The 288,358-nt window shown below is 42.7% G+C and overlaps 9 protein-coding genes and 2 long non-coding RNA genes across 21 annotated transcripts in view; 3 read left to right on the top strand and 8 right to left on the bottom strand.

Moving 5' to 3' along the window:
* The window catches only part of LOC138970767 (major egg antigen-like), a 78,325-nt gene extending 37,524 nt beyond the window's left edge, over positions 1 to 40,801 (bottom strand). Inside the window, exon 1 of the mRNA XM_070343276.1 lies at positions 40,442 to 40,801. The gene's annotated coding sequence lies outside the window, so the exon portion shown is untranslated. The remainder of the gene's footprint in view (positions 1 to 40,441) is intronic.
* LOC138970766 (uncharacterized) lies at positions 19,113 to 23,736 on the bottom strand. Its single transcript, XR_011457064.1, has 4 exons — positions 23,612 to 23,736; positions 22,938 to 23,069; positions 22,155 to 22,238; positions 19,113 to 20,298 (listed from the first exon to the last, which is right to left on the bottom strand). It is a non-coding gene; the product is annotated as an uncharacterized lncRNA (long non-coding RNA).
* Positions 40,802 to 46,215: 5,414 nt separating the features above from the next.
* LOC138970763 (nucleosome assembly protein 1-like 1) lies at positions 46,216 to 68,159 on the bottom strand. 5 transcript variants are annotated; one of them, XM_070343270.1, is made up of 17 exons: positions 68,063 to 68,159; positions 66,532 to 66,566; positions 66,083 to 66,135; positions 65,419 to 65,551; positions 63,323 to 63,464; positions 62,451 to 62,549; positions 60,975 to 61,041; positions 60,626 to 60,696; positions 60,108 to 60,176; positions 58,828 to 58,967; positions 58,285 to 58,430; positions 57,765 to 57,793; positions 56,904 to 57,020; positions 56,240 to 56,266; positions 53,912 to 53,962; positions 53,075 to 53,095; positions 46,216 to 48,177 (listed from the first exon to the last, which is right to left on the bottom strand). In XM_070343270.1, exons 2-16 carry the CDS (start codon positions 66,546 to 66,548, stop codon positions 53,084 to 53,086), a joined length of 1,173 nt encoding a protein of 390 aa, XP_070199371.1. In that variant the 5' UTR covers positions 66,549 to 66,566; positions 68,063 to 68,159; the 3' UTR covers positions 46,216 to 48,177; positions 53,075 to 53,083. The 5 variants fall into 5 exon arrangements, with proteins under 5 accessions (XP_070199371.1, XP_070199367.1, XP_070199368.1 ...); XM_070343266.1 differs by lacking the exon at positions 53,075 to 53,095; XM_070343267.1 differs by lacking the exon at positions 53,075 to 53,095 and having other exon boundaries at positions 60,626 to 60,698; positions 60,980 to 61,041.
* A 7,547-nt stretch (positions 68,160 to 75,706) lies between these two features.
* LOC138970761 (uncharacterized) lies at positions 75,707 to 83,776 on the bottom strand. The gene is made up of 4 exons (XM_070343261.1): positions 83,501 to 83,776; positions 81,012 to 81,283; positions 77,034 to 77,228; positions 75,707 to 76,083 (listed from the first exon to the last, which is right to left on the bottom strand). The coding sequence occupies exons 1-4, from the start codon at positions 83,572 to 83,574 to the stop codon at positions 75,839 to 75,841; spliced, it is 786 nt and encodes a 261-aa protein (XP_070199362.1). The 5' UTR covers positions 83,575 to 83,776; the 3' UTR covers positions 75,707 to 75,838.
* A 19,395-nt stretch (positions 83,777 to 103,171) lies between these two features.
* LOC138970760 (uncharacterized) lies at positions 103,172 to 108,806 on the bottom strand. The gene is made up of 4 exons (XR_011457063.1): positions 107,369 to 108,806; positions 106,630 to 106,687; positions 106,194 to 106,287; positions 103,172 to 104,528 (listed from the first exon to the last, which is right to left on the bottom strand). It is a non-coding gene; the product is annotated as an uncharacterized lncRNA (long non-coding RNA).
* A 12,890-nt stretch (positions 108,807 to 121,696) lies between these two features.
* LOC138970759 (beta-sarcoglycan-like) lies at positions 121,697 to 134,510 on the bottom strand. The gene is made up of 7 exons (XM_070343260.1): positions 134,372 to 134,510; positions 133,463 to 133,696; positions 132,402 to 132,593; positions 125,847 to 125,886; positions 125,237 to 125,388; positions 123,756 to 123,893; positions 121,697 to 122,861 (listed from the first exon to the last, which is right to left on the bottom strand). Exons 1-7 carry the CDS (start codon positions 134,408 to 134,410, stop codon positions 122,652 to 122,654), a joined length of 1,005 nt encoding a protein of 334 aa, XP_070199361.1. The 5' UTR covers positions 134,411 to 134,510; the 3' UTR covers positions 121,697 to 122,651.
* A 1,328-nt stretch (positions 134,511 to 135,838) lies between these two features.
* Positions 135,839 to 140,671, top strand: LOC138970757 (zinc finger protein Pegasus-like). The gene is made up of 2 exons (XM_070343259.1): positions 135,839 to 136,109; positions 137,347 to 140,671. The coding sequence occupies exons 1-2, from the start codon at positions 136,043 to 136,045 to the stop codon at positions 139,092 to 139,094; spliced, it is 1,815 nt and encodes a 604-aa protein (XP_070199360.1). The 5' UTR covers positions 135,839 to 136,042; the 3' UTR covers positions 139,095 to 140,671.
* Positions 140,672 to 140,813: 142 nt separating this feature from the next.
* LOC138970756 (vacuolar protein sorting-associated protein 18 homolog) lies at positions 140,814 to 192,454 on the bottom strand. Of its 3 annotated transcripts, none has more exons than XM_070343256.1 (30): positions 192,328 to 192,454; positions 191,576 to 191,694; positions 189,848 to 189,921; positions 187,066 to 187,169; positions 186,426 to 186,583; positions 185,298 to 185,382; positions 184,833 to 184,912; positions 184,375 to 184,487; positions 183,345 to 183,433; positions 182,597 to 182,701; positions 175,504 to 175,585; positions 167,325 to 167,411; positions 166,677 to 166,734; positions 166,191 to 166,294; positions 164,449 to 164,509; positions 163,747 to 163,808; positions 162,304 to 162,439; positions 161,621 to 161,773; positions 160,428 to 160,521; positions 159,946 to 160,019; positions 156,555 to 156,707; positions 153,974 to 154,114; positions 153,129 to 153,260; positions 151,171 to 151,255; positions 149,107 to 149,234; positions 147,244 to 147,365; positions 146,611 to 146,728; positions 144,967 to 145,101; positions 143,774 to 143,832; positions 140,814 to 142,512 (listed from the first exon to the last, which is right to left on the bottom strand). In XM_070343256.1, exons 2-30 carry the CDS (start codon positions 191,657 to 191,659, stop codon positions 142,449 to 142,451), a joined length of 2,940 nt encoding a protein of 979 aa, XP_070199357.1. In that variant the 5' UTR covers positions 191,660 to 191,694; positions 192,328 to 192,454; the 3' UTR covers positions 140,814 to 142,448. The 3 variants fall into 3 exon arrangements, with proteins under 3 accessions (XP_070199357.1, XP_070199358.1, XP_070199359.1); XM_070343257.1 differs by lacking the exon at positions 140,814 to 142,512 and adding an exon at positions 142,550 to 142,888; XM_070343258.1 differs by lacking the exon at positions 140,814 to 142,512 and adding an exon at positions 143,018 to 143,170.
* Positions 192,455 to 193,704: 1,250 nt separating this feature from the next.
* Positions 193,705 to 215,583, top strand: LOC138970764 (dnaJ homolog subfamily C member 5-like). 2 transcript variants are annotated; one of them, XM_070343271.1, is made up of 6 exons: positions 193,705 to 193,864; positions 208,614 to 208,695; positions 210,443 to 210,499; positions 211,510 to 211,662; positions 212,957 to 213,088; positions 214,065 to 215,583. In XM_070343271.1, exons 1-6 carry the CDS (start codon positions 193,836 to 193,838, stop codon positions 214,275 to 214,277), a joined length of 666 nt encoding a protein of 221 aa, XP_070199372.1. In that variant the 5' UTR covers positions 193,705 to 193,835; the 3' UTR covers positions 214,278 to 215,583. The 2 variants fall into 2 exon arrangements, with proteins under 2 accessions (XP_070199372.1, XP_070199374.1); XM_070343273.1 differs by having other exon boundaries at positions 193,708 to 193,864; positions 214,080 to 215,583.
* A 3,014-nt stretch (positions 215,584 to 218,597) lies between these two features.
* On the bottom strand, positions 218,598 to 230,253 carry LOC138970765 (large ribosomal subunit protein uL15-like). 2 transcript variants are annotated; one of them, XM_070343275.1, is made up of 5 exons: positions 230,180 to 230,253; positions 229,802 to 229,874; positions 229,346 to 229,421; positions 228,124 to 228,295; positions 218,598 to 218,768 (listed from the first exon to the last, which is right to left on the bottom strand). In XM_070343275.1, exons 1-5 carry the CDS (start codon positions 230,180 to 230,182, stop codon positions 218,640 to 218,642), a joined length of 453 nt encoding a protein of 150 aa, XP_070199376.1. In that variant the 5' UTR covers positions 230,183 to 230,253; the 3' UTR covers positions 218,598 to 218,639. The 2 variants fall into 2 exon arrangements, with proteins under 2 accessions (XP_070199376.1, XP_070199375.1); XM_070343274.1 differs by lacking the exon at positions 230,180 to 230,253 and adding an exon at positions 230,086 to 230,109.
* LOC138970762 (DENN domain-containing protein 2A-like) lies at positions 230,243 to 280,482 on the top strand. Of its 3 annotated transcripts, XM_070343263.1 has the most exons (19): positions 230,243 to 230,315; positions 232,253 to 234,169; positions 249,004 to 249,150; positions 250,435 to 250,567; positions 252,694 to 252,720; positions 257,776 to 257,852; positions 258,658 to 258,798; positions 259,267 to 259,343; positions 259,821 to 259,890; positions 260,589 to 260,660; positions 261,522 to 261,641; positions 264,802 to 264,864; positions 266,576 to 266,682; positions 267,235 to 267,412; positions 267,977 to 268,100; positions 268,594 to 268,611; positions 272,497 to 272,615; positions 274,016 to 274,142; positions 275,307 to 280,482. In XM_070343263.1, the coding sequence occupies exons 2-19, from the start codon at positions 232,433 to 232,435 to the stop codon at positions 275,435 to 275,437; spliced, it is 3,468 nt and encodes a 1,155-aa protein (XP_070199364.1). In that variant the 5' UTR covers positions 230,243 to 230,315; positions 232,253 to 232,432; the 3' UTR covers positions 275,438 to 280,482. The 3 variants fall into 3 exon arrangements, with proteins under 3 accessions (XP_070199364.1, XP_070199366.1, XP_070199365.1); XM_070343265.1 differs by lacking the exon at positions 252,694 to 252,720; XM_070343264.1 differs by lacking the exon at positions 268,594 to 268,611 and having other exon boundaries at positions 230,244 to 230,315.
* Positions 280,483 to 288,358: the final 7,876 nt, after the last annotated feature.

The following is a 288,358-nucleotide window of genomic DNA, read 5'->3' as shown; positions in this document are numbered from 1 at the left end:
CATGTAAGGTTGGACCATGTAAGATTGGACCATGTAAGATTGGACCATGTAAGGTTGGACCATGTAAGGTTGGACCATGTAAGATTGGACCATGTAAGGTTGGACCATGTAAGGTTGGACCATGTAAGGTTGGACCATGTAAGATTGGACCATGTAAGATTGGACCATGCGTGACCCAACATGTTTTAAAATCGTCACCACGAGTTTTCGTCACACTCAACAATGGGACTTTAATTAGTGTACAGATGCTAGTTGTCTGATTGGTCAGTTTGAGAATCAACAGAGCTCTCGTGGATCCACGGAAACACGTGGAAAAAAACAACAAGAGAAAAAACGGCTTCGCGATGCGCTAAACAATGAATTGTTTACGGTATATAATATTTTATTTACGGTATATAATGTATTATTTACCAAATCATGAATTATATAGCGGAAACCTATTATATAGCTATATAAAGCATTATTTAGTGTAATAATACTATTTCAAGGCAAAAACAGTAAATAATAAATTATTTATCTAAATAATAAATTATTTATCTAAATAATAAATTATTTATCTAAATAATATTTTATTTAGATAAATAATATTTTATTTAGATAAATAATATTTTATTTACATATAATATTTTATTTATCTAAATAATATTTTATTTAGATAAATAATATTTTATTTATCTAAATAATATTTTATTTATTTAAATAACACTTTATTTACATATAATATATTGTTTAGAGAAAACGCGTAATTATTTATAAATAATGAGTTATTTACAAACACAATCTCTTATTTATGCTAAACAATGCATTATTTAGTGCTCTGGGCTCTCTTTTTTCTGTATCTGTAAATAATGCATTGTTTAATTTAAACAATGCATTATTTAGCTAAATAATGCATGATATAGCTAAATAAAGCATTGTTTAGCTAAATAACGCGTTATTTAGCTAAATAATGTGTTATTTAGACATCAAGAGCTAAAAGGGACTTTTGCACCATTCGGATTGCCATACATCTCAGGCTTCCGGCCGGTCGCATTTTTCCAAGCTCCTGCTTGTTCATCAAGTTTTCCTAGTTTCACGCTGTTTTGTTCAACCAAGGTTAGTACAAGTGTATGCAAGACTACAACAGTTAGAATGCCGGTGGAAAATATAGCGTTCCGTGCCATTTGTGGTGGATTTTGTGCTGTTTTTCTGAACTTCATGTGCAAACGGGTAAAAGTGACAGCAGCCATGATCAACAGTTTCACGAGAAAGTCGAGCACGGCCAGAGTACAGTGTGTGTTGTTGACAGTCATCTTACTGCATGTGTTGATGTGTGCCAATGACATTGAAAGAAACCCGGGACCAGTGCATAGCATTCAAGAAGGCATTGAAGAAAGACTCCACAAGATGATTCTAAGTACAAACGAGCAACACGCATCAAGGTTGGAGGGTACAATTTTCCGCCATTTTGATGAACGATTCGCTGACCTTTCAACCAGACTAGTAGGACGCATGGAGGATTCTCTGCGAGCAGTGACTGAACAGATAGGTCTTATTCAATCCAGAATGGATTTTCTTGAAAACAGTCAGAGAGAAATGGAAGATAGACTAGAACATTTCCGCGGATCCGTTGATGACGAGCTTGATACACTAGAAGCCTTTTCCAGAAGAGACAATCTAAAGTTTTTCAACGTTCCCCAGACTGACACAAGTGGAAAAGAAAGTTATGACGTGTGTGCCACTGCCCTGATAAACGTGCTGCACAACACAGTACCAGATAAACAATGGTCGCGTGACGACATAGTACGTGCACATCGCCTTCACACGAACAGATCAGGACCGCAACCTATGATAGCGAAGTTGGCGAAGTGGTCAGACAAAATGGACATTTTAACAAAAGGCAGAGACAAGTTGAACGAGAAAGGTGTGAGGGTCGCATGTGATCTGACGTCAAGACAGCAAAGCATTATCCGACAGCATCGTGACAGGGGGATCCACGCATACTACAGGGGAAACACGCTGGTTGTGGACGGACCGCTCCAATCTCGCCGCAGCCACAGGCACCAGAACGACAAGGAACATCACAGGAGTTACGCAGCCGCAGCCCAAAACAACAGGTACATGAACGAGTACTCAGATGCTGCCAACTACGACAGGTACTCTCGTGCTGCCAACCACGACAGGCACAACGAAGCTACGCACTACGACAGGCACCAAAGCAGGTACCGTGATGCAGCGCGGCAGGATTCCAGGCTTCACGGCTGGGACCAACACCGTGACACTCACCCGCATCCACGACAGAACGACGCTCATTCGGGTCTTTTAGAGCCCGGGGAATTCCCATCCCTGCCCCGCTCCAAACCCCAACCCGCCCCTAAATCCCCACCTCCCTCCAAATCCCCACCCACCTCCAAATCCCCACCCACCTCCAAATCCCCGCCCACCTCCAAATCCCCGCCCCCTTCAAAATCCCGTCAGCTCCCAGCCTTCCAGGCACAGACAGCGAAGCAGAGTGCCAGAGGGACCGACCACCTCACGGGGACGACAAGCCAGCGTCAGAGTCAGGGGACTCCAGAGTTTCTGCGCGCTCCTGAAGACGTCACGACAGAGGAGCCTTCGCCCGCGCAAGACGCCTTGCCCCAGTCGCCGGTGGCTGACCTTGGGGCTTCCCCGCAGGAAGACACCATCGAACCCGTCATCGATGACGACAACACAACCGCCTCACTCCCTCTCAGTACGGTAATACAAGGAAACCCCACGAGGGTTGAACGCGATGTTGTTTTTCATGATGCCCTAGAACCAAGTAATGCCGAAAACCCCGTGCAAGGCGTGATGACCGACAGGCCACGGACAAGGTCGAGGGCTGTGATTGATTGTGGTCGACAGATGACACTTTGAGCCGTGGTAACGATACTGCCACGAAGTCTAATGAATGAGGGGTAGGCCGGGCCAACTGTGACATTACTCGACGGATTGTCAAGTTTATGACATATAATATTGAAGTGTTGAGAAATGTTAAATGACGGTGAAATAAGAGCCTACATTGAGAAGTTTGATATTGTCTTGCTAGTTGAAACGTTTTCAGTTACCTTTCCGTCCTTGATTTTTCCGTTATAATATTATATTATGATGTGTTTCTTTCTCCAGGTTTAAAAGTTTCAGACGCAGTCACCGGGCGTCTCTCCGGTGGTGTAGCTTTGTTGGTTAAAAAAGAAATTAGCCATTTCGTCGAAAGAGTAGAAACAGAATACGATATTTGCGTTGTATTAAAATTAGGAAAAGAGTTGCTGGGGTTAGAGAGTGATGTATTACTGTTAGGGACATATCTACCACCAGCCAACTCTGCCTATTACAACGAAACTGAAATTTCAAATGGTGTGTCTATTATGGAAGAGTGTATTTTGGATCTTATAGAAAACGTTAGTGATTTGCCCTTTATTTTGTTTGGAGATTTGAATGCAAGAACAGGTTCTCGGAATGCACGTGAAATGCAGTGTTTTTATGATGCAGATTACTTCAGTGTGTTCCCGTCACAGAACACTGAAGTCGAGGAAGGAGACGATTGTTTTGAAGCATGCGTGCGTGTGTCGAAAGATAAAGAGTAGGATGTTCTTGTTTTTGTTTACTTTGTGCATTTGTATGCTGGTACTTGAGATGTGCTCATCTCCATGAAAAGGGCCCAAGGCCTACTCATTAAAACATTCAGACTTCAGACTTCAGACTTCTAGCCCTCTCTCCCTCTCACTCTCTCTCTCTCTCTCTCTCTCTCTCTCTCTCTCTCAGGCTCTCTCTCAGGTTCTCTCTCTCTCTCAGCCTCTCTCTCTCTCTCTCTCTCTCTCTGCTCTCTCAGGTTTTCTCGTTCTCTCTCTATCTCTCTCTCTCTCTATCTCTCTCTGTCTCTGTCTCTCTCTCTCTGTCTCTCTCTCTGTCTCTCTCTCTCTGACAGAGCGACACGAACAGAGAGACAGCGACAGACTGATAGAGAGAGAGCCAGAGCCAGATCCAGATCAGAAAGTCAGACAGAAAGAGAGAGAGAGAGAGAGAGTATGACAGACAAACAGAGAGACACACAAAACATGCATAGGCCTACCGTGTAACCTTGCAGCTGCACACAAACATGCATTTTATGACAGCCAAAATCTCCAAGGGTAAGGTGCACCGCAAAACGGCACCTGATGGGACTACCAGACAAGCTAGCACCGACAGCGATAGGATTTAAGCAAACAGTAACAGACACATACACACAGGCATAGCTCATACACGACCGTCTGACAGAATGAAAAGGTCACCGCAAAACACACGCGCGCGAAAAGGCAGACAGACGAAAACATGATCGCACAGATAGACGCTTCTCTTCAGTGCAGACCACATATCCGAGCATACAGTTTACTGCTACAGACAGGCAGACACACGGACATTCAAACTAGCACACACACACACACACACCGTGGCACACACACACATACACACACACATGCACGAACGCACGCACGCACACACACACAAACACACACACACACACACTGGCACACACACACACACACGCACGCACGTACACACACACACTGACACACACACACGCACGCACGCTCGCACACACACACACACACACACACACACACACACACACACACACACACACTCACTCACACACGTCAAAGGGGAAACAACAAACAAACCCATTAGTTTCTGAATAAGTATGACGTACATTGGACTTAAAATTACAACCAGAAAGGAAAACTCTACGCACCCAAATCGATTATACGAGGGCGTAATATTTCCAACCATAGACATGCACCACCAATGAAACACACGTGTTTACAGCGGCCGTTGGCAGGCTGGTACGTGTGTGAATATCGCCAAACGAAATGAGCAGAGTTCACTAGTTGACCACCACGGCTAGTATTTTTGTTTTTATGCGCTGGGCCGTCACAATTACGTTGGGGGTTGTAACATTTAAAAAACCCACTTTTACTGGGATATTCCATCTATTAGAGAAAATTAAAAAATACAAAAGTAAAACGACAAATGTCATTAGTGCATTCTGCGTAACGAGGGTGCTTTTGAAGAGACTGTGTTTACGGACACACTTACCGTTCTGTTTTAAACAAGATGCCCTTTTGCTTTCGCCTATTACCGTCTTTAACTTTCGCCTATTAAACGTCGCTCAAACACAACTATTCTACCTCCCAGCCTACCCCTGGATTTTTTAATGGAGACTTCATGTAATCTCCAATCACCATACAACCTACCTATTGCCCAACTTTTGAAAGATTATCTTTGTAAACAAACAAATAAACGATGACGTAATGTGAACTACACAGTCCGGATGATGTGGGTCGTGGAATATGGAATATGAAACTACGTAAGGAATTTTACGTTGTTTATCTCTCTTCGGATGGTGTGGGTCGTGTACGACCCATACTCGGCAAAGAGACGGCAAAACGTTTGTCCCTTTTTGTTGAAACCTTCTTTAGAACCCATATCATCCCGACTGTGTAGTCCAACGCGTGATCCGGTGAAGGCTAGAGGACGGTTAGTGCACAACAGAAAACAATAAATTGTGTGCAATTACGACCAGTTCTGTCTTAGTTAGGGTCCAAACTTTGCTTTTCTTCTTCTAGCCAAGCCGCTCCGTCCATCAAATCGAGTCGAACTGCGCTAACAGATCGAAAGCAAGCAGTTGTATTAAAAGGCAGTAAATCAACTTATCTTCCAGTAGTAGCGGGAGTTCCTCAAGGTTCAGTGCTTGGACCTTTGCTCTTCCTAATTTATGTAAACGACATTGTATGTGATATAGAATCTACGATTAAGCTTTTTGCTGACGACACTAGCATGTACTTGTCTTTAGCCAATCACAACATCCGTGCCGAAATTTTAAAATCAGATCTTGAAAAAATTGTAAATTGGGCAGAAACATGGAAGGTAGCATTTAACCATGCAATTGGTGAAATTGTGTACACAAAGAACCCCTGATATCGCAGATCTAAACTTTGGCAATACCATCCTTGAAAGTTCCCAAAATCACAAACACTTAGGAATAATAATACAAAACAACTGTAAATGGGATGAACATATAAAATCTCTTGTTGCAAAGTGCAGAACTCTCGTAGCTTGCTTGCGTACATACAAATATAGACTGAGCCGAAAATCATTGGAAATTATGTATAAATCCTTCATTCTACCACACTTTGATTATTGCGACATAATATGGGACAATTGTAGCAAAACCCTAACAGATGAACTCGAAAAGTTAAACCTAGATGCAATACGAACAATCATCGGAGCTGTCCGCGGAACCAGTCACTTTAAGCTTTACGGAGAATCTGGACTCCAATCATTATCTGAAAGGCGTAACCGTCATAAACTAACAATGTTCCATAAAATTACTCACGACAAGACCCCCCCATACCTACAAGCAGCACTCCCACCTCTCGTAGCAGCCAACAACCCCTACCACAGACGCCGCCCCTTAGAACGAAGTTTTCCCCCACATCGAACAGAAACGTACAAAACATCCTTTTTTCCTTCGACAACAGTACTCTGGAACCAACTACCTGAACCTGTTTGGCAAATGTATGTTGCATGGGACACATTGACATGAAAGTGGAAGGTTTTCCTCGTATTTTTCTCTTTCGTTTCTGTTCTGAACGTACAAAGCACAATTATAGTCAAATCGCCGGTTAGCAAATTGTCTTTTCTACGTCCCCTTACACGACCGCTTACGAGAGACGGAAGGTACCTGAAACCATGGTATGCGTGATATAAAATACAACGAATACGCCATCATTATCCTTCCTATGCAAGAAGTTGTAAGCAAAACATATTATAGCGTACTGCGTACCGACCGGCACTCCACAACACACATGGTCCCAAAGCAAAGGGCGTACATCTTTAAAAATGCAAAAAATGCAATGCGAATTAGAGGCAATCATTTTTTTTCCAATCACCGGTGCCGACTTAGCAAAAAAATGAATGTTTTCCTGCCGACGGGAATTGCAAAATGGCCAAATCTTCTCCAAGATCACTGGGAATCGAGCCAATACCCCTCAAGTGCATGCAAGTCAAATTGACCGGAGTTCAAAAGAGCCAGTTAACTGTGGAAGTGGCTGCGCAAAACAGATAGAACAAGTGCACGGAAAGTTAACCGGCTCGCAACAAATACATACATACATAAATAAATACATAAATAAACAAGTCGCGTAAGGCGAAATTACTACATTGAGTCAAGCTGTGGAACTCACAGAATGAAACTGAACGTAGTCCGCCGCTAGTGCAAAAGGCAGTGAAAGTGACGAGCCTGTTTGGCGCGGCAGCGGTTGCGCTGTGCTTCATAGCACGCTTTACTGTACCTCTCTTCGTTTTAACTTTCTGAGCGTGTTTTTAATCCAAACATTATCATATCATGTTTTTGGAATCAGGAACCGACAAGGATTAAGATGAAATAGTTTTTAAATCGATTTCGGAAATTTAATTTTGATCATAATTTTTATATTTTTAATTTTCAGAGATTGTTTTTAATCCAAATATAACATATGTATATGTTTTTGGAATTAGAAAATGACGAAGAATAAGATGAAATTGTTTTTGGATCGTTTAATAAAAAAATAATTTTAATTACAAGTTTCCGATTTTTAATGACCAAACTCACTCATTAGTTTTTAAGCCACCAAGCTGAAATGCAAAACCAAACCCCGGCATTCGTCGAAGATTGCTTTGCCAACATTTCAATCAATTTAATGGAAAAATGAGGGTGTGACAGTGCCGCCTCAACTTTTACAAAAAGCCGGATATGACGTCATCAAAGGTATTTATCGAAAAAATGAAAAAAAAAATCCGGGGATATCATACCCAGGAACTCTCATGTCAAATTTCATAAAGATCGGCCCAGTAGTTTAGTCTGAATCGCTCTACACACACACAGAGACAGACACACACACACACACACACACACATACACACACACACACACACACACACACACCACGACCCTCGTCTCGATTCCCCCCTCTATGTTAAAACATTTAGTCAAAACTTGACTAAATGTAAAAAGGAATGCAGATAAAACAACAACAAAACGATGAAAAATCAAGCAGAATAAACAGCAGCAGCCGGAGCAGCAGAAACACAACATTTAATTAAGCGCATAGTGCTTTTAGTTATGCGCTATAGAAATCTCCTTAATAAATCTTCTTAATAATTACAAACATGTTATTGCTATTTCTCTCACTCTCGTTTATGACACAAACGTAATTTCTCCGCGACGAAAAATAAAAAATAAAAAAGTAAAGTTAGTTACTGGGTATATGTTCAATCAAAACAAAACATTCGCGAGAATAAAAAATAAAAGACAACACAGAAACGTTATAGTGATTGGAACGTTTTTTCATAGAAACAAAACATTCAACAAAAATATTCGTCTGTGCGAAAAACCATAACTGCTGCAACCCAGTCCTAGGGGAAAAAACCATGACTGCTGTAACCCAGTCCTAGGGGAAAAAACCATGACTGCTGTAACCCAGTCCTAGGGGAAAAAACCATGACTGCTGCAACCCAGTCCTGGGGGAAAAAACCATGACTGCTGTAACCCAGTCCTAGGGGAAACAAGAAGGGCAAAGCCCATAAGACTCACATGCTTGACCTTGACCTTCAAATAACTAAACCTAGCAATGACATCATACACTAAGAACTGCTTTACACATTTTTCCTACCAAAATACATGTGACCTTGACTCAAGGTCATCCAAGATCATGCAACACAAAGCTGTTAATTCAAGACATAGGAAGTACAATGGTGCTTATTGGCTTTTTCTACCATGAGATATGGTCACTTTTAGTGGTTCACTACCTTATTTTGGTCACATTTCATAAGGGTCAAAGTGACCTTGACCTTGATCATATGTGACCAAATGTGTCTCATGATGAAAGCATAACATGTGCCCCACATAATTTTTAAGTTTGAAACAGTTATCTTCCATAGTTCAGGGTCAAGGTCACTTCAAAATATGTATACAATCCAACTTTGAAGAGCTCCTGTGACCTTGACCTTGAAGCAAGGTAAACCAAACTGGTATCAAAAGATGGGGCTTACTTTGCCCTATATATCATATATAGGTGAGGTATTCAATCTCAAAAACTTCAGAGAAAATGGGAAAAATGTGAAAAATAGCTGTTTTTTAGACAACATTTATGGCCCCTGCGACCTTGACCTTGAAGCAAGGTCAAGATGCTATGTATGTTTTTTGGGGCCTTGTCATCATACACCATCTTGCCAAATTTGGTACTGATAGACTGAATAGTGTCCAAGAAATATCCAACGTTAAAGTTTTCCGGACGTCCGGACGTCCGGACGTCCGGACGGACGTCCGGACGGACGGACGGACGACTCGGGTGAGTACATAGACTCACTTTTGCTTCGCATGTGAGTCAAAAACCATAACTGCTGCAACCCAGTCCTAGGGGAAAAAACCATGACTGCTGCAACCCAGTCCTAGGGGAAAAAACCATGACTGCTGTAACCCAGTCCTGGGGAAAAAACCATGACTGCTGCAACCCAGTCCTAGGGGAAAAAACCATGACTGCTGTAACCCAGTCCTAGGGGAAAAAACCATGACTGCTGTAACCCAGTCCTAGGGGAAAAAACCATGACTGCTGTAACCCAGTCCTAGGGGAAAAAACCATAACTAGGGGAAAAAACCATGACTGCTGTAACCCAGTCCTCCGCTGGAATAGGACGGTGTGTGCCTTCGCAAAGTTGCAGACATTTAGGGGCATTGGTGTTAGGCAAAAGGGGGGGGGGGGGGGTTGCTTCATCAAATCGTCCCTGCATCGCACACGACGGAGTGATGTGGTTTTGCAAGTGATCCAGCTGGAATGGCTGCATAATAGTGCTGGTGCCATTTGTCGCACAGTGTACAGAAGTCGCCGTCTGAGGGAGGGGGGGGGGGGAGGGTACCTTTGGCCGCTGGACGTCTGCCATTATGAAGCCAACAAACATGATCGATTTTCAGTGTGACGGGGGGGGGGGGGGTGAGGAGGGAGGGCGAGAAAGAACGAGAACGAAAGAGAGAGGGAAGGAGAGAGACAGACGGACAGAGAGAGAGAGATAGCCTTGAGTGTCAAAAGTCATCTTTCTATGTAGAGAAAGAAAGAGAACAAGAAAGAGATAAACAGAGAGAGAGGGGGAAGGGAGGGAGGGGGAAGGGAGGGAGTGAGGGAGGGAGTGAGGGAGGGAGTGAGGGAGAGAGACAGACAAAGAGGGAGAGAGACAGACAAAGAGGAAGAGAGACAGACAAAGAGGGAGAGAGATAGACAAAGAGGGAGAGAGACAGACAAAGAGGGAGAGAGACAGACAAAGAGGAAGAGAGACACACAAAGAGGGAGAGAGACAGACAAAGAGGAAGAGAGACAGACAAAGAGGGAGAGAGACAGACAAAGAGGGAGAGAGACAGAAAAAGAGGGAGAGAGACAGACAAAGAGGGAGAGAGACAGAGAGAGAGAGCCTTGAGTGTCGACAGTTCATCACTGATCCTAGAGAGAGAGAGAGAGGGGTATGCCAGACGGTCAAGACAGTCAGAAAGATGGAGAGAGAGAGACTGAGAGAGAAAGAGACAGAGAGACAAAAAGAGATAGTGACAGACAGAGCCAATCAAAGATATTTTCATTTAATTTTTCATTGCTATAAATCCATCGTCCCATTGCTGGGAAAATTGGATCGCTATGTACACCAAAATGCTTCGAATTGCGTAGCGGGAAAATTGCCTGGCTTTGTAATTGACCTAAGGGCGATATTAAGTAAGCTGTTACGTACGGACGGCAGTAGCAATTTTGACCAATACTCTTGATTTTGGTATCGCTGTGTTCCAAAGACTCTGCACTTTCCTTTGATATAAGGCTCACTGTGTATAACGGGATCAAACACGTGATAGTCGCTGATGAATGAAGTGAAAACTGCGACTCAGTGTCGTACGTCACAGCTTAGTTTATCTCCACCTTAAACATCCTGCGGGCATCCCAGTAGTGCTGAAGAGAGCTGATCCTAACGTCTGTATCGTACCCTCCCTGAGAGCGGTTCTTGCAAGTTCGTCAAATGCCGCTGTCCCGATTTCGTTGACAGATGAAGGAGACGGCGGTGTCGTGTGCCTTAATTATAAGAACAATGAATATGTAAAGTACCTTTTTCACCCGTGTAAAGCATCGCTGTAAATCCTCTAGGAGTTTACATGGAATAAGAGCATCGTGCCACACACACAAAATAAAGCCTGTCTACTTACAGTGCAGAGTGAGGATTTTCTGCTGCATTAATTGTGCAACTGACTTTACTTTACTTTATTTGGTGTTTAACGTCGTTTTCAACCACGAAGGGTTATATCGCGACGGGGAAAGGGGGAAGATGGGATAGAGCCACTTGTCAATTGTTTCTTGTTCACAAAAGCACTAATCAAAAATTTGCTCCAGGGGCTTGCAACGTAGTACAATATATGACCTTACTGGGAGAATGCAAGTTTCCAGTACAAAGGACTTAACATTTCTTACATACTGCTTGACTAAATTCTTTACAAAAATGGACTATAATTCTATACAAGAAACACTTAACAAGGGTAAAAGGAGAAACAGAATCCGTTAGTCGCCTCTTACGACATGCTGGGGAGCATCGGGTAAATTCTTCCCCCTAACCCGCGGGGGGGGGGGGGGGGGGGGTGCAACTGACACAGGTGTCCATCTGCAGAAGTAGTTGTGCTAAAAGTCACAGCTCTTTGATGGGCGAAGGTAGCGAAAGTCCCTTGCAAATTTCTGAGGGGTCAGTTTGCTCAAAAAACGTCTCTACAATGGATTCTTCACTACCACCTCTTTACGCTTGATTGTGGCCATTGTTCCTTTATCCCCGGACCCTATGTGTCCCAGGTAATGGTGGTGGTGTCCTGTCGGTAAATTCCTTTTCATTCAGACTCTATGTGTCCCATGTAACGGTGGTGGTGTTCTATCTCTACATCCCTTTGTATCCAGACTCTATGTGTACCATGTAACGGTGGTGGTGTCCTGTCGGTACATTCCTTGATATACAGACTCTGTGTGTCCGATGTAATGGTGGTGGTGTTCTCTCTCTACATTCCTTGACATCCAAACTTCATGTGTCCCAGGTAACGGCAATGATGTTCTCTCACTACATTCCTTTACATCCACCTTCTATGTGTCCAACGCAGGAAACGGTGGTTAAGATGCTGGTGGTGGTGTCATATCTGTACATCCCTTTACATCCAGACTCTATAGTATATGTGTCGCAGATGACGTTGGTGACGATGTTCGTTGTACATTCCTATACATCCAGACTCTATGTGTCCCATGCAGATGGCGGTGGTGAAGATGCTGGTGGTGGTGTCGTGTCTCTACATCCTGACGGCGGCTCCCAACGTGGCCCTGGGCCTGGCGCGCTCCCTGGTGCCTGAGTTCCTCCCGACGCGTCGCTACACCAACATCTTCCTGCTGTCCCACCTGGCCTGGCTGATGCTCTCCATGCTCAACTCTTCCCTCAACTTCTTCGTCTACCTCGTCATGTCGTCCCGCTTCAGGCACGAGCTCGGCAAGCTCTTCTTGGGCAGGAAAGGGCCGCTGCTGGGCAGTTCTGCCGCCACCTCGCAGCCGCATTTCTCTTCTGCTGCTGTTGCTGCCAGGGCTAAGGAGGAACCGGGAGTAAGCGGATGCACGCTATGGTGCGCCAAATTGATATTACTATCGTTAACTGTTATATAGGGTTTTGAAACTATCGTTAACTGTTATATAGAGTTTCGAAACTATCGTTATCTGTTATATAGAGTTTCGAAACTATCGTTAACTGTTATGTAGAGTTATATCAATAGCGCGTTCGTGCGCATTATTGCTAAAACTATGTGAAACAGAGTATAAAAAGCGCTGTGCGTTCCAATCGCTAATGGGCAGAATATACCTGCGCAGAGTCGGCGGCACAGACGACGCACTGCATATTATTGATGCTGCGATAGGGATTATGACGAGTACTTGGCCTGTTTTCTTTTCACGCAACGTGTAGCGGGCTGGGATAATCTGCAGTGCGTCGTCTGTGCCGCTGACTCTGCGCAGGTATAATCTGCCCCTAAGCTCGTCATCCGTCTATTCTCCTGAAGACTCTCCTTTCACATCTTCAGTAATTATGTGCCGTTCTTGCGATGTGTGTTGTTCACAAATGATACAGGTTTCAAGGCACAAGTGACATTCTGTTCCTGCCGTCCATTTTGTGTGTCCTGTACTGTACAGTAAGCTATTCGGTTTCCCGCATTTTAATCTGGTTCTGTGTTGTGTTGTCAATAAAAAGGTTTCTCTTATTATATCATGTCTTTGGCTTCTCTATACGCATTACTATTCAGTCATGTACATACTTGCCGTTGTTGCGAATCTTTCCAGCACAATTTACTGGAAACCAAAATACGTGTGATGTGCATATTTGTCGTGCAAAATTCACGAAATCAGAAAAACGATGCCCATTTTTGCCGAAAATGCGTACAACGCAACTAATAATAGCCCATTTCGCGAAATCAGCAGCCAATTTTTGTTTTTTCAAGTTCTCAAATTCCTTGGGTATCACCACATTTAAACAACTAGAATCTAGAACGGACAGATAAAGCAATAATCGATAAATTATGGCAAGTTATGGCAAAAGGTGTAGTGTTTATGCATTTTTCGAGTTATACTCGAAACTGACCAACACAGACCATACCAACCATAAAAGGGAGCTAATTAAAGCAATGCAAACGCAATGTTTTCTTGACACAAGACGTTACGGACTGGCTGTCGATTGCCAATTTTGCGAATTCGACAATTCTGTGAATTGGGCACGACATATAGGCCTACACAAGGTAGAAACATTATGAAAAGTGATCAATATAAACACAAAACAGACACGGGTGTTTACCTCTTCACAAACATTTACCTTACACCCTGAATGATACAAAATCATGCGTTATTTGCTTTTTTGACCAAAGTATGACATTTGACACAGACCGAGATCAGCATGTTCTACGATACGCTGGTGGTCTAGCTCAACGATGACTGTCTTGATCGGTGTCAAAAGTACCAAAATAACTAGACATAACTTCAAACCATTAAAATCGATCCATTTTGTTTGGAATTATTTCTTCGTTTTAGTACGACGGAACGTATAAGACACATGAGCACACACACACACACACACACGCACGCACGCACACACACACACACACACACACACACACACACACACACACACACACACACACACACACACACACACACACAACCCCGCCTTGGTCAGCTGCTTAAATGGGAGTTTAGTCGGACTCAGACGTCACATGGCTCAATAAGTCAAGGAATGAAAATGTTTAATCCACACACTCGACGTTGTACCGGGCAAGTAAATCTAAATCGTAAACGCCCTTTTCATCCGTCCGTCAATCTTTTCATCCAAATTAGGTGTTAGCTCCATTCGAAAACGATGTCAGGCAGGAGGAGTGGGGTTGTCCGGGGGGAGGGGGTGCCCAGCTAAAGCAGTTAACAAACAGTAGTAGAAACCCAAAACAAAAGAAAATGGGGAGGCTAAGAGGGTTACAGCCAAGAAGAAGAAAACGAAAAAGGAGCAGGAGGAGGAGGCTTTGAGAAGACGTGGAATTTAACTTATTCTGCTTTCGTCGCCGCATCTGGAATTCCCTTCTCAAAGCCGACACGACCGTTGTTCTTACACAAAGTTAAATAACGCATTGCTGAAAACTACACGTCTGACTCACAGCGCCAGAATGAAGCAGAGAAAGCCCCCCCCCCCCCCCCCCCCCTCCCGCCCCCCATTAAAGACAAAGGAAAAAGAAAAAGAATTTGAAGAATAAAAATTTGAAGAAGAAGGATAAGAATTTAAAGAAGAAGAATTTGAATAAGAAGAATTTGAAGAAAGAATTTGAAGAAGAAGAATTTGAAGAAGAAGAATTTTAGAACAGAATTTGAAGAAGAAGAATTTGAAGAAGGAGAATTTGAAGAAAAAGAAGGAAGAAGAAGAAGAAGAAGAAGAAGAAGAAAACAAAGGAATGGGGAAGACAGACCCGACAGTTTCGGCAGTGCTAGGGTTGCGGTTTAGAAAGTATGTTAATGTTACTGTTAACGAAACGTTTACAAACCGTCTACCCCAACGCCTGGGCTTCACCAATATAGAAACTTGGGACATAGACTTACAGATGAATTAAGTACATGATGTCAAATCAGGCAAGACTGTAGTGTATATCTCCTACTTGGTGGTGCAGAGGTACCTGGGATGAGAGGACACCTCCCCAAAAGGGACACTTCCTGTTGTTCCTTTGTCCGTTTATACGACCAAAACCTACCTTTCATGAAAGGACACCTTCAATTTACAGACACTGTTGGCAGGTCCCAGGGATGACCTTCCATCACAGATACCACAGTGCTCATAATGACAGGTTCCTCGAGCCAATGAGAGGACATCTCTAAATAAAGGACACCTCCAAATTAAAGGCACACTCCTTCTTGTTTAAAACGGTTCGGCTTATCATCTCAGATCTGGACAGGTTTCCACACGGGATAAGACCATCCCTCCAATGGGTCACATACCACAAATCAACACCCTGACTGCTTGCTGTGTTGAGTTGGATTTATTTATTTATTGAATTTTTTTTATAAAGCGGTTAATTCATCAACATATTCAACTGGGCAAAGAGAGTACCCGGGCTGTTCATTTTTCAGAGTGTGACCCAGTGGGGGATTAGTCTTATCCCATGTAAAAGCCTCAGTGTCCAGATCTGAGCTGGTGAGCCCAACTTGTTTTCACGAGAGGGAATGTAAAAAAAACCAAAGGAAACATCCAAATAGAGAACACCTTCTGTTTGAGTTGTATGAAAAGCAAATATAAGGTTTACCTGTTATGAACGGACACCAGCAATGCAGGATCATTTCTGATCTGTCCCAATGATGCCTGTTCACAGGTACCACTGTATTCAGTACCGGCTGCTAGCCCTTGCAGAGACTAGTTCGGGCCTTTAATGTTCATGTTTGCAAAGCAACAAGCGTGCACGGTACTAACGCAGCTCATTACGGAGTGACAAAAACAAACACACGATAGGCTCGTAAGATAAACTGTTGACAACACTGCCAAAGAGCTTTCCCCTCAGCCAGGGGCAGACTCTTTGGTCTTGCTGCTTTGAAAGATTGGCAATGTTTTACGCGGCTTCTCAGTCAGTCTTATTGCTTTCTTTTCTTCATTCGCATAGCGGAAAGAAACGGTTGCTGTTGGGTGTTCCGCCTTCGTGAAAAAAGAAAGCTTATCCTTTCCAAAGGAAAAAGAGTTAGAGATGAGCGATAATTGTAACAAAATTCAGAGAACGAAGAGGTTTAAAGAAACCACACACAGAGAAAGAGAGACAAACAGACAGAGAGACAGACAGAGCGAGAGAGAGAGAGAGAGAGAGAGAGAGAGAGACACACACACACACACACACACAGACAGACAGATAGACAGACAGACAGACAGAAAGACAAAAACAGAGACACATATTGAGAGACAAAGAGAGAGAAACCTTGAGTGTCGATTGTTCGTCACTGATACAAGAGAGACAGAGACAGAGACAGAGAGACAGACAGACAGAGAAAAAGACAGGGAAGGAGGGGGGGGGGGGGGGGTAGGGGAAGACAGAGGATCAAGACAAGACAGTCAGAAAGACTGTGCAACAGAAAGAGACAGAGAGAGACAGAGAGAGTTCGCTCCCTCCAACTGCTGCTTTCAATCCAACGACGCCTTCAAATTCCAAAACAACCGTGTCAAACCCATGAACAGAAAACGTGTCAAACTCAAGACAATGGAACACGGTCGTAGACAGCAACAAACTCAGTAAAATCCCCTTTTTGACAGGTTTGCTCTATTCTTCTTCTTCGCCTAAACACGAGCGCTCAGCGAAAGAGAACTTACGCACAGGTGTTGGCTATTTAGCACATTATCATATTTTTTCTGACAACCTCGTGATTACCTCATGAAGCTTTATCAAAAGGAGTTATCCTAAACCGGTTCTCTTGCCGGTGAAATTCCTAGATTTCCACACATACAAACAAGTCATTATTGACTTTGCCTCCTTGCTGAAGTTGTTGGTCACTTCACCCTTTGGGATATGCGGGACCTACTCTTTGCAGTTTGCTATATGATAATTATTATGTTGTTCACGATATCATCCTAAAAGATGACTATCCATTTCTTCAGTTTGTGCTAATGTTGTCGCTGCTATTTCTACTGCTTCTACTGTTGTTGTTGTTGGTGTTGTTGTTGTTGTTGTTGTTGTTGTTGTTGTTGTTGTTGTTGTTGTTGTTTTGAACTTTTTATTTTTAAATTCTGATATATCTTTCTGACACTACTCTCCTTGTAAGAATAATTTTGATTAAATTCCAGTATATATATGATCAACTTAATGACCAGTTTTTATTCGCATAATTTACAAACAGGAGTTGGACACCCCAAGAATTAAAACCCTAAAACACTGACTGGCTTATACACTATAACTATGCGCACACATATTACATGCATACTAAATTGTACAACGGCGACAGGTGAGGAGACAATGTCCTAATGGCTCATAATTAAGTCTGGCGTTAATGAGCTTGTCACTTTTCATGTCATACACGCGCCGTTCGTGGCAAAACTTGGATTGTTCTTGTAGAAGGAAGAGCAGACGAGACAGAAGAACCTCCACATTTCTCTCGCCCTTGAAGGTGGAAGGGATGCAGTGGGGTAGGCAGGAGGGAGGGTGGATGGAGGCGTGGAGGGAGCGCGAGGGAAGGGAGAGTAGAGACAGTCGGCTGAAAAGAAATTGTGTGTGTGTGTGTGTGTGTGCGTCAGTGCCTGCGCGGCGTGTGCGTGTATGACATGGACAACACATTATCAGGAAGGCTGTATATGCATGAGCGTTCGCGTGTGTGTGTCTGTACCTGAGTGTATCTGTACCAGAGTGTGTGTGTGTGTGTGTACTGTCTGTTTGTCTGTCTGTCTGTCTGCCAATATGTTTGCCTACCGGTCTACCTTCCATCCTTCCTGCCTGCCTGCCCGTCTTAGTCCGTCAAATTCTATGTCTGTCTGTGTGTCTGCCGATGTCTTTACCCTGAATTATATTTTGCCCATCTCTCTACCTCCACCATTCTCAATCTGTCGTTCATCTGTTCACGACTTTTCTCCGAGTACTGGTGCAGCAAGACTCAAATGAAATACACCACAAGCACCACCGTCAAAAAATCTACTGCAAGCTTACACTGTTTCACTGATCCCACAATTAAAAGAAAATCAGTGCAAATATACAAAAGCGTCAAATTCAAGGAGATTCAACATTCTTTCCAAAACAACTACGATCAACTTTTCTAGGAAAAAGACGTGTTTCTTGTCACATCCCTCGACGATGGGGGACAAGGTAAATATACAACACGTCCACAATTATTGCTAAAATGCGAAAGCCGATTTTAGACATTGCCCACCAAAAATAGTCGGCGTATCGTTTACTAGCTGCTCATCTGAGAGGCAGAAGAGCGCGAAAAATGCAATCTATTTTGATAGGCTTTGCGTTATCAGAAACGCGGGCAGCAAGAGATGAAAAAGACTAACAGCGTATGAAGAGCTGAGTTGTCGCAGAGAGATAAAGCCAGGCAGATAGTGTCAGAACAGAAGAAATACATAAATTGACGCTTTGGTGGTGACAGCATATAATTATAGCCGCTCCCGAACCACAGAGGGACAGAGGGACAGACAGACAGACCGACACGCACACACGCACACACACACACACTAACACACACACACATGCACACTCTAAACAAAAGTGTTCCACTCCTGAACACCCTTTCTGTAACCACTTCTGAACACCCTTTTAGTAGAACACTTTTGGAACACTTTTGGAACACAAAAAGTGTTCTATACACAAAAAAGTGTTCCAAAAGTGTTCCAAAAGTGTTTCAAAAGTGTTCCAAAAGTGTTCACATCTGAACACTTTTAAGTGTTCACCCTGCTGTAACCACTTTTGAACACATAAAAGTGTTCAGGTCAACACTTTTAGAACACTTTTGGAACACTTTTGGAACACTTTTGGAACACTTTTAGAACACTTTTAGAACACTTTTGGAACACTTTTAGAACACTTTTGGAACACTTTTGGAACACTTTTAGAACACTTTTGGAACACTTTTAGAACACTTTTGGAACACTTTCATCCTGCACTGTCATACAATTCAGAAAGACATTAAAATCAAATTTTGTGAGCAAAGAAGCATTTTTAATTGACAAAAAGAAATGTCTGCAGCAGTCGCAGAACAAACGGGTCTGGGGTAGGAATTGTTGAACACATAATATACCGAGCAACAAAATTCGTCATTGTTTGATTGACAAAATCTTCATCAATTATAGAGTTAGAATTATTAAACTACAAAAGTTTAATGAAGGCATGTTTGACCTTGCTTTTGTGTGATTATTTTGATGCTGTGACTGTTTTAACACACGGGACAAGCAGGTTTATCGTAAAACACATAATGCGCGCTCGCAGCACGTGCAAGTGGAGCAGGAGAAATCTGATGTGTGAGATGTGTTCACTAATGCATTAGCAACCAAAAGAGACCATGGCACGCTTGCTGCCAGTCTCACTTTTGAAACAGCCAGGATGCCAAGATTGACACCACCAAAATGCCAGGTCGATTTAAAGCTGGGGGTGATCCAGAAGCGCTGGCATGGGCTTTAAACGTGCATGTGTCAACAGTTTATCACCTTCTGCAATGTTCTGGTGACATTGGAAGCACTGCAGTTATGCAACGCGGTAGATTTTTTCGCATTACCCCAATAAGACAAGATCGCAATTTCCTTCCACAACGTCTTCGACATCGATTCAATTCAGCCGCTGACAATACCAGGATCATCACTGGAAGCAACCAGTGTCCGATCAGTGGCCAGAGAACGCGATGAAGGCTGACTGAGCGAGACCTCCAAAACTTCGTTTTGTCCTGTGTGTTGAAACAATCGCAGCATCAAAATACTCACGCAACAGCTGTGTCAAACATGCCTTCATCAAAATGTTGTGGTTTGATAATTCTAACTCCATAATTGTTCGAGATTTTGTCAATCAAACATTGCAGAATTTTTTCGCGTTTCTTTTGTTGCTCGGTATATGTTGCTATTAAATAATATGAACGGAGCTCTGGTAAACCCCATCTTGAAAGTTCACACACGAAAGTCCGATAACAAAAACACCCTTCAGAGTTGGGAGGATTCCAGGCCCTTGGTCTTTGGTTTAGTTTTCAACTCGCTGTCCGGAACATCCTGTTCGAAATAAAAGTGAGTTTTAGAACATGATGCATTTTCAACTCTTAACAGGTTTGTGTTAAACGTTTGTACTTAATTGATAACACTGAAGTGTAAATCTTAACTAATAGTGGACTTCTTCTTGCTGTCAGCAGATCTCCAACAATCGCAGTTACAGGTAAACTTTTTTTATTCCAGAACGGGCATAGGTCACATAACAGAGAACAAATACGTCACGTCCAATTCGCTCTCACCTTCCCAACACACAATGACACTCGCATGCACGCACATGCACACACGACTGAATGCAAAAAGTAATCTCTCTTGAAGCAGGAGTCTGTCCCTAAGAACAAAAAGTAGAATTAAAATAGGTCTTTCGCAAGGATTTCATTAGCGCGTGGCCACTCTGGAAAATGGCACTCTACAAATTGTTTATATAAGGTAAGCAGTAAACCGTACTGCTAATGTGGCGAGGCCTTGAGCACGCCCGTTTTCCTTAACTCGTTCTTAAACCTATGTGAACCCAGGGAAAACACCTTGTCAACAATCACTGGAAGCCAAATATCACTGTCGCAATTAATCGTGAACTCCGATGAGTTTTAGTTCAAAGAAAAGGGTGTCATATTGAATGCACCGACCCTCTAGTAATCCGTTTGTAAAGAAACTACCTAAGTTTTGTTGGTTTGATCTAAATAATGAATTATAAGGAAATCATTTATTATGTAATGTATTCTATATTATAGAATGCATTCTATAACGTTCCGAACTCTATTATAAAATGCATTCTATTTCTATTTACACAAAATACCAAAATGCTTTTTATGATAGAATGCGTTCTTTAACGTCCTGAAATGCATTATAATTTATATGCATAATGTCCCGAAACTACAACAGGCCAGCCCCGCAAAGAGAAGCAGAACTACACACACACAGCCACACACACACAGCCACACACACGCACACAGAGAGAGAGAGAGAGAGAGAGAGAGAGAGAGAGAGAGACAGAGACAGAGACAGAGAGAGACAGAGACAGAGAGAGAGAGACAGAGAGAGACAGAGACAGAGATAGAGAGACAGAGAGAAAGAGAGAGCTGTGTGTGAGAGTGTTTGCAGATCTGCTTTCGAAGCAGGGACCATACCGAGCTGGCCTGTAGAAGTTTTGTGGCGCTTTATGGAATGCATTCTATCATAAGAATGCATTGTTGGACGTTATAGAATGCATTCTATAATAGAATACATTTCTGGGCAAATGACAAGTATGATTGAATGCATTCTATATTATACAATGTTTTCTATTTTATAGAATGCATTCTATAAATATAGAATGTGTTCTATGATATGGAATGCATTCTTTAATATAAAATGCATTCTAATTTCTATCATAATTTTCTAAAATATTTAGATCAAACTAACCAAAACTTACAAACGGATCGCTTTTAACTCACGTGATCTCAAGCTAAACCTACGTGAACCGAAGGAAAACACCTTGTCAGCGACCATTGGAGGCCAGCGATCACTGTCAAAACCAATCATAAACTCCGATGAGAATATTTTCAAAAGAAAAGGGTGTCATATTGAATGCACCCTGCATACACTGTTAGCGGCAATGGCAGATCCAAGCGGATCAGCAGCGTGTTGTCTGTTGGCCATGCTTTGACTAAAGCTGGCCTCAGTGTTTACGGCACTACTCTACCACAACGAATGGAAATTCTGAGTAGACTTAGTTCAGGAAAACATTTTATCATTGCAGGCCTCAGCACTCACTGAACTTAAAAATATGTATATTTTTTCCACCTTTTAAGGAGAAGACTGCAAAATAAGGCAGCATTCTCAAAATGTAACTGCGCTGTATCCCACAGAAAGCTTAAACTTACATGAAGTGCATCCACAAGGTTTCGTCGCATTACTGTTAGCTCCATCTCCAGAAAGTGAACTGCCTCAGCCAAGCAGTATGGTTCCTGCACACACAAGATGCATGTTAAGAAATCAAACACTATTTTACTGAAGTTCCACATCGTAGCAACACTGACAAGTGTTCTGATTCTCATACTTTTGTTTATTGTGAAACTGTGTATCAACATTTAGATTTCTGTCAAATGTGGAAGGAGAGGGGGCTGGCTGTGAGTGTGTGTGTGTGTGTGTGTGTGTGTGTGTGTGTGTGTGTGTGTGTGTGTGTGTGTGTGTGTGTGTGTGTGTCCACATATGAGTTTGGCGACTGTCTGGTGTGTTTTGCACGGAGATATTAATTTTGAATATAAATCAATGATTCCGCAACCGCCGGCACAATTGGCCTAGTGGTAAGGCGTCCGCCCGGTGATCGGGAGGTCGTGGCTTCGAACCCCGGCCGGGTCATACCTAAAACTTTAAAATTGGCAATCTAGTGGCTGCTCCGCCTGGCGTCTGGCATTATGGGGTTAGTGCTAGGACTGGTTGGTCCGGTGTCAGAATAATGTGACTAGGTGAGACATGAAGCCTGTGCTGCGACTTCTGTCTTGTGTGTGGCGCACGTTAAATGTCAAAGCAGCACCGCCCTGATATGGCCCTTCGTAGTCGGCTGGGCGTTAAGCAAACAAACAAACAAAACTTATCAGATCAATTTGAAAGTCAATATTTCTCTGCAAAACTACACAATATATGCAAATGCAGGACATGCGTACCTTGGTAAACACGTCTGGGTTGCCGTCAGTGCCTCCTGTTCATCCTCAGTGCAATTCAGAAGAAATGTGCGCAGGTTACGCCCACATCGATTCGCCACATGGGCACATCAGCTCAAACGGCTTCCCAGTTCCCTGAAAGTGTGATAGATCTGTGAAATCAAATACAACCAAGCATGCATAGAATTATTCTAAATTGCGCACACAATCAACCTGGCCACTATTATGATGAATGTTGTTCATTAATGTATGCTGTTTTTAGCCTACCGCTTCACTTTATCTAGCGTGCAGATCGTACATCTGATCTAACCAAAGGAAGAAGAATCCGAAAATCTGCAAATGTTTTGCTGTGAGTGTGACCACAGGCGGAAGGTATCGTTCACTGGACCACCATTATAATTATAAGGAACCCCTGGACATACAAGTATAACAATAACAAAAAACCAAGCACATCAACCAGAATAAAAAAATCAACATCAAATTGAAATAGAGTTTATTTACCAACGCAGAACTAATGTAAAAGGTCCACTGATCTGACAGCTGAAACCGTTGCGACAGCAAAATTAGAGAAATTGTCTTAAAACGTCCACAGATACAAGTAACGGGAACATGTTACAACAAAAATACGAGTGACTAAGCTTAGATGAATTAATACAAAATGTCAGCAAGCAACTTACAGATAACAATCGGAAATCCTGAGCCAAATCAACGCAGCGACAACGCAGACAGGTCCACAGATCTAAAAGTGTCAACGTTCTTTTTTGGTCCAGATGAAGCATGATGGGACAATTAGTAACATTATTAAAGTGTAAAAATAAAAATGCTAATACTTACCGCTTATTAGATGTCTCAGATGAAATAAATGTTTGATGAAAAAATATAAGCACAACACGATTAAAAACAAAAACAAAAAAACGTCCCGCAGCGGTCTAGGGGGTATAAAAATTATATACTCTAAGCGACGCTAGATCCCGACGAGTCTCCGTAGCTCAATCGGTAGAGCGCTGACATGGCAAGGCGAAGGTCTCGGGTTCGAATCTGCTCATGGCCCAAATATTTTTAATGTATTGTTTTATTCGGAGCATGACCAAAAGACGAAGTGGAACACTTGTGGAACACTTGTTGAACACGTGTGTTCACCTGGTGTTCCACTGTGCTAAAAAGTGTTTACCATGTGTTCCAAAAGTGTTCAGGTAGCAGAAGATGCTTCAGGATAACACATTGAGAACACTTTCTGTGTTCCAAAAGTGTAAAAATGTGTTCACCCTAACACTTTAAGTGTTCACCCTAAACACTTTCAGTGTTCTCAAAGTGTTATAAAATTTAGAGTGCACACAGAGGTACGCACACACATACACACGCACTAATACACACACACACACAAACACAGACAGACAGACACACACACACACACGCGCACTAACACACACACACACACACACACAGGCACTAACACACACACACACACACACACACACACTGACACACACACACACACACGCGCGCGCCGAAAGGACCGAAAGACTCAGAGCAGGGTGTCAAAACTGACAGTGAAAACGGCACTGCAGAACCCGTTATTTGCTGCAACGTGCAACCTTCAATAAACCATTCGTTTGCGTGCGTGTCATTCTGCCATGCATTACGGATAAGAGACACAGGGAAGGGGTGACGCGGAGAGGGGTGGAGGGGGGTGTTAAAGGTACCATCCTTCACAGAGGTGTAAGCGATCATCATTTACACCACCCGGCGCAGATCTGACCAGGCTTTTACATGGGATAGGAGCATCCGTTCCATTCGACACATACACAAATCTACAACCTGGCTGGTTGTTCTTTTTCAGCAGCCGAGTGGGATCACTTTTTGCCGGGGGGTATACATTCATTGTTTTAATTAAACCAGAATCAACCTGTGAAATCAATTCAGCAAAACAGTGTCCACTCCGTACAGGAAGCAACCAGGATGTTGAATTTTGGTATGTTTCCATGTGGAAGGATGCTCTTACATGTATAAAAAAAAATTTAAAAAAAAAGCATGGACAGATCCGCTGTGGTTGCCATGGACACTGTCATGGGGAGGGTGGTACGGGGCATTGGTTTCTTTCTTTATTTGGTGTTTAACGTCGTTTTCAACCACGAAGGTTATATCGCGACGGGGAAAGGGGGAAGATGGGATAGAGCCACTTGTCAATTGTTTCTTGTTCACAAAAGCACTAATCAAAAATTTGCTCCAGGGGCTTGCAACCGACAATGTATTACCTTACTGGGAGAATGCAAGTTTCCAGTACAAAGGACTTAACATTTCTTACATACTGCTTGACTAAAATCTTTACAAACATTGACTATATTCTATACAAGAAACACTTAACAAGGGTAATAAAAAGAGAAACAGAATCCGTTAGTCGCCTCTTACGACATCAATGCTGGGGAGCATCGGGTAAATTCTTCCCCCTAACCCGCGGAGGGTACGCGGGGCATTGGTGGTGTTAGTGGTGGGGGAGCTGTGGGGGGGGGGGGGATAAGCCATGAAGGTTGGAGAATACGTGGGAGTTGTATAAAGAGCTAGAAGAGGGACATCAGGGAGGAAACTCTGGATTACATGAAAATGTCAAACGAGCGCCCAGTTTACAGGTCGCAGTGTATCTGCGCTTCGCTCAGCGGAGAGGAGGAAACACGATGATTCAAAAGATCCAGAGAGCTAAAGGTCAGACAACACATTATCAGGAAGGCTGTGTAAACTGGGTACAGCGGCGTGACTTGAAAGCACATTGCGTGAAAGTTATTGATCGAGTGACGAGTCAGATCACAGGCGGAAGGTATCGTCCACTGGACTACTACTATCACAAAAAGACTACAAGGTATGTCACTCACCTTCGAGTCTTCTGTGTTCTTGGAGTCGCTTCCTGGGGGAAAATATTGTTCAAGCCGGTTTGCCTCTTCCTACAGTCTGTGTAAGGTCAAATAAATACAGTTGAATGATTGTTTGAACTATTATGTGCCTTTAGTTTTCAGCTTCCGTCCGCTGCAGGTTGTGTTTTTAACCATCATTTGGACGAATCTTCGTTTGCGAGCCGCTAATCCACTTGGGGACAAATCATGTATCCGCACCGAATATGCATACCAGCGCTCATTGGTCTAAAACATATGTAAATATTGTGCAGCAAAGGGAAGCTACCCACGGGAAAAATAATCATCGAATATCCTGTTATTAACCAATGAGCGCTGGTGTGCCATTTAGTGCGTGTTTCAGTTTGGGATTTCGTGCGATTTAAACACATTGTTTTTATAAAACTTTGCCCCAAGCTACAATGGTAAACTTTATTGGAAAACATAATAGATACCATTAGAGTTCAGAATTAAAAAGTTCCAGCTTTAAAGCAACTTGTTCGAGGTCCAAAACCCATCTGACTGGACAATATGTCTGGTTTGTTCTGTGTGTCGGTGAGATGCACCTGGTTGACTGGTGTGAAGAATCAGCCATTTCAGTCATTTTTTTCATGACACACTGGGGGAAAAGTTGACCGGCAGCGGATAGGTGGCCAAAAAATATGATGTTTCATGACGGGCAGGACAGTGTGTGTGTGTGTGTGTGTGTGTGTGTGTGTGTGTGTGTGCGTGCGTGCGTGCGTGCGTACGGTACGTGCGTGCGTGTGTGTGTGTGCGGTGTGCCGGTGTGTGTGTGTGTGTGTGTCCGATCTGTCTGTCTGTCTGCCTGCCTGCCAGCCTGCCAGTGTCTGTCTGTGTACTGTCTCTCTGGCTGTGTAAACTGAGACATGTCCACCTTGAATTGGTGTGTTGGTCGCTTTCTGACGTTGCATCTGTAACTGCGTGTGTGTGCTTCTGTCTGTGTCTGTAAATATAACTTATGAGTATGCGTATTCCGCTTTCATATCATTGTTTTGTGAGGCTTCACGTGCAAACATACATCGTCCATTCACATATCATACATAGTAAAACTCCGCCTTTGCATTTATAACCACCAAACATACAGACGGCCACGGGGTTCATGCGTTCAACACGAACACTACCATGTACGTTCTACAGGTAAACCACTGAAGATGTGTGGCTCCCCGATAGGCTAATACAAGTCTGCAGGGTATAAGGGTTAACACCCGGCCTCTTGACCTCTGAGGCATCTTCGCTGCTGGGAGGAGAATAAGTCCCATCCCGGCCCCACCCCCACCAAACACGCAAACACACACACCCACCGCTACACGTACGCACGCACGTACGCTCAGACACACACTGGCGCACCGTGGGGCGCACACACACACACACACTGTCAGTGTCACACACACACACATACCACCCCACCCCCACCACACACACGCACAGACACACTAAACACACACACACACACACAAACTGACACACACACACGCGCGCGCGCGCGCGCGCACACGCACGCAAGCACCCTGGGCCGGCGAACACACACACACACACACACAAACACACATAAACACACACAAAAACACAGACACACACACACTGTCAGTGACACACACACAAACACACCACCCCAACCCCCACCGGCTAAATTGCAACGACTGAAGCTAGCATATAATGGTTCTGAAGCTAGTAGCCTACTCGTATCAGTTCTGATCATAGTCTCAGTAAGCACCAAGGAACTTAGTCGATAAATATCGACAGGGGGCGGACAAATGGTTTACATGTGAAATGTGTGTATATGGGTGTGGTTCTGAAACAAACAAACCATGTGAACCCCCCCATCCCACCGCTCGCGGGCTGAACGACTGACGTCACATGTCGCTTCGGTCTTTTCCTGAGAAGAACACGGCGTGTACATAATACACAATTCGATCGCGTAGCACTGCCAATGCACATTTTCGCAACGAAAACCGTGCTACTGTTTCTTGTGTGTTAAATCTGAAAGCAATATAAGTGAACGAACAATTGAAAACTGATATCACGTTACTAAACTCCAAAAAGTAATAAATTACTTCTGACTGCGGTACACAATACGGCAGTCACCTCTGCGAATGCTGTCGAAGAATCTTACCGAAAGTAAACATTCTGGGAATCTACGCGCATCGGCCTTGACGCAAGTTCAATACTTAGCCAATGAGCGCGCCGCGGCGAAGTTGGCCGCTGTAAGTCTCGCAGCGCTGGCTGGCTGAGCGAGTTGCGTGTCCATCCTTTTTTGGTCCAAGCCGCACCGTAGACCAGATTAGTAGGTGCTTGATTTTGGTATTTTGATTTTACATAACATTAAACCTTTCTTGGGGTTCATGGTCATGGCAACAGCCATAATAATATTATATCATGTATAATATTACATTTCAGCATATTTGAATTACATGTCATCATACCAAACTGTCATACATTTTTATTCCTACATCATTCTGATTGATCACAACCAAACCTACTATCAGTGGACACATCCAAATGTAAGCGCCTGTTCTTGACAACTTTTAATCGATCTAAAAATAGCAACTTGCTGGGCCCTCTGCCGCCAACAGACACTGTTTGGCCTGTAGGTAAAATGTACAATGTATTTTCTGATTTGTGCACAAAAGCTTTATTTCTTTTTTCTTTTTTTTAACATAACAATGTTTAATGTCACTGTATGTTTAAAAGACCATGGTCATATTTGTAAAAAAAATGTTAAATTAGAAAATAAATAACATTTTGGTTCATGATTTTTCCTACACCTGTGCTAAAAATAAGAAATAAAAATGTCGGGTATATAAGTCACTCAAATACAGCTAAGTATGAATGGCTCGGTTTGAGTTTGTTGCAGTTGACCCTGCACAATGCGACATATCATGTTTTTGTTGAACAATTTTGACGTCACCCCTCCCATAGGGTGACGTATTTCACAACTTCCTGTGTTACACAAACTCTGTGATGACCAATTTTGACGTCACCCCTCCCATAGGGTGACGGATTTCACAACTTTCTACAGATGAACAATGTTGCCTTCACCCCTCCCATAGGGTGACGGATGTCACAACTTCCTGTGTACACAAACTGATGACGTATTTCACAACAAAATGGCGCTGCCCATGGTCAACCTCTAAACTATCCGTATAGAATGGGGGCGTCCTCGCCCCCATAATAAAGCCGCAAGTACGAGACTATAATAAGTACAGGTGCACAAAAAGCTAGCAGAAGTACCGTGGAACCGGTAGGAATGGAATCTCTCCACACTCAAGGGGCTGCGGCTGTATTAGATCCACGTGGTGTTAAAGGTACCTTACGTCCCGCGTCAACCATCATGCATACCACCACATCATCCTGACCTAAGGTCAAAATGAGTTCGGCTCATTCTCTCCCTGACAGGATGCCTTGAGTTTCCTTGTCTGGCAAGGCTCACGTAAGTGTAGCCTATGCGATGCTAACTTGTGTCTGTCTGTGCGTGCGTGCGTGCGTGCGTGCGTGCGTGCGTGCGTGCGTGCGTGCGTGCGTATGTATGTCTGTGGTAGAAACTTTAACATTTGACTGAACACCGAAATACTAATTTTACCTGGTTATTATTCAAGCAACAGCTTCAAAGTGTTGAAGCAATGATCAACATTTCGTCGGCACGTATGTAGTTAAAGTGTGTATCCAAAGAAAACGGGTGGTGTTTGTTGTTGTTTTTTGTGGGGTTTTTTTTTTTTTGGGGGGGGGGGGGTAAAAACAGCTGACTGGTTTGTGTCGTGTGTGGTATGTAGACCAGGTCAGGGGTCAAGGTTAGGTCAGATCGCGTGAAGGATTGTGGTATAGATACAGTTATCGCCGAGCTGCAGTTCCCCGATTCGGAGAAGACGATTTCCCATTGTTCGGTTTCGTAGCTCAAGAAAAATAGATAAAGAAGATGCCAAAGGAGATTTCCTACAGGTTAATCTGCACAGCGTGTTTCCAGTGTCTGCGCGAGGAAGCCGCTGTCGAAAGCGCAGTGTCGATCTGGTCATCTGGCAGTCGTGTCTCCGTAAGTAGGCTACAGACAGACACAAGATCTAGTGTCTCGCCCTCTTGCACCGTGTAGCTATGCTTACTGTGTGTGTGTATGTGTGACGGAGTGATTGAGTTTGTGTTACTGTTTGTCGATTTCTTACGTGAGCCTTGAAGGCTTCGCCTCTTGTTTTTACATTTTTAGAGCTTTTTGTAATGTATTATTGATATAAGCAGATTCGCGATCGTCAATAATGATTTTTCATGGTGTTGTGTAATTTTTAAATTACAAAGGAATTGATATGTAAGACAGTTTCAAGCGAGCTATTTTTCGCGGCTGTATTTACTGTGCAAACAACTCTAAATATGGCAACAGTGTCTCGTGATAATCAACCGTTTTGCAGTTCGGCGCTCGCTGGAGCAGACGATTTTTTTGACAGTGATGCAACCATATATTACAGTCTCCTTCCGGCAGCAGTCCCAAAATTTCGATTTGTTTTGACCTCAGAACGATGTCTTTATCATAACTGTGAATAACAGAACGGAGATCACTGTCGAAGTCGCCCAATCTGCAATCACTTTCGTCTCGCGAACACTGCTCGCGAACAACACATGGGAGATAACTCTGTATTCTTGTTTTGATATATTCGCGTAGGACTTTCGCGTCCGGTCAAAGAGACAACTGGCGACAGCCGTGGAGCGATGATTATCAGAATGACCACCACATCTCTGTCCATGGCTTTTATTGGGATACGTCCAAAGGAAAAAGACCCTCAGATCGCTTCCAGGGTTATACCATTATGCTACCGCGCAGGAGGACTGCCTTCACTTTGCGGCAAAAGAAAGTATTTTAAAAGCACAATTAGGTGACGTGTCTACTCTTCTTCGTTGTTGTTTCTTGTTTATTGCTGACGAAGTCGAAAAGCGAAACAAGTCCGTGTTGATTTGTTCGTGTTGCTGATTTCTGGTGACTGAGTACAGTTGTATCGTTATCTTGTTCATCCAGTTGGCCGCTGTCAGCGTGAGTTCGTCCCCACGTTCGGCGAGAGATTTATTTCTCAGAGTCAACTTTGTGTGCAGACTCTCCTCGGTGTCCGAAAACCTCCGGTGTGTACACGCAAGCACAAGACCAAGTACGCACGAAAAAGATCCTGTAATCCATGTCAGAGTTCGGTGGGTTATAGAAACACGAAAATACCCAGCATGCTTCCTCCAAAAACGGCGTATGGCTGCCTAAATGGCGGGGGTAAAAACGGTCATACACGTAAAATTCCACTCGTGCAAAAACCACGAGTGTACGTGGGAGTTTCAGCCCACGAACGCAGAAGAAGAAGAAGTTATCTTGTTCTAGTTCCTCTCACCTAGCTGCAGTCCCTTGTTAATGTTCCATCTTTGCTATACAGCCAAACAGCCAAACTGAGAGGACGCTCTGTTCTCATATATATAAATGCTTGGATACATATCTACGATGATTTATACTGACAAATTTGCTCAGGTAGCTCAGGTAACTCAGTTGGTAGAGCACTGGACTTGTGATCGGAAGGTCGCAAGTTCGAATTCGGGCCGGGACGGACACGGGTCAACTTTATGTGCCGACCCAGAGACGGAAGCCATGTCCCACCCCCGTGTCACCACAATGGCACAAAAAAGATCTGGGTCATTCTGCCATAAGTACAGCAGGTGGCTGAATACACCTAAACACGCAGACACCTGGGTAGCGCGACTCTGTTGCTGCTAGCTTTCCACTGGGAGGAAGCGACCCGAATTTCCCAGCGACGGGACAATAAAGTAATGATGAAAAAAAAAATGAAAAAAAAAGTGTACTCAGGAAGTAAAGTGTCTTTAAAATTGGAAGTACTTTTATCTATACTGATGCGCACCTGTTCGGTCCGTCACGATGCACCTCAAGATATCTCGTGACACCGATCGACTTCTAATTACCTGGTGATGCGCACATAAATTAGTGTTAACGCAGAGCTATGAGCGGTATGCTTCAGGGCTAGGAACCCGCGCACAGTCAGCACAATTCCTGTCTTCTTTCTTTTTGGGTGTGGATTTAGCAAACTTCCCCCTGTTCCTGTCTCCATCCTGTTTCATATCCGTGTCTGTTTGTCTGTCTGTCTGTCATACACACACACACACACACACCGGCACACACACACCAAACTTCCCCCTGTTCCTGTCTCCATCCTGTTTCATATCCGTGTCTGTTTGTCTGTCTGTCTGTCATACACACACACACACACACACACACACATACATACTCACACACACACACACATACATACACACACACACACACACACACACACACACACACACTTCACTGCACTTCCTCTTCCCTCTGCTCCTGTTTTCTTACCCGTGTCAGTCTGCCTGCATATACCTGCCTCAGTGTCTGCCTGCCCCTCTCTCTGTCTCAGTGTCTGTCTGTCTGTCTCTGTTTTGTTTGTTTGTTTGTATGCTTATTGTCCCAAGGACAGATTGTAAGAAAAGGCCCAGCCTTAAATCTTTATCCTTGTAAAAATAAAGTTCAGTCTCAAAGGGTCAGTCTCTCTCTCTCTCTCTCTCTCTCTCTCTCTCTCTCTCTCTCTCATTACTTCTTCTTCCCTACTTCCTCTCAATACCACAAAATCGCCCCACTGCTGGGCCTCCTACAAACATCAGAGGGACCTATCTGTCAGTTCGGGACACGTCAGCTATTCTGGGCAACAGGAAAAGTACCTGCTGGAATACCACTATCAGGCCCAGGTTCGAGTCTGTGATTTCCCCAGGAAGCCTCCGAATCCAACCGATAACCTTTACTCGCTATCAAAGATTACATGTGAAGAAATGTCGGACTTGTGGTCTGAATTTATGGACGCAGACAGATAGCACTTCCGACTCTGGTGGGTTTTTCTGCCGAAGAAAATTGATCCGACTCCTAGTGGTAATAGCTAAGCTATAACCCGTTCTGATGACGTACAGTCAAACCTAAGACCTTATACTTAGAAATCCAGAACAGATCGACTGCTAACTTTTAAAAATCAAGATTTTTTTTTTTTTTTTTAAAGAAGAAAGGTACGATTAAAAGAAGAGTGACGCCATCGAAAAAAGACAGCTTTGCTGAAAACAGCTCTTAGTCTTTTCATCATCTTATTATGACTATTATGTCCGTCAACTACAAAAACGATTAGAACGGCGTTCTTGGTTTCGTCTATATTAATTAAACATTCCATAAGCGTACCTTTTTGGCCTTTTTATTCTTACATCAAGTTTTTAGAAGTCTGGTTCCATTGAGCTCGACCAGGTGAAGGTGAACTTAGTTGAGCTTAGTAGTCTGGTTCCATTGAGCTCGACCAGGTGAACTTAGTTGAGATTAGTCCACGGTTAGCCCAAGGCATGCAAAATACAGTTTTAACATTCAGTAAGACCACATTAGGATTAGGGTGATTAATAATTGAAGGAAGAACTCAGAAGATCCTTTGAAAATGAAATCAGGTTACCTCTAAATCTCGGCTGTGCCAGTGTGAGCGTGTGTGAGTGTGGGGGGGTGCGTAACTCAATACCGTATCTATATATATGTGTGTGTGTGTGTGTGTGTGTGTGTGTGTGTGTGTGTGAGTGTGTGTGTGCGTGCGTGCGTGCGTGTATGTGTGTGTGTGTGCGTGCGTGCGTGTGTGCGTGCGTGTGTGCGTGCGTATGTGTGTATGTAGGGTAGGACGACCGGATAAATCTTCCGTGCTGTTTCACACTTAAAGTTCCGCCAATTCCTCTTCCATTAACCTCGTGACCTCCGCAATGTGGTCTAATTTAGTTGCTTGTAGTCCTTCACTACGCCGACTTGGCACGTAATCAAAGGGAAACAACCTTGCTACACCTGTCGTGATCTACCGCTGCTGAACGAAGAACGTTCACTGAGGACCGCACTTTACGTCGGTGGGGGAGTCGACGATGATGTGTGAAGGGTGGAGGCGTCTGTGTGTGTGTGTGTGACGTGTGAGTGTGTGTGTATGTGTGTACCTGCGCGTGTATATAATGTGTGTGTGTGTGTGTGTGTGTGTGTGTGTGTGTGTGTGTGTGTGTGTGTGTGTGTACTGTGCGTGAGTGTCTGCGCGTGTCACAGTGTGTATGTGGGCCAGTGTGGGGTGTGTGTGTGTGCCGGTGTCGGTGGTAGTGTGTGTGTGTCGGTGTTGGTGGTAGTGTGTGTGTGTGTGTGTCACAGTGTGTGTCGGTTGGTGTGTGTGTGTGTGTGTGTGTGTGTGTCGGTTGGTGTGTGTGTGTGTGTGTCGGTTGGTGTGTGTGTGTGTCTGTCCGTCTGTCTGTCTCTCGGCTGATTCCTTGACTCTCTGTATGCCTGTATCTCTGTGTTTCTATGTCAGTGATTGTGTAACTGCGCGAATGCACAAGCATGTTTGTTTAATGTCTGTCTTGTCTGTCTATCTCGGCGATGAGGTGCTATCTCAATATAATCTCTGCTTTTCCAGCTTTAATCACACAGCCTCGCGTTTACCAATGACTTCAAAGAGAAGCGGTGCCAGCAATAGCTGACTTTTGCTTTGAGGCAGAATGAGGTAAGCCAGTTATAACTCACCGATGATGAAAAATAAAGCCACATGACAGGGACAAATGCACGGCGCCTGTTTAGTCTCGCCGCATTTTAAACAAATTAAAGGCTTCAGGTCTCACCGGTCCCTCAGACTAAACATCTAGTTGTTTTTACATTTTATAGCTGATATTGTAATGGTCTGGGTACGCATTTTGAACAGAATCGGCGTCAATATCTGCAACACTTTCAAGTTGACCTATCAAGAGGGGGTGGGGGACGGTGAGGCGGCGAGAGACCGTGCTGAACGAGAGAGACTGAAAGGGATGGAAATGATGATGATGATGATCATGATGATGATCACGATCATGATGAGGAGGAGGAGGAGGAGGAGGAGGTTGGAGGCTGGTGTTTAACCTAACCATGTTAGAAAGCTACCGGTCCTTACCATTATAACAAAATTAATGCATGACCATGGAATGCCAGTTCCTGTACATGTATATCTGTTCAAAGACTCAAGACTCAAATGACTCAAAGATTTGAATGTCCTTATAACAACAAGGAAGTGTCAGGCGGTTTAAAAACACACAAAAACATCACATTCAGTGATTCACTAACACTAACAGTTCAAAATTGCGTCTTTATTCCTACCCATCTGTTGAGTCAGTCCCGACCCACAGCCGTCACGGTGTGCCCAATGCAAACATTCCGAGTTTGCTGTTTAGAGCCAATAATTATGACTATTACATCCCGAACCACACAGCCGGTGCTGTACAAACCGTGCCATTCCTAGCATTCCAGACGATTATTCCAGAGCTTGGCTGACTCAGCAGCCAACTGGCATTGATGTACCGGTTTCCTGATATAATACCCTAAAACGCTATAACGTGAGAAGAGACTGAGAACAGCATAGGGCCAGAACGCGCATAGTACACAGGCAGACAGACAGGTAGGCGCGCACACACACACACAGACCCCTCAGTCCATCTCCAAAAAGCACACACACACACACACACACACACATAATCTGACAAACACACAAGCACGCACTCCCAACCTCCCCCTCCCCCCATCTTCCTACTCAAGTCAACAAATCATCACCTCCATCTAGCACCCCCCCCCCCCCCAGCCTCCCCCCGCCCTCCCTGCGGAGGATTCATCAATCCACACCAGTCAGAAGTCTTTGGTAGCCGTCAACCAATCTCTTCAAAAAAGTATAGATGAGATGACAGACTGGTGCACCACTAATGCAATGGTTATTCACCCTGTTAAGACGAAAAGTATGGTGATTACAACTAGACAAAAACACCAATTAAAACCCTTACAACTTCAACTGTCAATTGATTCAACTCAAGTGCAACAAGTTAAAGAGCATAAATTATTAGGGGTTACCGTTGATCAAGAATTGAAATGGCAAACTCACTTGAGTAAAATTTGCAAATTAGTATCTAAAAATTTGTACTTATTGTCTAAATTAAGACATTATGCCGATGTGGAAGCACTCAAGTTGTTTTATTACGCTCACATAATGCCCCATATCAACTTTGCTTCAACACTTTGGGATAACTGCAGTGATGTTCATCTCAAACGACTCAATTCTCTTCATCGCCGTGCTGCAAAACTAATTCTGCATGAGTCAAATAAGCCAACAGATGATAAATCAAAGCTCCTTAATTTCCTTCCCTTGAAAGATCAGTTGACGCTAAACAAGGCTGTCTTTATGTACAAAGTAATTAACAATAATGTTCCTGGATATTTAAAATCACATTTCAGACATGCCACAAAAAAATATGGGTCCCAGAACCTGATTCCCCTCATCCCTCGTCTAGACTTGTATAAGTCAAGTTTAGCCTTCTCAGGAGCATCTCTATGGAATTCCATACCCCTACCCCTCCGAAATGCCTCTTCTGTGAAAACGTTTAGGTGCCAGTTTCATTCCCGCTTAATGGGTAAATAGAACACTTTTCATGTCTGATATTTTAGTGCTTTTTACATTTAGTTAAGTTATGTTTGTATTTTGATTTGTTCTTTTTGGCAAGAATTGATAATGATATACATATGCGAATGATTGGGACTATTCCTCCCCACATTTGTTTTCTCCCTTTTGTTATTAGTTGTTTTGGATGTTTATATGCAATGCATTATTGCAACTATGCTGCAATTTCCACACTATATTGTTTTTCCCATTTTTGAATGTGTATACAAAACCATAACCCTTTTCTTATTACTATTTACATTATGTACGTCTGTAAGTAACAATAACCTTGTCAATTTTACTATCTATTTTATGTGCGTCTGTATTAAGTGTTTGTATAAGGGACAGGTTGTAAGATTAGGCTTTGCCTAAAACCTCTATCCTTTGGTAATAAAGTTCAGTTTCAGTTTCAGTTTCCCTCCCCGCCACCACTGCCAACAGCATAATCGCCCTCACGCACGGCCTCCTCCTAAAACGCACTTTCAACTAAAAATAGCTCACGGCAGATCGATAAACGATGTTTGACTGTTTCAGCTGATGGTTTCTCTTGGCAGAGCGTTGACCCTGCTCGCACAGTCTACAAAGCGCACAGGCAGTGCGGACTAATGAGATGCACAGTAGTGCAATAAGACTAGTGTTGTCGGCTGTCAGCTGCCCGATATGCCACAGTGAAAACATCGTTCATAACAACTGAAAGGCCAGGTCACAGTTAGGCACAAAAAAAAAAAAAAGGTGTGGTTACGGTAACATAGCCAAAAAAAATAGGGCAGGAAGGTAGGCAATCACTTTTTTTTTTTTTACTTTTTTTTTTTTAATGTGTACAAATTAAACCTACTTGACATGGAAATAAGTGTGCGACTCGAGCGCTTTCGCTTTCATTGCGTTTTCTGCACTCGTTTTTTTTATTTTTTTTTGACAAATGTAATAAAAAGTTATAGGGTCGGGCCCTAAAAATAGGGTAGGTCGGGTTACCGTAACCACACCTATAACACTACTGTAACGGTGTTGTTGGTCACGCACGCATGAACGCGGCACACACACACACAAACACCACTCCACCCTCATCTCCTCACACCGTGGCTGGTCCACATCCCACCGACAAACTCGTGTCCGGGTGGTGTGGTGGGGTGGGGTACCCCATTATCCGGGCCGGCCACTGGGTCTGATCACACTTTTTTGAAACACAAGAACGAGAGAGAGAGAGGCAGACAGAGACAGACAGACAGAAGGCGTGCGGGGTCCGGGTGGGGAAGACGTATCCTTACAATGTAACCATGGTAACAGGCGAACTGTCAGTCAACGCGGCCACGGCCAAGATCCATCACAGTCTCAAACAGGAGCCTTGCTTTCTCAAGAATCGTTATCCACTTTAGAATGCACTGTAACTTGATCAGCTGCTGTTGATCCCAAACTCAGCTAGTCCATCATCTAAATCAACATGTCCATGCATTTTTCACTTCACCAAGTTCACGAGGGGCACTTTGGTGTCAGCTAGACTATAGTGCTTGTATTAAAAAGGGTTGACATTACTGCACGGTAGCATTATAAAACTATAAACACCACCACCACCACACCCCAAACCCACGGGGGGGGGGGGGGGGGGGGGGGGAGGGGGGGAGCTCTCTACAATACACACACTGCACTTACGCACATCTAAATGCTAACAAATCCGACAAAAGAGCAACTTGGAACAGATGTGTTGTTGTTGTCGTTGTTGTTAGTACAGAAGAAGAAAAAAAAACATGACATATACTGTTCAAAAAAAGAAACGCATAGTTGCTACTTGCCAAATTTGTTTTATTTTTCGAAAAAATTAACAGAAAATCCAATATTTAGATTATTTGTTTGAAATTTGGTATGGACACAGTTGAATGCACACACAGTTCATTTGCATCTTCAAATCAATCAGTCAATCAATACGATTGGGTGCCGAGGCTGTCAAGTCAGTAGGGGGTGTGACTGCCTTGAGCAGCAACAACTGCCCGGCACCTTCTGTGCATGGACTGGATCAGATGCCGGATATCTTGCTGTGGGATGGTGTCCCACTCCTCCTGAAGTGCCTGCAATAGATCGCGGTGATTTGCCGGCGCTTCTTCTCGCCTGCGCACACGTCTGTCCAATTCATCCCAGAGGTGTTCTATCGGGCTCATGTCTGGCGACATGGATGGCCAGGGAAGCACCTGGACATGGTGGTCGGTGAGGAACTGGGTGGTGAGTCGTGCTGTGTGCGGGCGAGCGTTGTCCTGCTGGAATATGGCATCCTGGTCAGCCAGAAGAGGAAGGGCGTGTGGGCGCAGAATTTACTCCACGTATCGCTGGGCAGTTATGCGCCCTTGGACGTGCACCAGGGTGCTCCTTCCAGCGGTATTGATCGCCCCCCACACCATGACGCCTCCACCACCATGACCGGGTGCCTCATCCACACAGTTGGGCGCGTAACGTTCGTTTACTCTCCGGTAGACCCTCCTCCGACCATCATGTCGCTGGAGCAGGAAGTAGGACTCGTCGCTGAACCACACGTGTCTCCAGTGATTCCGGACGGTCCAGCGAAGGTGCTGGTTGCCCCACTGCACTCGGTTCTGGCGATGGCGGCGGGTGAGGACAGCTCCTCTGTGAGGTCTGCGAGCTCTCAAACCAGCTTCATGCAGGCGGTTCCGCACGGTCTGGTCCGATAATCGGTGTGGCCCGGGGAGAGCCTGGACAGAAGATGAGGCCGACAGGAAACGATTCCGGAGGTGGCGGAGCCGTATGAAGCGGTCGTGAGCAGCAGTTGTCGCCCTTGGTCTTCCCGCTCGTGGCAAGTCAGCAACGGAGCCAGTGGCTTGAAACCTGACCCACAGTCTACTGATGGTGCTCTGGGACACGTGGAAGTGCCTGGCGATTGCACTTTGACTTTGGCCTGCTTGTAAACGACCCAATGCAATTTGGCGGTCTTCTCTGCTCAATCGGGCCATCTTTCGTCGCTGAATTGTCGTCTGATTTCTTTGTGGCGAACAATCCGCTTTTATGGGTTTTGGAAGACATGGTGAGAGCTCAATATTCCCCGAGTTTCACGAGATTACACTGAAGCATGACGAGTGGTCATGCCAAATGAGCAATTTTGACATTGTAGCCACTGATAACGCATGCGTCACGTGCAGAGCTCACTTGTGGCAATGGACGAAAGGTCGACGACCAGATAAACATTTTCTGCAGTTTGGTGGATATCCTTGTAGCCATATAACTAAATTAACCAAATATTACAAGCTATGCGTTTCTTTTTTTGAACAGTATATTTATGTGTGTCATTGTACTATCTCAAAATCTAACCGCTACACGGCACACTGCCTGAAAATGGTTGAATTACTGCACGGTAGCATTCATTACAAAAATCACCACATGACTGATCACCCCCTCTCCCCCCCCCCCCCCCCCGGTCTCTATTATCATAGTTCACACACTGCACACACGCACATCTAAATGCTCACAAATCAGACAAAGAGCAACTGAACAGATCTCCGCAGACAGTGAACAATCAGTGTACGATGATGATCAGCGTCACAATGTGTGCCTTCAAAATGTTACCACCAGTTTACATCGCGGCACCGACTGAGTGTCTGAATTGTCTGCCGGTTCTAGAAGCAGACGGACTCAACCTCGGGTGCCCTTGCAACTCTACTGTCGGGGTGTCGGCATTTTCATGAACTAATGCCAAGCCTCCGTTCTTTAATCTCCTCATAATAACCCTGTGCCTTATACAGATCTAATTAGCGGCTCCAACCTGATCGCTTCAAACTGGCAAATAACATTTTCTCCTGAATCCACTTTCACAGACTGACACGTAAAGTTTGATGCTTGAAAAGACTGAATCATCTTATAAAAACCTGAACTTCGAGGTCAAATCGTTCTCTGTGGAAAGCCGATACTTCAATGCACGTTGTGAAAAACAACTGGTCATGAGCTGCTTGGGATATGGCCCATGATCTGATGAGGAACACTGAACACGCAATAGCCAAAACATGCCTGCAGGCACAGTTCGTCCGGCCTTTGAAACGCGTTTCTTCGCTTCTCGTCTCAAGAAACCAGCAAAAGATTCGACTGAAAACTGAAGAAGCACGCAACTACAGGTACTTACCTCCAAGCAGATGCTTCGTTCGCTCAGAATGTCCTAGATTCCAACCAAAAAGAAACACAGAAAGATGCGACGAACCGGAATCGCACGATGCAGCGTGGTAAAATTTCCAAGTCACCGTCCCGTACGCAGCCTCGTAGTGGTACGGTCGTGCGATGATGCCGCACAGTGGCGAAGCTGAAGGTTGTTGCTGCGAAATACACACGCACAATCTCATTGATTGAGGAAAAACTGGAAAGAGCAGACTGACTGGGAGAAGGAGTAGCCGGACAGACAGACGGAGCAAGGCTAAACTGACGAGAATGTTCTGTTTCGTTTTGACCGGTGCCGCTTTGTCAAAAACGCTTCTCTCGGAAATGAAGTCGATATAGCTTATAAGCTACTCCCAGAACTTGAGGTCGGGTCCGTCTATGATAAAATAGTTATTTCAAATCAGTACTTGTACTTGTAATCTAATGCCATTTCTCTTCTTCGATCGCTGTAGCTAAAATGATCAGCTGTGAAATGTATGCATAGGCCTACTGCGCGTCAGTAACTAATAATTATTTTTACATCATATATATGTATGCGATGGGTATGCTGACTTGGTCGGCCGCAATGTCGCACGCGCCGACAGCCTGCCACCAATCCGTACCTTTTTGATTTAAAATAAATCTTAAATCACTTATCAGTCAAGGCCTTTGGCATTGTTTTCCCCCACGGCTTCGTCTGCCGGATCTCCAGCAGCACCGTGACACAACCCGGACCACGTGGGCGGCCCCGCCCCCTTCCCGAGTAAAAACTTCATTCCACTAAAATGACCAGTAATTTTCGCTGAACTAAGTTATGCATGGCCCTTATTACGCGCGGCTAGGCTGTCTGGAAAATGCATGTAAAGGCACCACTGAAAGTTCTTATGGTTGATTCCATGTCAGAATCTGAACAATCGTCCAACACACACACACACACACACACACACACACACAGGCTCTAAGTGTAAACTTGTTCAGTGTTTTCAGGATCAGCGCCTGATTTTATTGGTGTTGGAGTGGCAATGCTTATCACAAAAACAATTTTGTGCAGTACTTAGTAGTCTTTTTTCTTAAAGGCACAGTAAGCCTCCCGTAAACCATCGGCACTGAGCTCCCCGAGCCTCTACATGGGGAAGGGCTCCTAGTATGGACCACTTTTTGTTTCACGCTGATAACTAGCTTGTTTTCTTGCGAAGAAGTTTCATTTTGTGTTTGGTAGTCCTTCTCTCTTATGTTAACCGTTAGGCCTAATTAGAGTGAAATAGCTTTGATAGATATTCAGCAAAAATTAAATACAGAAAAAAACACAAATGGTCCATATTAGGAGCCTGGGCGCCTAATATGGACCACTGAAGCGGACTTCTCGAATCACTGTAAAAAGCCCCCTATACTTCAAAATAACATGATACAACTTAGTTTGCAAGTCAGACTAATCAAAATATGCTTTAGATTTATCTGTTTCGGGTTGATGAGAGCATTATTTGAAGCACACCAGGAAACCAAAGAAGCTTATCAAAAACGAGGTGAAAATAAGTGAAATTATCAACTTCCACGAAAAGAAGACTATTTGTGATATTTTTTTTAAATCTCGAAGGCTAGTTATAGGTTATTTCCAGCAAGCTTCTGAATGAATTAATAAAAATAGCATTTAGCTTTTATTTTCTTCGATTTGTTGAAGGTGGTCCATATTAGGGGACTCACACATACTTTGAGATTTTGCAATAATTTTTTGTTCGCAGTAGAAACTCGGGGTCAACTCTGCTCAAATTTAACAAATACGGTCTTAGCTGTCATATGTAGCAATTTTTGTGTGATAAAAGCTTTGACTGTGGACAGAAACGAGTTCGTTTTCGGCGGCAAATTTAGAGTGAACCCTGCCAAAAGTGAAAAAAAGAGAAAAGGTCTAACGGTTTTGAGGTTTGTGTTTCTGCAACGGTTTTGACATGTAAAAGTTATCCAGAGAGGGTGAATACAGCCAATGAAATTGTTTTGAGCGCTCTAGCACCGTTAGTTTGTCAGAACAGGAGGTGGTCCATGTTAGGAGCCGGTCCATATTAGGAGCCCTTCCCTACAAGCATACTTCCATTTGAACGCTCACCGAACGAAAACATCCTGGCTGCTTTCTGTCGAGAGTGAGACATTTTCAAAGAATTTATTTTCGTGGACTATCCGAACGGACAATCAGGCGCATCGTTTTGGTGCTGAACCTAACTTTTAAAATCTAAATGATAAATTGACAGCTTCTTACACAAAAATTCTTAAATCATAAAAGAATTCTTTTTTCGTCAAGACAAGATCAGTACAATTCGAAGTTATGAAAGTTTGAAAAAAGAAAAGCCCGGAAACGTGTCACGCAAAACGTCTTTCTCGTAACAGACGACGGTTCCGCATAGCGCCAGTTCCTCTGAACGGGCCACCGCTCTACTTCGTGTGACTCGCAGCCGTTTGTTGCGTTTTAGATTCAGAGGTACACAATAACGTGCTATTGCAGATAAGCTTACAGCGAGTCGCATTGAAATCACAAACTGACGACTAAATTGTGAAAAAAAGGAAACTGGATCACACGGGTTCACGATGGCTCAGGGGTAAGCCACGCAAAAATAAATTCGCTTTGAAAATTGCTCGCTCTTTACGGAGGGCACCTAGGATGTTTTCAAGCGGTGACTGTTTAAATGAAAGGGTGTTTGTACTGTGTGTAAAAGCCTGACAGTGTCTGTGATGGTTTACGGGAGGCTGACTGTGCCCGCTTTAAGCCCCAGTGGAGCCCATGCCCAAAGTGGGGACGCGGGTATGTTTATAGGCTACTGTATAGTTCTGCGAGTGCTGTGATGAACTGCGGTAGTTGCACAAGATCCATCATAGAGAGACGTCCTGGTGTGTGTGTGTGTGTGTGGGGGGGTTCTTGCGTGTGTGTGTGTGTGTGTGTATTCAAAACAAATAAATAATGCGAGTAATATAAAACATAAGTAAGGAACAAATTGTTGCAGCGTCATAATTATCTCAGTCACACTACTGCGCACAGCGGCGGCGCGTGCATCCAGCTGTGACGGTGACCTCACGCACACGGCTTAGTGTCCTCATCACCTTTGTCACCAGCTGACGCCGTGCATTCTTCGCATTTTACAGAACTGAAAAGTCTGGCGCTACGACGAATAATGATCCCGCATATCAATATGTCGCACCGTCACACATATATATCAAGGAGCTCTCTATCACAGTACTCCTTGATATATATATATATAGAGAGAGAGAGAGAGAGAGAGAGAGAGAGAGAGAGAGAGAGGCTTTCAGTTAAATCGAGTCTTTTTATTATTATTTTTTTTTTTTTTTAGAAGAGAGAGAGAGAAGAGAGAGAGAGAGAGAGAGAGAGAGAAGCAGGGGGATGGAGATGGAGAGGCAGAGGAAATGCGACGACAGAGTACGGGTTTTTTTCTCTCCCAGATAATTCTTTTCATAGCTCGATCGGCTTGTGCCACTTTCCGACGATGGTGATTCAGACGATGGTAACTTCTCGTCTCAACACTCTGCTGATGATGTGGTACGTAGCCTGAACTGACTGAAAGTTCTACTCATCTGTATCGCTGCTTCAAACTGACGTCGCTCAATGTAACTCACAGCGAAACAACAGTACCCAATATTGACGGACTGTTTGATGATATCTTCTGCTATGGTCTGTTGAGACAGTGATATCAAAATCGAGACCAGAGGTCGAGATTTTGATATCACTGTCGAAACAGACCAATAGCAGAAGATATCATCACACAGTCAGTCAATGTTAGATATATTGCTAATTCTCTGGACAGTTTGTATTTACTGTAAAGAAATTACAAAAGTATTTGTCTCAATTTTGTTTATTTCTTTTTGTTCACTCTTTTCTTGTACTTTTCAGTATTTCAAAATGTCTTTTCTTTCAAAAAGTCTTTAGTCACTTGCTCAACTAAATTCTGGGATCATTACATTTTCATATATATTTGTATGTTTTTAAATTTAGGTGGTTTTGTTTTTGAAGTGGGGAAGCAATAAAGAGGTCGTCGATATCAAAACTGATATCGACGGAAATGTCGTCGATATCACTTTTGCACTGAGCTCAGTTTTGCCCAATTGACCAATGGAAATCCACGTAACATATAAAATAGCAATATAGGGGAATACACGGCCATTCTTCAACAGCGAGTCATCAATCAATAACTTCGCTGTTTCTTCATTGATTCAGAGTAAACTACTGGACCGATCTTTATGAAATTTTACATGCGAGTTCCTGGGTATGATATCCCCAGACTTTTTACATTTAGTCAAGTTTTGATTAAACATAGAGGGGGAATCGAGACGAGGGTCGTGGTGTATGTGCGCGTGTGTGTGTAGAGCGATTCAGAGTAAACTACTGGATCGATCTTTATGAAATTTTAAATGAGAGTTCCTGGGTATGAAATCCCCAGATGGTTTTTTTTCATTTTTTGGATAAATGTCTTTGATGACGTCATATCCGGCTTTTTGTAAAAGTTGAGGCGGCACTGTCACACCCTCATTTTTCAATCAAATTGATTGACATTTTTGTAAAGCAATCTTCGACGAAGGCCGGACTTCGGTATTGCATTTCAGCTTGGTGGCTTAAAAATTAATTATGACTTTGGTCATTAAAAATCTGAAAATTGTAATAAATATTTTTTTTTATATAAAACGATCCAAATTTACGTTCATCTTATTCTATATCATTTCCTGATTCCAAAAACAAAAAAATATGTTATTTGAATTAAAAACAAGCTCTGAAAATTAAAAATATAAAAATTATAAATTTCTAAAATCGATTTAAAAAACAATTTCATCTTATTCCTTGTCGGTTCCTGATTCCAAAAACATAGATACATGTTTGGATTAAAAACACGCTCAGAAAGTTAAAACGAAGTGAGGCACAGAAAAGCGTGCTATGGCAGCACAGTGAAACAATACCGCGCTAAACAGACTCGTCAGTTTCACTCCGTTTTGCAGAAGCGGCGGACTACACTCATTGTGAAAAAATGCAGTGCGTTCAGTTTCATTCTGCGAGTTCCACAGCTTGACTAAATGTAGTAATTTCGCCTTACGCGACTTGTTTGTTTTTTGCAACACCGACGCAACTGGTTTATTTTTGTCCCCACTGATACTGCGCTCGAGAGAGAAATACAGATAGGAGTTGTTGCTCAACTTTTTGGCACGAGTATACATCTGTTTAATGACCTTTCACCACTGGTTTGATAGTGTATATGTATAATCAGACATGCGAACTGGGACGCATGAACAAGTCCCAAGATCACCCAAGATGCGAAATACAGAAATTCTGGGCATGAAACAGAAAACTGCTCTGAAATTGTCACCCTGAAGCTCACTCACAGCAAGACAGATTTGCGTCATAATCTGAAGATTCCCATGTGTGTAACGCCAATTTCTCTCGACTCCTTATGAGAAATGTTTTGTCTGGTTCTGTTCCATTTTAAACCTGCAGCATCTTCTCATTGTTTCTCTGCCGGGTGTTATGAGTGAATTGCAGTGAACAGCTTTCCAATACCAAGGGTCGTAGAAAACACCGAGTCTCAGATTACAGATTTTTTCACAGCATGATCTTTGCATTTTGTATGTTTGCTTTTCTTTTTCTTTAGTTGGAGTCTGTGTATGTGTAAGAAGAGAGAGACAGAGCGAGAGAGACAGAGCGAGAGAGACAGAGCGAGAGAGAAAGAGAGATGGACAGAGCGAGCCCTTTGGCTTTTAAATGCACACAAAATCAGAAACACCTTTTTTTGTGTTAACTTGCCCACATTTAATTTGCATTTGCAATTAAAAATATATGTTTGTTTCACAATGTACTTTGTAAAGTACTGATTCTTTATTGTGTTGTGGGGGGAAAAGTTCACAAGCCGTAAACAACGGTGGCATTATAATAGACCGCATCTTCAACTTTTTCACATCAAAGCATGCTTTTCTCCTAAGAAAGTTTCATCTGTATTTTTTCTTAATTATTTTGTACTTTTCTTAACGCAAAGCATAGTCAAACAAAAATTGCGAATTCAATGAATCATCACGAATGCAACTGAATGTTTTTCACAAAGTATGAAAAAAGGAGGGGGGAAAAGGAAAAAGCAGATCTGGCATCTCAGAAAAAATTTCATTCTTGCACTCGGCTCTTCACATATATAAATATGTAACTCTGGATACGTAAACCTTTTATGCTGTTACTCTCTACAAACAAGACAAAACTGCAAGCTTACTTCAAGATCAATTATCTTCAAAAACAAAAATAGTCAAAAAGATTAAAAAAGATGGAAATGCTCAAAACTTTTTACAGAATAATTCAAACTTTATTTCTAAACTCTACAAGAGTTCTTAAACTCATTGTATGAATATGTCTCGCAACACTGGCGACTAGACATACCTCACCCAACACCAACTGCTTTCCACTTTTTCTGCAGTGAAACTTAAATTTGAAACAAATCATTTTCCATTTCTTAATCCTTATTTACTGTTAGGTCCTCATTACTGGAGAGTTTAGGGCAGGAATAGTTCACACGCCTAGCCATTGAGCAAGATTTTCAAGCATTTGTTTCAGAATTATGAAAGAACAAAAACAAAATCAGTATGCAAACAATTCACTTGTCAACGATGTATAATGATAATCATGTTTGCTCTGCTCTGTGGGTTTCAACATGAATTCTACATGCATGTTTTGCTAGGCAATGAGTGTTTTTTTTGTATATCACATTCCGAAGAATCCAGAAACAGTAAGGGGCACGCACCACCAGAGCTATACTTTAGTCTGAGAAGTCACATGAAACTGATCATCTGCACACACAATCGTCCAACACACACACACACACACAGAGGCAGCGTCAAATACAGAAAAACTTAATGGATAGGACAAAACTGATCAGACCTGAGAAAGGCGTATTTGTAACGAACACTTGTATGTAACGATCCAAGTCCTTTCCAACAAAATATTAATACGTCAACAATTGTGTGGTGAAAACACTGCCATAAATGAGCTAACTTGAACGAGCATCTCCCTACGCTTAACACACACTTCTTTCAGAGGCCGTTGGCTGCAGCATCGATAGGGGAATCAGGCTGAATCATGCAGGGAACCAATTACAAACAGGCCTATGCAGGTGGAATTATAAATTGGGCAATAAATCGGAGAAAGAAGCACACCACCAAATAGAAGCGGGTCAGGTGGGATATAGGGATGTAAAAGGGAAAGGGGTTGGGTTGGGATTGTTGGGAAAAACAAATTCTTTACATGAACAAAAACAACATCCCAAGCACAGATCACAAAAAAACGAGTTAAATCCAATCACTGCTTTCGGTGCCTCTTCAAATAAACACGGCTGTTCAGCTGCTGATCCACCACAAAGAACTCAAAACATGCAACGTCATCATCAGAGGATGAAATCCCCTCTGACAAGGTTTCAAAAGATGCAAGCGCCTGTATGAAGTGAGCTGTAATTTGATGTTGCTTCTGCAGGAAGGGAGCACTGAAGAAGACACGGAGAGGTGGTGGCTTGAAAGGATGTGCGGGTACCGTTCGACAAAGTCGATTTAATGTATTTGCAGGAACTGATCCTGACGTTCTCTTGCTGTGGGTGTGAAATCCGGTGTTGCTTTCAAAGTGTGAATCCTGGTGTGACTGTTCTTCCTTGCTGCGCTATGTGCATGCGGCGTCTCCTATTGCTGCTTGCATTCAGCTGGCTTTTCGCCCCCCTCCTGAAACAAAGACAACAATCAGTATTTTGATCCAAGCTTCCAAGAGACTCCAATCCACCACAACTATGCTCAAATTACAGATGTTCACGCCCACTTAAATTAAATGTCATGTCTTCAGTCAGATCATAGGAGATCCTTCATATTTTTACAAATCCATACATTCAGAGCAATTAACACCTCATTTCCCAAAAGGACTTCACTCTAATCAGTCAAAAAGTAAGCATCTACCAAACAAGAATCCAAAACACGCAGATTTGTTTTCTTCACACAACAGCAATAAAAACAAAACAAGACACTAAGTAACGTTATCGGAAGAAACCACCGATTCTGTTCACATCAGCACCCAACCCCTGCCCAGCATTTTCTGATCAACAAACTGTTTTGGTACCAATGCAACTGAAACGGTGAAAGGGAGAGCGCCGACACAGAAGCTGATGTTTGTTTTGTTTTGTGGCTGGCCTTTTTATCATTAAACCACTGCTTTCCTAGACAGAAAGTGACACTGAAAGAAGACAAAAGAATAACAAGACAGTATAATTAGTCGAGCAAGGGTACTCATTCAATTATGCATTACTATTAATTCCCTTCCTCTTCTCATCATTACTCATAATTTGTTAGTAGCTGCTAACCTCACCTTAAATTTGTGACTTTCAGTTAAAATGACATTGCCCAAAATTCAAAGCAAATGCTTTTGAATCATTGCAGGATACATCTTAAAAATGTGATGTGTCACTGTCAAGTCCCGCCTGACATTTGTTACTACTATCAACCCCAGTGAGGACAAAAATAGTAGAACTAAAGTAAAGGAGAAATGTTAAGACAAGAGTTCATTAACACCCCCCCCCCCCCCCCCACTTTCATGCTTATAACAAGCATTACACATGTACATAAGAAGGCAAAGAACAGATCAACAATCGAACACAAATACCACCATTTAAACAAGCATAATCATGACAATAAACCCATCTTTTTCAAATGCAAAACAGCTGCTGTATATTTCAACAACGCTGCACTTTGTTTCTTCCAACTGCCTGTCACAGTTAACGAGTATCAGACTGTGAGCTGCATTTTCTTAATACAGTAGAACCCCCTGTTTACGACTTTGGAAAAACCTTGAAAATTAGGTCGTAAAAAGGGGGGGGGGGGGGGGGGGGGTCTTAAAAGGGGGGTTTAAGTTTTTGGCCGGTCGGTCATGAATTTGGTTGCAGTGTATGTACTGTCATGTTTACACACAAACACACAGTTGCAGTTTACTGTCATATCAAAACACACACACCCTAACACATTACAGCAGAACAACTTGAACTCAAATTTCTAAAAGAAAATTTGCTCATGGCGTAATGCTCGCTCCCCGCTGAGTGAAGCACATTTGACATTGTGGAGCAACCAGTAAAATCCGAATGTCCTAACTCGATAGAAAGCATAACAACTTTTCTCCCGAATCATCTTTCCGCTCATATGAATGATTCGTCGCCTTGCATCCCTGAACCACGATCGTTGAGGTCTTCGTACAGGCTCCTCTCTTTGCGTACTTTCGTTTCGCTATCCTTCTCACCATCTAGATAACACCGAGTCATTATCCTTGACGACACACAGGATTTTCGTATTCCCGACTCCCAAGGAAGTCGCCGCGGATTGTCACTTCGCTCGATTAGCGATTACTTTATTAGCTCTCTACTCAAGAGTCGGTGCTTTTCTTTTTCTTTCGCGAATCTTCGTTTGTCAACAAAACAGTCGTCGTGACAAGATAGCGTGCAGAAAAAAACCGCATGTATCAAGATCTCGCGCTCGCGAGATTTCGTTTTTATTTCTTCTCGCGATAGTTGGAGGAGCGAGAGCCACCCTGTTGTGTTTTCGTCTGCTCAAAATATGCGCAAAAGTCGTAAATCCTCCCAAAAAGCTCGGTCGTAAGTCGCGTTTTGGGTCATTATCCTTGACGAGACACAGGATTTGCGTCTTCCCGGCTCCTAAGGAAGTCACCGCGGATTCTATCGTCCGCGAGATTTAGTGTTTTCGTCTCGCGATAGTTCGAGGAGCAAGAGCCGCCATGTAATGTTTTCGTCTGCTCGACTACAAATGCGCGAAAGTCGTAATTCATCCCCAAAAGCTCGGTCGTAAGTCGCGTTTTGGGGTGAGTCGTTCACTGGGGGTTCATTATATAGTAGAATGCATCCGTGGTAGCAAAATCGGTCGTAAAAAGGGGGTGGTCGTAAACAGGGGGGTTGCTAAGGGGGAGTTCTACTGTATTACTTACAATTAACTCTCTACACATCTACACTTTCAATTTTGAACATCACACAATTTGTGTAGCAATGCATAAGCAAACAAAGTCAAATTGGACAACTGAACATTGAATTAAACAATGGCACAATTCAATTTCATCTGGGTTCTCATTTGAATTTTAGCGATATAAAAAAAATTGTAATGAAAAACATCTCACAATGCCACTTACACCACACAGCCTTTGCAAAAAAATTACCAGTTTTGTTATTTGCTTTGTCTACAAAGCATTTTACACACATGCATGTGCAAATAATTTAGTATAAAAAATAAAAGATTTGAAAAAAACCAAAGATGTTATAGCAAAGTAATTATATCTGCGAGAGAATTGAAACATACTGCTCGGCATGCAAATTCTCCAGCCACATGCAAATTAACCAGTGCAAACACGCAACAGAAGCTACAAGCTTCAGCACGAGTGTGTGCCCATCACAGGACTTTTTTTTTCTACATCTCTAGGAAACGCTTCATCCCCCCCCCCCCCCCCCCCCCAACAAACAAAAAACAAAAGAAAGGAAATGGGGGAGGGAGGAGGGTTACAGTCGGGAAGCTAAGAATTTGCCAAACATCAAAATCTTGACAAACGATGGTTTTCAATGAAGCAAAAGACCCTTTGCACACAAAGACGTACAGCCAAGTGACTGTCTCCTGATTTTCATTTCCACATAATGCAGAACCACCCCCAGCCATGCACTAGTAACATTAAGATGGGATAAAAGGTGCAGTAATTGGTCAACGTTTGTGGAAATTAGCCGAACTTTGCCGCAAAGAAAAGTTAACTCATGGTTAAAAAAGAAAGAACTGCAACAGAAATTTACCTTGAAGAAAATTTCTCATTTTATGGGAAGAGGTCTGAAATCAGAGTCTTCATGAAAAGCCATCAGTTCTGAGCAAAACCTTGCTGGAACAATCGACAGGGGGTCAATTGTTTTCTCTCAATAATGTGTTCAACTAATATTATAGTAGCATTTCCACATCGCCCAGCGTCAACTGAGGACACAGTGAAAAGGCACTTTTTTTTTCACTTTGAGTGAAAAATAATTGATGTTTGTGAGTCACATATGTATCAAATAAAAAAGGAATGAATAAAGAAATGATTCAAAAACAAAGTTTACTGTATGAAATTAATAAAAGATGTGTTTTGGAATATTTTGAGTGTGAAAGTGCGTGTTCGTCTTCACTGCCTCTCGCGGCCATTTTCGCATCACTCTTAGCCGATGACCAGTTCATTTCAAACTGCTCGGAATACCGTAATTTTCATTGGAGGGCTGTGATATTTTGCAAGCCTTACATCTTTCCCATACAAAAAACCGCGCACCACCGGAAGCTATATCTCTGTCAGCATGTCGGTGAATATTACTCGTGTGAGTTTCACTAAAAATTTGGTCTGAAAACTTCCATCGGCATACACGGTTAAAATGCAGTTTATTTATAAAACATTAACTTCTGTTTCATTTAAGCCAAAAATCAAAAGAATCGAGCGAGAAATGACTTATTCCCAACGATTATGCTGCGCAAAACTGGACCTGAAAAATGTGAAACTCGGTAGATCAAAAGCCTGAAGAGGTTGCGATCTCGGCTCGCTCAAAGCAAAGTGATTTCGAACTAAAATGACCATATCTCGAGAACTACTGCACCGATTTAAATAAAACAAATTGCTATATGCTCAGAATGTTAATCTCTTTAAAATGGTGTTTTTCTTGTCATTCAACCATAAATTTCAAAATTTCATGTCATTGCCACAGCAATCATGTCTATCTTTGTCCTCAAATGACGCCCAAAATTTCTTAACTAAAATGACCATATCTCGAGAACTACTGCACCGATTTAAATAAAACAAATTGCTATGTGCTCAGAATTTTGATCTCTTTAAAATGGTGTGTTTCTTGTCATTCAACCATTAATTTCAAAATTTCATGTCATTGCTAATTATAGTATGAACAGCAGTCTATAAACCCTTATGCATTCCCATAGTGCCCGTGTGTGTGCTGTGGTTGCTTGTACTTAGTCGTATTGCTATGTTAGTTTAGGTCGCATTTTTGTGTGTGATGTTTGTTTCTTGCATTTGAATTGTGAAGCGAGTAGAGCTGTTATCGGGACTTGCGCTATAGAAAAGTGATTTATTATTATCATCATTATTATAGTGAACTCTAGTGACCCCTGCTATATGCTTTCCTTCACATATTATTCTGCAATTCCTGTTGCTTTCATCGTTACATATTTCAAAGAGACATTAAGTTGTGTTGCAACTAAACTTCAAAGAAATGTTAATGGAAAGGCAGATCCAACTCCAAGCAACCCTTTGCAGCAGGCTCGTGCCCATGCGTTGTGTGTGTGTTATCAAGGAACATCCGACAATACAAAATCACATGAACACGTTTCAGCGTTACGTACTTTGCCACAAAATAACGAAAAGCTTCAGAGAAAAAAGAAACACAAGCGGCACACCAGGCTTGGGACTGAAAGCAAACTGAATGTGACTGTGTAGTGATAGGAAACGAGACACAAGAAGAGCTACAATAACAAGCTGGGCTAAATGTACACTGTACGTCACTATGTTTTTGACGGGTACAACAGTGCAGTATGTAACCACGTTACACCACAGGAAAGTATTTACCTAAGATCATCAAGCCTGATCCTACAAGAAACAAAAGAGAATCAGACAGGCGAGAATTAGCTGACGATGATGACTTCACAAGAAACCAACTTGACGGCCAGGGCAAGAAAATGGCCCAAAAGGTGCGAATTGAGCAAAAATGTTTGTGAAAAATGAACCAAATTAACAAACAGAAAGTCAACGTTTCTCTGACATAAATGTTGTGCAAGATTATTTGTGACGAAAACAATAGTTCCACTCTCAACAAGTGTTGCACTCACAATGCCAGGGGAGAGAACTGGCTCAGCTGCTCTCCTCCAAGTGACAACACTAATTACCATACAAGATACAGTAAAACTGTATTGCATTCTTCATGAAATATTTTACAATCAAGCAACTGTACCAATCCTATACAACCTCTTCAAGGTAGATATCTGTGCTAACATTTGTTGATCAGAAAGTGCATCCTAACTAAGTATAAACCTGACCTCCACTAAAAACACACCAGATGTCACTTTGCCAGATTAATTTCCACAGCCTCGCACACGAAGAAAAAAGTTTGTTTCTGATCCAGGAGCTTCGAAGAGCAGAAAAATGCATGCGTCAAAACTTCTTTGGTCAGTGGTCCAGGGACCCCCTTCCATGTTCTTTTTCTCTAGGTAAGTTCCAAGTTGGTGAGAGTTCCATTGTGACCAGAAACAACCTTTCTTCTTCTAAACCAAGCATTGACTGAACAACACTTTAACGCCCCCTTCCCTGGTCTTAAAACGCAACACCCGTTCTTCTTACGTTTACAACGAGATAAAATCCTGACACATGTAAAAAGCCATAGGTACACTACACATTTACAATTCTTACCCCTGGTTGAAAGTCTGGGTCGTTCTCCTCGTCATAATCTTCACCATCGTCCTGGAAAAGACCATTGATCTGGATTAAGGTTACAGGTAACAATTGTAATACCATCTAGTACCTACACCATACAGGACAATCATATGATGTTGAGACTATGCCTTGAAATGGAACCCGCTTCAGAGAAGTGGCTGTTGCAAAGTTTTCATTTCATATTTGTTTTCAGGTACAAAATGATACTATGTGACACATGAACTTCAGACCCGAAGATGAAATGCAGCGGCATAGCAGGAAACAGTCAATTCTCTTCATAACCAAGACGAAGACAGAAAGCAACAGGCCTGATCTTTGTAAATAGAAAAAAACCATGGACATCTTCTTGTCTTTCGGATGAGACGAAAAACCGAGGTCCCTTCGTGTACACTACATTGGGGTGTGCACGTTAAAGATCCCACGATTGACAAAAGGGTCTTTCCTGGCAAAATTGTATAGGCATAGATAAAAATGTCCACCAAAATAACCGTGTGACTTGGAATAATAGGCCGTGAAAAGTAGGATATGCGCCAAAATGGCTGCGATCTGCTGGCCGATGTGAATGCGTGATGTATTGTGTAAAAAAATTCTATCTCACACGGCATAAATAAATCCCTGTGCCTTGAATATGTGTGCGATATAAATTACATAAAAAAAAAATTTTTTTAAATAATAAAATAAATCCCTGCGCTTAGAACTGTACCCACGGAATACGCGCGATATAAGCCTCATATTGATTGATTGATTTTCAGCCCACTCCCTCTTTGCCAACATTTGGGTTCTCATAAGGGTCATAAGCAAGGGTGCTAAATTTGAGTATGAAAATCAACCTGAATTTGTATCAATGTTGTCAGAGCCAACAATAGTAAAGTATACTTGCTCTTTTTAAAGATTCATTTTCTTCCGAAAAATTACCCAGTACATGCAGTATCTGTCCAAACGTTTACTAAACTCTTGCCTCACTATCTTCCAACATGCAATCTTGCACTCCCCCCAAATATCCAAATTATTTGTGTCCAGTGACCGAGGAGCCTCAGACTGCCGTGCGGCAAGCGTAGGTCTTCAAGGTGAAGGTCAGTGTCAGTGGGTTCTGCCAGTGACGGCGCTGACACAAGCGACCTCCCCTCTCTCTACACTGATAATCATCACTGACATCACTAAACATTTCATCTACATTCTGTTCTTGCAGTTGATTTCATAGCTGAACGATTATAGAATTTCCAAAAAGATGAAGTCATACATTATCCAGACCTGGGAACCCCTGTTTTTGCACTAGTATTCTCAAACAAATTTGGTGTATTTAAAGAAAAGTGAGCGTACTCCACACAGCATTTGAACATCCATGATTCAAACATGTTTCACATGCGTCTGTTGCACTGTCACTTAAAGGCATACTAACGCATTCCCGTGTTTACAAAGTGTAGTTTGCTCACAATCGATGTCAAACGCACCATAAGACCATATAATGACGATATGTCACCATGCGCGGACCATAATACATGCATTACAGCTTGTTCTAGCCTCTGAAAAAGTGAGGATGTCAACAAAGCCGCGGAGTTCTCTCCCTTGCATCAACGTTACATGTGTTGCCAAATCTATAAATAGGACGATCCAGATCAAAATGAAAATTCAAATATCTCAACATTTAAGGGGTCCTAGACCACAATATTTTGCAGGGAACTTAATTTAGCATGTCTCCAGCTGTTGGTAAAGCAATTAGCGTGTATAGTCATCGAGTACATATGGCTTTAAGTTTACCAATACGTTTAAAACAAATGCTTCTTTCAATGTTTACTGACAAAAACTGTAATCCTGTGTCAAAATACTGGATCAGCTTGTGGATGCGCTTGTGAAGAAAAGTAGTCTAGGAATTTTTCACGCATATTTTTTCCCACTGCTCGTATTCTAGACTATGCATACAAAATACAGCAAAATTGTATGGGTTCCCAGCTCTGTGCCTCTCTATCTTGCAACATGCAATCAAACCCAACCCCCCCCCCCCCCCCCCCCCCTCCAATTATTTGTGTCCAGCGACTGAGGAGCCTCAGACTGCCGTGCGGCAAGCGTAGGTCTTCAAGGTGAAGGTCGTGTCAGTGGGTTCTGCCAGTTACGGCGCTGACACAAGCGACCTCCCCTCTCTCTACACTGATCATCATCACTGACATCACGAAACATTTCATTAACATCCTCTTCTTGCAGTTTTTTTCATGGCAGGACGATTATAGAATTTGTGAAAAGATGGAAGTCATATATTATGGTACAAACCAGCACAAAGGAAACAAAACAAGCAAACTGCGTACATACCTCCTCCTCACCATCCTCGTCGTCATACTGAAAATGAAACAGAAAACCGTCAGCAACATAACTTTTTGTCCACAAGGTTTCAAAGCTATCGTTTTGTTTCTCTCTTTCCTGTTCATTTTGTTTTCGTACACAAGTATCAGATAATCTTTCAATGTCCCAAAACAAAATTCTATGAATGTATACAAATTTGAAATCAATAATACAAGCAAACTAGGTTTATCTTCCTCAAATAGTCACACTTTCACAGCTGTGATATATTTTAACCCAAGCTGCTACCTTAAAGATAATCTGTCCAACGAGTACAGTGTCAGTGCCTCAGACTGCCGTGCGGCAAGCATAGGTCTTTAAGGTGAAGGTCAGTGTCAGTGGGTTCTGCCAGTGACGGCGCTGACACAAGCGACCTCCCCTCTCTCTACACCGATTATCATCACTGACAATGACATCACAAAACATTAACAAAGACAGGCAAGTGAACAAGGTTCATCTCCCAAATTAATCATGCCCGCACCAAGGTGATAGGTTTGCCGATTTTTGTTTAACAAAATCACAATTACCCAATACATGACCTTTTTTTGTTAAAATACAAATGGGGTCATTTCAGAATATAATCAAGCCTTTTTTCAATGTCCGCTTCATTAGTCATAGCCAACATCAGGGCACTTACCTCATCATTTTCTAGCGCTTCCCCTGTGAAGTAGAGGACTGATCGTGGTACTATACGTTCACGGATGAAGTGACCTATTTCAAAATCTGCTGCTAACAACGCCTCTGTGTCCTCGTCCTGCAAGCAGTACATGTCCCACTTTCAACCAATCACACGCATAACAGCACTCAAAGAGAAATAGAACGTTCAAGCCAAAAGTTGCATATTAAATTCCCGTATCTGCATGCTGTCTCAACAGATGTGTGAATCCCACTACTTCTCTTTTATAAAGACAATGCACAATTTGTCCTCAGCCTTTCTTCAACTGCTCTTAACTACATAGCTAGGACTGGAAGAACCACTTTTTTTCTTATAACAAGATGAAATGCTAAGTAATCAAATGCCACAGCAAAAGAGCTAGTTACCCATTTGAGTCTGTAGAGATGTTGAAGACAATGCTTTACTGATCACAACTAACGCCAAGCGAATGAAAAGAAGAACACAACTCAAACACCTAGCTCAGTTGGTAGCGTGCTGGATTTGTATCCAGTTGGCCGCTGTCAGCGTGAGTTCGTCCCCACGTTCGGCAAGAGATTTATTTCTCAGTCAACTTTGTGTGCAGACTCTCCTCGGTGTCCGAGAACCCCCGTGTGTACACGCAAGCACAAGACCAAGTGCACACGAAAAAGATCCTGTGATCCATGTCAGTGTTCGGTGGGTTATAGAAACACGAAAATACCCAGCATGCTTCCTCCGAAAGCGGCGTATGGCTGCCTAAATGGCGGGGTAAAAACGGTCATACACGTAAAAGCCGTGGGAGTTTCAGCCCATGAACAAACAAACACCTAAAACCACCGCTAAATAGCATATTTATTCTCTTACCATATCATCTTCATTCTCCCCTTCTGGCACTGAAACAACAAAACACATTCAGGTCATGAAATGCCTGCAAGTCAAATGCCTGCCAAATAAATACTCTCAAATTTCACAAAACTACATCGATATCAAAACAGATGTGAAAGGTTGAAACCGGAAGTGTCGAAGAATAAGGGGTTTTCACTTCCCACTTTCACACCTGGACAAGGTAAATCACAATAAGAAGTGCTGAAAACAGAACCCTATCCTAAATAAAGTGGTTCCCCCTGGAAAGACCTCCCAAAATCTGAGAAAAAAAACCCGTCTTAAAATTAGAAGGAGTTATAAAACAGTGTCGGAAAAGGGGGTTCCACTGTATAAGCATAAGTTTTAACACATTGTTCCCTTTTCTCAATTTTTTTGGTTTTTTTGTTTTTGGTTTTCTGAGCCTGATGCAAGTAATACTACCAGCTAGCAGATAGACAATATCTTCTGGCCTTCCAAGGTCTGGCATGAAAAAGCGTCATCAGAAGATGTATTTTCTCACCTTGGGGTGGGGTGAAGAAATTGAAGAAAGAGTCGTTCTGTACTGTCTTGGTAACTGTGCGTGTGATGCCCCTGCCTTTGTGTTTCTGCTTCTTCTTCACCGTCTTCACTGTCACGTTCTTTCCTTTGTTCCATGTGATGGGGCAACTGTGCATAAAACACAAAATATGCCAAGCGTATCGTGGAGCGGAACGTCACAAGGCCTTCAGGCACACACATTTTATAAAATCACTTGTGATGGTTTGCTTTTGTTTTCTATTACCTTCTATTTCACAGTGGTAGCATTTTATTTTATTTTTGTTTTCAGGAATAGGACTATCTTCAGAAACAAAGAAATAAAGATGCACACAGAGTTCACAAATACAGAATTAAAAAAGTTCTAATTAAATAAGCCTCCGAGCATCACTACTTTCTTCTCTGAAGAACTCTGTTCTACATAAATTATGCACACCTTTCCATTTCTTCTGGTAAATAAAAGGACAACGTATGAACCCTCCCCTGTCTGTATAGAGACTCGAGAACAAAGCAGAGAAAAGCTACCCACCCTGTACACTTGACGATCTCTGGCCCTTCGTAAGAGAAGGGGTCGGTGGAATCCTGCTCGAAGCGCATGGTGTACTGTTTGGTCAGCACGGTCTCTGTGAAAAACTCGTTGGGCTCAAAGTGGAACTCCAGCGTAAAGCCCTGCAACCATAAAATGTACATGTCAAACTACAGTGCTACTTGCAATGCAAGGCCCCTTTGATATGAGGAGACGACATATGAAAGGACACATTCTGATGTCTTTATGTCTATTTAGTGTTGTTCCCAGCCTCAGAATGCAACAGATCAGTTGGACCGGGATTAAAAATATGTATAGGTCCAAGGATACTGGCTCTGGCCGCTCAGTTTGAAAATTGGTTGTCAGAATAGTTCCAACATGTCAAAACTATCGGAGGGTCGAAAGGACAGTTTGTTTGTTTGTTTATTTGTTGCTTAACGTCCAGCCGACTACGCATAGCCATATCAGGACGAGGAACGGGGGGATGAAGGGGGCCACTTGTCAAGCGATTCCTGTTTACAAATGCACTAACCCATTACTTGTGTCCTAGCAGGCTTTAGTAAAACTAAATTAATACCTACTGGAAGATTACCAGTTTCCAGTATGTTAAAATAGGCTTAACCTATCTACTGCTGGACTTACATCAGAACACTAACAGATTAAACTATACATGAATCGCGAGACAAGCGGCAAGAGAAGAGATTTTTGGAAAAAATACAGGTGAATGAGCAAGAAGGCAGAAAAAAGAAAAGAATTCATGAAGAAAAAGAGAGCATGACAGGAAAGAGGAACCAAAAATCTACCTAACAGCAAACTAGAAAGCTCCTGTGGTTCCAAAAACACGAGGGGCTTTTAATTTCATAACAGTGCCCCACTGCGGGAGTCGAAAGGACAGGGGTCAGATCAAAAAAGTATGTATCAATGACCGAAGACCTGGGAACAACGCTGTCCATTATCTTCACCAAAATATACATGTCATGAAAGGCCACCTTTAATGCTTACTGCTAGTCGACTTTTGGTGTCCATTCAGACCAATATTCAAAACAAGCACAAATCCATTTCTCCAAGTATAAATATAAAATATTTCATTTACAAGACGGTAACAACAGAAATGAGAGTGGGTGTGATCAAATAATTAAATGTTTCAACTTGTAAGGCACAACACAACCTCACCCACAAACCTTTTCTGACATTCAGGTAAAACAATACGTGCATCATCTCATTTCTGAGGATTTCAAAAGAGAGGCTAAAGGAAAACACAAAGGGACACAACGAAGACTGACCTTGGGTTCACCATCGGAGAACTTGACCTTGATGTCTTGCAAGTGATTCAGGATAGGCTCGTCATGATCCTGTACGGAAAAAAATCCCCAATACTAACATAACAGCATTAAAATAAGGCTTTCCTGGCCAAGTACATTTGTCATATGTTCTTCATTGCTTTATTTCATCCAACAGAACAACATTGCAATGGGTCTCTGCTGAATTTAAACAAGAGAAACTCGAAATATGTTCAAAATTACTCTATCTCACAAATTTAGCATCAAATCCAAACTTGTTGCTTTGAACAAGCCTAAACACCAACTAGCCTTATAAAACAGTATCAATGCCTGCCATTTTTACCCCAACCTTTTGATCTTGTAAACAAAACTCTAAAAAAATTAAGTTCTTTCTTAAATCTTTGGAAAACCTGAATTAATCAAACTAAAAGTATGTTCAGCTATCGCTACTACCCATCACACTTTCTTCAGAGCATCATTTCAACTTCACAAGTTTTCAGTTCAGAGTCTAAACCACTCACCTGCACCATTTCCGCCAACATGTCCACATTCTTGAAGATGGTAAGCCAGAATCCAGGTATACCCTTCATCTCTGCACACAGTCAGAAGCGGCCATTTTAAAGACAACAGTTACCTCAACTCTAAATTTGCTCATTATTGATCCTTGTACTAGATCTGGCTTGTGTCTTTATTGCCAACAAGGAATACATTTAAAACAAGAAGGTGGTGCATACATTTGTGCTCACACTCTACTGAAAAAGGGGTTAGACAATATTTTAACAAATGAAGAAGTGATCTCATTGGGACTGAACATTGCCAAACTCTTAGTAGTACTACAAAGATAACTAGCATCGGTTAACCACATGCTACCTTCTTCTGTCTTTTTCTCTTCTTCTTCTTTCTTCTCTTCCACTTTGGCTTTTTCCTTCAGTTCATCCTGTTGGAGGAAAAACATACAAATGACTTGGATGTTTTGTAGTAAAAATTGATGACAATGCCCAACACAAAACTGAAGCCATTACTGATAAGTATCCAGACAGGGTCGTTTTTGGAGTTAAGCAATTATAATTGCATCTAAAACAAGAAGGGCAAAGCCCATACCACTCACATGCTTTACACATTTTTCCTACCAAAACACATGTGACCTTGACCCAAGGTCAAGGTCATCCAAGGTCATGCAACACAAAGTTGTTAATTCAAGACATAGGAAGTACAATGGTGCTTATTGGCTCTTTCTACCATGAGATATGGTCACTTTTAGTGGTTCACTACCTTATTTTGGTCACATTTCATAAGGGTCAAAGTGACCTTGACCTTGATCATATGTGACCAAATGTGTCTCATGATGAAACCATAACAAGTGCCCCACATAATTTTTAAGTTTGAAACAGTTATCTTCCATAGTTCAGGGTCAAGGTCACTTCAAAATATGTATACATTCCAACTTTGAAGAGCTGCTGTGACCTTGACCTTGAAGCAAGGTAAACCAAACTGGTATCAAAAGATGGGGCTTACTTTGCCCTATATATCATATATAGGTGAGGTATTCAATCTCAAAAACTTCAGAGAAAATGTGAAAAATAGCTGTTTTTTAGGCAACATTTATGGCCCCTGCGACCTTGACCTTGAAGCAAGGTCAAGATGCTATGTATGCTTTTTGGGGCCTTGTCATCATACACCATCTTGCCAAATTTGGTACTGATAGACTGAATAGTGTCCAAGAAATATCCAACGTTAAAGTTTTCCGGACGTCCGGACGGACGGACGACTCGGGTGAGTACATAGACTCACTTTTGCTTCGCATGTGAGTCAAAAATGTATATATTACATGTACTTTTCCTAAATCTATTTGCCTTAAAAAGTTTATCTCCCCTCTCCACATTACAATCACATTACTCTAAACTTAAGACACATTTGCAGTTATCTGACAAGCCAAGCTTCAAGGGTTTTTGTGATGAAAAGCATGAAACCCCACCACGCAACTATCCCAAGGAACACACTTACTTTCAGTATCATGCCTTAGTTGACATGAAACAGTTTTGTTTCAACAGCAATTTGGCTGAAACGTGTGTGATCCCAAAACACAATATTTGCAACATTTTGCAAGGAGCATGATCCTTGTACTGATGATACAAATACAGTGGAACCCCACTTGTCAACATCCAAAATTCTGAGAAAATCAGGTCTTAAAAAGGAGGGAGTCTTAAGATGGGGGTAAATTTACAGAGGATATGAATAGGAAATCCAAAACACGAAGGTCTTAAAAGAGAGGAAGTCTTAAATTGGGGGGGACTTAAAAGGGGGGATCAACTGTAGCAAGAGGAGGGAAAAGTTGGTTGTCCTTACACTTACAGCCAGCTTGTCCTCCTCGTCCTTTTCATCGTCTGACGGCCAGTCACACTCATCATCCTTAGGCTCTACGTTACCCGTCACGATCTCACAACGCTGCAAAAACACAAATAACACATTCCATTCATTAACCAGCTTACTTCAATTATCATTTCGGATTGCGACCGCCTTTATGTAGAGATGAAAACCAAAAATGTCCAAAACAATGGGGAAAGGGGTTAGAAGCTTCAAAATTTTACTAACAAAAAAAAAGAAAAAAAAGTTCAGATTTGCCGATTCTTATCCCAAATAAAGGAACGCAACAATTCAACCACGACAATGGTCATTTTTGCCGCTTCAGTGATGGAAATTTGTCTAGCTTTTCAGAGCAAACCGAGTGCATGTACCAGAAGAAATAAAGGAGGAAGAACCTCACCTTTGCACAAAGCATTCACATGCAGCCAGATAAAACTTTCACTCCCCCTAAGAAATACAATCATGCTACAATTCATCCACAATAATAGCTTAGCAGGTCCTGAATAATTTGCAAATTAACACTTGCTTTCCCTATCAACGGAACAATCACACGCAACACCCGCAGATATTGTGCCGAGCGCTCAACACAGATTTTTAATTCATTTTAAGTTAATTATGGAAAAGGGAGCCGAGAGTGACAGACAGAGGAAGAGTCCTTGAGTGTAAGTGTGCGTGTCCGTGCAGATGTGCTCCGTCTGTTTCAGCGAGTGATTTTTCAGAAAGTCTTGATGTTTTCAGCGCAATTGTGAACTAGATGTAGTTTATGTTCTAAACCGCCTGACACTGCAAAGCAATTTTCCTTGTTTTTATAAAGACATTAAAATCTTTCGAGGTTTTGAGTCTTGAGAACTGACCTTGTCAAAGAGCGGAGCATACTGCGCGGCATACTTGCACTCCAGCACGTGCACCTCTTTGTAGAACTGGGCTTCTAGGTTAATGACATCATTCTGGAGTTTCTTCAGGGCCTTGATTCGTCGCTTCACTGGCTTGGGCAATCTGTGTGCACAAATGAAATTGATACTGACACACCATACAATACGGCTATTTCTTGCATTCTTATTTATACCTTACCATAAAATGAGTATTTATACATGTATTCACAGGGACCACCTGCCCCTGATGTCCACAAAATCCATCAATTTATGCAAGTCAACCATTATCCCTATCCCATAACAAATGTTCAATATCTACCTCAATTCATCCCATCCACCCTCTACAAATTCAGCTAATTCTCGCATCCTTGTCTTCCTTTCTTTATTTGGTGTTTAACGTCGTTTTCAACCACGAAGGTTATATCGCGACGGGGAAACGGGGGAGAGGGGATAGAGCCACTTGTCAATTGTTTCTTGTTCACAAAAGCACTAACCTTGTCTTCCTTTTTTTGACAGAATATAACACATATTCCACAGGACCACCTGCCCATAACCTCAACAACAAGAGGCGAAGCCTTCAAGGCTCACGTAAGAAATCGACAAACAGTAACACAAACTCAATCACTCCGTCACACACACACACACACACACTGGCACACACACACACACACACACACACACACACACACACACACACACACACACACACACACACAGAAAGAGCATAGATGAAACTGTGCAAGAAAGCGAGACACTAGATCTAGATCTGTCTGTCTGCATGTAGCCTACTTACATGGACACGACTGCCAAATAGTCTCGGCCCGCTCAAAATAACAATCACCGAGACTTTCAGTAATTCCATCGCGTGACGTCTAACCCTCGTACGTCATAATGTGACGTCAATGTAATATGACGTCTTCAAATGTTAAAGTTTCTACCACAGACATACACACATACATACGCACGCACGCACAGACAGACAAAAGTTAGCATCGCATAGGCTACACTTACGTGAGCCAAAAACCATTGATTGTTGCCTGAGTCAATGACTTTCAATGGCGTTTTGGCCTGAAGATACCACTCGCCAAACAAATATATCCATAACCGTTGCAATTTTCACATTAGACCTATTTCTTAATTTGAGTGATGACAACAAACAACAAACAAACCTGTTAAAACAGTTTATTGCTGTCAATGACCTTTAATTACGTTCAGTTTTGCCCTGAAGATGCCCAGCAGTGACAAAGTTTTATACGCATTTCTGCTTAATTTCAGTTATCACATGAGATTAATTCCCTTTAAATGACAACAAATCTACTAGAACGGTTTATTTCTGTCTAAGTCAATAACTTTCAATAAGTCCAGACCTCTCGGTGACGAAACACATTCAGTTAGGCCAAAAAAAAAAAATGTCTGTTTAGGGTAACCCGACCGACTCTATTGATTTGGCGCCGACCCAAAAACTTTTTTTTGATTTCAAAAAAAAAAAAAAAACAAGAGGCGAAGCCATCAAGGCTCACGTAAGAAATCGACAAACAGTAACACAAACTCAATCACTCCGTCACACACACACACACACACACACACACACACACACACACAGAAAGAGCATAGGTGAAACTGTGCAAGAAAGCGAGACACTAGATCTAGATCTGTCTGTCTGCATGTAGCCTACTTACAAGGACACGACTGCCAACTAGTCTCGGCGCGCTCAAAATAATAATGACCGAGACTTTCAGTACTTCCTTCGCGTGACGTCTAACCCTCTTACGTCATAATGTGACGTCAATGGAATGTGACGTCTTCAAATGTTAGAGTTTCTACCACAGACATACACACGCACAGACGCACGCACGCACGCACGCACAGACAGACAAAGTTACGATCGCATAGGCTACACTTACGTGAGCCAAAAACCAATATACAAGTAACTTAGTAAGTGATCCACATCTACCCTTGTACCTTTCCTATACGTTCAAACTCTCAGTCCAATGCAAAAACGAAATTCAATTTCAACAGAAATAAACATTCATACATCCTCCCAAGCATAGTTCAATTCTCAAAAATAGTATACTTACGACTGAATATAACCAGATGGTGTTCCAACAATGGAGCCTAATTTTTCTTGCAAAGCCGCCAACACCTGTGGATTTTTCATGAGCTGTGCAGCAATCTTTGTAGACTCTGCCGCCGTGTCACCACCTGCCTCATCTGTAAGAAGAGAAAGTACACAATCAGGTCTTCAATCTTGAGCAAAATTCAACAAGAGCATGGTTTGATAGAAGTCAAATTTTCCACAAACTTTCTTGTTTCCTTGTGTGTGTTTTTTTAACTTGTGCGTTTCTTTGTGTGTTTTTAATATTTTACCTATCTCTTTATTAACGTACAAACCATCGCAAATAAACAATACTGAAAGTAAACATACACTTCATGAAATCGGCCTTCAACCTTTTGTGCTTATTCAGACACGTGATACTGCGAAACCTGTCTTCAGTTTGTTTACCCGTGACTCCATTAAATGAGGTAAAAACTAAACATTCACTTGACTAGTTAACTGTCAAAAACTGTAATCATGTGTGAAAATACTGAATCAGCTTCAGGATGCGCTTGTGAAGAAAAGCAGTCAAGGAATTGTTCTCGTCGTATTTTTTTCCACTGACCGTACTGCTCATATTGTAGACAATCATGCGTACAAATTACAGAGAAATCGTAGGGTTCCCACGTCTGCTTGACATTTCTTACCTTCCTCCTCGCCTTCTACCTCTTCAACTTCCTCCTCCACATCAGGAGCTTTGCTGCAAAATAAAATTCAAACCCTTCAGATAAATGGTATTCATGCCACAATAAGTTTGATTAGTCAATCACTCAATGGCACTAACGCCAAACACTGGTACTAGTGGCAGAAGATCAAGTCAGTCAAAAAGTTCTTTCAGTTTTAGTTTTACTGTGCACTTTCTAGAACATTCTGGAGACAGTATTTTTTAAGTAGCTGCATTTGAAGTAGAAAGGTCCACATCAACAAAAAGTTTGAATCAATGAATGTTAAGCAAAGCTGTTACATATTTCAATTTGTAACCCATAAAGTTGATATTGATAAATGAGATGCTTTTCCATCCAGTACAAAAGCCAGGAAATTGAGTTATGAACAGCAGCCTGCCTCCATGAAAAAGGATTAAGCAGAAGTAACACACCTGTCGGGTTCAGCCATGTTGCACGGGTAGTTTCACTGCAAACCAGAATCAGAAACAAATAGTGAAATACTGATCATTAACTCTTTTGCCTGCCTCAGTGGTGAGATGTTCTGGAAACAACTTTTTTTGTATGTGTTGTGCTCCTTCTAAGTGAGGCTGGATGTAAATACAGTTAAGTAACAATGAACCACGATGTGTAAACTTTCGAGAGAAATATTCATCAAAATAACTGAAATTATCTGTCGGTTTTGTATACGTCGTGAAAGAGTGAATATTCTTGCTTTTAGTGAGGCAATCTTTCCACATGCTCCTCGTCCATATGTTTGGAGTCGGACACACTCCTCGCTAGTCACTGCCCTATAACTTCACCTGGGAAAGTTTGCCTCAAATGAAAAGCGCGAGTATTCCCTCTTCACAACCCATACAAACCTAACAGTTATTTTCGAACATCGTCTATTCAGGGGACACGGTCTCGGTCAAAATTCAGTATCTGCTACATGAGCATATCTTCAATAAGGCATCCTTTCCTTGATAAAATATGCACATCCCAGCTCAGGCTCACTGCCACTATGCTCGCGAGCTCTGTTGTGCATAACGTTATAAAGAAAGGGTGTCCTCTACTCATTCATATCTAGCGGACACTGCACAAAATGAACAGGGCAGCTCATTTATTTGTTTATGCGAGTGAAACACTCAAACTTAAATCAGCCTAACGAACACAAGTTTGATATATCTTTTTTGGAACTGAGACTGAGACTGGATGTCATGAGTATGACTATCTACCCATTCATCAACAAACAGTACGTAGAAGATGAGGAAGTGGAATACTCGAACTAGAAAACTGCAAAAGGAGGACTGACAGAGCTTCAGTTCTACACAACATTCTGGAAGAAGAAACAGTGGTAATAAGGTTGTACATTCATACTCATAGCTCATCAGAGGCTTAGCTTGCAGTACTTAGAAAAACGTCCCTGAATTTACGAGTGAAACAGTTCTGTAAACTGGCATAATCTTCAAAATACCTTATTAAAGTAACAGTCTAATTCTAAACTCTTATTCCCGAGTCTTTGCTCTCCGCGTGGAAAATTTTTTACGTCACCATCTCTGCACCCAGATTCTTTCTCCATGCCTGGCTGACCACAACGCGCGAGTCAAGAGTGAGACCACCGTTAGCTGTGAAACTTCTCGTTAGAAAACGATGACAGTGAAGTTCACATGACGACAGCAGGACTACTTGGCATATAATTATGAACAGACTTTCTGATTATTTCTCAAATTTCTCTGTCTCATGTTTATTTCATAATTCAGACAAAACCCCAACATTTTCCCGACCTTTGTCACAGCAAAATGGCTGAGATCGAAATGGGGGAAAAAAACGTTAGTGTTACAGCGGTGATAATAAACTCTTGCCATGGCAAACATCTGAGAGTCTACCTGATAAAATACTTATCAAATCTTCTTACAAACCAGGTCAGTATGGTTAAATTCCTCAACCAACCAGTGAAATTAACACAAGATGCACATGGCTTACCGTCTTCCCGGCTGAGCACGAGGAATATGGTGGCAGAGCAAAAGACTGTTTTCCTAGGAGAAAGCCAATTGGTCAAAATTTACTCATACAAATAGAGGTCCAATCAAAAGTGACGTTATATCTCATCGCTTTTGCGATCACCAGAACGCATTTGGCGCCAATATCAATACTTTTAATCATGATCTACCAGAGAGAAAAAATATCTTAGGGACAGCGTCTAAAATATTAACACAATATAAAATGCCATTGAAGTATAATTCTCACAGTACAACATCAATATGCTTTTACACAATCTTGAAAACGCACACAGGGGAAGCGACTACGTTATTACTAAGAGGTTAAAATGATTATTTCCCTTACACAAAAAACATGAGACTGCGGCAACCCTGTGTAGTACTAGTAATGACGAGGCTGCAGGGTTGCGGAAACAAATCACATTCTTTCATTCACTCGTTCTTCTATTTGTCTTTAGCGTTCATATCAATCTCCATTGTTTGTTTGGTTAGTTTGTTGGTTGCATGGTTGTTGTGTCGTTCAGTGTCGGTGTTATTGCGGGCCGGCCGCTGCTGTTCAGTGACCGGCTGACTCGACTGTGCTCCTCTTGTTGGGGGAGCAGGAGGGGGAGGGGGGGGGGGGGGGGGTCGGTTTGTTATGATATTGCGACTGTCAGCTGGGCCGGTGAAGTCTAATTTCTTAGTTTCATCACACACCCGTTAGTGGGGGCCGGTGTATCGGTTTTACGGTCTCAGTCACTTAAATGTATATTTGCCTGTTCAACTTGACACTGACACCAACACACAAATTCATACCAACACACACATCGAAAATCCTAAGTTGTAACTGAGCATTGCGGCAGACTGGGTAAGGTACTACTGGGACGACACCACTAGGCTACATACGGTGTGGCTACGTTCTGTGTTGAGTGGGAATTGTTTTTGCAGAACCGCCAGACTGAGTAGGCCTAGCCCCTGGAGACTGATGGACACATAATAATATATGAGGTAACTCTTCCAAAATTAACTTCCACATCAAAATAGCATTATTAGAAAATTGCAGTATTTCTACTCGTTGGTCTTTCAGTCATGAAAAGTGGTCTTAAGAAGACATAAACTCGGAAAGTTGGCGCCGCCGCTTGCAAATCAGTGAGTCCGGCTCAGTTTACCGGCCGACTAGACGACAAATTTGCACTTCAAGTTTCACAATAGTTCAAGAAACAAGTCCGTGTGTTGACAAAACACATACGATCCTTCATTTCACTTGCATAATGTCACTGTAGGTCCGAGTAACCCCAATCTTGAGATGATAACCCCACCGTCTTTGCTTGCTGAGAGTCTATACTGGGCCAGCCGTCCATCTTAGGGTGTCCAAATTATCCCCCTTTATCCTAATTACAAAAAGAAAACAATGACAAATCATAACATACAAGGTATAACAATTAGACCAAAACTGAGAAATTTGTCTCCAGGGTAGGCAATAATCTTGCTGCAATTCTATTGTTTCCCTTGTCAGTGTATTGATTTTTTCATGATCCCAAAGTACGTATTTGTCACGTATTGTGACAGTCAATGCCGTGTTAAATCAACATCTATGCGTGTGTCGTGCCGAAGTCACGGAATTGCCGAATTCACAGAATCGTGTATATACGTGAGATGGGCAGCGTTTTTCTCAAAATGCGTATTAAAGGCTACTAAAACTTGCTCATTTTGCGAAATCGGCAGTCACTTTGGGGTTTTTAAGTTTTCGAATGCACTTGGACAGCTAGATGCTAGAATGGATAGATATTGCAATAATCTAGTATAAGTTATGGCAAGTTATATAGCAAAAACTGTAGTTTTCGTGCATTTTCGGAGATCTTTATGCCCGACACAGACCATAAAACCAATACTGAATAGAAAGGTAAAGCAATGTTAATGCAATGTTCTGGTGACATAAAATGTAACGGACTGGCTGCTCCTCTTGCGAAATGGGCAAATTTTAGCAGCCTTTACGCATTTTCGGCAAAACGATTACGCGAAATGGGCAAACAATTTGCCGATTCCGCGAATTCGGCAATTCCGTGGATTCGGCACGACACATGCACTTACTTGAGTTCAGTTGAGATGGTGACACGTCGGTTTGGACGCCGGATGGCCCGTTGAGCCTCGTCTCCTCTCAAAGCAGACACGCGATCCATTTCTTGTAATTAAGTGATGACAACAAACCAGCAACAACAAGAGGCGAAGCCTTCAAGGCTCACGTAAGAAATCGACAAACAGTAACACAAACTCAATCACTCCGTCACACACACACACACACACACTTGCACACACACACTCACACACACACACACACACACACACACACACACACACACACACACAGAACGAGCATAGATGAAACTGTGCAAGAAAGCGAGACACTAGATCTAGATCTGTCTGTCTGCATGTAGCCTACTTACATGGACACGACTGCCAAATAGTCTCGGCCCGCTCAAAATAACAATCACCGAGACTTTCAGTAATTCCATCGCGTGACGTCTAACCCTCGTACGTCATAATGTGACGTCAATGTAATATGACGTCTTCAAATGTTAAAGTTTCTACCACAGACATACACACATACATACGCACGCACGCACAGACAGACAAAAGTTAGCATCGCATAGGCTACACTTACGTGAGCCAAAAACCATTGATTGTTGCCTGAGTCAATGACTTTCAATGGCGTTTTGGCCTGAAGATACCACTCGCCAAACAAACATATCCATAACCGTTGCAATTTTCACATTAGACCTATTTCTTAATTTGAGTGATGACAACAAACAACAAACAAACCTGTTAAAACAGTTTATTGCTGTCAATGACTTTTAATTACGTTTTTGCCCTGAAGATGCACTGAAGATGCCCAGCAGTGACAAAGTGTTATACGCATTTCTGCTTAATTTCAGTTATCACATGAGATTAATTCCCTTTAAATGACAACAAATCTACTAGAACGGTTTATTTCTGTCTAAGTCAATAACTTTCAATAAGTTTTGCCTGAAGATAGTCCAGACCTCTCGGTGACGAAACACATTCAGTTAGGCCAAAAAAAAAAAATGTCTGTTTAGGGTAACCCGACCGACTCTATTGATTTGGCGCCGACCCAAAAACTTTTTTTTGATTTCAAAAAAAAAAAAAAAACAAGAGGCGAAGCCATCAAGGCTCACGTAAGAAATCGACAAACAGTAACACAAACTCAATCACTCCGTCACACACACACACACACACACACACACACACACACACACACACACACAGAAAGAGCATAGGTGAAACTGTGCAAGAAAGCGAGACACTAGATCTAGATCTGTCTGTCTGCATGTAGCCTACTTACAAGGACACGACTGCCAACTAGTCTCGGCGCGCTCAAAATAATAATGACCGAGACTTTCAGTACTTCCTTCGCGTGACGTCTAACCCTCTTACGTCATAATGTGACGTCAATGGAATGTGACGTCTTCAAATGTTAGAGTTTCTACCACAGACATACACACGCACAGACGCACGCACGCACGCACGCACAGACAGACAAAGTTACGATCGCATAGGCTACACTTACGTGAGCCAAAAAAGAGATAAAAATGCTAAAAAGAGACATTTGGCGTTTCTTTCTCTCCCTTTCTCTCTGTTTTATTTATACGTTAGTTTTGAAACATGTATTCATCAAATATAAGAAGTGAATCATTTACACACACAAAAAAAAAAAACAAAAAAAAAAACCTACCTACCTACCGACCCTACTTTTTTTGGTCATGTTACCCTAAACAGACAATTTTTTTTTTTTGGCCTTAAAAGCCGTTTCGGTTTTCTCATGAGATACATTCCTTTCGAGTGATTCATGGTTTTATTGCTGACTAATTCAAAGACTTTTGGTTGAAGATAGTGCCTCTCAGTGACCTAACCAACATTCAGTCACAACCGTTTCGATTTTCACATGAGATCCATTCCTTTTGAATGAGGACAACACACCAGCTGGAAGGCTTTACTGCTTAGTCGTTGACGACTTTCAATGACCTAATCATTCAGTGACACAGCATACTATGCATAGCCGGTTCAATGTTTGCATGGCGGAGGTGAAAGTGCAGGCATTGTAGTCGGATAGCTTTATGCGCTCCTCCCGGATTCTTTCAGGGAAAACTATTTTGCAATCCTTTTCGCAATGTACATTGCCCTACGTTTACGCCACACTTTACTAATACATGCATTCAGTCACGCTCAATCTCGCGCCCGTATGCGAGACTCGATTTTGTGTCAGTGTACTGGTTGACCGCGGTGTGTGTGTGTGTCAGTGTGTGTGTGTGTGTGTGTGTGTGTCAGTGTGTGTGTGTGTGTGTGCGTCGCGCCTGTGTGTTTGCGTGCGTGAGTAGCAAAAACGAACTACACACAAAAAGTAAAATTTAGTTGAACATATTGTTGCACCATGAAATAAGCAACACCTACAAACTGTTCTAATGTGGCCAATAAACACCACACTGGAGTAAACACATAACACAGGATAGTACACGTTCGTTGATGACACTACCGATTCGCTTGGCGGCTCCAGTGGAAGCTGGTCTAGAAAACAATTTCATCACCCAGAAAGAATCAGATGACATGATGTTCCCAGCGGCGTTTGTTCATTTCAAGACATTAAGTCCTGTTCACATGGCAGACTTTCCACCAACTTTCCACCAACTTTCCACCAACTTCACTGAGTTGGTTTGAAGTCGCTCAGAAGACCAAGTGGGCGAAAAGTCTGCCATGTTAACGGCCCAGAAGATTTGGTGCCGATTTAGTTCCGATTTAGCAGCGACTTGAAAACTCACTGTTGAGCGCTGCTCGACTCCGCAGCGACTTGGAGCAGACTGTTATTATCGCCCGCTAATGCAATTGCTTCTCTTTTCCGAAAAAAAATACTAAACTAATACGACCGGGCAAGCCCGAATGTGCAAGTCGGTTGAGAATCGTTGCTTACAACTAGTCTGACCGTTAGCCCTGTTCACACGGGCAGTGATTTTCAATCTTGGTTTTGACAAAATCGACCGCTTGGAAGATGGTGGAGAGTTGTTTGTAAGTCTGCCGTATGAACATCGCTTTAGACCAACAACTTCGCGGTCCTTTGCCGTGACTTGTTCTTGGGGAAGCAGGAAGAGGGGTTAGGGCGTCGGTAAATACGCGGTTGGCGATGGATTTCTGCCAGAATTTTGTTGGGACAGTTTTACAATGGGAGATCACAGGTGATTTATGCTCATGGCAATTGGCGTGGCAAAATTATTGATCCATGCACTGATGCAGCAACTAGTAAAATAAATAGGCGCAAGACATCACCTATCAAATGGGTCATCTTCCAAAATTACCGACCGTGACAACAATACCAACACGACCGTCTGATTATGGGCGCACACTCTGTTGAACGACCCGCTTCACGTGCACAGGACAGTAGCACTAATGAAGCTACGCTTGACGGTTCGAGGTTCGAATCCCAGCTACTCCTTTAAGGTTGAAGGTGGATATTTTCGCCTGTCTGTGAGTCAAAAGTAAAACCAAATGCAAAGAATCAAAGGACTTCCACTTTATTCACAACCAAACAAGAAAAAACATGCATAATCAAGTCGCGTGAAGCGATATCAAAATATTTAATCAGTCTGGCGGCCTGACGCTGCAAGATCAACACTAACAAGTCGCGTAAGGCGAAATTACTACATTTAGTCAAGCTGTGGAACTCACAGAATAAAACTGAACGCACTGCATTTTTTCACAATGACCGTAGTCCGCCGCTCGTGCAAAAGGCAGTGAAATTGACGAGCCTGTTTAGCGCAGTAGTGGTTGCGCTGTGCTGCATAGCACGCTTTTCTGTACCTCTTTTCGTTTTAACTTTCTGAGCGTGTTTTTAATCCAAACATATCATATCTATATGTTTTTGGAATCAGGAACCGACAAGGAATAAGATGAAATTGTTTTTAAATCGATTTCGGAAATTTTATTTTAATCATAATTTTTATATTTTTAATTTTCAGAGCTTGTTTTTAATCTGAATATAACATATTTATATGTTTTTGGAATCAGAAAATGATGAAGAATAAGATGAACGTAATTTTAGATCGTTTTATAAAAAATAATTTTAATTACAATTTTCAGATTTTTAATAACCAAAGTCATTAATTGATTTTTAAGCCTCCAAACTGAAATGCAATACAAAAGTCCGGCCTTCGTCGAAGATTGCTTGGCCAAAATTTCAATCAATTGGATTGAAAAATGAGGGTGTGACAGTGCCGCCTCAACTTTTACAAAAAGCCGGATATGACGTCATCAAAGACATTTATCCAAAAAATGAAAAAACAGCGTCTGGGGATATCATACCCAGAAACTTTCATGTAACATTTCATAAAGATCGGTCCAGTAGTTTACTCTGAATCGCTCTACACACACACACAGACACACAGACACACAGACACACACAGACACACACACACACACACACACACACACCACGACCCTCGTCTCGATTCCCCCTCTATGTTAAAACATTTAGTCAAAACTTGACTAAATGTAAAAAACCGGGATCAGAAATCTCCGAGACTCGCGAGGTTGGCTAGCCGAAACCCGAAGACGAGACGGGTCGCGCCGGTCTCCGCGAAGCATGCGAACATAGGACTGATTTTCCGAGTTCAGTTTTGAACACATTTTCAGAGAAAACATGACGTATCTATTTTTAAATTCAGGATATGATAAAAATTAAAATAAAAACACACACACAATAGAATCAATGTTTTAATCTGTTGTTAAAATGTTCATTTTAATTAGAATTTTCATAAACAAATAAATGAATCAATTTTTAAACTCTAAAGCATTTCTGATTCCGCGCTCAAATGAAATCCCATGCATAGTCCGGACCAGGTTACAGACACTTTTGACCAGAATTTCAATCAACTTGATTGAAAACTAAGGTCGCAACAGTGCGGGCACAACTGCGTTTTTCGAAAGCCGGATGTGAAGTCATCAATGACATTAATTTATCGAAGAAATGAAGAAGAAGAAAACCTAAACGTCAGTATCATGTTTTTTCATGTACAAAAAGTTGAACTGACATGTCCAATGCTGTTTGTGATTCTTGTAAAGCGACCTAAGACTGCCGCGCAGACGACAGAGGCGCCATAACTAATTTCATGAACGAAAAGTTGAATGTTAATGTCCAATGGTGTCTGTGGGATTATTGTAAAGCGACCTGAGACTTCTAGTGCTGCTTACAGGTGAATGGTAAAAAGGTATGTCAGGTATGTTAAACAAAAAAAGCGAACCCGTTCTAATACTTTCTTTTTCATTTTTATAACTGTATTGTCCTATCGCTATGAAATTCGGGTCGCTTTCTCCCAGTGGAAAGCTAGCAGCAAACGAGTCGCGCTACCCAGGTGTGTGCGTGTTTAGGTTGAATCAACCACCTGAACGTATGGCAGAATGACCAAGGTCTTTTATGACACGGGGGTAGAACATGGATACCGTCTCTGAGTCTGCACATCAGTAAAGTTGACCCGTGCCCGTCCCGGCCCGGATTCGAACCTGTGACCGTAGGATCACAAGTCCAGTGCTCTACCAACTGAGCTACCGCCCCCCCCCCCCCCCCCCCCTATCATTACTCAGTATGGCTTCTTCTTCTTCGCCTTCTACTTCTTCGTTCATGGACTGAAACATTCATTCATATTTTTGCACGAGTGGCTTTTTACGTGTATGACCATTTTTACCCCGCCATTCAGGCAGCCATACGCCGCTTTCGGGGGAATTATGGCTTCAAAACCTCGCAGACAAACTCATGGGCAACGTTACACCCGACGTCCACCAGGAAGTTCTTGCCGGGGTGGGTTTCGATCACCACACAGAGCTGACTGCTGCCACCATTGGGCTGGCCGGGCTCCCAGTAGGGCTCCATGGCGGCAACGTCCATGGGTTCCCCGTCCATCCATTGCATTTCATTGTTGCCGGCAGGGGGGATCCGCAACAGCCCAATGAAGAGCGAGGTTACCATGGCTGGAGAAAAAAAAGCGGGCAACAATAAATGTTGGTATCATTTTCGCACTAATAATTATGGTAATAAGGAGTCTTAAATCGGCTGAAGTGTTACAGCTATAACTGTTTTGCTTGGAAACTCGGGATCTTTGTCAGTGGTTTGGGGAATCTTTTGTGCACGGAGGAATCCAGATAAAGTATGAGTCACAATCGTAGTACAGTCACATACTCAGTAGTGCCGGCAGGTCGGTTAGCTCAGTCATAGACATTAGAAATATAGATCTCTGCACACACACACACAGTGACACACACACACACACACACACACACACACACACACACACACACAAAAACCACACACACACACACATGCACAAACACACAACCCGCCCCCCCCTCCCACACACACACTGTTTTTGGCTCACGTAAGTGTAGCCTATGCGATGATAAACTTTGTCTGTCTGTGCGTGCGTGCGTGCGTGCGTATGTATGTGTGTATGTCTGTGGTAGAAACTTTAACATTTCCGAGTCTATGGATTACGTCAGTCTCGGTCAAAAGTGTTCGACGTGTGTGATAGAAACTATTTGAAGACGTCACATTATGACGTAAGAGGGTTAGACGTCACGCAAAGGAATTACTGAAAGTCTCGGTCATTGTTATTGTGAGCGGGCCGAGACTTCTTGGCAGATCCAGGGTCTCGCTTTCTTGCATATAGTTTCACCTATGCTTACTGTGTGTGTGTGTGTGTGTGTGTGTGTGTGTGTGTGTGTGTGTGTGTGTGTGTGTGTGTGTGTGTGTGTGTGTGTGTGTGTGTGTGTGTGTGTGTGTGTGTGTGTGTGTGTGTGTGTGTGTGTGTGTGTGTGTGTGTGTGTGTGTGTGACGGAGTGATTGAGTTTGTGTTACTGTTTGTCGATTTCTTACGTGAGCCTTGAAGGCTTCGCCTCTTGTTGTTTTGTAATGTTGTACTAACTTGGGGTCTTGGTAACATTCAAGATGGCGTCCATCTTGAGTGGGGTGATGTTGCTAGCAAGCCTCATTCCCATGTCGACGCATCTGCTGTCAGCAGTTTGCCAAGTAGGAACGATCTTGGCAAGGTCAGTCTCAAAGTACATGCACATTTCTGCCTGACGATTGTACACGCGCACCAGTTGAGGACGGCACCAGTCTGTGACACACAGTGTTAGAAAAATACATTGTACATTTTATCAAATGAGGGAAGGAGTAATATTCAATTCTAGTGTCCCAACTCTCAGCGTCACCAGCGTTTCGCAACTGATTCAGTAACATTAAAATAACGTTAATAACACGAAGTAACACGAAAATAAAGTTTTTGGAATGAATTTAGAAATATACATTCTACATTTTATCAAATAAGTGAAAGAGTCAAATTCAACTCCAGTGTCCCAACTCAACTCTCAACGACAACGTCATCAGCGTTAGGCCACTGATTTAAGTAACACGAAAATAACGTTTTTGGAATGAATTTAGAAATATACATTCTACATTTGATCAAATAAGTGAAAGAGTAAAATTCAATTCTAGTGGTCCAAATCAACTCTCAACGTCATCAGCGTTTCGAAACTGATTAAGTAACATGATAATAAAGTTTTTGGAATGAATTTAGAAATATACATTCTACATTTTATCAAATAAGTGAAAGAACAAAATTCAATTCTAGTGTCCCAACACAACTCTCAACGTCATCAGCGTTAGGCCACTGATTAGGTAACATAAACATAACGTTTTTGGAATGAATTCAGAAATATAGATTGAACATTTTCTCAAAAAGGAGTAAAATTCAATTCTAGTGTCCCAACTCTCAGTGTCATCAGCGTTTCGCCACCGATAAAGAAATATCCCTCGTTGAACATGTAAATAACGTTTTCGGAAAGAATCTTCTTCTTCTGCGTTCGTGGGCTGAAACTTCCACGTACACTACGTGTTTTTGACACGAGTGGAATTTTACGTGTATGACCGTATTTACCCCGCCATTTAGGCAGCCATACGCCGCTTTCGGGGGAATCGGAAAGAATCGAATGTTTTCAGTCAAAAGTATCGCTTTTTATCACCCATAACATAAATCACGATGATTTGATTTCTTAAAAATAAATAAATAAATAAAACCCACAACAGTGGCAAAAAAAGAGAACAGAATTGATTTTTTCAGGGGCATGGAACAAGTGTTTAGTCGAGTAATTTTTAGTTCGCTGCGAAACTTTAAAAGTAGAGGTCAAGACCATAGTACAGTAGACTCCGCTTAATAAGGTCACCTTGGTGCAGGACAAACGTGGCTATATTAAGCGGGTGGATTTAATAAAAGCATAAGCATAAAACATAAGGGAAAATCCGTGCAGTCAGAAATTGGCCTCAAAAAGCGGGTGGCTTTATTAAACATGGCCTTATTAAGCGGATTCTACTGTAGTAGTATTATGAATTTAACACATTTCTGAGAACTTCTCAGTGAGTCATTGACCGGCCCTACCTTCACTCAAAAATGGTGTTCGTTGACAGTATTATTATTTACTTAAATTGTCGAATAAGTCGAATTTTTACTGTTGCAAAAAATACATTGAAATCTGTTATTTTTATGACGTGTAAGACTCACTGTTAACCATATTGACGGGAAGGTGGGTTCAACGGCCTGTGACGCCATTTCCCAAAACTCTTCGAACCAAACTAAAACTTCTAATTACAACCCCCTGAAATAATATCCTTAGATTTTTGAGTCAGCCACTGTACTAATGTAGCAACAAAATAAACAAGTTTCGATCAGAGAAAAAATACATCTGTTTCTCAGTGACCATAACAAAACTGCACTTTAAAGGTACTGAACTTGTCAAATCCAGGTGCACGGAGCCCCTGGGGCTTTTAGTCATACCTCAGGCAGCTATCCGTTAGAAGAACTACCAAGTTTCATTGACTTGCACCCAAAGAGTCAAGAACTGCGATTGTTTTACGAAATAATTTTGTACTCGGACCCGGCTGGTCTTGACCTATTTTTGGATCTAAATTTAGATCAGGTAGATCACCACATCATGCACAAAAAGACACGTCACTTAGCAAACTATGTCAGACGTCATCATGAGTTTGTGTAAAACAAAATGGAGGCCGGAATCACTCAGTTGAATCGAACTCCGACCAAACACCACGTAATAACTAGGTTAATTTATGCACTCGCGTGAACAAGAAACTGTCGAGCTTCACAGATGTCGTCGTTGGGTAGTTTTGGATTTGTTTTACTACCATAGGAGGATTTTTGAACTGTAAATGCACTCAGCTGCAACAAAAACGCAAAACGAAGGCTGTGAGCTGCACTGTGCCTTTACCACTTGAAATACTGTACTCGGGAAAACCACCAGGCTAGAGCACGTCTTGTGCTCGCAGTATTTATGCTGCACTTGCGTGATGCTGAATCTTCCATTAGCACCGTCCGTCGGTCTGTTAATTCAGTAATTAAGTGTATTGTTAAATTTACGTTTGAGATTTTGAACGTGCCAAGCCCTTTTTCCAAGCCTTTTTGTTTGCGCAACGCGTTCAAATATTAGAAACAAGTCGCGTAAGGCGAAAATACAATATTTAGTCAAGTAGCTGTCGAACTCACAGAATGAAACTGAACGCAACGCAACGCAGCAAGACCGTATACTCGTAGCATCGTCACTCCACCGCCCGTGGCAAAGGCAGTGCACGTGGAATTGACAAGAAGAGCGGGGTATTCGTTGCGCTGAGAAGGATAGCACGCTTTTCTGTACCTCTCTTCGTTTTAACTTTCTGAGCGTGTTTTTAATCCAAACATATACAATACAATACAATACAATAACTTTATTAATCTCTAAAAGAGAAATTACATTGCTGAGCGTTTGTGTCCGTAATAATAACATACATAACACATTCAAAATAAACATTTGTTATTATCATATCTATATATTTTTGGAATCAGGAACCGACAAGGAATAAGATGAAAGTGTTTTTAAATTGATTTCGAAAAAAAAATTTTGATAATAATGTTTATATATTTAATTTTCAGAGCTTGTTTTTAATCCGAATATAACATATTTATATGTTTTTGGAATCAGCAAATGATGGAGAATAAGATAAACGTAAATTTGGATCGTTTTATAAATTTTTATTTTTTTTTACAATTTTCCGATTTTTAATGACCAAAGTCATTAATTAATTTTTAAGCCACCAAGCTGAAATGCAATACCGAACCCCGGGCTTCGTCGAAGAGTATTTGAGCAAAATTTCAACCAATTTGGTTGAAAAATGAGGGCGTGACAGTGCCGCCTCAACTTTCACGAAAAGCCGGATATGACGTCATCAAAGACATTTATCAAAAAAATGAAAAAAACGTTCGGGGATTTCATACCCAGGAACTCTCATGTCAAATTTCATAAAGATCGGTCCAGTAGTTTAGTCTGAATCGCTCTACACACACACACACACACACACACAGACACACACACACACGCACACACACACGCACATACACCACGACCCTCGTTTCGATTCCCCCTCGATGTTAAAATATTTAGTCAAAACTTGACTAAATATAATAAAAAGAGGTATGAATGAATAAACAAAGTGACTCCCTTCGCGACAGCTGACTTTTTTTTTACAGATGTGTGTTGTGTTTTTGTTTGTTGGTTGCTTGTTTATTTGTCAGTCAGTCAGTCAGTCATCCAACATCGTGTGTGTGTGTGTGTGTGTGTGTGTGTGTGTGTGTGTGTGTGTGTGTGTGTGTGCGTGCGTGCGTGCGTGCGTGCGTGCGTGTGTGTGTATGTGCGTGCGTGCGTGCGAGCGTGCGTGCAAACGTGCGTGCGTGCGTGAGCGCGCGCTTATGCCTGCTTACCTCAAGATCTACCCGGAAATCTCTGCATACCATTACCACGACCTGTCACGCAAAGCCAATAATTATTTCCTAAATCGAAATGTTGCCCATCAGTCTCACCTACAACAGTTGTGTAGTATCTGGTGCCGACAGAATCACTGGCATCAGATGGCGCTATGAACGCTGTTACGTGAAGCGTGCACGCGCCACTGCTCTGGGTGTAGAAGAAGCTTGTGCACCACGCAGTCGCAGAACACAGATAGGCGCACTTCGCGACAGTCGTTGCATCTAGGTCAAGGCCGTCTGGATCGCTCGTGACCTTGCGGTTGTCGAAACTGGAGTCCCGGAGAAAGCTTAGACCTGGTGTCGTGCTGATACCGTTTGCAGCGGAGCTGGGTAAAGAAAGACAGAAGAAATAGATACATAGTCATACATTTTCTTTCTTTTCCTATTTAGTCAATTTTGATTGAAAACAAGCTCAAAAATCAAGAAAATCCCTTTTATGCAAAATTACGTTCATTTGGCTTGTGTTACCGAGACAATGTGTCAGCGCATTCTCGGCCGCAGGGTTTTGGCCAAACCTATGATTTATTAGTCTTGGTGACAAAAATGCAGTGCGTTTAATTCTTTTCAAAGAATTCCACAAGTGGACAAAATGTATATAGTGATTTTGCTTAACGCAACTTGTTCCCTCCGTCTTCCCCTCTGTCCATGAGTGTGTCGGTATGTAAGCATATAGTACGTATGTCCGCGTGTTTTTCTCTTCCGTCGTCATACATGCACTTGTTTTGTTTTTGTATTAATTTTGCTTTTTGTTGTTTTGTTATGTTTCGCTATGACATTCAATCAAGTAATGCCTCTGTCCGTCTATCTATGTCTCTGTCTATCTGTTTGTCTGTCTGTCTGTCCATCTTACCGGCTTTCTCTCTGTGTGTGTTTCTGTGTGCCCCCCCCCCCCCTTGTCTGTCTGTCTCTGTCTGTCTGTTTGTCAGTCTGTCTGTCTGTCTGTCTGTCTCTCTCTCTAGGCTCTCTCTCTCTCTCTCCCTCTCTCTCTCTCCGAGTCTTTCTCTCTCTCTCTCTATCTCTCTCTCTCTCTCTCTCTCTCTCTCTCTCTCTCTCTCTCTCTCTCTCTCTCTCTCTCTCTCTCTCTCTCTCGACATCACCTCTCTCGACATCACCACACTGAAGTAACAAGTAAAGTAAAGCAAGAAGATGAAGTCCATTTTGTTTTGTGTTGTCCATACTTAAACAGATTAAGAGAGAAATTTATCCCATTTAAATATAAAAACCCAAGCACTTTTAGACTCAGCTTGCTCCTGGCTTCACCTCTAGCTAGAAACTGTTGTTAGAAATGTATCCCTGTATTTGTATAAAGCCTTTAAATTAAGAGATGTTGTAACCTCTTAGTAAAATACCGTGTAATGTATGTTTTAATCTGTAGTGTCGTGCGATTATTATGTTGTACCTTTTTTTGCACCTGACGAGTTAAATTATTTGCACCGTTAACCGTTTGTTTACACTCCTTCATTAGGGGCTATGGCCTATTGAATAAATTATCTGCGTCTGCGTCTGCGTCTGCGTCTCTCTCTCTCTCTCTCTCTCTCTCTCTCTCTCTCTCTCTCTCTCTCTCTCTCTCTCTCTCTCTCTCTCTCTCTCTCTCTCTCTCTCTCTCCTTGTTTATTAAAGAAAATTAGAGAGAACCGGACGAATTTCAGTACAATCGGTTGACTGAATGGTTAATCACGCCTCAGTGTTCTTGTTGTCTTGTTTTCTTCTCTTTCTTCCTTCTTTCGATCATTCCATCGTTCTATCCTCTTCCGTTATGCAGCTATATTATTTCAGATCTCTCTTGCAAGAAAGACACATGAGATGTTGTTTGTATTTGAATGCTGCTATGGTGACTTTCCAGACATTGTGCAGGTGGACACTACGGTGTTTGGAATGGGGTTTACCTCATTCCTCATTATTATTTCAGTTCCAGCTCAAAGAAACACTAGTTTAACGATCGCTGAATACGCGACAAGTTTTACGTTGTTCTTTGGTTGTTGTCAAGTTGTTTTTCTTGTATGTTCTTTGTTTGTTTTTATGCATTTCGTAACTACTTAACTAAATGTATTGCTGTAGACTTGGAATCGATGGGAGTTGATGTGTGTATGTATGCGTGCGTGTGTGTGTGTGCGCGCGCGCGATCGCATGTGTTTGTGAGTGTGTGTGCACGCGTGTGTGTGTGTATGTGTGTGTGTGTGTGAGCGTGTGTGTGTGTGGGGGAGAAGTTGGGAACTATTGGACAGATCTTAATGACACTTTCCACATTGATATTCCCACAGATTTTTGTTTCGGTGTTTGCGTTTGATGACACCATATCCGTTCGGTAAATAAAGTTCAGACCGCACTGTGGTGACCACTTTTTTTTAAATCAAATTAATTGACATTTTTGTCAAGCAATCTTTGACCGGATTGGATTTCAGCTTCGAAACTTGAAAAATAAATAACAGAAGCAGTCAGACTTTTGATTTATGGTATGATTTATCACATGTAAAATCCTGAATAAATGTGAGGTAATGTATACGATCGCTTACACGAGAAGGGCAGCATCTTTAAATACTTACTATGTAACGCAGTAGTAGCACACGATACCAGTCACAACTGCTGCGTTTAAAAGGCTTCCTGGCCACGTTGCCATGGCTACGTCCTTCCTGGCAGCTGGAATTGAATGCAGAATTTCTTTTATTCAGAGCTTTCCGACAAAACGTACAATGACAACTACATTTTTATGGCAGGTTTTGCATTATCCCGTTGAAAGACTGTACGCATTGAATACATTTACTCTGTGTGTCTTCCGAGTTTTTACTTAAATCTATTCAATAGCGCCTAGGCAAAAAAAAATAAAATAGTCTGTTTACGGTAACCCGACCGACCCTATTTTTTTCGCGCGACCTTAGAAAAAAGAAAAAAAACTTCTTTTTTTTTGCAAAATAACGTAAAAATATGGTTTTTTGGGGGAAAAAAAAAATCCCGACCTACCGACCCTATTTTTTGGGCCTATGTTACCGTAAACAGACCTATTTTTTTTGGCCCTATCAATTTAACGGCATGTTTCGTGTTTGGGATCTTCCAATTATTTTGTTTCCTTTTTTTCCGAACGGTTACTGTGTCAAACACAACTCTTTTTTTTTTTATTTTTTTTTAAACATTATAGTTTTTATGAGATTTGCAGGCTGGTACGAGTTCGTCTGCGGGCAGATTAACAACAAAGATAATTATAATTACCCAATACTTTGTACCATCAGATACTTGTATACTAGAGAAAAGACCAAACGAAAGATGAAAATCAAATCTTGACTAACTACAGTTTGATTGGAGTTTGCCAAAAAAATATGCTATATCAATAAAAATCAAGGAAATATAATTTGTTTTATTAAACAATTTTTAAACAATAAAAAAAACAATATTATTCGCGGAATCGAACAAAGAATACATACCTATAACATAACCCACATATTAGCCTTCTTCTGTGTGTGTGCGTGTGTGTGTGTGTGTGTGTGTGTGTGTGTGTGTGTGTTGTTTGTAGGTTGTAGCTTATTTTACCCAAAGTAGCTAGGTAGCAGCCTGCAAACACAGCCATTTCTTTCAACTACTCACAAAACACCTACACACACTACCTTCAGGTATTTCGTCGCTTGATAGTCAATCATTTTTGTCCTTTTTCTTTTTCCTTTTGTTTTTTGTTTTTAGTTGTTTGTTAGTTTGTTTGTTGTTGTTTTTGTTGGTGTTGCAAACACGTGTTTCAAAAGTTAAAACACAAAGTCAAATAAACTAAATGAAAAAAATAATCTTTGGAGGATTTACGTTGCTGTTGTTGCGTGTGTGTGTGTGTGTGTGTGTGTGTGTGTGTGTGTGTGCCGTGTGTGTGTGTGCGCGCGCGCGGTGTGCAGTTGTTTTGCTAATTTACCAAATTGCTGAATACTCACTCAGTTTCACGAGCAGCCCACAAATGAAGGTAGTTCTGTCGATCACTCACAAAATACCAACACTGAGCTGTTCGATTGGAAATGGGAAGGCAAGACGAAAACCTCTCATGACCATCCTTCCCGGCCCCTCCCTCCGCCCTCTCCCCCCCCCCCCCCCCTCTGCCCACGTGTCATGCGATCGAGCTGCCGTTGGGTGTAGCGTAGCACAACAGTGAAACGAAGAAAATGTGGAACAAAAGTGTTTGCCAACACGTGAACATATATAATCTATATAATAAAAGGTGTCCGTCCGTACGTCCGTCCGTAAGACGTCCGTCACACTTTTCATAGCTTATAGCTCCGGTGTTTGAAGGTCGATTTTGCGGACATTTGGCATGAGACATGCCACACATATCATGGCATATCAGTTTGGGAAACTTGTAGAGAACCCGCAGATTAACTCTTCTTCTTCTTCGTTCATGGGCTGAAACTCCCCCGATGTTTACGTGTATGCGGATTTTATTTTTTTTACCCACAGTGTGTACAAACGTAATTAGTGGCACGGTCTCTGGTTTGCTCGCTGTGCAAAAACATTTAGCTAGGCTGTGACAAACTTAGCATCTTATCTACTCAAATACTGTATTAAATATACATCAGACTTTTAAGTTGGATCCCCAAGTTAAGAGCATCTTTCAACTGACGCACATACCAACAATCTGAAACCTGGTTGTTTCTTGCATAGATCGCGATTTTTTTTGTTAAAGGCACAGTAAGCCTCCCGTAAACCACCACAGAGCTCCCCGAGCGTCTACATACAGTACAAGCATACTTCCATTTGAACGCTCACCGAACGGGAACATCCTGGCTGCTTTCTGTCGAGCGTGAGAAATTTTCAAAGAATTTATTTTCGTGGATGAGTCCTCTACAGCATGGCGCCTCGTTTTGGTGCTGGCTGTTTTGAATATTCAACTACCGGAAATCACGCCCGGACAGTAAGCCTCCCGTAAACCATCACAGATACTGGCAGGCTTTTACACACAGTACAAACACCCTTCCATTTGAACGCTCACCAAACGGGAACATCCTAGGTGGCCTACGTAAAGAGCGAGCAATTTTTAAAGAATTAATTTTGCAGATTGTCTCGAACACTTTTTGGACCCATTCTGAACTCAGGTCAAAAATGAGTTACTTCCCTTCGGGTCTCATTCTATCGATGTAAACTTGCCACAGCCGTGGATGGATGATTATCAGAATGTTTTTGGACCGTGGTGCGTTTTTGCGCTAGACCTAACTTTTAAAATCTAAATAATAAATTCACAGCTTGTTACACAAACATTCTTTAATCATAAAAGAATTCTTTGTTCATCAAGACAAGATCAGTACAATTCGAAGTTGTGAAAGTTTGAAAACAGAAAAACCCGGAAGCAGGGTCACGCAAGGGTCGTAGCAGACGACGGTTTATCAGTGCATATCTCCGTTCCTCTCAACAGTCAAAAACCATCGCTGGAGTTCTTGTGAACCACAGCCGTTTGTTTCGTGCATAAAACGTGCTATTGTAGATAAGCTCACATCGAGTCGCATTTAAATGACTAACTGACGACTACACTTGTGAAAAAGGGAAACTGGATCACACGGGTTCACGATGGCTCAGGGGTAAGATAAACCACGCAAAAATACATTCTTTGAAAATTGTTTGCTCTTTACGGAGGGCACCTAGGATGTTCTCAATCGGTGAGTGTTTAAATGAAAGGGTTTTTGTACTGTGTGTAAAAGCCTGACCGTATCTGTGATGGTTTACGGGAGGCTTTCTGTGCCTTTAAAGTAATCTTGCAAATTGACACAGGTGTCATTCTTGAAACTAATTCATCAACAAATACCCGCTCTGCACAGAAAGCTGTCAACAAGTTGATTTTCAGTATGTGTCAAAGTGAAACGACGCTCCTATCACATGTAAAATCTTAGACAGCTCTGTGGGGGTGAACCCGGACGCTTTCACGGGAAGCACGGCACCTTTAAACTTAAAAAACAAACGTACTTAAAAGTCGGTGACTCTTTGAAGGTTTTTTTTAAAGTATGGATACTTGTTTTAAAAAAAAGTACTTGTAAGCTTGAATATACATTATTTAAAGGCAAGAACAATGGAAACGCGTGATTGCGTCCGTTCAGTGTTCAAAGCCGCGACTGTAAAAGACGGTCACACGCAGTCAAGCGTCTTACTACGCCTCCGCGCTTCGAAAGCTCTCCCGATTCTTTTTCTTCTGGGTCCTTTTGGACGTTTTAAGTTCAGCGGGTGGAGTTTTTAAGTAGAGCTGGTTAAAATGGCTATTGTGAGGCCCAATCGCATGTTCATAAACACCGATGTCAATTCTGTTAAATAAATCAACCACAAACCCTCTAATCTGACCAGGAAGCAGCCAGGGTATTTTTGTCTTAGGTACCGTAAAGTACCTTGTAAACGCTTGATATCGAGCAAACGCCCTCCCCCCACCGAATTTTGTCATTATCCGCTTTCATTCTGGTTAGACACTCACACACTAACGAACGTGTGAATGCGTCAGAGAGAAATATACTCTTTTTATATTTAGTCAAGTTTTGATTTATTCGGATTAAAAACAAGCTGTGAAAATTAAAAATATAAAAATGATGAGCAAAATTAAATTTCCGAAATCGATTTTAAAAAAATTTAATCTTATTCCTTGTCCGTTCCTGATTCCAAAAACATATAGATATGATATGTTTGGATTAAAAACACATTCAGAGAGTTAAAAAGAATAGAGATATAGAAAAGCGGGCTATCCTCCTCAGCGCAACCGCTCCCGCGCTTTTCTGTATTGTCAATTTCACTGCCTTTGCCGTGCGCGGTGGACAGACAATGCTACGAGTGTATGGTCTTGCGGAAAAAATGCAATGCGTTCAGTTTCATTCTGTGAGTTCGACAGCTACTTGACTAAATATTGTATTTTCGCCTTACGCGACTTGTTTTCTTTTTGTTATTGTTTTGTTTGCATAGCAACAGATCAAATATCGATATTTCGAACCGGAAACTGATCTTGCACAGTACCCAAATTAACGCCATCCTGCCCACTTTGTGGCAAAAATTGGGAATAAGGGAGGCGGGCGCTTACAATATAATTTACGGTATGTGTGCAAGAAGAAGGATGATCTTATACCCCCATTCCACACATCTGTTCTAGGTCTCGTTCCCGTCGCGATCAAGGAACGCCACGGGAATGGGAGGGATCGGGAGGGGACCTTAATGGAACGCCAATGGACGTTAACGGAACTCCTTTGAACGGTAGGAACGGTTGGGACGGGTGAGTTCGGGCTGCATGTTCAAAAATGTTAGCCATTCCCCGCCCGTTCTAAATGAACGGTAATGGAACCTTAACACATCAGCGGAACTCGTGGATCGGTAATGGAACGCAATGGTAAAGCAACGCTAGCGCTCTCACACACTGAGTTGTCATACCCGCATTCCAAACATCCGTTCTAGCTTCCGTTCCCAGCAGTCCTGCATGCCACTATGGTCAGACGCTGCTCAAATATGACCAAAACGGCCGTTTGCGCAGCCATTGTTGTGGCAGCCGTCCTCAGGGCTGGGAACGGAAGCTAGAACGGATGTGGGGAATGGGGGTATAATTATCTCATGTTAAAATCCGAACAGCTCGGTGGTAGTTACACGGGTATGAAGGCACCTTTCTCCTGGTACCCTTCACGGCGAAACGCTTGCAAAATTCAGGAATGGTATAGAAAACTTCCATTTCTTTCTTTGTCCCAGCTCCCTTGACTGTGAATACTTTCCTTTTTAAAACTCAGTCTTTTTGTCCGTAAATATTTTAAGGGGGGTTATTTTTCGTATTTTCATAATTCAGCTGGTTTGTCTGTGAGGGTTATTCGGTACTGGGTCATTTTCAGATTACTGTCCCAGAGGGACCTACTTCATGAAAAGAATGCAACCATCATTTTCCATTAAATCAAGTTTTTGTTGTATCTGTTGTGTGTCTCAGGCAATAAATGTATGTTTTAAAACCATATTTGACTCTGATCTACGTTGTGTGTGTGTGTGTGTGTGTGTGTGTGTGTGTGTGTGTGTGTGTGCGTGTGTGTGTGTGTGCGTGTATGTGTGTGCGTGTATGTGTGTGTGTGTGTGTGTGTATGTGTATGTGTGTGTGCGCGCGTGCGTGCGCGCGTGCGTGCGCGCTGTGTGTGCGTGCGTGCGTGTGTGCCTGCGTGCGTGCGTGCGTGTGTGTATGAGTGTGCGGACACTCTCTTGTTGTTGTCCTTTTTGTTGCCGTCGTATAGTTGTTGTTATTGTTGTTGTTGTTGTCGCCGCTGTGGGTGCTTCGCTAATATGTGATATTATGAATAAAAATGTTTCAGGTTACAAACAATGATTGCACGGAAGCACAGTCAGTTACAACCTGGCCCTCCTGTAACAACTTTGCCCGCCTCTCTCTCTCTCTCTCTCTCTCTCTCTCTCTCTCTGAACGGACACTCGCATTCGTGTAACGTTGTGTAGGCCTACATGCACTTTCGGCTTCGGTCTCGATATTTGAATGTTCGAATACCCTTCTCCAAAGCCAGCCCAACGTGCATATTGCCTAAGCAATTAAACCATTCTGATTGACTTCCGATCTCTCTCTCTCTCTCTCTCTCTCTCTCTCTCTCTCGCTCTCTCTCTCTCTCTCGCTCGCTCTCTCTCGCTCTCTCTCTCTCAAGGTCTCACACAGTAACATAATCCTATATCTGTATCTTAAATGTTTACATATCCACAGCTAAACTCGCTGAGAAAATTTAGGAATGTAAGTTCTAAATAATGAAACATAGCACAGCTTGTGTGCTAGGCTCCACGTGCAAGCCATTCACCCTGACAAATCACGCTCTTTGGTTTTATTACGAAAAGGACAATCAGAATTTCAGTCTTTGTCTAGTTTACGTCATGAGTCTTCTTCTTATATTTAGTCAAGTTTTGACTAAATATTTTAACATTGAGGGGGAATCGAAACGAGGGTCGTGGTGTATGTGCGTGCGTGTGTGTATGTATATATGTGTGTGTAGAGCGATTCAGACTAAACTACTGGACCGATCTTTATGAAATTTGACATGAGAGTTCCTGGGTATGAAATCCCCGAACGTTTTTTTCATTTTTTTGATAAATGTCTTTGATGACGTCATATCCGGCTTTTCGTGAAAGTTGAGGCGGCACTGTCACGCCCTCATTTTTCAACCAAATTGGTTGAAATTTTGGTCAAGTAATCTTCGACGAAGCCCGGACTTCGGTATTGCATTTCAGCTTGGTGGCTTAAAAATTAATTAATGACTTTGGTCATTAAAAATCTGAAAATTGTAAAAAAAAAAAAAAAATTTATAAAACGATCCAAATTTACGTTTATCTTATTCTGCATCATTTGCTGATTCCAAAAACATATAAATATAATATATTCGGATTAAAAACAAGCTCTGAAAATTAAATATATAAAAATTATTATCAAAATTAAATTGTCGAAATCAATTTAAAAACACTTTCATCTTATTCCTTGACGGTTCCTGATTCCAAAAACATATAGATATGATATGTTTGGATTAAAAACACGCTCAGAAAGTTAAAACAAAGAGAGGTACAGAAACGCGTGCTATCCTTCTTAGCGCAACTACTACCCCGCTCTTCTTGTCAATTTCACTGCCTTTGCCATGAGCGGTGGACTGACGATGCTACGAGTATACGGTCTTGCTGAAAAATGGCATTGCGTTCAGTTTCATTCTGTGAGTTCGACAGCTACTTGTCTAAATATTGTATTTTCGCCTTACGCGACTTGTTATTTTGTTATTCTGGTTGTTTGCGAGAGTGCTTTGCAAACTAGCATTGCAGGAAAGAAACTATTTTCTATTTTTCTAATACCTTACACAAAAAAATGAAGTTAATAATTCGAACAAAACTAGTAGGACCTACGTAACAGTATTATATATAGATAGATAAAAAAATAAAAAAATAAAAAAGACTAAGGAAAACGCAGCGGTCCATGTCAACCACGCCCAAATCCCACGAACATTCTCAACTTGCTGGCTTTCCCCCCATCGCCCGAAGCCGGGACTAGCTGACTTCCTTTTCAATTAAACCTTTTGCTGAATTTTGCTGATTGAATTATTGTAGCCTATTGATCTTGTATTTCTTTGGTTCATCTTTTCACCCCCACCGTCTTCCACTTTTCACGAAGAGGCTCACATCCCAAAACCTGAAAAACTTAAATTTCTCTCTCTCTCTCTCTCTCTCTCTCTCTCTCTCTCTCTCTCTCTCTCTCTCTCTCTCTCTCTCTCTCTCTCAATCAGTCTCATACACTTGTTCCACGGACAGAGTCAGGGTTGGTCGAAACCACAAAGGTGACGTTGACTATGTTAGCATACGTCAATCAGTTGAATCCGCACAGACAAAAAAAACACGTCATAAGGAAAAATAATGTCCGACACATGCAATGGCCGAAGACGATGTCCATTACTATGTGAACAAGAAAAGAATATGACAAACAATCATCTGGCAGCACAGGTGATACGTCAGCCTCTGTGAAAGCACGTTTGACTTGCATACAGGCCTAGGAAAAGTGCAACTTCCCGTGGACTGTTAAAGTCACTATACTTTGAATGACCTAATGCCTATTATTATTGCCTTGCATCCTGCTTCAAAGTCATCGGGTATTGTCAGATAGGACACTGTTTGCTGATGACTGGAGACATACACATATTACACCCGAGACACACACTTTCGGAGCCCCGGTTGCTGTCCACACGCAGTTTATGTTTTGCTGTCCTACCTGTTGCTGCTATCAGGACACCTCTCAGGAAAGGACATCTTCCCTTGTCCATGTGTCTCCATGTGTCTCTTTGCATGGCCAAAACTGACATAGTTATCGTGAAAAATCACCTGCAATGTAGCGTTGGTTGTATGGCTGTTCTTCCATCGCAGGTATCCTATCCCTGCAGTAACAACCTTAGCCATAAAGCCGGCGTTTGAAACCGTGCAACAAACTATGACGACATCCCCAAGACACTGTTTGCTGAGGACTGGCGACAAGCCCCTTCCACACACACACTTTGGGCACCACGGGCTGAGGTGCACGAGAAAGTTACCACACCAACGGGAGCCAACCGGCGCAGAGCCGGATTGGTTGAAATCACACACGAACCTCAGTTTCAACCAGTCCGACTCCGCGGCTGGCTTCCGTTGGGGTGGTAACTTTCACGCGCACCACAGCCCAGGACGCTGTTCCGACATAGCCACTCTGCTGCTGTGCTACCTGCTGCTGCTATCCTCGCACAACTTGTGTTCGGGGATGGACATCATTGCTAGTGCTGACCTGAGCGTAACGGGCAACGTCAAGGAATTCGATGGCAGCGACGTGGTGTACACTTGTGAAACGACGAGATCTCTAAACATCACCAGGACACCGTTTCCGCTGACCATGCGACTCACCCGCAACGGCGTTCCACTGAGCCTTGCTTCCAGGTGGAGATTTGAGGGGCGAGTGACGGACCCCTATTCGGATAAATTATACCGATTCAAACTCAGGTACAGGCTCACCGTGACTTGCGAAGACGACGGGATGAGTATCGAGTGCAGTGCCCATGATGGGCAGGCGTCGGTGAATCACACTGTTGACGTCAAGCTCTTCGACAAACCCGTCTTCCTCGGACCGCTGGCGGTGGAGGCGGAGTCGATTGTCAACTTCACTTGCTCCGTGGCTAGGGTGGAGTGGGACGGGTCTTCCGACTTCTTCATTCACTGGATCATCAACGACACGGCTCAGCGAGAGAACGCCGCCAAGACTCAGGTCCTCAATGATGAAGACTTTGACGGGTCAGTGAAAAGCGTGACCAGCGTGCTCAAGAAGTACATACCCGACGAGGCCTCTTCTATGACCGTCATGTGCGTGGCTCAGCATGTCGTTTTCGACTCCTTCAAGAACACGGGCAAAATCACGGTCCTTGTCTTTATACTCGACCGGCCGGTCCTGTCAGGGCCCACGGAAGTCCGGGTCGGCTTGGAACACACGTGGACCTGCGTCGTGGGCAGAGCTTCCTCCTGCAACCGAGAAAACATCACCTTAATGTGGTTCGTGGGCAACTTCCAGGCGGAGAACCAGGCCACCATGGACTTTCAAGACACGCAGATACACAGCCGCTTTCCCGCCCCGCTGTGTTCCATAACGAGCACGTTGAATACGTCCATCACAGGCACTGTCGGTTCTTCGCTGGAAGTGCGGTGCAGAGCAACGCTTGTAGTCTACGACGTGCACAAGGACGGCAGTCTGAACGTGACTCTCCTGCCCGGAGAAGGAGAAGAAAACGTCGGAGAAGCCGGGGGCGACCAGAACAATACGAAAGTGCCACCCGAGGGAGGAAAATCCCCAAGCACGACTCTCATTCTCGGTATCAGTTTGGCTGTGCTTTTCTCTCTGGTGGTGATCTGCGCTGGTATCTTGTGTTTAACCAAGCGTGCGACTACACCACAAACACCTGTCATTCACAGTGCTGGGACAAAAGGTTCCGAATATTCCAATAGGACTGACATCAGAACGTCTTCAGGCGGTTTTAATCAGGCTGGCTATCTTCCCCGTTACCCTTCTGCGTCCAGCCAGGATGGTAGTGGTACTCCAAATTACTTTATTGCGTCGTCCAGTCAAGTGGATAGTGCGTCGGATTTGGACTACAGTGAAATGTACAGTGATGTGTCCAGTGATGCTGGTACTGCTGCGGAGACAGAGCTAGAGAGCTCAGTTGATTGATTTTTCTCCTGCGGTACAGACGGTACCGCATGCACGCATACACACACACACACACGCGCGCGCACGCACGGCACACACACGCTATCAAAGTCGTATCAGGAGAGAGAGGAAGAGAGTGCAAACTACAATGAGGGTGATGGGGGGGGGGGGGTGTTGCAGCAGATAGCACCAGAGTTAGAAAGGGAGGAGGGGTGGATGTTTAAGATGTGGTTTAATTAAAAAGGAAGTCTGTCCCAGCCAGGTAATGAATGTTCATGGGATTTTGGCGTGCTTGACTTGGACCGCTGCCTTTCACATTTTTAACAAGTCGCGTTAGGCAAAATTACTACATTTAGTCAAGCTGTGGAACTCACAGAATGAAACTGAACGCACTGCATTTTTTTCACGATGACCGTAGTCCGCCGCTCGTGCAAAAGGCAGTGAAATTATCGAGCCTGTTTAGTGCGGTAGTGGTTTGCGCTGTGCTGCATAGCACGCTTTTCTGTGTCTCTCTTCGTTTTAACTTTCTGAGCGTGTTTTTAATCCAAACATATCATATCTATATGTTTTTGGAATCAGGAACCGACACGGAATAAGATGAAATTGTTTTTAAATGGATTTCGGAAATTCTATTTTAATCATCTATATATATATATACGACTTGTGTCTGTGTGTCTGTGTGTGTGTCTGTGTGTGTGTCTGTGTATCTGTGTATCTGTGTATTCGCCATGCACGGCCAAAGTTCTCGATGGATCTGCTTCAAATTTGGTGGGCTTATTCAGAGAGACCCCGGACACAACCTCATCGATGAGATATTTCAACACGTGCTCTCAGCGCGCAGCGCTGAACCGATTTTGGTTCCACCTCAGCTACCCGGGCCCCCATACCGACACACCAAAGCCGCTACACCACATCACAACGCCAAAGTTCTCGCTGGATCTTTTTCAAATTTGGACACCGTATTCAGCTACACCCCGGACACAATATCATCGATGAGATATTTCAACACGTGCTCTCAGCGCGCAGCGCTGAACTGATTTTGGTTTTTGTGTTCATTTCACCATTATAAGTAACTCTTCCTTATCTTCTCCAGTGTTTGGCGTTTATCTCCCTTCCTTCGTGTGGCTTTCCCGTTTGTAAGTTACTATTACTATTTTTAGAATGTCACTGCGCTGTCCACTGCGCTGTCCACAACGCTTCCCTTGCACCCGTAAGTTGTTCTTACTGTCAAAGTGAAAAGGTCGAATCAATTTATAGCCACGCGAAAAATACACTCTCACCTATCTCTATATATTTATAGATACAGATATGCATATATATATACGGCTTCTCTGTGTGTGTGTGTGTGTGTTTGTGTGTGTGTGTGTGGGCAAAAACCTGTGTATTGTAGAGTTCTGTTTGTGATGTGGTCTAGCGGCTTTTGTCTGTCTGTATGTTCTGGCATTTGAGAAGCCACAGCAGATAATATAGGGCTAAGAAATAAGCTCTAAAATTCTCAATCCCGTTTGACAGGACTTCGCCTTCAAAGGTGATTGTGGTGAACCGCCACGCTGTCTGTCTCTGTCTCGCGATTCACCCCGGCGAAGCCGGGTATTCCTCTAGTAATCCCAGCGAAGCTGGAGGTATCCCGTGAACGCTATACTGTAATCGACTTGAGAAATGTGCATACCGAATAATACATGATAAAGAAGGATTCTTTGTGCCCGGCTACGTGCTACAGTTGGAGATGGAAGTTCACCAAAAATTGGGACCATACTAACAAAAATACGGTGGGTGCAATAGTCGCCCCCATTTTTTCAGCAAACGCCACCCAAGGCCGTTTTGCACGGGTAGAAATTCCGTAGTTTCCAAGTCTATGGATAAAGCTCGCCTAAGAAGAATACGTCACGGTCGAAAGTCTTTGACGTCAATTAATGCATCATGACGTCATGCCTCCCTGTAGTCTTTCTCTCTCGCGCAGTGTGTGTGTTTGTGTTCATTTTGTGCACATGTGTTAGTGTTACTGTTTGTGTGTGTGTGTGTGTGTATTTGTGTGTGTGTGTGTGTGCGCACGCGTGCATGAGTCTGTACTCGTATGTGTGTGGTGTGTGTGTGTGTATTTGCGTGTGCGTAAGTGTATGTGTGTGTGCGCACGCGTGCATGAGTCTGTACTCGTGTGTGTGTAAGTGTGTGTTTGGGCATAAGTGTATGTGTGTAAGTGTATGTGTGTTTGTTTGTAAAGGTGTGTATGTCCGTCTGTCCATATGTGCGTATGGGTGTGAGTTTTGTGTGTATTAAGTTTTTTTGTGGGAGAGTGAGTGAGTGCGTGTGAGTGAGTGTGTGTATGTGTGTGTGACTTGGGTACGTGTGTGTGCGTGGGTGTGTGTGTGTATGTGTGAGAGAAAGAGAGTGTGTGTGTGTGAATGTGTGTGTGCATGAGTTTGTGTGTATGTTTGTGTGTGTATGAGTGTGTAAATGTGTTTGTAAAGGTGTGTGTGTCTGACTGTATATGTGCGTATTTGTTTGTTTGCTTAACGCCTAGCCGACCACGAAGGGCCATATCAGGGCGGTGCTGCTTTGACATAGAACGTGCGCCACACACAAGACAGAAGTCGCAGCACAGGCTTCATGTCTCACCCAGTCACATTATTCTGACACCGGACCAACCAGTCCTAGCACTAACCCCATAATGCCAGACGCCAGGCGGAGCAGCCACTAGATTGCCAATTTTAAAGTCTTAGGTATGACCCGGCCTGGGTTCGAACCCACGACCTCCCGATCACGGGGCGGACGCCTTACCACTAGGCCAACCGTGTATGTGCGTATGAGTGTGTGTTTTGTATGTATGAGATTTGTGTGAGTCAATGTGTGTGTGTGTGTGTGTCTGTGTGTCTGTGGGTGTGTGCGTTCGGTGTGGTTTCACAGGGCGCGTCTCCCGGGTCGCGTTTGACAGGTATGTGAGTTGACAATTACTGTGCTGATATTCTCCCTCCTTTACCCGTTACTGTTGCATTACACATGTGAACATGCACACGCACACTCTATTCAACATGACCTCGTACTTACGCTAAAGCCCGTCTTCATCGTCTGATGTACCTACATAGGCAACCTCGGTCACAGTGTTGGCACAGCTCTCCCCTCTGCACTCTCCACAGCCAGACGTACACACGAGGCCGTGTTTTCGGCATGAACATCTTGCTGTTCGACACTCAATCTTGCAATTGCATCGGATGACATCGAGTAGATCACCAGGAGCAGCAGCAATGTCAATAAGAATAGGAAGCATGGCGCCTTGAACAATCTCCCATCCCCAGTCCATCGGATCCAGGAGGAACTGTTCTTGATGCAAGTGCATCCATTCTTGCACCTGGAAGTATGTTCTCATGGAATGGAATTTAGCTGCTGCTGATGTAGGTGGGAGTTTGCAGGGCTGAAACGATGAGGTACATGTAGAGACTTTCTGCATGTACAACTTGTACTTGATGTAGCGGAGGAAGTTCAAAGTGTCTCTTTCCTTCCCCCCATAGAGTTCTACAAAGGCCCTTCCTTTCTCCTGCTCCTATCAGCTCATCAGTGTGTCACCGAGTGCCGAAACACTACGATCACCTGATACGATACATGTCATCTGACTTACTTGGTATCACAAAAGGTGCTGCCTTGCCGGTTTTTGCTGAAAAATAACTCCGAGACAATTAGATTCAATGAATACAATGATACAAGTAACCGGCAAGTCATAAATCCAAGAAGGTGTGGGGACCGACACAAAATAGGCTGGTTGTGGGGTCCGTCACAGAGAAATTAGGTCGAAAGTGGGGTCCGACACAGAAAGTGGGGACCGACACAATGAATTATGGGAACCGTCACGCCTACGTCACAAAAGTGTGGGGGGACCGAACACAGCCAATTTCACTGACTACTTTTGTTGTTTTTATTATTACGGCTGTTTGGGTGGCCCTACAATCTTGAAACTTGGGCTGTCTGCTACAGACATGTTGAACTTTTTGCTGGACCAACGACAGTTCCAAGCAGGCATTTTTTGGTAGGATATTTCTTGCCGATGCTACGAATTATGCAGTTTTGCAGTAAAGTGGAAGGCATTCTACCTAATAACGGCTAAAATATCAAAAACCTTCAATCCAACAGCACCTAGGCATGTAGTGTAAACACTCACAGATCTAACAAGACCATTCTCAGAGAGCAACATTGCGTAATACTACCATAAATGGATGTTTTGGGTGACAGTACCTCGATCTTGTCCGCGAATTTTGGCGTGTGGGAACCGAGTGGGAACCGAACACAAAGGGTCAGGGCACCGAACACAAAGCGTAGGGGAACCGTCATAGTGTCACCGGTGTGAATATTCACACCGGTGACACTGTGACGGTTCCCCTACGCTTTGTGTTCGGTGCCCTGACCCTTTGTGTTCGGTTCCCACTCGGTTCCCACACGCCAAAATTCGCGGACAAAACATCCATTTATGGTAGTATTACGCAATGTTGCTCTCTGAGAATGGTCTTGTTAGATCTGTGAGTGTTTACACTACATGCCTAGGTGCTGTTGGATTGAAGGTTTTTGATATTTTAGCCGTTATTAGGTAGAATGCCTTCCACTTTACTGCAAAACTGCATAATTCGTAGCATCGGCAAGAAATATCCTACCAAAAAATGCCTGCTTGGAACTGTCGTTGGTCCAGCAAAAAGTTCAACATGTCTGTAGCAGACAGCCCAAGTTTCAAGATTGTAGGGCCATCCAAACAGCCGTAATAATAAAAACAACAAAAGTAGTCAGTGAAATTGGCTGTGTTCGGTCCCCACACACTTTTGTGACGTAGGCGTGACGGTTCCCATAATTCATTGTGTCGGTCCCCACTTTCTGTGTCGGACCCCACTTTCGACCTAATTTCTCTGTGACGGACCCCACAACCAGCCTATTTTGTGTCGGTCCCCACACCTTCTTGGATTTATGACTTGCCGGTTACTTGTATCATTGTATTCATTGAATCTAATTGTCTCGGAGTTATTTTTCAGCAAAAACCGGCAAGGCAGCACCTTTTGTGATACCAAGTAAGTCAGATGACATCAGTATGTGTGTGTGTGTGTGTGTGTGTGTGTGTGTGTGTGTGTGTGTGTATGTGAGAGAGAGAGAGAGAGAGAGAGAGAGAGAGAGAGAGAGAGAGAGAGAGAGAGTGAGAGAGAGAGAGAGAGAGAGATTGACACCTTTCCAGATCACTCCGGTTATGCGACACTACCGCGAGCGTCACTACCGCGTGTCACACTACGGCGAGTACGACACTACCGCGTGTAACACTACCGCGTGTCACACTACCGCGAGTACGACACTACCGCGAGTATAACACTGCCGCGTGTCACACTACCGCGCGTACCACAACCGCGAGTACCATAACCGTAGAGAGAACGCATGCAAACTTACTTCTTGTGAGTTTGTGTTCTAACGGCTTTGATTGGAAGCAACCCATTCTATATGTATAGGTTACAACACGAGTGGTTTTTTATATGGCTTGTATTTCAGTCAAGACCCAGCGGATGAATATCATCGGGAGACACGAGCCTTTGGCGAGTGGCTCTCGATTGATATTCCCGCTGGGTCTTGACTGAAATACAAGCCATATAAAAAACCACGAGTGTTGTAATCTGTATATCCCATTCTACCATCAAACACAAAGTGTAGACTACTAGCGGCACTGTTGCGATCTGTGGACTGTAAAACTGTGGTGCCAGCGAGACTTAGCCCTTTTGCAACCTTAAACTAAGTGACCGTCGCTGAAAAAATAAAACGAATGAGTGCATCGATAAGTACGCGGTAACACTACTTTCAGACCATTTAAAAGCTTTAAGTAAAGGTTCATAAGATGCAAGAAAGTAATGAAGTCGTATAGAAATTAACTTTAGTTGAAGCGCACAATTCTTTTTTTTTTTGCGTTTCAGGTCGGCAGAACGGGCAAAACGGGTTTGGGACCCATTTGGCTTACTCGATTCAGAATCGATTCCACGTTGTTTTTCTCGAACGTGTGTAATTAGGCTTATTGACAGAGAAGCAAATTTTAGGGAACAAATATGTAGGTTTAGATTTAACCATTTGCTCCCTATTTGAAATGTATCTACGTTTTGCGAGTGTGTTTGCATGGATGAACTTAAACTGGTATGGGTATGAGGAAAACGCGACTGACACGTCTGTCACCGCCGATTGATTGCATTTTGAAGGAATATGACTGGATTACGGAAAAATACACACATGTTAAGTTCTCGGATACCTTCATCGCCAATGTGGACTTACTGCAGAGCCAGGCAAAAGAGTAGACTTGCTCGCAAAACACGTGAAACAGCTGATGATAGCGAAGCCCAACCGTGCCAGGTAAGGACGGTCTGACAGATTCTCAAAAGTCGTCTGCTAACGAAGCAAGGGGAGGGTACTCGTGTTTTTGTTTTGGTTCGCTAGCATCTGGTTATCTTGTAAGTTGAATGTTCGTTTTTTTCGACCTGCATTGCTTTCATAATGAAAGAAACGTTTGCTTATTGCATCTCATACATCAGATCAGTTCTGAGATTCATTTTTGCGTGCAACTGATATGGTTTTCTGAGCCGTGCAATACGATTTTGGAACTTCATACAAATGTGTCACATTGTTCGGCGCGAGGTCAAAGGTCGGGAGCAGAGTAGTTCTTCGCCCAAATCGGAATCTGCACTATCATATATTTTTTTGAGTCCATGATGTATTTATTGAGCTATAAAAATACAACATATATACCCATACTGAAGTAACAGAGACAAAGAAGGGAGGTCATGGGATATGTAGTCTGATAGTGTGTTCTGATCGTTTTGAGTTCTTGGTTAGCATGACAAACATTGAATTAGTGTTCAGAGAACAGACCAGGCCTTTTTGTTTTATATTTCAAGGAAACATTTCAACCTTTGCCTTCAGCCATGGAAGTCATAAAATGACACGCGGTAATGTTATACTCGCGGTAGTGTGACACGCGGTAGTGTTATACTCGCGGTAGTGTCGTACTCGCGGTAGTGTCGTACTCGCGGTAAGTTCTGTTTCCGTACCCGCGACAGCGGCAGCGACAAAAGAAAACGCGCGCAAACGCGTGACGTGTTTCCGTACTTGCGTTTTAAACATGCGGTAAAATCTGTAAACTCCCGCGTTGCCGCGCGACAACGCGAAAAAATCGCTCCAGGACCCTTTCAAAAAAATCGCGTCGCTTGCCGCTTGTCGCGCCGCTAACGCGTCGCGCGTGTGGAAACACTCCTGGTCATTTTCTATGTGCTTGATTTTCGTCGCACCGCTGGAAAAACGCTATCGCGGGTACGGAAACACAACTTTAGTGTGAGACGCGGTAGTGGTACTCGCGGTAGTGACGCTCGCGGTAGTGACCAGCACCCGATCACTCCACATAAACGCTGGTTCTGGTTGCATTGTGCCGCTGACATACAGCTAATAGGATTTTTACACCCCCGGTATAGGGGTGTGTATAGGTTTCACTCGATGTGTTTGTGTTCGCAAGTAGATCTCAAGAATGAAAGGACCGATCGTCACCAAACTTGGTGAACAGGTTCTATACATTCCTGAGACGGTCCTTACAAAAATTGGGACCAGTCAAACACACGGTTAGGGAGTTATTGGTGGATTAAAATTATACAAGGCCTGGTATAGACGGACACCCCCGTTGGTCAAAGGGAAATAACCATTCTCACTGCCACCAACTGAGAAGGTTATTTCCCTTTGACGGGGGTGTAGTTCCTATCGGAGGAATTTCTTGTTTTAATCCTTTTGTGGTATTGCTGATGATGCTGAACATGTATTTTACTAGTTTACCAATATGTATCTTTGACCCTGATAGCCTACGAAAACGGAGCAATCATGGCCCAACATTGGCCCAATGCTGAATTTATTGGCGCGGTGTTGAGCCTTAGTCGGGCCGTTGTCGTAGGCTGTCAGGGTTTATGTAGCCTTGTTCCATTGTATTCTGACTGTCATAAAGTAATTAATTTTAAGAGAAAGCAGTCATGAACACAAGGAGCTGGGAAAAGTTGCCTCTTACAACAAGCGTGGATAAAGACACATACTTGACACAGGCAAGTACTCTTTTTTTTTTTTCAATCACCACTAGAAGTCCCTGGGCAGCATTTTGCTCTGAAAACTGAATCTCACATACGACAGGTGGATCTTTTATTTTAAAAATGTGCCAAATTGCATATCTCCAAGGCCTTAAGACTAAGAGTAGATATTGGGAAGGCCAGTTCAAGAAGGTGTGGGTGGATCAACACATAATTTGCTGGTATACTGGGAACCGTCCCAGAGATAAATAATGTTATATATTATTTGTGGCATAAACTAATAAAGTTAGTCTCTCTCTCTCTCTCTCTCTCTCTCTCTCTCTCTCTCTCTCTCTCTCTCTCTCTCTCTCTCTCTCTCTCTCTCTCTCACACACACATACACACACATACTGATGTCATCTGACTTACTTGGTATCACAAAAGGTGCTGCCTTGCCGGTTTTTGCTGAAAAATAACTCCGAGACAATTAGATTCAATGAATACAATGATACAAGTAACCGGCAAGTCATAAATCCAAGAAGGTGTGGGGACCGACACAAAATAGGCTGGTTGTGGGGTCCGTCACAGAGAAATTAGGTCGAAAGTGGGGTCCGACACAGAAAGTGGGGACCGACACAATGAATTATGGGAACCGTCACGCCTACGTCACAAAAGTGTGTGGGGACCGAACACAGCCAATTTCACTGACTACTTTTGTTGTTTTTATTATTACGGCTGTTTGGATGGCCCTACAATCTTGAAACTTGGGCTGTCTGCTACAGACATGTTGAACTTTTTGCTGGACCAACGACAGTTCCAAGCAGGCATTTTTTGGTAGGATATTTCTTGCCGATGCTACGAATTATGCAGTTTTGCAGTAAAGTGGAAGGCATTCTACCTAATAACGGCTAAAATATCAAAAACCTTCAATCCAACAGCACCTAGGCATGTAGTGTAAACACTCACAGATCTAACAAGACCATTCTCAGAGAGCAACATTGCGTAATACTACCATAAATGGATGTTTTGTCCGCGAATTTTGGCGTGTGGGAACCGAGTGGGAACCGAACACAAAGGGTCAGGGCACCGGACACAAAGCGTAGGGGAACCGTCACAGTGTCACCGGTGTGAATATTGTCCACCAGCGCCAAGCATATCAGCCATCAAACACACACACACACACAAAAAGAACAATATTGACCCCGACTCACATTGTCAAGGCTCATATCGTTTTCTTTTCTCACACACGCCATTGCACCTTATTTCATCAGCCATCCAACAACACCCCACCCCCCCCCCCCCCCCACACACCTCACCACCCCACCCCCAATAAACACAAGGAACTTAGTCGATAAATATCGACAGGGGGCGGACAAATGGTTTACAAGTGAAATGTGTGTATATGGGTGTGGGTCTGAAACAAACAAACAAACAAACAAACCATGTGAACCCCCCCCCCCCCCCCCCCCTCCCACCGCTCGCGGGCTGAACGACTGACGTCACATGTCGCTTCGGTCTTTTCCAGAAGAACACCGCGTGTACATAATACACAATTCGATCGCGTAGCACTGCCAATGCCCTTGTTCGCAACGAAAACCGTGCTGCTGTTTCTTGTGTGTTAAATCTGAAAGCAATATAAGTGAACGAACAATTGAAAACTGATATCACGTTACTAAACTCCCAAAAGTAATAAATTACTTCTGACTGCGGTACACAATACATTTTCAAAGCAATTTTTATTATTTTCAAGACATAAAAAATACAACGGAAGAAAAATGCAAGCAATAACAATTTTTTTAAAGTACAGACTAAATACTGAAGCTCTCTATTTCTCTTTAGTATGTTGGATTCAGGTGTACTTACTCACAGTTGCAGACAGATACAGATTCAAACACGTGTCGAGCGTAAAACAAAAAGTGAAACTAGAGAATAACATGAACCTGAAAACTTTTAAAATATTTGTACCCAGCACCAAATGAGATTATTGTAAAAAAAAAATGTAATACAAAGTGTGTGTGTTCTACATAAGACAGGAGAATTTACATAGCAACAGAAAACATGCTTGTAAATCACTGAGCACCAATGTAGCTAACTTTGCCCGTCTCACACCTTGTTAATGTTAGTGTCACTGGTACGCAACCTGTTCTTCATGCTCTACTCTTTCCACCCGCGCTGCACTTTGTCCATCATTGACATTGTCCTCAGCTTGTGGTGAACTCGGATTTAAAAAAAAAGCAGGACAGCATTTTCGAAAACATCTTCTCGCACTTTCAAAGAAATGTCAAATGCATAAACTGTGTCATAAAAAAGCACAGGCACTGTATCATTGGTTTGGCACTGTTGCAGAAAGTCCTTGTCATCAGCTTTCATTTTGGCAGAGCAAGCGACACCCACAGTCCGACGAAAAATGTCCTGCATGTCAAGGAACATTTGCACAATGTTGTCTTTGACAAATGTCAGTCCTCCTCGGTTAAGCACCGTTGTCATGTCAGTTGAAGAATCACAATCACTTTCTGACAGCTCACAGAACCTCAGTGCTTCTAAACAGCGCAGTTTCTCGTATCTGTATGCACCTTTCTTGAGGCCCCAAACTTTCTTTTTTAGTTTCTTCACCACACTCCCAGCAACATACCTGATCACATCCTTCCTCACACACTGGCACCGGTCGGTCATTCGCGTTGTCTTCCTGTTTGCACCCATAGGTTGCTTCGACCAGCCTTTCAAACATCCTGAGGCAAATGGAAGCTGATGCATGAGTCGACTTGGTGACCTCTGTAATGCTTGCATGGCTTGCGTAGTACAATGAGTGAGCCTTTTCCTTGGCCGCGTTCCGGAACTTCCCTCGTAGACCAAGGCATGACTCAAACACCTGAAGTTTGTCCCGAAGAACAGCACCTGTCAAACAGACCACAAAGTCTTACACTTGAACACATACAATAGAACCACCTTTGTATTACCTCAAACAATCTGAGAAAGCGGGTCTTTAAAAGGAGGTAGTCTTAAAATGAAGGAAAATTTACAGAAGTTATGCACAGACAAACTGACAAAATAAGGTCTTAAAAGGGAGGGATTATCAAATTGGGGGGGGGGGGGGGGGGGAGGTGGTCCACTGTATATATATATACAATAATAGATTTTTATTAGTCCATATCTTGGGATAATTCCCTGCCTCGTATAACTTTAAAAGAAAGGCAAACACACACACCATTGTATCCAAAAAGAACACTTGCACATTGACAAGCTTCATATTGATTGATTGAAGTCTGGAATGTGTACGCGAATGATCAACAATAATTACACGTATGCCATACAGGGAGCACTGCTTACTATATATGACAGCTTATTCTCAGCGTAACTGAATAACTTGAAATTTAAACTTGAAATTGTTTTACATTATAAGCAAAAGTGAAAACACTACTCCAACAAAATTGTATTCATTCATACAGTGTTTCTCTAAAGGGGACACCCCGAAGCGTCCCGGTACCAAAGCGTCCCGGTACCAAAGCGTCCCGGTACCAAAGCGTCCCGGTACCGAAGCGTCCCGGTACCAAAGCGTCCCGGTACCGAAGCGTCCCACTATAACGCGTCACAGGACTTAGAGTGTTTGTTTTTTTGAAACCTTGACCAAGGGCGGATGAATTCACTTTGGAGGGGGGGGGTTACAAAATGACTGCGAAGATACAAGTTGACGGCGCCGAAGGCGCCTAAGCCTCTAGGGGGGTCCGGGGGCATGCCCCCCCGGAAATTTTTTTATCCAAAGAAGCAAAATAGAGCTATCTGGTGCATCCTGAGCCAATAAATTACCTCTTTTTTGGGGGGGTGGGGGGGTGGGGGGGTTACGTAACCCGTGTAACCCCCCCAGATCCGCCCTTGTTGACCTTGATTTGACCTTGACTTGACTAACCATATTTATTTTTTTTAAATTTAATCTTGACCTTGATTTGACCTTGACTTCACTGATTTTTTTAATTTTGCACAGACCTTGATTTGCTTTCGGTAAAAAAAAATCACTTTTTGTCCAACTTTTCCCCAACTTTACTTTAGATCTGTACTCACAACACACCAATTTGGAAATACTGTACCCGTGTGTACAAGTTCGGGGGAAAAGTCCGTAGGCTTCCGTTCACAAGAGGGATATGTCTGTTATCACACACGCTTTCTGGCTTCATTAAGCGTGAACTTCGGAAAAAGTCTTTTCAGTTCTGCCTCCGACTTTTAAATTGTATCATTTGGGTTAATTTGGGTTTGTTTGGGTTCATTTGGGTAATAAAGAACGCTCGCGCTGGACCCGAGTACTCTTCAGACTGGCTCGCTCCACCAGTATGAAAGTTTTTGTCTTGTGCACGTTTAAGACCAAGTGATTGCTCTGTGTGAATTACAGGCATTCCCTTTGCTATATAATACATTGGCATGCGAGCCGAGGATGTGCGTGGTGACTGGTACCGGGACGCTTCGGCACCGGGACGCTTCGGTACCGGGACGCTTCGGCACCGGGACGCTTCGGTACTGGGACGCTTCGGTACCGGGACGCTTCGTGATGTACCCCCTCTAAACACTTACAGTCCAAGGTTTTAACATGGCTTCACAGATCAGCTGACAGGCATTCATTTTCTGCAATCTCACTGCACACCTCTTCCAAAAGTGGAACTGTCACCTGTTGACATTTAAAAACACATGTAAATGTACACACAGTGACACAATAAAAAATCATGCGTAATGAGAATTATCCAAAAATATTATATGATGCACTGGTGTCAAATGTGTTATGGTATTTTATGTTATCACAGAATCTAAGTCTTGAAAAATACACATGTTCACACAAAAATATGGCAAATACCACATGAGACTGAAATATACACAAATCTGCAGTAACTTGACTGAGAAATCACAAGCGGGTGTAGTTGTAGGCATCACAATCACAAGACAAACAAATTCTGCCTTTATTTTTAATATTTTTTAACAATAAATGTTGCAAATGTAACGAATAACTTCTCACCTTTTGTGAAATAGTACTTTGAGCTTGACACACTTCTGACAAAAGTGGTGCTTGCTTCCTGAAACAAAATTATTCAATGATGAAAAGAACTGAATGTGGCAGTGTTCAAAGTGATATTCAAACTTGTATGTAACTATCAGTACCTATACTGTAAAACGAGAAGGCTATTGGCATGCTCGTCAATCAGCATGTGTCATTCAGTGTTTTGTGCTGTAACAATGAAATGCAATCAATGCAAGTTCGTGCAGTCTAGAAATAAATACAACAATAATTTCAATTGAAACCACAAACTAGTCAAATAAATTGTGTAAATAGTTGGACAAAGAGATGCTTATTAACCCAGGGAAATAACAGGATTTCTTAGCAAAACTTTCCCAACCCATTTACCTGATTCAGTCCGGCTTTTCTGCTTTTAACACTTACTTTCAGTTTCACTAGAATATATCACAACTACAAGAATAACAATGGAACAGGAATGAGATTTTGTTTTGTTTTTGTAAACTACATCAGGATTTAACTAGTTTGGAAGCTCTGCTTACATACAAAATACAGACAGTGACGTTCAATCGTGGTGGCTGATCATTCAGTGCACTGACTGAGACGGACGATTCGATTTGATCGCTTCACCACGCCTTTCCAACTATGTGCTCCCATACAGTTTTGGTAGATACATGCTTGTGCAAGTATGTTATTAGTATTACCAATATGAATTTTCCTTTCGATGGTCAGTTTTACTCACCTCTGTAACGGCAGTCACCTCTGCGAATGCTGTCGAAGAATCTAACCGAAAGTAAACATTCTGGGAATCTACGCGCATCGGCCTTGACGCAAGTCAATGAGCGCGGCGCGGCGAAGTTGGCCTCAATCTTCCCGCACCGTAGACCAGATTAGTAGGTGCTTGATTTTGGTATTTTGATTTTACATAACATTAAACCTTTCTTGGGGTTCATGGTCATGGCAACAGCCATAATAATATTATATCATGTATAATATTACATTTCAGCATATTTGAATTACATGTCATCATACCAAACTGTCATACATTTTTATTCCCACATCATTGATTGATCACAACCAAACCTACTATCAGTGGACACATCCAAATGTAAGCGCCTGTTCTTGACAACTTTTAATCGATCTAAAAATAGCAACTTGCTGGGTCTTTTGCCGCCAACAGACACTGTTTGGCCTGTAGGTAAAATGTACAATGTATTTTCTGATTTGTGCACAAAAGCTTTTTTTTCTTTTTTCTTTTTTTTTAACATAACAATGTTTAATGTCACTGTATGTTTAAAAGACCATGGTCATATTTGTAAAAAAAATGTTAAATTAGAAAATAAATAACATTTTGGTTCATGATTTTTCCTACACCTGTGCTGAAAATAAGAAATAAAAATGTCGGTATATAAGTCGCTCAAATACAACTAGGTATGAATGGCTCGGTTTGAGTTTGTTGCAGTTGACCCTGCACAATGCGACCTATCATGTTTTTGCGATTTTGCCGTCACCCCTCCCATAGGGTGACGTGTTTCACAACTTCCTGTGTTACACAAACTCTGTGGTGACCAAATTTGCCTTCACTCCTCCCATAGGGTGACGGATTTCACAACTTTCTACAGATGAACAATGTTGCCTCCACCCCTCCCATAGGGTGACGGATGTCACAACTTCCTGTGTACACAAACTGATGACGTATTTCACAACAAAATGGCGCTGCCCATGGTCAACATCGAAACTATCCGTATAGAATGGGGGCGTCCTCGCCCCCATAATAATGAGCAAACCATGGGGGACAGATCCTATCCTATATATACGCCATCAAAATGAGCAGAGCACGGGGGTCAGATCCTACATCTTATACTACTCCTTTCTCCTGGTACCCTTCACGGCGAAACGCTTGCAAAATTCAGGAATGGTATAGAAAACTTCCCTTTCTTTCTTTTCCCCAGCTCCCTTGACTGTGAATACTTTCCTTTTACAAACTCAGTCTTTTTGTCCGTAAATATGTTAAGGGCTGGGGGGTTCTTTTTCGTATTTTCATAATTCAGCTGGTTTGTCTGTGAGGGTTATTCGGTACTGGGTCATTTTCAGATTACTGTCCCAGAGGGACCTACTTCATGAAAGGAATGCAACCATCATTTTCCATTAAATCAAGTTTTTGTTGTATCTGTTGTGTGTCTCAGGCAATAAATGTATGTTTTTAAACCATACTTGACTGATCTACGTTGTGTGTGTGTGTGTGTGTCTGTTTGTGTGTGTGTGTGTGCGCGTGCGTGCGTGCGCGCTGTGTGTGCGTGCGTGCGTGTGTGCCTGCGTGCGTGCGTGCGTGTGTGTATGAGTGTGCGGACACTCTCTTGTTGTTGTCCTTTTTGTTGCCGTCGTATAGTTGTTGTTATTGTTGTTGTTGTGGTTGTTGTCGCCGCTGTGGGTGCTTCGCTAATATGTGATATTATGAATAAAAATGTTTCAGGTAACAAACAATGACTGCACGGAAGCACAGTCAGTTACAACCTGGCCCTCTTGTAACAACCTGGCCCTCCTGTAACAACCTGGCCCTCCTGTAACAACCTGGCCCTCCTGTAACAACCTGGCCCTCCTGTAACAACCTGGCCCTCCTGTAACAACCTGGCCCTCCTGTAACAACCTGGCCCTCCTGTAACAACCTGGCCCTCCTGTTACAACCTGGCCCTCCTGTAACAACCTGGCCCTCCTGTAACAACCTGGCCCTCCTGTAACAACCTGGCCCTCCTGTAACAACCTGGCCCTCCTGTAACAACCTGGCCCTCCTGTAACAACCTGGCCCTCCTGTAACAACCTGGCCTTCCTGTAACAACCTGGCCCTCTTGTAACAACCTGGCCCTCCTGTAACAACCTGGCCCTCCTGTAACAACCTGGCCCTCCTGTAACAACTTTGCCCTCCTGTTACAACCTGGCCCTCCTGTAACAACCTGGCCCTCCTGTAACAACCTGGCCCTCCTGTTACAACCTGGCCCTCCTGTAACAACCTGGCCCTCCTGTAACAACCTGGCCCTCCTGTTACAACCTGGCCCTCCTGTAACAACTTTGCCCTCCTGTAACAACCTGGCCCTCCTGTAACAACCTGGCCCTCCTGTAACAACCTGGCCCTCCTGTTACAACCTGGCCCTCCTGTAACAACCTGGCCCTCCTGTAACAACCTGGCCCTCCTGTTACAACCTGGCCCTCCTGTAACAACTTTGCCCTCCTGTAACAACCTGGCCCTCCTGTAACAACCTGGCCCTCCTGTAACAACTTTGCCCTCCTGTTACAACCTGGCCCTCCTGTAACAACCTGGCCCTCCTGTAACAACCTGGCCCTCCTGTTACAACCTGGCCCTCCTGTAACAACCTGGCCCTCCTGTAACAACCTGGCCCTCTTGTAACAACCTGGCCCTCCTGTAACAACCTGGCCCTCCTGTAACAACCTGGCCCTCCTGTTACAACCTGGCCCTCCTGTAACAACCTGGCCCTCCTGTAACAACCTGGCCCTCCTGTTACAACCTGGCCCTCCTGTAACAACTTTGCCCTCCTGTTACAACCTGGCCCTCCTGTAACAACCTGGCCCTCCTGTAACAACCTGGCCCTCCTGTAACAACCTGGCCCTCCTGTTACAACCTGGCCCTCCTGTTACAACCTGGCCCTCCTGTAACAACCTGGCCCTCCTGTAACAACCTGGCCCTCCTGTTACAACCTGGCCCTCCTGTAACAACTTTGCCCTCCTGTTACAACCTGGCCCTCCTGTAACAACCTGGCCCTCCTGTAACAACCTGGCCCTCCTGTAACAACCTGGCCCTCCTGTAACAACCTGGCCCTCCTGTTACAACCTGGCCCTCCTGTAACAACCTGGCCCTCCTGTAACAACCTGGCCCTCCTGTAACAACCTGGCCCTCTTGTAACAACCTGGCCCTCCTGTAACAACCTGGCCCTCCTGTAACAACCTGGCCCTCCTGTAACAACCTGGCCCTCCTGTAACAACCTGGCCCTCCTGTAACAACCTGGTCCTCCTGTAACAACCTGGCCCTCCTGTAACAACCTGGCCCTCCTGTAACAACCTGGCCCTCTTGTAACAACCTGGCCCTCCTGTAACAACCTGGCCCTCCTGTAACAACCTGGCCCTCCTGTAACAACCTGGCCCTCTTGTAACAACCTGGCCTTCCTGTAACAACCTGGCCTTCCTGTAACAACCTGGCCCTTCTGTAACAACCTGGCCCTCCTGTAACAGCTTTGCCCGCCTCTCTCTCTCTCTCTCTCTCTCTCTCTCTCTCTGAACGGACACTCGCATTCGTGTAACGTTGTGTAGGCCTACATGCACTTTCGGCTTCGGTCTCGATATTTGAATGTTCGAATACCCTTACCCAAAGCCAGCCCAACGTGCATATTGCCTAAGCAATTAAACCATTCTGATTGACTTCCGACTTCTCTCTCTCTCTCTCTCTCTCTCTCTCTCTCTCTCTCTCTCTCTCTCTCTCGCTCTCTCTCTCTCTCTCTCTCTCTCTCTCTCTCGCTCTCTCTCTCTCAAGGTCTCACACAGTAACATAATCCTATATCTGTATCTGTTTACATATCCACAGGTAAACTCGCTGAGAAAAGGAATGTAAGTTCTAAATAATGAAACATAGCACAGTTGGTGTGCTAGGCTCCAGGTGCAAGCCATTCACCCTGAGATATCACGCTCTTTGGTTTTATTACGAGAAGGACAATCAGAATTTCAGTCTTTGTCTAGTTTACGTCATGAGTCTTCTTTTTATATTTAGTCAAGTTTTGACTAAATATTTTAACATCGAGGGGGAATCGAAACGAGGGTCGTGGTGTATGTGCGTGCGTGTGTGTGTCTGTGTGTGTGTGTGTAGAGCGATTCAGACTAAACTACTGGACCGATCTTTATGAAATTTGACATGAGAGTTCCTGGGTATGAAATCCCCGAACGTTTTTTTCATTTTTTTGATAAATGTCTTTGATGACGTCATATCCGGCTTTTCGTGAAAGTTGAGGCGGCACTGTCACGCCCTCATTTTTCAACCAAATTGGTTGAAATTTTGGTCAAGTAATCTTCGACGAAGCTCGGACTTCGGTATTGCATTTCAGCTTGGTGGCTTAAAAATTAATTAATGACTTTGGTCATTAAAATCTGAAAACTGTAAAAAAAAAAAAAATATTTATAAAACGATCCAAATTTACGTTTATCTTATTCTCCATCATTTGCTGATTCCAAAAACATATAAATATGTTATATTCGGATTAAAAACAAGCTCTGAAAATTAAATATATAAAAATTATTATCAAAATTAAATTGTCGAAATCAATTTAAAAACACTTTCATCTTATTCCTTGACGGTTCCTGATTCCAAAAACATATAGATATGATATGTTTGGATTAAAAACACGCTCAGAAAGTTAAAACAAAGAGAGGTACAGAAACGCGTGCTATCCTTCTTAGCGCAACTACTACCCCGCTCTTCTTGTCAATTTCACTGCCTTTGCCATGAGCGGTGGACTGACGATGCTACGAGTATACGGTCTTGCTGAAAAATGGCATTGCGTTCAGTTTCATTCTGTGAGTTCGACAGCTACTTGTCTAAATATTGTATTTTCGCCTTACGCGACTTGTTATTTTGTTATTCTGGTTGTTTGCGAGAGTGCTTTGCAAACTAGCATTGCAGGAAAGAAACTATTTTCTATTTTTCTAATACCTTACACAAAAAAATGAAGTTAATCATTCGAACAAAACTAGTAGGACCTACGTAACAGTATTATATATAGATAGATAAAAAAATAAAATAAAAAAAAGACAAGGAAAACGCAGCGGTCCAAATCAACCACGCCCAAATCCCACGAACATTCTGAACTGGCTGGCTGGCTTTCCCCCCATCGCCCGAAGCCGGGACAAGCTGACCTCCTTTTCAATTAAACCTTTTGCTGAATTTTGCTGATTGAATTATTGGAGCCTATTGATCTTGTATTTCCGACTTTGGTTCATCTTTTCACCCCCACCGTCTTCCGAACTTTTCACAAAGAGGCTCACATCCCTATACCTGAAAAAATTAATCTCTCTCTCTCTCTCTCTCTCTCTCTCTCTCTCTCTCTCTCTCTCTCTCTCTCTCTCTCTCTCTCTCAGTCTCATACACTTGTTCCACAGACAGAGTCAGGGTTGGTCGAAACCACAAAAGTGACGTTGACTATGTTAGCATACGTGAATCCATAGACCAAAAAAAACGTAATTAGGAAAAATAATGTCCGACACATGCACTGGCCGAAGACGATGTCCATTACAATGTGAACAAGAAAAGAATATGACAAACAATCATCTCTAGCAGCACGGTGATACGTCAGCCTCTGTGAAAGCACGTTTGACTTGCATACAGGCCTAGGAAAAGTGCAACTTCCCGTGGACTGTTAAAGTCACTATACTTTGAATGACCTAATGCCTATTATTATTGCCTTGCATCCTGCTTCAAAGCATCGGGTATTGTCAGTTAGGACACTGTTTGCTGGTGACTGGAGACATACACATATTACACCCGAGACACACACTTTCGGAGCCCCGGTTGCTGTCCACACGCAGTTTATGTTTTGCTGTCCTACCTGTTGCTGCCATCAGGACACCTCTCAGGAAAGGACATCTTCCCTTGTCCATGTGTCTCCATGTGTCTCTTTGCATGGCCAAAACTGACATACTTATCGTGACAAATCACCTGCAATGTAGCGTTGGTTGTATGGCTGTTCTTCCATCGCAGGTATCCTATCCCTGCAGTAACAACCTTAGCCATAAAGCTGGCGTTTGAAACCGTGCAACAAACTATGACGACATCCCCAAGACACTGTTTGCTGAGGACTGGCGACAAGCCCCTTCAACACACACACTTTGGGTACCACGGGCTGAGATGCACGAGAAAGTTACCACACCCACGGGAGCCAACCGGCGCAGAGCCGGATTGGTTGAAATCACACACGAACCTCAGTTTCAACCAGTCCGACTCCGCGGCTGGTTTCCGTTGGGGTGGTAAGGCCACACAAAAAAATAGTCCGTTTACAGTAACATAGGCAAAAAAAATAGGGTCGGTAGGTCGGGGTTTATTTTTATTTTATTTTTTCCCAAAAAAACATATATTTATGTTATTTTGCCAAAAAACATTTTTTTTCTCCTCCCAAATGCCAAAAAAACAAGAAGGGCAAAGCCCATACGACTCACATGCTTGACCTTGACCTTTACATGACCTTGACCTTCAGCTAAACCTAGCAATGACATCATACACTAAGAACTGCTTTACACATTTTTCCTACCAAAATACATCCAAGGTCATGCAACACAAAGCTGTTAATTCAAGACATAGGAAGTACAATGGTGCTTATTGGCTCTTTCTACCATGAGATATGGTCACTTATAGTGGTTCACTACCTTATTTTGGTCACATTTCATAAGGGTCAAAGTGACCTTGACCTTGATCATATGTGACCAAATGTGTCTCATGATGAAAGCATAACATGTGCCCCATATAATTTTTAAGATTGAAACAGTTATCTTCCATAGTTCAGGGTCAAGGTCACTTCAAAATATGTATACAATCCAACTTTGAAGAGCTCCTGTGACCTTGACCTTGAAGCAAGGTAAACCAAACTGGTATCAAAAGATGGGGCTTACTTTGCCCTATATATCATATATAGGTGAGGTATTAAATCTCAAAAACTTCAGAGAAAATGGGAAAAATGTGAAGAATAGCTGTTTTTTAGACAACATTTATGGCCCCTGCGACCTTGACCTTGAAGCAAGGTCAAGATGCTATGTATGTTTTTTGGGGCCTTGTCATCATACACCATCTTGCCAAATTTGGTACTGATAGACTGAATAGTGTCCAAGAGATATCCAACGTTAAAGTTTTCCGGACGGACGGACGGACGGACGGGGGGGGGGGGGGGGGGGGGGGGGGGACGGACGGACGGACGACTCGGGTGAGTGCATAGACTCACTTTTGCTTCGCATGTGAGTCAAAAAGTCTAGGGTCGCGCGAAAAAATAGGGTCGGTCGGGATACTGTAAACAGACTTTTTTTGTTTTGTTGCCTAACTTTCACGTGCATCTCAGCCCAGGACGCTGTTCCGACATAGCCACTCTGCTGCTGTGCTACCTGCTGCTGCTATCCTCGCACAACCTGTGTTCGGGGATAGACATCATTGCTAGTGCTGACCTGAACGTGACGGCCAACGTCAAGGAATTCGATGGCAGCGACGTGGTGTACACTTGTGAAACGACGAGATCTCTAAACATCACCAGGACACCCTTTCCGCTGTCCATGCGACTCACCCGCAACGGCGTTCCACTGAGCCTTGCTTCCAGGTGGAGATTTGAGGGGCGAGTGACGGACCCCTATTCGGATAAATACCGATTCAAACTCCGCTACAGGCTCACCGTGACTGGCGAAGACGACGGGATGAGTATCGAGTGCAGTACCCATGATGGGCAGGCGTCGGTGAATCACACTGTTGACGTCAAGCTCTTCGACAAACCCGTCTTCCTCGGACCGCTGGCGGTGGAGGCGGTGTCGACTGTCAACTTCACTTGCTCCGTGGCTAGGGTGGAGTGGGACGGGTCTTCCAACTTCTTCATTCACTGGATCATCAACGACAAGGCTCAGCGAGACAACGCCGCCAAGACTCAGGTCCGCAATGATGAAGACTTTGACGGGTCAGTGAAAAGCGTGACCAGCGTGCTCGAGAAGTACATACCCGACGATTCCTCTTCTATGACCGTCATGTGCGTGGCTCAGCATGTCGTTTTCGACTCCGTCAAGAACACGGGCAAAATCACGGTCCTTGTCTTCATACTCGACCGGCCGGTCCTGTCAGGACCCACGGAAGTCCGGGTCGGCTTGGAACACACGTGGACCTGTGTCGTGGGCAGAGCTTCCTCCTGCAACCGAGAAAACATCACCTTAATGTGGTTCGTGGGCAACTTCCAGGCGGAGAACCAGGCCACCATGGACTTTCAAGACACGCAGATACACAGCCGCTTTCCCGCCCCGCTGTGTTCCATAACGAGCACGTTGAATACGTCCATCACAGGCACTGTCGGTTCTTCGCTGGAAGTGCGGTGCAGAGTTGTAGTCCACGACGTGCACAAGGACGGCAGTCTGAACGTGACTCTCCTGCCCGGAGAAGGAGAAGAAAACGTCGGAGGAACCCAGGGTGAGCAGAATACGAAAGTGCCACCCGGTAACGGCAGCGAGGGAGAAAAATCCCCAAGCACGACTCTCATTCTCGGTATCAGTTTGGCTGTGCTTTTCTCTCTGGTGGTGATCTGCGCTGGTATCTTGTGTTTAACCAAGCGTGCGACTACACCACAAACACCTGTCATTCACAGTGCTGGGACAGGAGGTTCCGGATATTCCATCCCTGGCGGACAGGCCGGAATGTTGAACGAGTCACCCGCACAGCCACCTTCCGAAGGTGTGCCCAACGACTACAGTGTTGGCTGGAATAGGACTGACATCAGAACGTCTGCAGGCGGTTTTAATCCGACTGACTCTCTCTTCCGTTACCCTTATGCGTCCATTGGTAGTGGTACTCCAAATTACTTTCATGCGTCCAGCCAGGATGGTACTATACCCAATTATTCGTCCAGTCAAGTGGATAGTGCGTCGGATTTGGACTACAGTGAAATGTACAGTGATGTGTCCAGTGGTGCTGGTACTGCTAGCTCAGTTGATTGATTTTTCTCCTGCGGTACAGACGGTACCGCACGCACGCATACACACACACACACACACACACACGCGCGCACGCACGGCACACACACGCTATCAAAGTCGTATCCGGAGAGAGTGCAAACCACAATGAGGGTGATGGGGGTGGGGAGGTTGCAGCAGATAGCACCAGAGTTAGAAAGGGAGGAGGGGTGGATGTTTAAGAGGGGGGGTAATTAAAAAGGAAGTCTGTCCCAGCCAGGTCATGAATGTTCATGGAATTTTGGCGTGGTTGACTTGGACCGCTGCCTTTCACATTTTTAACAAGTCGCGTTAGGCGAAATTACTACATTTAGTCAAGCTGTGGAACTCACAGAATGAAACAGAACGCACTGCATTTTTTTTCACGATGACCGTAGTCCGCCGCTTGTGCAAAAAGGCAGTGAAATTAACGAGCCTGTTTAGTGCTGTAGTGGTTGCGCTGTGCTGCATAGCACGCTTTTCTGTACCTCTCTTCGTTTTAACTTTCTGAACGTATTTTTTAATCCAAACATATCATATCTATATGTTTTTGGAATCAGGAACCGACAAGGAATAAGATGAAATTGTTTTTAAATGGATTTCGGAAATTTTATTTTAATCATAATTTGATATATATTTTAAATTTTCAGAGCTTGTTTTTAATCCGAATATAACATATTTATATGGGGGTTTTTTGAATCAGAAAATGATGAAGAACACGATGAACGTAATTTTGGATCATTTTATAAAAAAAAATAATTTTAATTACAATTTTCAGATTTTTTATGACAAAAGTCATTAATTCATTTTTAAGCCTCCAAGCGGGGTAAAAACGGTCACACACGTAAAATTCCACTCGTGCAAAAACACGAGTGTACGAGGGAGTTTCAGCCCACGAACGCAGAAGAAGAAGCAGAAGAACCCTGGCCGGGTCATACCTAAGACTTTAAAATTGGCAATCTAGTGGCTGCTCCGCCTGGCGTCTGGCATTATGGGGTTAGTGCTAGGACTGATTGGTCCGGTGTCAGAATAATGTGACTGGGTGAGACATGAAGCCTGTGCTGCGACTTCTGTCTTGTGTGTGGCGCACGTTATATGTCAAAGCAGCACCGCCCTGGGTGGACTGGGTGGCCGAGTGGTAACGCACTTGCGCTCGGAAGCGAGAGGTTGCGAGTTCGACCCCGGGTCAGGGCGTTAGCAATTTTCTCCCCCCTTTCCTAACCTAGGTGGTGGGTTCAAGTGCTAGTCTTTCGGATGAGACGAAAAACCGAGGTCCCTTCGTGTACACTACATTGGGGTGTGCACGTTAAAGATCCCACGATTGACAAAAGGGTCTTTCCTGGCAAAATTGGTTAGGCATAGATAAAAATGTCCACCAAAATACCCGTGTGACTTGGAATAATAGGCCGTGAAAAGTAGGATATGCGCCGAAATGGCTGCGATCTGCTGGCCGATGTGAATGCGTGATGTATTGTGTAAAAAAAAATTCCATCTCACGCGGCATAAATAAATCCCTGCGCCTTGAATATGTGCTCGATATAAATTGCATAAAATAAAAATAATAAAAATAATAAAAAAAATAAATCCCTGCGCTTAGAACTGTACCCACGGAATACGCGCGATATAAGCCTCATATTGATTGATTGATTGATTGATATGGCCCTTAGTAGTCGGCTGGGCGTTAAGCAAACAAACAAACAATTAAACAGAATGAAATTGAACGCATTGCATTTTTTCCGCAAGACCGTACACTCGTAGCATCGTCTGTCCACCGCTCGTGGCAAAGGCAGTGAAATTAACAATCCAGAAAAGCGCGGTAGCGGTTGCGCTGATCGAAGAGGATAGCACGCTTTTCAAAGTCTATATCTCTATTCTTTTTAACTGTCTGAACGTGTTTTTAATCCAAACATATCATATCTACCGGTATATGTTTTTAGAATCAGGAACGGACAAGGAATAAGATGAAATTGTTTTTAAATCGATTTCCGAAATTTAATTTTAATCATAATTTTTATCTCTTTAATTTTCAGAGCTTGTTTTTAATCCGGATATAACATATGTATGTTTTTGGAATAAGAAAATGATGAAAAATACGATAAACGTCATTTTGGATCGTTTTATAAAAAAATAATTTTGATTACAATTTTTAGATTTTTAATGACAAAAGTAATTGATTAATTTTTAAGCCTTCAAGCTGAAATGCAATACCAAAGTTCGGCCTTTGTCGAAGATTGTTTGGCCAAAATTTCAATCAATTTGATTGAAAAATGAGGGTGTGACAGTGCCGCCTCAACGTTTTACAAAATGCCGGATATGACGTCATCAAACTCAAAGAGATTTATCGAAAAAATGAAAAAAAACCATCTGGGGATATCATACCCAGGAACTCTCATGAAAAATGTCATAAAGATCGGTCCAGTAGTTTACTCTGAATCGCTCTACACACACTCACACACACACACACACACACACACACACACACACACACTCGAGTACAGACTCATGCACGCACACACACACACACACACACACACACACACACACACACACACACACACACACACACACACACAGTAACACTAACACATGTCAGGGGCGGACGAGGGGGGGCACAGGGGGCACGTGCCCCCCCCCCCCCCCCGAAAAAAAAAAAAAAAAAAAAAAAATTTCTATGCTGATTTTATGACCATTTCTAAGTTCAAATGGCACCAGATGGCACCATTTTGCTTCTTTGGGCAAAATTTTTTTCCGGGGGAGCATGCCCCCGGACCCCCCAAGCAAATTCGGGCGCTTCGCGCCCATCACATTCACTTTCGATTCAGTCAAAGTGCCCCCCCCCCCCCCCTTACAAAGCAACTGATCCGCCCCTGCATGTGCACAAAATGAACACACACACACACACACACCGCGCGAGAGAAAAAGACTACAGGAAAAAGACTTTCGACCGTGACGTAATTACGTCACTATTCGTGTATTGACCTGTCAAGGGTACCATTCGGCGGCTTTGCTACGAGTATGCCATAGTCTTGGTTGGCCGAGACCTTGCACCGTTCTCAGACTGCCTGGCTGGCTGTTGCACCGCGAATTCCTCCCACCGCCAAGTCGTTTTTTTGTGGTTTATTTCGCATTTAGGTCTCAGGTAACATTATGAAGTTTTAATACGATCAATCGGACCTATTATCAAGTTAGTGAATCAACTTTTGAACGAGCTGCGCCCAGTAGTTTCCCAGCAATAAGCTGTTAAGTCGAGACACACACAAACACACACACACACACAGACAGATAATTAAAGTCTGCTGAGCCCTAGTACTAGCGTACTCGGGGATAACTCACAATGTATCAATCGTACAAACTTCATATTTTGTACAACAGTTGTAAAAGTACTTTGACATACACAACATAAATTACAGGACAGCTGTTCAATTTTAAAGGTAATTACAGCACTGTAAAAATTCCTCGATATGCACTTTTTACCCTTGAGACAATGGGCCCAGAGACTGGTATGGGCCTCCCTACATCCGTAAACTAACAAGTTCCGCCGATTCAGCGCTTTGCTTATTTTTCATTAAAATAATTTTTGTTAAAGTCAATATAAGAGCAATTTTGTTTTTGATCGTATACTATTACTCTACAAACATTGAAACAAAAGCGCACCGAATTTTAACACAAACAGTTCTGTTTATGGTCAAATGACTTGGATAAGAAAAACGGTGTATTTGAAGGTAGCTCCTACCCTTAAGTGAACTTTTTGGAAGGTGTATTAGGAGTAGTTTCTTGCCTCAGATTGCTCTATTTTCCTTGTTTATATCAACATTTTCCGGGGGGGGTGGGGGGGGGGGCATGAACTTTTTCCAGGGGAGCATGCCCCCGGAACCCCCTAGGAGGTTTGGGCGGTTCAGACTTGTCCTCAACTAAACGCTCCGCGTCGTCGATCTGTCCCTAATAGTAATTTGGAACCACCCCCCCCCCCCCTTAAAAGTTATGTGATCCGCTCCTGGGGATACATTGTCACATGTAAAATCAGCACATGATAGTTAACACGGGAAGAACAGTATCTTTAAGAAGCAGAGGGCACTGCCCTGTGCTGGGGCTATTTTTTTAATTTGTTTTATACTGTTACATACTAGTTTTGATTGAGTTATTAACTTCCGTTTTTTTACCCTGCAATGCTAGTTTGCAAAACACTCTCACACAACCAGAATAACAAAATAAGGAGAAGAGTCATGACGTAAACTAGACAAAGACTGAAACTTTGATTGTCCTCTCTGTAATTAGAAGACAGAGCATGATTTCTTAGGGTGCATGTAGCACAAAAACTCAACCACATGTGCTATGTTTTTTTATTTAGAACTTACATTCCTTTTCTCGGCAAGTTTACCTGTAAATGTGTAAACATTTAAGATACAAATATATAGGGTTATGTTACTGTGTGAGACCTTGAGAGAGAGAGAGAGAGAGAGAGAGAGAGAGAGAGAGAGAGAGAGAGAGAGAGAGAGAGAGAGAGAGAGAGAGAGAGACGGGCGCAGTGGCGTGGTGGTAAGACGTCGGCCTCCTAATCGGAAGGTCGTGAGTTCGAATCCCGGTCGCTGCCGCCTGGTGGGTTAAAAGTGGAGATTTTTCCGATCTCCCAGGTCAACTTATGTGCAGACCTGCTAGTGACTTAACCCCCTTCGTGTGCACACGCAAACACAAGACCAAGTGCGCACAGAAAAGATCCTGTAATCCATGGCAGACTTCGGTGGATTATAGAAACACGAAAATACCCAGCATGCCTACTCAAGCGCCATTAATAATCAGAATGTTGACCCTGGCCGTCTGATGGAAGAAGAGAAGAGAGAGAGTGTGTGTGTGTGTGTGTCAGTTTAAGACACAATATTTTGATTCACAAACACTGAAACAGTGTACATAAACCATGCATGCACTCATAAATCTGCTGCAGATGCTTTAAAAAAAAAATTAAAAAATGAACTCAACTTACCACAGTTGTCAGGTTTATTACTTTTTTCACAAATCATAAACATTTATACATGTACCGTTATCATGTCCGCTCAACTTGGCCTCTTCTGAAAATTACTGGGATATAGCACATGCAGAGATCACAGACGAAAAGATGCCAGTACAAAATAAATACATATATATCTATAACTTTGTAGCTTCAGTTATGTGCAGATATTATACAAATGATGTTTAACACACATCAACACACACACTTACGCACACCCAAACACAAAATAAACAGTCTCCAACTCTTTTAACACAAACAATACCAAGTGATATTTCAAACAAAGAAAAAAAGACCAAGACCATTCACATGAACTGTAAAACAGTTATAGGATAAAATACTTCATGTTTATTTACTTGACACACACACACACACTCTCTCTCTCTCTCTCTCTCTCTCTCTCTCTCTCTCTCTCTCTCTCTCTCTCTCTCTCTCTCTCTCTCTCACAAACTCTCTATTTAAGTTACACTCTATGCATATGCACACATAATCACAAATAGAATTAAATGCATACAATCTCCCTTGCACCTTAAATTTATGTTACAAAATTTTATAGAGGCGAAGAAGCAAAGGGAGGTCACTTTAGCAATCTCTTGCTAATTTCAACATTAATTTGACAAAGCCTTCTACAACAAGGAACAACATCTGAGAAAATGTAATACAGTAAATTCATGTTGCACACACACATACACACCCGCAAACACCCACACACATCCAATTGAAGACTACTTCTTTTTTTTATGACAGCAAGACTGTTAGAGGTATCAAAATGGAGATCAACCCACTAAAATATTGCAAAATAAAATGAATGCAAGAAGTGAAGAACATTGTTTTTTCCTCTTTTATATTTTTCTCCAGTTATACTATTTGACATCCCTCTCATGACCTCTTGACCTTAACAAGAAAAAGATAAATATGAAGGAGAAAAAAAAAATTAAGAGAATAGACGACGTTCGTAAATAACTGGGGTTTGTATACTATAGGTTGTAAAAGAGTGAATACCCTTGCTTTTTCTGTGACAAATAAATGCACACATGCTCCTGTCCCCGTCTTTCAGACACACCCCTCGCTAGTGATAGCTAGGCCTCTCCAATGTTTGTCCCAGTACAAGTAAGGGCATTCACTCTTTCACAACTCAGACAGAGTTATTTTCGCGTTCCCCTTGAATACCTTCCCTTTTCAGCTCTCCTGATCCCAATCTCTCTAAATTTACTCCATTTTAAGAATAACTTCCTCCCTTTTAAGCCCTAAGCACCTCAGTTTTTTGATGGTCTTAATTCAAGTGGGACCTAGGTTCCACTGTGGATCACATTTGACATGGATTGACCAGCTCGTTAGCGGTGGCACACCCCATACCAGGTTTGCTGACCGGCACAACAAAGACGCGACCGCTTTGCCTACAGACGCAGATTTTTGAGTTGATGATGTTGTGGTTGATGGGAAGGTTGTCGTTGACCTGAGGTATGCTGGTACTGATGTACATTCCAACCAGACCGTCCAAAACTGTCGAACCGTTCTGAAATCAGAGGAGTTGAATTCTTAATTACAAAGAAAATATACAGTGGAACCCCCCTTTTAAAGGCACAGTGCAGCGTCACAGCCTTCGTTTTGCGTTTTTGTTGCAGCTGAGTGCATTTACAGTTCAAAAATTCTCCTATAGTAGTAAAACAAACCCAAAACTACCCAACGACGACATCTGTGAAGCTCGACGCGAGTGCATAAATTAACCTAGTTATTACATGGTGTTTGGTCGGAGTTCGATTCAACTGAGTGATTCCAGCCTCCATTTTGTTTTACACAAACTCATGATGACGTCTGACATAGTTTGCTAGTGATGTGTCTTTTTGTGCATGATGTGGTGATCTACCTGATCTAAATTTAGATCCAAAAATAGGTCAAGACCAGCTGGGTCCGAGTACGAACTTAATTCGTAAAAAAATCGCAGTTCTTGACTCTTTGGGTGCAAGTCAATGAAACTTGGTAGTTCTTCTAACGGATAGCTGCCTGAGGTATGACTAAAAGCCCCAGGGGCTCCGTGCACCTGGATTTGACAAGTTCAGTACCTTTAAGACCTCTAAAAATGTGAGAATATCGGGTCTTACAATGAGAGTCTTAAAATGGGGGTCAATTTACAAACTTCATGAACAGAAAGTCAGAGAAAACAGGGTCTTAAAAGGCATGGAGTCTTAAATTGGGGGGGGGGGGGGGGGGGGAGGGGGAGGGGGGTCTTAAAAGGGGGGTTCCACTGTATACATGTACAGTCAAACCTCTGTTTTCCGACCCTCCATTATAAGACGAGAGTAATGACTGGGCTGGTTTCTCTATTATGAAGGGAACAAAAGTGTTTCATATTTACCTACCCTATTTTAATTCATTTTTCAAATCAAACATTTTCTCTGTCTATACTCACCAAAGATGAAATGTAGACATTCTGAGCCGTTATATCTGTCTCTCTGCCGCTAGTGGCCTGTACACCCAGACACCCTGTGATATTGGTTTGATTCCATGACTCAATCATCAGATCATCGTAGTTGGGAGCATTCTTGACCTGCAGAAAAAGTCAGAAAACTGACAATGTATCGATTGAACTCTGGATTTGCCTTATTTGTCATATGAAGTCTTATATCGCACGCGTATCTCCAGACTCGGACTCAAGGCGCAGGGATCTATTTATGCCATGTGAGATGGAATTTTTTTACACAATACATCACGCATTCACATCGACCAGCAGATCGCAGCCATTTCGGTGCATATCCTACTTTTCACGGCCTATTATTCCAAGTCACACGGGTATTTTGGTGGACATTTTTTATCTATGCCTAACCAATTTTGCCAGGAAAGACCCTTTTGTCAATCGTGGGATCTTTAACGTGCACACCCCAATGTAGTGTACACGAAGGGACCTCGGTTTTTCGTCTCATCCGAAAGACTAGCACTTGAACCCACCACCTAGGTTAGGAAAGGGGGGAGAAAATTGCTAACGCCCTGACCCAGGGTCGAACTCGCAACCTCTCGTTTCCAAGCGCAAGCGCAAGTGCGTTACCACTTGGCCACCCAGTCCGTGAGCCATGTGACGTCAGAGTCCAACAAAAACTCATATTTAGGCGGCTTACCGAGACTGTGTTCAATCATTAATATACAAAGGAATTCTAACTAAAGTCGATCGATACACAAATGTTATTTGTATTTTTGACCAAAATATGACATTTTACACATATCTTGACAGTCGTTATTTTCCTCCACGGCTGGCGCGGTCTCTGAGGAACACTGACTGGCTCGATCGGTGTAAAATGTCATATTTTGGTCAAAATAAAAAAATGACAATAACCAATCAATGATCATGCAACCAGCCACCAAACCAACCAAAACTGAAATCGGAAATACCACCACCAAAACCAAGAATCAATGATGTTGATGGTATTAATTTTCTTTGGCAAATTTGCTGAAATAGTCACACAGTTTAAGCAACTTTCAAAAATGTAACGCAGTTCTTGGCATCATCTTGTTCCATGGCAGTCCTGCAAAAATAACAGCACATTTCTTTTGCAATTTGAAAGAAGGTTTGATGAGCACCATGCAGACATGACCCAAGTTTGGTTGACCCTAGGCAAAGTTCAAGGTCACAGCAAGGCCATATTCAAGTCAAGGAGTGAAAAATTATCATTTTCTCAGATGTTTTTGAGCTTAGAACTTTGAAACTCTTCACACTTCTAGACTTTGATGAGTGCCCAGACATGACCCAAGTCTGGCTAACCCTCAACAAATAACAAGAAAATTATCATCTTTTGAATTTAATTTGTATGAAGCTCGACCAGCAGCAATTTGCTTCTGATGGTACTTATGATGAAGGTGAGTCGTATGAGCATTTGCTTTTCTTGTTTGTATACCTACCTGTCTAGTCTGCAACTCCTCGACATGAAGGTTTTTGACGTTTTTCAAGCCTGCAATCTTCATGTCGGCCAGAGAAAAATACTGTCTGCCTGACAGTGTCATCAATTTCAAGTCATCGATGGAAAACCGGATCATGTCTGTAGTAACTTCCACTGTGTAAAGTAGAAAAATGAATAAAACATTTATCTTGTTAAATATGTGCAAAATAACAAATGTGTGAATAGCAGCATAAACCTGTTCTTGTTTGTTTGTGTTTGTGTGTGTGTGTGTGTGTGTGTGTGTGTGTGTGTGTGTGTGTGTGTGTGTGTGTGTGTGTGTGTGTGTGTGTGTGTGTGTGTGTGTGTGTGTGTGTGTGTGTGTGTGTGTGTGTGTGATTGTTTTGTTGTTTCTCTTTTTGTGTTAAAATCAGTTTGGGTGATTGTTTAAACCTGAACAAGATTGCAGAAAAGCAAATGTGTATATTTTGTAGTTAAAAAAAAAATTAGTTCACAATTAAAATGTACGTCAAAATGTGTACACTACATGTAGAGAAGAATCTATTTTATGCAATCAAAAACACCTTTACCCTTTTTCAACATAAAAAAAACGCTACGTACAAAAATCAATTTACCTGATGAAGCATTTTCTGCATCTGATGCTGACAGCTTGAACTAAAAAAATGAAAATGAAAAAAATATAAAAAATGAGAGAAAAAAAGAGAAAAAGGAAAGAAAACAAAAACAAAACACACACACCAATATCAGTACTTTGCACAAAGGAGGAAGGTCACAGCAAGAAGATATAGACAGCAAACACACACACACACACACACACACACACACATAGAGAGAGAGTTACGCTGATTACACACACAAATGCATGGGTGGGACTTCTTCTTCTTCTTCTTCTGCGTTCGTGGGCTGAAACTCCCACGTACACTCGTGTGTTTTTTTGCACGAGTGGAATTTTACGTGTATGATCGTTTTGTTACCCCGCCATTTAGGCAGCCATACGCCGTTTTCGGAGGAAGCATGCTGGGTATTTTCGTGTTTCTATAACCCACCGAACTCTGACATGGATTACAGGATCTTTTTTCGTGCGCACTTGGTCTTGTGCTTGCGTGTACACACGGGGGTGTTCGGACACCGAGGAGAGTCTGCACACAAAGTTGACTCTGAGAAATAAATCTCTCGCCGAACGTGGGGACGAACTCACGCTGACAGCGGCCAACTGGATACAAATCCAGCGCGCTACCGACTGAGCTACATCCCCGCCCTGACTGAGCTACATCCCCGCCCTGACTGAGCTACAGCCCCGCCCTGACTGAGCTACATCCCCGCCCGACTGAGCTACATCCCCGCCCTGACTGAGCTACATCCCCGCCCGACTGAGCTACATCCCCGCCCTGACTGAGCTACATCCCCGCCCTGACTGAGCAACATCCCCGCCCGACTGAGCTACATCCCCGCCCTGACTGAGCTACATCCCCGCCCTGACTGAGCTACATCCCCGCCCTGACTGAGCTACATCCCCGCCCTGACTGAGCTACATCCCCGCCCTGACTGAGCTACATCCCCACCCTGACTGAGCTACATCCCCGCCCTGACTGAGCTACATCCCCGCCCTGACTGAGCTACATCCCCGCCCTGACTGAGCTACATCCCCGCCCTGACTGAGCTACATCCCCGCCCTGACTGAGCTACATCCCCGCCCTGACTGAGCTACATCCCCGCCCTGACTGAGCTACATCCCCGCCCTGACTGAGCTACATCCCCGCCCTGACTGAGCTACATCCCCGCCCCTATGGGTGGGACTGAAAAATGTCATGAATCCTGAAGAACCTCCAACCTCAACCGAACCAACAACAACAACAACAAACAAGTCGCGTCTTCTTCTTCTTCTTCTTCTTGGCGTTCGCAGAGGTTACACAATCAGTCCAGCACTGGTGATAAATGTTGTCGTTTTCTCCAACTCCTGTCGACTGCCGTATAGTTTGGTCTGCAAGGGAGTTGGTGACGGCCACACTTCTTTTCGTTCCTCATCTAGTAAGGGACATCGCTGTAAGATGTGTTCCGCTGTTTGGTCCTCTTGACCGCAGGCACAGGTTGGTGATGGCGCCAGCTTGAACTTTCGGTTCATGTGAGCATTGAGCCTGTTGTGGCCAGTACGCAGCCTGATGAGGTTGACTTGCTGCTCTCTGGACATTGTGTGGTAGTCATCTCTGTTTGTCCTTGGCCTCATCAATGCCTTGATGATTGTTTTCTGCTCACTAAAGCTGACACTGTTTTCAGGTTGGTCTTCCACGGCTCCTTCTTTTGCCAGCTCATCTGCCCTTTCATTTCCTGGTATCCCACAGTGTGCTGGTATCCACTGGAGGACAACTCTTCTGGTTTGTCTGACCATCTGTAATGCTTTGGCCAGCTGTGGGAGTTTGTCGTTCTCTAGGGCCTGAAGGACTGAAAGGGCGTCCGAGAGGAAGACAACTTGGTAGCAAGGGTCTGCGGAGTCCTGAACGAAGGAGGCGGCCTGCATGAGAGCTTCTGCTTCTGCTTTATAGTTTGTGCAGTGTTTGCCAGTGGCAACGCTGGATGTAGCTGTATGTCCCCCAGGGAACTGGATGAGAATGCCTGCACCTCCATTGAGCACGGCGTTAGTTGCTGATCCATCGGTGTATACATGGATCCACGCCTCTTTTGGGTACTGTTCGTCGATCAGGGCTAAGGTGAGTGCCTGTCGAGCTGTGTCATTCTGATCTTCTCCTGAGGTAACATGTGGAACACTGGTGCAGATCTGGATGCCTGGTTTCTCTGTTGCCTTGGGGGTTTCCTCTTCTTCTTGAGTCAGAGGTAGAGTGTTCTGTGGAAGGACTTCCCTGTACTGTCGAGAAAGTCTCTTGCTCTCGTGTACAAAACTGCTCCGTTTAAGCCGGTTCTTGGTGAGGTTGCTCAGTCTGTGCTTCATGGGGTGGTCGGGTAGGCACTTGAGCTTCTCGGCCTGTACCATAGTCTTGGCTTCTCTTCTCTGACAGAGGGGTTGGATGGTGGTAAGCTTCTCCATTTCCTTGATGGGCGTGGATTTCATTGCACCGGTGATGAGTCGGAGGGCCTGGTTTTGCACACGGTCAAGGGTCTGCAGGTTTGTCTTGGCTGAGGTTGACCACGCTGTGGAGCCGTACTCGAGGTGGGGTCTGATTGTTCCCTGGTATACTGTCTTCAGTATCTTCTCGTTCGCTCCCCAGGTGGTACCTGCCAGCTTCCTGAGTATGGCTAGCTTGCGCCGGGCCTTCGTCTCTGCCTGTGCAATGTGTGGTTTCCAGGTCTGCCGTCTATCAAAGGTGACACCAAGGTACGTTGCTTCTTCATCCTCTCTCAGAGGAGTTCCACCAAGTCTAATGGTTCCGGCTTTCTGCTTTGGCGACAGTGTGAATAGGGTGGTGGAGGATTTCTCCTTGTTGATGGAGACGCACCAATCTTCTGCCCATGCGTTCAGCCTATCTGCCGCTTGCTGCATTCTGTAGGTGGCAGTACTTGCGTGCTCCTCCTTGCACCAGATCACAAGGTCGTCTGCGTAGAGAGCAGCTTTGATCCCCTTGGGCATCTCAGACACCAGATCGTCGATGAAGAGAAGGAAGAGTGTGGGGGAGAGGACTCCGCCCTGAGGGACGCCATGACGAAGGAGGAACTTCTTGCTTTTGGTCTGGTCGACATTAACTCTTGCCCTGCGGTTATAGAGGTAAGAGCGAATCCACTGGTACATGTTGCTGGACACGCCTTTCCTCAGCAGTTTTACAAGGAGTCCATCTTTCCAGACCTTGTCAAAGGCCTTCTGAAGATCTATCCAGGTGACGAAGACCAGCTTCTGTTCCTGAAAGGCATCTTCAACTTCTTGCGCCAGGTAAGTGACCTGATCTTCAGTGCTGCGGAACTGTCGGAATCCAGCTTGTTCAGGGGCGAGGAGGTTCCTGGATTCCAGGTACCACCTGAGGCGCTCGTTCACAATTCTCTCCAGGGTCTTCACAACACAGCTGGTGAGGCTGATTGGGCGATAGCTGGTGGCCTTCTTTGGATCCTTCCCTTTTTTTAAGATGGGGATCATGATCGCTTCTCGCCAGAGTTGTGGTAGCGATCCTTCTTGCCAGCTGCTGTTGAAGACCTCGAGTAGCTTGTTCTCTGCTGCACTACCAAGGTGGGTTAGCATCTCGTTGTTGATGCCGTCTGGGCCAGGGGACTTCTTCGCCTTTGACTTTTTCAGAGCTGAGTGCAGCTCGTGGAGTGTGAGTGGTTGACTCATGGCGTCCACTGTCGACTGTCTGGCAGGTCTCTCTCTTTTCTCTCTTCTTGCTTCTCTCTGTTTCTCGGGGCTAACATGGAGGTTGCTCTCAGCTGCATAGCTTTCAGCAAATTGGTTGGCAGCATGCTTTCCAGTTAGCACTTTCCCGTTCTCTTCTAATGTGATCTTTCCTCTGCTGGTGTTCTCATCATTCAACTGCTTGGTGAGCCTCCAGAGCTTTCTGCCATCCTTCTCAAGGTTCAGAGAGCTTGTTTTCTCTTGCCAGCTTCTCCGTCTTGCCTGTAGCTTCTTTTTGAGAAATTTGGCTTTGGCTTCCTGGAGGCGGATGTTGTTGTTTTGTGACGGGTTGACTTCTGCTTCCCTTCTGGCGTCTGCCAGATCATCATCCAGTTCCTGCAATTCATTGCTCCAGTAGGGCTTATAGTCTCTCCTGGCACCCCTGGGAATGGACTCACGCGCTGCTCTGAGGATGCTCATGTTGAAGTCCTTCGCCACCATGTTGATGTCTCGACCCTCGACTCTGATGTCTTTGGTGAGTTCGCTGGTGCGGTGTCTAAAGAGGAACCAGTTCGCTCTTTTGTAGTTCCACCGTGGGAAGGAAGCTTCAGTGCAGGACTCCATGCCCAGGGTCAAAAAGACTGGCCGATGGTCACTTCCACCTAGCTGTTCTCCGACCTCTCTGCTGGTTAGCTGGTGCATGTCTTCCGTGCAGAAGGCTAGGTTAGGAGTTGATGTAGTGTGCCATCTTCTGGAGTAGAATGTAGGGCAGTCAAAGGGACTGTTCAAAAGGATGAGACCTTTGTCGTCCTGCCAGTTCTCCACCTCTTCTCCTCTCCGATCCAGGTGGTCATATCCCCAACTCTGTGAATGACTGTTGAAGTCACCCACCACGATGAAGTTGGAGGCCTTTGCGGGGATCGTGTCAAGGGCGAGGTGTCTATCATTGGGGCAGTAGAAGTTGACAAGATGGAATTCTGATGTCTTCGTCTGGATTCGAATCACCTGATATTCGGAGTCCTCCATGTGCGTTTCTATCAAACAGGCATTGATGTTGTTCCTGATGAGGGTCAGGATTCCTCCTTTGCTTCGGTCTGTTCTGTCGGACCTAAGGCATTGGTAGCCTCTCACTTTGAAGGACTTTTGGGGTGTCAGGTGCGTCTCCTGAATACAGCAGATGTTGATGTTCTTCTCATGCAGGATATGCTCCAACTCTGTCTTCTTGTTCAGGATACTTTCTGCGTTCCAGTGCATGACCTGAAAAGGTCGCTGCTGACTGGGTTTCTTCCTGGTTGTGGTGGTGCCAGTCACTTTCCTCCCGCGTCTCCTGGCGTGACAAGACGGACGGGAGGGACCTCCAGTAGTTGGGGCTGGGTCCCTTTGAGGCATGGGACCCGACGCTGCTCCACCCTGGGGGGTCCTCAATGGGCGAGCGCCATTTCCATCTGTGCTGGTTGATTGTGTCATCATTTGCGTAAGTGCGTGTACCCGTGGTTTGTTAGAATGCGCCGTGCGGCCCGGGTCCTCCGTCTTCAGCATTCGGGGTTTTCTGTCGGGGTTACCTCACCCTTAGCTCATGGCCCGTACGTCCTACCCTGAGAGCACAGGGGGGAGGATTTTCCGGGATCCCACCCGGAACCAGTTTGGTCCGCGGCCGCAAGCGGCTGATCTCCATATCTGAAGACCGTTCCCCTATCCGCCACCCGGGGACGCGCTGGGTTGGGGGTGGTCGCCCCACTGAAAATCTCACACTGGGTTAAGAAAGATCAGCCTGTCCCAGAAACAAGTCGCGTAAGGCGAAATTACTACATTTAGTCAAGCTGTGGAACTCACAGAATGAAACTGAACGTAGTCCGCCGCTAGTGCAAAAGGCAGTGAAACTGACGAGCCTGTTTGGCGCAGTAGCGATTGCGCTGTGCTTCATAGCACGCTTTACTGTACCTCTCTTCGTTTTAACTTTCTGAGCGTGTTTTTAATCCAAACATATCATATCTATATGTTTTTGGAATCAGGAACCGACAAGGAATAAGATGAAATAGTTTTTAAAACGATTTCGGAAATTTAATTTTGATCATAATTTTTATATTTTTAATTTTCAGAGCTTGTTTTTAATCCAAATATAACATATGTATATGTTTTTGGAATCAGAAAATGACGAAGAATAAGATGAAATTGTTTTTGAATCGTTTAATAAAAAAAATAATTTTAATTACAAGTTTCCGATTTTTAATGACCAAACTCACTCATTAGTTTTTAAGCCACCAAGCTGAAATGCAATACCAAACCCCGGCCTTCGTCGAAGATTGCCGCTGCCAAAATTTCAATCAATTTAATGGAAAAATGAGGGTGTGACAGTGCCGCCTCAACTTTTACAAAAAGCCGGATATGACGTCATCAAAGGTATTTATCGAAAAAATGAAAAAAAACCATCCGGGGATATCATACCCAGGAACTCTCATGTCAAATTTCATAAAGATCGGCCCAGTAGTTTAGTCTGAATCGCTCTACACACACACACAGACACAGACACACACACACACACACACACACACACACACACACATACACCACGACCCTCGTCTCGATTCCCCCCTCTATGTTAAAACATTTAGTCAAAACTTGACTAAATGTAAAAACAAATAGAGAAGAATAAAAGGCCATAATCGAATCCGGATTTCCGGCATATACTGGAAGAATCCCACCCATACAAAAGACAGGTTAAAAATGGTTCAGTGGTCCCTCCCATGAACAGTTACCCAAACCAGTGCAAATCTGTCCCTCCATTTGAAGAATTAATCCTCTCACCGCCACAACCGACCCCACCCTTGCCCACCACCCTTGCCCACCACCCTCACCCACCTCCACCCAGAAAATCATAACAACAGTATGCATTCTGTACCTTGGAGTGAACTCCTGTGAAGGTCAAGTTTCTTTCGCTGCGACTGCCAAGAAAAGCTCCATTTAGCATGAGAGAATCGAACCTGGCTTCATCCAAGAACCGAAGTAGGGTGCCCGCAGAGCTGTGTGTGAACTCTAAGGGTCGCATCCCTGTGTGAGAGATGTGGTAGATCCACATCAGCCAGACTGTCAGCTGAGAGTCAAAACAAATGCATGAATAAAACAGACAAATGAATAAAGAAATTAATAAAATAATTTATACATTATTTAGATTTAATTAGTTACATTATATAAATTGATTAATTCTGCAGAATTCAATTTTTTGGCGCTTCAAAAAACCATTGTCATTTTCAACAAACAATTACACTTGTATTATGGTGGCATTGAAAAAAAAAAGAGTTGATGATAGTTTGTTATTGTTATTGCTCCTGTCTAGCAAGAAATGTAACACAGCTTGCAGCAGAAATGATGCTGTAAACACTCATATTTACAATTAGACACCCCACCCCCCTGCCACTCACACACACATTTCTTTCCTGGCTGCTCACTCTTAAACTGAAAGTGATTTGATTTGTTTTATGTTTTATATGGAGTAGAGGTGCACCAACTATCAATGGTTAGGGAAGGGGGGGATAACAGTCTTTATACATACCAGGTAACCTGAACCAGATTGTCTCCCCTTATGCCAATCTAAGTTACAAAGTGCAGGAATGCACACAAAAATATATTCAAAATGAAAGTTTTAATGTCTCAGAATAATTTGCTTCATAAACATCTATACAATATACATATTTACAGCAGATATGAGTGTAATAACATACATTCTCATGACAAAAATTGCAAAGCTTCAAGTCTTGATGAAAGACAATTAAGCTATAAGTATAAAACCTTCAAGATCAATGAAAAGGTCAAGATCCATTGTATCACACACATTTTAAGGCATGTAATAAGCGTTGGCTTGAGTTCGTGTCCCTATTGTTTTTCGTTTTATTATTGTATCATGTTTAAATTGAATCAAATCTTCTTTAAACCAACAACAAAATCACACAAATCTAAACCTACTGCAGTATTCAGCACTGCCAGGACAAGCAGCACAACCACACAGGTATAGAGGAGGAAACGCTTTCTGCCTCGTATGCCCGCCTTGTGGAGGTATTCCTCGTTGACGGGCACGTAGCCTGCTCTGAAGTTGGTGTTGTGTTCCTTGTTGATCCTGCGCTTCAACTGCGACTTTTCTCGCATCGACAATGTTCCTCCAGGTGCCGACACGTTTGAGGTATGAGACATCATGCTTGTCTGAAATGTGCAAGTATATTAGTGTTAAACTACATGCATGAGCACACACCTGTACAATAATACACAGACCCCTCCCCTCCCCACTCAAGAACAACAACAAAATTAATCAATGTTGTGAGTGCATGAGATATAGACAAGGTTACTGTTACAAAGACCAGTAGCCCGGCCACTTCAGTAACAGTGACTGTGACCACCACCCCACCCCCAACACACACACACACACAGAAACTCGCACTATTCTTTCACACACCCATTGTTTCCACACTTCCACACTTCTCTCTCTCTTTCTCTAATAATAAAGTTCAGAGTTCTCTCTCTCTCTCTCTCTCTCTCTCTCTCTCTCTCTCTCTCTCTCTCTCTCTCTCTCTCTCTCTCATTATAGTGCATCACGTAAAAGTCATTAATATAATTTGCTTTGCAGTCAAAGTTTTGTACTGAACAAAACGCGTTTGTTATAACTTCTAAAACTTTTATAAATTACCCCCAGCGTCAATGTTACAGTCCCAACATAATACCTGCTGAATCAGTAGCAACACCAAGCAAAAGAAACACAATTTGCGTCCAAAGAATTGGCGTAAGAGCTACTATGATGCTTTTTCCTTTGCACGCAGTAACAGTTTTGCAACTGCTAGGATAGTGTTCATGCTGTTTACATGACTTGAAAAAGTTTCTCACCTCCATAATGTCTACATCTGAGGCCGCCATGTTGTCCATCTTGAGCTGAAACCAGTGAGCTATTTATAGCTGCGTGGCTGGAACGATGAGGAAGTCTGGGAGTTTGGAACCACTCCTCTCCCCCTTCCAGCAACCTCCCTGCCCGCCTATCTAATCAGTGGTGTTGTTCAATAACCATATCGGGTGTATATGAAAAAAATTACAAAGGGGGGGAAAAGTTGAAAAAGGAAAGAAGCAAAGCAATCTTCATACTTTGCAGCACACCAGCGGCATTAGTTTCCACCACAGGCACCAAACACTGGAGGGGGGGCACCGAGGCGCTGGATTATAACGGCATTCGCAGTAACCGGCAGAAATTAATATTGCTGAGGACACGGCGATCTTTCTACTCGACACATGATAAATCATGCTGCTGCTGAATGTTCAAATCATATCTGGTAAAAATAAAAACAATTAATTAAGTCCTTCGGTGCTAGTAGCTCAGAAGGCTGGTAGGCCTATACTGAATATGGATTCCCGTTCTTTAAGACTTTAAAAATATACAAAAATTAAAAAATCAGGTCTTGAAGAGTAATGAGTCTTAAAATGAAGTTAAATCTTCAATCAGAGTTTGTGAACTTGAAAGCGAGGTCTTGTAAGGGGGCCGTGGGTCTTACATAAGAGGGGCGGGGGGTGTGTTTGGGTCCACTTCAGAAAAATCTGCAAACAGTGTTTGTCACAACTGATAGACACTTTAACTTTATCTGACAACAACCGACGTTTTACTGAGCTTTCTCCTATTGTTTGGGATGTCAGTATTTGCACGAAGGAGAGCTCAATTTGTTAGTTCTGCAAGTTCCAACTGTATATAAAGCCATTTCTTGATCATCTGCATTTTTATGTGCATCTTATGCAAGTTGTGTACGTACTCTGTCCGAAGACTTGGGGGGGGGGGGGGGGGGGCAGTATTTTCCCCGCCTTTATTGAAACAACAGACTGTATACTTATGGAGGAATGAAATAAAAGTGTAAATGCACAGATAACCGAAGCACTGAATAACTAACTTCACGGTAACTTGCTAAGAAACTCATGTCTAGAATATAAAAACATTCATTTCAATGAAAATCGGCTTTGCATAACATATTTTAGGTGTGTGTGTGTGGTGTGTGGTGTTTTTTTTTTATCCCCCCCGCAAAACAAAAACAAAAAATTAATAATAAAAAATAACAGTAAAATTTAACAAACTGAAACTAGGCTATCACAGACTCAGTCACACCCACCATTTCTCATTTTTCCTTAGTTCCAATAGTATACGATACCATCAACTAAACAACACATTTTACGATCAAGTGTTCTGAATAATTCTATGACTAGTTTTAGGAAAAAGGCTGTGCAATCATTGATGCTATCATGACGACTATTTTGGCTGCACGGGGTGTTGTCGTGAGCTGGCATTTTGATTGGTCACTTTTGCATATAGCCTTGCCGTGGGAGGCAAGACTATCTGCACAATTACTGGTCTAAATAACCATTAAAAACATGGCGACGATAACAAGACTCGTTGTGCATCTAGGATCGTGCGCAGGGCTCACATTCCAGCAACAACAGGAGCATCGCCGCCTGAATCTGTCGCCAGTTGTAAATTATATGCTTTGTGCCCGTTAAAAAGTGTGTTTGGTGTGTGCTTGCTTGATGGATTCGCCAACAAACATGGAGCAGATGCAAGCAACGTCTGAGAAAGATGCGGCGTCTGCTGCAGGTGGGTACTACAGCTGATCAGTTAGTCAGTTTGTTTGTTTGTTTGCGTGCTTGTTTGTTTGTGTGTTTGCTTGGTTGTCTTGAATCTTCAAAGTACAATACGCGATCTGTCTTCTTGGCGAAAGTTGAAAACAAAATCAGTGTGTTTGAGCGCAGAAAATGTTTTTCTTGCACTGATAAGGCATCTAAAAAGGGGAATGTAATGGAAGAAAATATAACTAAAACTAAAAGTGAAACCCGCAGGTCGCAGGCGTTTTGAGGAGAGAAAAAAAAAGACAGAGAGAAAGGAAAGAAATAATTAGCAAATAAAAAGCAAAAGAACAGCTCGAGTGCATGCATGATTCCCAATCTGCAGTGTAGAATCTCATTAAGGCACTGAGCTGCAGTAAAATTAAACTTGGAGAATACATGGAATAACCTAGTTTTCTGGGTAGTTATTGAAGAGACTTACACTAATAAATGGAACAAATTTAAATACTAATTGACACAGATTGCCGTTGCTATGAAAACAGCCGCCATATTGGATTTTTAGGAAATGGTTTTTACAGTGACATCATACATAAGAAATGCATGATATTTGACACAAAGATACATAAGACTTTTATCTACATTCATATAAAGCGATTTTTTGACAAAAGACTACAGTTGAATTTATAATAATTTTTGTAATAAGGATTAATGAATTTTTAACCGTATAGATTCATTAATCCTTATTTCAAAAATTAATATAAATTCAACTGCATTAGTCTTTTGTCAAAAAATCGTTGTAGATAAAAGTCTTGTGTATCTTTGAGCCAAATATTAACCTTTTCTGATGTATAATGTTGCTGTAAAACCATTTCCTAGAAATCCAATATGGCGCTGTTTCTGCCAGTTTCCACAGTGACGGCAATCTATATATGTCCTTTAGTTTTTGCAAATTTTTCATTTCTTTTCATAAGTCACTTCAATAACTACCCAGAAAACTAAGTTACTCCATGTATTTTCCAAGTTTTATTTTGGTCATTTTAGTGCCGCTCATTGCCTTAATCACCTCCAAATGGTAATCAATGCCGCTCATTGCCTTAATCACCTCCAAATGGTAATCACCTCCAAATGGAATATGAAGCAGATTGCACTCGCGCTGTTCTTTTGCTTTTTATTTGCTGATTATGTTCTTCCTCTCTTTCCATCTCTCTCTCTTTTCTCTTTTTCTCTCTCAATATATTGCATCATAAAGTAATGTTCAACTGTTTCAGATGGAATGACCAGAATAACTGATGAGACGATAAAAGACTACACAACAAAGAGTATCAAAGAAGCAGACCAGTCAGTAGTGAACACTTCTCTGTCAATAACCCCTCAAGAAACGACAATTCATTCACACGACGAACGACTTCACGGCAGTTGTAACAGTTCGCCCGACAACCACCAGTCAAGCACACAGCAACCACAGGAGCGTGACATACTTCCTCACCAGCCAAGCACTGACCTGCAACATGAACACATGTTCAGCAGCAACAGCGGCAGCGACGAGTTTGGATCAGGTGATCCGGATTTGGATCAGCTGTGTCGCATATCGGCGAACAGGTTTGGAGCTCCGGAGAGTCCTTACGATGATCTGCCCCTGTCGTTTTCACTGCCGTACAGCGGGGACGGTAAAGGTGCCAGAATGTACAGCTGCAACATCTGCAGCTTCAAGACCATTTTCAAGAACAGCCTGGTCAACCACCAGGCAGTGCATTCCGACGCTCGACCGTGGATCTGTGAAATTTGTGACTACGCCGCCAAAAGGAAACAGGACCTGAAGAAGCACCTGCAGACAATGCACGGCATGGTCGTAGACTCTCTAGCACTCAAACCGGGACACGGCATGGTCGTAGACTCGCTGGCGCTCAAACCAGGAGCGAATCCTCCGGCCTCTTCGGCATCTTCCAGTGGTTTGGCGAGCCCTGTTGAAACCAAGCCGCTGATAGTCAATAACGTTGTTGTTTCTGACGACCAAAGGAGCAGCAACATGTTAGGGTTTGGTCCACATATGGCGCATTCAGCGTCAGTGCTTGCTCATCAACAGGCAGCAGCAGCAGCAGCACAATTTGGTCACCCACTGCCATCGTCAGCAACGATGAATCAAAATGCAAGATCAATGCCAATGCCAGCGGTTGGAAAGTTCATCAGTGACAAATTCCCCTTCAACCAATACTTTGGTGATGGCGGAATGCCTCGCTTCCCAGGAGAAGCTTTCATGAGTCCGACCCACATGGGTCTGAGAGCCACTGCAAAAGACGATAAAGGAGCGTCTGGTTTAGACAGCTTACCTTCTCATAGGTTTCATTCTCAGGGAGACAGAGTTGGGGGACAGAGTGCCGTACACAAGTTTCACAGCTCAGACACGGGATTGCACAGTGAAGGAAGAGAAAGCAGGCACTACTTACCATCCGTCAGTGAGATTTTGTCAAAAGACAGGCTGCAGCCAGGTTCTAGCTCTGACCAACGAACAGCGGTGAGATCCCCAGAAATGGGCAGCAGGCTACCAGAAATCGCCACCGGACACTCCAGAGACGCAAGACCAGTTGATCCTAATTCGCCAGCAAGAGTGTCATCTGTTTCCGAAGGGATAGGATTAGGTGCGTCCCACAGGTGGAAAAGATCCTCAGGGGACCTTTCTTCTGAAGACGGTTTTCAGGCGGACCAAAGCATGGTACCGAGAAAAGCAGCAAGGCTTCAATCCTCGGGGTCAGAGTGTGATCCCTCGCATCATGTCAGCAGCCAGAGCGATCACGTTGGAAGCATAGAGCCGATCAGCAGCACGGTTTCACACGCTCGTTCTCTCGAGACGCGGAAATCTTTTCACTGTCTTCATTGTGATATTATGTTCTTTGACAACGCACTGTACCTCATGCATATGGGTCTCCATGACAACAGTAACCCGTGGAAGTGTAGCGTTTGCGGGAGGACGTTCTTTGAGAAGTACAGCTTTACTTCTCACTTCATCAATCAGCATTGATGTTGATGTGTAGTTTTTGCATTTCTATGCTCATTGTTTTGTGTTTTTCTCGTCAAGTAAATTTCGCAGCCGCTGGGTGTGATCTCTTGCACGCATACCTGCTGACAAAGTATCACTATCATGCAATAGACATAAAAGATATTTATGTGTGTGTGTGTGTGTGTGTGTGTGTGACCGCGTGCATGTATGTATATGTGTCAGTAAGAGAGAGAATAAGTGTGTGCGTACATGAAAGTGTGAGAAAGAATGTGTGTGTGTTTTTCAATGGGAGAGAAAATGTGTGTGTGTATGAGTGTGTTTCAATGGGAGAGAGAGAGTGTGTGTGTATGTATGTGTGTTAATGATTACTGTTACTCGACGGGTGAAAATTGCCAAAGATCATTGTAAAATCTTGTGTACACCTCGGGCATTGCACCCTTCCAAAAAAACAAAAACAAAATTTGTCAACTTAAGTTCAAAACACTTATTGTATGTGATGATGCAAACAAAGTTTTATGTTTGGTGTTAAGGAGGCAATGATTCAGTGAGAACAACTGCTGGTTGGTGTTAAGGAGGCAATGATTCAGTGAGAACAACTGCTGGTTGGTGTTAAGGAGGCAATGATTCAGTGAGAACAACTGCTGGTTGGTGTTAAGGAGGCAATGATTCAGTGAGAACAACTGCTGCTTGATTTCCATTCCTTGTGTACAAGCGAGGATTTGAATTTGTCAGGGATGTTTGATGAGAGAACGTTTTCAAGGGTTGTAGGTCTGCAAGAAACACTGCCCCAGAAGATGCGCTTGTTACTTGTTTTTGCAATTTTTTTTGGTATTACTCAAATTGCTGTAATAAAAGAAGCTATACGGCCCCAAAGAGGACTTGGAGAGGACAGCACGTTTCGCCCTGCAGTCCGGACCGACGATCTAACAGCGAACTACAAGAAGAAAAGAAGAAATTGCTGTAATAAATTGATTTCATCTGTACTTTTTTGTATGAAAGTTTTGCTCCAAGACTTTTTGTTTCTGTAGGTGTCATTGCATTGTCAAATTTATTTTTGGCATGTTTGTGTTTTGTTTTCTTATCTTTGTGGGCAATCATTCTTGCAGGGTTGTAATAATGTGTCCTCCGGTTTGTATGCTTGAGCACATTTGTTTTGTGATGTCCATGGCCCAGCTATATTCTGAATACTGTATGATCAGTGATTTATAGAGTCACTGAAGCAGGTGCATGCAAGCACAGACATACACATACTCAAAATCTCAAATAACCAAGTACTTTCACTGAACAGTTTCTTAAACTCAACAAATTTACATCCATGCGGTTATAAGCACCTGAACAGTTTCAAACAACTGCAGACATCTTTCTTCTTTTTTTTTTTTTATACACTTGCTGATTTTTTTTCAAAAGGTTATTTGTAAGAGTCGGTAATAAGAATCTATACAGTTATTATAATTTTCTTTTTTCTTTGAAAACTACAAACACTTTTTTGTTTAATTTGCCTTGAAATGTATTTTCTTTCTCCTGTAACTGGTTTGAATAGCTCAAAATCAAAAACATGTGTTGAACTTATCAATCTCTTTTGGGGACAATCTTTTTTAACGCACAGGGGTCATTGTACTGGTACACATAGTCATCACAAAATGAAAGCAGGTTTGAAAATGGGACACAAATAATTCTCTCACAGAAGTAAATAACAAAATCCACATTCAACACGGCGAAGGAATGAACACAGAACTAGAATGCCTTTTAAACTTTATAATGACCTTGCTCATGACCTCACATGCTGACGGCAATCAACACATAGTATCGGATATAGATTACCTTTCATTCGGTCTTTTTTGACACAGAAAGAACCATTACTCACACCACAGGACATATGCTTGAAATAAATTCACACACCAGGTAAAAAAAGAAAAATGGTGTATGATAAAATACATACATTCAAAAAAGTGTCAACTTGTTCAACTGGCACATCATTCTCACAGCTCCATGAACTGAAAGTTAAATCCATCATTTTCACACACACACACACACACACACACACACACACACACACATGGGCTCACACACAGTTACACACATCACATGTTTCAAATCACACAGAGTAAGCTTCCATCCAAGCAATTAGCATGCTTAGGAAAACAACAAGCAAAAATCGCTTTCTTTCTCACAAAAAAAGAAAAAAAGTCTGAACGATTTCTTACTTAAATTGCTTCTCCGCTCTCTTGTTTACTGTATGAACACATACCTCAAATGCTTGCACAAATTCTGCAGCTAGCCATTTCTAAGCATGCTTGTGTGACAATACACAGAAAACATTCTTCAGATTGACCAAACTATATGAGAAACACAGAGCTTTTGTGTCTCACGTGTGTACTTCAGTCGCATCAACATCAGATACAAAATACATTAAAAATGTTGTTTTAACACTCGGAACAGTACATCACTGGTAGTGATACATTTACTATGAAGTTCAAATGCAAAAATTATGTGTAGCTGCAAAACATGATCAATCTTCAGGGTACCTATCAACCCTCAAAGCTATCTTTGTAACCTTTAACTTCAACCCTCAAAGCTATCTTTGTAACCTTCAACTTCAACCCTCAAAGCTATCTTTGTAACCTTCAACTTCAACCCTCAAAGCTATCTTTGTAACCTTCAACTTCAACCCTCAAAGCTATCTTTGTAACCTTCAACTTCTGGTATTGAACACACAAAGCAGACAATGTGTTTGGTCCAAGAGTGATGCATGTGATCTGTAAGGCAGTCTTAATGTCATGTGGTTCTATCACCAATTCCTCTCAGTTCTTCTCCCCTGTTTTCAGTGGATCAGTCCTCTTGTCTTTTGCATTAATTGTGCGCCCACAACAAAATTCTATTCAGCTGCAAACAATAAATGCACCTACATAGTTTAATTTCTTTACTCTGTCCGTCGCAGAGGTCATCTGCACTTTCCTCAACATGTATTGCTGTCTACTCTCCACCTCCAACCCTTTTTGTAGGTAGTTCTTCACACTGATTTGTACTGCAACAATAAACTCTTACTCAGTAATAACTTTCTCCCAGTATTGCTTTTTAGTCTTACAACAACTTAGCATGTCCTTTGGTCCTGGGTACAGCACTTGAACAATCCTCTCCCAAGTACATGTAGCAGCTACATCAGATTTTCTTAATCAACCCTATCTAATCTCTCGTACCACTGTGCAAAGCAAACAGCCAAGCAGCGTAATCTTCTTACACCACATTGCTCCATAAATTCTACGCACAAGATGACGCAGTATCTTCATCCAGTTCGATTTGACAACTATCTTTTCCAGTCAAGAATTAAGCCAATACATGCGTCGTTGGTCGAGTTGAGCACAGCATTTGAACAATTCACTCCCATTCTGCCACAGCACTCTCCCAGTTCTCCTCCTCCACAAACAGCTTGTCCACACATCTGTAACACAACAGAAACTTGTTGAACGATTCACTCCCATTCTGACACAGCACTCTCCCAGTTCTCCTCCTCCACAAACAGCTTGTCCACACATCTGTAACACAACAGAAACTTGTTGAACGATTCACTCCCATTCTGACACAGCACTCTCCCAGTTCTCCTCCTCCACAAACAGCTTGTCCACACATCTGTAACACAACAGAAACTTGTTGAACGATTCACTCCCATTCTGCCACAGCACTCTCCCAGTTCTCCTCTTCCACAAACAGCTTGTCCACACATCTGTAACACAACAGAAACTTGTTGAACGATTCACTCCCATTCTGACACAGCACTCTCCCAGTTCTCCTCCTCCACAAACAGCTTGTCCACACATCTGTAACACAACAGAAACTTGTTGAACGATTCACTCCCATTCTGACACAGCACTCTCTCAGTTCTCCTTCTCCACAAACAGCTTGTGCACACATCTGTAACACAACAGAAACTTGTTGAACGATTCACTCCCATTCTGCCACAGCACTCTCCCAGTTCTCCTCTTCCACAAACAGCTTGTCCACACAACTGTAACACAACAGAAACTTGTTGAACGATTCACTCCCATTCTGCCACAGCACTCTCCCAGTTCTCCTCTTCCACAAACAGCTTGTCCACACATCTGCAACACAACAGAAACTTTTTAATAAAATATTAAATGTCTTGTATTTAGTACAGTCAAACCTGTCTATTATGACCGCCCAAGGGACTGACCAAAAGTGGTTGTTATGAACAAATGGTAGCTATGGAAATGTGAATTATAAGAAAAACTTGTCTGGGATCTTTGGGATGGTCGTTGTGGGCAGGAGGTCACCTTCAAGAGGTGGTCGGTCACAAGGGTAGGTTCCACTGTACTAGCAAGTTGAAATGGGGTGTCCATCGTGTACAGTTTTACGACTATGTCGGTAACATGCTTTGCATGGAAAATAAGCGCATCATATGAACACAAGCAATTTTTTTCATATGCAATCACATCAGGCCTGAAAGTGGCGATGGCGAGTAGAAACATGTAACTGGCGAGTAGAAATGTTCATCTACTCGCCAAATGCGAGTAAAGTTGCTGAAACAAATTGTTTGTTTGGCTAGTAAAGTTTGCTCTCTGGCTAGAAAATTTTCAGAATCACTAGCCAAATCACTATTTGTTGGACTTTCAGGGCTGCACATCCCGATTGTAATCAATCAATCAATCAATGAGTCTATGAGCTATGAGCTACAGTTTCATTACCTGATCATGAAATCTCCACAGTAGATGCACTCAGATGACACCAGACCATCCAGTTTTTGCTGTAAAAACAAACAGAGAAATTGAAATACACTTACATGACCTCTCAGAAACAGCAGAGAAATACTATGCATTGTGGTGAGAAGCATAAAAAGTTAAACTCACTACCCATTGTAATTGCTCATCAGCTCAATCTTCTGGTCCACTTAGCAACAATTCTTTTTATGAAACAGGCCAGTCAGCAGTCTCTTGGATCACATAAAATGTATCCTTTTCACTCAAGTTGTATTCATGAACGAAGAAGAAGAAGAAGAAGAAGAAGAAGATTTAATCCTCAAACACCATGGAACCTCCCGCACCTTGTTGAAGAATTATCTTTGTAAACAAACAAATAAACGATGACGTCATCCCACCTTACCTCCCTGATCCATTCCTCTCTCTTTCACACACACACACACACACACACACACACACACACACACACACACACACACACACACACACACACACACTCACAAACTCACAAACTCACACACATTACACTTTTTCCTACTTTTATTTCTTGTGTCTTTAAAATGTTTTATAAAGTCCATTCAATTCTGTTCTGTTTTATTCTATTCTATTCCCACACACTATCAGTCAATGGTGACAATGCTGATAACTGGGTGGCCGAGTGGTAACGCACTTGCGCTCGGAAGCGAGAGGTTGCGAGTTCGACCCTGGGTCAGGGCGTTAGCAATTTTCTCCCCCCTTTCCTAACCTAGGTGGTGGGTTCAAGTGCTAGTCTTTCGGATGAGACGAAAAACCGAGGTCCCTTCGTGTACACTACATTGGGGTGTGCACGTTAAAGATCTCACAATTGACAAAAGGGTCTTTCTTGGCAAAATTGTATAGGCATAGATAAAAATGTCCACCAAAATACCCTGTGTGACTTGGAATAATAGGCCGTGAAAAGTAGGATATGCGCCGAAATGGCTGCGATCTGCTGGCCGATGTGAATGCGTGATGTATTGTGTAAAAAAATTCCATCTCACATGGCATAAATAAATCCCTGTGCCTTGAATATGTGCACGATATAAATTGCATAAAATAAAATAAAATAATAAATCCCTGCTCTTAGAACTGTACCCACGGAATACGCGCGATATAAGCCTCATATTGATTGATTGATTGATTGATTGATAACAAAATCGTACCTGCACTTCCATGCGGGCGGTGCCAGAGGGCCCCCTGGTCGGCCTGGCGGTGGTGGGGCTGCCGTCCGTCTCGGCCAGCTTTCTCTGCAACCCTTCCACCTGCGATTTCTTGGACGTCTGGAGGCTTGGTAACACCTGGTTAGAAAGATACAAAAATTGTGCAATACAGTAATGTCATCTTGATTTTGTATCCGTAACAAACAAGAGTATTACAAAGAGGTTTGGGAAGACAAAAAAATATGCTGGTTGGTAGGCAATATTGATGATTTCATTTCATTTTCATTTTCATTTTCATTACTTTATTGTCCCATCGCTGGGAAATTCGGGTCGCTTCCTCCCAGTGGAAAGCTAGCAGCAACGGAGTCGCGCTACCCAGGTGTCTGCGTGTTTAGGTGTATTCAGCCACCTGCACTTATGGCAGAATGACCAAGGTCTTTTACGTGCCATTGTGCTGACACGGGGGTGGGACATGGCTTCCGTCTCTGGGTCTGCACATAAAGTTGACCCGTGTCCGTCCCGGCCCGAATTCGAACCTGCGACCTTTCGATAACAAGTCCAGTGCTCTACCAACTGAGCTACCGGGAGAGTCAATGTGCTGGTTGTACTCTTGCAGTGACGATATGATGGCATCCTGAAAGATTTGTCAGCAATCTAGAACAACCAGTCCTTCTTATCCCTTCATGTATTGTTTGCCGTGCTTCCTGGGTCATAGATGACCCAGAGCCTCATGAAAGTGTCTGTATTTCTGAAACTATTGAGAGTTTTTGATTGAGATTTGATTTAATCCTGACGGGCGCAGTGGCGTGGTGGTAAGACGTCGGCCTCCTAATCGGGAGGTCGTGAGTTCAAATCCCGGTTGCTGCCGCCTGGTGGGTTAAGAGTGGAGATTTTTCCGATCTCCCAGGTCAACTTCTGTGCAGACCTGCTAGTGACTTAACCCCCTTCGTGTGTACACGCAAGCACAAGACCAAGTGCGCACGGAAAAGATCCTGCAATCCATGTCAGAGTTTGGTGGGTTATAGAAACACAAAAATACCCAGCATGCCTCCCCCGAAATCCGCGTATGCTGCCTGAATGGCGGGGTAAAAACGGTCATACACGTAAAAATCCACTCGTGCTAAAAACATGAGTGAACGTGGGAGTCTGAGCCCATGAACGAAGAAGAAGAAGAAGAAGAAGAAGATTTAATCCTCAAACACCATGGAACCTCCCGCACCTTGTTGAAGAATTATCTTTGTAAACAAACAAATAAACGATGACGTCATTTCAACTCCACAGTCCGGATGATATGGGCCATGGACGACACATATGGAGTTCAAGAAGGAAATTTACAGTGTTTAATCTTGATTCGGATGACGTGGGTCGTGTACAACCCATACTCTGCAAAGAGGCGGTCAAATGTTTATCCCTATTCGGCTGATGTCGGTCGTGTACAACCCATACTTTTTACGTTGAATCCTTCTTTAGAAAGTATGGGTTGTGCACAAACCCACATCATCCGGACTGTGTAGTCCAAAGGGTGGTCCCATGAAGGTTAAAGATAGTCAATCTCATGGCAGTATTTGACTGGTTAGCATGCGAAGTTTCCCATTCACACAGCCTTATAACCCCTCCAGTAAATTACAACTGTAACTGGTTTCCTACCTCGGCAATGAGACAGTCCATGTGAAACTTGTGTGTGCAGGGGAAGAGGTAGAAGGAGCGAGTCATCAGAGGGTAGTTACACACCGTGCACTTCTCTTCTGGTTTCACGGTTGTGTACCTAAAACAATGGTAATATTATGCATAAGAAAAAACAGCAATCCTGTTTGATACACAGCCGATAATTTTGTTTCAATTCTCACTGTTCATTTTTTAACCTACAGGCAGAATAAAAAGCACAACAGAAACAAAACTAAAGAACAACAACAAAACACACACGCACTGTCACAAAACGCCATGATTAACCAGAAGAAACTTTATTTACATTAGTTGTTATTCTATTGTGCACTGTCTAAAGAATTATCTTTTTGTTTATTCGTTTTGTGTGTTTTGTCTTGTAATTTATTTGCGCATGTACGATATAACAGACAATTAAAAACAACAAAATTAAGAAGAAATTAATACAATTCGGTAAAAACAAAAAAACAAAAACCATGTGAATAGCAAAACAAACTTTCGTTCCACAATAGTTATAGATATGCCTACCAACACTCAGTGTATTCGTATGCCATTGCAGAAATTTCCCACACAATAAAATGATAGTAAATGGCAAGACACAAGATTAACTTAAGTTACTTGTTGCGGAAGCTCTGAATTTCTCGTCGGATTTCCTCTGCACTCTGGGTAGCTTCCTCCATCTCTTCCTTGAGAGAGTCAATGTGCTGGTTGTACTCTTGCAGTGACGATATGATGGCATCCTGAAAGATGTCAAAAAATAATAATCAAAGAATATGAAAACCTAGTGCAACATACCAAAGTATATCAACTGAAAATTGGATTTCCCTACCTTGAGCCATGTAGTTTTCTAAAACTTTATTTAAGAGATGACTGAGAATGGATCGATATGTTAGCTAAGGCGATATTTGGAACAATGACTGACTCAAAATATATTTTCGTAAAGCCCGTACCTTTCGGTTTAAAAAACAATATTCTATTCTAACTGGATGACATATACTTTGTGGTGAGGGTAATGAGTAATTATGGAGTCTCTCAAAATGCACAAGTCTTAACTCATTGTCTCCCAGGTACGGATATATCCCTACCCATTCATATGGCTCTATCTGACCTGGTACGGATATATCCGTACACACGCATGAGTCACTTCAGTCGCTTCCTGTAACGTCGATCTAACGCCTGCATTCCAGCGTGTTGATACACAGTTACTACAATTTTGAGTGACCTGCTGCAGCACAGCTGGTCTTGGCTAAAAAAAACTTGGTCAACATAGGTGGGGTAGAAAGTGTTAATATAAGCTACACTCGGGATGGGAGACATGCAAATCTTTAGATCAGTTCCCTACGTGCTGACTCCAAGTTACCAGAAATATCTCACTATCCTTTTTTTTCTAAAATTGAAGCCCTACATCACCTGTGGGTATCTACAGTACTTGAAGCCCACGGTGGGACAAGGAAACTAACAATTATGAAAATTAAAAGTGTGGATACACACTTAAAAAGTATTTTTACTGAACATTTCAGATTCTACTACATACAGTTTTGCAGTTAGATGTGCAATTAGTGTGCCATTACTCTGCAAAAAAGAGCATCAGAGAGAGTAACAGTTGATAAGGAAGTGAGTTACATGGTTACTAGCCTGCAGACCTGTTTACACCCATAAGTGTTTTGGAGTAATGTTCAGCCCCAAAAATAGTAATCCTGGCACAAAAATAGTAATCATCCAGCATTCGTCGCCAATTACAACGCACATGACAACTGTGTCTGCGAAACGCAATCATGCACATATATCCATCATTCACAAACAAAACACGTCAGTCAGTTTTTGTAGTCATCATAATTTCAAAGAAGATCACATCAAAAGCACATGCATCACTGATTCTTTTTCTTTTGCTCGTAGTAGGCCTTTTTCAGTGTGTCAAGCGCTTCTCTACTGTACTTGCGCTTGCCGAATGAGTGAGGGCGAGACTTCACCACTAGAAGGCTCTCCAGCGTCTCATCAGACAGACATGCTCTCTGGTCAGTCCTGTGCTTTTTCACCCCATTTTGCCATTGAAAAAAACAATGCCAAACATGTGAATTAATTAAAAAAAAATTTAAAAATTTAAAAAATTTACATTTTTTTTATTTATGAAAATCGTAGTCTTGACACGGATAGCGGAATGGCGTATTTTTTGCAGAAAATCGTAATAAATTACGCCAAAATCGTAAGGGTAAACAGGTCTGTAGCCTGTCCTCAATACCAAATATGTCCACATCTGCTTTACTCTGTAACCAATGACTCACTACCCGACTTAGCCCTGGTTAGCATATTTGCAAATGTATTTTCAGTGTCCATTGCCACCAGTAACAAAATGTGACAAAAATAATGATGATGGGAGTTTTCCGTCGGTGTAACGGATGAGTGGCAAACAGTTCAATTTCTAGAATGCGCCCAGATGGAACGGAGGCCAATTTTGACAAAAATAAGCAGTGGTAAAAATACCTTAAAGTGGTCAATGGTGACAAAGTCTGGGAAGAAGGGCAGGATGTCTTCTATCTTGAGCAGGTCACACTCGTGCAGAAACTCCATGGCACGGCGGATGTCTTTCTGGTCTTGCACAACATGGCGCGCTGCAAACACAAACATAATTACAACAAGAAGAGCAAACGCTCGATCGAGTCACTTTCGCAGTTCTGAATATTATATGAGGCATCAGATGGACAGGAAGAAATTGCTATTCACAACACAATACAGATGTAAATAATTTGATGTAAAGAATAATCCTATAAAGTTTGAATCAAATCCGATGAATAGTTTCAGAGATATGATATTTCAATTTTTTTCCTTCAAGACATACCTGTGACCTTGAAAAAGGTCAAAGGTCACCAAAGCAGACGTCAAAGTGTAGAGGTCACTGGGAGTCACGTTCACATAAAATTTGAGCCCGGTCACTTTTATAGTTTCCGAGAAAAGCCCAACGTTAAGTTGTGTGTTGCCGAACAGAAAAGGCTAGTTATCTCCCTTGTTTTTCTGATAACGTTCGTAAAAGGCTACAGATGTAAATACTTTGATGTAAAGAATAATCCTACAAAGTTTCAATCACATCCGATGAACTTTGTCAAAGATATAAAATGTCTAATTTTTCCTTTGACGCTGACCTGTGACCTTGAAAAAGGTCAAAGGTCAACGAAACCATCGTTAAAGTGTAGAGGTCATTGGAGGTCACGACTAAACAAAATATGAGCCCGATCGCTTTGATAGTTTCCGAGAAAAGTCCAACGTTAAGGTGGTGTCTACGGACGGCCGGCCGGACGGCCGGCCGGACAGACTAACACTGACCGATTACATAGAGTCACTTTTTCTCAAGTGACTCAAAAAGTCTAAAGAACTGGAACTTTCAAAAGACCAAGCTTTAGGCCAAGACAAAAAGTTCAAATTTTCTGATTCCCAGCCAACATAAATTTTTCCTCCCGACCCTAGAATATTTTTTCTACCCTTCAAAAAAAGAACAATTAAAATTGAAAAATGACAAAACTTGATTTTGCAGGCTTTATAAGAACAGTTACTCTTCTCGAACATCCAGGGAACACAACTCGCATGATTTCCGGCCAATAAAAAGCCACATGCGCCAATGTAATCATACAAAAACACTTCAATCAACAACAAAAACAAAAACAAAAAGTAACCGACCCGCCTTGTCATTGCAAACAAACAAGTTTCTTTGTTTTTTGTTTTTTGCCTCATTAAAATTATAAACAGAACAACCTAACTCAGGAGTTTGTTTGAGGTTTAAATAATCCTAAAAGTTGCAAGTTTGGTTGATTGTTTCTGCAGTACATGAGAGAACATTGCCTTCTGCAAAAACACTGACAGATATTTCTCAGATGCCCAACCTACAGCGCCATCAGCAGACCATCCTCTTCCGCCTACGGACTGGACACTGTCGACTGCGTGCCCACATGCACCGCCTTGGTCTGTCGCACACACCAAACTGCCCGTGCGAAACAGGCCCACAGACCCCGGAGCACATCCTGCAGACCTGCCCGCTCCACCAGGAAGCCAGAACAGATCACTGGCCCCAAGGTGCCACACTGCAGGAGCAACTCTGGGGCACCAAAGACTCCCTGATCCTGACCACCAGCTTTATTCAAGCTACAAAACTTGAAGTCTGACCTGAGGCCAAAAATCCTGGAACGCCGAAGAAGAAGAAGAACTGACAGATACCTGTGCTCATTTGTCACCGGTGAAGACAAAGTGTCTTGAAGAGCACATTAATTTCATTTAACCTTGGCAAGTATGCCATTTTTTTCAACAGCAGACAATACCAAACAGGGCTGGACAAACAGTATGTGACTCAAATGGGCCAGGGATACAGCGGCTAGCCAGTCTTGCCCCCCAGACGCTGTAGAAATTTAGCGTTTGAAAGGGGTATTTTGGGTCTCTCCTTGAGAACAAAGGTACATTTGCCGAGTAAGGAGGGGGGGATTCCGGAACCCACAAAACCCCCCCTCAGAAACGGACCTGCTGGAATGTTTTCAAGCGAAAAATCCTCAAAGTTATACGTACCGATACGCAGCCACAGCTTCTTGCGCAACTCCACATCATCCTCATTGGGTTTGTTAGCCTGCTGCTTTGCTAGTTCCACGTCAACCTAACGAGGGAAACAAAGCAATTAATTATAACAAAATATGATAGACCAAGAAGCAAAACAAAACAAAACAACAACAAGCAAAATTACATGTGTAACATCAAGAGTGTGAGAGTTTGTTGCTTTAGATAAAAAAAATAAAAAAATTCTGCTCTAGATCATGCCTAGTAATAGAGTGGAACCCCTCTTTCAATACCTCCAAATGTTAAAGGTGGTCGTCTACATTTTTGCTTTTTTTCAATAATCTTATGGTTAGATTTCGCTAAAAAGTTATGTCAGATGATGAATGAACCATGGGGAAAAAAGTTATCGAAAAAAAAATATATGTAAAAAAAGATTTTATTTTTGGGTAGCGTGACTCACGCTTCCAATATTTTGTTTTCTGTTTGCTGAGAACATGTGCTTTGCCTAAAAATACTGACCAATCAAATTCATGTCACTATGCTTATAGCCACGCCCAAACAAGTGCAGCAACAGTTTGACACTGGAGCGCTGTCCACGCTTTTTTTTAAACGCACGAAATGCACGGGATTTGAGAGAGTTTTGCGCGTGGCATTTTCCACATAAGGATATCCTATGAGTACTACGCTGGAATACTACAATGAATTTTCAAACGGCTACACTGGCTTCGTCTTTCCTGATCGAAAGGGGGTGTATTGTTGATATTTGTAGATAATAGACTCTGCATTTTAATGGTCAAATGGCGATTTCGGTATAAAAATGTAGACAAGGACCTTTAATGGTCAAATGGCGATTTCGGTATAAAAATGTAGACAAGGACCTTTAATGGTCAAATGGCGATTTCGGTATAAAAATGTAGACAAGGACCTTTAATGGTCAAATGGCGATTTCGGTATAAAAATGTAGACAAGGACCTTTAATGGTCAAATGGCGATTTCGGTATAAAAATGTAGACAAGGACCTTTAATGGTCAAATGGCGATTTCGGTATAAAAATGTAGACAAGGACCTTTAATGGTCAAATGGCGATTTCGGTATAAAAATGTAGACAAGGACCTTTAATGGTCAAATGGCGATTTCGGTATAAAAATGTAGACAAGGACCTTTAATGGTCAAATGGCGATTTCGGTATAAAAATGTAGACAAGGACCTTTAATGGTCAAATGGCGATTTCGGTATAAAAATGTAGACAAGGACCTTTAATGGTCAAATGGCGATTTCGGTATAAAAATGTAGACAAGGACCTTTAATGGTCAAATGGCGATTTCGGTATAAAAATGTCGACAAGGACCTTTAATGGTCAAATGGCGATTTCGGTATAAAAATGTCGACAAGGACCTTTAAGAATTCTGCCATTATAAGACCCTGTTTTCTTAAACTTTCTGTCGATGACTTCTGTATAATTACGGTCATTTTAAGACTCCCTCCTTTTCAAGACCCGATTGTCTCAGATTGTTTGAGTTTTTAAAGGGAAGGTTCCTCATATTGTATGCAATGCTCCCTTTCATCCACACACTTCTCTCTTTTACTCAGCATCGATGGGGACATACTTGTTTTGAATCACACTTCGGCCTCCATTCAGAAGCAGATGAAATTAAACCAAATATGGAACAGTTGTTTCTTTGCATTTAGCAAATTCTCTCATATACAGAGAAAAAACAAAGGTTAGGGAAAGGAGTAAAATGTCCAAATGCATACAACATGTGCAAATTAGAGGAAATGAGAGTCACTTGTTCATTTCAATGCTTGTTATTCTCTCACATGCCAGGAGACTGGTTCCACACACCTCTCACTCACCATGCACATGTTGTAAGCATTTACAGCGCTTACTTCCCTTTGTTTGGTAGATCTTAAAATAGCGCTCTGCCTCATTTTTTTAAACATTTTTTTAGATGAAGAAAAAAAATACGCCTTACCCCTAGTGCCATGTCCACAGCCTCTTCGTACAGACCCATCAGGGAGTAGACATGAACGCACGCTTTCTGGTGCTTGTGTTCTGAGCACAGGCGCAGGGCGTATTTCACGTCGTAGTAAATCTCATCAGGGTCCTGAAAAAAAGTCAAATCATAACAAATTCAATGTCTGATTTATAACTCAAAAAGTTCACACAAATAGGCAAGGAACACATATCTTTGACCACAATTTATCAAGCAAATCTTATCAAGGCTCTGAAATAAAATAACATCATGACAAATGCACTGCTTCCCAAAAGAGGTAACACAATAAGATACAGATTGCACAGTTTCTTCACCAAAATTCGTTACAGAAAAACAAGCACTGTTTGGACTTTTCGAGGCCCACTCTCCCAGATCAGAAAAGCTTACAATTCTTCTTCAGCGTTTGATGGGTTGAAAGCTTACAGTGAAAAGCCTTTTCTATAGAACGTTGAAATGTTTTCAAGTCACAACAAGGACACCAGTTCAACATTGTCAGAACTCCCCCGAAACACCACCCCCCCCCCCCCCCCCAAAAAAAAAAAATTAAAAAAAAATAAAAATAAAAATAAAAAACCCACTCCCTCTTTATATGACTTGGTCTGAAGGCTTTCTAGCAGCAGCAAGATGCTTCACATACAAAATGTCCCGGTCTGCACCAACACTAACACCAAGTGATCACAGTACAGTGGAACCCCCTTTTAAGATCCCCCAATTTAAGACTCCCTCCTTTTTAAGACCTGAATTTCTCAGATTTTTGGAGGCCTTGAAAGGGGGGTACCACTGTATACAAAGACACAACAGAAAACAACAACAACAAAACTCACCTCTCCCTGTAACTGCAGGTAAGTCATGAGATCATCGGGCTGATGTTTTGCGTAGAGCGACAAGAGAAAGTTGTGGATGGCGGGGTCGTGGTTGTCCAGCTTCTGAACGCACATCTCCAGGTAGAGAATGGCTTCGTTCCCCTGGGAAAGAAAACGTTTCAATACACCTATCAGTAGTTTCCCTAACCAGTTTCTCCCAGTTTAACAGCTAAGACCGTCATAGCCACCCCCCCACCATCTTTCTCCCTGCCTTTGCACAATGGCTGCACATGCAGACCAAGAATGAAGCACACAAGAAACTAAATCAGAGTCACATTATATAAAACAAATGTCAACGACATGCATCAAATTATCATCCTGCATATAACTTATGCTATAATATAAGAATGAAACAAGAACCATCCGCTTTCATTTCATGGAATCTGATCGAATCCCAGTATTTATTACTTCACGTTAAAAACCCCAGGCCTTCTCGTAAAAACAGTTCAGCTTACTATTTAAGATCTGTCCAGCCTTAGCTTTTAAAAACCATCCCCCCACTTGGACACATACAAAAAAAATCAAAATCCTGACTGCCTCTGAAGAGTGGGAATTTTCAATGAATCAATTTTGCAGATAACCATAGTGTTACATGTACAGTCGAACCCACCTAAAACGAACACGCTAGTTACGAATTTTGACTTATAATGTATTAGTTTTAAGTTCCCAACTGAATACCTCTTTCTTCATGCTTAAACAAGAAGGGCAAAGCCCATACGACTCACATGCTTGACCTTGACCTTTACAGCAATGACATCATACACTAAGAACTGCTTTACACATTTTTCCTACCAACAAGGTCAAGGTCATCCAAGGTCATGCAACACAAAGCTGTTAATTCAAGACATAGGAAGTACAATGGTGCTTATTGGCTCTTTCTACCATGAGATATGGTTACTTTTAGTGGTTCACTACCTTATTTTGGTCACATTTCATAAGGGTCAAAGTGACCTTGACCTTGATCATATGTGACCAAATGTGTCTCATGATGAAAGCATAACATGTGCCCCACATAATTTTTAAGTTTGAAACAGTTATCTTCCATAGTTCAGGGTCAAGGTCACTTCAAAATATGTATACAATCCAACTTTGAAGAGCTCCTGTGACCTTGACCTTGAAGCAAGGTAAACCAAACTGGTATCAAAAGATGGGGCTTACTTTGCCCTATATATCATATATAGGTGAGGTATTGAATCTCAAAAACTTCAGAGAAAATGGGAAAAATGGGAAAAATAGCTGTTTTTTAGGCAACATTTATGGCCCCTGCGACCTTGACCTTGAAGCAAGGTCAAGATGCTATGTATGTTTTTTTGGGCCTTGTCATCATACACCATCTTGCCAAATTTGGTACTGATAGACTGAATAGTGTCCAAGAAATATCCAACGTTAAAGTTTTCCGGACGGACGTCCGGACGGACGGACGGACGGACGGACGACTCGGGTGAGTACATAGACTCACTTTTGCTTCGCATGTGAGTAAAAAAATGCTTGAAACGAATTCTTTGTAACAAATTTATGCTTATAACGAGCACTTTTTGGATTCCCAAGCATGCATAATGTCTGTAATTTACTCACGCTTATGACGAAATCTTTAAACTCGTCCCGAGATCGACATATCATATCATTTGCATAACGAACCCCTCTTTTAACAAACACGTTTTCATCTGGGTCAGTGACCGAGTTTAACCTATGGGGAGTTTAACCTATGGGGCGGTCTCTTTGATGTCTTGAGAGGAAACTTGGCCAGGGTAGTACATGCACCAGAACTGGTGGACACCATGAAATCGGAGATTGATCAGAATGTACATGTACATGCTTTTACACGACTTTTTAAATTTTACTTCTAAAATTGTGACAGTAAAAAAATCAATCAATTCTCTTAATGCGAATTTCGGTTAAGACGAACTTATTTCCCGATCCCCAGTGATTCGTCTTAAGCGAGTTCGACTGTAGTTACAAAAATTATTTCATAGAAAAATTCCCTTTTTGAACAGAAAGCACTCACATTGTGTTATTTCTGGGGGTGTTTCAAAGTGGAGGAATGGTTTTACCCCATGTAAAAGCCTGGCCAAAAATTACATTGGTGAGTCGAATCGTGTACACATGAAGGACTAACCTTTAAAACACACACACTCACGCGGACACACTAACACTCACGTGGACACACTCACACACACTCATGTGGACACACACACACTAACACACACACTCACGTGGACACACTTACACACACACTCATGCGGACACACTCACACACACACACACACACACACACACACACACACATACACACACACACACATTCATGCGGACACACTCTCACTCACACACACACACACACACACACACACACTGACACACACACATACACACACACTGACACACAAAAACACACACAGTCTCACACACACACACACACACACTCACGCGGACACACACGCACGCATGCAGGCACGCACACCCACACCCACTCACTCTCACACACACACACACACTAACACACTAACACACACACACTAACACACACACACACAAACCCAACCTGATCCTTGCTTTTGGGGTCATACTGAACAAGGGCAGGAATCAGCCTCTTGGGATCCAGTTGTCTCCCTTGTCTGATCCAAGCATCCACAGTCTCTTTGGGTAAGTGCTGCATCAGCAGTGGGCTGAACTTGTAATACATTTCTATGTCAGGCTGCACATGGAAAGAAAACAATACGGGATTCAATACAGTTTCAGTGGTTGCTGTTATTGATGGTTTCAAATATCAATCAATCAATATCAAAAATTTTAGTAATAAATTTTCATTTGATTAATATACTTACCCAACTCACATATAGCAATTATTCCAAGTCACACGGGTATTTTGGTGGACATTTTTATCTATGCCTATACAATTTTGCCAGGAAAGACCCTTTTGTCAATCGTGGGATCTTTAACGTGCACACCCCAATGTAGTGAACCTGTCTATAACGACCGCACAAGGGACCGGCCAAAAGCGGTTGCTAAGAAAAGGTGAATTATATAGAAGAAAAACTCGTCTGAGATCCTTGGGAGTGGTTGGTGTGGGAAGGTGGTTGCTTTCGAGAGGTTGTCGCAAAGACACGTTCGACTGTGCAAGAATATGGGAGAGAACAAATGATTTGAGAAGGGTTGGCAACAAGAGTGGGTGAAGGCTGAAAGGGGTGGAGGTGAGGATTGGGGGTGGGGTGAGGGATGTGGGGCTTCTGTGTTTGCCATAATAGCATCCATGTCTATGTACTTCTTCATTCCTGTTGCCATGGCACACACTTGTGGTCGTCAAGGAGCTATGTGCCTGAGAAAAAATGTAAGTTTTACACCCTCACGGCAAAGCCATTAGGGGCATGTTACACGGGAAAACCCGGCTTTGTATAAAAATTAAAAATAAAAATGCGGGGGGGGATGGATGTAGACAGCTGGCTGCCGGCTGCTTGAGGAGACCTGAAATGGGCAAGGGGCGGGTTGGGTCGTCTTGGGTCAGTGCTGAAATGGTTACTTTATGGGCTGTTGGCCGAACGGACACTTCATATTTTTGCATGCATGTACTCGTGTTTCCAAGGCCTGAGGCTTTCGCTGTGACCCTGGGAGGCTTTCGCTGTGACCCTGGGAGGCTTTCGCTGTGACCCTGGGAGGCTTTCGCTGTGACCCTGGGAGGCTTTCGCTGTGACCCTGGGAGGCTTTCGCTGTGACCCTGGGAGGCTTTCGCTGTGACCCTGAGAGGCTTTCGCTGTGACCCTGGGAGGCTTTCGCTGTGACCCTGGGAGGCTTTCGCTGTGACCCTGGGAGGCTTTCGTGGAGGCTTTCGCTGTGACCCTGGGAGGCTTTCGCTGTGACCCTGGGAGGTTTTTGCTGTGACCCTGGGAGGCTTTCGCTGTGACCCTGGGAGGCTTTCGCTGTGACCCTGGGAGGCTTTTGCTGTGACCCTGGGAGGTTTTCGCTGTGACCCTGGGAGGCTTTTGCTGTGACCCTGGGAGGCTTTCGCTGTGACCCTGGGAGGCTTTTGCTGTGACCCTGGGAGGCTTTCGCTGTGACCCTGGGAGGCTTTCGCTGTGACCCTGGGAGGCTTTCGCGGAGGCTTTCGCTGTGACCCTGGGAGGCTTTCGCTGTGACCCTGAGAGGCTTTCGCTGTGACCCTGGGAGGCTTTCGCTGTGACCCTGGGAGGCTTTCGCTGTGACCCTGGGAGGCTTTCGCTGTGACCCTGGGAGGCTTTCGCTGTGACCCTGGGAGGCTTTCGCTGTGACCCTGAGAGGCTTTTGCTGTGACCCTGGGAGGCTTTCGCTGTGACCCTGAGAGGCTTTCGCTGTGACCCTGGGAGGCTTTCGCTGTGACCCTGGGATCTTTATCGTGCGCATGCCTGCACACAGGGGTGTTCGGACACCGAGGAGAGTCTGCACAAAGTTGACTCTGGGACACACATCCCGCGCCGAACTTGGGGGTTGAACCCACGCTGATACTGTAGTAACAACAGGTTTTAAAGCCAGCGCCTCTACCGACTGGGCAAACTCCCCACCCACTATGTTGGGGTCAAGAAGTTCCATGGAGGGCGGGGGGTATGGAGTAGCTATGCGCCTTGTTTGTTTTCATCTTTTATATCACTAGCTGCCAAGTATCCTCTTCTACGTCAGTTTGTAGACATAGGTCTTCAAAATATACCATTATCTTGTGACATACTTTGCACCTGACGGCAAGACAATTACAGTCAAACCTGTCTATAACGATCAGCCAAGGGATCAACCACAAGTGGTCCTTATAGACAGCTGGTCATTGTGCAAAGATGAATTACAAAGGAAAGAATCTCGTTGGGGTTTCCCTGGGGTGGTGGTAGTAGGCAGGTGGTCGTTATCAAGAGGTGGTCGTTATCAAGAGGTGGTTGTTATTAAGAGGTGGTCGTTATCAAGAGGTGGTCGTTATCAAGAGGTGGTCGTTATCAAGAGGTGGTCGTTATCAAGAGGTGGTCGTTATCAAGAGGTGGTCGTTATCAAGAGGTGGTCGTTATTAAGAGGTGGTCGTTATTAAGAGGTGGTCGTTGTCAAGAGGTGGTCGTTATCAAGAGGTGGTCGTTATCAAGAGGTGGTCCTTATTAAGAGGTGGTCGTTATCAAGAGGTGGTCGTTATCAAGGGGTGGTCGTTATCAAGAGGTGGTCGCCTGCAGAACTGTATTCCCAAATATGCACATATGAAAGTGACTTGAAGAAATGTCATCTTTCTAGCCTGACCATGCCACTAGAACTGACCTGAACAAAATACACGCACAGTGGATCCCCTCTTTCATGACCCCCAATTTCACACTCCCTCCTTTTTAAGACCCTCCTTTCTCAGATGCCCCCCGCGGGTTAGGGGGAATAATTTACCCGATGCTCCCCAGCATGTCGTAAGGGGCGACTAACGGATTCTGTTTCTTCTTTTACCATTGTTAAGTGTTTATTGTATAGAATATAGTCAATTTTTGTAAAGATTTTAGTCAAGCAGTATGTAAGAAATGTTAAGTCCTTTGTACTGGAAACTTGCATTCTCCCAGTAAGGTAATATATTGTACTACGTTGCAAGCCCCTGGAGCAAATTTTTGATTGGTGCTTTTGTGAACAAGAAACAATTGACAAGTGGCTCTATCCCATCTCCCCCCTTTCCCCGTCGCGATATAACCTTCGTGGTTGAAAACGACGTTAAACACCAAATAAAGAAAGAATTTCTCAGATGTTCTGTTCATAACCTCTGTAAATTTACCTCCCTTTTAAGACTCCCTGCCTTTTAAGACGCTCCCTTTTAAGACTCCCTCCCTTTTAAGACTCCCTCCCTTTTAAGACTCCCTCCCTTTTAAGACTCCCTCCCTTTTACGACCTGTTTTTCTCAGATTTGTGAAGGTCTTAGAAGGGGGGTTCCACTGTATGATGAAGGGAGGAAAGACACTCACCTGTTTGACCAGGCACTCCAGGGCTCCTCTGTAGTTCTCGTGCTGAATGTGATGGCTGATCACACGTTCGTAGTCTGAAGAGAAAGCACAGAACATAACTTGAAAATATATGTGAATTACCATTCCTGAAAACAGACATCATAGCATCAGCATACAGGCGTCAACAAGGGTCTAGCAAGCTCAAAGGAGACACAGACTGACAGAAACACAAGTTGGTAATAATACAATTGTATGTACAGTCAAACCTGTCTGAAACGACCACCCTAGGGACTGACCAAAACTGGTCATTATAAACAGGTGGTCACTTTAGAAAGGTGAACTTTATAGAAGAAAAAAACAACCTTGTCTGGGATTCTTAGGGCTGGTCATGGTCATAATGAGCAGTGTGGACATTGTTGAGAGGTGGTCGCCAGGACAGGTTCGAATGTACCTGACAATCTCTCAAGGGTGCGTGCGTTAATTTTCTATCTACTTTGACCCACCTTCCATGAGTCGAGCGAAGAAGACAAGGTCCTCCACATCCCCGTGACTTGCAATGAGATCGTAGATCACTGAGCGATTTAGTGTGATGCACTCCTGTACAAAAAAGATGACAGCTTCGTTTCATTTCTTTTTCGTTTTTATCCATCATTATGATGCAAGGCTTTTCAGTCCCAGAAATAAAAGTTTAAATTTCACTCAATGTATAATATTACAGGCAGACATCAAGTTTGTTTAAAAAAAAAAGCAATTGCTGAATCTGTCAAATGTTTTAATGTGAAGAAAATGAAAATGTAAACATTTTCAGCTGAAAAAAGTGAAAAAATGACAACAGCTACATGTCATTTCAGATAACTTTGTACCTGTATCAAGACTGAAAAAGACTCTGCTCCATTGGGCTTGGAATTGGCTTGATCACAAAAAGCAATTCCAGATTTCTTATGAACTTTTCTCAAGTTTGAAGTGCAAACATATCATGATATGATTCAGATGCCCTGAAACAACAAACTCTTTTTCCTCTCTGCCACATCGGCATCAAGACACCATATTCAAGGGTGTGCGTGCTGGATATCAATGCATTTTTACATCCCTAGACTTTTGTTGAAAACTTGGGATATTCTTTCGGATGAGACGAAAAACCGAGGTCCCTTCGTGTACACTACATTGGGGTGTGCACGTTAAAGATCCCACGATTGACAAAAGGGTCTTTCCTGGCAAAATTGTATAGGCATAGATAAAAATGTCCACCAAAATACCCGTGTGACTTGAAATAATAGGCCGTGAAAAGTAGGATATGCGCCGAAATGGCTGCGATCTGCTGGCCGATGTGAATGCGTGATATATTGTGTAAAAAATTCCATCTCACACGGCATTAATAGGTAACATGCGCCTTGAGTCGCCTTGTGTGGTGAGATACGTGCGAGATAAAAATCCTCGTAAATGAAATAAAATAAATGTCTGTTTGCATGCACTTGCACATGATTTCGCTCAACAGAAAACTCCCCAACCGCACCGGGGCCTCCAACACACACCAACTACGACAATCTGGTTAAAAAGCCAGTGCGCTTACCAACTAAGCTACGGACCCAGCCATTCCAACAATCATTCACTGACCTTGATGCGAGAGCTGGCCAATCCAACAATCATTCACTGACCTTGATGTGAGAGCCGGCCATTCCAACAATCATTCACTGACCTTGATGCGAGAGCTGGCCATGAAATTTCTGAAGCTTTCCTGCACGCCTTCGTATTGCGGCGACTCGTCCTGACCCTGGTCCTTGAGTCGGCCCAGCGAGGTCAGGAACAGCTCCACCAGCCACGTCACCAGCATGGTCAGCTGGGTCTTGTCCTGAAACATGGCGGAACCGATAAGATAGTGCTATAGCCGAACCCCCCCCCCCCCCATTTTAAACCTTCACAATTTGGAGAGAATCAGGTCAGCTTGGTCTTGTCCCGACACATGGAGGAATGGATAAAATGGAGCAACAGTCCATGACCCCAGGATCACAAGTTCAGTGCTCTTCCAACTGAGCTACCTGGCCCCCGGGTCTCCAATTTATCATTTTTCATGTATCATCTGCAGGGTCTAGTAAGATGAATTGACTGACAGCTCCCAAGAAGTGGTGATCAAGCGGGTATTAGACCACTATGTCACAAGCAGAGTGAACCATAGCAAACTCTCCCAACTAACAGTTTTTCTCTGCACCTCAAGGTTACCTTTCATGATTACTGGAACCCAGTTGATCCTGCCAGTACTCAAATAATGTTCTCAACAAGCCAAGTATGTTTCCGTGCTCAGCTGTCAACCTCAGGCAAGCTGTAAGAACAGATTTTTTTTCTGTAAAAATCAAAACAGATTTACACAATAAAAGTTCAAACCTGTGGTTTCAGGGAGTTGAGTTTTTCCATGATGAATGTCTGGAGTGGTTCTTTGTCAGGAAGACGGATGAATTTCAGTGCCACCTCCTCAAAAGGATTGTGGGTCTTCGCGTATAAGGCTGCGCTCTCCTCATAGCTGAGAAAAAACCAATTGCACATTCGTTGGTACAAAAATATTCAATATTTAAATCGCACACATACACATTCACATGTGTGAACCTACATTCCCATGCATACACATCCACATCAAACACATCCACACCAAACACATCCACACCAAACACATCCACACCAAACACATCCACACCAAACACATCCAAATCCACATCAAACACATCCACACCAAACACATCCACACCAAACACATCCACACCAAACACATCCACACCAAACACATCCACACCAAACACATCCAAATCCACATCAAACACATCCACACCAAACACATCCACACCAAACACATCCACACCAAACACATCCACACCAAACACATCCACACCAAACACATCCACACCAAACACATCCACACCAAACACATCCACACCAAACACATCCACATCAAACACATCCACACCAAACACATCCACACCAAACACATCCACACCAAACACATCCACACCAAACACACCCACACCAAACACATCCACACCAAACACATCCACATCAAACACATCCACACCAAACACATCCACACCAAACACATCCACATCAAACACATCCACACCAAACACATCCACACCAAACACATCCACATCAACACATCCACATCAAACACATCCACACCAAACACATCCACACCAAACACATCCACACCAAACACATCCACATCAAACACATCCACACCAAACACATCCACATCAAACACATCCACACCAAACACATCCACACCAAACACATCCACACCAAACACATCCACACCAAACACATCCACACCAAACACATCCACACCAAACACATCCACACCAAACACATCCACACCAAACACATCCACACCAAACACATCCACACCAAACACATCCACACCAAACACATCCACACCAAACACATCCACACTAAACACATCCATAAATATACACAGACACAGTCGGCAGTGAAGCCTGAAGGACTATGAAAGGGTAAGTGGAAGAGGACCAAACGGCTCATTAACAGGATGAAAGCAATTTAAACACACACACACACACACACACACACACACACAAGCTAGGCCAAAAAAAAAGGTCTGTTTACGGTAACAAAGGCCCAAAAAATAGGGTCGGTAGGTCGGGATTTTTTTGTTTCCCCCTCCAAAACACCATATTTTTACGGTTTTTTTCTTCTTTTTTATTTTCTCAAATGCCAAAAAAAAGTTTAAGGTCGCGCGAAAAAAATAGGGTCGGTCGGGTTACCGTAAACAGACTATTTCTTTTTTTTTGGCCTTATCAAAATGGAGGGAAAATACAGTACCAGCACGCCTCAAACAGATGTTCCGCCTGTTTGATCAGAACTTGCTCCATGTTGTGACTATTCTGGAAAATATAATAGAAACACTTCTGTTGAAGCAAATCCCACAGTATAGATTCTTACAGGAAAGATATTTTATACTTACAAACTCTTAGATTATAAAAGCCCTTCTTGAGACTTGAAAGTGCTTCATTATTAAGAACAACAACAGTAACTCTCCATAAGGTAGCAGAAATACTGCAAAGAAATATTTGATGTTAAATTCAGTCCTATTGCTTCGGGTCTCACGATAACAGCTCCCTATGAGCAGTGTTTCATTGTATGTGTACTTTGTATATATTTATGCATGAATGGTGCTGTGTAATTATTGTCATCACCAACTATTATTTTTATCATCATTATTATTTCGTTATTATAATCATCTACTATTGTCATTATTACCATCATTGTTAATTAAAAACCTTAAAGCATATATGTGTATCAGTGAATCAAATATCAAAATTCTACATCTCTACCATTTCGATTTTATATACAGTGGAACCCCCCTTTTAAGACCTCCAAAAATCTAAGAAAATCAGGTCTTAAAAAGGAGGGAGTCTTCCATAGGGGGTAATTATACAGAGGCTATAAACTGAAAGTCTCAGAAAAAGAGTCTTAAATTGGAGGGTCTTAAACGGATGTTCCACTGCATTACATTCCACCAACCTGACAGTATCTCTTGGCCAGCTCAAAGTCTCCTTTGCTGAGGTACATCTGCCATACATCTCTGTACAAACACATCACGATATGAGCAATAAATCTAAAGGGAAAGCAGTCTGGAGTAGATGCCTAAAGTTTGAAATATCAAAACCACCACAAGGCTGATTCCTTAGCGCGGTGTGGTGGTTTGAGTGCCTCGATGACCCGGAGAGCTATGCCAGCGGGAGTGTAAACTCCTGGTAGGGCCACCCAAGCTGGACAGGTCAAAGGGTAGAGGTCAGACTAATTCAGCCACCTCTCCCCGAGGCTAATGGGGAATGAGAAGGATCACTCAGACAAAAAACCAAGGATGGGGGACGTTCTGCAGCCATGGACAGCAAGTCTCCTACGACAAGGAAAAGTCGGAGAAGAAACCACTGCTGAAGACGGATGCGCTGGGCCAAAGTGCGCGTAACGACAGTGCAACGCATTTCACTCCCATGATGGACAACGACGAAATATCAAAAACTACAACCAAGCTTTCATTATCCTGCCGGTCAACCGACATCAAATACACACACATGCTCATGTCAAAGTGACAAATCACAGTTACTGCAACACTTCACATTTCTAGTGTATACCATGATCAAAAACATTCATTCTCATTTCTTCTTCTTCTGTGTTCATGGGCTGACACTCCCGCGTGCACTCATGAGTGGGTTTTTACGTGTATGACCGTTTTAACCCCACCATTTAGGCAGCCATACACCGCTTTCAGAGGAATTCTCGTTTTGAAGAAACAGACAGAATGAGTGAGAAATAGATGCAGTCAGAAAGAGAGTTTAAAGCCCGAGCTCTCTTACAACCAAGTTCATGGAGAAAAAGAGAATGACCACGTCCAAAACAGCCGGTTAGATAATATACAACTGTATCAATCAATCAAATCCAAGAAACATTAAAAGGGGCTAGTGAAAGTCTTCAGATGTTTACCAAAAGTTTTTAGTGATATGGTTCCTTCTGACATTTCTGTGCCCGGTAACATTTTTTGTTCCCTAGGAATACGGTATATGAGGTAGCTCTGACTTCACGTAGCACCTATACAAATACAGGATATCCCCCAAAATCAGGGTAATAGCAGGGTAAAGTGGTCATACACGTAAAAACCCACTCGTGAAAAAAACCAGGTGTACATAGGAGTTTGAGCCCATGAACGCAGAAGAAGAAGAAATAAAGAATGAAGACTCTTCCATTTTCTGAACATTTTGTAGACAGACAGGCAGGTAGACAGATAGAAACACAGATACAGTCACTGTGCAGTACCAGCACAAAGAAAGGTTTTAATTCATTTTAAGTTCATTGCGAAAAAGGGAGCCGAGAGAGGAACAGAGAGAGGAAGAGCTCTGTATGTGTATGTGTGTGAGTGCACGCGTTGTGTGTGTGTGTGAAAGAGAGAGAGAGAGAGAGAGAGAGAGAGAGAGAGAGAGAGAGAGAGAGAGAGAGAGAGAGAGAGAGAGAGAGAGAGAGAGAGAGAGAGAGAGAGAGAGAGAGAGAGAGAGAGAGAGAGAGAGAGAGAGAAAGCGAGTGTGCTGAGTCTGTTTCAGTGAGTGATTTCTCAGAGAGTCTTGATGTTTTAGTGCAATTGTGAACTGTTAGTGAATTGGATTTGTTTTAATGTTTTAAACCGCCTGACACTGCAAGGCAATTTTCCTTGTTTTTATAAGGACAGTAAAATCTTTGAGTCTTGAGTTGAGTTGAGGATGAACACAAACCTTGATTCTCTGGATATTTTGTAGACAAAGACAGCCTGGGAGGTGTAGGCCCAAATCCCTCCCCGGATGGGATCCTTCCTGATACCCAGCAGTCTGCCGAATCTCTGACATTCACAAGGTCAATGACAATGAGTTATGACAATGACAATTATTTATTTAACGAAGGTGTGTTCATGTTTCTAAGCCCTGAGGCTTTTGCTACGAACTTGGGTTCTTTATCATGCGCATGCATGCACTTGCGAGTGTTCAGACACCGAGCTAGGAGAGTCTGCACAAAGTTGACTCTAAGAAATAAATCCCTCGCTGAACTTGGGGATTGTACTTAAGCCAAAAGCAACAACTGGTTTTGAAGCCCGTGCCGCTACCGACTGAGCTGTTTCCCCGGGGGGTTCTGCTGTATTTAGTCACAGAAAACAAGATGGTGTGTAAAAAACAAAAGAGAAAGAACATTCTACAATACATGAACAGGAGTTGAGCAATACATACCTCTGGTATAACATCATCCAAGATAACTTGTTCATTCAGAGAACAGACAGCTCTCATTCTGGTAAAGAAAGAAAATACGAAAACATAGAATAAACACAACACGAGAATGCAAAGAAGAAAAAAATAAAAGAGGACACTCTTCAGTTCAGAAAAAAAATCTGTAATCAAGGCGTCTCTGCTTCAAAATGATTAAGTGACAGATTTGCTTCAAGCTGTCGGACAGCTGAGTGAGGATCTTGTGAAGTTTTTTTTAATCTTTACATCCCTCCCATTCACTCTGCCATACTGGTTCATGCAAACTTTGAAATCTGAAAACTTGTTGTGTTTGTCAATTATGGGCATTTCTCTGGTTTTAGCAGATGCTGTGTTGCCTCAAATTCCCACATGGGAGGGTACCCATGCAAACATCCAGGGCAGGTACAATTGTACAGTGGAACCCCCCTTTTAAGACCTCCAAAAATCACTGAAAAATAAGTCTCAAAAAGGCGGGCGTCTTAAAATGGGGGTAAATTAACAGAGATGATAAACAGGTCTTAAAAGGGAGGGAGTCTTAAATTGGGGGGGGGGGGGGGGGGGGGGGGCGGGGTCTTAACAGGGGGGTTCCTCTGTACTATGACTAGACATAGCAAAAAGAAAAGGAATGTTTACCTGGTGGGATAGAGGACCATCATGTGGAACTCTGTGAGCACCATGCCGATAGGGTTGACACCGACATCCTCACTGTCTTTTGGGTATCTGGTCATGATAAGGAGCTTACTGCTGTAGTCAAACAAAGTTAAAAACAAAAAATATGTGCAACAACAACAAAATCCAGTAATCTATATCACAGTTCCATGTCATAGAAACATGAAAATAGCCAGCATGCATCTCCCCGAAAACGAAGTATGAGGATGAAAGTCGCTTGTTCATTTCAATGCTTGCTATTCTCTCAGGTGCCAGGAGATTGGTTCCGTATAACTCTCACTTACTCCATTGCACATGTTGTATGCATTTAGAGGGCTTACTTCCCTTTGGTTATTTGAAGTATAACTGCCTAAATACGGTGAAGGAAAATAAATAAATAAATAATTTCATTGAAAGGTGAACAAAACTGACGTGAACAAAGTAACACTACACACTACCCTATAAAAAACAAGTCGCATAAGGCGAAATTACTACATTTAGTCAAGCTGTTGAACTCACAAAATGAAACTGAACGCACTGCATTTTTACACAATGACCGTAGTCCGCCGCTCGTGCAAAACGCAGTGAAACTGACGAGCCTGTTTAGCGCGGTAGTGGTTTCGCTGTGCTGCATAGCACGCTTTTCTGTACCTCTCTTCGTTTTAACTTTCTGAGCGTGTTTTTAATGGAAAATTTCTAAGTAAATTTTCATTTCATTAATATACTTACCCGAATCACATAAAGCATTTGACTACGTCTGAGATGCTAGGTACTGAAAAAACGCTACCCATCAAAAAACAACAAAGGGAAGCGACCCCTACCAAAAAGCTTGAATAGCTATGGTAACAGCCAGGTTCCCTGGGAGTTACCTCCCATATAGCTACTTCCTCTCTGTCACCACGTGACCGCTCATACGGCTTCAGAAAGACTAAAAACCACGAGCGGGGAAGGAGGGAGGGAATTCACTATGTGATTCGGGTAAGTATATTAATGAAATGAAAATTTACTTAGAAATTTTCCATTAAATTACATATTCTTACTCCGAATCACATAAAGCAGATAACATCAACATGGCGGTGGGCAAGAAATAAACTCAAACTCACCATCACGTTCTGGTCAGAACCTGACCAGCTGCTACAAGTGCAGGCAGAGCACGAGAGCCGTCCTGGCGGAGGGCAGAAATGTCCCGAAGATAATAATTCAGGAATATATCTTCAGAGCGCCAGTACGCAGTAGATAAAACATCATCGAGGCGCATGGAGCGTAGGACTGCGAGCGATGATGCCCATGCCCTCGTTTCATGGGCTCTGGGGGAGTCCAGGGGAAAGGCAGGCAGCGCCCCCCCCCTGTTTGTGCTACTCCAAACATAAGCTTGCCTTATCAGAGAAGTCACCCACCGGGCCAACGTAACCTTTGAGACATCTCTCTCCCGAGTTGTAAGAAGGGAGAGAAACAATAACTTCTGAGACTTGGAACGCAAGGGCTGAGTGCGCTCCAAGTACGAACGGAGGGCCCGAACAGGGCAGTTGGCCAAATCAGGGTCGTCCGGAGCCAACGCGTTGGTCAGTGCCTTGACTCTAACCAACGGAGAGGCCTGCCCCGGAGTCTGATTTTTGGCCAAAAAATCGGGACGGAAATGCAAAGAGACAGAGCCGTCCGACTCGAAAGAAATATCCTCTGGCAGACCCGACAGGGCGTGGACCTCGCTACCCCGCCGGGCCGTCGCCAACAGAAGAAGAAACAGCGTCTTCCGAGTAAGATTATGCAGACTAGCCTCCCGCAGCGGTTCGAACTCCGAAGAACGCAAGAATGCTAAGACCAGAAACAGGTCCCACTTGGGGGACGGGCACCTGGACCTGGCCTGCTTGAGAGCAGCACCCTTGATTACTGCTGCAATCACACCCCCGACGTTAATAGATCTACCGATCTGCTTAAGCGTCGCAGAGATAGCTGAGCGCCGGACCCTCAAGGAGGAAACAGACGCACCCTGCGAAAAAAGAAAAGAGAGGTGGTTGGCCACCTGCATAGAGCGAGGCGCCACCGAACTCACCCCCTTCTCCAAGCACCAGGAGGCCCAGGACCTCCAGTGTGAGGCGTAAACAGACGCCGTGGACGCCCTGTGCGAGCGGTCCACCAGATCCAGCGTCAAGGATGACGCTCCCGAGCGCCTCAGTGAGTCCCGAACAACCTCCACACGTGAAGCTTCAGAAGACTGGGCTCCTCGTGTGGAATGCCTGTTCGGGGCTGCACGAGTTCCCCTCGCATAAGGGCGAGAGGAATGGGAGGCCCGTGGGCGAGCCGGAGCAGGTCCGGGAACCAGACCTGCGACGGCCACAGAGGGGCGACCAGCAGAAGAAGAGTCGGCCCCTCCAGCTCCGCCTTTCGAATTACTCGGCTGAGTAATGGGAAAGGCGGAAAGGCGTACGCCTCCAGGCCCGTCCAGGGAATGTCCAGAGCGTTTACTCGCCAAGCCTGAGGATCCGGGAATGGCGAGACAAACACCGGAAGCCTCTTCGAGAACCTTGTGGCAAAGAGGTCCACGAGAGGCTTTTGGACCTGAGCCCAAAGGCGCAGCAGTGCCCCGTGAGTGATGGTCCACTCTGACTGAAGCACTCTGCCGGAGCGACTGAGCTCGTCCGCCAGAGTGTTCAGCCTCCCTGGAAGGTACCTGGCTGAGATCGTGATGTGGTGAAGAGCACACCACTTCAGGATCTCGCAGGTCCTGTCCGAGAGAGACGGGGACCGCGAGCCTCCCTGCTTGTTGATATAGGCGGCCACAGTCGTGTTGTCTGTAAACAGACGAACATGCTTGGCCTGCAGGGAGGGCAGAAACTCGACTAGAGCTAGAGCTACTGCTTCCAGCTCTAGCAAGTTGATATGCCACTGGCTCTGTTCCTCCGACCACAGACCTGACACCGTGTGTAGGTCCGTGTGTGCCCCCCATCCCCGCAGAGAAGCATCTGTAAACAGATCCAAGTCTGGGGGAGGTAGGGCGATCGGAACTCCCTTGCTGATCCATTCCGTGTCCAGCCACGGAAGGGTCGCGGACTGGAACCATCCCTGGAGGGGGACGAGGGCGTTCCAGTCCACCTGAGGAGAGTCCACAAACGGCTTCAGCGCTGCCTGAAAAGGCCGTTTGTGGACCCTGCCCAGAGGAACCAACAGAGCCATGGACTCCATCTGCCCCAAGATGGAGGCGAGAGACCGGAGGGGCGCCTGCAGGAGAGGCAAAGTGGAGCGGATCTGAGCCTGGAGTTTGTCCACCCGACGCTGGGAGGGCTGGACAGTCCAGGCAACCGTGTCGAACGACATCCCGAGGTAGGTGAACGTTTGAGACGGGATCAGCTCCGACTTTGATCGGTTGATCGAGAAACCCAACAAGTGAGCCTCTCGAAGAACCGATTGGGTATGCTGCGAGCAGCCTATCTGGGATTGATTCAGAACGAGCCAATCGTCCAGATAGACCCGCAGACGAACCCCCTGCGACCTCGCCAGAGCGCAAAACTGTCTCACCACCATGGTAAAGATCCATGGTGCGAGAGACAGCCCGAAAGGGAGCGCGCGGAACTGGAAGACCTGATCTCCCCACCGGAAACGAAGCCATTTCCGGTCGGCCGGATGCATGAGAATGTGGAAATATGCATCCGTCAGGTCTATGGAGGTCGCCCAATCTCCTGGGCGCAGAGAGTCCCTGACCGTGGCCGGCGTCTCCATCTTGAACTTGATCTCTCTCAAAAAAGTGTTGAGGAGAGATAAGTCCAAGACGGGGCGCCACGCCCCTGAAGCTTTGGGGACGGCGAAAAGCCGGCCGTAAAACCCCAGTGAGCTTTGGTCCAGGACCCTCTCGACCGCGCCCTTCTGCACCAGGGAGACAATCTCCGCCTGAAGGACGGATCTTGCTTCCTGCGAGGAGGGGGGTCTGAAGAGCGGCGGATGTCGGGAAAGAGGTGCCTTCTCCTCCCGCCATAAGAGACGGAAGCCCGATCTCACAACTCCCACTATCCATTGGCTGTCTACTGATACCATCCAATGGGAAAGTGCCCGGGAGGGGCCTCCCGCCATCACCAGAGTGGAGGGCGGGAGGGTGGTGAGATCGGGAGCGCTTCATTGGGGGTGAGGCTTGCTACTCGAGCCGCCTCGTCCCCTTCCCGACGCCATCCGTTTCTTGCTGCCTCTAGAGCTCTGCTGTGCAGGTCTCTTCTGAGCAGGTTTGGGATGAGAGGCCGGCTGAGACTTCCCTTGCTGGGAAGGCTTAGCTTGCTTCATGCCCTGTAGAGTCATGTCCAGGAATTGAGAATCCTTGTTGGACTGAATCTCCTGTTGCCGAGCGACAAGCGCCATTTGGCTGAACAAGGAGCCCTCCACAACCGGAGACACTCTGAGAGTGTCTCTGGTAACCTGCTCTGCAAACTGAGAGTTGGCAAGAAACAACTCCCTCCTCGCCAAGACTGCGTGTGCGTACTGTAAAGAGGACAGACGAGTCTGTTCCTCGTTTACCTTAGCCAACGCTGTGAGGAGGGAGGAGACGTCGTCCGCGTTCTGCTCTTCGCTGAGCGTAAACGGGACTAAGTCGTCCGTCAAAGACCTAGAGAGAGCCCGAATCAGCGTGTCGGAAATTGAAGCCAATTCCAACAGCTGACGTCCGACTTCCTCCAGGGAGAGGAGAGTGCTATCTTTCACCGGAATGACTGAGTCGCCCTTGACTGGCTTGGCCAGAAGTGCTGTCAAGTCCGGCGTCACCGGCAAGACGGAACGCGGAAGTGCGTAAGACGCAACGAGGTTCCGGCTATGCCGAGGAAGCGCGAGCTTCCGCTGAGGCAATGGCACGAAAGTAGAAGTCTGTGCCATCGTCGCCAGCCAAGGCTGAGATTGTTCCGGAACTGTGCCGAAAGGCACCAGAAACGGAACAGGGTCCGAAGGCACACCACCTGTCCGCCTAGGCGCAGACGCCCAGACTTGCGACAGATGGTAGGCTATGGCGGGCGACTCCGCGAAGCGGAAGGAAGGATTAGCCTCCTTAGCAGGTAGGAAATCCGACATCGCCGAGGGTACCCCCGAAGTGGGAGACACCGCCGCAGCCGTGCCCTCCGGGAAATAACGTGAAGTCACCTCAGCTGCTGTGTCCAGAATGACACGCAGCCTTGACGACATTCCCGAAGGAGGCTCTTCACTGGCCACTGATTGCACATCAGAGTGATCACAGGAAGTGCCATGACCGTAGTCATCCAGAACGCCGGCGGCAGGATACGCGGGATGACCGGAAACCGGAAACCCGTAATCCTGGAAGTGATCCCGACTTGAACCCTGACTAAAGTGCATAGGGTAAGACGGAAACCCATCCGAAGCCACCGGATGTACGTGGGAGGAAGTCGCGACCCCGTCCGGGGGAAGTGACAGCCTGCCTGGTTGAAGCGCCGGAAGCGCAAAAACCTCACGCCGTTGATCCCTCTCCTGCAGCCAAGCGGACGTGCTAGGATGAGAGACAGCGTGTCCGGCCGAAGCCGGAAGTGCAGACGTCGAAACCGCCGGGGGCGGAAACGACGAATGCGAGAACTGCGGCTGAGAGCCGTAAAGCCCGGAGGCCAGTTCTCGGTCAAACCCGTCACTGCGGCACTGGGTGCGGGCTAGTGAGGGCAGACACCGAAGCTGAGCGACAGATTCACCATACGGAGTACTGTTGCCAGTAGAGAGCAGGGAGTGACCCCGAGCCAATGAACCGTTTCCCGTGAGGGAATGTCCGAACGCCTCACGAGGGCTGCCAGACCGGTCCGACTTACTTGAGACGCCTGTGGTAGAGGCGGAAGCAGCCTGAGCATGCAGACCGGAAGCCGAGGTAACCACCACGGAAGCGAGGGAACGCACCCCCCCCATCTCCGCAGGAAGGAAAGCGCTAGCGGAAGGAGACGCTCGTTGCATTTCAGTCTGAACCATGGAACGTATCTCTGGGAGTAACGAACTCAAAAAGGAGGCAACGATAGCCCCTTGCTCCGGAGCCGCAGAGGGCGGCGGCGGAGTAACGGCAGAAGTACTAGGACGAGAAACAGTACTAGGACCAGGCGGTGAAATGGGCACCGTCAAAATGGTATTGCGTGCTTCATCCGACACGACCACCAAAGGCTTGGTGCTAGAAGATTTAGGTTTCACTTTGCCCTTCAAATCGGATTTACCCTTACGTTTGTCTGGATCAGCCATGCTGACGAACAACGAAAACGTAAACAAGCAAAAAATTTCACAAGGAAAGTTACTGAAAATGAACGTAAACACGAACCGCAAGCAGTAACTAACACGCAGAAACAAACCAAACTTGCAACAAAACAGTGAACAAGCACAGGTTAAACGCCACAGACAGCAAGTCAGCCAAGCTGACAGAAGCAAAATGGCAACACGCACGTGTTACTGACACACAGAGTCCAAGGGACAAAATATCAGCAACAGCAGGCGAAAACGAACAAAAACCACAGAAAAAACAGAACGGGCTCACCAAACGAAGCCCTGACAGGAGAACGATGGGTTACGTGGCCGGCAAGTGAACAACTCCACCAAAGGCAGCCACAGAAAGCGCGCAAAATTTCCAACACAACCTCTCTGCAAGACGCTGAAGTCAGTATGAGCGGTCACGTGGTGACAGAGAGGAAGTAGCTATATGGGAGGTAACTCCCAGGGAACCTGGCTGTTACCATAGCTATTCAAGCTTTTTGGTAGGGGTCGCTTCCCTTTGTTGTTTTTTGATGGGTAGCGTTTTTTCAGTACCTAGCATCTCAGACGTAGTCAAATGCTTTATGTGATTCGGAGTAAGAATATGTAATTTAATCCAAACATATCATATCTATATGTTTTTGGAATCAGGAATCGACAAGGAATAAGATGAAAGTGTTTTTAAATTGATTTCGACAATTTAATTTTGATAATAATTTTTATATATTTAATTTTCAGAGCTTGTTTTTAATCCGAATATAACATATTTATATGTTTTTGGAATCAGCAAATGATGGAGAATAAGATAAACGTAAATTTGGATCGTTTTATAAATTTTTATTTTTTTTTACAATTTTCAGATTTTTAATGACCAAAGTCATTAATTAATTTTTAAGCCACCAAGCTGAAATGCAATACCGAAGTCCGGGCTTCGTCAAAGATTACTTGACCAAAATTTCAACCAATTTGGTTGAAAAATGAGGGCGTGACAGTGCCGCCTCAACTTTCACGAAAAGCCGGATATGACGTCATCAAAGACATTTATCAAAAAAATGAAAAAAACGTTCGGGGATTTCATACCCAGGAACTCTCATGTCAAATTTCATAAAGATCGGTCCAGTAGTTTAGTCTGAATCGCTCTACACACACACACAGACAGACAGACAGACAGACACACACACGCACATACACCACGACCCTCGTTTCGATTCCCCCTCGATGTTAAAATATTTAGTCAAAACTTGACTAAATATAAAACAAGAAGAGCAAACGCTCGATCGAGTCACTTTCGCAGTTCTGAATATTATATGAGGCATCAGATGGACAGGAAGAAATTGCTATTCACAACACAATGAGTCACGTTCACATAAAATTTGAGCCCGGTCACTTTTATAGTTTCCGAGAAAAGCCCAACGTTAAGTTGTGTGTTGCCGAACAGAAAAGGCTAGTTATCTCCCTTGTTTTTCTGATAACGTTCGTAAAAGGCTACAGATGTAAATACTTTGATGTAAAGAATAATCCTACAAAGTTTCAATCACATCCGATGAACTTTGTCAAAGATATAAAATGTCTAATTTTTCCTTTGACGCTGACCTGTGACCTTGAAAAAGTTCAAAGGTCAACGAAACCATCGTTAAAGTGTAGAGGTCATTGGAGGTCACGACTAAACAAAATATGAGCCCGATCGCTTTGATAGTTTCCGAGAAAAGATATAAAATGTCTAATTTTTCCTTTGACGCTGACCTGTGACCTTGAAAAAGGTCAAAGGTCAACGAAACCATCGTTAAAGTGTAGAGGTCATTGGAGGTCACGACTAAACAAAATATGAGCCCGATCGCTTTGATAGTTTCCGAGAAAAGTCCAACGTTAAGGTGGTGTCTACGGACGGCCGGCCGGCCGGCCGGCCGGACAGACTAACACTGACCGATTACATAGAGTCACTTTTTCTCAAGTGACTCAAAAAGGATACGGTATTAGTTTGGCATTGGTGATGACAGAGTTTGGGCCAGCTGATCCCGTCACGTCAATGTTCCCAAAATAGATTCCTGGACCTGTAAAATAGAGAGTAGATAGGAAAGTGTTAACATTTACATATGTGTGTATGCACGCACACACACGCATGTCCGCACACACACGTATATTGTATGTGTGCGTGTACAAACAAACTTTATTCATCACATCACTGATGACACAAGGGCGGGGATGTAGCTCAGTCGGTAGCGCGCTGGATTTGTATCCAGTTGGCCGCTGTCAGCGTGAGTTCGTCCCCACGTTCGGCGAGAGATTTATTTCTCAGAGTCAACTTTGTGTGCAGACTCTCCTCGGTGTCCGAACACCCCCGTGTGTACACGCAAGCACAAGACCAAGTGCGCACGAAAAAGATCCTGTAATCCATGTCAGAGATCGGTGGGTTATAGAAACACGAAAATACCCAGCATGCTTCCTCCGAAAGCGGCGTATGGCTGCCTAAATGGCGGGGTAAAAAAAACGGTCATACACGTAAAAGCCGTGGGAGTTTCAGCCCATGAACAAACAAACAAACAAACTGATGACACAGCTGCATGCCCTTTTCTTTCTCTCTTCTGTCAATGTCAGTAATACAGTAGAAACTGCCTGTAAGACCACCACAAAATCAGGTCTTACCAGGTGAGAATCTTAAAATGGAGCTACAGTGGAACCCCCCTTTTAAGACCTCAAAAAATTCGAGAAAATCGAAAATTTTTAATTAAATTTTGATTTAATATAATATACTTACCCAATTCTTATGAATGCATTGACTTTAGTCCCACATGCTAGATGTCGAAAAACCTCTCAAATTACCTGCCCTTAGTAGGGTGGTAACCAAGCTAAAAGCGACGCCATAGCCGTTGCTATGGCCTGACCTTGCTCGGTTACCCATAACACCCTGCGCACCACGTGAGCGCCAGCATCCGTAATAATCATTCGAGACTATTAGTCAAACAAACCCCCAAGGACATAATCCAGCGGGGACGGATGGGAGGGTATTAACTATAAGAATTGGGTAAGTATATTATATTAAATCAAAATTTAATTAAAAATTTTCGATTTAATCACATATTCTTACTCCAATTCTTATGAATGCAGATTCCTCCTAAAGGTGGAGGGAACCTACTTATGTCCTTGTAAGAACCTGCCCTGCAGCAACTAAAACCAGCAATGAACTGGAGCCAACAAGCCGCGTGCAGGAGATATCCCGAAGATAGAAACCGATGAACACATCATCTGATCTCCAGTAAGCCGTTTGCCAAGCTTCGCCTAGGCGACCAGAACGCAACACGGCAATAAAAGAAGCACAAAAACTGTACCCGAGCTGTTGGCAAACCTCGCATAGGCGAGAGGAACACCACCAGCCCGAGAAGAACACCAGACTCCCGAACGCCTGAAAAGGAATAGAGGGAGGACTGAACGCCCCCCCCCCCCCCCCTGTTCGGAACGCACCACTCATAGGACTGTCCTATGAATGTAGCAGAGCCCCTAGAGAGAGACAAATAAAAGACGTCTCTTTCGCTCCATTGTAAAGAAATAAGAACCTGAGCTACTAAAGCTCGTGGTTCCAAAAGACAGTAACGTCAAAAAAGGGATTAAAAAAGTCCAACCAGACAGTTAGAAAATCCGAATCTCCCGGAGCGATAATCCTCCCAAGAGGAGGGAATCAAACACCAGAGGATATTGACCAGGTTTCTGAAACCCCAAAACCTGGCCAAAAACCGTGAACAAACGGAACCAAAAGCCCTAAGGCTACATCCTCTGGCAAACCCCAAAAACGCATGCGCCTCACCGCCCTATAGGGCTGAGGCCCAGAGTAAGTAGAACAAAGTCCCACGCGCTAAACAAGGGGGAGCCTCTAAACCTCGTAAAACAAGGTCCCTTGATCATGCCGACAAGAGCGCCATGAGCAACAGAAGAGAGGCCTATTTGTTTCAAAACAGCTGAGATAGCCGATAAGCCGGAACCTCAAAGAAGAGGCCCAGCTGCCCAAAGCCAAAAACTGAAACAGAGGTGAAAAACCACCTGGCTTGAGAGAGGGGCGCTAAGGAGTTGCACCCCCGCTCTAAATCCCCAATTGGCCAAGGGGGCCAAAAAAGGAGCATACACAGAAAAAGTGGAGGAAATATATGCTTCGTTCCCAAAGACCAGAGTCAGAATCCATGATCTAAAACACAAACAGCACGCCTCCAGACCCGTCAGCAGAAGGGCCAACCCCTGTGCAAGCCCTGAAAGGACCTGTTGAGCGAGTCGGCCAGATCGCAGAGCTGGCCGGGGAGAAATTCCCCTGAGAAAAATGATTTAGTGTGAAACCCAATCAGAATCCCCTATACTCTGTCTGACAGGGAGCGAGAACTTGCTCACCCCAGCTAGTTCACATAAGAAGCAACAGAAGAATTGCCCGAATGCAACAGGCCATGCCTGTAAATAGCAAAAAAGGAAAGGCTAGTAGACTAAGAGCCACTGCTCCTAACCTCAGGCAAAAGAGAAGCCCAAGGATTCACGTCTACATCACAGCCTCAAGACTGCAATCACCATTGCAGGCCCCATCTAGACGAAAACGCATCCAAAAAGCGGTCTAAGTCCAGGGGGAAACAGAGCTAGGGAAAAAAGTCCCCTGAGCGATCCAAAAGGATTCCAGCCACCTTCCCGAGTGGAGGAACCCACTCTGGAGGAGGACCCTCATGTCCCAGACCTGAGAGGCCGAACCCCCCAAAAAACTTGAGGAAAGACTAGAGAGCCAGTATAGCTATCGATACCGTCCGACCGAAGATCAGGTCTAAAGACCCCGCAGAGGCCTGCTCTCGTGCCAGTCTGGCAGTGAAAAGAGCTTATAGCCTCCCTATTCTCTCTTGTGTGAAGAATAAACCTTCCAAGAGACAAAGTCGAACAGCATGCCCAGGTAAAAAACCTGGGATAAGGACAGCTCGGAATTTAGCCTGGTTACTGAGAGCACCAGGCAAAAAACCTGGTTCAACACCAAAAGAAAGTGCAGCTGACAAGCTGATTGACCTTGAAAAAGCTCAACCAGCCCCCGAGAAAGTCCAGAGACCAACACCCCCAGAAACCGAGCCCTTTCCTGTGTGCAGAAACACAGAAGGAAAGCTCATGTGAGAGCACTGAGGAAAATCTCAGCCAAAGCTGAAAGCTCTAGCCCATGCCGACCCACCTCCCGCAGAGAGGGAGGCGACACTGAACCAAAACACCCCTTTGCAACTGGGAGCGCCTAAATGCGCTGCCAGAGGTCCAAGAAGGAAGGGAAAGATTCCAGCTATTGAGTAGGTTTCAACAACCCCCGAAAAAGCCTGACCCTTGCTTCCTGCAACCAGCATGAAATCAAACCCCTTGTAAAGGAAGGAGATCACACCAAGCCAAAACAGTGTGGGCCTAAAACGTCACAGAGAAACCACTCCGCTCCGTGACGACCCTAGCCCAAGCTGCCAGCAGCCTGGCTAAAGCCTTATCCAAGGCATCCTCCCTAACTCAAAAGAGCGCTCCGGGAGGATAAAATTGCCTATAAGAAAACACAGAAGAGAGTCTCAGCCAAAGCAAAAAACTCCAAACCATGCCATCCTATCTCCTCCAGAGAGGAGAGGGAGGAGTAATATCATGAAAACTCCATGTTCCCTGTGGTCTGTAAGAGAAGCCAGAAACTAACCCCTGGCCATAAAAAAGTCCGGATCAGACCCTGAGCCTGAAAAATTCCCTGCTATCTTCTTCCGCACTAAAAGTGAGGACGAAGCAGCCTGAAACCCCGAAGCCAGCAGTCCCCTGCGTAAAAAGCAGCGGGAAAGGTGTAGGCTGAAGACCACTATCCTAAGGTGCGGATCAAGCCAAAAAGTGTGGCATGTGGCAGGCAATCACCGCAGACTCAGCAAATGAAACAAATTGCGAGAAAGCCTGTGAAAACCCAAGGGCATCCCGGAAGAGGAAGGAAGAGAGACACCCCCAACCTATCCGGGCCAAAGTAAACTGCAACAGCAGCCGCTCTATGTATGGGAAGCCTACAATCAGTAGGCAACCCCTCCTTAAACGAGAAGTCCGAACCTAACCACCAGTTGTGTAAAACACAAAAGGAGGGGAGGCAGGGGAGGTCGCGCACTAAATCTCCTGCCAATAACCCGCCAAGAGTGTGGATGAAAAGCGTGATCAGTCTCTGACTGCCAACCCAAAACCGCCCACCTGAACACGAGGTGGGGGGAAGAGGGGTTGGTAACTGGCACAGATCTTTGCCAAGAAGAAGAGAGAGTGGAAAAGCAAGACAAAGCCGGGCCCGGCGCGTCTTACCCCACCCGCTGTGCGAGAGAAGCATCTCAGTGCTAAGAACCAGACTACCTGGTATGACCACAACCCACCCCAAGTGGGGAGGGGGGCGGTCCAGCACAGCCGTAACCCCAAGACGGGGTAAGGACTGAAACAGAGAAACGGCCGTAAACGGCCGATCCCCGCTCGTCCACCTGCCGAAGTCAAGTAGCCCTATCACTCACCCACCCCTAGGAGGGGGGGGGGGGGGTGACCTACGCTGGCTACGGACAATGACCACCGGCCAGGCGATACTAAAGCCGAGTCCCTGCAGATCATTGTGAACACAAAGAATGGGAGACTGGAGAGAAAGGGTACGTTCTGTCTCCGCCTGACCATGTAGCCAGCCGGCACAGCCCGTGCAGAGAACAAAACGGAGCAAAGCTCATTGTTCCCTGACCACTGTGCGAGACACCCTGCCGAGAACAAAAGAGAGTCAAGCTCATTGTTTCGCGACCGCTACCCGCGACAAGCGCGGGCAGCTAACACAGCCACCTGCCCCAAACGGAGCAGAGAAGGAGTATGTAAGGTAGCCTGGAAAGCCGTACATAGCACCCCCACTGTGTAGCAAGGCCTGAGCCAAGCCACCCCCAGATGAGGAGGGGGGTGGCTCGTCGCAGCAGTAAGAGCGACGGAGAGAGACGAACCGAAAAACGGCCGACCCCCCTCCGTCCACCTGCCGTAATCCTATAGCCCACCGACCACACAACCCGATAGGGGAGGAGGACGACTGTCGGGCCAGGACAATAGAGGCACAGACTGTGAAGACAGTCCAACAGCGCCCACCCAATCCTGCCCAGCGGGCGGGAAAGAGTGAGCCACTGACACCCCCCCACCCTGCCCCAAATGGAGCAGAGAAGGGGTATGTAACGTAGCCTGGAAAGCCGCCACCCCAACGCGCCCGGGGGGCGGGAAAGGGTGGGAAGCTAACACAGCCCCCTGCCCGCAAAGGGCAGAGTGGGACAAGCCCAGACTGTGACTTACCGAGCCCCCTCTCTCCCTCTCCCACCCGGGGAGAGAGCTGACTTCCCACCGCAGCAGTGCTAAAAGCAAGCCGAGCGGGAAGAGAAAAGAGAGGAAGCAGCAGCCCCCCCGCCCCCAATGGGACAGGGATGGCCAAGGCCAGGCTGCGACTTACCATGCCCCCCCTCTCCCTCTCCCACCAGGGGAGAGAGCTGACTTCCCACCGCAGCAGTGCTAAAAGCAAGCTGAGCGGGAAGAGAAAGAGAGGAAGCAGGCCCCCTCTCCTTACGGAGAGAGTGCTCGCGAACAACCCAGCCTACCAGTGGCAGAAAGGACTGAACCGAGCTGGCCGTTTGCACCAGGCGACGGTGCGACGCAGGAGCGCCCCCCTATCCCCCCCCAATGGCGGGGGGCTGCGTAACACACTGTGAAGTACCGGCGGTAATCAGAGTGGTTAGACGCAGGCAGGGAGCAGGCCCCCCCTCCTAAAAGGAAGGGGTGCTCGAGAACAGCCCAGAGCCACCAGAGGCAAAAAACGGGCTGAACCGAACAGGCCATTTGCACTAGGCCACAGTGCGAAGCTGACGAAACGGGAGGGCGGGAACCGCCGATCGCGCCTGAAACAGCCGAGAATATAGACACAAAACATCGTTAAGTCCCCCCAAAAGGAGGACATTGACTGATTCCTCTTACACAGAGAAAGGGGAAAGAATAGCCACACGGCCACTCCCCCCCCCCATCAGTCGCACCGACGACGATCCAACAAAAAGTCTATAAGGAGCCTAAAGGCTGATTAACCCCAACAGGGGAAGCGAGCTGTGAAAGAACTGAACCCACCCTCGGAGGGATAGGAACATAAAAAGAAGTGCTGTTTGACGGATCTACGACCCGCATAATAGGCAAATCAAAGTTCTTAGGCTACTCTTAGGAATAGTTACTAAACCAGGCTAAGAGCTTTGCCACCTTCCAGTCTCGCGCCGAGTTTAGCTTTGTTGTCGGCCATTTTAAGACCGGCGAAAAACAGTCACCCAGAACAAAAAACTTCTGCGTGCATGTTCAACACAAAGCTAACACCATTCAACCAAACATAAACAGGAAAGATCTCACCAAAAGGTAGACTGACAGGTAGACCCACAGGAAACCGGCTAGTCTCACGGACAAGCAGGCATGTGAAGGCCAAAAGTGAGAGCGAAATTCTGACACGTCCACCGTGTGTTGTCGAAAGTCGAGAATGATTATTACGGATGCTGGCGCTCACGTGGTGCGCAGGGTGTTATGGGTAACCGAGCAAGGTCAGGCCATAGCAACGGCTATGGCGTCGCTTTTAGCTTGGTTACCACCCTACTAAGGGCAGGTAATTTGAGAGGTTTTTCGACATCTAGCATGTGGGACTAAAGTCAATGCATTCATAAGAATTGGAGTAAGAATATGTGATTAAATTTGGGTCTTAAAAAGGAGTGAGTTTTAAAATGGGGGTAAATATACAGAGGCTGTGAACAGAAAATCTGAGAAAACAGTCTTAAAAGGGGGGGGGGGGGGGGTGTTTTAAATTGGGAGGTCTTAAAAGGGGGGGTTCTACTGTATACATTTCCAGACATTATAAACAGAAAATCTTAAAAAAGGCCTTGTGTGTCTTTAAAGTGTGGTTTAACCGTAAATCAAATCTAAACTGAAAATGTAAATTTTGAAGCATCAGATTGAGCAAGGACTGTAAGGTAAATGCAAATTTTGAGGTGACAACAAACACACAAGACAAAAACAACATGCATATAGATGTGCAAAACACAAACCTGTGAGCCAGGCAAAAGTCTGAGCTGGTTGCCGGAATTTGGGGAAGAAGAGGTGAAGGTCACTGTAGCCAAAGTTTCCGGGCAACTCGAGGAACTGCGGGTGGTCTGTAATGGAATTTTCCATCAAGAATGGCCTGTGTACAGCTGAAATACACTTCATACTGCTCTCAAACACAGCCAATAATACCTCTCTATTTTGAAGAATGTCTTTGATGCTTCAACAATTTTGTTTCTTTATGTTGTTTCATGTTGGTTTTTTGTTCAAATTGGTTTGCTGTGCCTGCCTATGATACACAGACAACAACAAAAACCAGCATGCATAGACAGATACTTACATACAAATTCCGGAAATAACTCCTGTCAGGTTTTTATGGGCTGCGGAACAGGTGCTTTTTTTCATATTTTTTTTTCATTGCTTATCCATAGAAGCACCGAGGCAAAATACACGCGACACGGTAGGCTTGCCTCAGTGTTTCAATGGAAACAAGGGAAAGCAACTCTCCACAACCCATAAAAACGTGAAAGAGTTATTTCCGAACATTGTCTATTGTGAAATAATCTTCACACAGCAAGTTCAAAGAGGCAACACAGAACAGAGAGGGAGAGACAGACAGACAGACAGGCAGACAGTCAGACAGACAGACAGACAGATGTACAGCCAGCAGACAGACAGACAGAGACACAGACTGGGGAGGTTTCTTCTGGTTCAGAAAAAGAAAGCAATGATCTCTTGCTATTGAAAACTTACCAGATCCACTCTCATAGGGTTGAAACAGAGGGGTGAACATGGGAGGTTCAGCGCTGGTTGACACATTGCCAATGAACTGGTACAGGCGCCTGAAATTGCAATAAAGTCCCTTATCAGAATATGCCTGTGCCCTGAAAACTCCCTCATCGTCTTCTCAAATGGAAGTGAAGTGCTAGAGACCTGGAGTGTTTCACAAGAACAAGGCAATAACAGCAACAGAGGTAGTGCTCATTGCAACCTTTTGTGTTAATAGTGCATTTATAATGTGTGTATGCATTTTAGCCATTCTGCTGCACAACATGAATCTTGTTCTGCCTCAGCAAATCGCTTGAAGTCACAGCAACCACTGTGCAAGAAGAACTATGACTTCCCATCCAAGAACCTAACCCTGGTCATGACAAAGCATTTTTTCACAAATAAAAAAAGTCCTGTACAAAAACAGTCAAACCTGTCTGTAACGACCAGCCAAGGGACCAACCAAAACTGGTCTGTATGGACAGGTGGCCACTATGGACAGGTGAATTATTAAGAACAAGCCTTGCCGGGGAACCTCTTGGGTGGTTCTTATTGGTAGGTGGTTGTTATGAAGAGGTGGTCACCCGGGCAGGTTTGACGTACTGTACAAGGTTTTGTTATTATGAATTCTTCTTCATTCACTTATTTGCCCCTTTCCCCTCTATACACCCCCCCCCCCCCTTCCCTCCCTTGACGACTACCCCCACCCACTCTTTATCACCATCCATATATCTCTATAACAGGGTTACCAGGATGTAGTATCTGCATTCTTCTTTTTTTATTCATTTTTCCCCATTCCCACATTCTCATTACTCCTCCGTGCGCCCCCCCCCCCCCCCGCCCCACCCCTCTCTTTTTCACTCTAACTGACTTACCCTGGTATGGGTGCAAGAATGTAGGATCTGCATCCTTCTTCATTTATTCATTCCGCTAATTTCCCACATTTTTATTCCTACAACGCCCACTCGCCCCAGCCCCCTACCCCCCCCTCCCTATGTCACTCTCACTGACTTACCCCGGTGTGGTGGCCAGAATATAGTACTTGTAGACAGCCAGATCTGCACAGGGCATGCGGTCAAACTGCAACCCGGTGACAGGCTCCATCTTTTCCCTCCCAAGGTTGAACAGCTGGAAAGCAAGGAGAATCAGACGATGATCTCATATGTAACAATGCTGGCTCAAGCTAAAACCTATGGAGAATGAAACTAACCAACGCACTTACAAAACAATCCCGAAAACAATCAACAACAAAAAAGATAAGCAACGTGAAACTTTAAAATAACAAATCAAACAAACAAAAACAAAAATGAATTAAATGAACAAAAAGAAAAAGACATACGAAAACAAATCTGAAGTCTCCTATACTCGGGGATAAATATAAAACAAAAATTTATGTAAATCCAGTAAATTGTATACCCATACTTACATGTTAAGCAACCTCATATTCACAGTCTCTCTTTCTTTTTCACTCACCTGTTTCAGATAGATTTCAATGTTGCCTTGGAAAAATCTGCTGTCTTCAAACTGTGTGAGCTCAGTTTCAAATATCAAGCCTGAAATGAATGAAAAACAAAGTACAATGCACAGCAGATTTGAACATTCCTCCTCAAACTGCATAGGAGACATGACAAGAACAATATCTCATTCATGGCACAACAATGCTGAAAGTTAAATCTAAGAGAAAACAATCAGTACTCAATCTATATCTTCGGAAATGCGCAAGAGATGGTAAAAACTATCTTTTGGCAGCTTCAAAAGCTTTAATGTGGCTGTGGGGTGGAATGCTCAAGGACAGAAAAGCAACATGAGTCTGCTTCAGGATCTACGCCATTTCTGTATACATAAACAGATCATTTTTCTCAGTTTCTATCAGTTTGGTATCTATAACAATATTATTCCTCAGTTTGTGACACACAGCATGCTATTTTCTTTTCTCACCTTTGCTAGTACCAATCAAAATGGCTCCTGTAGATTTTTCATTAGCATTCTGCCAGTTCCAACCGACCGCTTCAAGTAAATGACCCTGGAAAAAAATAAACAAGCATTATTTTGATTTAGTTAAATATAACTTGCCAAAAAATCTGTCCAAATGACTCAGCTCATATGCTCGATTTCTATCGTTCAATGTCATCAAGTTTATTCACTAATTTGCATGCTTGCTTGCTAATGTACTTGTGAAGACCCTGATTTTAGGTCTTCTCTGTTACTAACTACCAACTCCAGCTCGTAGTATTTTAATTTAATTTTCATACACACGTACCACACTAAGGTTTGACATTTTGAATCACCCTCGAAACTGCAGAAACCGCAAGACAGAACTAGGCCAATTTTGTGTGTATGTGAAACTGGCCTAAATTGAACCAACTATTGCGTGTTACAGTTTCCTACTTTATTCAGTGCAATTTCTGTACGTAAACTACACAAGATAGAAGGAAATCTCCCATTATTTGAGACTACCGGACAGGCATAATCACATTCCCTCCTGTGATCATAATGAAAGACAGCAAAGTGCAGATGTGTACCTGAACTTTTGTTAACACTACAGGAACACTCATTTTCACCAAAACTTGTGGTAATAGACGATGTTCAGGATTTTTAAGTGGTGTGGCAGAGTAAGAGCCTATATTACCAACCCAAACTTTTACACTCACAAACGAGCAACAAGCTCGATCGCTACTGGCCGGCTTTAACCTGTCATAACGACAATTAACAAAGTCTGTAAGCGTACACTGCATAACATACACATCAGACTCTGTTGATCGCCCAATGACAGGTAAAACCCAGCCAGTAGCGAGCTAGTTGCTCGTTAAACAGCTTGGGTTAGTAAAAGGGACTCTTTCTCTGCCACATCGCTTACAATTCTAAATGCGATGTGGTGCCAAAAGAAAAATTTCCAAAAAATTAAAATGGACATTAAAGTGTTCTTATCTTATCTTATCTAATTCTGACAGTTATTTCTGGAAAACTCATGCGTAGCCAATCTGTCATTACCACCAGTCTAAACCTAAAGCACCTGAGCTCCGAGACTCACACAATTTCTTGAAAACAAGTTTATTAACAGTTCACCTTGAGTTTCGCGATGGGCTTTGGCTTTTTGGTGGATGTTCCCAGAGAGATGTAGTAGTTGTCCTGAGAATTCATGGACACGATCAGATGCCGCCCCGTGGGGTCCAGAAATATTTGATGCACTCTGTCCGTCACGGGGCTTGGAAGCTCTATCTCCGCTGTGAAACATGCACAAACTTTCAGATGCTGTTAATGACCAATTTACTTCTAGTTATAAGGAGAAAAAGCTAATACATCAATTAAAAAGCATTCCAAACAGGGTATCTCAGTTTGAAGAAGTTCAAAACATGCGTGTGATTTTTGTATTCTGTCAGGTACCACTCACCTGTTTTACAGTCAAAGTCAGCAGCAGTTTATTGTTTGCTTATTTGATCCCTTCTAGGAGCAGCGACCATTTCATGTTTGAACACAAACAGACACAGACAAAGACATGTACACACACACTGACACCAACACACACACAAATGAATGCACACACGCACACACACACACACTGATTTGGAGGTACCATGAGGTTGTAAATCTTGCGCTTATACATGCACGCATACACATGCCAACAGAAACACAGTTCTGAACGTGAAAGGTCAAACTAAGCCCTCCACACTACAATCTAAAAAAAAAAAAAACTAAAAAAACTCACATGTTGTCTGTGACTCAATCTCCACCCGGACCAGAATGTTTGTTGACTGAGCCACAACCAGTGTGTTGTTCCCAGCACACAGATGAGTAATTGTAGCATTTGGTCTGCAAATAATACCGAAAAAGTTCATTTAAAATTCAGATTGAGAAACATATTGAAATTATAGCTCTCTAATATAGACACTGATAAGTGAGAGTTACTGCTGGAACGTGAGTGAATACATCACAGTTCACACTCACTCTGGGGATTGAATGGGGGGGGGGGTTAGGCCAAAAAAAAGGGTCTGTTTACGGTAACATTGGCCAAAAAAATAGGGTCGGTAGGTTGGGATTTTTTTATCTTTTTATTTTTTCCCAAAAAAACCATATTTTTACGTTATTTTGCAAAGATTTTCTTTTTTTTTCCTCCTAAATGCCAAAAAAAAATCTACGGTCGCGCGAAAAAAATAGGGTCGATCGGGTTACCGCAAACAGACTCTTTTTTTTTGGCCTTATGATTGCTTTCGAGGTGTTATAATGTGTCTTATATTCTTTAGGTGCCAGATGACAAGTTCCTTTGCTCTATGAATTTTTAAAAAAAAATCTGAATGAACCCTGCATTCTTCAGTATAATCAAACAGTCATTCACTCATCAGTAGGTCTCAGACAAAATTAAATCTAATGTCTTCTTAAACCTTGTTATCTTGTCACCCTTGATTGCTCTAGGTATGGAAAGTAATGTAACACACATTTCAAATCAATTTCATTTTTAACAGATGCCAAATGTTATTGGTACCATGCTGTGTATAGTCTACTGTTCTCGCAGGTACTACAACTGATGATCTTTTTGCGAACTTCTTAACCAAACAGCCAATAGACCACAAAAAGAATCATTGGCTCACGTAAGTGTAGCCTATGCGATGGTAAACTTTGTCTGTCTGTGCGTGCGTGCGTGCGTGCGTGCGTGCGTATGTATGTATGTGTGTATGTCTGTGGTAGAAACTTTAACATTTTTGGCTAAACACCGAAATACTCATTTCACGTGGTTAATTTTCAAGCACCATCTTCAAATTATTGAAGCAATGATCAACATTGTGTCGGCATGTGTGTAGTTAAAGCGTGTATCCAAAGAAAACGGGTGGTGGGGGGTTTTGAAGGGGTACAAGCAGTTGACTGATTTGTGTCGTGTTTGGCATGTAGACGGCAGGTCAGGTGTCAAGATCAGGTCAGGGGTCGCGCGAAGGATTGTGGTCCAGTTCTCACCTCGCCGATTCGCCGGGGAAGACGATTTCATGTTGTTCGGTTTCTAAGCTCCAGAAAAGTAAATAAAGAAGATACCAAAGGGAGATTTCCTACAATTTGATCTGCACAGCGTGTTTCCAATGTCCACGCGAGGAAGAGCTGTCGAAAGCGCGGCACGGTCAGTGTCGATCTTGCAGCCGTATCCCGGTAAGTTCAGAGACAGATCTAGTGTCTCCCACTCTGATAACGTGTCACCTACTGTTAATCCGTTTTGTTTTAATTTCTTTTTATTTCAGCAGACACGGATGTCAAACACAGTGCTAGGCAGTCACCTCTAGTGAAATGAGTTGATCTAAAGTGCCTGTAATGTTTGGATGTCTTTGCTCGTGGTTCGATTTATGTGAATTTCAAGACTTGCAGTAGAGTCTCAAGTTAAGTTTACTCTGCCCGAAAAAAACTGTCCACCATTTACTTGAACATGCAGATATAAGGAAACGGAATGAATCTGTTCTCAAAGTCAAAATGATCACGATTTTTTCCTCAGATTCAAAACATGCACTGTCATGGTTTTGTCTGTACAATTTAGTAAGTCTTAAGTACTTTGCAACAACTTCCTTGAACGTGAAAGACAGTTTTTGAATGCTAGATCTGTATCGCGTTTCATTCCAGACTCGATCCTCTCTTTGATTGTAGATCTACTGTTTGCTGTTTACGCACTATCATATGATTCGCTATGTAACGTTTGGTAAGCTTACCTTGCCACAGCTTTCTTGTCTTTGTTGGCATTTCTGGCTGTGTTGACCGTCAGAATTATTTTAAGAACCAGGCTGCTGCAGTCGACATGTTTCGCATATTGTAGGGTTACCATGCTGCATAGGTAAAGTGGCTTGTATAACCTGACTATTCTGTTTCAAAACACTGTTTATATTTGTGTAGGTTGTAGTCATCATAACTAATCGCATTTTGCCATTTGTTTCAGAAAGGAGGTTAACCTACAACAAGATCGACGCTATGTCAGATATGCCTCAGCCACATGAAGACTTCCGAATTTAGATCTACTCGGCATGGTGACAAGTCTTGATGAAAAGTATAGGACTGAGGACAGCAGTGGAAAAAGTGCCCACATGGCAGGTACCTAACCTATTATCCTAGTCATTTTATCTGTTTGCCTTCTTTTGAAAATTATACATGGGGTTGATATGATGCGTTAGTTTTAACTGTGTGTGTGTGTGTGCGTGTGTGTGTGTGTGTGTGTGTGTGTGTGTGTGTGTGTGTGTGTGTGTGTGTGTGTGTGTGTGTGTGTTTGTGTGTGTGTGTTACGGAGTGAGTGAGTTTGTGTTATGTTACTGTTTGTTGATTTCTTACGGGAGCCTTGAAGGCTTCGCCTCTTGTTTTATAATAGAAATTCAAACCCTTTTTCCATGTTGTTGCCTTTTTTTTATATTACATTTACAGACACACCAAATACCACAGACAATCTGGATTTGTATGAAGATCTTTTTCTGCATTCCCATCAATTTGTACAAAATAAAATGCGTGCTACTCCTAGTCTTAATACTTACTTGTAATTCAGTTTCACTCTGCTGAAAATTGGTTCCTCACTCTCCATTTTCTTTTCGATAAACCCTGGCATCATCTGAAAAAAAACACCCCAGTAATTCATACATAATAAGTCACTATAGTGTTACACTGCAAGTACAAGAATGTTTTAGTTGAGTGGTAACATTCTGATACTGTGATAGTTCTTGAACAGCTAGGATCATAAGTCAGAATTGTTGATACAGTGGCGCCTGTAAGTGTTATACATGTAAAACACATAGGATGAAAGGACGGTCTCCCAAACACAGGACGCCTCACAATTCAAGTTCAACTGTCCATTACTTAATTAATTCATGAAAGAACAGCTGCAATTCCAAAAAACTCCTGCCAGAAAACAAAACACGAGGGCCCTCTCATTACTTATATAGACCCATGTAAAAGTTAAAGGCACAGTAAGCCTCCCGTAAACCATCACAGATACGGTCAGGCTTTTACACACAGTACAAACACCCTTTCATTTAAACACTCACCGATTGAGAACATCCTAGGTGCCCTCCGTAAAGAGCGAACAATTTTCAAAGAATTTATTTTTGCGTGGTTTATCTTACCCCTGAGCCATCGTGAACCCGTGTGATCCAGTTTCCCTTTTTCACAATGTAGTCGTCAGTTAGTCATTTGAATGCGACTCGATGTGAGCTTATCTACAATAGCACGTTTTTATGCACGAAACAAACGGCTGTGGTTCACAAGAACTCTAGCGATGGCTTTTGACTGTTGAGAGGAACGGCGATATGCCGCATAAACCGTCGTCTGCTACGACCCTTGCGTGACCCTGCTTCCGGGCTTTTCTTTTTTCAAAGGCTTTTACAACTTTGAATTGCACTGATCTTGTCTTGATGAAAAAAGAATTCTTTTATGATTAAAGAATGTTTGTGTAACAAGCTGTCAATTTATTATTTAGATTTTAAAAGTTAGGTCTAGCGCAAAAACGCACCACGGTCCAAAAACATTCTGATAATCATCGATCCACGGCTATCGCCAGTTTAAGGGAAGTAACTCATTTTTGACCTGAGTTCAGGATGGGTCCAAAAAGTGTTCGAGACAATCTGCAAAATTAATTCTTTAAAAATTGCTCGCTCTTTACGTAGGGCACCTAGGATGTTCCTGTTTGGTGAGCGTTCAAATGGAAGGGTGTTTGTACTGTGTGTAAAAGCCTGACAGTATCTGTGATGGTTTACGGGAGGCTTACTGTCCGGGCGTGATTTCCGGGATATTCATAACAGCCGTCCAGCACCAAAACGAGGCGCCATTGTTGTAAAGGGCCAAGTCCACGAAAATAAATTCTTTGAAAATTTCTCACGCTCGACAGAAAGCAGCCAGGATGTTCCCGTTCGGTGAGCGTTTAAATGGAAGTATGCTTGTACTGTATGTAGACGCTCGGGGAGCTCTGTGATGGTTTACGGGAGGATCACTGTGCCTTTAAACTGACACAAAACTTAAAGCCAACCAACACACATCATAGTTATAATTTATGCACATAATATGAATCTGAGACAGTACATCGTGTTGGACATGTATTGCATGTCTGACATTGTGACAATCTGACATCAGAAAAAGAGAATTCATGTAAGATTATCATCATATAAATTGTAATGAACACACACACACACGCACGCACGCACACACACACACACTGACACACACATAAATTATGCTAGTATTTCAACAATAGACAAGACAAATGTGTTCACCATGTCTTGCAGTGTGGTTGGCACAGATCTGCCTGAAACAGACCGTGTGGACTCTTCCTCATACTGGTCTAAAATGGACGCCATGATGCTCACTCAGTCACTGTCAATGTGAGTGTGACCTGAAAAAAGAAACCACAGAAGAAAGCTTAAACTAGATATGCCCTTTTCGTGTATCATGTATAGACCTTTTAGGCATCTGAGCAGCTCTTGGAAGATATCCGCGAGACATGCTCTTTCAGTCTTTGTAATACTTCGAAAGTCGCGAGAACTTAGTAACTTACTGTCTTCGGCCTTCACAGTTCTCGCGAGATAGCTGACCAACATGTTTAATGCTATGCTTTAACATTTTCGAGAGCTTGGAATACTGATAGGGTCTATTAAACTCCCTTTTTCTTTTTAAATCGGAGAAAATCAGGTCTTGAAAATGATGTCTTAAAATGTAAGTGAATTAAATGTACAGAGGTTATGAACAGAAAATCGGAGAAAGCAAGGGCCAGTGATGAAAATTACATTCAGATTACATTGCTTATTACGTCGGCTTTAAGTACTGTACAACTCTAATAATATTAAAAGGCATTGGAAAATGTGTACGAATAGATTACATGCAATAATACAGACACACCGCCTGTGTATAATTTGTTAGTCTTGTCACAGGCTCATCACATGATCCCGTGTGTGCGACTGCGAACCCACAACCAAAACTGCACAAAAGTACGCTGGAAATAAGCATGCTTTGGCTATGAATAACATACCTAATAAGAAGCTGTGACAATTTTGCAGTGTGAAGTCTTTCACCAGAGGATTTAGCTCATTGTTATGATTTTATGAGAGGAAGGCGTTCCGAATCGCAAAGTTCGCATAGTTGCGCCCCTTTGAAATCGTCCAAATGCAGAAAACGCAACAAACACGTGATATGTGAAAATCGAAAGTTATTGCTGGTTTGTGTACTCTTCAGTGATATGTTTCAAGCAACTATTTAGAGGAGGTTTTTTTTAGCGATAACATTTGTTGGTTGGAAACATTTCTGTAATAATTAATGTGTACTGATAATGCAGTGAGTCTAAAAAGCTACAAGGTTGATTATCTGAATCATTGACAAACACACACACACACTGACACACACACACGTCACACACACACACACACACACACACACACACACACACACATACTCTTGAGAACACGAAGTAAATGCTTTCAATGTCTTAATAGGTAACTTGCCCAATTAACTGACGTCTTCCAAAGAAAAAAGATTTCAGCGTTTGTAAAGAATTCAATGCCGAGTGGAATCATAGACCTATATCTAAATATAGGTCCCTGGTGGAATCGAAGATTCAAGCTTGAAAATTTTATTTTTGCTTATTTTCAACAATACTGATTCATTTAGCAGTGATTCTTGTGCTCTGATAACCGGCCATTGTCAAGTTTCTTACATTATCTTACAAATAAAACCCTACTTTTCGTTTTTAATTCTCACCATAGCATTCCTTGCATTTACATAAAAATTATCTTACAAACATTTCATGTCACTTTTACTTTTTTTCTCAGGGGTAGACTGACTCAAGTTAAAGCGTGTTTCTTGCCTTTGCACTCCTTGAACGTACACTGTAGAGAATTTCACTTTTAATTTCTTAAAACTTTACAGTACTTTTTTCTCTGAGCAGGTAGATTCCACCCTTGGTCTTGAAAACGATATCGCTAGTCAGTGTAGGTAACCTTTACTGACTGAATGTTTGTGTAAATGCTGTTGTGAAAGTGCTGGTGTGAGAGTGCTTGGAAAGATCAAAATTCAATAAAGAAAGCATAACAAACCTGCAAATAAAGCGCACAAAAATCCTCGATATGCATGCGGTAGAGGCGCGGGTCATGCTCGATTTCCGAGCGAAAACCGCACGCGTCCCGCAAATCATTTGCGTACCGCGTGCGGTAACCGCGCGCGAAACGCAGATTTTACTGCATGCGTACCGAGTGCATAATGTTTGCTGGGTTATCACTGAGAGCTCCCAATCTGTTATGTCGCTAATTACATTAAAGCCTTGCCACTGATCTAAAAATAAATGAATACATGATAATTTTATTTGTAGAAAATTAACAGGGGAGGCAACCAGACCACGCTTATTCAGCATAAGAATTTCAGCATAACCTCCCTTCTCCGGCAACATGGCGCAACAGTAATTATGACGCTGAATGTGTGCATCGGTTGACTGTCAATTATTCCTTTTGTGGCATATTTTTGGAGTACACACACAAACGCTCGACCATGTCGACTGTTAGACAACGAACCTACTCGTAAGTAACTGTTACGTATTGTTTATTTCTGAAATCTTTGAGATCTTGACTTCCACATTGGTGACATTTTTGACGACGGGAATCGTGTGAAGATTGGCTGTGCTTAGTGCTACTGCTGCTAGTGCTACGAACCGAAGCTGACACGGTTTCGTTATGAATTTACGCACACAGTAGCAGAGTTAATAATTTCATTGTTTGAAAATGTTTTTGTGTGTAGTGGAGACGTAAACATCTAGATGCGCAGTAGGATACAAAAGGATCGCTGCAAATGCAAAGCAAGCAGTTATTCTTAGATCAATAGTTGGCGATGCTGGAAAAGACAGCCAGTGGAGGAGATGGTCTCATCAAATATCCCTTAAGACATTGGTTTGTGTTGACTCGTCTTCGTTACTGTAGTGTAATGATATAATGGAAAAAAGGAGGTCCCCCCCCCCCCCCCCCTATTTTGTTTCTTCTTCGATCATTGCCCATCCCACTTCTTTCTTTTCCAGTTTGTGTTGGGTTTTTTTCCTTTAGGTTTTGGAGACAAGATAGAGGATGGAACTAGAGAATAAGAATATTACAGTTTACATTGTAGAGGTCTGGAAGAGATTTTTTTCTTTTCAAAATCAAGGGGAAGAAATGAAAAAAATAGCTTTGAACCAACATGATCTTAGTAACTTAGCAGGCTTTTAAGAAGTGATTAACCAACTATTGAGGTCTAACGAATGACGTCTCACAACGTGCGTGGTCGTCCTTGGCGGTCAAGAAAGCCGCCGCGATCATTGCGCAGACGACACTTCTAGACCTCCAATATTTTTACGTGCTCCACATAAATCGGCCGGAAACGAAGCAATTGGGAAACCTGGATAGATACATGTACATGAGTTTCCGGTATCAGCCGGCTAAATATCTGAAGGAGCTAGCACCCATGCACTTTTTCACAATGGGCAGCACTAGAACCCGTTTTAAAGACCTCCTAAAGTCTTAGAAAATCGGGTTGTAAACAGGAAGGAGTCTTAAAATGGAAATAAAGTTGCATGTATATATGATGCTGTGCCAGAACCTGCCTCCTTACAATGGGACACTTGAGGCAAAAATAAAACTGTTTATATTTGTTGTTGGATGTTGCAGCATTAAAGACTGATGTTTCCTGAATGTGTTTCAAGTTTTAAAAAGATAAATGAAAGCAGCGTTTTTTAGATATTGATCAATAAAGACGGGCACCTGACTGATGTTGGATGTTACACTGGACACAGTACAACTAGCCACAGAATGATAATTACTTGCCAGATATTTCTGAATCTAATCTTTATCATTGACTTAGATGCTGAAATTGACATTCACATCAAATCCAAACCAAAATTCAATTTTATTGTCCCATAAATTCATCTGCTCACTGTGTCCTGTGTAACGTCCGACAGCAAGCAGTACACACACATTTCATTAAAAATGCAACAAACACAGAAATCTTGTCAGAACAAAAATAATCTTATTTAATACATTGTGTACCACATCTAAAACCAGAAACAAAGTGACAAACAGTTTGTAAATATAGTCTGCAGGCTGTTGAGCATGTCAGATGTTACACTTGGTAGATGTAGAACTGAATGGACACAGTTTGTGCTGTGTCCACGTAACGACTGAAAGCCGAGGTCACTCATGCCCGGTACATAGACACGTGTGGACGCAAACACATGGTGTTGCCGCTTCAGTCCGTTTTTGCCGTTGTAGTGTGCATTAAAAAGCTTTAAAAACACTAAAAACTTGCAATTCAGTCGTTACATTATTGCGGACGTTACCAGTACGATGTGCCTGACAAAAAATTATAAACACTCACCTTCTCTCTTCTTTGCCGCCATCTTGGGAAATCAAACACAGAGTGCATTCTGGGTAAAGATGGCTTCCCGAAATAATCTTTCTACCGCGAAAATGTAGAATACCTTTTTTCGAATCTGGATATTTTCGTACGTTACCGTTTGACAAAAAAAAAAGTACTGACCTTTTCAGAGCTGAAAGACTGTCTAGCATACGGTCTAATGCTTTTTGTGTGGTAAATTACGTTCAAAGAGTGCAATTTGTAGTCGCCATTAACGTGAATGTTGACGACGGCTCACAGTGGAGTAGCAGACGAACTTTTCGTTCACAGGCACATTTGACATTATGTGTAACGTCCGAAACCGTTCCTTTTCAATCCTTTTTTTTTTAAGAAATAGTTTAAAATTTTTATTTATTGTGGGACAGATTTGAAGACTTATACTTCATCTACAAACACACACAGTAAGTTATAGGTAAGTTGATGGTAAACAAGCAAACAAGCAAAATCCTGAGTTCCCTTGAAGTGTCCCATTCACACTCACTCGTTTCAACCCACGCATCTCGTTTCTTTCTTTTTTTATTTTCAAACAGAAATGACCATATCTAGCACGGTTATGATTATTATCTCTATGGGTTATGTTTGTCATTAAAAAACATTGGTTTGCCATGAAAGATGCGAACAGATAAAAAAAAATGTAATCAAACTCAGGGGGTGACCGTCAAAGCACGTTTTGGCACAGCGTCATATACATAATTATCAATATAAACCGACAAGCTGGAAAACTGGGATTCCACTTTACTGTTGATATTTACTTTGTATAAAAAATATATTACTTTTGGTTAGTGCTTGCTCAGTAGCCTCAAAAGCTTTAGGCACTGTGCCAGATCAACTTAGCTCTGTTACAGTGGAACCCCCCTTTTAAGACCCCCCAATTTAAGACTGCATCTTTTTAAGACCTTAGTTTTTCAGATTTTCTGTTCATAACCTCTGTAAATCTACCCCCGTTTTAAGACTCCCTCCTTTTTAAGACCTGATTTCTCAGATTTTTTGGAAGTCTTGATATTAAAGGGGGTTCCACTGGTTTGTTGTCTATGGGTCTCTGTCATATATTTTGGATTGTGTTTCTTTTGTCATCAGCCTTTTTTTTATTGATAAATCTGTGGTTAGAAATAAATTAAAGCTTATACTTCAGTGTTTTTTCTTATTCAATATTTCTGGTTTCATAGAAAAAAAGCAGCTGTACCTTTGAACAGTAGGGCTGTTATATTCAGAGGAATAAAATCTATCAATTATAAAACAAGCAGAAACACCTGCATGAGCCTAGGGAAGTCAATAGACTCAATACGTATGCAGATATATACATGCATAACATATTGCTCTTGTGACTTGAACCAGAGTAGGTATTCGGGCCGGGTCAGGGTGGCCACAAAATCAACCTGACATTGGTAGCAGCTGCCAACTGACTCGCAATATTGCTCAAACACCGGTCCAGGGGAGGTGTATTGCTTTAACACCGGTCCAAGTGAGGTGTTACAAAAATATATATATGAGTAATTCTTTAAAAATTATAGTACAAAGCGTTAAAAAAGAAGAAAAAAGTGTAAGGAAATGGATATCTATAGACGAGTTATAACTTATACAGGTAAATCGATACTGTGCCAATTTGATTAAGTGACAGTCTGCTTTGAGCGAAGTGCTTTGCACTGACTCGGTGACTGCTTCTATATTTGCAGTCAGGTACCGCACTGCTTGTTGTATGATCCAGCAAAGTGTTTAAGAGAAGCACTACAGAAAAAAATGGATAGAAAATAATGTTTGGTTAAACTTAAAGACCTGTGTCTGCTGTGCCCAATCATGCTCACTCGCATGCATACAGACACGCAGTGGTGTACGCGCACACACACACACAGAGGGTGAAAAGAGTGATTGGCTGTGACAATATGAATCGAATTTGATCATTTAATTTTTAGAATTTTACTCAGCTTACCAAGACAATTTAATCAAATCAAATGAAATGCTACTTTTTAAGGAGTTATTTATGACTTTGACAGACCTCCGCAAAAATGTTGTAACAATCTTTACTTTCTTTACTTTATTTGGTGTTTAACGTCGTTTTCAACCACGAAGGTTATATCGCGACGGGGAAAGGGGGAGATGGGATAGAGCCACTTGTCAATTGTTTCTTGTTCACAAAAGCACTAATCAAAAATTTGCTCCAGGGGCTTGCAACGTAGTACAATGTATTACCTTACTGGGAGAATGCAAGTTTCCAGTACAAAGGACTTAACATTTCTTACATACTGCTTGACTAAATTCTTTACAAAAATTGATTATATTCTATACAAGAAACACTTAACAAGGGTAAAAAGAGAAACAGAATCCGTTAGTCGCCTCTTAGGCTGGGGAGCATCGGGTAAATTCTTCCCCCTAACCCGCGGGGGGAGTTGTAACAATCTTTGTAACATGAAATAATGTATAGTAACCTATCTTGTGGTAATGAGTACGGTAACTTGTGGTACTGGTAATAAAAGTTGCTTGAAGTGCAGGTCCAGGATGCGTGAATGAAACTACTTTAGGCAATTGTCTTCTTTTTGTCGAGTGGCACAGTGTTTGGTGCAGTTTATGTTGATGACAGATTACTCCATAGAACTTTTATTGAAGGATTCTGTTGTTGTATTTTAGGTTTGTTCTTTTTAGGACAGTTTGCGTTTGATCAAGATGAAGTCTTTACGTTTAGTCAAGTTTTGACTAAATGTTTTAACATAGAGGGGGGAATCGAAACGAGGGTCGTGGTGTATGTGTGTCTGTGTGTGTGTGTGTGTGTGTAGAGCGATTCAGAGTAAACTACTGGACCGATCTTTATGACATTTTACATGAGAGTTCCTGGGCATGATGTTCCCAGACGTTTTCTTCATTTTTTTCGATAAATGTCTTTGATGACGTCATATCCGGCTTTTTGTAAAAGTTGAGGCGGCACTGTCACACTCTCATTTTTTAATAAAATTGATTGAAATTTTGGCCAAGCAATCTTCGACGAAGGCCGGACTTTGGTATTGCATTTCAGCTTAGAGGCTTAAAAATTAATTGATAATTTTGGTCATTAAAAATCTGAAAATTGTAATTAAAATTATTTTTTTATAAAACGATCCAAAAACAATTTCATCTTATTTGTCATTATTTGCTGATTCCATAAACATATAAATATGTTATATTCGGATTAAAAACAAGCTTTGAAAATTAAAAATATAAAAATTATGATTAAAATTAAATTTCCGAAATCGATTTAAAAACAATTTCATCTTATTCCCTGTCGGTTCCTGATTCCAAAAACACATAGATATGATATGTTTGGATTAAAAACACGCTCAGAACAAGCGGTGGACAGATGATGCTACGAGTATACGGTCTTGCGGAAAAAATGCAGTGCGTTCAGTTTCATTCTGTGAGTTCGACTGAGCTTGACTAAATGTTGTATTTTTGCCTTACGCGACTTGTTTTAATTTTCAATCAATCAATATGAGGCTTATATCGTGCGTATTCCGTGGGTACAGTTCTAAGCGCAGGGATTTATTTTTTTATTTTAATTTTATGCAATTTATATCGCGCACATATTCAAGGCGCAGGGATTTATTTATGCCGTGTGAGATGGAATTTTTTTACACAATACATCACGCATTCACATCGGCCAGCAGATCGCAGCCATTTCGGCGCATATCCTATTCCTACTTTTCACGGCCTATTATTCCAAGTCACACGGGTATTTTGGTGGACATTTTTTATCTATGCTAATACAATTTTGCCAGGAAAGACCCTTTTGCCAATCGTGGGATCTTTAACGTTCACACCCCAATGTAGTGTACACGAAGGGACCTCGGTTTTTCGTCTCATCCGAAAGACAAGCACTTGAACCCACCACCGAGGTTAGGAAAGGGGGGAGAAAATTGCTAACGCCCTGACCCAGGGTTCAACTCGCAACCTCTCGCTTCTGAGCGCAAGTGCGTTACCACTCGGCCACCCAGTCCTCCACGCTGAATTTTTATCTCCTTTAACTTTTGTAAAAGAATTTTGGATTTCGTAAGATTTAGATGTCGCGTACACGTACACAGACACTATTATACACACACATTCACATGCACACACCACACACACCGCTAACTGACAGCTTTTACACTGACAGCAACCCTGAGTAAGTACAAATCCATAGGGAGTCACCGCAGGCAGTAGCGGTAAATTACACTCACAGTCACACTGTCACAGGCAAACACTGACAAAGCAGGTTACATTTGCAGGATTGTCCTAATAGGCTTTGCCTCACCACCTTTTGGAAGATAGGAGGAAAGAGAATATGAAGAGCTGGCTCAGAGATGGAGACAGCAGGATGTAAGGAAGGGGGGAGGGAGGGAGGGCAAAAATCAATAACAGCTAGTGCATACAGTGGAACCCCTTAACTACTGTTCTTTATTCTGCCACGTGGGCAGCATGAAGTCGTCTTCATGATGTGTCTTCGAGGGTGTGCATGCTGGGTATATCTGTGTTTCCAAGTCCGTAGACTTTTGCCGGAAACTCTGGATATTTAACAAGCCCATCAGTCTTTTTGCAATTGCATTTGAACACAACAGTCACAAGGATGATATAATATACCCACGATGATACCATTTTGTCTACTAAAAGGGGGGTTTAAATCAATATATGTGGTACAGGTCAATTGCTCAAGGGAAAGACTATGAGTAAGAGGCTTACTCAGTGTGGCTGCATGAAGTGTCCAGTCTAAAAGTTCAAGACCATGTGGATCGAGGCTTGCTGGGAAACTTGGGAGAGGGAGAGGGGGGAGAGATGAATTTGTTTTGAGAAAAGGAGAGAATCATTTGACACAGGGATCCCCAATGAAAGAGGAGAGAATAAGGTTTGAGAGAAAATATGAAAAACATTTGACATAGTGAGCCCTATTAAAAGGGGAGAGAATAAGGTTTTTTGAAAAAATGTGAAAAACATTTGACATAGTGAGCCCTATTAAAAGGGGAGAGAATAAGGTTTTTTGAAAAAATGTGAAAAACATTTGACATAGTGAGCCCTATTAAAAGGGGAGAGAATAAGGTTTTAGAAAAAATGTGAAAAACATTTGACATAGTGAGCCCTATTAAAAAGGGAGAGAAAACGGTTTGAGAGAAAATGTGAAAACATTTGACATAGTGAGCCCTATTAAAAGGGGAGAGAATAAGGTTTGAGAGAAAATGTGAAAAACATTTGACATAGTGAGCCCTATTAAAAGGGGAGAGAATAAGGTTTTAGAAAAAATGTGAAAAACATTTGACATAGTGAGCCCTATTAAAAGGGGAGAGAATAAGGTTTGAGAGAAAATGTGAAAAACATTTGACATAGTGAGCCCTATTAAAAGGGGAGAGAAAAAGGTTTTAGAAAAAATCTTTCTTTCTTTCTTTATTTGGTGTTTAACGTCGTTTTCAACCACGAAGGTTATATCGCGACGGGGAAAGGGGGAGATGGGATAGAGCCACTTGTCAATTGTTTCTTGTTCACAAAAGCACTAATCAAAAATTTGCTCCAGGGGCTTGCAACGTAGTACAATATATGACCTTACTGGGAGAATGCAAGTTTCCAGTACAAAGGACTTAACATTTCTTACATACTGCTTGACTAAAATCTTTACAAAAATTGACTATATTCTATACAAGAAACACTTAACAAGGGTAAAAGGAGAAACAGAATCCGTTAGTCGCCTCTTACGACATGCTGGGGAGCATCGGGTAAATTCTTCCCCCTAACCCGCGGGGGGTTTTAGAAAAAATGTGAAAATGCAAGCCCTATCTTTTTACTGAGCCTCGGGGTCAGGGTCAATGATCAATCTTTTGCTCAGCACCGGCCCCCGTAGCGCAGTGGTTAGCGCATCGGGCTGTGGGCCGGGAGGTCGTGGGTTCGAATCCCATCAGGGTCATGTGGGTTTTTCGGGCTACGGTCGGCTCCTACCCAGAGTGGAAGTGCTATGGTTCCTATGGGAAGGCTGGAATCACACAGCCGAGTGTCATTCACTTAACGAATGCGACTTTGAGGGTGCTCAGGTTCTGTTTACCTGACCAACACCGCAGGTGCGGCAGTTCTCGGGCCTGGTTGACACCAGGATATATTATGACAGTAAGCGTAGAGTGCTGCCCTGTCACGTAGTCTCAAACCAAATTGGAAATCCATAGCATCATCATTATAATCATCCTCATCTCATTAATCATCCAAAATTATAAATTGTCCTTGCTCTTGTGGCCCTTCATGCCCGGAGCTCTCATGGTGACCTTGGTCTCAGTGTTCCTGTTCCATCCTTCCCTGAATAGTACTTCTGCTGTCAGTCTTCAACGTGTGACGTTCTGGGGGGTCGACGGAGGGACGTGGTGGCGGTCTGCTCTCTGGAGGGGACCCTCACTCAGTCTGGCTCCGCGACTTAGCAGTCAATGTCGTTAGTAGGGGGCATAGTAGGTAGTGGGCTGCGTCCGTTAGCTCGGGACAGACCCACTACTGAACACCGTCGAAGTGACTCAGCAGAAGTGCAGTGTCATCTTCCGAGGGTAGCCTACCGCAACGACCCGACATCCCTCCCTGGAGCGTCTGTAAAATCGACAAGTCTGGCAGCGGAACGAAATTCAGATGTGGATGGAGCAGCGAGTGCAGGGACGGGGCGGCGTGAGAGCACACCGGGACAAGGAACAGGTGTAAGGGGGGAAAAAAAAAAAAAAAAAAAAAAAATCTTTTGCTCAGCGGAAGCACCTGCAGGAATAAGTATGTTATTGTGTATGTATCTATTATAATATATGGTTATTTCAGATACTTATGCTTTAGAAGTTTTCTGTTTTGTTGTTATAATTTTAACCCTTCTTTCATGATGTCAGTAACCAACTGTCCAAAATTAAGTTAAACCAAAACTTGACTAAATGTAAAAAAAGTACAGTGGATATCCACCTTTTCAGATTTTCTGTAACTTCTTTTTCATGGTTTTGCTGTTGACAGTATTGTTATTTTGTCAAATAATTGCAGTTACCAATACTGCAACATTCAGAAATATAGTGACACTGACAAAGCCCACCCCCACCCCAAAGCAAGTACTGAATGGTTCATTTGCCAATTGATTGCCCTCTGTGTGTATAGTTTGTTTGTTTGTTCGTTCATGGGCTGAAATTCCCACGGCTTTTACGTGTATGACCGTTTTTACCCTGCCATTTAGGCAGCCATACGCCGCTTTCGGAGGAAGCATGCTGGGTATTTTCGTGTTTCTATAACCCACCGAACTCTGACATGGATTACAGGATCTTTTTCGTGAGCACTTGGTCTTGTGCTTGCGTGTGCACGCGGGGGTGTTCGGACACTGAGGAGAGTCTGCACACAAAGTTGACTCTGAGAAATAAATCTCTCGCCGAACGTGGGGACGAACTCACGCTGACAGCGGCCAACTGGATACAAATCCAGCGCGCTACCGACTGAGCTACATCCCCGCCCTGTGTGTATAGTGAAGTCAGATCAATAAATGAGCAGTTGAGATGATTGTCTTGTGTATAGTGTAGGGTTACATTGTTACAACTACTGCAGCTGTTCTTTCATTCACCTGCTGTTCCTAACAGATGCTGTACAATAATGAATGTTTCAATTAGAAAAATTGGGCGCAGTGGCGTAGTGGATAAGACATCGGCCTCCTAATCAGAAGGTCTTGAGTTCAAATTCGGGCCGCAGCTGCCTGGTGGGTTAAGGGTGGAGAATTTTTCGATCTCCCAGGTCCTGCTGGTGCCTTATCCCCCTTCGTATGTACACGCAAGTACAAGACAAAGTGCGCACGGAAAAGATCCTGTAGTTCATGTCAGAGTTCGGTGGGTTATAGAAAGACAAAAATACCCAGCATGCTTCCCCCGAAATCGGCGTATGCTGCCAGAACGGCGGGCTAAAAAATGGTCGTACACGTAAAAATCCACTCGTGCAAGAACATGTGTGAACGTGGGAGTTTCTGCCCATGAACAAAGAAGAGGAGAAGAAAATTAGAAAAATTCATTGTCATGGATAACTTCATCACTTATGATTATATGTGCGTGAGAACCAACTTTTTTTTGCATGCAGCTGAACCAAGAATATAATGAGTCCTGTTTCATGTCTCATGTATACACATAAAATTGTTCAAGAAATTTAAGATAAGTGGTGTACTTCTTATTTTTATTATTACATTATTTTAATAATATACTAGTACTGATTACTAGAAGGGAAAATACCATTGTTGTTTTTATTCTCTTGGTGTTTCACTTTAACTGAGACTGAGTATAAGTTTCTTGACATATTTTAAGAAAGAAAAGGGTAATGTTGTCAGCTGATTGTCCGCTTTATCTGTCTCGACCTGCCCCACCCCAACTTCACACACACACACACACACACACAGTCACAGGAATTCACTTCATGCATAGAGAAAAAAAAGATTATGTATGAAATACCTAATCAATATGACTGGAATTGTGGCATCATCTGTTTTGGCGTTCTATGGACCTACAATAATGTGCAATGCAGAATTGCATTTTGATTACGAGGCATGTTTATAGAACAACAATGGGTACATACATCAACATTTTGTTAGAATATTAGGGAATATTGACAGAACATTTAGTATGCATGAAAATATTGTTAGAATACATAGTGGTCTGGGAAGGTAGAAGGTTTTGTTTTTTGTAATAGGGTAACTCGCACCAAAAATTCCTGGTTCATATGCGCCGCTAGTCATTGCATACACTTTTTTCCATTATATTATGCTTAAAACACATGTCATAATTGAGTCATGATTCTTGAATAGCATGTTCTTCTTCTTCTTCTTCTTCAGCGTTCCAGAATTTTCTGGTTACGTGTGAGCTCGTTTGCCCATTTGGGTTCCCCACACTATGCTCTGAGAGCATAGTCAGCTTCACTCCGCTTTCGTTGAGTAGGCATGCTGAGTATTTTCGTGTTTCCATAACCCACCGAACTCTGACATGGATTACAGGATCTTTTCCGTGCGCACTTGGTCTTGTGCTTGCGTGTACACACGAAGGGGGTTAAGTCACTAGCAGGTCTGCACATAAGTTGACCTGGGAGATCGGAAAAATCTCCACTCTTAACCCACCAGGCGGCAGCGACCGGGATTCGAACTCACGACCTCCAGATTAGGAGGCCGACGTCTTACAACCACGCCACTGCGCCCGTCTGAATAGCATCAACATTCAGTACTAGGCCTACGCTTATTGCTGAATTTTGTGTAAATATTGCAGTTTTCGGGTGCTAATTGAGTATTTTATCCATTTTTCGTTGCACAAAATACTGATCTTGTTGTGCTCCATCTATGCAAATCACTCGAAGTCGGCTCGACCCCTGAACACTTATCCATCCAGTCAAATGTCCCAGGTGTTTTGGACCTTCACAGCAGCTATTAGTGTCAGAAACATGATGGAAAAAGATATTCTGCGATTATATATATATACATATATTTTTGACACATCCACAAAATGATGCTTAGGTTTAGCTGCTGAAGCGGGAGTAGGAAAGGTTGTCACATGCTTTATTACTGCAGGTTTTGTAAGGCAAAAAAAAAATATAGTCTGTTTACGGTATCCCGACCGACCCTATTTTTTCGCGTGACCCTAGACTTTTTTTTTGCATTTGGGAAAACAAAAAAACAAGAGGCGAAGCCTTCAAGGCTCACGTAAGAAATCGACAAACAGTAACACAAACTCAATCACTCCGTCACACATACACACACACACACACACACACACACACACACACACACACACACACACACACACACACAGAAAGAGCATAGGTGAAACTGTGCAAGAAAGCGAGACACTAGATCTAGATCTGTTTGTCTGCATGTAGCCTACTTACAGGACACGACTGCTAACTAGTCTCGGCGCGCTCAAAATAATAATGACCGAGACTTTCAGTACTTCCTTCGTGTGACGTCTAACCCTCTTACGTCATAATGTGACGTCAATGTAATGTGACGTCTTCAAATGTTACCACAGACATACACACACACGCACACACACACAAACACACACACACGCACAAACGCACAGACAGACAAAGTTATGATCGCATAGGCTACACTTACCTGAGCCAAAAAGAAAAAAAGTCTTTGTTTTTTGGCAAAATAACTTAAAAATATGTTTTTGGGGGAGAAAAAAAAATCCCGACCTACCGACCCTATTTTTTTTGCCTATGTTACCGTAAACAGACTATATTTTTTTGTTGGCCTAATCATCAAAGACCCTCACTTCGACTTGGACCAATCTACTTGCCCATCCTACATATTCATGCTTGCACAATGTTAAACATATATCTTGTATCACAGCTGGTTGGTTATTGATTGTTTAGTATTGTCCATAAAATAGATCCTTTACATAAATCTTAGCAAGTCAGCAGGTTGCATGTAACCTGACAACACGTATACATTACTCATTCGTCAGGTTTAAGTGTTGGTTTGTTTTTGCGTCATCAATTTTTACACTTTTCTGACAGAGCTCTCTCTCTCTCTGTCTGTCTGTCTGTCTCTCTCTCTCTCTCTGTCTGTCTGTCTGTCTGTCTGTCTGTCTCTCTGTCTGTCTGTCTGTCTCTCTCTCTCTCTCTCTCTCTCTCTCTCACACACACACACACACACACGTACACACACATACGGCTTGTGTCTGTCTGTCTGTCTGTGTGTTCGCGATGCACGGCCAAAGTTCTCGATGGATCTGCTTCAAATTTGGTGGGCATATTCAGGTAGACCCCGGACACAACCTGGTCGATGAGAATTTTCAACACATGCTCTCAGCGCGCAGCGCTGAACTGATTTTGGTTTTTCTGTTCATCCATTCCCAGTAACTCTTCCTTATCTTCTCCAGTGTTTTGCGTTTATCTCCCTTCCTTCGTGTGGCGCGCTACGGTATGACAAGCAGCTTCAGATATTCCCGTTACTATTTTTAGAAGGTCACTGCACTGTCCAGAACGCTTTCCTTGCACCCGTAAGTTGTCCTCACTGTAAAAGTGCAAAGGTCGAATCAATTTATAGCCACGCGAAAAATACACTGTCATCTATCTCTATATATTTATAAATATAGATATATATTTACGGCTTCTGTGTGTGTGTGTGTGTGTGTGGGCAACACCTGTGGATTGTAGAGTTCTGTTTGTGATGTGGTCTGGCGGCTTTGGTGTGTCTGTATGTTCTGGCCTTCCTTTGAGAAGCCATAACAGTTTCTAAAGGGCTTCGAGATAAGCTCTAAATTCCTCAATCCTGTTTGAGTGGACTTCGCCTCCAAAGATGATTGTGGTGTTTCGGCACTCGGTTACATTCGGCGTCGTCGACAGGGATGGGACTCATGATATGTTCAGAAATGGCATTATGGCCACTGAATCATTTACGTGCTGTTCCCATTCCACGAATCTGGGAGGGACCTAAGCTTGGCGGGTCCATGGTTCGCAACTTTGGGGACAAAGTTCATTCAAACGGGGGCAGGTGTGACAAGGAGACTACCGTCGCCCTTCACAGCAGACTCTGCAGAGCTGTTCGCCTTAGAAGTTGTGAGCTATTTATAGCTCGCAAGGCAACACCTGTGGATTGTAGAGTTCTGTTTGTGATATCAATCAATCAATCAATCAATCAATATGAGGCTTATATCGCGCGTATTCCGTGGGTACAGTTCTAAGCGCAGGGATTTTTTTTCTTTTCAATTTTTATTCAAGGCGCAGGGATTTATTTATGCCGTGTGAGATGGAATTTATTTACACAATACATCACGCATTCACATCGGCCAGCAGATCGCAGCCATTTCGGCGCATATCCTACTTTTCACGGCCTATTATTCCAAGTCACACGGGTATTTTGGTGGACATTTTTATCTATGCCTATATAATTTTGCCAGGAAAGACCCTTTTGTCAATCGTGGGATCTTTAACGTGCACACCCCAATGTAGTGTACACGAAGGGACCTCGGTTTTTCGTCTCATCCGAAAGACAAGCACTTGAACCCACCACCTAGGTTAGGAAAGGGGGGAGAAAATAGCGGCCTAACCCAGGGTCGAACACGCAACCTCTCGATTCCGAGCGCAAGTGCGTTACCACTTGGCCACCCAGTCCCAATATCGTAAATATTCTGCATCAAATTTGGTGGGCATATTCAGGTGGACCCCGGGCACAAACTGGTGGATGAAAATTTTCAACACGTGCTCTAAGCCGGCGAACCGCTACTCTGTCGGGTATTCGGCTCTACTTCTTTCCGGCGAAGCCGGGTATCATTCGGCTCTACTTCTTCCCGGTGAAGCCGGGTACCCGGTGAAGCGGGTATTTATTCTAGTCTATATATATCTATATACGGCTTGTGTCTGTCTGTCTGTCTGTCTGTCTGTGTGTTCGCCATGCACGGCCAAAGTACTTGATGGATCTGCTTCAAATTTGGTGGGCATATTCAGGTAGACCCCGGACACAATCTGGTTGATGAAAATTTTCAACACGTGCTCTCAGCGCGCAGCGCTGAACCGATTTTGGTTTTTATGGTTTTTCTGTACATCCATTCCCAGTAACTCTTCCTTATCTTCTCCAGTGTTTTGCGCGTTTATCTCCCTTTCTTCGTGTGACTTCAATCGCGTACGGTGCGCCACTCACCCGGCAAAGCCGGGTATTCGGCTCTACTTCTTCCCGACGAAGCCGGGTATTCATCTTGTACATACATACATGTTGTGACACTCACAATCACAGTCACATACACACACATTCACACAAGCATGCAGTCTCTCATATACACATACACAGAGACAGGCATACATGCAAAGGCAAACATTACACACAAACCCCCCCTTTTGATGATTTAGCCAAAGTGTGATCATTCACTGGCGATAACTCTCTTTTTTTTGTAAGAGTAGAGGGTTCATGTATATATTTATACCACATGTGTTTCTTTTTGTCAGGCGGACAGGGACGTCTCTGTATGAACTGCTCGGCCTTGAGAAAGGGGCAACTCCAGAGGAAGTAAAGAAGGCATACAGACGGGTAAGTAGGTTAAACATAATGACACTCCCACACAGTGCATCAACACAAAGCACAGTCACGCGACATAAAACACAGTTTAATACACCTACAGTCAATTTATACCCAAGCGACTTACATTTGAAGATCAAAAGGATGAGATAAACTGTTCAGCACTTCAGCACGAAAGATGAACTTGTCCCTTGATATATATACTGTATAATTAATGTAGTGCGATCAGGATTGCTATCAACACAAAGCGTACGGTCACTTGACATAAAACAGTTAAATACATGTACAGGCAATTTATACTCAGGTCACTTACATTTGAAGATCAACAGAATGAGATAAACTGTTCAGCTAACGAAGGATGAACTTGTCCCTTGGTCAATAAACTGTATAATTAATGTAGTGCGATCAGGATTGCTATGTCAATTAAGTTGTTTTTTTCCCAGTTCTAGTGACTATTGGGGACATGAGGTGTTAATTAATACGCGGAGACAGTTGCGATCAGGAGGGTTTGGGCTTATTATATACTCGGAGAACAGCATCATTTTCTGTCTTGTCTTTTACCTTGCATTTAAGTTTAAAAAAAACCAAGAAAGGTAGGTTGTTGGAACGTTTGTTATTGACAAAACAATACATTCAAAGATATTTCTACCCAACGGTCTTTTAAGTGAACAGACAAACAAATGTTCACACAAAACTTATCTTGATAGAATCAGTTTACGCCCACTCGTCAGGAAGCCGACGAAATGCTCGGCTTCCTGATGAGTGGACGTTGACTGATTTGGCAGTCTCTTTGTTTTTGGACTTGCATTTAAGTGTTATGTTTTGGAAAGGTTCAGATTGTGAGTAATTATTTCTGAAAGAGTTGGGTTGGGATTCGGGGTGCCATGGGGAGGGGGTGGTGGTGATGTAGCTCATTGTAATAGCTAATCTGGCTGGAACACGATCTGTGAATGTTTTAATTATGGAGACTCTATTGTTTTAAGATCTCGGGAAATTTATTGTGACAGTGAGAAAGGAACAATTATGATTATACATTTTGCATGGGAGAAGTAAAATGAACCGCCCAACAAGAAGTACTGAAGAGTGTATCCTGTGTATACTTACATTAATTGTCCACCTAAATAGCATCGAATGGCACTCACGTTTTTGTTTTGAGCTCTCCTTTTGTACAGCTTTTATCATTTGGTAAACTTCTTCTCCTTCTTCTTCAGCATTCGATGGTGGTTGTGATTTAGTACAGTTAAAGATAGAGACTAATATTTCCACAAGGTACGGGCGCAGTGGCGTGGTGGTAAGACGTCGGCCTCCTAATTGGGAGTTCGTACTGAGTTTGAATCCCTGTCGCTGCCGCCTGGTGAGTTAAGAGTGGAGATTATTCCGATCTCCCAGGTCAACGTATGTGCAGACCTGCTAGTGACTTAACCCCCGTCGTGTGTACACGCAAGCACAAGACCAAGTGCGCACGGAAAAGATCCTGTAGTCCATGTCAGAGTTCGGTGGGTTATAGAATCAAGAAAATACCCAGCATGCCTCCCCCGAAATCGGCGTATGCTACCTGAATGGCGGGGTAAAAACGGTCATACACCACACGTAAAAATCCACTCGTGCTAAAAACATGAGTGAACGTGGGAGTCTAAGCCCATGAACGAAGAAGAAGACACAAGGTACCTTTTCAAGTATATTGTTTTATTTCAAGAAAATGTGCATGTATTGACAAAATTATTGGTTGTGTTTTGAGCATTTCATCCTCTCTTTCCAGCTTGCTCTTCGCTTCCATCCAGACAAAAACCCAGGCAATCCAGATGCTTCCGAAAAGGTGATTAAATCTTCTGAGTGTCTTGTTTTCGATTGAAGTTACTTCTAAATCTAAACAACGAAGTGACTGTGCTAAGATGAACAAAGTTAAAAAAACAAAGGATTACTGTACTCACCGATACAAAGACGACACAAGACGATTACGAATTTTCGCTTCTGGAAGCTTCATCAGGAAAAGAACACAAAAGACAACAAAAAGCAGACGCAACACGGAACGAACAGGGTTTGAAAGAAAATGGAGGGGAAACACGCAAAAAGGGGAAGGAACTCTAGGAACGGAAATGAATGAAAGGGGAGAGAAGTGGTTTGATGATGTCAAGGGCACAGGCATACAGACTAAAAGTAAAACACTCATAAAGGGAGGGGGGGTGGGAGGGGAGGAGGGAGAAAGGGGGAAAAAATAAAAAGAGTGGAAAAACACACGCACGCGCACACACGCACACACACACACACACACACACAAAACCAAACACATAAACACACAGTGACACACAGAAAGAAACACACACACAAATACAAATGCACACACACACATGTATCATAAATCCACAATATGTTTGGGGAGATCATTTGAAAGGTAAACAATTTATTCCACATTTTAACAAGAGTTATCGGGTGGCAGTCACCACGTATCAACTGGATTCAGATCAGTAGAACTTTGCTCAATTGCACTTGGAAAAGTTGGCCTTAATTCACTGATGTTGTTTTTATTTGTTTGTTTTATTTGATGTACTTTTTATTTAACATTGAATGTAAACGAGTTTGAAGATATGGAAAGCAACGTTTTATCTGCTTGATACATTGTTTCTTTTCTTTGAAATCATCTTGAAATCATGTTTTATCAGCTTGATACATTGTTTCTTCTCTTTGAAATCATGTTTTTAAATTCTCAACAATAACAAAATCAGTCAGATATCTTTTTTCTCTTTAACTGTCGTATTCATGGAGGAAAAGAAGTACAGGTAATAGCAGTACATGTATTGAGTTGATGTCATTTGTCTAATATTTCAGTTCAAGGAAATCAACCGTGCCAACACCATCTTGAGTGATCTGACCAAGCGAACCATCTACGATCGCTACGGTTCACTGGGTATCTACGCAGCAGAGCAGTTTGGAGAGGAGAACGTCAACACATATCTCGTACTTACCAGTGGCTGGTGCAAGGTCAGGGTTGTTTCCCCAGGTTTTAGAGTGGTGCTAATTTTACACTTTATTCCTGATTTCTGGTGTGACGACTCAGTCATAATCATCGCTGTATGTTTGAAAACTTTATCCAAGTGTTGTTCTTAGACCTAGGTCTTCTTTAACTGACACAATTTTTTTCCTTTTACTCACCTGAGTTATCAGGTGAGTTTAAATACTGAGGGGTGTAGATGAAACATTACTCAACATTGAAGTTTTCTCAGATGTTATTAAAGGACAGAGCTTTGGAATTTTACACACTTCTGGGGTTTGATGACTTACATACCTGACCAAATGCTGCCCTACTTGCCAACCGGCATAACGGGCACTAGATAGTCTGGTTGACCCTTTGTCAAATTTCAAGGTTATGGCAGGGTCGAATAGTGACCTGAGAGTGCCCGTTATGCCAGTTGGCATGTAGGGCAGCATTTGGTCAGGTATGTAAGTCATCAAACCCCGGAAGTGTGTAAAATTCGAATAGTCAGAAATTATAATTGTCTTGAACGTTCATGGGGGGGGGGGGGGGGGGGGTTCCACTGTACCAGCGATGAAAGGATACCCTGTGACCAGCCAAAAGTATATCTTACATTGCAGGCAACCTGTCATTACAGGTATATTTTAGAAGAAATAATAGAAAAAGGGACAACATAAGGTGTCCTTTCAAGGGAGGTGTCCTCTCATTAAAGGGGCCACACATCTGGTAAATTGAGGGATTTATTTCCATGAGTAAACTTTGTGCAGACTCTCCCGAACATCCCCGTGTGCACGCATGCGCATGATAAAGACCCCAAAGGAGCAGTTAATTTGCTTCTGTTTGACATTGTGTATGATGAAGGTGAGTCGTATCGATGAGCATTTGCTCTTTTTGAGTCATCTCTCCCTTCCCCCACTTGACCAGTATTGGCTTTAACCGGTAATTACCGGTATTTTACCGGTTGAAATGAGGAAATACCGGGGAAAACTTGGCTGCCAGTATGACCTACCGATTGATTTTTAGAACTACCGGGTTTTTTTTCGCTGGTAAAACAACAAAACCAGTACTCTGAGTTGGACTCTTACTGGTTCCAATGACCAGCCTTCTGGACAGTTTGCATCATAAAAGTTTGTGTACCGGTTTGAACAAAGACTACCGCCATCACTGCTTGACACCGCTGGCTAATGTTACAGAACCTTTATCACCTTCTGTGAGTGTGAGGCTGTGCAAATATCTACATTGCTTCATTTCAAAGAGAACTAAAACTGTTAAAACTGACCATTCTCACTCTGTGTTTTGCAGGCTCTAGCCATATTCTGCGGCATCATCACAGGGTGCTACTGCTGCTGCTGTTGCTGCTTGTGCTGTAACTTCTGCTGCGGGAAATGCAAGCCACAGGCTCCTGAAGACGAGGGCGATTACACACATCTACAGGTAAGTGTTGGGATTGTTTTGTTGTAGAGTTCTAAAGCGGAAACCCCCATAAAGACCTCCAAAAATTTGAGAAAATTGGGTCTTAAAACGGAGGTAGTCTTAACACATATAATACGTCATTTGAATTCAAAAGTATACTATAAGTCATTTGAATTTTACAGGGGTAATAAACAGAAAGTCTGAGAAATAAAGGTCTTAAAAAGGAGGGAGTCTTAAATTGGGGGGGTCCACTGTACCAGCGATGAAAGGATACCCTGTGACCAACCAAAAGTATCTGACATTGCAGGCAACCTGTCATTACAGGTATATTTTAGAAGAAATGATAGAAAAGGGGACAACAGAAGGTGTCCTTTCAAGGGAGGTGTCCTCTCATTAAAGGGGCTCGACATCTGGTAAATTGAGGGATTTATTTCCATGAGTAAACTTTGTGCAGACTCCCCCGAACATCCCTGTGTGCACGCATGCGCATGATAAAGACCCCAAACTCACAGCAAAAGTCTCAGGGCTTAGAAACATGATAAAAATTGTTTAAAAATCTTAAATAGAAAGCAGACCAACTTTCCCTGAGGGTAACCTAATAAGACTATATATGACACCTTATCCTTATTCACTAGACTATGTATGACACCTTATCCATATCCTCTAGACTATATCTGACACCTAATCCTCTAGACTATATATGACACCTTTTCATTAACCTCTAGACTATATATGACACCTTTTCATTATACATTAACATCTGGACTATATATGACACCTTTTCATTATACATTATCCTCTAGACTACATGTATGTATGACACCTTTTCATTATGCATTATCCTCTAGACTATATATGACACCTTTTCATTATGCATTATCCTCTAGACTATATATGACACCTTTTCATTATGCATTATCCTCTAGACTATATATGACACCTTTTCATTATACATTATCCTCTAGACTATATATGACTCCTTATCCTTATCCACTAGACACGTTTGCTTCAGGAGGACGACACAGCAACCCCAGACGGTTCGCCCGTCACTTGTCAGCCCCAAGGAGCAACCGGCAAAGCATCAGCGGCTCCCATTCCTATGCCCGCTCCTGAACCGCCAGCCGACAGCAAAGCGGACGAAAGCACGACCTTGAACACCGACCACAAGCCCAAGTACGGAGCGGACCATGAAAAGCCAGACGACAGCTAGTGATGTCAGATTGAGAGTGATTTTAGTGGTGAATGGAACTGAGCAACTTATTGTCCTCCTTTAGAAGTACGAGTATTTGTTACACCTGAATTTTTGAAGTAATATGTACGTACATTGTTGTACTGTTTTGGGGGAGTTTGTGTGGTAGTTAGTCTGAGATTTTGACGAGAGGCTTGTAGTAGTTTTCTATGCAGGTAGCTTTGTGGTAAATATGTGGAGACCAATTTGATGAAAGGTATATGATCTTGCATCATGGTGGGTGTATTCGCAGGTTCTGGGTAAGCTTTGGCTGTTTGAATTCATCTTGTGAAATTGACTCGCTTTGCCTGGATAGGAATCATGCTTTTCAGATGTCACTATTACCTGCTTGCTTTGAAAGAGTAACGATGTGTGTGACACACATTTTGGCATGGATATGTTTATGAGGTCTTTATCTGTTTATATTCAGTAGTATGAAGACTAGCATGTCTGGTCTTTTCATTTGTAAGTCTTTGCACAAGTGCAGTTGAAACTGTCTACAATGACCACCCTAGGGGGCGGGGATGTAGCTCAGTCGGTAGCGCGCTGGATTTGTATCCAGTTGGCCGCTGTCAGCGTGAGTTCGTCCCCACGTTCGGCGAGAGATTTATTTCTCAGAGTCAACTTTGTGTGCAGACTCTCCTCGGTGTCTGAACACCCCCGTGTGTACACACAAGCACAAGACCAAGTGCGCTCGAAAAAGATACTGTAATCCATGTCAGAGTTCGGTGGGTTATAGCAACACGAAAATACCCAGCATGCTTCCTCCAAAAACGGCGTATGGCTGCCTTAATGGCGGGGTAAAAAACGGTCATACACGTAAAATTCCACTCGTGCAAAAAAAAAACCACGCGTGTACGTGAGAGTTTCAGCCCACGAACGCAGAAGAAGAAGAAGACCACCCTAGGGACCAACTGAGAGTGGTCCTTTTAAACAGGTGGTCATTATGAACAGGTGGTCATTATGAACAGGTGAATAATACAGGAAAGAACTGTGTTCGGGGAACCTTTGGGGGTGGTCGGTAATGGACTGGTGGGAGTATCGAGAGATGGCTGCTAGGGAATGTTGGACTAAACTTGACAGAGTTTATTGGAAGGACGTTAGTGCTCACAGCTATGCTGACCAAGACAAAATACTGAATGGCACCTGACCACATACTACTGGTCAAACCATTTTGGAGCTAAAACAGTCTGCAGTAGAACTTGTAGTGTGTAGCCATTTTAGTTCTAAATCAAGCGCTTGCAAACATTATGCCAAAGCATCCATACAAAAAGCTGGGCATTGACCATTCCTTTAATCCTTAGTCCGATTAAAGAACTCTTTGTTGTTTTTTTGGTTTATAGATGATATTTTTGTTTCGGTCACATTGTTTTTACTCCTTTTTCTTTTCATATACTTCTCATGATAAAGTTTCAATTCATTTAGAGTGGAAAATCCAAGGATTATTTCTGTCTCTTTCATGCTTAAAATGATATCTTTTCACGTAAGTGGATGCTCTTATTGAATATTCAACACCTTCTTCACCATGATTAATAACCTAAAAGCTACATTACTTTAAAGGTATATAGTCCAGGACACCATTTGGAGGTTTTAGGACAGGAAATCAAAGTTAAAAAGTTCAACGGACATTTGGTGTGCTGTAATTTAGACCTGCAATGATAAACTTAAAAATGCTCAGTAACGATGGTATTCAATTAAATCTGTAAATAGCGGAACAGCTTCCATAGACAAACTGATCTACATCAGTCATGATTCATCGTCATATTTTGTCAGTGCTGTTGATGACCCATACATTTAGCATGTATCATTACCAGTGGGAATTTAGGAACTCGGATATGTAATCCAGCAAATGCTGTCAGACGCGAGAAAATTGGTCAAAGAGAAAACGGAGACATAGTACAGTGAGAGTTCGCCGTGTGATTACCCGAACAGTGTTTAAAATTTGGAATATTTGAACTTTCAAGCACTGATTTTAAGGTATTCCTAGTGTATGGTGACATGATTTCAAACACCAAAGATACCTGTAGATCTTCCAGCAGTGTGAGACAGTTTGTTTTGCTGGGAGTAACCCTTTCAAAGGTCTCGACACTCTCTTTTACTTAATGTATAGTGGGATGTACATCTGAGCGTTGTTCCCTATTTCTGCATCCTTATTTTTGTTAGAGAATTCTGTGCATGCGATTTCTGGTTCTCCAAAGTTGATGAAACTTGTAAGAGTGTTAAAAATTGTGATGTGTATTTGTGTTGTCTCTCCATGTTGAGTTGTTGTGAACATAGTGTGCTCATTTTTTTATCCCCTGTGATAGTTAAAAACGCTACAACAATAATGAGCGTTCTCTCATGATGATAGGTTAAAGTGTGAACACAGCGTCATACGGATCTATGTGACTGAACGTGCAAGTGAGCGAGATATTACCCCCCGCGGGTTAGGGGGAAGAATTTACCCGATGCTCCCCAGCATGTCGTAAGAGGCGACTAACGGATTCTGCTTCTCCTTTTACCCTTGTTAAGTGTTTCTTGTATAGAATATAGTCAATGGTTGTAAAGATTTTAGTCAAGCAGTATGTAAGAAATGTTAAGTCCTTTGTGCTGGAGACTTGCATTCTCCCAGTAAGGTCATACATGTATATTGTACTACGTTGCAAGCCCCTGGAGCAATTTTTTGATTAGTGCTTTTGTGAACAAGAAACAATTAACAAGTGGCTCTATCCCATCTCCCCGTCGCGATATAACCTTGAACGGTTGAAAACGACATTAAACACCAAAAAAAAGAAAGAAAGAGCGAGATATTGTGTTAGCCGTCTTTGTGTGCAGATGAAGTACTTATCTTTCTGTGTTGTGTGTAAATAAGTATCATGTGGGTGACAGCAATGTTTATGTTCTACAGATCTCTTGTTGGATTTATGACTAAGAAGTGTGGTGTTAAGTAAAATTATGCATGGACTGCATGTGTAAATATGCTGGAGAAAAGAGTTGGAGAAGGATAGCTTTGAAAATGGAGATGAGTCATTTTGGCTATGTCAGCGAGTTGGAGAGTTTTGATGAATGTCATTGCACATCGAACCGGTTAAAGCTTTTGCAAAGTGGCGTTCTGCCCTGTTAAAAAACAGCTGTGATTTCCCAGTAAATTTAATATTAAACTTATCAGGAAGCAAAGAACCAGTACTGAACTACAGCATTTAAAAAAGATTGAAATTGAGCCAGATCTTGTTTTTGACAGTCCCTCTTAAGTCTCTTTGAGTTAATCTAATGTGTGCTATGATACCCATTTTCTTCTTCTACAAATCAACTTTTGTGCAATACATTGGTGAAATGATACCAACAGTGGCACTGCCAGCTGTATTACATTTGAGTGACTGGTGTTCCGTGATTAAATTATTGTGCATGAGTGTGTACTTGTTTTTAATGCGGAGTGTAGTAGGCCCTTTTTGACATGCTACCGTCGATTCGAGCAAAACGCTGCTCTATGCAACAGTGCGTAACTCGAGCTGAAATGATAGAACTGAAACAGAGGATAATCTCGACTATGTCTTGCGCTAGTTCGTTCTCTGCAGCGATAAGACGATCAATTAATCCTATATTACACAAAATAACTGTACCAACAACTCGCATTCCTTATCTTTATTTCACAGAATGAAATTTTCTGAACAGTGAATTTTACTTTGATTAATTTTGCATTTATGCCCTCCGAGTTTTGGGTTTGGTGTTATGTACCTGATTACTTGAACGTGAAATGAGCATGCATTATTCTGTTGTAGAAGTGGAGTCTATTATCTAATTCTTGGGAGATTTGTTTCAAAGTTCCATTCTTTCATGTTTATTCGTTCATTCTCTTGAGTGTAGTAACTTTTGATCATGTCAACCTTAGCATTGTAAAAACTGTAAATAAAAGATGGATAATCCTGTGTCATCAGTTGTCTCTTCACTTGAATGCGATGCAACACCTTCCCTTTGGGATGTACCTTTGATGGCTACAAGAGAAGGAAGAGAATGTTATCTATCCGTCTGTATCTGCCTTTGCGAGTTTTTAAAGTGTTTGTGTACATGTCCAAGAACCTAATATTGAACCAACCTAACACCGAACATGATAAAAATGAACGCATCATTAACACGATTGAAAGGAAAAAGCTAAATTTTTAAGTTGAAAGCGCTATGCTGGAAATGTCTTGTTCCTTATCACAGAGGCATCCGACAGAGCTGAATCAATTTATACATTTTTTGACTACACTTGCATGAACAAAAAAACTGACACTCACACAATCTCCACCTTTCTCTCTGCCACACAGACACAAACTCCTCCAAGACTCTTTTCTCATTTATTTTAACTTTCCACCAGACAGCAATTTACGCGACAAGAACACAGGCTCCCCCGACCGACTTGATCCTCCGTTCAGCGGTCTTGCTGAAGAACTTGGCTTTGACAATGACGGGCTGCTTGGGGAGGTGGCCTTTGCCCAGAACCTTGTAGTAACCCTGAAAACACAACAGGCAAAGTGTAAAGAAATGTACAGAATATGGTGCAACCATAGACCAAATAGCTTGGACCGCCAACTCGTCACGTGACCCTTCGAGGTTACGACTCTCTACTTTCAAGGGCGCGTCGCGTCCGGGTTGAAAGGCCAGCGATTTGAAGACAGTGAAAAGAAAGCACGCTCCAGTTATTTGTGACAATGGGAGGTGACAATGAACTGGATTTTCCAAAACTCCAAACTAAACTTAACAAAACTCATCGAAAAACATGTTCCATATGCACTTTTGCTGAGTTTATTTTAGCATTTTCAGAACTTACCTCGGCAACTTCGTCCATGTTTACAATCGACACCGGATATCACGTCCCCTCGATTTCTGAAAGGCTTGTAAGCGTAGGTTCCTAAATGCGAGAGGCCGCTACCTCGTAATAGAGAGAGAGAGCTAGTCGGCGGTCCAGGATAAATTGTCTATGGGTGCAACTAAGCTCCATTCCGAAAAAATAACGGACACATCAAAAAGAATAGAGGTACAGTATGTATCTGTAATGTCACGGCGAGGCCGTTCCATGAAAGGACACTTTTTACCTTCTGCTGTTCTTCTGTAACCGAATCATCTCATTCAAGGATACTTCCATATTTCCTGTAGGTTCAAGGGGTCTTCTCCAGGGATACATGTTGGGCACGTCAAAATCAACCTCACTTTAAAAACATATTTTATTTTTTTAGATAAGTGGTTTGACTTATACAATGGGATGCTCGTATCTTACAAAACTGCAAGACTGACTGCCCAAGCATAGCCACATATCCTCACATGACTTGTACCACTGTACAAATGTCCTGTTCTAAACGACCAACAAAACGCGATAGGTCACAAGGCCTTAACAGGGTTCCTGCAGGGCAGAGCTGATACAATTCAATGAGTTTTCAAGGACATTTCCAGGACCAAAAAATGCTTTTCAAGGACATGATTTTCCCCAAATTAATGCAAAGCACCAAGCTTACCTTCAGTTTTTCAAGTCTGCAAACTATTAGTCATTCCGTAGTTGTTTCCCTTGCCAACTTCCGGGAAGGGAAGCAACTACGGGTGACTAGTAATAGTTAGTTCGTCTGCTTTCGTTTTCACTAGATCTTTTATTCTCCCAAAATGTGTGTACTGTATTTGAAGGAAAAAAAGGGGGTTGCATTTTGTTTTAAATAAGACAAGCTGCTGACGAAATGTATAGGCAACAATTTGGAAAAATCAAGTACTTTTCAATGACTATTTAACAAAACTCTATTTTCAAGCACTTTTCAAGGCCTGGAAAAGGTTTTCCAATTTTCAAGGAGTTTTCCAGGGTTCAAGGACTCTGTACGAACCCTGCCTTAATAACTACAAGGGACAGGCATATTTCAGATTTCCTCTCCCTTACACAAAGTATGTTGCTGGGGTGCAAGCAATGTTCACTACATTCTTCTTCTTCTTCTGCGTTCATGGGCTAAAACTCCCACGTACACTCGTGTTTTTGCACGAGTGGAATTTTTACGTGTATGACCGTTTTTACCCCGCCATTTAGGCAGCCATACGCCGCTTTCGGAGGAAGCATGCTGGGTATTTTCGTGTTTCTATAACCCACCGAACTCTGACATGGATTACAGGATCTTTTTCGTGCGCACTTGGTCTTGTGCTTGCGTGTACACACGAAGGGGGATAAGCCACTAGCAGGTCTGCACATAAGTTGACCTGGGAGATCGGAAAAATCTCCACACTTAACCCACCAGGCGGCCGCGATTCGAACCCTCGACCTTCCGCTTTGGAGGCCGACGTCTTACCACCACGCCACAGCGCCCGTCTTCACTACATTCCAAAGTGACCATTGTCCAAGTTCCAAACATTACTATGGCACCCTGGGAAAAAACAACACCTCACTGAACCGAGGTGTCGTGGCAAATGGGTGCTATGCAAGTTGTAACACAATCAGGCATGGGAATTGAAAATTGTAAAAAAGGCGGAAAATTTATAACTGAAGATGCAAAGCGTCAAGTCGACGGCGCGAAGCGCCTAGCCTTACTAGGGGGGTCCGGGGGCATGCCCCCCCGGAAATTTTTTTCTCCAAAGAACCCAGATGGTGCAATCTGGTGTCATCTGAGCTCCAAGTTTGCTATTAAATTCTGTTTTTAGAATCAGAGTTTTTAGTACAAAAATGTACCAAATTTTGCTTACATGTATTATATATGGTTTAAATTTGTAAAAAAATGTATCTGTTGAGACAAACAGGAAAATGTAACTTGTAACACAATCTGTGCAATCTGGTTTACTTTCAAACATAATAGTTCAATAACTGAGGCGGGCGGTAGCAGTGCGTGAACAAAGTACGGAAAGTTTTCGCGGGCTTTTGCGCAAAGGCCAAAGTAACCGGTGCTTTTTTTGTGTGCCTCCCCCCTTTATTTTTTCGGCGGACACTTTTGCATTTTCGGCGGAACAAAAAAAAAATTCGGCGGAAATCCGCCATTCGGCGGACAATTCCCATGCCTGCACAATGCTGGGAAAATGTGACTTTTATACTTTCGATAGTTCCGACGCATCACAAAATTACAGCTACTTTGTAATGCACGAGCTGATTGTCCACCCCTCCTTCATACAGTGGTACTTGTGATAAAAAGATTCTTTCTTTATTTGGTGTTTAACGTCGTTTTCAACCACGAAGGTTATATCGCGACGGGGAAAGGGGGGAGATGGGATAGAGCCACTTGTTAATTGTTTCTTGTTCACAAAAGCACTTATCAAAAAATTGCTCCAGGGGCTTGCAACGTAGTACAATATATTACCTTACTGGGAGAATGCAAGTTTCCAGTACAAAGGACTTAACATTTCTTACATACTGCTTGACTAAAATCTTTACAAAAATTGACTATATTCTATGCAAGAAACACTTAACAAGGGTAAAAGGAGAAACAGAATCCGTTAGTCGCCTCTTACGACATGCTGGGGAGCATCGGGTAAATTCTTTCTCATCCCAACCAATATGGGACTCCCCAACCCGCGGGGGGTTTTCAGATAAATGAGCGTACACCACACAGCATTTGAATCCATGCTTCAAACATGCATCCGTTTATTAAGTTTACTGATACATTTATAACAAATGCTTCTTTCAATGTTTACTGACAACAAGAAGAGCAAACGCTCGATCGAGTCACTTTCGCAGTTCTGAATATTATATGAGGCATCAGATGGACAGGAAGAAATTGCTATTCACAACACAATGAGTCACGTTCACATAAAATTTGAGCCCTGTCACTTTTATAGTTTCCGAGAAAAGCCCAACGTTAAGTTGTGTGTTGCCGAACAGAAAAGGCTAGTTATCTCCCTTGTTTTTCTGATAACGTTCGTAAAAGGCTACAGATGTAAATACTTTGATGTAAAGAATAATCCTACAAAGTTTCAATCACATCCGATGAACTTTGTCAAAGATATAAAATGTCTAATTTTTCCTTTGACGCTGACCTGTGACCTTGAAAAAGGTCAAAGGTCAACGAAACCATCGTTAAAGTGTAGAGGTCATTGGAGGTCACAACTAAACAAAATATGAGCCCGATCGCTTTGATAGTTTCCGAGAAAAGATATAAAATGTCTAATTTTTCCTTTGACGCTGACCTGTGACCTTGAAAAAGGTCAAAGGTCAACGAAACCATCGTTAAAGTGTAGAGGTCATTGGAGGTCACGACTAAACAAAATATGAGCCCGATCGCTTTGATAGTTTCCGAGAAAAGTCCAACGTTAAGGTGGTGTCTACGGACGGCCGGCCGGCCGGACAGACTAACACTGACCGATTACATAGAGTCACTTTTTCTCAAGTGACTCAAAAACTGTAATCATGTGTCAAAATACTGCATTTGCTTCAGGATGCGCTTCTGAAGAAAAGTAGTCCAGGAATTTGTCTCGGCCTATTTATTTTCAACTGACCGTATTCTAGACAATCATGCGTACAGAATACGGCGAAATCGTATGGGTTACCAGTTCAGGGTTCCTGGGGGGCAGAGCTGATACAATTCAATGAGTTTTCAAGGACATTTCCAGGACCAAAAAATGCTTTTCAAGGACATGATTTTCCCCAAATTAATGCAAGTCTGCAAACTATTAGTCATTCCGTAGTTGTTTCCCTTGCCAACTTCCGGGAAGGGAAGCAACTACGGGTGACTAGTAATAGTTAGTTCGTCTGCTTTCGTTTTCACTCGATCTTTTATTCTCCCAAAATGTGTGTACTGTATTTGACGAAAAAAAAGGGGGTTGCATTTTTTTTAAGTAAGACAAGCTGCTGACGAAATGTATAGGCAACAATTTGGAAAAATCAAGTACTTTTCAATGACTATTTAACAAAACTATTTTCAAGCACTTTTCAAGGCCTGGAAAAGGTTTTTCAATTTTCAAGGAGTTTTCCAGGGTTCAAGGACTCTGTACGAACCCTGCCAGTTCCGACTCTCCCTCTTATGATAAGTATGCAAAGCTGACAGTGACAAGTGTTGCTGGGGTGCAAGCAATGTTCACTACAGACGAAAGTGACCATTGTCCAAGTTCCAAACATTACTGTGGCACCCTGGGAAAAAACAACAGCTCACTGAACAGAGGTGTCGTGGCAAATGGGTGCTATGTAAGTTGTAACACAATGCTTATACGCTAATAGTAATACATATGATATTGCTAACCATGATGAAAGAAAATACAATGATAATTTTTTGACTTCTATGCCTCCAACAGTTCTGACGCATCACGGAACAATGAAATCACAGCTACGTTTTGTTATGCATGTGCTGATTCAGTGATTGCCCTCCCTTCATACAGTGGTACATGCACTTGCAATGATAAGACAACCCAAGGACCAATTAAAATTGTCCCATAGCTGAGGAACTACATAGAAAATAAGACATCATTTAATGCAAGGTGCGACTGTAATCAATGACCAAATGTGTCCAGAATCATGATCTCCCGCACAACGTGACTTTTACCTATATTTAATACTTCCTTTTCTGTAAAGTATGCACAGCTGACAAGTGTTGCTTGGGTGCAAACAATGTTCACTACAGCACAAAGTGACCATCGTCCAAACTCCAAACGTTACTATTGCACCATGGGAAAAAACAACACCTCACTGAACAGAGGTGCCGTGGCAAATGGGTGCTATGGAAGGTGTAACACAATGCTTGTATGCTAATGCTTATTGCTAACCACGAAGAACAAAATACCAATGAAGGGTGCGACTTTTATACAAACAGGCCAATCCTCCAACAGTTGACACATCAACTATCACTGAAATCACAGCTACTTTTTGTTACAACGAGCTGATTGTCCCCTCTTTCTTCAAGTGGTACTTGCAATGAAGACACCACAATGACCACAACTGAGGGACTACATAGGAAACTGTTTATTGGGAGGTGTGATGGTAAACAATGACCAAATGTTGCCAGAATCATATTCTCCGCACAAAACATACTCCTGACTTTTACCAATGTGTGCTTACGATAAGTATGTACAGCTGTCAAGTGTTGCTGGGGTGCAAGCAATGTTCACTACAGACGAAAGTGACCATTGTCCAAGTTCCAAACATTACTGTGGCACCCTGGGAAAAAACAACACATCACTGAACAGACATGTCGTGGCAAATGGGTGCTGTGTAAAGTTGTAACTCTTATTGCTTACCGTGACTTTTACTAATGTACAAGATTCCCTTTTCTGTAAAGTATGCACAGCTGACAAGTGTCGCTTGGGTGCAATGTTCACTACAGCACAAAGTGACCATCGTCCAAACTCTATTCCTTGCTCATGCACCCAGGGTAACAAGAAGAGCAAACGCTCGATCGAGTCACTTTCGCAGTTCTGAATATTATATGAGGCATCAGATGGACAGGAAGAAATTGCTATTCACAACACAATGAGTCACGTTCACATAAAATTTGAGCCCGGTCACTTTTATAGTTTCCGAGAAAAGCCCAACGTTAAGTTGTGTGTTGCCAAACAGAAAAGGCTAGTTATCTCCCTTGTTTTTCTGATAACGTTCGTAAAAGGCTACAGATGTAAATACTTTGATGTAAAGAATAATCCTACAAAGTTTCAATCACATCCGATGAACTTTGTCAAAGATATAAAATGTCTAATTTTTCCTTTGACGCTGACCTGTGACCTTGAAAAAGGTCAAAGGTCAACGAAACCATCGTTAAAGTGTAGAGGTCATTGGAGGTCACGACTAAACAAAATATGAGCCCGATCGCTTTGATAGTTTCCGAGAAAAGTCCAACGTTAAGGTGGTGTCTACGGACGGCCGGACAGACTAACACTGACCGATTACATAGTCACTTTTTCTCAAGTGACTAAAAAACCGACATCTCACTGAGCACAAAAGTGTCATGGCAAATGGGTGCTATGGAAGTTGTAACACAATGCTTGTATGAAGGGTGTGACTTTTATACAAACAGGAAAATCATCCAACAGTTGACACATCAGCTGACAATGAAATCACAGCTACTTTTTGTTACACACAGCTGATTGTCCTCCCCTTCTTTAAGTGGTACTTGCAATGAAAAGACACCACAATGACCACGACTGAGGGACTACATAGGAAACTGTTTATTGGGAGGTGTGATTGTTAACAAAGACCAAATGTTGCCAGAATCACGTTCTCCAGCACTAAACATATACTCCCGACTTTTACCAACGCAAAAGGACTCTCCCTCTTACGATATGTACAGCTGTCAAGTGTTGCTGGGGTGCAAGCAATGTTCACTACAGACGAAAGTGACCAGGGTTCCTGCAGGGCAGAGCTGATACAATTCAAGGAGTTTTCAAGGACATTTTCAGGACCAAATAAATGCTTTTCAAGGACATGATTTTCCCCAAATTAATGCAAAGCACCAAGCTTACCTTCAGGAAGGGAAGCAACTACATGTGACTAGTAATAGTTAGTTCGTCTGCTTTTGTTTTCACTTGATCTTTTATTCTCCCAAAATGTGTGTACTGTATTTGACGAAAAAAAAAGGGGGTTGCATTTTTTTTTTTAAATAAGACAAGCTGCTGACGAAATGTATAGGCAACAATTTGGAAAAATCAAGTACTTTTTAATGACTATTTAACAAAACTCTATTTTCAAGCACTTTTCAAGGCCTGGAAAAGGTTTTCCAATTTTCAAGGAGTTTTCCAGGGTTCAAGGACTCTGTACGAACCCTGAGTGACCATTGTCCAAGTTCCAAACATTATTGTGGCACCCTGGGAAAAAAACAACACCTCACTGAACAGAGTTGTCGTGGCAAATGGGTGCTATGTAAGTTGTAACACTTATTGCTTACCACGACTTTTACTAATGTATAAGACTACTTTTTCTGTAAAGAATGCACAGTTGACAAGTGTTGCTGGGGTGCAAGCAATGTTCACTACAGACGAAAGTTACCATTGTCCAAGTTCCAAACATTACTGTGGCACCCTGGGAAAAAACAACACCTCACTGAACAGAGTTGTCGTGGCAAATGGGTGCTATGCAAGTTGTAACACTTATTGCTTACCACGACTTTTACTAAGGCAAAAAAAAAAAAATGTCTGTTTACGGTAACCCGACCGACCCTAGTTTTTAGGCCCGACCCTAATCTTTTTTTTGGATTGTCTGAAAAAAAAAAACCCACCCCGCATCCAAAATAGAGCTGTTTGCGCTCAAACAGCAGACGACAGAAGGGAGGTAAGCTCAAAGTACTGTTAGGAGTAAAGGGTCGTCACTCGTGTTACTTCCTTTCAAAATGGATGCACGCAGTGGTGTTCGCCACCCGCTAGCTGTAAAGCTTGATAAATGTTGTCATGAAAAGGATGGGGTGAAAATTATCAGTACCTATCCAGCGAGTTTTAGTATCATTAACGTTTTTCAACAGGCAAAAACAGGGATTGATGAGAAGAAATGAACTGTGAAACATCATAGAGAGGGGAGAAAAAAATTGAAAAAAAAAACAAAAACAAGAGGCGAAGCCATCAAGGCTCACGTAAGATATCGACAAACAGTAACACAAACTCAATCACTCCGTCACACATACACACACACACACACACAGAAAGAGCATAGGTGAAACTGTGCAAGAAAGCGAGACACTAGATCTAGATCTGTCTGTCTGCATGTAGCCTACTAGGGACACGACTGCCAACTAGTCTCGGCGCGCTCAAAATAATAATGACCGAGACTTTCAGTACTTCCTTAGCATGACGTCTAACCCTCTTACATCATAATGTGACGTCAATGTAATGTGACGTCTTCAAATGTTAGAGTTTCTACCACAGACATACACACGCACATACGCACGCACGCACAGACAGACAAAGTTATGATCGCATAGGCTACACTTACGTGAGCCAAAAACCGATCTACCGACCCTATTTTTTCACAATATGTTACCGTAAACAGACCTTTTTTTTTGTGCCTAATATATAAGACTACCTTTTCTGTAAAGTATGCACAGTTGACAAGTGTTGCTGGGGTGCAAGCAATGTTCACTACAGACGAAAGTGACCACTGTCCAAGTTCCAAACATTACTATCGCAACCCTGGGAAAAAACTGACACCTTACAGGACGCAAAGGTGTCATGGCAAATGGGTGCTATCAAAGTTGTAACACAGTGCTTGCATGCTAACCACAAAGAAAGAAAATACAATGAAGACTTTAGACAACTAGACTAAACCTCAAACATTCCGATGCATAACGGAACAATACAAAAATCAGCTGCTGTTTGTTAAACACAAGCTGATTTCCCACCTCTTCTTCATAGTTATACAGTGGTAACTGCAATAAAAAGACACGAGTTAAAAATGTCCCTGTACAAAGGGACTGAATAGGAATTAGGATTTCATTCATTAGGGAGGTGTGACAGACCAATGACCAAATTTTGCCAGAATTATGTTCTCCAGCGAAACACGTACTCACGACTTTTACCACAGGAAAAGGCTCCATTTTACGTAAAGTATGCAAAGCTGACAGTGACAAGTGTTGCTGGGGTGCAAGCAATGTTCACTACAGCAAAAAGTGACCATCGTCCAAGTTCCAAACATTACTGTTGCACCTTGGGAAAAAACTGACACCTCACTGAGCAGAGGTGCAGTGGCAAATGGGTGCTATATTTATTGAGATTGTACATCAACAGTGAATAAAATTTAAAAAAGACTAATAACTAAGTTAGAAGTCAATCTTTTTTTCTGATAAAAAAAACCCCGCAACACTTCTCTACAGTCGACACTAAGAAAGTAAAATCGGCAGTTTGCTCCAGTATAACGTTCACAAAAGAATATACGCCTGCCGAAACGATACATCTGCCAGCCGGTCAAATCCAGGTTAAAGAAAAGAAACATGGCTTGAACACTTACAGCTCTGATGACATCAATGACCGGGGCCTTGTCTGTAACTTTCTCGTACTTCTCCCGGGTCTGCTCCGAGACGAGGGACCACAGACGATCCACGTTGATGGTGGGGCAGAAGAACTTGTTCTGCGTTTTGTGGAAGTACCTCATACCCACTTTTCCGAAGTAACCAGGATGGCTGGAAAGAAACAACAAGTTTTTGGCCCCTTATCCACAACACACCCGTAAATACCCGTGTGACCTGGAATAATAGGCCGTGAAAGGTGGATGCAGCGCCAAAAGGCAGTCGATCTACTGGCCGATGTGAATGCGTGATATATTGTGTAAAAAATTCCATCTCACACGGCATGTAACATACGCCTTGAGTCGCTTTGTGTGGTGAGATAAATACAGGGAAGAAAACAACCTGGCTTTACACCTTGAAAGTTGACATCTTGTCATGTATGCTGTTTCAAACCTTGTCCAAATTTCTGTTTTAATTGTTGCTGGGGTGCAAGCAATGTTCACTACAGACGAAAGTGACCATTGTCCAAGTTCCAAACATCACTGTGGCACCCTGGGAAAAAACAACACCTCACTGAACAGAGGTGTCGTGGCAAATGGGTGCATGTTCGGAACTGAACATTCTTGTTCTCCATTTAGACTTTGGATGTTGCTCATCCTGTATTTTACATTTTTGTGTTTATTAATACAGAATGTGATACAAAGAAGGCTACACCAAATGCGTCTAAGCAATCAAGATAACCAGGATCAAATTAAATCACTCAGGGAAATAGACGCATTTTTGATATAACTGATGGAATGTTATTCATCGTGGTAGTGTTGCTTTTCCTTGCAAACATCAGGTCAAGCTACATGTGACGTTTCCACACGAGTGACGATGGTCAGCTCCGATGTACATATACTTTTGAAAAGAAACGTTATATTGAGCGGAAAGTGCAGATCAGAGCTTATCGTCACAGGGATGTCAGTCGCTTGCATGATTTTGATTGCACAGATTGTCGTCGCACTGTGTTCATTAGTGATTGGTCTACAATGTCATGTGTAGTTTGACTGAATATTTCCATGAAAACAACTCTTACACAACCAATACAAACAGATTTTTTACTGGTCATAGTTGCCAGGCGGTTTCTACTAGACGTGCACATTTTTTGGTCGCCCCTTGCGATTAGGCGAACGATTTGGCCATCCCTGGGTACTGTATATGGATACAAACAGGGGAACTCACTATTTGTCAAAGTTGATCCGGTGATGGTGCATGCCACCGGCGTTACCACGACCACCGGGATGCTTCCTGTGCTTGCCTGCAAACATCAAAACAGTCAGCCATAAACTGTCTGCAAACATTTATCTATTCGAATTTTTAGTTGTTTTTTTAAAAGACTTTTCAACAATTATTAAACTCACATTAATGACGTCCATCATGTAGCACTAGCAACATTAGATCGGGGAAAAAATCTGACATAATTCTTCTCCAAAACACTTCTGCTAGTGCTGGGTGGGTGGGAATGTTAATTGTTACGGACAGAAGGCCAAGTTTGCAAGCGCTGCCCGTTTGTGTCATTACGGTACCGTTCATAGACACGGCCAATTGAAAAGTAGACACACGAACAGAAAATAAAACAGACAAAAAGTCAAGAAAACACGAGGAAAATCACACATAAACCCCCAAAATTCTCCTTACCGATTCGGCCATGACCATGGCTGACATGACCACGAAGCTTTCTGGTCTTCTTTCTTTTGTTGAGGATGGAGACCTGTAATCATACCATATGATAATGAGGCGATAATTACAGGACTTCAGAAGAACACTGCGTCATGTCTTCATTAAGAAAGCTAAAAGTTTGTAGAAGTACTCAAGAGCTAACGTAATGCAACTGTACACCAAGTCAGTTCCAAACATCTAATAAATGCATCTTTCCGATGAAAGTTTTCACTTCATATAGCATCAAACACATGCAAGAGAACCATTTTCATCACTCGCCGACGGGCATTCTCTCATCCACCATTTATTCCAACAGATGAAATGGATTTATTACAGCTCCCAATTCCCAAACCTCACCATGATGGATTTAGCGTGAAAGAGACCGGAAGAAGGTAAACGGAAGTAGCTGTTGCAAGGGAGGCAACTCCAACCGGGAAGTCAATGGAGAGTGCAGCCGAAGTGGAGTTTTTGCAGTGATCGTCCACAATAGAAGGTAACATTTTCCCCGTTAGGACTCAGTTTAGAAACGGGTAGACCCTCACATCTGAGAGACACAAACATGCTTCCCTCTGCTTTGCAGTTTATATATTTATGTGCATTGTAGTCGCGAATAAAAAAAGTAAATAAAAGCATTAGTAACACTAACAGTAAAAGACAAGATTCGTTTGTTTACAAACGAGAATTCTTGATGGCTGCAGTGCAGGCTGCTCTGGCCTGTGTGGTTTGCATTATTGTTTACAATGAGTCAGTCATATCAGCTGACTTCTGCTGTGTCATTTTGTTTCTGAATAAAAGCGGATATAGATGAACAACTAATTGAACTATGCTCTGAGTCTGAAGGTGTTTGTGTGCGATGCAACTAAATTGTTAATCTGTAATCAGCTAGGCTAATTACTGAGTAATGTGTTAATGTCTTTCTATCACTATCCATAGTAAGTAGTATTGATTAACTTGGAGACGTGATATACAATACATACTTTAAGTTTCAGTTAGATCTCTAACTTGTTTAAGGGAAAAGGATATTGTTATACAATCACATTAATTTGTTTGAAACTGAAACATCATGTCATATTGCACGGTTTATACTTATAAGCTGTTTGAGTTTTTACCTGCTATGTGGTAAGACATTCATTTAAAAGTTAATGCTCTTGTTCTGTGTTGAGTGTTGCGCTTTTCTTTGGACAATCTCAAAAATGTTTTGATACTTTTGAAAGAAACGTTATATTGAGCGGAAAGTGCAGATCAGAGCTAATTCTCACACGGATGTCAGTCGCTTGCATGATTTTGTTTGCACAGATCGTCGTCGCACTGTGTTCATTAATCATAATGATTGGTCAACAATGTCATGTGTAGAAATATTTCCATGCAAAACAACTCTTACACAACCAGGGGTGGGACTTTTCCGCGGATTTCCGCGGACACAACTTACAAATTCCGCTGGAGTAATCTATGTTTCCGCGTCCCATTTCATCACAGTATCTATAACTTGTTGACTGAATGATATGGAGAGAAGTGAAGATGGAACAGAACATGTTAACTCTGGAGGCTTGAGAGTTAAATTGTGTTGACGGTGAAAACTCCTGATAACTGATAGTCATTTTGAGCTTCAATGCATTGGGGCGTCACTGGATTATGGATACATGGTTCATTGCGTAAATATGCACCATTACAATGTTACCATTGTTGTGTGAAAGTTTTTTGTTGTTGTTTGGTTGGGTGTTTTTTGTGGGTTTTTTTTTTTTTGGGGGGGGGGGGGGTGAGGTGAATGTCTTTTTTACCTGATCCAAACGAGTTGAATTTTAGTCTCAGATTGCACAGATTTTAATGTACCATTTAAAATTATTTCGGGGAGCATGCCCCCGAACCCCCCTAGAAAAAAGGGATTTCCTCTTTTTTCATCACAAGACAAGAGAGTCCCACCCCTGCATGACCCATACAAACATATGTTTTTGAAATTTGTAAAAGCATGTATTCACTGATTCCGTACACGTTCCTGCCAAACAATGCGATACATTCAGTTTTAATATGTGACCCTCCACCACTAAATGAGTGGCATGTCACCTCGCGCGGTTCTGCGCTAGGCTTAATATAAGTCCGGGGAGTGTCTGGTAACAGTGTGAGGGTCACCTTAGTCACGGGCTTATAACTCAAACAGTTTTCGCTCTTTTCTGAAACGGGTTTCACCACTGGATAGAGCATAAAAAACTCTTTAGGAAAATGTAAAAATATGAAAATCATGCAAAAGTGACATTGTGACTCATTCTGTGGTGGAGGGTCACATATGTGAATCTTAGAAACCAAAAATTGCGCTTCATGACAGTCAGTCTAGCTATTGTAGGGTTTGTGCTGTGCATACTACATTTGTTTTTAAATACAGTATGTAGGCTGGAAATGGGTATCAACTATCATTGATTTTGTTTAATTTTTCAGAGAAACATCGACTACAAGTACAAGGATAACTTTCTAAAATGACACATTCAAACAGGAAAGGATCCTTAATTCAAACATGCAGTCCACTGTGAGAAAAAAGAAAGAGGCTGTCATGACACTGAGCATAAACAGATGCAACGCAGTATGCTGTGCATGAGCAGATGAAACAGCTCTGCTGCCATGTCAGACAAAGAAAACAGCGTAAAAAAATTGCCTCCTGGGAAACTTCAGAGCCTCAAGGAGCTGTTTGAAGAGAGAGATGCACAGGCAACAGGTCCGCCGATTTTTGGAGTGTCTCCGCCAAAGACGCCGGGAAACAGTGGTAGACCGGTATCAAACTTTGCTCCTCCAAGACCTACTGTAGGACCTGGTTCCGGTCAGCCCAAAGCAGTGCCTCGTCATGGTTCTCCAGTCAGAAAAACATGGATGACGCCTGACTTGGCTGTGCTCCCCACTCAGGTCAAGGTACCGACAAGGAAGGAAACTTCAACCGGTCATGGTACCCTCCCTCGTCCCCGTCAGAGGCGTACGTCAGAGAAGCAAGAGTGGAGCACGTCCACGCTGGAAAGAAAATCTACAGCTCAGAAAAAAATTATCCCTACAGTGTCGAGGAGAGTGACTCTTTTCACAGACACAGAGAACGCAAATGGGGAAAGAAATGGCAACAGTGAGGCCAAAACAGACGTGCAACGCAGGATCGTGCCACCGTCTGTCGGCCCCAGCAGCCCCAAGCGTCTTTCAGACCCTAGCACGGTCAAGGACGGAACGTGGAAGAGACACACTGGTGACAGAAGGAGAACTGTTGATAATGTTGCTCTTCCCCCTGAACAAAAACCCAGTGAAGTCAAGGTCTTGCAGCAGCTCAAGAAGTTTGAAACAAAGCCGAGTCTTCCCCAAAAGCCAGTGGTTCCTGTCATAGGGCAAAACATGCCTAGTGTAAGCAATGCACAGAGAAGGCTTCCCAGTTCCAGCGAGCAAAATAACACAAATTACGAACTCCCGTGGGATGTAAAGCCAGGGAAAAACATTGAACGCTTAAAAGCAATCACTGATGGGCGATCTTCTGGTCCGCTGAACATTCTGACAGGGAAGGATAACACGGAATCAAAACCTGTCACTGGACCTCTCTCCCCTCCCAAAACGCATGCTGCAAAACACACTCCACGACCCCTTGAGCAACCCCCACCACCGCCCCCCAGCAAACCTCCCCGCACGTACAAACATGATGAGTATCTTGAGACCAAGGGTCCTGCTTTTCAGAACACAGTGAAGGACAAAGGACCTGAAGAGGCAGGCTACAACGTTAGCACAGTCAAGGAGAGAATTACCAATCTTAATGACGGCAACAGTGACAAGCTTGAAGTTGTACTAAGGGATGCTGGGAAGGAGAGTTACGCACACCTAGGCCAGAAGGAAACCAAGGGCGGGAAAGGAATTCGAGAGACCCCTCCATCTCGACCCCCACCCCCTCGACCCCGACCCATATCAGAGGGTAGCGCCTTGCACAGGCGTCAGGGTGCTTCGCCGGGTAGAAGCAGAGACGGAAGCGACTCAGAAAGCGAAGGCCCCGTTGTGATATCGTTAAAACACGGCAGAAGGCTCGGCCGACAGGTTTCAGTGTCACATCCCCGCCGCAGACCTGACGATCAACTTCCGGATACACCGGAATACGGTGGAGCGATTCAGCGTTATCCCTTACGAAAGAGTTTCAGTTCCGAATGTCTACACAAGGGGTCGAAGTCTTCGCTGGCTGAGTTGGGCGTAGACGAGGACTCGTCGCAAGCGTCCATGATGCGGAGCTATCATCCTCAAGCCTCTGGAGAGCCGCTGTACGAAGCGTTGATCGACAGTGAGGGTTATGCTGTTCCCCACAAGTTCCTTCGCATCCAGCTGGAGCAAGAAAACGGGCAGAATAAGGTGAGGTTGAGTCTGCTTGTGATAGGCATAGGTACAGTGGAACCTCCTTTTAAGACATGCATGTGCGCGCACACACATGCACACACACATGCATGCGCGCATACACGCATGCACACACACAAACACACGCACACACACACCCATTAAAGATGCAGTGCCTAAGTCACAGCATGGAGAGCAAAGATTTGTCTTTTTGTTGCAGATTACAATAACATTAACGCTTGCAGATCCTACTTGCTCACAATTTTAATGCATAGTAATTGTGCACGTCCATGGTACTGGGTAACACTAATATGGGACATGAGCACTTTGACAAAAAGTGTCAATAATCAAACTTAAACAGGCTTGTCCACATACAAAAGACCTGTTTTCAATCAGATATTCCAAAGACAAAAAATGGAAGGTTCTCGAGTATCTATTTCATCACAACACATTGACAACTGGGTGGGGTCGACTGCGTGAAGTCAGTTAGTGTGCTTTGCGAACATTACAGGTGGAAACGAAACCAAGTGAGATCGAAAAATTTGACGTCTGCGTTTATCGCCGATCATTGATATTTTTGAAAGATCTATTGCTGAAATAATTAAGTAAGTTATTATCCAGCATACAAAATAATGTTGTTGCTGTAAAGTGTGCGCGTTATTACTTTAGACAATTCATTCTCCCAGAAGCGTTTATGGAAATGAAAGGCTTTTTACAATTCCATCTTAATCTGAAATAACTAAGTGTTCTATTATTTTCTGTGTTTTTATTGGAAAAGTGTGTCCTAACCTAAAATCATGTGCCCCAACAAACGATCTTTTGTGTTTGTAACAAAAACCACCAGTGCATAGAAGTGAGAAGCTTTGTTCCACTTTCAAGCGCCATTTTGAGGCCATGCTTCGATAAACACAGATATTAAAAAAATTCACAAACTCAACTTTTTTTGCAAACACATTTTATTTCATCAGACACATTTTTCATACATCACATGAAACCATCAACCGAGTCCAAGGCTTTGTGAGAGCAAGTTTATAGACCAGCAAAGTTAGTCACTCACTGATTTGGTAACTGTTACCCAGTATCACGGACGTGCACATGAATTACTGAATTAGTATCTGTATATTAAATTACATATTCTTACTCCCAATCACATATTGCATTTGACTACGTCTGAGATGCTAGGTACTGAAAACGCTTACCCATCTAACACAACAAGGGGAAGCAAACCCATCACCAAAAAGGCAAACGTAGCCATGGTAACGAGAGGGTATCCCGGGAGTTACCTCCCCTCTAGCGGATACCACGTCACTTCCTACCACACACGTGGCAACTCATACGATCTTTCAGCGTCCTAGAGAGAGGGTGTCCTGAATTTTTCGCTGACAGTGGCTATCTTGGTGAGACTTCTCACCTGCCTGCCACGTTTTACCTGTCTTTCACCTGTGCGGGCTCCAGTTGGTGAGCCGTTCTTGTTTTGGTTTGTTGTTTGCAAACGTCCTTTCTGTGTTGTTACTGATAGTTCGTCCGTGGGACTTGTGTTATCAGTAGCTGTTGCGTGCCGCCATTTGTATTTTCGTTAGCTTTGCTGATGTTTATTGTTTGGCATGTACCGGTCTTGTCTTCTCATGTAGTTGCAAGCTCGGTAGTTGTGTTCGTTGCACGTTCTTTGTTTTGTTTGTTTACTGAGTTTTCTGTCCGTTTTGAACGTACGTTTTTTCAGTAAATTTTTGTCTTGCCTTGTTCGTTTTGGTTAGTCAGCATGGCTGACTCAGACGAGCGAAAGGGGTTAAGGCCGACGTTAGGGGTAATGTAACAAGCCCAAGTCGTCCTCTGCTTAGCTAGGTGTTGGGGCTTCTTACGAAGCCCTCAACACTGTTTTTTTTCGGTGACTTTTTCTCCTCCGAGTTCGACTACTGCTGTACGTCTAGCTCGGCCGTTGTTTCGCCGCCTTCTTCTTTGTTGGCTCCGGATTAGGGGGCTCTTGGTCCTCTTTGCTATATATCTCTTGTTTCAGATATCCGATACATTGGCCAGCGGGAGATGCAGCGCTCTTCCGTTTTTCGTCAGCTCTGCGCTGCCTTCCTCCTTTGGGGTTGTGCAGTCCCTTGCTTTGCTAGCTGTGGCTTCCGGTTCTGGAGTGCAGCTTCCTGCCTCTGCCGTTTCCGCCTTCTTCGCAGGCCATTCAAGTAAGTTGACCTGGTCCCACAGCCCTCGTGAGGCGTCGGGACACTCCCTGCTGGGAGACAGGTCAATTGGGCAGAGTCACTCTCTGCATTCTACTGGTGACTCGTCCTCCCGTTTCGGCTTTGGACGTTGGTAACCAGTCTGTGCTTTATGCTAGCGTCAGTCCCAGCCAGAAAGTCTGGGGCTTTGATGCTCAGCAGCAGCTTCCGTTTACGGTCGCCGCATTTCCGGCTTCGGCCGGAAGCACAGGTCCTTCTCTCACTTCCCGCTCAGCTTGTGTGGTGAGGGTATGGATCACAGACTGGCCTCCGGGCTTTATGGCTTCCGGCCTCAGTCTATGCAGTCTTCGTTTCCGCTATCGGCGGTTTCGGCGGCTGCGTCTTTCCGGTTTCGACCGGAAGTATAGGTCCTCCTCTCACTTCCCGCTCAGCTTGTGTGGTGAGGGTATGGATCACAGACTGGCCTCCGGGCTTTATGGCTTCCGGCCTCAGTCTATGCAGTCTTCGTTTCCGCTATCGGCGGTTTCGGCGGCTGCGTTTTTCCGGTTTTGACCGGAAGTATAGGTCCTTCTCTCACTTCTCGCTCTGTTTGCGGTGAGTTTATGGACCACAGACTGGCCTCCGGCCTTTTTGGCTTCCGGCCTCAGTCTATGCCGTCGTCGTTTCCGCTCTTGTGGTTCCGGCGGCTGCGTTTTCGGTTTCGGCCGGAATTATAGGTCCACCTACACACGTACGCTGCAGCTGCCGTGTATGGCGGGACCGTAGACTGGCCTCCGGGCACGATGGCTTCCAGCCTCAGTCTTTGCAGTCTTTGTTTCCGCGGTGGCGGTTTCGGCGTCTGCGTTTTCGGGTGGTTTGCGGCCAGTTGACAAGAACTCCTGTTGCAGGTTCGGACTTTGTTGACTGGCGGCGGCGGCCGTTCCCGGTTTCGGCCGGGATAAACGGTTCCGGTTTCGGCCGGAAGTATAGGTCCACCTACACACGTACGCTGTAGCGGCGGGGTACGGGGGATCGCAGACTGGCCTTCGGGCTTTATGGCTTCCGGCCTCAGTCTATGCAGTCTTCGTTTCCGCGGTGGCGGTCTCGGCGGCTGCCTTTTCGGTTTTGACTGAAAGCGTAGGTCCACCTAAACAGGTTCGCTTTGAAGCTCGGTTTTGGGTGGACCACACACTGGCCTTCAGGCTTTCTGGCGTTGGGCTCAGCCTCTGCAGTCTTCGTTTCCGTTGTGACGGTTACGTCAGCTGCTAGCCGGCTTCGGCCGGGTTTGCTGTTCTTCTTTTTGGCAATTCCTTTGGATGGCAGGGAGAAGGCAACAGTGTCTGGCAATAGGCCCTCCTTCACTTGTACACCCCGTCGTTGGTGGTAGGATGGGCCGCAGACTGGCCCCCTGGCTTTATGGCTGCCTGCCTCAGCCTACCCAGCCCTCGTTTCCGCTTTCTGTGGTTTCGGCGGCGGCGTTTCCGGCTTCGGTCGGGTATGCTGTTCCTCTTTCTGTCACTTCCGGTGGGACGTCAGAGAGGGAACAATAGCAGCCGGCTTTCAGCACTCTGTGCTTTGGTCAGGGCAGTCAGTGCTTCGCCCGGAGGGCGTTGCACGGCCTCTCGCCAGGGCCTGCGGTCGGAGGGGTGGTCTACTTACCCTTTTCCTCATGGTCAAGGGATGAGTGAGGTCCTTTTCTGGGTTACGGTTTCCGGTTTCCGGGTATTCCGTTCTTCCTCCCACCGCTGGGTTTATGGCTTCGGCCTTTGTCCTTTTTAGTCCACTCTGAGGTTCAGTTGGTGGTCAGCGAAGGGACATGGTCGGGATTTCCGGCAAGGCTCAAGGCTATTCTTGCAGCCGTGGCGGACGTTACTTCCCGGTACCCTCCTTTTGGGAATATTAAGTCTCTCACCACATGGTCACTCTGTGGCTGTGCTGGGGTTGACCGGAGACTGGCTTCCGGGCTTTTCAGCTTCCGGCCTCAGTCTCAGCAGCCTTATATTTTGCATGCTGCGTCTTGGTCGGTTTGCATTTCTGGCTGTGGCTGGATATACTGTTCCTCTTCTTTCCGGTTGCTTTCTGGGAGAAAGGAACGGCTGCCGCTTTCGGGCGGTCCAGCTCCTCGGCCGGGGTAGTTGTCTCGTCACCTTTCCGGTGGGAGGGGCTTCTGTCTATTCCGTCCCGTTGTCTTGGACGTCATTTGGCTGTTTCTGACTCGCTGTCAGTCAGGGTATCAGCTAATACGATGTTCCGGTACGCGCGCTTCCGGTTTTCCGGTTATTCCGTGTACTTTTTCTGCCTCTGGTGGATGTGACTTCGGCATTTTCTTTCGCTCGGCCACTCTGACTTCAGTTGGTGGCTAGAGAAGAGACATCTTTTGGGGTCTTCCGTAGCAGTGTGAGCGGAGATCAGGTGCTTGATCCTCGCTTCTCTGCCCTTCGGGGTTACGGGTGCCCGCCCTCAGGCGGCGAACAGTTGTTTCAGCCACGGGCTGCTGCTTCTGTCGCACTTCCGGCTGGCCGGAGAGGTGGTTCTCTTACCGGCGTCTTAGTTACGTCAGGGTTTTAGAACAACGATTGACCTTTGTGGTCATTATTGTCTGTCGCTGGGTCCGACTCTGCCTGTCTCGGCGATCAGACTTGTTCTGGTGTTTCGTCCTAACTTAAGCTGTTCTTGAGTTGTCCTCGGAGGTTACATTCAGTTTTCTGAGGGGGCGTTGTCTTTGGCAACGTAGGTCGGAGGAGTCATCCTTTGTGGCTTACCTTCTCTCTCAGTTTTGGCCAGTACTCTCCTTCTGGAAGGGGGGAGCTGGCTAATGTTCCTATTTTCTTTCGTTTACCTGCGTACGGCGGGTACTTCGGAATTATGGCTGTCCTACGGACATTATGGCTTTTAGTCTTGACCGGTGCGATTGTCTCCTGCATTTCGCAGGTAGCTATGGCATTTCCGGCGCCTGTGTCGGCAGATTTCTAGGCTTTCTGCATCCTCTTTCTAAGGTGAGTCAGTACGACTTCCGTTCGGTCGGGTTTCTTGCTACAGTCACCCTTCTATCACAGGCTACTATGTTTATGGTGTTGGCCCGTTGGCTCAGTGTTTGTCCCTCAGTCTTTCAGACGTGGACAGGCTTTTTCGGGCCTTTCGCTCAAACCCAGGAGGGCTCTTGATTTGATCTGGGATATAATTTCCAGTCTTTTCCTGAGACCCCTTGTCTCGGGAGTCTTTTGGCTGGTCGGCTTCACGCTTTGTCTGGTATGCTTACCAGTCGTGTTTTCGGCTTTGGGTTCTTGATTCGGTTTCAATTACCTACAAGCGGACTGAACTGCGAGCTCTATGGCTTGGGGGCCATTTTTTGTCATGGTTACTGGTCACTCAAGGCTTTTGCCCTCTGTGACTCCCGCACTTTCGGGTGCTTATGCTTGTTGCAAGTATCGGCTTCCTCGTACTATCCCTTCCTGCTTTGGCACGAACGGGTAGAGGATTTCGGGTTACCATCTCTTTTGAGAGCAGCAGGTCTGCCGTTTACGGCACCCTTCTTTAGCATGCGTTAGGGGTGACGATGTCAAAAGATCGCAGTCAGGGTTTTTCCTGTTGTTTTCTTGCGTCACTTCCTAAGCGTACCTTGATCGTTTCTTGGTTAGTTGTACTCTAACACAGAGTAGCAGACAGTGTGCTAAGGGGGGGGTGAGCGTTTCTTCACGTTCTTGGAACTTTCGGAACGCTTATGCTCTTTTTGAGTTTGTTTACCATCGGGTCGGACTCTGGTACTTTGTACTCAGGTCTTTCTCTTTCTTTTTGCGCGGAGTTTGGTCGCTCTTCTCTGGAGCTGACCTATATCGCTCAGTTGTTGTCGGGCTTTGGCATAGCCTTCCAACAAGAAAGGGGGGGGGGGGGGGGTCAGATTGTCTTCCCCTCCTCTTGGCTCGGGTTCATGTAATCCAGGGCTCTTCTTCCTCCCTGGGCCGCCTTCTTTACGGTCCGGGGAGGAAGGGTTGGGCACAGCTTTCTGAAGGTGTCTCTAGCAAGTTTGGTCTAAGCGACATCCTGGCTGTCTTTCAGGATTTTCTCTGGCCCCTTTCTGGCTTGTTGGCAGGGGGCCAGTTCCTGGTAAGGGTGTTAGAGGGAGTTAGAATTTTTCTTTCCCACTGGGCCCTTCATGCCTTTTTGGGCAGCGGGCCAGTTTCTGGCAGGGTTTCTAATGGGAGTTGAATTTTTTCTTTCCCACCGCCTTGTTGATGTTATCTGCAATATGTGATTGGGAGTAAGAATATGTAATTTAATATAAAATTTCTAAAGTAAATTTTCATTTGATTAATATACTTACCCCAATCACATAGTGTAGGCCCGCCCGCCTGCCCCGCTTATGGTTTGAGTTTTCTTCAAGTCGTATGAGTTGCCACGTGTGTGGTAGGAAGTGACGTGGTATCCGCTAGAGGGGAGGTAACTCCCGGGATACCCTCTCGTTACCATGGCTACGTTTGCCTTTTTGGTGATGGGTTTGCTTCCCCTTGTTGTGTTAGATGGGTAAGCGTTTTCAGTACCTAGCATCTCAGACGTAGTCAAATGCAATATGTGATTGGGGTAAGTATATTAATCAAATGAAAATTTACTTTAGAAATTTTATATTTATCTCCATTTGAAAACTCCCTTTCTTTTCACATTTCACAAATGTTTAGGACTAGCAATCTTAAAAAGGGGTGGATTGGGGGACCACTGTATCGAAGTAATTTAGAGATTATTATTAGTTGCGGCGTATCTTTAGGCCTAAAAAAAAAATAGGTGTGGTTACGGTAACCCGACCTACCCTATTTTTAGGGGCCGATCCTATAACTTTTTATTACATTTGTCAAAACAAAACAAAACAACAACAAAAAACCGAGTGCAAAAAACGCAATGAAAGCGAAAGCGCCCGAGTCGCACACTTACTTCCCTGTCAAGTAGGTTTAATTTGTACACATTAGAAAAAAAAGTTTAAAAAAAAAAAGTGATTGCCTACCTACCTACCCTATTTTTTTTGGCTATGTTACCGTAACCACACCTATTTTTTTTTTTTGGCCTTAGCTTTTTAAGAACTGTACTACTACTAGAGCCGGTGTATAATGTTTGTTGGAGAGTGGGAAGTGCTCTCTACATGTATGCATAAATGTATTGGTGTGAATGTCTAACTCTTAGTAAGTGTTAGTGTGTCATTTATTGACAGACTTAGTTTCTGAATGTAATTGCATTGAAGTCATAATTGATAATTATTCCCATTGTGGTTTGTTTCTGCGTGAGGCTGAAATGAACGAGGTCTTGTCTCTCTGTCTGTTTCTTTTCTTAACTTTCGAATCATTTGCAAGGAAATGATTACATCATACGGTCTACTTTCATTTGGGACAGAGTGTTTTTTGTCTAAAAACAAAAAAATGTATATATATATAATAGATGACTAAGTGGCTTTAAACTCAGTATACTGTTCATAATTGTTTTAAATGTTACAGCAGTAACCCATCTTCTGATTTATGTGTTAGACTTAGAGTTAGACAAACTTTCAGTTTCAACAGTTAGGAATGAAATGGGTTTTGTTTGTTTGTCTGTTTTTTATTTGTTTGTTCGTTGAGAGACTTCCCGTGAGACCCCCGCCGCGACACACACACACACACACAGACACAGAGAGACACACACATACACACACACACACACACACACACACACACACACACACACACACACACACACTCACACACACACAGACACACACACACACAGACACACACACACACACACACACACACAACATTCAAGTTTCACCCAGGCAACCAGCCACTGTATCTTACACATATTCAAAAGTGATTAGGTAGTATTTTTACATTGAATATAATTTGGTTTTCTAGGCATGTTCAATTCATCTAATACAATTGAACCTATAAGGACTACCCAAGGGTGGACTGACCAAAAGTGGTCGTTATTAGTCATGTGGTTGCTATGGAAAGGTGATTACAGTGGAACCCCCCTTTTAGGACCCCCCAATTTGAGACCTCCGGGGCGGGGATGTAGCTCAGTCGGTAGCGCGCTGGATTTGTATCCAGTTGGCCGCTGTCAGCGTGAGTTCGTCCCCACGTTCGGCGAGAGATTTATTTCTCAGAGTCAACTTTGTGTGCAGACTCTCCTCGGTGTCCGAACACCCCCGTGTGTACACGCAAGCACAAGACCAAGTGCGCACGAAAACGATCCTGTAATCCATGTCAGAGTTCGGTGGGTTATAGAAACACGAAAATACCCAGCATGCTTCCTCCGAAAACGGCGTATGGCTGCCTAAATGGCGGGTAAAAAACGGTCATACACGTAAAATTCCACTCGTGCAAAAAAAAACACACGAGTGTACATGGGAGTTTCAGCCCACGAACACAGAAGAAGAAGAAGAAGAAGAAGAAGGTCGAGACCTCCCTTTTTAAGACCTTGATATTTCAGATCTTCAGTTCTGTAAATTTATCCCCATTTTCAGACTTCCTCATTTTTAAGACCCGATTTTCTCTGGATTTTGGATGTCTTGAAAGAAATGTTCCCCTGTACTACGAAAGAAGTTGTCAAGGCTCCTTCGGGGTGGCTGTTGTTGATATGAGGTGGTCGCCTGGGCAAGTTCAACTGTACCATGAGATTTACCAAGAATCACATGTGTGCATTTTTTTTGTACCATATGCAGAGGGCCCCAAAGGGTTTAAAATCGTGATCGTGATTGGCGTTTTTTTACCTTTCTGTGACCGTGATTGTCGAAATTTCCATTTCTGTGATCGTGATGGGACTTTGACGTGATCCGTGATGACAAAAAAATCAAGTCTCGTGATCGTGATCGTCATTTGTTTTCGTGATCGTGATGGGCATTATTGCAAAGCATTTTATTTTCAACGTACATTTTTTCACAGCTGTATCACTCTATGATCCTCTATTCGTCAAGGTGTTTGTGATCGTGAAAACAAAAATCAAGGAAACTGTGATCGTGAAAGCTAAAATTTCCCTTCCCGTGATCATGATGATACCCCCCCCCCCCTTTGGGGCCCTCCATAATGCAAACAATGAAAGGAAGTGTATGTTACGATGTAGTATGTATCTTTATTACATGTAACACAAACCATTTTGAAAAGCTACTGTTTCTGCTGTATGTCAGATTAGCTGAAACAGTATTTTTATTTTTGATAACCAGGGCAATGGGCGGTTCTGGTGAAGTTATGCCCCCTCTTTCTTTCGGCTGGTAACTGGCACCACCTCGCGGCAAGATCACATGAGAAAGGAAAAAAACCTTGCATTGGTCCCAAATAGCATATCGGTTTGGTAACAGTTCGTGTGTAAGTCGTGCATTTTATACGATAAACAGACAATGGTCGGTTCTGGTGAGGTTTATGCTCCTTCTTTCTTTCAGCTGGTAACTGGCGCCACCTCGCGGCAAGATCACGTACAGGAGTTGTCTCGCGTTATCACCCCAGAAGTGCTCATTAGATGTGGGATTAAGCATTACTGTGAGGCCTGGCAAAAAAGATTGACAATGATGTCTTTATATATTCACACACGCACACACAAAACGTACAACCATTAATGTCTGAGGTTTTCTTAGATGTTTTTGGCAAGTGTTTTGAAGCTTCTTTCAGGGATCAATGACCCGAGCAGACAAGGCAAAAAGTCAGGTTGACCCTCGTCAAGTTTCAAGGTCACAGCAGGGTTGAATGCAGTCTGAAATATATATTATCTGATTTTTTAAAAATAATAATAATAATAATATGGGAGATTTACAGAGCGCTTTACGCTCTCTAAGCGCTTTACAATAAAAAAAACATACATATATATATACATACAAAGCAAAGCGAAAAAGCATGTGCAGCAGTATTCAGCACGTGGTGAACACTTACGAAACACTACATCAATACAAGCTGCAAGCATACTAACACAGGCAAAACATTCAAACATTCAAACACCTGATCAAAAATGCACCATATTGAAATAAAAATTAATCAAAATACTGTGTGAAGAAGTGTGTTTTAAGGTTTGATTTGAAGGAACAAAAAGTTTGGCAGTGTCGGATAGAGTAAGGGAGAGAGTTCCACGCAACGGCTGCAAAGGCTCTCTGACCGCGCTGTTTGCGGCTAAAAGAAGATAGATGGAATATTCTAGTGTCTACAGAGGGGCGGAGGGATCGTGAGGGTGTATAGAGTGTGAACATGTCAGACAGGTAGGATGGGGATGAGCCAGATATTATTTTGTAGCAGATACAGCAGCACTTATATTGGATTCTCAGCTCTACAGGGAGCCAATGAAGTTTCTTAAGCAAGGGGGAACAGGACTGGGACCGAGGGGCTTTGCAGACAAGCGGCTGCAGAATTTTGAACGCGCTGCAAAGGATGCCGATGACAGACTGAGGACAGCCAATGAGAACAGAATTTCCGTAGTCTAATCGAGAAAGAATGTAGGAGGAAACAAGGGTCTTGGTGGCATCTTCGGTAAGGTATGGGCATGAGGACATGTTTTTCATCTGAAATGCCTTCACAAAAACTACCACACCCTGCTTTGACATTAATTTATTGTGATTTAAATAGATCTATAAAAAAAATATTTTCCTTATTCTAATTCTTTTGATGTGATATTTGCTCTCTGCTACTGTTGAATTCTGTACCCTTGTACATGAAATAAAATAAGCATGACCATGCTGCATGCATTAGTCCTTCAAAAGTGTGAATGCATCGTTGAAGCATCTAGGAGTGTTTGCGTTGAATATTGCAAAATATTTGAAAGGATTGGGCTTTATATTTTTTTCAGTCTTCCGGATTTGAGAAGTTGAAGTTGCATGCTTTTGTTATTGTTGTAAATCCAAGGGAATCCCAAGGAAAATGTGTAAAGCAGCAGCACAGTCTGTAGTGCTGTTCCTGTCTTATAAGGCCCCCCCCCAAAAAAAATGTCTGTTTACGGTAACCCGACCGACCCTAGTTTTTAGGCCCGACCCTAATCTTTTTTTTGGATCGTCTGGAAAAAAAGAAAAAAAAAAAAAAAAATGGAAAAAAAAAATGGAAAAAAAAGCCGACCTACCGACCCTATTTTTTCACCCTATGTTACCGTAAACAGACCTATTTTTTGGGGGGCCTAATCTGAGTGAAGGCCGTGCCTACTTCCAAGGGAAATCTTTTTGATTTTTTCCTCTTTCCTGGATGGTACTAATATGTCAGTGGAAGCTTTCGAGTGGCACACTGACGTCCCTTGCTTCAACAGTTCAAGTGAATTATTACTAGTATTGTACAAAGAAGCGGAAGAAGAAAGAAAACTGGAAAAAGAGAAACGGAGACTACAACCCACAGGAAGACCCCATCAACAAACTAGACCGGAGAAGCCAAACCACCCTTTTCCGTCTAAGGACAGGGCACTGTGGACTGAAGAAACACCTCAAGAGACTGGGCCTTGCGGATGACGCACACTGTGAATGTGGCTCGGAAGAGCAAACTCCGGAGCACATTCTCCAGAACTGCCCCCATCTAGAGACAATACGCCAGAAGTTCTGGCAAGAAGAGACCAGTATTGGAGCCAAACTCTGGGGTCCTGCCGACGAACTGCGCAAGACTGCGGACTTCCTGGCAGCCACTGGTCTGAGGATTTAGCACGGCCATCAACATCGAACGCAGAAGAAGAAGAAGAATTACTAGTATTATGAAACTCAGACACTGGTATGGATAGATGTGCTAGCTAAGTCTGTGTGTAAGTGAAATGTGAGTAAAGAGATTTATGGTTTATCCCTTAAGATGAAGCGCCCATCAGCAATTCCTGAATAAAATATGACTTGCTAACAATAACATATTTGCTGAATTGTAGAAAAAAATGATGGAAATGTCCAAGTACATGTCATGATGTATCTTTTTTTAACGACTACAAGCATCGATCCTGCTGCTCCTAATAGAAATTAAAGTCACTGTCTTACATCAAAGTGTTGAACCAAGCCTAAAACAAAGTGATTATTTTAAATTTGATTTGTTAGGCGGAAACATAATGGATCAAATGAACTGTCAATACTGGTATACATGTTTTTTATTGATTTGAGATTTTTAAGGTACATTATCGTCGTCGACACGCAATTTCGGCATAAGTCGATTTCTACTACTTTTCAGAAGAGAGAGAAAACTGTTCGAACTGTTATGCCATTTTGTGGCCTTTTTTTCTGATCAGTATAGAGTCAGAGACTGTAAAGTACACATTCTCTGGTAGCCTGAGTTACGCCGTTTTCTCTCTGGGACTATATGCCATTTTCTGCACATTTCTGCACATTCAAAAGTTACGCCATTTATTCACGGGTGGATTTCACCACTTCCGGTTATCGCATTTAGATTCTGAAAGCACCAGATAACGGAGAATGAGTTGCTTTAGCCCAAAGCGCAAAAACTGTCAAAATCGCCAAAAATGGACTTACACCAAAATTGCGTGACGACGACGATATGTACCAAATTATTTATTTAATTCCTTCTCGTCATGTGTATCTCAGTGATCAATGGCCAACACAAATATGTCCAGGTGTTTACATGGGATAAGACCATCCCCCTATTTGGACAACAAAATACCAAAATTCAACTGCCTGACAGCTTAATTCTGTGCAGAGTAGTTCTTCTTCAGCGTTAAACAAATTCTGGTGACGTGTGAGCTCGTTTGCCCATTTGGGTTCCCCACACTATACTCTGAGAGCATAGTCAGCTTCACTCTGCTTTCGTTGGGTAGGCATGCTGGGTATTTTCGTGTTTCCATAACCCACTGAACTCCGACATGGATTACAGGATCTTTTCCGTGCGCACTTGGTCTTGTGCTTGCGTGTACACACGAAGGGGGTTAAGTCACTAGCAGGTCTGCACATAAGTTGACCTGGGAGATCGGAAAAATCTCCACTCTTAACCCACCAGGCGGCAGCGACCGGGATTCGAACTCACGACTTCCCGATTAGGAGGCCGACGTCTTACCACTGCGCCACTTCGCCCGTCATGCAGAGTAGTAATATTTTATGAGTACATTTTGTAATTGAAACCAGTTTCTATCTGCGAAATAAATGTATCCAAAAAAATCACAGTCCACACAGGAAGCCACCAGGATGTAGATTTATGGGTTAAATTATTTATGGAAGAATATGCTCTTTATCTGACAATGTAAATCATGAACGCAGGAAGGACTGTTCCTGTAACTGGTAAAAATGACTAACATTTCCAGTTAAAGTTATTCCAGGTTAACCAGATCATTTATCATTTTATGTCACTGCGGACAGTGAACCATCAGGCACCATTTTGTGTCTGAAGTTGAACATTCTCAGCTGTCTAATTGCTTCCATGCATCTGAGGGTGGATTAAACGTCTTTGTTAAGGTGACACTACTTGAGTGGACTTAGGCTCAGGAGACTCAGGACACATTAGGTTTGCATTTTTGTGATTTATTTATGATGTTCTCTTTGTTCTGCGTTTTAGTAACTGTTTAATAATACCCATTGATAATGTTGACAAATATTTTTGCAGTCACAATAAGAATACATCATAATTTACAAATGAGTCTTACATTTGAAAACTAATTACGTCAATACCTCAGGTAAATGTTACTCACTGTTACTGTTGGTAATGTAGGAACACCTTTGGTTGGTCCTAAGGGTGTCCTTCCATCACAGGTAATCACCGCAGTACTCCCCCCTCCCCCCCTCCCCCCCCCCATTCTCTTCCCTTCCCCCTCCATGAGCCTCTCCCTCTCCGGTTCCTCCATTTCCCTGTCACACCCACTTAACTTTTTCCTTCTTCATTCAAAGTCTAAAACATCAGTGCATATAACTTCCTGATCATCCAAGTCTTTGTACACCTGTGAAACTAAATGTAAGAGATCGAGCCACCGCACGAAAAGACTCAATGCTACCCGCTTCAACACTCCTTTCCGCAACACAAAGGAGTGGGGAAAACCCTTTTTTATCCCTATGGGTAAATTAAGGGGGTCTAGGGTTTCTGCAAGTGCACATTCAGGGTAGTTCCCAGGAGGATTTTAAAGAGGAAGGTAAATATGCTCGGAAAATTGTAATATTTTCGTACTTTAAGCAAACTTTCAGAGGATGTGATATCAGACTGTAGCAATGTTTCCGAAGCTCTTATGACGAAACGTCTGTATGTAGTATTGGTCTTGCATTTTAAGTAGAGACATTGTTAAAGTTCTTTCCATTATGTGCTAAGTGTCTGTGCAATGTCTTGAAACATTATTAATTGTTGTTGAACAGAACTTAAATAGTAGGCGTTGTCACTTGGAATTGATAGTTTTTCCTTACTTCTTTTTGTTTGTATTTGTTGTTGTTTTGCAATGCTGTTGATGTGTTGCTTGATGTGTGTGGGTGAGTGTGTGTGTGTGTGTGTGTGTGTGTGTGTGTGTGTGTGTGTGTGAGTGTGTGTGTGTGTGTGAGTGTGTGTGTGTGTATGTGCACAGTCTGTGTGTGTGAGTGTGTGTGTGTGTGGGTGACTGTGTGTGTGTGTGTGTGTGTGTGTGTGACTGTGTGTGTGTGTGTGTGTGTGTGTGTGTGTGTGTGTGTATGTGCACAGTCTGTGTGTGTTTGTGTTTGTGGTTATGCATGCTTGTGTGTCCTGGGTAAAACAACAGAGAGAAAAAAAAGCTAGGCATTTCTACAAAATGTCCTTCTGGCTTGCTTTTAAATCTTTTCTTCCAATGTCTGAATGTCAACAGGGTTCACAAGCCAACAACAAGCCAGGCTTCTTGAAGGGTGTTCTGGGTCCGACTACATCATCAGGAGCGGCAGCACCAGCGGTACCCGCCACCACGCCGCTGAAGGAACAGAATGTAGACAAAGTGCCGCGCAGGAAGATGAATCTGGTAAGGTCTTTTTGTTTTTTTAATTAAATTTTTTATTTTGATAACTTTATTGTCCCATTGCTGGGAAATTCAGGTCGCTTCCTCCCAGTGGAAATTAAGCTAGCAGCAACATGCAGAGTCGCGCTACCCAGGTGTATGCGTTTTTAGGTGTAATCAGCCACCTGCACTCATGGCACAATGACCGAGGTCTTTTACGTGCCACAGTGGTGACACGGGGGTGGAACATGGATACCACCTCAGCACCTGTGAGTCTGCACATAAAGTTGACCCGTGTCCGTCCCGACTGGGATTCGAACCCCTGACCCTGGGATCACAAGTCCAATGCTCTACCCACTGAGCTACCGGGGCCCCAATTGAGAGTTGATGATATTGTACCTGTAGTACAGTGGTATAGTAGTGGAACCCCCTTATAAGACCTCCCCCCACCCACCCCTCCACTCTCCCCCCTTATCTTCTTCTTCTTCTTCTGCGTTCGTGGGCTGAAACTCCCACGTACACTCGTGTTTATTGCACGAGTGGAATTTTACGTGTATGACCGTTTTTTACCCCGCCATTTAGGCAGCCATACGCCGTTTTCGGAGGAAGCATGCTGGGTATTTTTGTGTTTATATAACCCACCGAACTCTGACATGGATTACAGGATCTTTTTCATGCGCACTTGGTCTTGTGCTTGCGGGTGGTGTTCGGACACCGAGGAGAGTCTGCACACAAAGTTGACTCTGAGAAATAAATCTCTCGCCGAACGTGGGGACGAACTCACGCTGACAGCGGCCAACTGGATACAAATCCAGCGCGCTACCGACTGAGCTACATCCCCGGCCTCCCCCCTTATAAGATCCTTGTTTCAACGCTACAGTATTTTTTCTCGACTGGAATTCAGGTATAATGTAATGCTGATTTCTTGGTGGGGTTTTACTCATTTCTCGGTGGGATTTTCTCATGTTTTCTTCATTTTCTCGGTGGATTTCACAGATGTATTGCTCATTTCTCAATGGGCTTGTCATTCCTGTTTTGGTTCATATCTCAACTATATTTCACAGGCTCATTCCTCATTACAATTTCACTCACATTTTGCTCTCGTATTTCTCAGTGCCGTTTCACTATAAATTATAATGTTTTGCTCTCGTAATTTCACAGATTTTTTAGGTCATATCACAGAGGGATTTCACAGGCTCATATCTCGATGGGGTTTAACAGATTTTTGCTAATTTCTCAGGGAGATTTCACTGATTTTGCTTATTTTTCAAAGGGATTTCACTGATTATTTGCTGATTTCTCCAACAGGTGAAGCAGAAGATCAACCAGGCGTACGAAGTGCTGCACACGGTCTTTCAGCAGCGCCCCCCAACCACGTCAGAAGAGGAGGACTCATGGATCCACGTGGAGTCACAGCTACCAGCCAGTGAGAGAGATTCAAGTGAGTGTACTGCCTTCAGACCTGTTAACCCGTACTATTTTGGAGTACAGCAGTACCTGCGATGTGTGGACCCTCCCATGAGAGGACACCTCCCTTAAAAGGACACCTTCTCTTGTCCTTTTTGTATTATCTCTACCAAAGTATACCTGTCATAAAAGGCCACCTGCAATGTAGGGACACTTTTGGCTGGTCCCAAGGGTGTCCTTTCATCACAGGTACCATTGTAATTTATTACTATTTTTTAGAATTTTGGGAAACAATACTCCATTTTTTCAAAAGTGCTTTAAATTAGGTCTGTGTTGCTAATGTTGGCGTTTGTAACCACTGGGTTACTATTTTGGTCATCAGATTACTATTTTTGACGTGACCATGATTACTCTTGTCAAGTTTAGGGGGTGCAAACAGGTCAGTGTCTTCCCTTAATGGTGACTTTTCTGTACTGAAAAAAGAAAGCCAAGCGTTTTAAAATCTCAAAAGTTTGAGTCAGAACTGATCGAGTTAACGCTTGTGTTCACAGCCACACGTCTGTTTTTAGAAAGTTAAATGTTGTTGTCGTTATTGGCTTGTACTTGTACTGTCGACGGCCTCCAACAGAACAGCCTGGAGAAGGGTTTCTGTCTTTTTCGCCCTCACATGCTCCGGACAACTGTCTTTAAGTCAGGGGACTGATGATGATGATTGTCGTACAACTTATTTTGTTAGAACCAATAACAGCTGGTGTGGAATTAGAATATGGTTATATTGCCAGTGGAATACAATATGGCAGAACAAGAGTTGATCAATTGATGTGCATTTCCTTGCAAATATAACATATCATATGTACGGTTGCACTGATTAACTGAAAGTTTCATCACGCTTTGAGCATAAACATGTTGGCATAAACATTTAACTTGTGCACACGCTAATGAAACTGTTGGTTCAAGGTCACTTTAGAGAGATTGCTTCACCGTTCACGCCTCTACCTGTTTAACTAAATTGAAAGAACATGTTTGTTTCATGTGTTTTCTCTTTTTCGTTTCTTGGCTTGTGCTTTTGAGTATCGTTCAGTCTTCATTTGCGCATGGGAATGTATGTAAATTCAAACCTGTCCTGGCGACCACCTCTTGATACAGTGGTACCTGCGATGTGTGGCCTCTCTGATGAGAGGACACCTCCCCTGAAAGGACACATTCTGGGGTCCCTTTGTCTATTATCTCTACCAAAATATACCTGTCATGACAGGCCACCTGCAATGTAGGGACACTTTTTCTGGTCCCAAGGGTGTCCTTTCATCGCAGGTACCACTGTAACGACAAAACAACCCCCCGGGGGTTAGGGGGAAGAATTTACCCGATGCTCCCCAGCATGTCGTAAGAGGCGACTAACGGATTCTGTTTCTCCTTTTACCCTTGTTAAGTGTTTCTTGTATAGAATATAGGTCAATGTTTGTAAAGATTTTAGTCAAGCAGTATGTAAGAAATGTTAAGTCCTTTGTACTGGAAACTTGCATTCTCCCAGTATAAGGTCATATATTGTACTACGTTGCAAGCCCCTGGAGCAATTTTTTGATTAGTGCTTTTGTGAACAAGAAACAATTAACAAGTGGCTCTATCCCATCTCCCCCCTTTCCCCGTCGCGATATAACCTTCGTGGTTGAAAATGACGTTAAACACCAAATAAAGAACGAAAGAAAGAACGACAAAACAACCACCCCAAAGTACCCTCGCCGAATTTATATCGACACGATTCACCTTTCCATAGCGACCTCCTTTCTAAAACAACCACTTTGGGTTGGTCCCTTTGGCTGGTCGTTACTGACAGGAAAATTGACTGTATGTTTCTATATCAAAAAACAAGAAAGGTAGGTTGTTGGAACGTTTGTTAATTTTATACAAGATGATGTTAATGCAAGATAAGTTTTGTGTGAATATTTGTTTGTCTGTTCACTTAAAAGACCGTTGGGTCAAAATATCTGTGAAATATTGTATTGTTTTGTCAATAACAAACGTTCCAACAACCTACCTTTCTTGTTTTTTTATTCTGAATTTTGGAACGTTGGCAGTCTCTTTGTGTTTGGATTTGTGTGTTTCTATAGAAAAAGACTTCTGAATTTTAAGTCGACCCATTTTCTAATTGATTTGTTGCAGCATTCATCTCTTACCTTTGTGGATCATGTAAAACTCTTATTATTTTTGTGCAAATTTGATACAGTGGACCCTCGTTAAGATGATTAAACACATGAAAATTTCAAGTGATTTTTCACATACATATATGTATATATACATATATATATATATATATATACTTTCTGTCTGAGGTTAAAAGAGCAGAGTAAAATATGTACAGAATCCCCCAATTTAAGACTCCCTCCCTTTTAAGACCTGGTTTTCTCAGACTTTTTGTTCTTAACCTCTCTGTAAATTTACCCCCATTTTAAGACTACCTCCTTTTTAAGACCTGATTTTCTCAGATTTTTGGAGGTCTAAAAAGGGGGCTTCCACTGTACAACAGAAACTCCAACCATTTCATCTTAAAAAAGTTTTATTAATTTAAAAGATTTCATCTTGAGTGGGTCTCACTGTAAATTCTTGCACTTTCAACATATAAGCTTTTCTTTAATAATAATAATAATAATAAATGAGCATTTATATAGCGCAACATCATAACTTTACAATTATGCTCTTTGCGCTTGACACATTTAAAATTAAAACACAGTTATACAAGCATTTACATCTACATTCATAGTCAACAACGCTTAATTAAAAGCATTTACTCCCTTTTACACAATTTAATTTCCCCCTCCTTTCACTAATGCAATGATCATCATTGATCAGTGTATATATGAAGAGTTATAATGGCATAATTAAGACATTGTTGAAAGCTAATCAGTAAAATTGAACATAAATTTGTGTCCAAAGAAAAACGTTAACAATTCTACAAAGAACACGCACAGAAATCACACTCACATTACTTTGTGAATCATTTGAACAGGTAAATGCATACATTGTCACCAAGTCATGTTGTTTGTTTGTTTGTTTGTTTTTGTTTGGTTGGGTTTTTTTTTGCTTGATCAGTTTTTTGTGTGCTTAAACTTGCTGAAAATTATTCAATTTTTTGTGTAACTGAATCTAGCTGGTACATTTAAAGAATTAGCTTAGAGCATAATGAACATTATCTTATATTCTTATTGACAATTGTCCACTAAAATGGCGTTGGACTGAACTACATATATAAATATGCATGTGCCTGCTTTACTGTTATCTCTATGCGTGAATTCTCTTGATCCTTAAAGTAAAAAAAATCTTCGCTCAAATGTAACTTATTACAGTACATCCATGGATGGTACCTGCCTTTTCTACCCCTTCCCCTTTCCTGATTCATCTGTCTCCAAACACACACATTTAAAAAATGGACTGCATTTCACCGGAACAACTGCCATTGACTGAAAACATTTTTCACTGTATTATTTTTATTATATTACCTTGGTAATTGTTATTGGTACAGGCTTTGAAATATTTCCATTTTTACATATTAAATCATTACAATGTAATTAGAATACAATGTTAGGGTAATGTGATTGAAAGCGGACCGGTCATCTTTGGAATTAGCAGATTAACAAGTTTCTTTTAACAATTTTCATGTTTTTTATTTCAATCTTTTGACAAAACAGTTAAAAGGAACAGTTATACATCATTTCAGAGCTAGAAGTTGTGTACCCAAAAATAGCCAAGGCAAGAAAGAAAGTTAGAGACTGCTTGCAGAATATTTCAGAACAGTTCAATGTATTAACAGCTAATTGTGTATTCATCGTAGCAATAGCCACCGATATTTAGACGAGACAAGTATAAACTATAATGCCGACGAGTCGAAGACTTATAAGGGCTGTGTGAGACTATCCAATCACAAGCCCCGAATTCCCCCTAGTGTCTATCAGAATAGCAATATTCAAGGATTTAAAGCTGTAAATTAAGTTATGTAAAAGAATACCCTACTCTTTAGGACCTCTGTTATTGTGGGTTGAATATGTTACTAATGGAGGAGGTGTGTATTAATTGCTCTGTTTTTATATTTAGTCAAGTTTTGACTAAATATTTTAACGTAGAGGGGGGAATCGAGACGAGGGTCGTGGTGTATGTATGTGTGTCTGTCTGTCTGTCTGTCTGTGTGTGTGTGTAGAGCGATTCAGACCAAACTACTGGACCGATCTTTATGAAATTTTACATGAGAGTTCCTGGGATTGATATCCCCGAACGTTTTTTTCATTTTTGACTCACATGCGAAGCAAAAGTGAGTCTATGTACTCACCCGAGTCGTCCGTCCGTCCGTCCGGAAAACTTTAACGTTGGATATTTCTTGGACACTATTCAGTCTATCAGTACCAAATTTGGCAAGATGGTGTATGATGACAAGGCCCCAAAAAACATACATAGCATCTTGACCTTGCTTCAAGGTCAAGGTCGCAGGGGCCATAAATGTTGCCTAAAAAACAGCTATTTTTCACATTTTTCCCATTTTCTCTGAAGTTTTTGAGATGCAATACCTCACCTATATATGATATATAGGGCAAAGTAAGCCCCATCTTTTGATACCAGTTTGGTTTACCTTGTTTCAAGGTCAAGGTCACAGGAGCTCTTCAAAGTTGGATTGTATACATATTTTGAAGTGACCTTGACCCTGAACTATGGAAGATAACTGTTTCAAACTTAAAAATTATGTGGGGCACATGTTATGCTTTCATCATGAGACACATTTGGTCACATATGATCAAGGTCAAGGTCACTTTGACCCTTATGAAATGTGACCAAAATAAGGTAGTGAACCACTAAAAGTGACCATATCTCATGGTAGAAAGAGCCAATAAGCACCATTGTACTTCCTATGTCTTGAATTAACAGCTTTGTGTTGCATGACCTAGGATGACCTTGACCTTGGGTCAAGGTCACATGTACTTTGGTAGGAAAAATGTGTAAAGCATGTGAGTCGTATGGGCTTTGCCCTTCTTGTTTTGATAAATGTCTTTGATGACGTCATATCCGGCTTTTCGTGAAAGTTGAGGCGGCACTGTCACGCCCTCATTTTTCAACCAAATTGGTTGAAATTTTGGTCAAGTAATCTTCGACGAAGCCCGGACTTCGGTATTGCATTTCAGCTTGATGGCTTAAAAATTAATTAATGACTTTGGTCATTAAAAATCTGAAAATTGTAAAAAAAAATAAAAATTTATAAAACGATCCAAATTTACGTTCATCTTATTCTCCATCATTTTCTGATTCCAAAAACATAAATATGTTATATTTGGATTAAAAACAAGCTCTGAAAATTAAATATATAAAAATTATTATCAAAATTAAATTGTCGAAATCAATTTAAAAACACTTTCATCTTCTTCCTTGTCGGTTTCTGATTCCAAAAACATATAGATATAATATGTTTGGATTAAAAACACGCTCAGAAAGTTAAAACAAAGAGAGGTACAGAAAAGCGTGCTATCCTTCTTAGCGCAACTATTACCCCGCTCTTCTTGTCAATTTCACTGCCTTTGCCATGAGCGGTCGACTGACGATGCTACGAGTATACGGTCTTGCTGAAAAATGGCATTGCGTTCAGTTTCATTCTGTGAGTTCGACAGCTACTTGACTAAATGTTGTATTTTCGCCTTACGCGACTTGTTTAGTTTTTGTCTTCCTTTTGTCTGGTGGTTCATGCTGAAACTTGCTTAAAAAAAAATCAGTTTTTCCTGATTGAGTGCAAGCTTGATAACATATATTTTTTGTTCCTAATGGTCCTGATTAATGCGGAAACTGTGATTCTTGCCGATCCTGGCGCCTCCTCTCTCTCTCCCCCCCCCCCTCCCTTTCCCCCCAACCCCCCCTCCCTTTCCCCCCAACCCCAAACACTAACCACACCACGCCCAGTCCCATGTGCATACTGGGTTCTGTTAAACTCTCATTACATTATTTTAGTTAAGTTTTGATTTTTATTTGTTACAAAATTTGTGTTTTTGTCATCAACTGAGTGAAAGAGAAAAATCACTTTAACATTCTTTTATAAGTTAGACGACCATTGTTGTAGTAGTAGTACATGCACATTGTATTTGTTAATATATATGTCAGAGTGTACAGTGCTTAGAATCATCTTGATCTGATTTAATTTGTAAAAGGACATTAGGACTTGTCCAGTCTTGTAGCTAGATCATTCATGTCTGAATGATGTGTGTTTGTGCTTGAGCATGCATATTTGCATGGCCATGGCCATGCCTGTAACTGTGTGTCAAAAGTAAATACAAGCTAAAGAAATTTATTCATATCTGAATGGTGTTTGCCCAGACGTGAAAATGTTGTTTTTTGTTGCTGACACAGTGTACGTATCTGTGGCTGTGTGTCATCTGTGTTGTTCCCAGCCTCAACAGACAAACTTGGACCTGGATTGACAATACTTATAGGTCCAAATGTCCTGGCTCTGTCCGTTTGATAGGAAAATTGGTAGTCAGAGGACCAACTATATATGTCAAAACTATCGGACGGTCGACAAGTCAGGTCTCGGACCAATGCATTAGATCAGAATTGTATGGTACAATATCAGATCAAAATTGTATGGTACAATAGCAGATCAAAATTGTATGGTACAATAGCAGATCAAAATTGTATGGTACATTATCAGATCAAAATTGTATGGTACAATATCAGATCAAAATTGTATGGTACAATATCAGATCAAAATTGTATGGTACAATATCAGATCAAAATTGTATGGTACAATAGCAGATCAAAATTGTATGGTACAATATCAGATCAAAATTGAATGGTACAATATCAGATCAAAATTGTATGGTACAATATCAGATCAAAATTGAATGGTACAATATCAGATCAAAATTGTATGGTACAATATCAGATCAAAATTGCATGGTACAATATCAGATCAAAATTGTATGCCAGCCATAATAGACATGGGAACAACACTGTATCACAGATATTAGACCTGTGAATAATTCAGAGTCTGTGATACTTTCATTGTTTGGTTGTTTTTATATAAAATAGTCTCCTTTAAAAAAATAAAAAAATTCTCTCTCTTTTTTTTTTGGGGGGGGAGTATCAGTTTTATTTGAAATGTCTGTTTGTTCATTTGAAATCAAATTGAAAGTATGCTAAAATAGCTTTAGTGTCAATTTATAAAGTGTTTAGGCTGTCAACTTATTTACCATTTTTTTTGTCTCTGTGTTTGTGCAGCTGACTCCGACAGTGTTGTTGACGTGCAAGAAATCAGACGTCGTGTCACGTACTGCACCACCGTGCGATCAAAAACGGTGAGGATAAAGCGACAACACTGCATGCCCTAACAAGTTAATTACTTTTGTATCTTATTTGTTTGTTTGTTATTTACAGCACACACACAATCTTGTGCATTAGTTTTTGACTTTGAACAAGCATAAGTTCACTGAAGTGTTTACATATTTTTGTTGTACTATATATAACTTATAAGTCTAAAAAAACAAAAAAAGTAACTTTCATTCTATCGTCAAGATGCAGTTTTTGTAAACACTTACAGATGTTATCCCCTGCTGTATATCTCTCAATTGTTGTCTTAAGGCCCCCCAAAAAATAGTCTGTTTACGGTATCCCGACCGACCCTATTTTCTCGCGCGACCCTAGAGTTTTTTTTGGCATTTGGAAAAGAAAAAGAAAATATTTAAAAAAAAAAAAAAGTCTTTGTTTTTTGGAAAAATAACTTAAAAATATGTTTAAAAATTTTTTGTTTTAAAAATCCCGACCTACCGACCCTATTTTTTTTGCCTATGTTACCGTAAACAGACTTTTTGTTGTTGTTGTGCCTAATCATTCTTAACAATCTTTAGTTATATGAGATAACAATACATACCTATAGGTGCAAATTACCATTCATGATATGACTTAAGTCACCAAGTCAAATTTCATTCTCAGTCATTTCCCCGGGAGAAATACAATAGACGTGACGGACATTTTATGTGACACCAAGTGTTTAGCTTTTGACGCCAGAGACTTCACTTTGGATGAGAGGGTGAAGAGATGTCTTGGTTTGTTAAGTAACTCAATTGTTGTATTTGATTCATTCACATCTTTTCTTTGCTGCAGCATCAAAGTGTGAAGAAGGCCAGAGAATTCCTTGACAAGATCTACCCTCAGCTGTTTGAGTATGCGCTGATTGTGGGACTTCGCACGAAAACAGACAACCCTGGATACGAAGCTTTTGTTATTCACAAGTTTCCCCAGACTGTGAGTGAAAGAGCAAAATAGGGAGGGGAGGCGGGGGGGGGGGGGGGGGGGGGAGAGTGGTTGTTGGAGGACATATCTGGTTTTAGGGAAATAATTGTACTTGTTGATCCTGTCTACAGAGAAAATTTGCATTCTTATTTGAAAGTGTGTAAATGCTATTTTTTTCTTGAATCTTGTTTGCTTATTTTTCTCATGTAATGTGATAATGTATGCAAGCTTTTAATGAAGACTTTGTCTCTTTCGCAGAAGTTGTTACAAAAATTGTTATAATGATAAGTTGTGATAGCACATGCACACAAAAATAATAGTTAAAATAAATGCCAGAGGCTCAGGAATACCTGAAAAGCGACCCTCGGGGGAAAATATGTAAGCTATCCAGTACTCCGAGGTGTGTAGCCTATATGTCATACTGATAATGTCTAGGGCAATCACTGGTCGTTAATTTGAGGTGTCAATTTCGTTTCACAGGTGAACAGCAATATATCGGTGCCCAAGTTCTGTTTTCCTGATGCTGAAGAGTTTAGGCCTGGTTCGGCAACAGCAAGGTTTGTAAAGTCTTCCATGTTTTTATTGTGAGGCTCACCTGTACTCATACTAGTTATTAATATTGGTGAGTTTGACAGATTTTGAGTCACCATGAATGAGTTCTACACAATAAGCAGATAGTTTCTTGTTTTAATTTTGTATTGTCTTTGTTTGTTTGTTTGTTAGCTTGTTTCTTTCTTTCTTTTTTTCTATTTTACTTAGTTTCTTTTTTGCTTTCTGCTTTCTTTCTTTTAAAAAAAATTCTTTCTGCTTTCTTTCTTTCTTCTCTTTGTTTCTTCTTTCTCTCTTCTTTCTTTCATGTTAATGTTAATGGTTGTGTGGTCAGTTCAATCTTTTTGATAAATAATTGATTATTACAACAGCTTTTGTGCAGAAAGAAGCTTCAACTTCAAGTCATTGTTGTTATTGCTTCTTATGAAACGAACAGAATTTTGAGATATTTCCATGATGAAAGGAGGTTGCATGTTTTCTTGCAGTGAATCCTACTCCTTTGTCCTAACCAACATTGATGGAGGTCGTCTGTTCGGTTACTGCCGGAGGATGCAGGTCAGTCCGTTTCCGTCGCTTTAGATAACTTTGCTCTGGTCATTTGAATCTGGCATTACTTGTTGAATGGTAAATGTGTTTAAGCGTGTGTGTGTGTGTGTGTGTGTGTAGTTGTCTGTCTGTCTGTCTGTCTAAATGTGTGCGTGTGAGAGAGAGTGTGTGTGTGTGTGTGTGTGTATTTGTCTGTCTGTCTAAATGTGTGCGCATGTGTGCGTGTGTGTGTGTGTGTGTGTGTGTGTGTATTTGTCTGTCTGTCTGTCTGTCTGTCTGTCTAAATGTGCGTGTGAGAGAGTGTGTGTTTGTGTGTGTGTGTGTGTGTGTATTTGTCTGTCTGTCTGTCTGTCTGTCTAAATGTGTGTGTGTGTGTATGTGTGTGTGTGTGTTTGTCTGTCTGTCTGTCTGTCTAAATGTGTGTGTGTGTGTGTGCGTGTGTGTGTGTGTGTGTGTGTGTGTGTAGTTGTCTGTCTGTCTGTCTGTCTAAATGTGTGCGTGTGAGAGAGAGTGTGTGTGTGTGTGTGTGTGTATTTGTCTGTCTGTCTGTCTGTCTGTCTGTCTGTCTGTCTGTCTGTCTAAATGTGTGTGTGTGTGTGTTTTGATGTGTGTGTTTTGATGTGTGTGTGCATGTTTATGTGCATGTCAAGACAGTTGGTTTCGAAAATGAGATTGACAGTGAAGTGCATGCATATTGTATGTTGCAGCCTCGAGATGCCAGCCTACCTGAAGTCATCTGCATCATCAGTCCTGTGGACGCCTTTAACATGTACAACATTGTACGTTAACACAAAGAATGGAGATTCAGGGGGTACAGATGGGGGAATACCTCTGTGTGTGTGTGTGTGTGTGTGTGCGTGTGTGTGTGTGTACATGTGTAAGGGGGAGGGGGGGGGGGTGGGGGTCAACGAGGTGGGGTTATCAGTGTAGCAGGGTGAGTGAGGGAAGGGGTTGAATTTTTTTTCCCCTTTTATTCTCTTTTCCTTATGGTCTCGGAAAAAAAGTGTTTGCGGCCCATCTATTGCCAGCTTAAGGTTGGGCTAGTCAAAGCCAAATGGGAGGCACTGTATGAAAGATCATCAACAGATTTTTATTTTCGTTTCTTTATTGTTCTATTGCTTAGAAAGTTATGCTGCTTTCTCCCAGTGGAAAGGTAGCAGCAGCAGAGTTGTGCTATGTTCCCAGGTGTGTGCTTGTTTGGGTGCAATCAACTACCTGTGCTTCTTGCAGAATGACTCATGTCTTTTACGTGTCACAGTGGAGACAAGGAGACACCTCTCAGTCTGATCATAAAGTTTTTGTCCCAGCCTGGATTCAAACATGTGACCCGCAGATCACAAGTCCAGTGCTCTACCAACTGAGCTACTGGGCCCCTTGTTTGCGGTGGCAGATGATGAATTTGAGCAATTATTTAATTCATATCTACCAACTTAGGCTTGCCTAAATGTGCAACTTTGCTACTGGGTAATATTTTGTACTGTAGTTAATTGCACCGTTTTTTGTTGGCAAGGTTTATCTTTGTCTTGTTTAGACAGAGTCACAGAGGATAAAATTAATGATGGCATTTTTGTGTGTACAAATTCTTTTGTTTTCATTTCTTACCTTTATGTCTCAATGAAATTCCAACTGTTTATTTACAGTTGCTGTCAGAAATTGAGACTCGTCGCTTGAAATCTTTGGATCACGCTCAGGAAATGATGGCAGCGTCTTTTGGCCGCCCTCTCCCAAAACCTGGCAAGGTCTGCCACATACGATGTCTGGTGAGTGCCATCTTTTAATTTTGATTTTAAAGGTATGATTCTTTCTGTGTTATCGATCAAGTACACCACCACGTATCTGTCTGGGCTTTTACAGGGGATATGAGCATCAACACACTTAAGATACCCACCCCACCCCCACCCCCCCTCCCCTTTTAAGACTTTGCTTTTTCAGATTTTCCTTTCATAACCTCTGCAGAGGGGGGGGGGGGGGGGGGGTTGACTGTACCATAAACCCACAGCCTGCCTGCTGTCTACACAAAGTGGGAAAGATTTTACTGAATTAATTTTGTGAGTGACACATGTCTCATTCTGTTAAATTAATTCAGCAAAAAATTCCCATTCTGCACATAATGCAGCGAGGTTGTAGTTTGTTGGTTTGTGTCTTAAATATAGGATGCTCTTATCCTCGGTAAAAGCTTAGGCAAGATCTATTAGGTGTTGTACTTGATTGCGTACGCTGAGACGAATTAAGGTATCTTTAACCTCAAATAGCATCTTGTGCATATTGTGTGAAGAGGTATTACTGTTACATGTACCATTATTTTTTCATTTGTGTTTTATATGTTGCCGGTTTGCATCATGCGATTTTGATTTTGAGTTTTGTTTAATACTGTACCAGAATGGGGTTGGTGAGTTTGGAGTCAAATGCATAAACAGGAGATGTACCTGTTTCTGAAGCTATAGTTTCACATCAGACTGGATTTGAGAATTTTCCTCTTTATTTTTTGGTTTCTTTTGTTTACACACAGTCAACCAATTGAAGTTTGAGTTGAAGTCACATGATTGAAAATAAGATAGATACAAAAAGTTTCAAGATATATATTTTGCTTCCACATAAGACCTTAATTTACCTTCGTTACATACCATCAGGGAGACTGATATAAGATTTCATATAACATAACTGATTGAGAAAAGTAAGCATGTTGGAGTTTAACACATAGCCAAAAACAATGGTTGGATCTTCTTCTTCTTCTGCGTTCGTGGGCTGAAACTCCCACGTACATTCGTGTTTTTTGCACGAGTGGAATTTTACGTGTACGACCGTTTTTTACCCCGCCATTTAGGCAGCCATACGCCGTTTTCGGAGGAAGCATGCTGGGTATTTTCGTGTTTCTGTAACCCACCGAACTCTGACATGGATTACAGGATCTTTTTCGTTGCGCACTTGGTCTTGTGCTTGCGTGTACACACGGGGGTGTTCGGACACTGAGGAGAGTCTGCACACAAAGTTGACTCTGAGAAATAAATCTCTCGCCGAACGTGGGGACGAACTCACGCTGACAGCGGCCAACTGGATACAAATCCAGCGCGCTACCGACTGAGCTACATCCCCGCCCAGAATGGTTGGATTAAAGCAATGTATTACTCGACTAAAAGATGCTGTACAGTAGTGGGTTAATGCTTTCCTGTTACTCTGGTAGAAGCTGCTGTAGATACAATTTAGTTTGATGATTTTGTTGAATATGTATTATCTTTTTCAAGAGGTTTGAAGTGGGAAAGGCCTGGGGTTAGTGTTTACTGAATTAAGGGTCACATACCTAAAATGAACACCCTGACCGCTTGTTATGATGGGTTGGAATTTTTTGATGAACTAATTTCTCAAAGAGCCAAAAGTGGCATTTACACAATTAAAGGCACACTGTGCAGCTCACAGCCTTCGTTTTGCGTTTTTGCTGCAGCTGAGTGCATTTACAGTTCAAAAATCCTCCTATGGTAGTAAAACAAACCCAAAACTACCCAACAACGACATCTGTGAAGCTCGACAGTTTCTTGTTCACGCAAGTGCATAAATTAACCTAGTTATTACGTGGTGTTTGGTCGGAGTTCGATTCAACTGAGTGATTCCGGCCTCCATTTTGTTTTACACAAACTCATGATGACGTCTGACATAGTTTGCTAGTGACGTGTCTGTTTGTGCATGATGTGGTGATCTACCTGATCTAAATTTAGATCCAAAAATAGGCCAAGACCAGCCGGGTCCGAGTACGAAATTAATTCGTAAAAAAATCGCAGTTCTTGACTCTTTGGGTGCAAGTCAATCAAACTTGGTAGTTCTTCTAACGGATAGCTGCCTGACTTGACTTACTTGACTTATTCCTGTGGACTCCCTGTGGAGCATAGGGCCGCAATAGCTGCCTGAGGTATGACTAAAAGCCCCAGGGGCTCCGTGCACCTGAATTTAACAAGTTTAGTACCTTTAACCCCTTCACTGCCCACCCCGTATGTAATACGTGGTCATTTTCTGTTTATCGTACGCCCATAACCGTATCTCATACGTGGGATTTGTGTCAACAACATTTCAGGACATTTCTGAAAACTAAATGGGAGGTAACCACTGTCCAAGTACTTGTAGGGGTTCTAAACACAGTTCTTTCCCATAGACCGTTCGGATAAGTTACTACCACTGTAGCAGTGAAGGGGTTAATTCATGAAAAATTCCTACTGTGCACAGAAAGCACCTTGGCTGTTCCTTATTTTGGTATGTGACCAAGTGGAGGGATGGTCTTATTATCCACCCCCCGCGGGTTGGGGGGAACAATTTACCCGATGCTCCCCAGCATGGCGTAAGAGGCGACTAACAGATTCTGTTTCTCTTTTTACCCTTGTTAAGTGTTTCTTGTATAGAATATAGTCCATTTTTGTAAAGATTTTAGTCAAGCAGTATGTAAGAAATGTTAAGTCCTTAAATGTACTGGAAACTTGCATTCTCCCAGTAAGGTAATACATTGTACTACGTTGCAAGCCCCTGGAGCAATTTTTTGATTAGTGCTTTTGTGAACAAGAAACAATTGACAAGTGGCTCTATCCCATCTCCCCCCTTTCCCCATCGCGATATAACCTTCGTGGTTGAAAACGACGTTAAACACCAAATAAAGAAAGAAAGAAAGTCTTAGTATCCCATGTAAAAGTTTTGCCAGATCTGAGATGAAGAGTCAAGCTGCTTTCAAAGGAAAGAGTGTTCTAACAAATTAATAATCTTGGCATGTTCAAGGTTTAGAGTTCACAAGTATCAAACTCAAGTATTCCAGGACTAACCTGCTAACACAGGAATCAGTTACGCTTCAGTCTTGATGTTTTGTTTTGTTTGCATAATATTTCATTGTTTCATGCATGGTTTGAGATGTTTGCATTTTTCTGCCTGGTTTTGGTCCCGACACAGAATGAGAGTGGTGACATGGAGACCGTGTTTCTAAAGAGATCTTCAGACCACCATCTGGGCCAAGTAAGTCATTGATTGGGACGCTAATTGTATGATCTGAATAGTTCATGGTGCTGCACTTAGTGGCGTTTGTATGAACACTGGAAGTATTAGATGTTTAGCATGTGGTACATTTATTGGTCTTGGAAGGAGACGCGTACTCTTGACCTGAATCAGCCAGAAATGCCGCTGTAGTAGATCACCTTCCCCTTACCCTTTAATACCTTAAAAGAACTGAGAAAATCAACTTTGTAGGTGGCCTGTCATGGCAGGTACTTTTTGGTCAAAATAATAGACAGTGGGACAGCAGAAAGAGTCCTTTCGTGAGAGGTGTCCTTTTATCGGAGAGGCCTCACATCACAGGTAGCATTCTACAACTGCATGTTGGAAAAAAAACCAAAAAAACCAAAAACAATTTGGCGAGACAATAGCTATGCATGATCGAGGTTTGATGTTATTATGACTTTTCTAATGTGTAAGCAACTAGTGTCTTGTTTTTTTTTTTTTTTTTTGTTTTTTTTTTGTTTTGTTTTTGGGGTCCTTACACCTGTTCCTTGTTCCGGTATTCTCTCACGCCGCCCCGTCCCTGCATTCGCTGCTCCATCCACATCTGAGTTTCGTTCCGCTGCCAGACCTGTCGATTTTACAGACGCTCCAGGGAGGGATGTCGGGTCGTTGCGGTAGGCTACCCTCGGAAGTTGACACTGCACTTCTGCTGAGTCACTTCGACGGTGTTCAGTAGTGGGTCTGTCCTGAGCTAACGGACTCAGCCCACTACCTACTATGCCCCCTACTAACGACATTGACTGCTAAGTCGCGGAGCCAGACTAAGTGAGCGTCCCCTCCAGAGAGCAGACCGCCACCACGTCCCTCCGTCGACCCCCCAGAACGTCACACGTTGAAGACTGACAGCAGAAGTACTATTCAGGGAAGGATGGAACAGGAACAATGAGACCAAGGTCACCATGAGAGCTCCGGGCATGAAGGGCCACAAGAGCAAGGACATTTTATAATTTTGGATGATTAATGAGATGAGGATGATTATAATGATGATGCTATGGATTTCCAATTTGGTTTGAGACTACGTGACAGGGCAGCACTCTACGCTTACTGTCATAATATATCCTGGTGTCAACCAGGCCCGAGAACTGCCGCACCTGCGGTGTTGGTCAGGTATACAGAACCTGAGCACCCTCAAAGTCGCATTCGTTAAGTGAATGACACTCGGCTGTGTGATTCCAGCCTTCCCATAGGAACCATAGCACTTCCACTCTGGGTAGGAGCCGACCGTAGCCCGAAAAACCCACATGACCCTGATGGGATTCGAACCCACGACCTCCCGGCCCGCAGCCCGATGCGCTAACCACTGCGCTACGGGGGCCGGTAGTGTCTTGTTTTGGACTTTTAGTGATGCTGTAAAGATATACGTCACAAAAACTTAACCTGTCTGTGCATATTTGCTTAATTAACATTAAAAACAAAGCATGAATAAAAAAAGACGAAAGATCAGAACATTTAATTTTTAACAGAACAATTCAACACTTTCATAAACTACACTTTTACCTCTATAATGAATGGTCTTTATAGTAGACCTAACAAATAGTTCTGATACAATATTTTTTGAAAAGACAAAGCATGTTATTTATCTATTGGTTGATTTGAGATGGATGTGTTTTAAAAATGAACAGCTAAGTTAACATGTGCATGTAAATGTTGGGTCTCTTTTGTGTTTCAGGTGAACTATGAGTCCTTACTGCTGTACCTTGGTACAGAGAAACTGATCAAGGTGTTTGCCTCTATGCTGATGGAAAGACGACTCATTCTCTGCTCCAATCATCTCAGGTAAGTAAAAGTAAAGGTACATTAAAAAATGTAAAATGGACATTAAAATGAACACATGTGAAACAACATGGTATTCTACACATGAGAAATAACAAACGCAAAATTGCAATTTTATATGTAAAATAAAATAAGATAAAAATACATATACCTTACCTTGCTATACAATTTTCGTTGATTCAATGTTAACATGGTACAGCATGCACTGTGTGTGTGATTATTTCTTTCCATACATCAATTCAAGTTAACTATAATAGGATCTATCTTAATCATAAGTTGCAGGACTAAGAAAGTTTCAATTCTGGCTTCTCAGTCCGGCAACTTGTAAGTAAGATAGATCCTAATAGGCATTAGTTGAAGTGAGTATTTCAGAAATAATTATTTTACCAACAAAAATACATTTTGTATTTATTTACTAGCAGCAATAAACTGTTTGATGGCTGTTGCAGTGATGGCTGTTGCAGTGATGGCTGTTGCAGTGATGGCTGTTGCAGATACACTCGATCTGTCACCTCAGTGATTAAGATTACTCCATAATTATCTTTTACATTCCAGCATTCTGACCCAAACGATCCATGCGCTGGTGGCACTGCTGTACCCGTTTCACTGGCCGCACGTCTACATCCCGCTGCTACCACCAGACATGCTGGACGTGTGTGCGGCCCCCATGCCTTTCATGGTCGGCATCCTGCAGTCTCACCTGTCTAGAGTCACTGAGCTGGAACTCGAAGATGTGAGTGGAAAAAACCCACCAAAAAACAGGGGTGGCACTAGACATTTTCCTGACCATGCAGTTTCAATGTACAATGCACGTCAAACCAGTGCACTGATTATGACAAGGCAAGGCAAGGCAATATTTATTTTTTTTAAACCTAGGGTTACATGAATTTGGAAAAAAATCCAATAAAAACAACAAAAGAAATTGGGTATAGATTGGCTAGCATAGACACACTGGGGTGGGGCACGATCTTTCCTGTGAGACAGATTTGCTATGGCCTCAGGGTTGTCTTTAATATACATTATAATGCCAGACTTTGGAAGTGGTTTGTGTGTGTGTGTGTGTGTGTGTGTGTGTTTGTGTGTGTGTGAGTGTGTGTGTGTGTGTGTGTGTGTGTGTGTGTGTGTGTGTGTGCGTGTACGTGTGTCTGTGAGTGCAGTAACAATGCCATGGTACACATGACTCCCATTTTTGTTTTAGGCAGAGATTTTACAGATAACAATTAACATGCATCCAATTCATGCAGATATTTCAGCAGGTGAAACTTGCATTTTCACAACCTTCTCCTGCTTTCTACAGGTAATAATCGTGGACTTGGACAAGAAGCAGGTGTTGAGAAGTATGGGAGACGAGCTGACCATTCTGCCCAAAAAGGTGCAAAAAGCTCTGAAAACTGCCATCAACATGTGCAAGATTGACTCAGGTAAAAATCAGCTCCCACAGTCTCTGTTAATCTCATTTTCTTGTTTTCTTTCAATTAGTTTTTGTGTGTGTGTTTTTGTGTGCATGAGTGTTTTTTCTAACTTATCTGATTATTGTTAACGATTAATTTACTTGAGTATTATTTGTTGATTTGTAAGACACATTTTTGATTGAAGTGAAAGAATTTGAAGGGCAACGTTACTTCGAAATCTTTTGAAAATGAGTTTTTCACACTTGAGATTTGTTCTTTAATGGAAAAGATGTATTGGTACAAAAATGCTGTTGTGTCATTGACAGCATCTGAGCACAATTAATGGGGTGGTTTTGGAAGAGTTAAAAGTTAGTAAAAGCGGCCTTTTGGCCTGAAACACGGCCATGACTATAAGTCAGTTTTCACTTCAGAATTCGCAAAGAACCGTTTTCTGTCCTGTTTTGATCAATTTCGGTCATTTCTGGTCCGCCATGAGCGCATTAAGATTTTCATGAAATTGCAGTGTTTGAAAACAAACAAGGTAAGAGAATAATTAGTCAGATGGTAAACAGCTTTGTGAAAGATGGCTGTATCTGTTGTACGCTTTCTTTTCTGCTGGGATATTGAGTGGGGGATGAAGTCTTTTTTTGTACCAGTTTCCTGTATGCACCGAGTGAGTTCTGGAATAATACAGCTTCTTCGAAACTGTGGTTATAATTGTGCCAGGGTGCCTGAAAATGGCATGAATGTTTGCGTACCGGCTGAGCGCATGCACTTATTATACAGTTTGTTGCCCGTTTAAGCTGAAATTGGGATGCATGCTTCAATGATTGGAGTTGCTTTTTCTCATCACTTGACATCAGCATGAGAAATAGATTAAGATATATACATTGTAGTTTTAGGGATTAGGCATGTATGATTATCTACCTCATTCAATCTGATTTGATTTGTTTTAATCTTTTTTTCCCCAAACCCTGTACATTATCCTTCTCATATTTAGGTGTGGGGAAAAAAAGTGGAGTGGGGGTGGGGGGAGAGAAGTGTGGATGGGTGCAGATGAAGAGAGAGAGATTTGCTAACCTAACTTTTAGGAGAATGCAGAAGGAAGTGATTTTGTGTTTGTTTTTGGCTTTTGCCTGTCCATATATTTCAGACTGAGCATGATTGTGTTTGTTCCCCGTGTGTAAAACCTTTGTTTGGTTCTGATTATTTACTGGTATGACCGTTTTCTGCTGCCTGGCTAAATATCTTGAGGCTGAAGTGTTAATTGTCACACTTTTTCTTGTTTCTCATTGTTCATGTGTGTGTGTGTGTGACAGTGTACTCATTATACATGTGAATGGTTTAAAACGTTTTTTATTCAGTTGCATAAATACAAAGCCGTAATTGAAAGTTGTAATTAAGGGAGCACAACAAGATAAACTTATAAATGTGCTCTTAGAAACAAACGAGTAATGTGGCGGACAATATTGTAAATACATGTGATTAACATATTCCATACAAAAAAAACATGTTCCAAGTTATTCAAATTATTCTGTGAAAGTATTTCACATTTCATCCGTCTTCCCACTCACCACACTATTCAGATTGCCTTGTCAACTTTGACACCTGAGTCTCCAGTCAACAATAAACGTGAAAACATGTGTGACGACACTTTAACACTTTCTACCCCACCTATGTTGACCAAGTTTTTTTTAGCTGAGACCAGCTGTGCTGCAGCAGGTCAATCACAATTGTAGTAACTGTGTAGTAACTGTGTATCAACACGCTGGAATGCAGGCGTTAGATGGACGTTACAGGAAGCGACTGAAGCTAACAGTCTGAGCGGATATATCCGTACCTGGTCAGATAGAGCCATATGAGTGGGTACGGATATATCCGTACCTGGGAGACAATGAGTTAATTGGGCCTTCTTTAATTGAGCCCAAAGTTGACTTCGCAAAGACTTAGTTAATCTTTTTTCTGAAATGTCAGTGCCAAAGCTGGGGCGGGGATATAGCTCAGTTGGTAGCGCGCTGGATTTGTATTCAGTTGGCCGCTGTCAGCGCGAGTTCGATCCCAGGTTCGGCGGAAATTTATTTCACAGAGTCAACTTTGTGTGCAGACTCTCTTCGGTGTCCGAACCACCCCCCGTGTATACTACATTGGGTGTGCACGTTAAAGATCCCACGATTGACAAAAGGGTCTTTCCTGGCAAAATTGCTTAGGCACAGTTAATAATTGTCTACCATACCCGTGTGACTTGGAATAAGGCCGTGAAAGGTAAATATGTGCCGACATGGCTGCAATCTACTGGCCGTATAAAATTTCATCTCACACGGCATCACTGCAGAGCGCCTAGAACTGTACCCATGGAATATGCGCGATATAAGCTTCATTGATTGATTGGTTGAAAGCTTTCAGTGCAGCGAGCTTTGTGAAGTAGACTTTGGGTTGTCGACTTCGCCCAATCAATGTCAGCTTCAAGACGAAAAGGAAGTTGGGAGCTATACCTTCCTTGATTTTTCCTAGATGTGTCTTTCTACAGAAAAGAAACCAAATAATTATTTCTGACAGGCTGTCTTACTTAAGCTATAGTTACGTGTTATAGATAGGGCTACTGAACTAGATCATAACCAAATTTAAGTCAAGACTTAAATTGTATTACTATTTTATTTATCATTTTATTATGGGAAGCTTATATAGCGCGAACCACAACTGTGCTCTCCGCGCTATCATAAAGTTCAGAAAAATGTATGGACCATTTTTATCCACACAGAAATTGATTTTACAATCCTTGTTTCTCAGAGAGCATGTTTGTACATAGATGATCTTTAGCTGACAAATGCATGCTCGACACATAGTGTATTCAGAAATGCACATTCATTAGGCCAAAAAAAAAAAAGGTCTGTTTACGGTAACCCGACCGACCCTAGTTTTTAGGCCCGACCCTAATCTTTTTTTTGGATCGTCTGAAAAAAAGAAAAAAAAACGCATCCAAAATAGAGCTGTTTGCACTCAAACAGCAGACGACAGAAGGGAGGTAAGCTCAAAGTACTGTTTATAGTTATGTTGGGCAAAAACAGGGATTGATGAGAAGAAATGAACTGTGAAACATCATAGAGAGGGGAGAAATTTTTTTTAAAGAAATGGAAAAAATGGAAGGAAAAAAAAAAAAAAAAAAAGCCGACCTACCGACCCTATTTTTTCACCCTATGTTACCGTAAACAGACCTATTTTTTTTTGGCCTTAATAAAGTACAATGAGTCAAGTTGGATGGTTGGAAAACATAACATTGATTCTGGTTTACGCAACTGTTGAAACCTTGAGCTGTCGGCATGAATAAACTAATCCTAACTGTTATTCTCAGTCCTTTGTTCTGAGATCAGTCGTAACTCAGGGACATGTGAAATAAATAAATGAATAAAACCCAACAGCTAACTCTAACACCAACAGTCTTTTATCTTTTCTAAGATCTGTGGAAACACACATCAGCATGAACAAACTAACTCCAACCCATTTAGCATAGATACATAGATGAATTCCATAGAGGAATAACAAATCCTGAATGAACAAAACAGGTCTGCATGTAGCACAAGATACATAGATGAATTCCGGAAATAACTCTGTCAGGTTTGCATGGTTTGTGAAAGAGTGAATACTCTTCCTTTTAGTGAGGCAAACTTTCCCCACGTGCTCCTTGTCCACGTGATTTAGACACACCCCTTGCTAGTGACTGGCCTTGACTTTTGACTCACTAAAAGCAAAAAACAAGAAAGGTATGTTGTTGGAACGTTTAATTATTGACAAAACAAAACGTTACGTTCACAGATATATCGACCCAGCGGTCTTGTAAGTGCACAAACACTAATTAGACAAACACTAATTAGACAAACACTAATTAGACAACTCTTATCTTGACAAACACTAATTAGACAACTCTTATCTTGATAAACACTAATTAGACAACTCTTATCTTGACAAACACTAATTAGACAACTCTTATCTTGACAAACACTAATTAGACAACTCTTATCTTGGCAAACACTAATTAGACAACTCTTATCTTGACAAACACTAATTAGACAACTCTTATCTTGACAAACACTAATTAGACAACTCTTATCTTGACAAACACTAATAAGACAACTCTTATCTTGACAAACACTAATTAGACAACTCTTATCTTGACAAACACTAATTAGACAACTCTTATCTTGACAAACACTAATAAGACAACTCTTATCTTGACAAAATGTTCAGCGACTTGCAGTGAAGACACAAGCGAATGAGACGATGATTAAAGACGAAAATTGTCTTGTTGGTTTTTTCCACTAAAAGCATGAGTATTTGCTCTTTCACAACCCAAATAAACCCAACAAGTTCTATTTCCAAACATCGTCTATCGTGAGAAAGAGTTCAGCAGCAAATAGTGATTTTGTTTCAGATGCGCGGAGCAGCCAGTGGCTGATGGTGTCGGAAGCGTTCATGCGGATGTTCCTGGAAACCATGGGTCACTTCGGTCAGCACGTCTTTACACAGCAAGATGGATCCAAGACCTTGCTGGTAGGTGCCAGGAAGCTTGGAGTTTTGCCTCCAGTGTGGTATTTAAATTGATGTCGTTGATCAGGTTTTATAGATGCGTGTGTTGGTGTGCATGGCTGGAGTGAATGTTTCTTAACATTTTCTACCCCACCTATGTTGACCAGGGTTTTTTTTAGTCGAGACCAGCTGTGCTGCAGCAGGTCACTCAGAATTGTAGTAACCGTGTACAACACACTGGAATGCAGGTGTTAGATGGACGTTACAGGAAGTGACTGAAGCTAACAGTCTGAGTGGATATATATCCTCTCCTGGTCAGATAGAGCCATATGAGTGGGTACGGATATATCCGTACCTGGGAGACAATGAGTTAACCACATGAATGTCAAGACAAATTCCCAACCTTGGGCAATTGAAGATTCTGTATTCTGTAAAGTTGATTCCCCTTTAAAGACCTAAAAACAATCTGAGAAAAACAGGTCTTAATAAAAAGACGGCAAAGTCTTAGAATGGATGTAACTAAGAAATAGAAAACCTGAAAAGAATGTTTTCAAAAGAGGGGGAGTCTTAGAATGGGGGAGTCTTAAAATGGGGGAGTCTTAGAATGGGGGAGTCTTAAAATGGGGGAGACTTAGAATGGGGGAGTCTTAAAATGGGGGAGTCTTAAAATGGGGGAGTCTTAAAATGGGGGAGTCTTAAAATGGGGAGTCTTAGAATGGGGGAGTCTTAAAATGGGGGAGTCTAAGAATGGGGGAGTCTTAGAATGGGGGAGTCTTAGAATGGGGGAGTCTTAAAATGGGGGAGTCTTAGAATGGGGGAGTCTTAGAATGGGGGAGTCTTAAAATGGGGGAGTCTTAGAATGGGGGAGTCTTAGAATGGGGGAGTCTTAAAATGGGGGAGTCTTAAAATGGGGGAGTCTTAAAATGGGGGAGTCTTAAAATGGGGGAGTCTTAGAATGGGGGAGTCTTAGAATGGGGGAGTCTTAAAATGGGGGAGTCTAAGAATGGGGGAGTCTTAGAATGAGGGAGTCTTAAAATGGGGGAGTCTTAGAATGGGGGAGTCTTAAAATGGGGGAGTCTTAGAATGGGGGAGTCTTAAAATGGGGGAGACTTAGAATGGGGGAGTCTTAAAATGGGGGAGACTTAGAATGGGGGAGTCTTAAAATGGGGGAGTCTTAAAATGGGGGAGTCTTAAAATTTGGGAGTCTTAGAATGGGAGCTCCACTGTATTATTGAAAACAATAGCTAATTTTGTGCATAGACATCTTTGCATATATACACGTTTCTAGAGGCCATGAGTCATTCTGGTTTGCACATTTTTACACAGCAAGACCCCCCCCCCCCCCCCCACCATGCACGCTTGAATCTCTTTCTCTCTCTCTCTGTCTTTTTTCTCATCTCACATCGTCTTATGTGGTCTTTCAGAAAGAACAGTACATAGCAGCAGCACCGTCCAAGGGAATCCGTCAGTTCCTAGAGTGGTTCACAGAGACGCAGATGTTTGAAGTCTTCATCAACCTACATCAGGAGAAAGAGCACTGGGGCAGTATGGGTAAGCGTGGGGATTGTAACGGGTGTGCAACAAAAGGTTGAGGCCCAAAAGGTCGAGGCACATAAGGTCGACCTTTTCAATTCTCGACCTTTTGTCACCCTTGACGTTTTGACCCTCGACCAAATGTCTTCGATCTTTTGGTCCTCGGCATTTTGGTTCTCTTTTGATTGCAACAGCGGACACTTTCTTTGATTCAGCTGATATGCTTCTGGTCTATAGATCTACTGTTCAGATAAATAGAGAATACTACATGGCTTGCTGTGTCGTACCAGATTTACACGAGTTGATTTTTTAAATATTGAACTGCGAGCGAAAGCGAGCTGTTCACTATTTGAAAAAGCAACGAGTGTAAATCTGGTACGACACAGCAAGCCATGTAGTATTCTGTTTATCCTACATACTGTACTTACGTGTATTTTACTGAAAATGTCCTGCAGTCGAGGCGGCTAAATTGAAGACGCTTGTTTTGGAACCTCGATCTCTTCTAAAGCCTCATGCAATCTATTACGTCAAAGCAAAGAAACGTCACTCTGAAAGTGTGGCGTGACGTGTTAGTTCTAAAAATTCATCGAGAGTAATTAGCGAGCGCAATTTTTTTTTCTATAATGACGTTTGTCTCAGTGACTTTGGCATCATAAGCAGTGGAAAAACAGGTCCCTGCCAGACTTGCTTGACATGACCTCATTTACATGATATACACACGTGTGATTTGAACGATTATTATCTCACGGGTGTCTCTCTCACGTATGTAGGATAAAGACTAATACATTATGATGTTTGAGAAGTAATTACATTTGTTCTGTGTTCCAAAGTTATCATATTTTTTCTCTTTTGACGTCATTGAACATTTTCTGTGTGTTCAAGTTATCAAAGGTTTTGTGGCAAGAATATTTGCAGTGTTGTTGACGGGCCTTAGTCTTCCGTCTTTGGTCTGACCACTGCCCAGTTGATCGTCTAATAGTTTTTACATGTAGGAGGTCTTCTGACCATCAATTTTGTATTAAACAGACAAAGCAGGACATTTGGACCTATACATATTTTCAATCCAGATCCAACTGATCTTTCCATTCTCTGTGGCTGATAACAACCATATATTTATTTATTTATACCTTCATTATGTTTCTGGTGCTGTCCTTTAAAAAAAAGACAACATTGTGTGTGCAGATCTTTTCATGCAACGTCTGGGGGAACTGCAGGCCAAGAGACAGACGGAAGGGTCACAAGCCAAAGGTCTAGGTCAAAAGGTCAAGAACTTCGGAAAGGCCATCAAAACCAAATTGAAGGAAGCAACGTGAGACTGCACGCTGTCAACACTTGTGAAATTGTTATGCCCTAGCTCAACCGCCATCACTTTAGACCCGTCCTTAATTGAGCACGAAGTCGACTACGCGAAGCTTCGCAAAATCTTTATACCGAAAACCGCAACTACAGTGAAGTACTTCGTCCACTACATCGCTTCGCAAATTGTGACATGCGAAGCTACACCGTAACTGTGACAAAGTAGGTTTTTTTTAAAGAAGAGTGCTTTTTGATTAAAGATGGATGTAGATATCACACTCCAAAGAGCAGAGCGCATTCCCTTGTACTTGGCGAAGCTATGCTGAAAGTAGTTCAATTAAGGGACGAATTCTTGATCTGGAAGCTTTGCGAAGTGAGCTACACGAAGTCGACTTCGTTCAATTAAGGACTTGGCTTTACCTGGGCTCAAGACCTGCAAAAGCCTTGTGAATGCAAACTCCTCACAGGCTTTCCTGGAATCAGTAATACAGGGGAGCCTGTCCGTAACCACCACCCGTGGAACCGACCAAAAGTGGCTGTCGTAGATATGTGGTTGCTATGGAAAGGGGGATAATATAGAAAAGATCTTCTTCTTCTTCTTCTGCGTTCGTGGGCTCAAACTCCCACGTACACTCGTGTTTTTTGCACGAGTAGAATTTTACGTGTATGACCGTTTTTTACCCCGCCATTTAGGCAGCCATACGCCGCTTTCGGAGGAAGCATGCTGGGTATTTTCGTGTTTCTATAACCCACCGAACTCTGACATGGATTACAGGATCTTTTTCGTGCGCACTTGGTCTTGTGCTTGCGTATACACACGGGGTGTGTTCGGACACCGAGGAGAGTCTGCACACAAAGTTGACTCTGAGAAATAAATCTCTCGCCGAACGTGGGGACGAACTCACGCTGACAGCGGCCAACTGGATACAAATCCAGCGCGCTACCGACTGAGCTACATCCCCGCCGATATAGAAAAGATCATTGTCTGTGGTCATTGTGGGCAGGTGGTTGCTATCGAGAGGTGGTCGCTAGGACAGGTTTGACTGTATTGGGAATTTGTCAATCTTCTTTCATCTGTTGTGAGTGATGCTGTCAACGCTTCTGAAATTGTTAGCCCCTCGCTCAACTCTCAAAACTTGACCCTGGCTTGGGCTGGCAAGAGCCTCATCAACGCGAACTTCATGTAGGCTTTCCTGGAACCAGTCATATTTTGGATTAGTCGGGGTTTTCTCTTATTTTTGTAACTGTTGTGAGTGTTGTGTAAAGGAGAGTAAAACTTCAGGAAGTCTGCTTCACGATGCTGGCTGCACAAAGCTTTAGCACTGAATTTTCAGTAAAAAAGACTTTGCAAAGTTGACTTCAGGCTCAGGCCTTTATTTAGACTGATCTTTATGATGGATAATAATGAAAACGTGTAACGAACACTTTGTCTTCAAGGATGACATCAAGCTCCATGAGACATGTGCATGTACGTTGTCAATGCTTCAGGGATCAGTAACAGTGAATTTCTCAGTTTTATGTTTCATCCATTGTGATAGATGCATGTGTCAAGAAGGGCAAGGCTGATCTTCACGTTGGACAGTAATGGTTTGTTTGTTTGTTTGTTTGTTTGCTTAACGCCCAGCCGACCACGAAGGGCCATATCAGGGCGGTGCTGCTTTGACATATAAAGTGCGCCACACACAAGACAGAAGTCGCAGCACAGGCTTCAGGTCTCACCCAGTCACATTATTCTGACACCGGGCCAACCAGTCCTAGCACTAACCCCATAATGCCAGACGCTAGGCGGAGCAGCCACTAGATTGCCAATTTTAAAGTCTTAGGTATGACCCGGCCGGGGTTCGAACCCACGACCTCCCGATCACGGGGCGGACGCCTTACCACTAGGCCAACCGTGCCGTGCCGGTGGACAGCAATGGAAATGAAAAAGAAAAGTGAGTGTTCCGACACAACAACGGTTCAAGGATGGTTAATCAAGGAGGAGGTGAGGTTGACCAAAATCCCAAGTCAGATCAAAGTTTGATTTGCTTACTTTTTCTTAACCCTGAATTAAAAGAAGAAAAGGTGGGGGTTCACACATGAGCTACGTTGCTTATGGCACCAAGATAAGTAAAATTGTGGGGATAAGGCACTAGCAGGTCTGCACATAATAAGTTGACAAGGGAGATCGGAAAAATTGCCACCCTTAATCCACCAGGCGACTCACGAACTTTGATCAGCATCGGAGGCCGATGTCTTATACACTAGGCCACCGCGTCCATCTGTAAAGTTGGTTCAATTTTTATACCGAAAATGTATATAAAGGGAATAGTTCAAGAAAAGGAATTCCTCCAAAAGGATCAAGGAAGATTCTGATGCCTTCGTTTTGAACGATGAAAAGAGGTGGTGTCAAACTCCAGTTGAAAAATGCTGTAATCAAGTTTATGATACTGTAGTATAAATGAATCAAGCGTTTTTCATGCAGATCATTCGTTCAGTTAGCCTGTTAGGCATTTCTTAAAACTGACCTGTGAATTGTACAGGATATCGTAACGAAGGGACGTAAGCCATTTAAATATAGGTCAGAAGAGTAAGTGAGAGTTATATGGAACCCGTCTCCTGGCACTTGAAAGAATAAGAAGCATTGAAATGAACCAATGACTTTCATCCTCAGATGCTAGAAGACTGATTCCACATGACTCTCATTTACTGTTGTCCTGTATATTTAGAGCAGTTACTTCCCTTTGTTACGTCTTGTCATTCGCGCTCCACCTCACTTGGTTACGATTCTTCTGAGTCTGAATAAAGCTGAATTAATTATGGGTGGTCTGCTTTGGGTGTGTTCAAAAGGTGTTTTCACTCTTTTTATTTTATTTTCCATCAGTGATATTTACACATTTTTCTCACCCGTTCTTAATATTTCAACATTACTGTTGAACCAAAGATTACCTTTAAAAGGTAATGGTTATTATTGTCACATGCATAAAGATGAATGCTGATTTGGTGGTTCCTGTTTATCGGGGTACATGTGCACTTGTTTGACAGCGTTTGTGTGTATGTACTGTACATATTTTCTCTTGAAAAGCTGTTTTTGTTTACTCAGAGCGATTTTGCTGAATCTTATTTAGTAAAAAAAAAACGAGTTTTGGAGTGAAAGGAAGTGCTTTTTGTTTGTTTGTTTGTTTGTTTGTTTAACGCCCAGCCGACCACGAAGGTCCATATCAGGGCGGTGCTGCTTTGACATATAATGTGCGCCACACACAAGACAGAAGTCGCAGCACAGGCTTCATGTCTCACCCAGTCACATTATTCTGACACCGGACCAACCAGTCCTAGCACTAACCCCATAATGCCAGACGCCAGGCGGAGAAGAAAGGAAGTGCTGATATGCATGCGTTTAAGTAAGCATATCTCTTGTTATCAGTGTTTGGATCTATACTCAATGTTGCTTTAAGCTGCTAAAACTGTCACGGAGCATTCCACAGCATAAGTAAAAGATGTATTCTTAGCACATATAGTGCCGCAGATCCTTGAAAAGAGCGTGCTTTTTTTTTTTTTACCAGCGTGCAATTCTGCAATATCTCTTTCGGAGTGTTTACTGTGTGTCAGTGTTCATTTTTAAAACTTAACTGGTTCATTGTTTCATGTTAGGGTTCTTTGTCAGGTTGTAGTTCCATTAGTTGAATGTGCTTTGTGGTGTGTCACCTCTGTGAGATCAGTGACTTTATCGCTAGAGTTTAATACAGGTTCTGTGGTGCTGGAAAATTCTTATTACTTTGGCTGATGGGGTCTGATTCAACCACTTCCACCCACAACTGGTGCTGCGGCAGTGTGGCATATCGATGTCATCGTGAAATGTTGGCGTAACTCAATTCTTGGCAATTTTGATGTTTTTGAGCTTTAGACTAAGTAAATCATTCTCCATGAAAAATATTCTCTTAAATACAACTGAAAATGCATGATTTAACATTCTTGTATCTTTCTATCCATACCAGGAATGAATATTAACACTATTTACCTATGAAGAAGGTTTGCTCCAAGCCACACACGAAAAAAAAAAAAAAAAAAAAAAAAAATAAGGCAACAAATAATTGTAGAAGCAAACCTGCATGCAACTGAGGTTAAAAAAAAACAAAAGAAAAAAGAAAAAAACAAACACTGTTTCATAATAAAAATAATCAATTTTGTCCTTCTGAAAAGATGTTTAAAACGAGTTATGCCAAAATTTCATGACGACGTTGATATACAGAATGTGCAATGCTGAATCAGTCGGGCTCTGCAGCGCAAGGTTCTCACTGGGACAGTTCTGCCGGTTAAAGACACGCAACACCTATTAAACAAACCAAGATGTCTCTACAGTCTTGGCCCTCTATTCTAAAGTAAACTCTCCCATGTTGAAAGCAAAACAAAGTTCGAGAATACGTTATAATAATAAAAACAAGTCGCGTAAGGCGAAAATACAATATTTAGTCAAGTAGCTGTCGAACTCACAGAATGAAACTGAACGCAACGCAACGCAGCAAGACCGTATACTCGTAGCATCGTCACTCCACCGCCCGTGGCAAAGGCAGTGCACGTGGAATTGACAAGAAGAGCGGGGTATTCGTTGCGCTGAGAAGGATAGCACGCTTTTCTGTACCTCTCTTCGTTTTAACTTTCTGAGCGTGTTTTTAATCCAAACATATCATATCTATATATTTTTGGAATCAGGAACCGACAAGGAATAAGATGAAAGTGTTTTTAAATTGATTTCGGAAAAAAAATGTTGATAATAATTTTTATATATTTAATTTTCAGAGCTTGTTTTTAATCCGAATATAACATATTTATATGTTTTTGGAATCAGCAAATAATGGAGAATAAGATAAACGTAAATTTGGATCGTTTTATAAATTTTTTTTTTTTTTACAATTTTCAGATTTTTAATGACCAAAGTCATTAATTAATTTTTAAGCCACCAAGCTGAAATGCAATACCGAACCCCGGGCTTTGTCGAAGAGTACTTGACCAAAATTTCAACCAATTTGGTTGAAAAATGAGGGCGTGACAGTGCCGCCTCAACTTTCACGAAAAGCCGGATATGACGTCATCAAAGACATTTATCAAAAAAATGAAAAAAACGTTCGGGGATTTCATACCCAGGAACTCTCATGTCAAATTTCATAAAGATCGGTCCAGTAGTTTAGTCTGAATCGCTCTACACACACGCACACACGCACACACGCACACACGCACACGCACACACGCACATACACCACGACCCTCGTTTCGATTCCCCCTCGATGTTAAAATATTTAGTCAAAACTTGACTAAATATAAAAAAAGGATGTCACAAAGAAATTCTGTCACTTCAATCTTCACAATGACTCCAAGGAAATGAAATTTTGTTTTGAGAACGAAGTTGTTCTCAGTGACTTCGTCATATTAACAGAAGACATTTACTTGTAAGGTCTGACTGCCAGGCTGTGCATAAATCGGTATCGTATGTCATTACATTTCTTTGAACTGGTGTAGGAGAGTGACTTCTGCTATTGCTAGCATGAAACACAAGACAAAGGTTGAATTGACTTGTACAATGACATCTGTTGAAAACTTGATGATACTGAAATGCCAATAAGAGTGTCACTTGTTAGGACTTACCTGAGGGAAAAGTGCAGCGACATACACTGCGGGAGCACCCACTGCAGGAATGCCCGTTACGAGTGGAAATCGTAGAAGTAGAGTCGCCATCAGTCTTATAGAGTTTACTTCAATTGCATTGCTCACAGACACTGGTTTGCAGCCCAGGCTTTTTATAAAAATCGGTGCTTTAATCAATCAGATTCTTCCATTTTGCCTTTTAACGCTTTCGGCTCAGACCTCATGTTTTGGTCTTTCAGTATGTTTAAGAGCTGCTATCAAAATGTTTCTGAAATGTTGAGTTAGATTGATCAAATGTTTGTGTGGATTAGGCTTAGGTATTTTTAGCTCTGCCTGCCTTTGTGGTGACTGCATGCTTGTATGTATTGCTTAACCCCTTCACTGCCACAGTGGTAGTGACTTATCCGAACGGTCTATGGGAAAGAACTGTGTTTAGAACCCCTACAAGTACTTGGACAGTGGTTACCTCCCATTTAGTTTTCAGAAATGTCCTGAAATGTTGTTGACACAAATCCGACGTATGAGATACGGTTATGGGCGTACGATAAACAGAAAATGACCAAGTATTACATACGGGGTGGGCAGTGAAGGGGTTAATACCTCATCAATCTTTAAGCCAAAATTTTAAGTGAAATTGCAACTTAGGATATGAGTGAATTATTTTCAACAGCCATTGATTATTACTGATTATGGTTTGATAGTACATGTACTGGTGTAAATGTCTGCTTCAGTCAGTTATAGAGTTTGATGCATGAACAGTAGAGTGGGAAAGACACTGGCAGTTGGCTTTAAGTTACACATGGGATTAAGTAGCTTGCTTGAAGCTGCACATTGGAGAAGATTGTTTGCTTGTAGTTGTACATTGTAGAACTTGTTTGCATTTTGCACTTTGCAAAGTCTAATTTTGTTTAACCCTGTAACTGAACTTTATTTTCTTTAAACCAGATGTACTGTATATGAAGTTACGAACTGTGGATCATGTGAAAACAAACCTCAATGATTGTATTGTACATAGTAACACCAACCCCTTCACTTATCCTGACCCCGTTACATACAAACATTCATTTTCTTATTTTGCTTTTAACTGTATACCCTTATTGGGAAAACTGCAGCATACGGAATGAATACAGAAATGTAATGCTCTATCTCTTTGGCACACCAGGGCCAGTCAACCAAACTTGTTTTCAAGCCTACAATAGACACTCGCTGTAAAGGTCTGTGAGCTGTATCTCTTTTTAGTGTTTGCAAGCTCTGTTTGTCTGTTGTTGGTTCACTTTTTCTCGGTAAATCTTTTTACACTCGAAAATGAGCTCTTTTTTTTATGAGTAGTGAATTTTGTAAAAGAATATTAACCATAGTAAACTGAAATACTTGATTGATTTTCCATTGTCAGTTGAACCGTTCCAATTTTTTCAAACCTGCTAAAGTTGTATTTTCCAGTAACTTAATTTGGTCCGTCCTTTAATTGTTCTGTTCATCCTTTGGCATTTTTTCCTTATCCTCCTGTTCCATTCCCCCCCCCCCCTCTTGTTTTCATACATGTAAATACATGTAACATAAGTTACTTTTGGGGCTGACTCTTATGTCTTTTTTTTCAATCCTTTATTTATTTATTTTTTCTGTCTTTCTTTCTTCTTTTCATCCTTTTAGCCTTTTTCCCCTTACTTCTTTCATGCTCTTGGAGAACTTAAATCCAAGTAATTTGTGCTTGAAATCAAAAATACTTTGATTATATATAAATACTAATGCAATCTTTATAGTAGTGATAACAGAGAATAACACTAGTAAACAATTGCTGTAAATGTATTTTGTATGACACAACTATACATACCTGGTATTTCTAAGTCATAGACTTACGGTTCCCACATTTTGTGATTGGGTTTTTTATTTTTTTTTATTTTTTTATTTTTTATGGTTTAAACAGTATTTTATTCATAAACAGACACATGATAATATAACAACATCATTAAAAAGGAGCACAACAAGTTTAAAACTTATGGTAAGTGCTCACATAAACATACCAGAAATGTTATAGCGGAATATGATTAACGCGGATAATCTTTTTGTTTTTAATTCCAAAAAATCACTAATCATCCATATATTCTTTTTTTTATTTTTTTATTCTTTTTTGGTGAAGTTTTTTTTTTTTTTTACATACATATAATTCTGTACATTACAGGACATCACTTAACCAAAAGGACAGATCCATATAACCGAAAAACACTTGAACAATTACAACATACATGGGGTGGGAGGATGGGGGGGGGGGGGGGGGATGTTCAGAGCTTGGTGGTCGCAGTATCAAAAGGTTTTGAAATAAAAAATAAAAAAAAATAATAAAAAATAAAAATAAAAAAAATTGTAAATGTATTTTGTATGACACAACTATACATACCTGGTATTTCTAAGTCTCAGACTTACGGTTCCCACATTTTGTGATTGGGTTTTTAATATTCCCAAGAGGTTTTAGGTTTTTAAGATAAAACCTCCGCACTTTAAATGCCAATTTTAAGCTTCGGGCAACTGCTTTGAAACACGTGATGTCAACGTTTTATACTCACTGAGGTGTCTACATTAGTTAATGTGTGAACAGGGTGTTTTCAAAGGTATAAAATGTTATTAATTTTATCGTAATGGCTGTGTGATTCATGTTAAAAATTTAATCAGTTTACAAATCAAAAAGATAATCAATTTTGTGTCTTGTGATGATGATTTTGTGTATAAATCTGGATTGTAAATTATTACTGTTAAGTGTACAGATTTCAGGTGCATTTTTGCATACAGGTTCAAATGAATTGTTTTTAAATACATGTACAAGTTGCTTGTTTTTTCCATCTGAGCTTCTACTGAATGTCATGTTCAAAATGTGCCCAGCTATTCGGATTTTGCCCAAGTTTTATCTTTGCAATTTAAACAATTTTATTTGTTCTTCTTCTTCTGCGTTCGATGAAAGATAATTGTACGGCCATATTATCGTGGAAGCATAGACAGCCGATTTTCTCCCCACGCCAAGTTGGCTGCTGTCTTCCGTCTTCGGTGGTTGAGGTTCTTACTCAGGGTTGCCTCCTCCCCAAGAGTAGCTGCCTTGCTGGGCTGTCGAGTCCACTCTACCCGGGTTTGTTGTCGAAGTTTTCCTTCTCGTAGCCTTTGCCTTTCCCAAGGCGCACACAAGGCAGTGCGGGTTTTGAAATCGGAGTTGTCCTTCTCCTAGATGAGCGACCATCCAAGGTTGACGAGCCCCATCTGCCCGAAGCAGCTGGTTTTAAGGCGCCAGGGACCCGCCTGCATCCCTTCTCCTGTTAGTCGAAGACAGGGCCCGCCACGTGAAGGCCAGGAGCTGGATTTGACTGTCAGAGGTGTTTGGAGACACGAAGCCATATGGAGCATTTCTTGGGAAGTAGGCGCTTATCTCTACTTCCACCCCGGCATAACAGTCCTTGGGCCCCAATTTTATTTGTACTTGTGTGTTGTAATGGTCAAAGCTAAGTTGATTTTAGCTTTGTATCTGTTTATCACATTTGTTTGGTGTGAATCTGTCTTTAAGAAGCACAGTGCTTGCCAAAAATGTAATGTTATTGAACAAACTATTAGTTCAGAAAGTCAGCCCACTAAAGCAGTGTAATATATTTCATTTTTACTTTTTTTCTCTTCTTCTTCTGCGTTCGTGGGCTGAAACTCCCATGTACACTCGTGTTTTTTGCACGAGTGGAACTTTACGTGTATGACCGTTTTTACCCCGTCATTTAGGCAGCCATACGCCGCTTTTGGAGGAAGCATGCTGGGTATTTTCGTGTTTCTATAACCCACTCTGACATGGATTACAGGATCTTTTTCGTGCGCACTTGGTCTTAATTGTGCTTGCGTGTACACACGGGGGTGTTCGGACACCGAGGAGAGTCTGCACACAAAGTTGACTCTGAGAAATAAATCTCTCGCCGAACGTGGGGACGAACTCACGCTGATAGCGACCAACTGGATACAAATCCAGCGCGCTACCGACTGAGCTACATCCCCGGGGGCCCACTTTTTTTCTTCTCTCATTTGAATCACTCATGGTCCTACCTATAATTATATGAGATTTCACCATTTTGAATGTGTTTTTATCATTGTTTTTCTCCTGGTAAATTAAAAATGTTTAGAGGCACAACTATCTACTCGAATCATTTCTGCTGCTTAGTGGATGATTGAATTTGGTGATTCTGAGTTTTTTGCTTGAGACTGTACATATATCACAGTCATACATATTGTGTATCAAAGATGTTTTAGTTTTGTAATGAATATTTTGCTTATTAGTGTATTTATTATAATACAAATGTAGATGATTGAAGATAATTTTGCTTTCAATATGAATATTTTGCTCATGAGTGTACACATTACACAATATCTTGATTTTAAGTGTTCCGCTAAATGGTCTCAATTACCCTGTCAAATCACTTGTTCAAATGACAATTTAATCTCAACCCAGTGTATCCTTTGATGTCTAATAAAAGAAGATATGTGTAGTATCATCAACATTACATTGAATATTAATTAAGGGTAAGTAATTTACCTTCAACTGTAAAATTCATCTGTGATCATTGCTGTCTTCACCCCCCGCGGGTTAGGGGGAAGAATTTACCCGATGCTCCCCAGCATGTCGTCAGAGGCGACTAACGGATTCTGTTTCTCCTTTTACCCTTGTTAAGTGTTTCTTGTATAGAATATAGTCAACTTTTGTAAAGATTTTAGTCAAGCAGTATGTAAGAAATGTTAAGTCCTTTGTACTGGAAACTTGCATTCTCCCAGTAAGGTCATATATTGTACTACCCGGTACGTTGCAAGCCCCTGGAGCAATTTTTTTATTAGTGCTTTTGTGAACAAGAAACAATTGACAAGTGGCTCTATCCCATCTCCCCCCTTTCGCGATATAACCTTCGTGGTTGAAAACGACGTTAAACACCAAATAAAGAAAGAAAGAAAGACCTTCAACTGTAAAATTCATCTGTGATCATTGCTGTCTTCTCTCCATTTTCTTCATTCAACTTCTTCAGTCTTTCAGCTTATTTCTTTCTTAGAACAGATTTAGTGACACACCTTATGCATGTGCAACTATTTATGTGCACTTCCTGTCAAACAAAGCTAAGACTCAGATTTGTGATAAAAAGATTGGAAAAAGGCATGATCTTAATAGGAATTTTTTTTGTCAATTTTTGTTACATGTATAGGAAAAAAGGACAGGAAAATCTTTAGAATTTGGGCATTAAATGAGTTATATAAACTTGTGATCAATGTTGTAGCTAAATGCTCATGTTTTTTATTCTTCCCCACAAAATTCTGCTAGTACCTTGCCCAATCTTGCATTCTGTAAATTAACATCTCAAAACAAATTTCAAACAAATTTAAGTTGACTCATCCTTCTTTTTAAAATGTTATGACTTTTTCTTATATAAGCTGCCCCCCCCCCCCCCCTCCTCCTCCCACCATCAGGAGCACTGTAAAGAAAATTTGAAATCAATGTACATGTAGCAACTCATTTCTGTCTTTGTCATGTGAATGCCGATTTTTTTCAGTTTTTGTTGTGACCAAAAATTACAAAAAGTATTACCCATGCCAAGAGTTGATCTTTCCTTGAATTCAGCAATTACTAGTGATGGAAAAAGTAGTTCTTTTTAGAAATACTGATTCAATCTGAATTGTTTTATGAGGTTTGCAGTTGCGAAGTATTTTGTGAGTTTCTTTGGTAGTGTTTTTGTGTGTGTGTGACACTGCATGCATGGTGATTTTGTTGTACAAAATTTGTTGCATTGTATAGCAACAGAGAAATGTGTGTTATGTTAGCACTAAACTTGGGACTGCACTTGTGGGTTTTTTTCTTGCTTTTCTCTCAAAAGATGTGTGAAATACTGTAGTATGTTTCATGAAGTCTTAGAATTGGAATGTTTCATGAAGTTTTGAGAATGCATGAAAAGTTTTTGTGTTTTTGTTTTGTTTTGTTTGATGTTTTATTTATCCCGCATATCTTTAGCTGTTCAAAGGACACTTCGTTTTTGCTGCATTTAGCGTTTTTGCACTGTTTGTATAGCTCAGCTGCTCAAAGTGTTTCTTGCTTTAGAGGTTCAAATCTCACACTGCTTAGCATGATGTAGCATCATCCAACCTGAAACTAATTACATGTCTGTGATAGATTCGTTTTTGATTGGTATTTTTAATTCTGCATCCTGTCTGTCTTCATTTGTAAATATCAATAAAAAAACCCTTCATTTACCTTGGAGTTTTTTTTCTTCAAAGTGGAAGCGTTTGACCTATGTGGATGTGAATTGTTTGTGTGTGTTTGTGTGATTATGTGTGATTAAGTGTGTGTATATATGTGTGTTTGTGTTTAACAAGAAGGCACACTTCAAAGATACACCATGAGCAAATGTTTTTAGTCAAGCAGTATGTAAGAAATGTTAAGTCCTTTGTACTGGAAACTTGCATTCTCCCAGTAAGGTCATATATTGTACTACATGTACGTTGCAAGCCCCTGGAGCAATTTTTTGATTAGTGCTTTTGTGAACAAGAAACAATTGACAAGTGGCTCTATCCCATCTCCCCCCCTTTCCTCGTTGCGATATAACCTTCGTGGTTGAAAACGACGTTAAACACCAAAGAAAGAAAGAAAGAAAGAAAGAATGAGCAAATGTAATATTCCATTTGAAAGGAAACGTCTGAAACAAACCTCCTAAGGATCAGGGGTGGGACTTTTTTGCGAATCCGCAGATTTCCGCGGACACAACTTACGAATTCCGCTGGAGTAATCTATTTTTCCGCGTCCCATTTCATCACAGTATCTATAACTTGTTGACTGAATGATATGGAGAGAAGTGAAGATGGAACAGAACACTGGAGGCTTGAGAGTTAAATTGTGCTGACTGAAAACTCCTGATAACTGATAGTCATGCTGAGCGTCAATGCATTGGGGCGTCACTTGGATCATACTATTGCCAGTATTGGATTATGGATACAATGGTTCATTGCGTAAATATGCACCATTACAATGTTACCATTGTTGTGTGAAAGTGTTTTTTTATGTTTGGTTGGGATTTTTTTTTTGATGGGGGGTGAGGAGAATGTCTTTTTTACATTTAGTCAAGTTTTGACTAAATGTTTTAACATAGAGGGGGAATCGAGACGTCGAGGGTCATGGTGTATGTGTGTCTGTGTGTGTGTGTGTAGAGCGATTCAGACTAAACTACTGGACCGATCTTTATGAAATGTGACATGAGAGTTCCTGGGAATGATATCCCCGGACGTTTTTTTTTGTTTTTTGGTAAATACCTTTGATGACGTCATATCCGGCT

Source organism: Littorina saxatilis, linkage group LG7 (assembly GCF_037325665.1).
Source record: "Littorina saxatilis isolate snail1 linkage group LG7, US_GU_Lsax_2.0, whole genome shotgun sequence".
Taxonomy (NCBI): Eukaryota; Metazoa; Mollusca; class Gastropoda; order Littorinimorpha; family Littorinidae; genus Littorina; species Littorina saxatilis.
This window is presented reverse-complemented; position numbering and strand designations above follow the sequence as displayed.

Excerpts from the sequence above, each read along its gene's own strand:
- LOC138970756 (XM_070343256.1), bottom strand. The coding sequence starts at position 191,659 with ATGGCGTCCATTTTAGACCAGTATGAGGAAGAGTCCACACGGTCTGTT. Across the intron at positions 162,440-163,746 it reads CATCTGTTTGAGGCGTGCTG|CTATGAGGAGAGCGCAGCCT; the intron begins GTACTGTATTTT and ends GTTTTTTCTCAG. Across the intron at positions 146,729-147,243 it reads ATTCAGAGCTTCCGCAACAA|GTACACAACCGTGAAACCAG; the intron begins GTAACTTAAGTT and ends CCATTGTTTTAG.
- LOC138970759 (XM_070343260.1), bottom strand. The coding sequence starts at position 134,410 with ATGGACAACATGGCGGCCTCAGATGTAGACATTATGGAG. Across the intron at positions 125,887-132,401 it reads TCACAGGAGTTCACTCCAAG|TTCAAGCTGTCAGCATCAGA; the intron begins GTACAGAATGCA and ends TCATTTTTTTAG. Across the intron at positions 125,389-125,846 it reads TGCAGAAAATGCTTCATCAG|TGGAAGTTACTACAGACATG; the intron begins GTAAATTGATTT and ends TACTTTACACAG.
- LOC138970765 (XM_070343274.1), bottom strand. Across the intron at positions 229,422-229,801 it reads CCATGGTCATGGCCGAATCG|GCAAGCACAGGAAGCATCCC; the intron begins GTAAGGAGAATT and ends TGATGTTTGCAG. Across the intron at positions 218,769-228,123 it reads TCATTGATGTCATCAGAGCT|GGTTACTACAAGGTTCTGGG; the intron begins GTAAGTGTTCAA and ends TTGTGTTTTCAG.
- LOC138970761 (XM_070343261.1), bottom strand. The coding sequence starts at position 83,574 with ATGGCAACGTGGCCAGGAAGCCTTTTAAACGCAGCAGTTGTGACTGGT. Across the intron at positions 81,284-83,500 it reads TGCTACTACTGCGTTACATA|CTCCGCTGCAAACGGTATCA; the intron begins GTAAGTATTTAA and ends TTCTTTACCCAG. Across the intron at positions 77,229-81,011 it reads ATACTACACAACTGTTGTAG|ACTGGTGCCGTCCTCAACTG; the intron begins GTGAGACTGATG and ends TGTGTGTCACAG.
- LOC138970763 (XM_070343266.1), bottom strand. Across the intron at positions 61,042-62,450 it reads AGGACAAGCTGGCTGTAAGT|GATGAACTGAAGGAAAAAGC; the intron begins GTAAGGACAACC and ends TTCCTCCAACAG. Across the intron at positions 57,794-58,284 it reads TTTCTTCACCCCACCCCAAG|TGCCAGAAGGGGAGAATGAA; the intron begins GTGAGAAAATAC and ends TTGTTGTTTCAG.
- LOC138970762 (XM_070343263.1), top strand. The coding sequence starts at position 232,433 with ATGTCAGACAAAGAAAACAGCGTAAAAAAATTGCCTCCTGGGAAACTT. Across the intron at positions 258,799-259,266 it reads TTCACAAGTTTCCCCAGACT|GTGAACAGCAATATATCGGT; the intron begins GTGAGTGAAAGA and ends TTCGTTTCACAG. Across the intron at positions 267,413-267,976 it reads CTGAGCTGGAACTCGAAGAT|GTAATAATCGTGGACTTGGA; the intron begins GTGAGTGGAAAA and ends TGCTTTCTACAG.
- LOC138970757 (XM_070343259.1), top strand. The coding sequence starts at position 136,043 with ATGGATTCGCCAACAAACATGGAGCAGATGCAAGCAACGTCTGAGAAA. Across the intron at positions 136,110-137,346 it reads AGATGCGGCGTCTGCTGCAG|ATGGAATGACCAGAATAACT; the intron begins GTGGGTACTACA and ends CAACTGTTTCAG.
- LOC138970764 (XM_070343271.1), top strand. The coding sequence starts at position 193,836 with ATGTCGACTGTTAGACAACGAACCTACTC. Across the intron at positions 208,696-210,442 it reads TAAAGAAGGCATACAGACGG|CTTGCTCTTCGCTTCCATCC; the intron begins GTAAGTAGGTTA and ends CTCTCTTTCCAG. Across the intron at positions 210,500-211,509 it reads ATCCAGATGCTTCCGAAAAG|TTCAAGGAAATCAACCGTGC; the intron begins GTGATTAAATCT and ends CTAATATTTCAG.